Source organism: Tamandua tetradactyla, chromosome 3 (assembly GCF_023851605.1).
Source record: "Tamandua tetradactyla isolate mTamTet1 chromosome 3, mTamTet1.pri, whole genome shotgun sequence".
In the NCBI taxonomy this organism is placed as follows: domain Eukaryota; kingdom Metazoa; phylum Chordata; class Mammalia; order Pilosa; family Myrmecophagidae; genus Tamandua; species Tamandua tetradactyla.
This window is the reverse complement of record NC_135329.1, coordinates 214,909,464-215,194,486: the sequence shown is the minus strand read 5'-3', so window position 1 is coordinate 215,194,486 and position 285,023 is coordinate 214,909,464. Positions and strand designations below refer to the sequence as shown.

Sequence of the window (285,023 nt, the reverse complement as noted above, 5' to 3'; positions counted from 1 at the left end):
CTGTTCTGACATTGAAAGTTATTTTCACTGGGTTCAAAATTCTAGGTCGACAGTTGTTTTTTTTCAATACTTGTAACATGCTGCTCCACTATCTTGTCCCTTGCACTGTTTCTAATGGGAAATCCTTAATCTTGCCCTCTGTATTTGATTTTTTTTCCTGGCTACTGTGTGTGTTTATTAAGAACTCGTCACACACACACAGTCCATTCATGGTGTACAATCAGTGGCTCACAATATCAACACATAGTTGTGTACTCATCACCTATGATGATCATTTTTAGAGCACTTACATCGCTCCAGAAAAAGAAAAAACTCTCACATCCCATACCCCTTACCCTCCCTCTCACTGACCACTAGTCTCGGGTTACTTTTTTGTTTGAAGGGGGGTACATGTTCCAGAATGGAATGAGTCTCCTGCATGGAAAGCGAGCATTCTACCACTGAAACACCCACCCGTGTGTCCATCTCTGGTCACTTTTAATATTTTTTTCTTTATTGCTGGTTTGGGCTATTTTATTATGATGTTCCTTGGTATAGCTTTCTTCAGGCTTCTTGTACTTGGCATTTGAAGAGACTCACAGATCTGTGATTTATCATTTTCATCAATGTTGGAAACATGGCGGCCACCATCTCTTCAAGTGTTTTTTCTGTGCCTTAGCCTGGTCTCTCCTTCGACTCCAAGTAAAGGTATCCCAGGCTGCCTGAAGCTGTCCCACTCTCACTGATGCGCTGCTCTTTTGTTTTTTCCGTTTCTTTTTGGATGGTGTCTATGGCTATGGCCTTCACGTACTGACCTTTGTCCTGCAAGGTCCAATAGCCCCACCTGGTGCATTTTTCCTCACCTGGTGGCTGACATCTCAGACGTTCACTTCAGGCCACCTTAAATCCTCCTGGTCACCGCTTAACTTCTTCAACATATGGGGTCAGTTACCATCTGTCTGTGTCCAATCAGGATACAGAAATCAGGCGGAAAAATTGTAACATCTAAGAAAATCTATGCGATGCCATAGGCTAAAGGAGAAAAGCTCTGGAAAGAACAAACAAGGGAGCGGGTCCTTCGCCACGGGTGGGGCTCGGGCCTCGGTGGAGGAGGTGCAGGCACAGCCCACCCGAGAGCAGGGCCGGGCAGGCGGGCGCGGGGCAAGAGGCGGGCGCGGGGCTAGGGGCGACCCCCAGGGCGCAAGGGAGACGCGGGCGAGCAGAAGGGGCTGCGGGCGGCCGGCAGGAGGTCTGGGATGCGCGGTGGAAGGCCAGCACCGGGCCCGCCGAGGCTGCAGAGTGGCCGAGGGTCCACGGCGCGGACCCACCCGCTGCGCCCGCGCCCCTTCCTCCCGCGACGTGCCTCCAGCGCCCTCTACTGAGAAGGCTTGACATTGCGCCCGCCGGTCCTGAGAAACGCGTCAAGGCCCTTTCCCTGCCGCTGGGCGTGTGTCAGACGAATTTGGAGCCGAGAACCCAAACGTGGGTAGCTGGCCCACCATGTTTCCAACATTGATGAAAACTATAAGTCACAGATCTGTGAGTCTCTACAAATGCCAAGTACAAGACGCATGAAGAAAGCTATACCAAGGTACATGGTAATGATATAGCCCAAAGCCAGCAATAAAAAATATATATTGAAAGTAACCAGAGATGGATGCACGGGTGTTTCAGTGGTAGAATGCTCCAGAGGACCGGAGGGGAGAGAGCTGCCGAGAGAGGGAACTCGGGAGAGCTGCAGAGTATTCGGCAAAGTATTATTGGCCCAGGTAATAATACTCTCCTTCACTCTGCAGCTCTCTCCTCTCCAGTCTTCTGTCCTGCCAAGTCCAGCCACGTTTACCTCCCTGGTCAGTCTTTCAGCTCCACCTCCTCTACTCGAGCAGTCCGCCAGGCTTTGCCTCAGTTTCCCTCTCATTGCTGCAGTCTGGAAACTCTCTCAAGGCCATCAGCTTGGGCAGTTGTAGGGTTCGCCTCATGTTTCCCATCTCTCAGAGATCACTGCCCTTCATTGCTGGGTGGGCAGGGTCTAGAAAGCTATTGTTTCATTTATTTTGCATGGGTTTTTTTGGTGGTTTCAGGCAGCAGGGGTAAATCTGGTCCCTGCTGGTGCATTTTGACCAGAAGCAGAAATCCAACGAGATGCCTGGTAAGCCTCAGATGGAAATATTGAGAAGACAGTTTGATATTCAGAGTTCAAGGAAGAGATCCAGCTAGAAAAATAACTTAGAGAGTCTCCCACATATTGATGGGATTTAAAGCCACGAGAGTGGACGGGATGAGCCTGGAGTGAGGCTGGCTAGAGAAGGGTGAAAGATGGAGCCCTGGTCCTGTCACAGTTCAGAAGTTAGTGAGAAGAGGAGGGACCAGCCAAGGAAACCGAGCTGGAGCACCCAGTGAAAACAGAAGAAGCAAGAGAGTAACATACAATGGAGCTAAATGAGAAGAGGGTTTCCAGAAGGAGGTGTGAGAACTGCATGGAAATATCCGATTAGATGACAAGAGAATTGACACTGGCTTGTTAACAAGTCATCAGTATTCTTGAAGCCCTATTGCAATGGAGGCAAGAGAAAAGGCGAGGAAAAGAATCAGAGACCCCAAGGTTAGACCACCCTTTCCTTTTGCTTCCAAAGATAATAGAGAAATGGGGTATTTGGAGAGAACCCTGGCGGGGGAGGGTAAAGGAGGGTTTTCTGTAAGGGTAGGAGATTTGTAGGATATTTGCAGGCTATCAGAAATCATCCCACTGATGTCAAGGAGAGCTAGAAGATAACTACTTAAGGGATGTCCCCGAGGTGAGGTGTGGCTTTAGGTGGGGGCATGGACGGGTCATCTCTGCGCAGGAGGGAAGCAGAGCAGATGGCACAGGCAGGAAGGCCGGTGGCTGTGGTGGAAGCATGTGGACGTACCCTTGTATTAAAGAGCGGCATTGGAAGCAGAGGGAGAGGACCGGGAGGGGGAGCTGCTCATTTGAGCAGAGAGACTGAAGCATGAAATAATCTCCCAGGAGACCGGAAGGATGAATGGACCCAGGAACTGTGTAAGGTGCCGGGCAGGCAGCCGGTCGAGCAGTGAGGAACTTCAGGTGACATATGTCGGCACAGGTGTGCTCTCCCCGCCACGTGCAGGTGTCCAGGGCAGGCATGGAGCAGGGGCACTGAGCTAACGTTGAGGTTTGTAAAATGGGTGTGGAGAATGGAACCGGGGGCATGTGGCTGGGAGGGTGACAGTGGCAGACCTCCCCTCACCTCCCAAAAACGAACCAAGGCCCCAAGGCTGGGTGGCCCAGCAGCCCCCTTGCCCCTGACAAGTGCTGCAAAGCATGTCTTGTTCTTTGCAATTTTAGGTTTCTATAAGGTTTTCCCTTCTGAATGCAAAAATATTAGAAGAATCAAATGGGTGAAGGTCAAGGACATGGTCAACCTGTAAACAAAGGGAAAGCCCAGAGCCCAGAGCCGGAAGCGGGCTGAGGCTGGGGGCAGCTGTCTGCTGGCAGTGGCTCTGCCCTGGGGTCAAGGTGACCCCTGGCTGGGTTCGTGGCTCTGGCAGCCACAGAGGATGGTGGAAAATCTTTGTGAGGCTGGGACTCAATTTAAGGCAGGCTACAACTGAAATTTGTTTGGAAAATTGAGGGCCAAGTTTGGTTCGCTTTTTCACTGAACCCGTCTTCATTTGGCATTATATTTGTCAAAGAAAAGGTAAAAGGAGGGAGAATGTCATTGTACAGTCGAATGCAAATCAAGCATCATTTATCTATGTAAAGTAAACAAAGAAGAAAAACATTCCTCCACTGGTTTTCTCCTCCTTAATGATGGGCCCCTGTGGCTGAACCGTTCAACTGTCAGTGCACACACCACACAGCGTAGCAACAGTGGAGTGTGCAAAGAGCACAGGGTCCAGGAGGAATATTTGCTCACAACTCAAAGGTACTTACTGGTTCCTGACAGGTTTCTGTCCCAGCTCAGCCTTCCCTCAGCAAGGGTTGTAACTTCTCCCAGCCAGTTTTTCATCTGTAATTGGGGGATTATAGTAGAATATACCTAGAGAACTATTGAGAGAAGCAAACGAGGTGATGTGTGTAAAACATCATAAATGCTCAATAAACGGAAGGTATTGTCGTCACAAAGTAAAAGAACTGACAATGATGCAACCCGAATGACAGCCGTTCTGAAAGTCTGCACCTCCTATGCTGACTCCTAACAGGGCTGTGCCAAAGGTACCTGGGAATTAACAATTTGGGTGTGTATGTAACATGTAGTTGTGACACTGCAACGGAGACTGCCCCCACATGTATGACAAGATCAAGATTTTTATCTGCGATTCCAAATGACTCTGATGCTCTGTTTCTAGAGACGCTCTGTCATGGTTAGGTTCAAGTGTCAACTTGACCAGGTGATGGTGCCCAGTTGTTCTGTGGCTGTGGACTTAAATCATCAGCATGTGAAATTCATCTATGGCTGATTACATCTGCAGTCAGCTAAGGGGCATGCCTTCCGCCATGAGTGAGGATTAAAAGGAGAGGTCAGGAGAGAGAGGAAAAAGTCAGTACAGCCCCACACAACAGCTCAGGGCTCAGAGCTGACCCAGACCCAGACGCTTGGAGATGCAGAACGGAACCACCCCAGGGAAAGCCAATTGAACCCAGGAGTCAGGAGGGAAGGCCAGTAGACTTCACCGTGTGGCTTCCCATATGACAGAGAAAGCCAGTGGAAAGCTAGCTGTCTTTCCTCTGAGGAACTTTAAACTTGTAACTAAATAAATCCCCTTTATAAACCTGGCCCATCTCTGGGATATCACATCCCAGCAACCTTAGCAAACTAAAACACCCACCAAGCGGAGTGAGAAAACAAGTGAACTCTTGGAAACAGAGTAAAACAGAGTAAAAACAGGGTAAAAACAGAGTCAGAAATTCCAGAGAAAATATCACAAGCTTTAAGGTTTTATTTGAGGAATAGAAAAGTCCAGGACTAGATTGGCAGGAAGATGAAAGAAAGAGCATGCAGTGTAAAGTAAATCAGCTGCATGCCCCTGTGATGGGACTGAGACCAGATAACCCACGTGGGGCTAACCCGGAGGGAGCCGCCCACGCATGGACGTGGACTGGGGCTGCCGTGGACAGTTGTGCAGGCACTGCCCTACCCGGGGGCACTGTCAACATCGGACAGAGCTGTACGTGGCAAAAGCCATGGCTGGGGTGCAGCATTCTGGGTTTTCCATGTCAAATTCCTTTCATGGCCCAGGGCACCTGTGTGATCAGGGCGGCTGTGTGACCTGGGCACCTGCTAGGGCACAAGCCCAGCAAGGCTCATGGAGCCTGGAAACGAGGCACCCGCAACTGCTCCTCGGGGTCCGGCAGCAGCAACTCCCAACACTGCCTTGTGGGAGGGCATGCGGGGCAGGCCCCGTGGGCTGGACGGGCTCCCTGCTCATGGGACCTGCGGCCTGGTTCTCACCCACGGCTCCGTGATGAGACGCCACGCCTGTGACCCCGTTACGGTGCACACTAAGTGTGAGCCCCACTTGCCGGCACGCATGAGGAGGTCTACAGGCCGGCTTGAGGCTGGAATCATGGACAGACGCTGGGAGCTGAGGGTGGCCTCCAGCCAACTGCCCGAAACCGGAGCCCTTGGCTGAGAGGAGAGAGACTCTCTCCCAGCCTGGATGGGGCTGGAGGCAGAACTTTCCTCATCCGGCCTCCAAGTGAGGACAAGTCCAACCAGCGCCCAGATGCCGGCGTCTGAGGCCCTGCACCGAGTTCCCCGCTGGGCCACGCCTGGGCCCCCACCGGATTTCAAGCAGCTCACTTGTGCTAATTAAGGGATACCGAGGGTCTTAGCCACCAGTCTAACTGGGAGGGGAAAGAGGAGACTGTCTGCACTTTGTGTGTTCATTTGGGGTGCCTTGGGGGTGCTGATGGAAATTATGGCAGGTAAGTTCCATGCAGACCCCCGGAGACTCAGGATCTTGGAGGAGCCAGGTTGGAACCCGGGACACGTGAGAGGGCATTCGCCTGGAACATTCTAACACAGTAATCTGGTGTTAGTTTGCAGGCACAGGACCAGGGGTTGGGCCCGAACCTGTCTTTGTGGGGTCCACGATTCAGTCTGCCACACTGCCTTCAAGGGAGACCAAGAACTCTGCCAGCGAAAAGTCAGGGTTTTGTTATTGGGAAGGGGAGGAAGGGATTGTGTCGCGGGAGGGAACCGTCCTTGCCCTCACTCCTTCCTCTCCTCTGCCTCTCCCTGCAGGGTGATGCTCTCTTGGGGCAGGAATGGCGGGGCATGAGACTCCGGCCTGGGAGATTAAACTGGACTTCCAGCCCTCTCCCCATCCGGGCTCAGAGCTAGCCAGGCCACTGCTGCCCACAGCCCAGTAGCAATCACTCGTTACAGGGCCCCACCTAACTGGGAAGGGTCTGGGAAATGCGGAAGGCACCGAGAATGCTCTGCCAGGCTTTAAAAGGAGATGGCTCGGGTGCACAGGTGGCCAGAGGTAGAATGCTGGCCTCCCATGCAGGAGACCGGGTTTGATTCCCGGACCAAGCACACACCCCCGCCCCCCAAAACAGCAGAGAGATGGCTCAACGTGTGCTTGCAGAAAAAACCTACAAGACCAGTGGTTAGCTGCGAAAAAGCAAGCTGCAGGGCATGTGTCGGCTAGGATTCCACTTGTGTAAAACATGGTTCTACATGTAGCTTAAATGCACAGCCATAGAAACTTCTAGAGAGGTTGTTATGCAGCTGGGGGGCCCTGTTTAAGAAAGCATGCACTCACATATGAACACAAGACCCTGAAAATACTATAATAATATTTATAGGTAATGTTAAATGTACTATATTCTATTTTTCTGAGTTTTCTCATATTTTCAGTATTTGTGATTTATTTTCTCATTCTCAGCATTTGCTTTCATCTCTAGCTTTGTATGCATTATTGAGTCTACTCTTTTCTAAAGAGGGGCCTCCCGCTGTATAAAAAACCTCAGACCCCACAACCCTGGCTCTGGCCATGAGTAGAGCTTTCCTTCCAAAGACAAAGTAATTGTTTTCTTAATTTAGTCAAGAGCAGGGTATTGGAATGCAGTAAAAATACCCCCAAAGAACTAGAAAAACCATTCTAAAATTCATAAGAAAGGGAAAAGCTCTCAGCACAGCTAAGGCATTTCTGAGACAGGAGGCGGAGGTGGGGGGCTGTGTCCCCGAGGACAAGCTCGTCTATAAAACTCTAAGAATGACAGCGGCTCCGCCTGGCCAGCACCCCCCGCACCCCCCACCGCCCGCCCCGTGTCCCGAGAGAGGCAGGCCCTCGCTCCCCGCACCCCTTTGGGGAGGGTCCGCTCTCCCATACGTGGCCCCCCAGGGGTTCTCAGGGGTGGCACACTGAGCCTGGCATTCGACCATGCACCCACCTGAGTCAGCCTGAGGAGGCGTAGCCCGTGGAGGCAGCCGGTCCCGCAGGCTGGGGGCTGGCCTGGCCTGTCATCCATTTGGTGGCCAGAGGTCAGGGCCCTATGATGGCCAGATGCCAGCTGGCAGGAGGGGTGGGGGCACGGGCTGCCCTGGGGAGCTCAGGCACCCAACACCCAAGGCCATTCCAGAAGGTTGCTCTGAGGTGCCCATAAGGGATGTGGCACTGCAGGCAGCCAGCTCCCCACTTCCTGGGGGCCCAGGGTTCCCCCACTGTCTGTCCCTGGGTAGGTGGGGGGGCGAAGGGGAGCCTCCCATGAGGTCCTTCTGCTGGGGGCTGCTCCCACCCTGACAGCCCATGAACAGGGTCACACGTGCACACACACACACATGCACACACGTGCGCGCGTGCACACAGGTACAGCCCAGGGTTCAATGACGTGAAAAGACCCCTCCCCACCCCCCCTTCACATTGCCCAGAGCAAGCTGCCACCTGCTAGGCTACCGGACGCAGGCACCCCGTGTGCACACAGGCCACGACCAGGGACCCATCCCACCCTGGAGGGGCTGCAGAGGGGCCAGCCAGGGTGCCAAGAGCGTCTCCTGGTTTTCCCAGCTGTATTTTATTTATTCGGCCCTCGCCCATTTACATCAACCCTTGGACCACTTTCTGAAGTTCTGAGGAGGAAGGCTAGTGCTTCAGCGCTTCCGTGGGGACACGCCCCGGGGTGGGTGCCAGGCCATCCTGTTCTGCCTGCACGCGCTGTGTGGAGACAATCCATCCAGGGAAGGCAGTTTTAGTTTACTTCGCTGTGGAAGCTGATACCATGGCTTGGACTGTGGGACTGACTGGCTCACGAGCTTACCGTCTTGATGCCGTGAGAATGTCCCCATCGAGGTATCATCAGCACGAGGCTTTCTCCCCCAGAGACGGGCTGGCAGTGACCCCAGGCTCCCCTGCCACGTGGCAAGGCACAGGGGGGTGAGGCCACTGGCCTCCCCCTTCTCTTCTAGACTTTGTTGCTTCCAGCTTCTAGCTTCCCTGGCTCTCTTTGTCTGAATTACATTCTCTTCTAAAGGACTCCAGTGAGGGGATTAAGTCCCCTGGGCCCAGCCTTAACTGCAGCTGCCTCACTCAAGGCCCTTGCTGCAGGGTTGCACTCTCAGGAATGCATCAGCTTTAAGAACATGATTTTCTGGGGCGCCTACAGCTTCCAACCTCCACAAGGGCTGTGCGTCTGTATGCTGATTTCTATGGGGAGTGGCAGCTTTAAAAATCACTCCTTCCATGTTAGAACTGGGCTCCAAGCTGAGGAGCAGTCACGTTTTTAAAGACATTTGTGCTTTAGAGTGAAAATGAAATCAACAAAACAATTGAAAGCTTGGAAAACAGGAAGTCATTAGAAATCCCACCACTCTGACACAAAAATGGTATCATCTCTGCTCACTTACCTCTAGTCTCTGCCCATATCTATGCCTTTTCCAGATATGCAGTCATGAGTCAATACGTGCGAATGCTCCCAGGCTCTACGTAATCCGCATACTGATGGCGGCTCACCTTCCCATGGTACTATATTATTCCTGACACAATGGGTATTTCAGTGCCAGAGCTTTCCTGCTTTTGGATTACTTCCTCAGGGCAACGCTCAGAGTGGGCTACCTGGATCGGGGGATCGGAAGGCTTTGGGGTCTCCAGTCAGGCCAGCTGCTGCTGCCCCCAACACCGGCCCCCCTGCCCCGCTCTTCCCAAGAGCTGCCTTGGCCCTGAAGTGCCCCCAGGAGCAGCCCAGCTCTCGGGGGTGGGAGGGAGTGTGGGAGCTGCAGGCGGGAAGTTCTCCCAGCCCCCCACAGATGCTCAGAGCACCCAGGGATTGAGCCCAACGCGTTCCTGACCCCTTTCTTCATGTGTGTTTGCTTGAACCACAACAGAGACACATTTCCAGCTATTTTTAACAGGGGGTATGGTGTTTTATGGCATTTTGCCCCGAAAACCCATGGAAGAGAACATGTCAGATACTAGGGACAACAAAAACTATTAGGTACACTACAAAATAAACTACACGGGCTGCTGCCACCTCTGCCCTCTTACGGGGCCCTGGGATGAGGGTGGTGGCCTTGCCTCTCCGGGTCTCCCCCCATTCCAAGCCCAGCTGTCCAGGTGGCCAGCCACAAGGTTGTTGTGTGGGGGACATGCTGTTTTCATTTCCAATTGCTGTTGTAACAGACAATGGCTTAAAACAACACAGACTTATCCTCTGGTGGTCCTGGGTCAGAAATCTAAAGCTAAGGTGTCCCAGGGCTGCACTCCTTCTGGAGGGTTCAGGGCAGAATCCGTGAATCCTGCCTTTGTCAGTTTCTAGAGGCTGCCAGCATTCCTTGGCTTGTGGCCCCTTCCTCGAATCACTCCAGCCTCTTCTTCCCACTTCTCCTACTTACTGTCATCCTCCTGTAAAGACCCCTGTGATTACCTGGATAATCCAGAATAACCTCATTTTAAGACCCTTAATTAAAAAAAAATTAACAACAAACAAAACATTAAGATATCATTCCATTCTACATATACAATCAGTAATTCTTAATATCATCACATAGTTGCATATTCATCATTTCTTAGAACTTGTGCATCAATTTAGAAGAAGAAATAAAATGTCAACAGGAAAAGAAATAAAATGATAACAGAGAAAAAAAAGATTATACATACCATACCCCTTACCCCTCGCTTTCATTTACCACTAGCATTTCAAACTAAATTTATTTTAACATTTGTTCCCCTTATTATTTATTTTTATTCCATGTGTTCAACTCTTCAGTTGATATAGCAGATAAAAGGAGCATCAGACACAAGGTTTTCACATTCACAGAGTCTCATTGTGAAAGCTATATCATTCTTCAATCATCATCAAGAAACATGGCTATTCCCTCCAGCCTCTCCATTACATCTTGAACAACAAGGTGATATCTACTTAATGCATAAGAATAACCTCCAGGATAACCTCTTGACTCTGTTTGGAATCTCTCAGCCATTGACACTTAGTCTCATTTCACTCTTTCCCCATTGGTCAAGAAGGTTTTCTCAATCCCTTGATGCTGAGTCTCAGCTCACTCTAGGATCTCTGTCCCACGTTGCCAGGAAGGTCCACACCCCTGGGAGTCATGCCCCACACAGAGAGGGGGAGGGTGGTGAGACTGCTCATCATGTTGGCTGGAGAGAGATGCCACGTCTGAGCAACAAAAGAGGCTCTCTTGGGGGTGACTCTTAGGCCTAAATTTTAAGTAGACTTGACCTATCCTTTGTGGGGTTAAGTTTCATATGAACAACCCCCAAGACTAGGGGCTCAGCCTATAACTTTGGTTGTCCACACTGCTTGTGAGAATATCAAGAATTCAACTTGGGGAAGTTGAATTTCTCCCTGCTCTCACCATTCCCTGAAGGGGGCTTGCAAATACTTTTCCACTCACTGATCAAATCACTCTGGGATTCATCGGGGCATCACTATGGACAAACCAACAAAATCTCATGTCCTACCTGAGATTCCAAGTACTTAGGACTTTCAATCAAACTATCTACATGAGTTATATTAGGAAATGCTATAGTCAAAATATAAATTTTGTAACAAATAGACATTTTTTGCTTTAGTCTCACAAATAAGGTGACATTTTAAAATATTAATTACCATCTATTTTCAGCACCCTGCAATAATGACATTTCTTTGTTCTTCCTCATGCAAAAACATTTTTTAAATTTGTACATTGTACATTTCATTATTGTTATACACTCTAGGCATTCCTAGATTATACCATCTCGATCTTTAACATCTTTCTTTCTGATTTCATTTATGTCCCCAGCCCTCCTCCCTCTATCATTCTCACATGCAGCTTCATTCAGTGTTTTAACATAATTACATTACAGTTAGGTACTATTGTGCTGTCCATTTCTGAGTTTTTGTATCCAGTCCTGTTGCACAGTCTGTATCCCTTCAGCTCCAATTACCCAATATCTTACCCTATTTCTATCCCCTGATGGTCTCTGTTACCAACGACATATTCCAAGTTTATTCACTAACGTCAGTTCATATCAGTGACACCATACGGTATTTGTCCTTTAGTTTTTGGCTAGTCTCACTCAGCATAATGTTCTCTAGGTCCATCCATGTTGCTACATACTTCATAAGTTTATTCTGTCTTAAAGCTGCATAATATTCCATCGTATGTATATACCACAGTTTGTTTAGCCACTCATCTGTTGATGGACATTTTGGCTGTTTCCATCTCTTTGCAATTGTAAATAATGCTGCTATAAACATTGGTGTGCAAATGCCCGTTTGTGTCTTTGCCCTTAAGTCCTTTGAGTAGATACCTAGCAATGGTATTGCTGGGTCGTATGGCAATTCTATATTCAGCTTTTTGAGGAACCGCCAAACTGCCTTCCACAGTGGTTGCACCCTTTGACATTCCCACCAACAGTGGATAAGTGTGCCTCTTTCTCCGCATCCTCTCCAGCACTTGTCATTTTCTGTTTTGTTGATAATGGCCATTCTGGTGGGTGTGAGATGATATCTCATTGTGGTTTTGATTTGCATTTCTCTAATGGCCAGGGACATTGAGCATCTCTTCATGTGCCTCTTGGCCATCCGTATTTCCTCTTCTGAGAGGTGTCTGTTCAAGTCTTTTTCCCATTTTGTAATTGGGTTGGCTGTCTTTTTGTTGTTGAGATGAACAATCTCTTTATAAATTCTGGATACTAGACCTTTATCTGATATATCATTTCCAAATATTGTCTCCCATTGTGAAGGCTGTCTTTCTACTTTCTTGATGAAGTTCTTTGATGCACAAAAGTGTTTAATTTTGAGGAGTTCCCATTTATTTATTTCCTTCTTCAGTGCTCTTGCTTTAGGTTTAAGGTCCATAAAACCGCCTCCAGTTGAGGATGATATTAGATGTGGGTTTTTCATATATTCCCTCTATCATTTTAAGGAAGTTCCCTTGTATTCCTATCTTTTGAAGTGTTTTCAACAGGAAAGGATGTTGAATCTTGTCGAATGCCTTCTCTGCATCAATTGAGATGATCATGTGATTTTTCTGCTTTGATTTGTTGATATGGTGTATTACATTAATTGATTTTCTTATGTTGAACCATCCTTGCATACGTGGGATGAATCCTACTTGGTCATGATGTATAATTCTTTTAATGTGTTGTTGGATACGATTTGCTAGAATTTTATTGAGGATTTTTGCATCTGTATTCATTAGAGAGATTGGTCTGTAGTTTTCTTCTTTTGTAATATCTTTGCCTGGTTTTGGTATGAGGGTGATGTTGGCTTCATAGAATGAATTAGGTAGTTTTCCCTCCACTTCGATTTTTTTGAAGAGTTTGAAGAGAATTGGTACTAATTCTTTCTGGAACGTTTGGTAGAATTCACATGTGAAGCCATCTGGTCCTGGACTTTTCTTTTTAGGAAGCTTTTGAATGACTAATTCAATTTCTTTACTTGTGATTGGTTTGTTGAGGTCATCTATGTCTTCTTGAGTCAAAGTTGGTTGTTCATGTCTTTCCAGGAACCCGTCCATTTCCTCTAAATTGTTGTATTTATTAGCGTAAAGTTGTTCATAGTATCCTGTTATTACCTCCTTTATTTCTGTGAGGTCAGTAGTTATGTCTCCTCTTCCATTTCTGATCTTATTTATTTGCATCCTCTCTCTTCTTCTTTTTGTCAATCTTGATAGGGGCCCATCAATCTTATTGATTTTCTCATAGAACCAACTTCTGGTCTTATTGATTTTCTCTACTGTTTTCATATTTTCAATTTCATTTATTTCTGCTCTGATCTTTGTTATTTCTTTCCTTTTGCTTGCTTTGGGATTAGTTTGCTGTTCTTTCTCCAGTTCTTCCAATTGAACAGTTAATTCCTGCATTTTTGCCTTTTCTTCTTTTCTGATATAGGCATTTAGGGCAATAAATTTCCCTCTTAGCACTGCCTTTGCTGCATCCCATAAGTTTTGATATGTTGTGTTTTCATTTTCATTTGCCTCGAGGTATTTACTAATATCTCTTGCAATTTCTTCTTTGACCCACTCGTTGTTTAAGAGTGTGTTGTTGAGCCTCCAGGTATTTGTGAATTTTCTGGCATTCTGCCTATTATTGATTTCCAACTTCATTCCTTTATGATCCGAGAAAGTGTTGTGTATGATTTCAATCTTTTTAAATTTGTTAAGACTTGCTTTGTGACCCAGCATATGGTCTATCTTTGAGAATGATCCATGAGCACTTGAGAAAAAGGTGTATCCTGCTGTTATGGGATGTAATGTCCTATAAATGTCTGTTAAGTCTAGCTCATTTATGGTAATATTCAGATTCTCTATTTCTTTATTGATCCTCTGTCTAGATGTTCTGTCCATTGATGAGAGTGGGGAATTGAAGTCTCCAACTATTATGGTATTTGTGTCTATTTCCCTTTTCAGTGTTTGCAGTGTATTCCTCACGTATTTTGGGGCATTCTGGTTCGGTGCATAAATATTTATGATTGTTATGTCTTCTTGTTTAATTGTTCCTTTTATTAGTATATAGTGTCCTTCTTTGTCTCTTTTAACTGTTTTACATTTGAAGTCTAACTTGTTGGATATTAGTATAGCCACTCCTGCTATTTTCTGGTTGTTATTTGCATGAAATATCTTTTCCCAACCTTTCACTTTCAACCTATGTTTATCTTTGGGTCTAAGATGTGTTTCCTGTAGACAGCATATAGAAGGATCCTGTTTTTTAATCCATTCTGCCAATCTATGTCTTTTGATTGGGGAATTCAGTCCATTAACATTTAGTGTTATTACTGTTTGGATAATATTTTCCTCTGCCATTTTGCCTTTTGTATTATACATATATCATATCTGACTTTCCTTCTTTCTACACTCTTCTCCATACCTCTCTCTTCTGTCTTTTTGGTTCTGACTCTAGTGCTCCCTTTAGTATTTCTTGCAGAGCTGGTCTCTTGGTCACAAATTCTCTCAGTGACTTTTTGTCTGAGAATGTTTTAATTTCTCCCTCATTTTTGAAGGACAATTTTGCTGGATATAGGAGTCTTGGTTGGCAGTTTTTCTCTTTTAGTAATTTAAATATATCATCCCACTGTCTTCTAGCCTCCATGGTTTCTGCTGAGAAATCTACACATAGTCTTATTGGGTTTCCCTTGTATGTGATGGATTGTTTTTCTCTTGCTGCTTTCAAGATCCTCTCTTTCTCTTTGACCTCTGACATTCTAACTAGTAAGTGTCTTGGAGAACGCCTTTTTGGGTCTAATCTCTTTGGGGTGCGCTGCACTTCTTGGATCTGTAATTTTAGGTCTTTCATAAGAGTTGGGAAATTTTCAGTGAAAATTTCTTCCATTAGTTTTTCTCCTCCTTTTCCCTTCTCTTCTCCTTCTGGGACACCCACAACACGTATATTTGTGCGGTTCATATTGTCCTTGAGTTCCCTGATACCCTGTTCAAATTTTTCCATTCTTTTCCCGATAGTTTCTGTTTGTTTTTGGAATTCAGATGTTCCATCCTCCAAATCACTAATTCTATCTTCTGTCTCTTTGAATCTATCATTGTAGGTATCCATTGTTTTTTCTATCTTTTCTACTTTGTCCTTCACTTCCATAAGTTCTGTGATTTGCTTTTTCAGTTTTTCTATTTCTTCTTTATGTTCAGCCCATGTCTTCTTCATGTCCTCCCTCAATTTATCGATTTCGTTTTTGAAGAGGTTTTCCATTTCTGTTCGTATATTTAGCATTAGTTGTCTCAGCTCCTGTATCTCATTTGAACTATTGGTTTGTTCCTTTGACTGGACCATATTTTCAATTATTTGAGCGTGATCCGTTATCTTCTGTTGGCGTCTGCGCATTTAGACAGATTTCCCTGGGTATTGGATCCAAAAGTTTGGAAGATTTTTCTGTGAAATCTCTGGGTTCTGTTTTTCTTATCCTGCCCAGTAGGTGGCGCTCGTGGCACACGTTTGTCTGCGGGTCCCACCAGTAAAAGGTGCTGTGGGACCTTAAACTTTGGAAAACTCTCGCCGTCCTGGGGGTTCGCTAGCCGAAGGGGCTTGAGCCAGCCCGGGGTCCGAACGCAGGGAGGGTTGCTGGTCGCCGCAGCCAGGGAAAGAGCCCGTCCGAATTTCCTAGTCGGCCCTGGGCAACAAGCGTGGCGGGAGGGCGCCAGCGGCAGCGGCCCGCCCGAGAGAGTGCACGTTCCCTGGGAGTCACGGGTTTGGAAGGGGCCTCCCGCACCCGTCACCGTTCTCCGCGGCCTGGGGGTTTCCGATCCAATTCTCTCAGTTGGTCCGGGGGCTACGCGTGGTGTGGGCGCCAGCCGCCTTGGTTTCAGGGGACCACCTCTCCAATTCTCCCAGCCGGCCCGGAAAGGGGGAAGGGAGTAACTCCGGCCGCTTGCCACCCCGCCCGGTAAGGCCTGCGCGCCTCGGCGATCTCACCCGAGCTGCTTCTCTCAGCCAGCCAGCCGTTCCAGGATGGGGTACGCTGTCTTTTTTATCTCTGTTGTGGCTTTGGGCGCTTTCTGTATCGTTTCTACTCCCCTAGTAGGTGTCCTGGAGAAGACACTAAGATCCGCGCATCTTACTAAGCCGCCATCTTCCAGGAAGTCCCTCCCTCTTTCATTCTTTGGCATATGGATATCCAGTTCTCTAGGCACCATTTATTGAAGAGACTGTTCTGTCCCAAGTGAGTTGGCTTGACTGCCTTATCAAAGATCAAATGTCCATAGATGAGAGGGTCTATATCTGAGCACTCTATTCAATTCCATTGGTCAATATATCTATCTTTATGCCAGTACCATGCTGTTTTGACCACTGTGGCTTCATAATATGCCTTAAAGTCTGGCAGCGTGAGACCTCCAGCTTCGTTTTTTCTCCTCAAGATACTTTTAGCAATTCAGGGCACCCTGCCCTTCCAGATAAATTAGCTTATTGATTTTTCTATTCCTGAAAAGTAAGTTGTTGGGATTTTGATTGGTATTGCATTGAATCTGTAAATCAATTTAGGTAGAATTGACTTCTTAACTATATTTAGTCTTCCAATCCATGAACACGGTATGCCCTTCCATCTATTTAGGTCTTCTGTGATTTCTTTTAACAGTTTCTTGTGGTTTTCTTTGTATAGGTCTTTTGTCTCTTTAGTTAAAATTATTCCTAAGTATTTTATTCTTTCAGTTGCAATTGTAAATGGAATTCGTTTCTTGATTTCCCCCTCAGACTGTTCATTACTAGAGTATAGAAACACTACAGATTTTTGAATGTTGATCTTGTAACCTGCCATTTTGCTGTACTCGTTTATTAGCTCTAGTAGTTTTGCTGTGGATTTTTCAGGGTTTTCGAAATATAGTATCATATCATCTGCAAACAGTGAGAGTTTTACTTCTTTCTTTCCAATTTTGACGCCTTGTATTTCTTTTTCTTAATATTTGCTCTGGCTAGAACTTCCAACACAATGTTGAATAACAGTAGTGATAGTGGACATCCTTGTCTTGTTCCTGATCTTAGGGGGAAAGTCTTCCGTTTTTCCCCATTGAGGACGATATTAGCTATGAGTTTTTCATATATTCCCTTTATCATTTTAAGGAAGTTCCCTTGTATTCCTATCCTTTGAAGTGTTTAACAGGAAAGGATGTTGAATCTTGTCAAATGCCTTCTCTGCATCAATTGAGATGATCATGTGATTTTTCTGCTTTGATTTGTGATATGGTGTATTACATTAATTGATTTTCTTATGTTGAACCATCCTTGCATACCTGGGATGAATCCTACTTGGTCATGATGTATAATTCTTTAGATGTGTTGCTGGATTCGATTTGCTGGAATTTTGTTGAGGATTTTTGCATCTGTATTCATTAGAGAGTTTGGTCTGTAGTTTTCTTTTTTTGTAATATCTTTGCCTGGTTTTGGTATGAGGGTGATGTTGGCTTCATAGAATGAATTAGGTAGCTTTCCCTCCACTTCAATTTTTTTGAAGAGTTTGAGCAGGGTTGTTACTAATTATTTCTGGAATGTTTAGTAGAATTCACATGTGAAGCCATCTGGTCCTGGACTTTTCTTTTTGGGAAGCTTTTGAATGACTGATTCAATTTCTTTACTTGTGATTGGTTTGGTGAGGTCATCTATTTCTTCTTGAGTCAAAGTTGGTTGTTCATGCCTTTCTAGGAAGTTGTCCATTTCATCTACATTGTTGTATTTATTAGCATAAAGTTGTTCATAGTATCCTGTTATTACCTCCTTTATTTCTGTGAGGTCAGTGGTTATGTCTCCTCTTCCATTTCTGATCTTATTTATTTGCGTCCTCTCTCTTCTTTTTGTCAATCTTGCTAAGGGCCCATCAATCTTATTGATTTTCTCATAGAACCAACTTCTGGTTTTATTGATTTTCTCAATTGTTTTCATGTTCTCAATTTCATTTATTTCTGCTCTAATCTTTGTTATTTCTTTCCTTTTGCTTGCTTTGGGGTTAGTTTGCTGTTCTTTCTCCAGTTCTTCCAAGTGGGCAGTTAATTCCTGTATTTTTGCCCTTTCTTCTTTTTTGATGTAGGCATTGAGGGCAATAAATTTCCCTCTTAGCACTGCCTTTCCTGCATCCCATATGTTTTGATATGCTGTATTTTCATTTTCATTTGCCTCGAGATATTTACTGATTTCTGTTGTAATTTCTTCTTTGACCCACTGGTTGTTTAAGAGTGTGTTGTTGAGCCTCCACGTATTTGTGAATTTTCTGGCACTCTGCCTATTATTGATTTCCAACTTCATTCCTTTATGATCCGAGAAAGTGTTGTGTATGATTTCAATCTTTTTAAATTTGTTGAGACTTGCTTTGTGACCCAGCATATGGTCTCTCTTTGAGAATGATCCATGAGCACTTGAGAAAGAGGTGTATCCTGCTGTTGTGGGATGTAATGTCCTATAAATGTCTGTTAAGTCTAGCTCATTTATTGTAATATTCAAATTCTCTGTTTCTTTATTGATCCTCTGTCTAGATGTTCTGTCCATTGATGAGAGTGGGGAATTGAAGTCTCCAGCTATTATGGTAGATGTGTCTCTTTCCCTTTTCAGTGCTTGCAGTGTTTGCCTCATGTATTTTGGGGCATTCTGGTTCGGTGCATAAATATTTATGATTGTTATGTCTTCTTGTTGAATTGTTCCTTTTATTAGTACATAGTATCCTTCTTTGTCTCTTTTAACTGTTTTACATTTGAAGTCTAATTTGTTGGATATTAGTATAGCTACTCTTGCTCTTTTCTGGTTGTTATTTGCATGGAATATCTTTTCCCAACCTTTCACTTTCAACCTATGTTTATCTTTGGGTCTAAGATGTGTTTCCTGTAGACAGCTTATAGAAGGATCCTGTTTTTTAATCCATGCTGCCAGTCTATGTCTTTTGATTGGGGAGTTCAATCCATTAACATTTAGTGTTATTACTGTATGGGTAGTACTTTCTTCTACCATTTTGCCTTTTGTATTTTATATGTCATATCTAATTTTCCTTCTTTCTATACTCTTCTCCACACCTCTCTCTTCTGTCTTTTCGTATCTGTCTCTAGTGCTCCCTTTAGTATATCTTGCAGAGCTGGTCTCTTGGTCACAAATTCTCTCAGTGATTTTTTGTCTGAAAATGTTTTAATTTCTCCCTCATTTTTAAAGGACAATTTTGCTGGGTGTAGAATTCTTGGTTGGCAGTTTTTCTCTTTTAGTAATTTAAATATATCATCCCACTGTCTTCTCGCCTCCATGGTTTCTGCTGAGAAATGTACACATAGTTTTATTGGGTTTCCCTTGTATGTGATGGCTTGCTTTTCTCTTGCTGCTTTCAAGATCCTCTCTTTCTCTTTGACCTCTGACGTTCTGACTAGTAAGTTTCTTGGAGAACGTCTATTTGGATCTATTCTCTTTGGGGTGCACTGCACTGCTTGGATCTGTAATTTTAGGTCTTTCATAAGCATTGGGAAATTTTCAGTGATAATTTTTTCCATTAGTTTTTCTCCTCCTTTTCCCTTCTGGGACCCCCCCAACACATATATTTGTGTGCTTCATATTATCATTCAATTCCCTGAGTCCCTGCTCATAGTTTTCCATTTTTTCCCCTATAGTTTCTGTATCTTGTCGGATTTCAGATGTTCCATCCTCCAGTTCACTAATCTTAACCTCTGTCTCTTGAAATGTACCCTTATAGATTTCCATTGTTTTTTTCATCTATTCTACTCTACCTTTCATTCCCATAAATTCTGTGATTTGTTTTTTCAGACTTTCCATTTCTTCTTTTTGTTCATTCCTTGCCTTCTTCATATCTTCCCTCAATTCATTGATTTGGTTTTTGATGAGGTTTTCCATGTCTGTTCGTATATTCTGAATTAATTGTTTCAGCTCCTGTATCTCATTTGAACTATTGGTTTGTTCCTTTGACTGGGCCATATCTTCAATTTTCCTGGTGTGTTTTGTTATTTTTTTGCTGGCGTCTAGACATTTAATTACCTTAATTAGTTTATTCTGGAGATTGCTTTCACTTCTCTTACCTAGGTTTTCTTGCTAGATGAATTTGTTGTCTATCTGTTCTTTGACCTTCAGTTCAGCTTTTTCTGGGCCTCTAGCTTAGGTTTTGTTTAACAGAGGATAATTTTTCAGTTCTTGTTTTCTTGTTTCTTGCCCTGCTTGTAAGGTGCCTTTTCCCTCCCCATGCTAGGAGGGTCTGCATAGGTATTATCGACTCCAGCTGGGTTTTCCTGGACTAAACTGGCCTCCTATCAGGGGGAAGGAGTCACCTCCATCAGTTTTCCCTAAGGGTGAGCCCCAGCAGGTTAACAGACTTTCCTGTGAAGTCTCTGGGCTCTGATTTTCGTATCCTGCCCAGTATGTGGCACTTGTCTGCCTGCAGGTCCCACCAGCATAAGATGTTATGGCACCTTTAACTTTGGCAGACTCTCCTTGCTGGGGACATGGTGGAGACAGAGGAGAGGTTGTAGGCTGGTTTTAATGGCTTCAAATTGCCAAGCCCTGGGGTCTGAATTCCTTGAGAGAGGAATTCCACCTGAGTTGGGCTTCACCCCTCCCCTGGGGAAGGCACAGGCGGGAGACAGCTCTGAAAGCATTCCGTTTCTGCCTATGCCTGGGGCAGTTGCAGCCCGAGCAGTCCCACCGCTGAATCCAGAGGCAGCCAAGCCTCCATAGAAACAGCCACAAAAACCTCCATTTCGTCCCCTTTCCTCTTTTTCGGTTAGCCCAATAAGCGACCTCCACCTTGACCAGGTTCGCCTGAGCTGGGGGCCTATTTTTAGTAGTCAGAATTTGTTTATTAATGCCACAATTGGTGTTTGGTTGGACTCAGTCCCTGCTACTGTTTGAGCGTCTTTCCTTTCCCTCCGGGAAGCCACCTGTCGGGGAGGGGCACCAGGCGCCACAGCTTGGGGAACTCACGGTTCTGGGGAGACTCGCAGCCGGTCCAGCTGGTCCAGACTGGGGTACGCTGTGTGTCCGGTCACTACCGTGGCTCCGGGAGCTATTCTGTACTGTTTCTGGTTATTTAGTAGTTGTTCTGGAGGACGAACTAAAACACGCACATTGCTAAGCCGCCACCTTTAGATTGTTTAAGACCCTTAATTTAATCCCACCTGCCAAGTCCCTTTTACTGTAGACAGTGGCATATTTCCAGGTTCCAGGGGCTTGAATGTGGACATCTTTGCAGACCACTGTTCTCCATCCCACATCCCAATCCTCTACTGAAAGTAAATCATAAAGGAGGTGGCACAGAAACACCTTAAAACATGTCCATGGTTGGTGACTGATACAAAAGAATAAAGTTTACACCTCAATACAAAATGGGAGAGAAGGTGACAAAGGCAGATGATTGCAATATGTTTCCGCAACAGAGTAAAAGCAGACTGTCCGGTGCACATGTCCACCTGGGGCTCTGCGGCTCAGAGTCCACTTTGAAGGCTGTCCAGAGGGGAGACGCACACAGGTGCAGCCACTAGGAAGGCAGGCAGCGGCCGGTGCGGGGCCCAGCGTCCCCATCCCAGGTAGGGAGACCCTTGTTAAAGTGAACCTAGTGTGGCTTCTGGGGAAAATGATGAAAATCTTAGTCCCAGAATAAGATTTAAAAATACCACTCTGATTTAGTCTCCCTCCACAAGAGCCATGAAGGCCCTTTTATTTTCGAGTTTTAAAAGGAAACATGATGTTTTCCCTGGGGAGCCAGTTGCAGGAGCAGTCAAGAGCTAATTATGCCAGCTATATAAAGCCATAGTATTTAAGTATTACAAAGAATATTGATAACAATAATGATGATCTGAGTCCCTGTCGCGTCCAACTGCGGAAAGTCTGACCCCCTCCCGCATGCTTCAGAGGACTCCAGAACCACGTCACCAAGAACGCCTGGGTTTCCTGGTGTCACCTTTTGGTTTCTGTTCCTATGGCAGCATCCCCAGCATCCCACAGCCACTTCCAGCCACTCTTTGGCCTCACCCTCCACTCTCCAGATTGGCCCTGGCCACTGCCGCTCACCCTTAAAGTCCCCCAAAAGCTTTTCTCACCCAAAGCACCTCTACTTTGTCTTCGTTTCCTGGCTGCTACCACAAACCCCTCAACCTGGTTTTGGCTTAAACAACAGGAATTAGGTGCTTACAGTTTGGGAAGCTGGAAGGCGTCTTCCTTTGGGTTCCATGGCTTGCGCTGCACTTGGTGATGTCCTCTCTTTTCTCTTCCTGCATTTTCTGCTTTTAAAGGCCTTCAGGAATTCCAGATTAAGACCCACCCCCATTCAGTGAGGCCACCTCTAACCAAAACAACACCTCCAAGGGGTCTTATTTATAGTGGATTCACAACCCCAGGGGCAGGACTGTGGTCAGCATGCAGCGTTTCCCCCTCCTTCCCCTAATAGGCTCTAAGCTCTAGTGGGCCAGTGGAGGCTCTGCCCTCCCGCATTGGGGCAAACCTCTGGGAGCACAGCTGGCCCCCCTCCACTCTGTGACCGTTTACGAGGTGTTAGTTTCCCCCACGAGCCCAGGCTTTTGGAGGGCAGGGCCTGTGTCTCGTCTGTGCTGTCCCCTCAGGCGGGTTCTCATTAGGTAGGTCTTGACTTGGATTGAAATGGATTTTAGAAGGCCATGTGGGGTCCTGTGTGTCCAGGTGTGTCTAGGTTGAGGCCCCGTGTGTCCAGGTCTGCCCTGGAGTGCCTGGGCTTTACAACCAGGAGGGCTGACCCCTGGAATGACCTGCAATAACACATGATGGCCTGCCATGCTGGAGACCGGGGTTCTATTCCCGGTGCCTGCCCATGCAAAAAATAAAAAACACACAACGGATGGACTGCAGGTGGGAGCAGGTGCTGGTGGGGGCCGAGTTGGACCTCTTCCCCATATTTCTTTCTTGATCCACACGATGGGGGGGGGGGGGTTGCACCCTGGAAAGGCTTTGAGTCCCGGGACAGTGTGGGGCCGAAGAAGGGGTCCTAGCATTGGAGCCAGTCAGCCTGGCCCTGAGGCCACTCACCCAGGCTGCAAGGGCCGGGGCAGGAGATTTAGCCTCCAGTGAAATGTGGGACCACGAGCATGAACCTCAGCAAGTGCCACTGTTGGCAAGCAAGGACCTCTGCCTCCCCGTCCCCAGTGACTGTCAGAGGGAAGGGGGGTGGGGCAGCACCCACTGTCCCTCCAAACCTGTTGCCCTTTGGCTGCATGTACCGGGCTCCCAAGGCCCATGTGGCACCTGGAGGAACCCAGAGAGGCCCAGTGTCCCCTCTGCGAGGTGTCCATGGGGCTGTGGCCCTCAGCTGGATTCCAGAGCTCTGGAGTGGGGAGGTATCTCGGGAACGCTCTCTTTCTTTCCCACTGCCAGCTAAGGCCACATCTTAGTTCCCTGGGGTTATTAAAGCAAAGTACCGCCAAATGGGTGGCTTAAAACACCAGAAACTCATTGTCTCCTGTTTCTGAAGCCAGAAGCCAGAATCAAGGAGTCTCCGGGGCCGCGTCCTGCCCGAAGGCTGCAGACTCCTGGTGGTGGTCCCCAGTCCCTAGTGTTCTCTGGACTGTGCCTTAACATTTCCTCTCCCCATTAGGACACCAGTAGTACTGGGTTCAGGTCCACCCTCATCTTAAATAATGCCATCTTCAAAGATCTTGTTTCCAAACAGGTCCACCATCAGGCAGCTAGAGGTTAGGACTTGAATATGTCTTTTGGGGACACAGGCCAATCTGTAACAGGGCAGTTACAGTGTCCGGTCTCCAGGTGCTGGCTGGCTTGGGGTACTGCGACTCTTTCTAAGCACCGCCATGCCGTAGTAACCAGCTTCCTCGTGACTCTTCGCTCAGTCACTCACTCTGAGCGAGCCTCCTTGCTTCCCCTGGAGGGCCCTGACCCACGTAGAAGTTTTCTTAGGAGGGGTGGGCCTTGAGTTGGGGTGGAAGGACCAGCTAGGTTGGGGAGTGTAGGGATCAGGGAAGACATTCCAGGCAGGAAGGAGGATGTGGGCAGAGACACGTGTTCTCCCTGGGGTTTGAGCCAGTGAGACCAGGTGGGCAAAAGTGACAGTGGGAGGCTATGGACTGGCAAGGGAGGCGCTGTGGAACCCGGCGCAGTGGCAGATGTCACTTTTTCTGCCCAGGAGACCTTGCCCTAACCCAGGAGGTATCCAGACCATGGGTTACAGTTAATCAGCTAGCAGGTTGCCTGAGGCTGAAGACTGCCAGAGCCCAGGGGCAATGGCGCCGTGTCCCCCAGGCCAGCCAGCCCACAGCAGGCTGGGGCAGCCGCTGGAACAGTTCCTGCAATTGTGTCCAGGGGTAGGCCTGGGAAAGCAGATAGGGGACAGCTCCTCTTGCATGTCCTGCTGGAAGCTGGGGGATGAGCATCTGTGGCGGGGGCAAACAGCACCAGCTGGATTGCCCCTGACCACCCCGCCCCCACCCTTCCTCTGACACAAGCCCCCTGGAGGCTCCCCTAGGCATGCAAGAGATGGGACATGACTCAGATCCGGCCAGTCCCTCCCAGAGATTGTGAAACTGGGCCAGGCTCTCACCCCATGGAGGCATTGGGGAAGACAAGGCACCACACAGGGGCGGAGACTCAGACCCAACACTGGGGAGCCAGAAGCCTAAGGGAAGTATTCTGGCCCCGGGCTCCTAGGGCTGACCGCCCTGCTTTTGCGAGCACATCTGCCATCTTCTGGGTCCATCCCTTGTGTGCCTAGGCTGGTGCAGGTATGGTGAATGAAGCAGATCTGGTGACACTTCCTCAGCAAGCCCAAGGGCCAGCTTTGCCCCTTCCCACACTGCCAGATACCTCCCGGGCACAGTGTGCTGGTTCAGGGCAAATTCCAGGGTGAGATAGCTGGGTTCAAAGCCCAGTTCTGCCACGTCGGGTGAACTACTTAACAAGATGCCATGTTCATGGGGTGCTGTGGGGCTGAAATGGGCTAGTAACTTAGCAAGCCCTAAATAAGCCTTAGGTGAAGGTATGACAAACTTCACAAAATGGAGCTAGAGATGGCTTTAAGTTTTACCTATTGCCTTACTTCAAGCCCTTATCTTCTCTCACCAGGACCCACGCAACAAGCTCATGCAGTGTCCACCCAGCAGATGAGTTTTGCTCACCTGTTAGCGCCAGGCCCTGGGACTTGGGGCAGGGGGCTGCGAGGCAGACATGGCCCCAGGCCCAGAAGCCAGTGACACAAAGCGTGGAGCACAGGGCTCCAGCAAAGACACAGAGGGGCGCCTGCACCCCTGGCCCCCAGAGGCTTCGGGAGGCGGGGGCAGGGAAGGCCTCTCTGGGTAAGCGATGGCCCGCTTAGGCACGCTCAGGTGTCAGCGGGGGAAGAAGGGAAAACGTGTTCCCCGAGCAGAAAGAAGCAGCCAGGCTGCATCACGACTTGGTCCTGAGCGTCCCTCGGCCAGGCGGCCGCACCCCGAGCCGAGGCCTCTTTTAGGCAGAAAACCTGGTGCATCGCGCCACGTTCGGACCCTCCCAAGGCTCCTGGAAGGCGAGTCTGCTCCGCGCCTCCTCCCGGCCTCCTCCCTGGAGCCCGGCCTGACCGGCAGTGGCGGCGGGGGAAGAATCTGTACGCGACCAGCCAGAAATGGACCAATTTGAAACGGATTTTCACAGTACTTTAGAGACGTGTAAAGAGACAACAGAGGCATAAAAACCAGAGCAGGGAAGGACCCGGGCTGCCCGGGACGGCCGCGCCCTCCGCGCAGGGGCATCTTGGGGGGCACAGCGGGGCGCCCTTCAGACGGAGGCTGTCAGTTCCCGCCCGGCTGCGGCTCCAGGGCGGGCGGCGCGCGGCTCCTCTGAGCCCGCCGATCGCCGAAAAAAATGAATGGAGGGCAGGGCCGTGGCGCAGAGCCCCCGGTGCTCTCGCGCGCAGACTCCGAAACGACGCCCCACCCCCAGGGCTTCGGTCCCGCCTCCCGGCTTCTTCCCCCGCCACCACTCGCCAATCAGCGAGGGCCGAGAGACCTGCTCCCGCCCTCCGGCCGTGTTCTCTGCCAATCAGCGAGGTTCAGGCGGCAGGCCGGCGCACGCTGTTGTTCGCTTGTCAGGCTCCAAATAAAGTTCTTGCCAGACTTTGAATTTTTTTTTTAAAGCGCCCGCTGCCGTCGCTGCCGCCGTGGGCGAGAGCGGCGAGTCCCCGCCCCGCCACTTCCGGTCCCGCCGCCCCGGAGCCGGTGCGCCGTGAGGGGCCGCGTCTCGCCGCCGCGCCGCGGGCCGGGCGTGGTGTTGGGCGCCGGGCCCGCCTCGCCCGTGTCGGGGGGCCCAGGTGAGGACCGCCCGGGACGCCGGGCAGGGCGTGGGGGCTGCGCCGGGCAGCCGGGGGCGCGGGGCGGCGGGGCCAGGAGCGCTCCTCACCGCTGGGCGCCGGACGGACGGACACCGCGGGCGCGCCCTGGGCCGCCGACCCCCGACTCCCGATCCCGGCCCGCGGGGGGCGGAGGGGCGGCGCCGCTGGGCGCGGGCGCGGACGCGGCTAGGCCGGTCGGGACGCTGGCCTTGCGGGGCCGACGGGGAGCCGGCGGCGCCGAGGGCCGCTGCACCGAGCGCGGAGCCGGGGGCGACGCGTCCCCCACCGCCTGGACGTTCGGGTCACCCGGGAGCTGCTCGCTCCATTTCGCGGAAGGGAAGCGGGGTCGAGCGCCCTGCCCAAGGTCACCAGCCCCTCGCGGCCGCAGGACGCGGGCAGTCTGAGCCCCGAGGGCCTCGGCAGTCGGGCCAGGCCGCGCGGAGCCCCGCGCTGCGGAGGGAGCGCCCCGCGCCCTGTCACCTCACCCGCCGCGGGAAGGACGTGTCGCCCGCGTCGCCGCGGTTGCGGGCGGCCACGGTGGTGGGGAAATTCTCCCGGAGGAGGGAGGACATCTTGGAACGATTACTCCACCGGAGTCTCGGACTCAAGGTCCGGTGCTGCTGGCTGGTCGCCGTGGGTGTGGCCTTCCCCTTCTGGGGTCAGGTTCCCCCTCGGCCACGTGAGGGGCTGCGGCCCCTCTGCATCCCTCCGGCGCCGGAGCACGGTCTGGACGGCCTGGGCAGGCTAGAAAGCGGCCTTCTTGGTGGAGACGTGGGAATCTGGATGGGGCCCTAGGAACCGGGTAGGATTTGGCGGGGAAGGCAAAGATAGCCACTCCTAGGTATCGCGACTAGAAATGAGTAGAAGCTTCTAGAAGATACCAGAGTGTTCTTAGGAAACAGTGAGGAGGCCGGCTACCTTTGGTGTAGAGGAGTCTTGGTAGGACTAGGGGGTGGGGGTGGGGTAGAGGAAGGGCTGGGATCCCGCAGAGGATGGGGGATGGGACAGGTGGGGAGACTCACAGGTAGAAATCACCAGGCTTAGTTCAGGAGTGGGGAACGCTTTGGGCGTATTGCCGTTCAGGTGGTAGGCGCGGCCGGAGGGGGCAGGTTTATTCCTGAAAGTCAGGGTGGGTTGGCCAACCAGGAGGGCTATGGAAGGCAGGACTTTCCTGGGCACTGGCATTCTGACGGAGGAGGGGGAGGTGTGGGCTTTTGTGTGCTCTGCCTGTTCTAGAACCTTCAACTGGAGAATTCGGGTGCTTCCTGGTGACCCACAGTTCCATCTTAAATTATGCTTCACTTGCAATTGAAGTGAAGAGTTTACCACATCTTAAACTACAGAGGTGACATGGCCTGAGCTTGTCACTACGTTCAGGGATTAGCTGAGTAAATATCGCTTGATGATGAGACTAGTAAAACATCACACGAGAATTCTCTTCCAACATCGAAAGCAAATCCTACCCAGAGGAGAAACTTAATTGGGCAACTTGTAGAATTTAGAGATTGAGCATGCCATTTAAAATAGCTGAGCTGTTACCTAAAATGCTGCTTTAGTCAGAATGTAATTTGTGGTGAAGGGGAAGTTTCCTTTTAAACCAGGTCCCCAAGATGTGAAGCATATAGAAAAAGGAAAAGAGAATTCTGAAGCAACAGCAGGCATTCATTCACCTAACCTCTTAACAGTTTGAATAGTATTTTTGTTCAAATCCCCTTGTATAAATTCAGCTTAACAGTTATGGAAACATTCCTAAATTATGCCTTTGATTTATCCCTCAAGTGGAATGAATGATGCAGATGGTGGAGAAAGAGATGGTCATTATGTATTTACTTTCTTACAATTTTCAGAAAGTAAATTTTATATTGCCTTCTATGGATAAGAAAGTGCCAGTGTTATTTTCTTTTACACCTTAGTGCCCAGTGTGACTTAAGAACCATTGTTGAAGACAGCAAGCCACAGGTCTGTCTCAGTAGATTTGACTATTGCCTCCAGAGAATTGGTACTCAGCGGTGGGGGGATGTTTTCAAGCGATAAGAGTTAAGAGCATCCTCCATGGTGGTGTGAGGCCTTCTTGGCAGTACAGCTTTCTTTCTGTGAGTGGTTGTTTTCACCAGAACCCAGAGCTGGCACCTTTGGTTCCAGTTCTTGGATGTCTGCCTGGCTGGTCCAGGCACGTGCCTTGGCCCTTGCTTCTGCTTGGGGTTCCTTATTATGGCATTTCTCAGAAACTGCCTGCTGAAAGCTCCTTGCCACACAGCATGACTTTATTTTGTATTTTTTGCTATGTTTGCATTCTGAGGTCAGCCAGAGGATAAAAACCCAGTGGACTTTGTGTGGTGCATCTTGCTATTTCCAGTTGACTACCACGTGAGGGGTGCATATCGCAGCCCATCATCAAGTGACCGAGGATTGGGCAGGACACGTGTGCCTGTCTGGGCTCTTGGCCGTGGGGATTGGTCAGGCATGCAAACACTGGGTCTGTGCTCCATCGGCTTCTGGGATTCCTGGCAAGATCCCTCCAGGTGGGGATGGAGCAAGGGAGCTTGCTTCAGCTCTGGACAGTCCTGCTGTTCTCCAGCTGTTTTCCCCACCCTCCCGCCTTTAAGAAGTTACCATATTCACACAACAGCTCCCTTGCCTTGGACACATCTGTGAAGATGTGGTTTTGTTGGTTGTGACCCCGCCTCCTAGGAGTGGAGAAGCCCTGCACTGGGACTCTGGAAGGCAGTATTCTTATATTTTGGCTTTCAAGATCTTGAGCTCAAACTAAAAGTTCTGTGCTTTCGTTAAGTTTTTCCTCTGGAATTTTTAGATCATTTTCTGTTATAAAGAATCAGTGCCATTGAAAGGAAGTGATGGTAAAGCCACAAAGAAAATGTAAATGCGGACCAGTATTTGTCCTTAAAAGAAATTCAGAATTTCTTTATGGAGCCATGTCAGATAAATGGAGATTGATCTCAAAACAGAAGGCAGATTCCAGAGACTAATGACACCTGTTGAAATCCATGGTGTTTCTTTAGCCCCTTTCCCCCAGTCAATCCATGCACCACCTGTTTGATCTTGCTTGTCCTTCCTAGTGAGTGTTCAGGGGTGGAATCTGAAACACAGGTTGGAAGCAGCCGCTGGAGAAGGGAATCGAGTGTTTGGCAGAAATTATAACTTCGTGTTGATACTGATGTTGCCTAAAATGTAAATGAAGCATAAATAAGTGTGAAGATGCTTGTACATCTTTATTAAAGGAAGAAGCGAGGTAAATTGCCTTGTGGTGCCTCATCCTCAGCAGGCTGAGTGCTTTCAGGCTGTGATGGGCTCGACGCTGAGGCTGCACCCTAGTGGGAAAGGCAGACCTGCCTGGGTACAGTGGCACACTGGTTGGTAGGGCTGATGAGCTCTGTGGGCTTTGTCATAGTCACCTCCCAGGGCCTGGCACCTAGCTAGTACTCAGTGAGGATTTGTTAAATGGATGCCTCGCCTTAAAAAAAAATGAGGTCCAAGAAGGATGGCATAGAAATTACCCCGACTCATGATAAGATAATCCAGTTTTATTCATGTACTTCATATGTGTATTAAGGTTCTCTAGAGAAACAGAGTCAACAGGAAATATTCAAATATAAAATTTATAAAAGTATCTCATGTAACCGTGGGAATGTAGAGTCCAAAATCTGCAGGGCAGGCTGTGAAGCTGACGATTCCGATGGAGGGTCTGGATGAACTCCACAGGAGAGGGTCCCCGGCCAAAGCAGGAAGAGAGCCTGTCTCTTCTGAATCCTCCTTAAAAGGCTTCCAGTGATTAGATTAAGTATCACTCATTAAAGAAGACACGCCCCCAGCTGATTACAGATGGAATCAGCTGTGGATGCAGCTGATGGGATCATGATTTAATTCTATGAAATGTCCTCATCGCAACAGACAGGCCAGCATTTGCCCAACCAGACAAACAGGTACCCTACCTGGCCAAGCTGACGCATGAACCTGACCATGACAATATGTATAGAAAAAAATCAAAATTTAAAAACCTACTTCTTTATCTCAATGTTTAGTGTCTAGAGACGTGGTTCTTAACCTGTTTTTATTCCTGTATTTCAGGGTAAAAGCAGCAGTAATGCTAACTCTGGCAAGCAAATTGAAGCGGGATGATGGTCTTAAAGGCTCCCGAACGGCAGCCACTGCTTCAGACTCCACTCGGAGGGTGTCTGTGAGAGACAAGCTGTTGGTTAAAGGTGAGGGTTATACCTGTGAGCTGTCTGCATGTCCTGTAACAAAACCAAGGTTGTGTAGAGGCTCCTGTGGGATATAAAGCAGCCTGTTGCTAAATAGAAATACGTATTGGAAAACATTTCAAAATCTAATTGCCTTTAACTTATGGTGGAAGGACTCTGCCATGCTGACACTGAGAATGCTAGTGGGAGGGACATGGTCTTGGAAGTGATGGTATGTCTCACCCACTTTGAATGTGCTTCATGGGGCGTGCAGGACTGCGGTGGGAGGAGTAAGGTCGGGGAGTCAGCAGGCCCACACCTCGTCCTGGGCCACCATTATTGGGCTGGGGTGTGTATGTGGTTTCTTTCTTTTTTCCTGACTCCTCCCCACCAGAGTTTCCTGTCTGTAAAGAGAGAGATTGAATTGGGCAATCTCTTAGGATCCATACAGAACCCATTTTATGCAGGTCAGAACCTAAGGGAGAGCCTTGTGCAAAATTAGTCCTCTTCACAGAATAATGTGAATGGTGCCCTAGAGCCTGCAGTTACTTCTGCTGTCCATGTAGCATTTATATGTCCTCAGGTGAATCAGATGACAGGAGAACATGTGTGTATAAAACCAGTGTGGTCAGCCTTTGCAGAAATGAACCACTGCTAAGCTTGGGGAGGAACCCCAGGAAGGGGGTTGTTTGGCAGAGACTAAAATAATATCACTTCCTTGTTCTTCCCTCAGCCACTGGATCTTGATATAGCTCTAAGAAAGACCAGCATAATGGATAATTGGTTAAAGAAGGAGAAAGAAGCTTTTTTCCCACTGAGTCAGGGACAGTCCTGGATTATGTTGAGTCAGTGAGGGGCCCTGCAGGGTTTACCCTGGGTGGAGGCGGGGGTGGGTGGGCTGCAGGTCCTCCTTGAGCCTCTTTTGCCGGAGTTTGGCTTCAAGACTTCCGTCTACAGATGAAGATGAAGGCAGGGGCCAAGGAAGCCTGATGAGGGATTTGGGAAGTGGGTTGTCACACTCCTGAGTGGAGAATATTTTGAGGATCTGGGAAGTTGCAGTGAGGGAAACCCAGACTTTAGCTGAGGAAGAGTGGGTGGGAAGCTGTAAAGAGAGGGTCCTGTCTTTTGTCATGGCCTCCTTCGCTGTGTGTGTTGAGGTGATTAAGAGCAGCTGCTGCACATTGAGTATGTAGGGCTGGGCCAGGCCCTCTCTTGGGTACCTGGTGGGGTAAATTGTTGTTTGACCTTTACAAAACCTGGCCAGGGGGTGGTAGTGTCATCCCCATTATACAGATGAAGAACTCAGACTAGAAAGGTGAAGAAACTTGCCCATATATTGCAGTTCTGTGAGTATACCCACAAATTGGCATGGAACAGCTAAGGAGACCAGACCCAGCAAGCAGAAACTTGATGAGCAGAACAAGTGCAAGCCCAGAGAAAAGGGGATTTGGGAAGCTGGGTCTGAGGCTCCTCCATGCTTCCTGCCAGAGCTCGGGACTCACCTGGGAGGTCTCATGAGGGGTTGATAATGTTGAAGTTTCTGGGGCCAAGGTTCTTAGAGGTGATGGGTAGGTGGCTGCAGGCAATAGACTTCAGGGTAACACATCACTCACTAGGCCCCTGGCTCCCTCCATCTTCCTCACAGGCCCTGGCTGAGTGGGGGGCCATTGGGCCTGTGGTGAAGGATGGGTAAGGGCAAGGGTGGCCTGACCTAAGAGGCTGCAAACAGAAGGTGCTTTAGAAGATGCTTTGCTGAGTGAGTGGTCAATGCCTAGAGGGGCTCCTTTGTCCCACTTGCCGTTTGGGTCAATTATTGGTGACGTGCAGTCTGGCTCTGCTGTGCTTCGTTGTTCTGTGGCTTTACTGATGGGGAAGTGACACTGGGCAGCTACGGTGGAGCCCTTGGCTAGGACTATTAAGATTGAGGTGTGTGGATTCAGTTATTTGGAGTTGGAGGTAGAACGTGGGAGTGAAGGTATCTATGAGAACTGAGCAAATAACACCCTGGAGTCCAGAAGTCTATGGTCCTGTGGATGGGTGATGCCTGTTGTGAAGGGAATGCTGAAGATTAAACGGGCTTGGTCTGCTGGGAGCGTTGGAGAGCTTGTGAAGCTGAGGCAGATGCTTTGGCGACAGTGAGGCTGTGATGGCCTTAAGCATGCCATCTGCACTGGCTGATAAGAACATGGCCTGGACGCTTGCCCCAGGAGTTTGAGGATGTAGTTAAGGGACGGAGGTGCTGACTGCAGGGAAGGGAAGGGAAGGGGGGAGGCGGCCCTCTGCCCTTCCCCAGCTATGCACTTTCTGCCTGAGCACCTTTGGCCTGGCCTTGGGCCTGTAGTGACCTGTTTTTGTTATAACTTTTTTTTGTTGTATAGTATAACATATATACAAAGCAAAGAAATAAAAAAGCAATAGTTTTCAAAACACTCTTCAACAAGTGGTTACAGGATGGATCCCAAAGTTTGTCAGGGGCTTCCATACGATCCTCTCATATTTTTCCTTCTAGCTGCTCCAGAATATAGGATGCTAGAGGGCTTAAGTACTTTTTTATCATCACAATTGACTTTTTTTTCCTTTTTTTGTGAACAATAACATATATACAAAAAAGCTATAAATTTCAAAGCATAGCACCACATTTAATTGTAGAACATTTTCATATATCACATGGGTGATAATTTCAGGTTTTTACTTTACTTCTAGCTGCTCTAAAATATAGGAGACTAAGAGAGATAACAATTTCATGATTCAGCATTCATATTCGTTTGCTAAATCCTATCTTCTCTGTATAGCTCCACCATCACCTTTGATCTTTCCATCCCTCTCTTTAGGAATGTTTGGCCTATGGCAATTGTAAATTTCTCATATTGGAAGGGTCTGTCACTAATATGGGGTAGGGAGATGGAGCTATCTGATGTTCTAGAAAGGCTGGGCTAGGTTTTGGGATTTATCTGGACCAGGGGGCTCATCTGGAGGTTGTAGGTTTCTGGAAAGTTACTCTAGTGCCTGGACCTTTCTGGAATCTTATATATTGCCCTAGGTGTTCTTTAGGATTGACTGGAATGGTCCTGATTGGGGGTTGGCAGGTTATGATAGGTAGCAAGTTCTGCCTGAAGCTTGTGTAACCTCTCAGGTCTACTTGAACTCTTTCTGCCACTGATACTTTAATTACACTTCTTTCCCCCTTTTGGTCAGGATGGAATTGTTAATTTCATGGTGCCAGGTCTTGAATACATCCCTGGGAGTCATCTCCCACATCTCCAGGGAGACTTTCACCCCCGGATGTCATGTCCCATGTAGAGGGGACGGCAATGATTTCACTTGCAGAGTTGGGCTTAGAGAGACTGAGGCCACATCTGAGCAACAACAGAAGTCCTCCAGAAGTAACTCTTAGGCATGCCTATGGATAGTGTAAGCTTCTGTGCTACCTACATAAGCTTCACAAGAGTAAGCCTCCTGATCGAGGGTATGGCCTATTGATTTGGGGGTCTCTAAAGTTTGACACAGTATCAGGGGATTCCCTGATGGTAAAGTTTGTAGTTCCATAGTCTTTCTCCCCTCCCTCAAGGGACTTTGCCAATACTTTCTGATTGTCTGTTTAATGTACTCGAGGGTCTATCTGGGCATTACAATAATCTATACAAGATTAAAGGACCTCTTTCTTATTCTGTGCTCCCTGTATTTCAGTTGTTCAAATGAACTTTACAGATAGGTTGAATTAGATTGTGCACTACAGAAAATTTCAGTTCCGGACCAAATAAATCTTTCTTCCATTACTTGCAAAGAGTATGTGTGGTTCTAAAATATAGACACTGTCTTCCTTACCTCTATGTTCTGAATTACTTTAACCCCAACCTGGTCAGCTTCGTTCTTGTCTGTAAATATCAGGTTATATATGTAAAATAGCCTCTCAAAATCCTCTCAAAAAAGAAATAATAATCGCCACTCCAGACTTAATGTGTCTGCTCTAAAAGCTTACAATCTAGGCCCTCTTTTCTTATAAGCATTTTCTAAAGGTGACCATACCATTCTTGTTCTTTTGTTTCTGGCTTATTTTGTCTCACCAAATGTCCCACATGTTCATTCACATCATTTCATGCCTCACGACTTTGTTCCTTTTTGTAGCAGCACAACCTGCGTTCATAAGTATGCACCATCATTCGCCAATCTACTTCTCTGTCAGTGCCTCCTTTAGCCACCTGCATTCATCAGGCATCATGTTTAGGGCGAATGATGACGGACTTTGGTCCACAGTCTGTCAACATTCTCAATTTTAGATGATTTCATTGTTTCTAAGAGAAAGAAAACCAATAAACACTCCCTTGCCAAATAGAAAATTGAAACCTCTTCTTAATTCTTGTCCCTTCCCCCATTATTTACCTCTGCTGTTGCTGTGGTAGTGCTGATGGTTTCCTTTTGAACATAGCTCATAGCATGCAATAGCAGTTTTCCCCTGAACCCTGGACTTAAACACTCTTTATACAAGAATCATATCTTTGAAGTAATTCTTACGAGAACTCATTCATATTTCTAGTGTCAGTGGGACATGTAGATCTGTATTACCTCTTTCAATCTTGTTCATCTTCAGTATGGTAATATTACTTCTAGACCCACTAGAGAACTACCTTCGCTCCTGTCTATTCCCTTACATTGGAGTTCAACTCATTAGCTAATGGTTCACCCATCTCTAGCTTCTATGTATCTCTAAGTCCCCTATTTTCTGTATTATAAGCCTCTGATTATACCTTTATGTTGGTCATAAAAGTGGGCTCATACGGTATCTATCATTTTTTGTTTGGCTTATTTCACTCAGCATTATGTCCTCAAGGTTCATCCATCTTGTCATGTGCTTCAGGATATCATTTTGTCTTACTACTGCATAATATTCCATCCTATGTATATATGACATTTTGTTGATCCACTCATCTGTTGATGGGCATTTTTTTGTTTCTATCTTTTGGCGATTGTGAATAATGCAGCTATAAACATCAGTGTGCAAATGACTGTTTGTGTCATTGTTTTCAGTTCTTCTGGGTATATACTCAGTAGTGCTATTGCTGGGTCATTGGGCAACTTGATATTTAGTTTCCTAAGGAACCGCCAAAGTCTTCCATAGTGGCTGCACCATTGTACATTCCCACCAGCAGTGCATAGGTGTCCCAGTTTCTCCACATCCTCTCCAACGTTTATAGTTTCCTGTTTGTTTAATAGCAGCCATTCTTCTAGGTGTGAGGTGGTGGATGACCTGTTTTTAAATCGAAGCTAAGCACATGCTAATTGTGGGACCTCAGGAATGGTACTCCACCTCTGTGATCCAGTCTGAGTTGGTTCAAGACAGAAAGGTGAGCTGTGTGTGTGTGATGAGGAGAGGCCAACTCAGGGCCTGACAGGTGAGAAGCTTCTTAAATGCTGGCATTGCCAGCCCTGTGAGATGGGCTCGGGCTGCAGCAGGATCTATAGCAACTTGGGGAGCACCAGGTAAAAGTGGGGGTGTCACTGGGGAAAGGTCTGGTACCTCCAGGAGAGGGCTGCTGGCCCTTCCTGTGGGCTAGTCGTGAGGGAGGTTGGTCTGCCCATCCCCAGAGGGCCAGGTCCCAAGGGACTTCCAACAGGAAGGTTTTGGCTGTGTGCCTGGCCAGAGCAGTTTTCTTGCAGAGCAAGTGCAGGGAGGGCAGGTGGGATGGAATTCAGGCCCAGAATCCTGAAGACTTCCTAGAGGTGTCCTGGGGGTGTTGTGAGCCTCCCTCAGGTGGAGACAGGGACAGAGCCCTTGGAAGCAGGACTTTGTGCAGCCTGCAGTGGACGACATGATTATGGTGAGAGGTTCTCCTGGATGGAACATTCCAGAATGGACTGGGATGGGGAGTGCTGGCAGGAAGGCCAACACATCCTCCTGGTAGAGGGACACCCAGTGCTTCTGGGAGTGGAGTCCCTTCCTGGAGAAATTCCCCTTAGGGCAATTTGAGAAGAAGTAGGGCATTCGAGTTCAGCAAGACTGGTACCGTCAGAATTGTCATTGTGGGCTGTGACTCTGGCTTGCGTGAAGACATTATTCAGAGGATCAGTATGTTGCATGTTAATGTGCTTAGGGGACTTGATGCCCAAGGCTGGGTTCCAGGAAGCAGGGAGTTTGACATTCCTGTTGTTCAGGAATGTTCTTGGACCCTTGGAGGGGCACCTGGAAGGGAGGGAGAAGGAACAAGAGTGGCCAGGGGGAGAAATCAAGTGGTGACAAAGGCCCTGCCACAGGTCCTTCTGTGCTGTCCTGGATTGGTGAGTTATCAAACGGGGCTGTCCCAGGAGGGCTGTCCTTGGGTGAGGGGTCTGTGCAGCCTGGCAGTCCCCCGGAGGGCTTAGAGTTGAAAGCCCTTGCCTCCAGGCCCCCAGCCACAGTCATACAGCCCTTGGGCCATGTGTCACAGTGATCTGCAGCCATGGTGGCGGCCCCAGAGGGGAGAATGCAGAAGCCAACTGGCAAAAAGATAGACTGTAGTGGTCCATTGTCCTGCCTGACCTCAGTGGTCGGAGACCTGGCCTGGTGTGAATATCTGCAGGGCCAGTCCCTGGAGTAGGGAGGGCCTGTAGACTGCACAGCAGGAACATCCCCTCTTTTTTCCTAGAGCAGTGGGCCCAGTTCTTATGGGCGAGAGGAGGTAGGAGACAGCAGGCAGCTCCTCCAGACCTCAGCCCACAGACACTCCAATCTGCCTTAGGGTGATGGGGCGAGGCCTGCATGCCCACAGGGGCTCCACCGTGCACACCAGTGCCTTCAGCACTCCTGGCTGGAATTGCAGAGATGCTCGAGGCAGTTCCTCCAGGGTGTTGAACAGTCCAAATGTTTCTGGCCTGTGGCTGAGGAGTACTGTCTGCCCTGAATCCAGGGAGCTAGGGGACCCTGGGGGAAGAGAATGTCAGATGACCACATTTCCTGGCAGGCCATGACATGGGACTGGTCAGACCAGGGCTCTGTGAACCAGGTGTCACAGTGTTTTCAGCCACAGGGCAGATGGCGCTGTGTTCCCAGGGGACAAGAGCAGGCCCCTGCTTAGGCTCTTCAACCCCCCCCAACTCTCAAATAGCCCTCAGGACAGAATTCCTTGCCTGTCAGAAATTGGGCATTTCTCTTAGGATGGCTAGCTGAGCATTTCTGTTTCCCTCATGTATTTTCACTTGTTCACGCAACAAGCATTTTAGTGCCTGCTGTGTATCAGTCTAGTGTCTGACCCCGAAAGACCTCAGGGGGCTCCGGGCAGGCTGGCAGGAACTTGTTGCCTGTATTAGTCTACAGTGAATGTGCTGATTTGGAATTGGACTGTGTTCGGAGTTGAAATGACAGGAACTGGCGCGGGTGGATCTGTGGGTAGCCTTGGCCCTCACAGCCTCTGACCCCACTGTGCTTCCTTGTTCTCTCATTTCAGCTGGTGGGTTCTGGTTGAGGCTGTCTGGGTTCTGGGTCCACTTGGTAGAACCTGGAGGCCTGGCTGCTCATCCACATCCCAATGTCTCTTAAGGAAACATGGGGTACTGTAGGCTTGTGGGGTCCTGGATGTGGCCTGGCCTACAGGGTGCCCAGTGGCCTTGGCCATGTGTGTGGACGCTGGAATGGGCTGACTGAAGGGATTCTGTGCCTGTTTGTGTGGGAGTCCCTCACCTTCCTGTAATGGGTCCGCAGCTGCCTCCCTCCAGGGCAGTTCCTATAGAGTGGGCAGTTCCTATAATATGGAGAACCATTTGTTTTCCATAACAGTGTCTTTGTGCTAGTCCCATCCGGAACTTGGAGCAGACTTCAGGGTTTGGCTTGCTAAATCATCTGGACTTGCAGGGCAGTTGACAGGGAAGCCTGGCAGTACTCCCAGGTGTTCTGAGCATCTGCTGGGGCAGAACGGACTGGTGGAAGGTTTAGACGGGGTCAGGATGATGGTGTGTGCTCCCATGCAGAGGGACTGCTGTGAGGCCATGGGGTTCCGTTCTTGGCAGTGCCTGTCTCTGCTCCCAGGTGCTGTCTGCTTTCCAGGGGTTCATGCTTGTGCCTCTGAGTGTGAGCCCTGTGGGGCCAGGAAGCCCTTGGACCAAGCAGGAGGGCTGAGGTGGGGGTACAGGCTCCCCTGGTGCTCACAGGCCCCCAGCTGAGCTGAATCTTTGGTTTAGGTGTCTCCCAGACAAGGGCACCGTGAGTGGGTGCTCTCAGAGAGAGCAGTTCAGGCAGAAGGAGGTGGCTGCTGTCTCTGTGCTGGCTACGGGCTCAGCTTCTTGAAGGGCTTGGACCTGGCTCTCGGTGAACCCTTCTTCACCTCCGAGTGTCTTTGGGATGTCTGGGTCCTCGGCCGTGAGGAGGAAGGCTGTTCTCACATCCTTTCCACTGGAAGCCCTGCTCTTGCTTAGCAGCAGTGCCGGGGTACCCAGTGTGGACCCAGCCCAGGCAGAGCCCTACACCCGAGTGAGGACAGGGGTGGAGGGCAGGCCGTAGTAGCCACAGTCCTAGGCTGTGAGTGGCCACAACGGAAGGGTGAGGGCATCTGGGGTAGAGCCGGCCTTGCTGTAACCTGGTATTTCAAGTGGGCTCCATGGTTTGAGCACTAGTTAAAAGGGAAGAGCCCGGTTTCTCAGAAGGAAGTTGTGTGGCCACGAAATTGTGCAAGGAGCCAGGTGCTCACAGAAATGCTGGGTATGTGGGTGGCAGAGGTGTCAGCTTCTGGTGTGGGTGAGACTTTTCATTAGTTTAAAAATACCTCATTTCTTGTTACCTTAGAGGTGGGGCCCTGTTCTTGGGGGAGGGAAGATGACAGAGAGAAGAGCTTTGCTAAGTGTGTAAAGCACTTTGCTTATTCCTTTGGTCCTGGTCTTCTTGTCCCGAGTCCAATGTTGATAACTATTGATGTTCACGGTTACTGTTTGCCATCATTTGACATTTGAAAGAGGACTTATTAATCTAACTCCAGGAGGGGCGTTCTATGACTGTGCCTGCACTGTTTCACGTTTGTACTGGGCTGACCTAAAAGACCAAGCATCTTTGTTGACCTTGAGCCCCTGGATTGGATTCCTTGCCTGGGAAGTCTTGGGTCAAGGGTTGTTATACCTGCAGGGCTGAAGCAAAGGGCCCTCCCTGCCTCTGCTGCCCTTCCTGCTTCAGACGCACCAAACAGTGGAATGCAAGGGTAGAATTCCGGTTTAGACCTTAGGTTCTCCACTGCTTGTGAAGTTTGTGAGATCCCTTTATATGAAAAGCTGTTTATAAGAATTAGCGTAACGAAAGTACCTGGCATGGTAAGAGAATTCTAACCCTCACCTAGAATGTTGGATGTAGTTGGTCTGCGGTAGGGCCAGGGCATCAGGACTTTAAAAAACTCAGCAGAGACTGGACTGTGGTGGTGGGTACATGGGCTCTGAAATGTATAAAACCATTGAATTGGACCCTTAGGATGGGTCTGTTCCATGGTATGTAAATTGTACTTTAACAAGGCTATTAAAACAACAACTCAAACGCCCTGAGGTTTGGTGTCCAGCCAGCTAGAGAGCCTCTGCCCTGGGGTGGGTGTCCTCCAGGTCAGTGCTCAGCCAGCCCCTGCGCCTCCTTCCTCCCCACGCCCCAGGCCTGTGACTGAAAGGTCCACTCTGGTGCTTGTCCATCACGATTTGTCCTGCATCTCCTGCCTCCCACTTTGGGGTCCTCAGCGCTCGTCAGTGGCCCTGCTATCCTCCTGTCCATGGCCACTATGCGTCAATTGTGTTATCCCTCTTCACCTGCAGCCACTCAGCATGCCGTCCGGGCATGTGTGTGCTTTGTAAATGCTGACAATCTGAGTTAGACGTCGCATACAGAATTGTCCCACTGCTTAGGGTGGCGATTATCAGTCTCAGCCGAAGGGCCTCCAGGACGGTTCCTTTTAAATTGTTACCAACAAAAGCATAGGTAACAGTATAATATATAATAGTAAGTAGTGTTTGTTTGAAAAACATAGTTTACTTATGATACTATATATTAATAGAACAAGCATTTATTTAAGAAAAAAAAATGTTGTGAATGACTGATTTGAAGAAAGTTGTGATTTTCACACTCACCCAAATGCCCTGTGCGTTTGGAGCGGGGCAGGCCTTGGCCCTCATCACATGTGCTCCGGGCTCCGAGCTCGGCTGCATTCCTCGTGGCCCGCCTTTTCTGTGGAATATTCTGCTCTCAGGGGGGCCAGAGCGGGCCAGTCTCTGCAAGGGTCCCTCCTCCCCCAGGGGCCACACTCTGGAAGAAACTGAAGTTCAGCATGGTGCATGTGTGACTGTTGACAGGGTTGTGGTGGTTTTGTGACATGAGTATGTGTTAACTTGCCACAACCCAGGACCACTGACTCCCAGGCCTTCTCTGGTCATAGTAAGAGCATGAGGGCCTACCACTCCACCTGGAGGAATGTGTTCCTTTCTCTCCTCAATGAGGACACTCCTGCAGGCAGACTGGCTGGGAGACCCCGGAACCTGCACTGTTCTGGCATCTCCTTTCCTGAACTTCTCCTACCCCTGCCACCCCTTCTTGATGCCCATTCCTCATGCCTGGGCCCTGGAGCTAATGTATTTAATGGGCATGTTCTGCCTTGCCCATATTCTCAGTCACTTCGTATGAATAGTTGAGCATCAGAGACCTGTGCGTTTCTTAAACCCTGTTCTTGTTTGCTAGCTGCCGGAAGGCACTATACTAGAAACAGAATGGCTTTTAAACGGTAATTTAATAAGTTGCTAGTTTACAGTTCTAAGGCTGAGAAAATGTCCCAATTAGAACAAGTCAATAAAAATGTCCAATCAAAGGTATTCAGGGAAAGATACCTTGGTTCAAGAAGGCTGATGAAGTTCAGGATTTCTCTCTCAAGTGGAAGGGCACATGGCAAACACAGTCAGAGTTCCTCTCTCATCTGGAAAGACACATGGTGAACATGGTCAGGGTTCCTCTTTCATCTGGAAGGGCACATGCTGAACACAGCATCATCTACTAAACTTCTTCTGGCTTCCTGTTTCATGAAGCTCCCCAGGAGGCATTTTCCTTCATCTCTAAAGGTGGCTGGATGGTGGACTCTGCTTCGTGGTGCTGCAGAATTCTCTGCTCTCTGAATCTCCTCATTCTCCAAAATGTTTCCTCTTTTATAGGACTGAAGAAACTTATCAAGACCCACCCAAACGGGGGGAGACATGTCGTCACCTAATCCAGTTTAACAACCACTCTTGACTAAATCACATCATCCAAGGGAGATGATCTGATTACAGATTCAAACATACAGTATTGAATAGGGATTTTTCTGCCTTTATGAAATGGGGTTTAGATTAAAACATGGCTTTTCTAGCGGACATACATCCTTTCAAACCAGCACAAACCCTTAGCCTCCAAGTAGGGCCACCTGCCAGCTTGCCCTCAGCTGTAGCTTTGCAGACGTTCCGTTCTCCATCTCCCCTCTTCTTCCCTTCCTGACTTCTGGACACTGTCGTCTGTGCCTGCTGTGTCTGTATTCTGACCACTTCTTTGTTTCTGAATTTTTTTGTAATCTGGATTCCATTCTCTTCTCTGGCTTTCCTGCCACTTTGAATGCTCCCAGAGGGTCTGATGGGGGTCCAGCTGCCTCTTCTTGGAGCCCTCTTCTGTGCTCTGCCTGAATCGTTCTCTCTCTCCTTTCCCATCCTCTTCTCATCTGTTGCGTTCCCTTCTCCTTTCCCTCTTCTTTCTACCTAGGTTGCTTCTCCTCCCCATATCTCCCCTTGGCTTGTCTTAGCCAGTCTGATGATGTAGGTGACGTCACTCTTCAGAACACTTTGTCCTGGCCCCGATGGATGGCCTAGACCTCCAGGAGCTTGCCCACTGCTTGCCCAGCAGCTCCCCCAGCTCTGCTGCCATAGCCCAAGCCTAGCACGGTATCTCTCAGTGTCTGTCATCCTTTTCTCCCTGCCACCCCTCGAGTTCTTCCTGCTATCTCTCAGCAGCTTTTCTCCTCAGGGCTGCCACAATAGGTGTCTCACAGGACTGGCTCCCAACTTTGCCCCTTTCAGAGTTGGCCTCTTGGAGCAGATCTTGGAAACTTGTTGACAGATCTCTCATGGCTCCCTGTTGCCCACAGCATGAAGCTGAGACTTCTAAACCTGAGCTACCGAAGTAGCTCAATGCAGTTCAGGTCTGGCTCTGCTTGGTGTAGGCCAGACCCCACAGCATAAAGACAACCCTTCAGGCAAAGCAGCCGTCACCAGTTCAGGGGCTGTCCAGGGCCCTCAGTGCCTCTGCTTCCATAACAATTGAAACATTGCTTATTTACCTGCTTAAAATACCCTTTTTAAATGTTTTTTTTTTTAACCACCTCTTAGGACTAACTTCTACTTATTCTTTAAAGCCCAGTTTAGAAAACCCCTTCTTTGGTTCCCACAGCTGAGTTCCAGACGAACTGCCTGCTGGTCATTTCCACACACGGCCCTTCTCCCCACCAGCCGTGGCTTTGACTGCAGGATTGGAGCTCAGGGCTCTGTCCTGGCAGGGTGGCTCTCAGGAGCTGTGCTTTGCTGGGCCAGTGAGTGTTGTCCACTATCGCCTGCACAGTGATGGCCGCAGCAGGAGGTGGGGTCTTTGTTCTCCCTGGAAAAGTCTGAGCACAACCTGGGCACGTCATCCTGGGAAGGCAGGACGGGAAGAAGGCCTTGTCAAGGGGTCCTCCCTGTTGTTGAGAGCTGAAATTCACTGGCAGGTCTGGAACAACTTGGGAGGACACCAGGGATAAGATGAACAAGAGACTGAGCTACCTGAAACAGGATTTTTAAAAGCACTCTTGTTATTTATTTTTTTACGTGGGCAGATACTGGGAATTGAACCCAGGTCTCCAGCATGGCAGGCGAGAACTCTGCCACTGCACCACCATTGCCCACTTTTGTGGCTTTTTACCTGTAGGTAATTTCTGTGTCAGTTTGAAGTGATTTTCATTCATATTAAAGTGAATTTTAAGTACATTGACTGCACTTGTCAACTTCCCTTAAGTCAGTGTGTGTGTTTGGATGCAACGAAAAAGTTGTGAAGTCTAAACTTTAGGCCAGGTGTAGATTTCAGGTAGTCTAATTCATTTGTGTCCTCAGTGCTCTGGAGGAAATTGCTAATTTAGAACTGGTGTTTTTATGTGACATAATTGACCACTAACAATAATCTCTTTGTTTCTACAGAGGTTGCAGAACTTGAAGCCAATTTACCTTGTAAGTATAGCATCCCCAACCAGACATTAAGTACTGTAAAATAATTGCAGGTGAAAGCTTGTTTTATGTTTTTAATAACCTTTGCATAGCCTGCTTTTCATCTGTTTTGAATGAATTCTAATTTTGTGCAAAAGCGTAGCAGAATTTTTTAGAGGGTCTACTGAGAATGCGTTGTCATTACCTTTCTAAATGGAGAACATCATGCTTTACACCCCTGTGGGAGGCAGAAGTGCCCTCTGCTAGGGTTTGTACCTCTTCTGTGTTATATTCTGCCCCGTGTCCTCGTTGGAGTGGAAGACATTTAAATCAGTAACATGTAGTCCCATTCTCGTTAGTGCTGCCACCACCTTGTGGGACCAGGAAGTGCTTATTGAGTATTTATTTGTATTTGACATGGGAGAACTTAACTGCTTTTTTGTCGATGGGTTTCCTCATTTTGCTTGGTCTTTACTGCTCCAGACACAAAATCCAGCTGTATAGCCCTGGCAAGCTCAGAAAGCTTGCTCATTTCTCAAGCAATTAACTTGAATAATATAGGTGAAATTTTATTTTTCTCTATCATTAACCCTCCCCCCCCACCCTTTATGGTTCATAAGACCATCAGTCTAAAAGCTTTGACTATTTTAATATTTTTTTATTATAACTTTTTATCATCATTATTTTAAAAAAGTTCTGAGTCTGAGGATAACTGTTGGTATATGAAATATTCTATGAATAGGCCCCCTGGTTTGGGTGAATGCTACAGAGAACTTAGATTTTGATTTGGATGAATATTTCCATTCCAACCTCCATCTAAAGTTGGAAATACAGTTGCAGGTCACAACCCATAAGTGGTTATGAAGTCAGTTTTGTAAGTAGGACCTAGCAATTAAAAAAAATAAGTCATATAGAAAATATCAGAATGCATTTAGTATTATAAGGGAAAATACATACTGTTTCTTGAAAAGTTTTTTTTTTTAAATACAAAAAAAACACCAGAAAAGTTATTTTTAATGTATATTATTTATGTATGAGTATGGGTTGTGACACAAACTGTGTTTCTTCTAGTGGGTCTTAGTCAAAAATATCTTGCAAGTCTCCGGATTGCTGGACCTCAGAACTTTTCTACCCTCTTCCCTGTCCAGAGTGGGGGTAAAGTCTGAATCAGTTTTTACAAGCAAGCCATGCTTTCCAAAAGTGAGCAGTTCATTATTCTAAAGAAAATATGAATCTTGAGCAGCTCTGGACACTTCTGATGTCAGTGCAAGGGCTGAAGTAGCTCAGTGCAGTTCAGTGCTGACTCTGCTTGGCATAGGCCAGACCCCACGGCATAAAGACAGACCTTCAGGCAAGGTGGCCAGAGCCACCCTCACTTCTGACCAACTGGTTACAGATTTGGGAGTCCCCACTGAGGCAGGGTTAGAATTAGGGCAGTGGCCGGCAACTTTCAGAAATGGTCAGGCCACAAGGAAAAAGGTGTCTCTGAGAAGAACTGCAATAAAACAGCACCTGGGGCCAGCCAGCCCCACCTGAGTGATTCCTCTACAATCCAGCATCAGGGAAGGAGGAAAAAGGGGAGGGTAGTAAAATAGTTAATAACAATTACAAAAAGAACAAAAATCTATGAACGCAGATTGCCTCGCAGTGCCAGGCTCTCTCGCCCCTTCCCCTCCCTTCTTGCGAGAGTGTTTGTGTGCTCTTGTACTGCATGTGTACTGAATACATTTCCTACCTGCTTGCTCTATCTGTGTGCTGTGCCCTTGAATTCTTCACGCGGCATGGCCAAGAACCTAGGAACCTATATCCAACAACAACAACACCCCTTTGGGTTCAAAAATTCTAGAACTCACTGAACAGACTAAGAGCACTATGCTTGGGCTTATAGTTTTATTATAGAGACACATAGGCATAGGGTGAATCTGGGAGGCTCTCAAGCCCACGGTTCCCTGGCCTCTCTGCGTGGAGGCAGGATGTGTCACCACAATCATGGAAGTTCACTGAAGCTTCCAGAGTCAGAGTTTACATGGGGTTTCCTGATGCTGGTGTAACTGGTGGCATTCATGGCCACCTGGTTGAACTTAGTCTCCAACCCCTCCAGGGGTCAAGCTTGGTCCTCAGCTGTGGCCACCCCATTCCAAGACTACAGGTGAGGTTGCACCCCTCCCCGTCCCCCCAAATCTCACTAGCATAAGAACAACAGGTATAGTCCTGGACCAACCATGAATAACAAAAGATACTCCTATTACAGGAGTGTTGGGTACTTCAGATGCCAAGGATGAAGAGGTTTTCTTCCAGGGTCAAAGACCAGATCTCTTTTTGGAAGCCAATTTCCTTACTTCTCACTGTCTATTTAATAATCTTTCCAAAATATTTGCAAAGGCAAGCAAATAATTACGAAATAACTTGACATGTAGCTGTGCTGCTCTGTAAATATTCAGAACTTATTTGGAGCTCTGATGTACAACTAAAAAAATGTCTCAGATTGAAATATTTGTAGATTCTTAGATAACCCATATGTATAAAAAAGGCTTAATTTTGAAGTTTTAGTAAAGCCTCTTAATTGAGGTAAAACAAAAAATCTAGCTTTTAACCTTTCTTTTAGAACTTGGCCTTTTTTGAGCTTTACATTTTAATTCTTTTAATTAGTTTTATTGTTATATAATCCACCTTGGTAATTTCTTTATTCTTGAGCAGACCTTGACTGCTGTGTTCCAGGGGTTGGCTTCTACATCTGTACCTTTAATAAACAAACAAAAGACAATGTTATCCAGTAAAAACAAATGGATGTTGCCAACAGCAGTGAATCTTGAAACTTTCCCAAACTCTAGTCATCTGTTTTTGATATAGGCATCTCACTGGAAAGATGGCATTTATCTTTTCAAGTTAAGATTAGAAATATTGAAACCCATAAAGTGTGCCATACACAGTTCTAAATATGTGGCTTAGGGGACGGTCTTGAGCCTGTTGGCCCCTATTTCTTTCTTTTTAAAATAAGGAAGTTGTCATTGTAACCTCTAAGATCCTGTCCTGCTGTTCTAGACTGATCTTTCACTTCTCATGTTATTTTCTGAGTCATAAAAACAAAAGAAATACTGCCAACAGTTCTCCGCTACTTTGTGTAACATGTCTCAGTCTCCCAAAGCTAACGAGTTTAAGAAGTGTTGAAATGAAATGAGACATCATCATTTAGGAAAAAGAGGTGTGAACTAGTTACTAATTTGGGAACTAAACTACCTTCTGTTGGTCACCTGGGCAGTCTTGGGCTGGTCGTTGACCCTCTGGACCTGTGTATCATCTCTCAGTTGAGGGGGTAGACTAAAATGGACTCTAACGCCGTCCCCAGGTCTAAATTTGAATCACCCTATTTTTGATGAAAATTCCTATCATTGCAAAACAGCACATATTTTCAGTGGAACTGGTAAGAAAGTCTGTGGTGACCTAAGGAATTTAGCACAATATTTTCTGAGTTCATAGACAAATAAAGAAAATTCCTGCGTGTACTGTTTCCTTGGGTGTTACTCTATGGGCAGCTACAGTTTGGGGCCCATTTGTTTGAAGGAGGCAGATGTGGAGTTGGGCTAACTTCCCAGTGTCAGAGTGAATGTTTTTTTCATGTTTACCATTTTTACCCTGTGAGCTCATTTGCAACTATAACACTTCTTTTAATTCCATTTTACCAGGGTGGGTGTGAATGGTTATGTCAGGTGAACAGACTAGATGTTTTGCCTAAGTTCTTTCCCCTTTTTTTGCTGTATGTTTGTTTATCCTTGGTCTACATATAATAACTTTGCTGGGGTATATACAGTTTCTTCTTTTAAAGGTAAAGTAGCCTAACTCTTAAATTTAATGAAAGACCTCTTTAATGGCCACTTAAAGGTTGAAAAGAAAACATTTCAATTTAGAATTAACCAGTGGGCCATGGTGGCTCAGCAGGCAGGAATGCTTGCCTGCAATGCCAGAGGACCTGGGTTCTATTCCCGGTGCCTGCCCATGTAAAAAAAAAAAAAAAAAAAAAGAATTAACCAGTAAAAAGACGTAAAAACGGAAACTCATGGCATAAACCGCTGGTTACAGTTTCAGCATATTGGCACAATTATTGTCAAACAAATAGAGCGGGGTCTTCCTACTTAGTCAACAAACCACATCACCCTATCCACACCAGTAAGGTGTATGTGTGTTTCATAGTCTCAACATATGGACTGTTGTTAGTTATCAGACCTTCCTGACATGCTGTTTCTTTTGCAGGTACATGTAAAGTGCATTTTCCTGATCCAAACAAGCTACATTGCTTTCAGCTAACAGTAACCCCAGGTAATATTCTTTCATACTTAAGTGTTAACGTGATTTTAAAACAGCACATCTTAAAGGCTTCCCACATCTGTAATCTTTGGCTTGACTTGTCCAGTCTTAACTTTCTTAAAAGTAACGACGTTAATGACCATCCGTATGAGAAAATGCACAGCCATATAAAGTATGGCCGTGTTAACCTGGACCTCCATGCCCTGCAGTTACGGTCCACATTTTACAGAGTGAGTGGGTGTGTGGAGAGCCTGGGGCTCCAATCATTGCTGGGTTCAGACACAGTGTGACCCTGGGGGAATCACTCGCCCCTTTCAGGCTGCACAGCCCGCTCTGAGGGGGATCAGAGAGGACGTGTCTTGTAGGCGGGTTGTGAGGGCGAAACTGATGGCGTGTGTGAAGTACCAAAGCCCGGTGTCAGGCACAGAGCAGCAGGCGGCACGTTGCCAGCTCTTCTGGTGAGGGCTGATATGGGTTGGGGTTTCATGCAGGACCTCCCAGTTTGTTATAGACCAGCATTGTATATTAGATTTTAATTTTCAAGGGGCAGTTGAACAAATTTTTTATTCTAATCTACAAATTGGCTCAAGGCAAGACTTGTGTGCTTTTTTGTTATGTGCAGCTCGAGTTGAAGATTCCAGCGTTCTGTGCAGCCCCTCCCTCCATGTTTATGTTGGGGGTGGGTGGCAGCCCCTACCCCACAGAGCATGCCATTTGGTTCTGCAGTGGGATGGATTGGGAAAGGAGGGGAAGATGAATGGAATTAACAAGAGGGAGTTTTATGGAGGAAATTTAGGGTGTTATTTTAGTTTGGTAATAGAAAGGGAAGGAGAAAAACTGAGAATGAGTCACTAGCTAAATTAAAAATTGAAAGAGAATGCAGAATTTCAGTAGCTGATAAGCCTACCGATAGCTATGGCCTTCTCTCCCTCTAGATTGGTTGGGTTTTCTGTAGAAGGTTTTTTATTAAAGATAACAAGAGGAATCCTAATTTCAGAATGGGCAGTTTTATCTGTGTGATGGCTCTGCATGTGGCTCTGGGGCAATTGAGATGAGTTCAGAGTCTGGGACCCTTTCCTCTAAGATGGGGAGAGCACCAGGAGGTGCTTAGTACTGAGCTTTTGGGAGAGGTGGGCGTTCCACATGCCTGGCATTTGTAGATAACTGACAAGAAGGACCCAAGACTTGGAAATGATGAGAATTGTAACTGATCTGCCTTCCTAAAATACATTGCTTAAAGAAGGGAAACTGAACACCAGAGTGCTTCCTCAGAGTTTCCCGGTCAGCACTGTGAGTGTCATCTACTTGTGATGCGGGGTGTTTCCAGCAATTACTGTAGCCGTTAAGGTCGGGTCTCTGTTTATTAAGCAGTCAGACTGTGGTGCAGATATTTTTCCCTCTCAGCCTCTACTGGGCATTTTCAGTGTTAGGGGTTCTGTCGCCCTACCCTGCTTGCCAGGCACCAGTTTTGTCACTCAGAGGCCTTTGTAGGTTTTTCCAGGCTCATCACTATCTTGTATGATGGAGTTTGTGGCAAGTCTAATTTGGGGTTAAGTTGGGTTATTTTTTAACTGAATCACATGGACATTGTCATTATTACGATATGTATATGACAGCATCTTTGACATTTTAATTCTTGTTCTTGAGAAAGGAGCACAGTTATTTGTTCCATTGGATTAAAAGGTAACTTGTGTTTTGGTGCCTGTGAGAACCTAATAGCTTAGGATTTCTCTTTTGTAATAAATGCACATCAGGGACATTATCGTCACAGTTGAGCTTGGTGTGCCTGGTAGACCTGTACCCTACTTTGTTGAGGCAGTGACTCCAAAAGCTGCTGTTTCCTGCTCTTGGTTAATAAGGAAGGAATGGCAGAGCAGCCCATCCTAAAAACTTACTTCATTTCAGTGGTTCCTAAAGTTTTTCTGGAGGCATGCTACTTTTAGTATTGAAAAAAAAAAAAAAGTAAAGTTAGCAGTAGGTAGTAATGCTTTAACAATGTGTGAAGCACATGGTAAGGAAGCTGGCTCATTTTGTAACCAGTAATCCTGGGACAAGGTCTGAAAACTCGATTCAGATATTAGGATGGGGCACAGAGAGGCAGGTTGGGAAATTGCACCCGCAGTTAAATTTAAAGCTCTTCTTTACCTGGCTCCTGCTAAAGGCAATGGAGTTCTTGTGCACACTTGGTAACATTTTCCTGGTGGTGTTAGTTTTTGGAGTGGTCCCTTGTGCCCGAGAATAAATGTATTCTTCGATGGAAGATGGGAGGGTGCTCCATGAGAGTCTTCCTCTGCCAACAAATTTTGCTATATTAGCATTTCAGTTTTAATATAAAATTTTTAATTTAGATTAAAAAGTCTCTACATCAACTCAAAACAAGAAGGTGAAATGAAACCAAATAAAAACCTGAAGACTGATTGGAATAGCCTGGGGAGTTTTCTGTGAGATTAGTGAAACGGTTTGAAAAAGGAGCAGTTCAGTGTTTTGGCCCAAATTCTGGAAGTCCCCTCAGCCTGCCCTACTTTGGTTGTTAACATTTATAGTGTTCGTTTTTAGGCAGAAGGAAGCATGCACTTAAATGGCAACTATTTTTATTTCAACTTTTGCTTTCTAAATCAATTTTACGGAGGTATAAAATTACATACAAGTACTAACTTGAACTGTTCTAATTAAATTTGCACTATTCAAAGCCTGGTGAGTTTTGAAAGTTTATACACCTGTGTAACCACTACCCCAATAAAGAGATCTAACATTTCCCACATTCCCAAATTCTTCTGCCTCTCTGCAGTCATTCCTCCTCCACCCCTAACTGCAGCCACTCTCTGATTGCTGTTTCTATAGAAAAGTGTTGACAGTTCTTGAATTTCATATAAATGGGATATTATGTATTCTTTTGTCTCTGACTCCCTTAATTTTTTTTTAATTCATCCATGTGTATCCATTAGTTCTTTTTAATTTGTTGTATGAATAGGTCATGTGTTATTTATCTGGTCTCCTATTAGTGAACACTTGTTTCTGGTTTTTTGCTGTTAGGAGTAAGACTCCTGTGAGTTCTCATGTGTGCCTTTGTGCACGTGGATTTCTGAGTCACAGGAAAGGTCTGAATGTAAGTTTATTGCCTGATAAATGAGCTGTGAATATTTTCTCCCATTCCGTGACTTTTCTACTAACTTTTTAAAATGTTTTTGTTGAGGAGGAATTTTTAATTTTAATGATGCCCAGATTATTTTTTCTTTTTTTTCTTTTAGTGTGTTTTGTATCCTTTCTAGAAATCTTGGTTTAACTCTAGGGTTGAAAATATGTTTTTCTATATTTTTCTCTAGAAGTTTTATGATATTAGATTTTATGTTAAGGTCCATGATCCATCTTGAATTAACTTTTGCATGTAGTCTGAGACAGGTTTTGAGGTTTATTTTATCTGTATAGATATCCATTTGTTCCAATAACATCTTTTTTTAAAAATTTATTTGTTAATTAAAAAATTTAAAAACCAAATAAAACATCAACATATATAATCAGTAATTCACAATATCATCACTTAGTTGCATATTCATCATTTCTTAGAACATTTGCATTAATTCAGAAAAAGAAACAAAGAGACAATAGAAAAAGAAATAAAACAAAAACAGAAAAGAAAAAAAAAGATTATACCTACTATACCCCTTACCCCTTGCTTTCATTGATAACTAGCGTTTCAAACTAAATTTATTTTAGCATTTGTTCCCCTATTATTTATTTTTATTCCATATGTTCTACTCATTTGTTGACAAGGTAGATAAAAGGAGCATCAGACACAAGGTTTTCACAATCACACAGTCACATTGTGAAAGCTATATCATTATACAGTCATCATCAAGAAACATGGTTACTGGAACACAGCTCTACATTTTCAGGCAGTTCCCTCCAACCTCTCCATTACATCTTGAATAACAAGGTGATATCTATTTAATGTGTAAGAATAACCTCCAGGATAACGTCTCGACTCTGTTTGGAATCTCTCAGCCATTGACACTTTGTCTCATTTCACTCTTCCCCCTTTTGGTGGAGAAGGTTTTCTCAATGCCTTGATGCTAAGTCTCATCTCATTCTAGGGTTTTTCTCAATTCCTTGATGCTGAGTCTCAGCTCACTCTAGGGTCTCTGTCCCACGTTGCCAGGAAGGTCCACACCCCTGGGAGTCATGCCCCACGCAGAGAGGGGGAGGGTGGTGAGACTGCTCATCGTGTTGGCTGGAGAAAGAGGCCACATCTGAGCAACAGAAGAGGCTCTCTTGGGGGTGACTCTTAGGCTTAAATTTTAGGTAGACTTGACCTATCCTTTGTGGGGTTAAGTTTCATATGAACAAACCCCAAGACTGGGGGCTCAGCCTATAGCTTTGGTTGTCCACACTGCTTGTGAGAATATCAAGAATTCAACCTGGGGAAGTTTAATTTCTCCCTGTTCTCACCATTCCCTGAAGGGGGCTTTGCAAATACTTTTCCACTCACTGATCGGATCACTCTGAGATTCATCGGGGCATCACTCTGGACAAACCAACAAAATCTCATGTCCTACCTAAGATTCCAAGTGCTTATGGTGTTCAATCAAACTATCTACATAAGTTGTGTTAGGAAATGCACTAGTCAAAGTATAAATTTTGTAACAAATATTTTTTGCTTTAGTCTCACACATAAGGTGACATTTTAAAATATTAATTACCATCTATTTTCAGCACCCTGCAATAATGACATTCCTTTGTTCTTCCTCATGCACAAACATTTTTAAAATTTGTACATTTAGTCACTATTATTATACACTCTAGGCATTCTTAGATTACGCCATCTCAATCTTTAACGCATGTCTTTCTTTCTGATTTCATTCATGTCCCCAGCCCTCCTCCCTCTGTCATTCTCACATGCAGCTTCATTCAGTGTTTTAACATAATTGTGTTACAGTTAGGTAGTATTGTGCTGTCCATTTCTGAGCTTTTGTATTCAGTCCTGTTGCACAGTCTGTACCCTATTTCTATCTCCTGATGTTCTCCGTTACCAACGAAATATTTCAAGTTTATTCACTAATGTCAGTTCATATCAGTGAGACTATACAGTATTTGTCCTTTTGTTTTTGGCTAGCCAATAACATTTCTTAAGAAGACTTTCTTGTCCTTATAGAATTACCTAGATAGGGGATTAAAAACCAATTGACTCTGTATGTGTGGGTCTTTTTTAATATTCTGTACTGTTCCCTTGGTCTCTGTGTTTGCTTTTAGGCCTGTACCATACTGTTTTAATTGTTGTACCTTTATAGTAAGTTTTGAAAATGAATATGTTATTCATTTTTAGAAATTGTTTTGCTAGTGTAGGTTCTCTGAATTTCTATAGATGATTGGTATTACCCTGTGACTTTTTCTAAGAGGCTGCTGGAACTTTGGTTGAGACTGTGTTGATCTGGTGGGGAAATGACCTGTTCTAGCTTGCTAGCTGCCGGAATGCAATATACCAGAAATGGAATGGCTTTTAAAAAGGGGAATTTAATAACTTGCCAGTTTACAGTTCTAAGGCCAAGAAAATGTCCCAGTTACAACAAGTCTATAGAAATGTCCAATCAAAGGCACCCAGGGAAAGATACCTTGGTTCAAGAAGGCCAATGAAGTTCAGGGTTTCTCTCTCAAGTGCGAAGGCACATGGCGAACAGGATCACTGTTCCTCTCTCATCTGGAAGGGCATGTGGTGAACACGCATCATCTGCTAGCTTCTTCTCCTGGCTTCCTTTCTAGAAGCTCCGCGGGAGACATTTTCCTTCTTCATCTCCAGAGTGCTGACTGGTAGACTGCTTCTTGTGGTGATGTCATTCTCTGCTCTCTCAGAAATCTCTCATTCTTCAAAATGTTTCCTATTTTATAGGACTTCAGAAACTAATCAGGACCCACCCAAATGGGTGGAGACACGCCTCTACCTAATCCAGTTTAACAACCACTCTTGCTTAAATCACATCTCCAGGGATGTGATCTAATTACAGGTTCAAACATTACAGTATTGAATAGGGATTATTCTGCTTTTACAAAATGGAATTTAGATTAAAACATGGCTTTTCTAGGAGGTATACATCCTTTCAAACCAGCACATGACCTATCAAGTCTTTTGATCCGTGAACATATTGCTCCATTTATTTAGGCTTTCCTTAACTTCTCTGGGCAGTTTTATAGTTTTCAGTGTATATGTCTTGTAAATACTTTATTACATTTGAATATTTTATGTTTCTTGGTGTATTGAAATGGTACATTTTGAATTTCAATTTTCATTTGCCTTTTACTAGTATATAAAATTACAATTGATTTTTCAATGTGTTGATCATGTATTCTGTGACCTTGCTAAATTCATTTATTATTTCTAGTAGCTTTTTTGTAGATTCCTTAGGATTTCCTATGGTGTGATCATCTCATCTGTAAAGACATTTTTACTTCTTTCTCACAACAAGTATCTTGAAAGAAAAATTTAGCAAAGCTGATATAAACATAACAGATAGAGAGCCCCATATCTAAAGAAATTGAAATCATAACCAAATACTTTCCCAGAAAGAAAACCCCAGGTCCAGATTGCTTAACTAGTGAATTCTGTACATATTTTGTTTGTTTGTTTGCATGATAATTTCATAAACCAATTTAAAATTAAGGCAACAAGCAAAGAATCTAAAAATTTAGATAGAGTTTCTTGAATTCTAAATATTAAACACTAACTTAAATATCATTTGGTCAGCTGACAAAACTGTGAATATTCTCCAAATATCAAATAGAAAGTTATGACAAATATCAATGTTGCCATAGTAATCACCTTTGTTATTAAACATTTTCCTGATTTCAGGAAAATAATAAAGATAAAGATACAAATGTTTTTATAATTAGCATATAAAATCTTAACCACCTAAAGTGGATATCTTAGTTAGCTTATCCATAGGCATATTAAAATAAAACATCTAAATAACTTTTGTAAAGCCTGTTTGTACAATATGTTTTGTAAACTAATTTGATATTAAGGCAAAGAAGGAAAAAATGTACAGATACAGATAGATATCAGAGTTTCTTAAATTCTAAATCATAAACACCATTTGATTAACGATCAAAACTGTATGTTCTCAAAATATCAAGTAGAACATTATTACAAATATCAACTTTGCCATAGTAGTGAGCTATGTTACTAAACATTTTCAAATTTTTGATTTAGGAATTTCTTTTATCTAATATTACTATAGCTGCCTGTGCTGGTTGGAAATGATGTATGTACCCTAGAAAATCCATGTTTTAATCCTAATCCCATTTTGTGAAGGCAGCCGTTTCTTCTAATCCCTATTCAGTATTGTATCCTTGAAATTGTGATTAGATCATCTCCTTGGAGATGTGAATTAATCAAGAGTGGTTGTTAAGATGAATTACGTAGAGGCATGTCTCTACCCATTTGAGTGGGTCTTGATTACTTTCTGATGTCCTGTAAAAGAGAAAACATTTTGGAGAATGAGAGATTCAGAGAGCAGAGCAGAATGACATAGCCACGAGAAGCAGAGTCTACCAGCCAGTGACCTTTAGGAAATGAAGAAGGAAAATGTCTCCCAGGGAGCTCATTGAAACAGGAAACCAGGAGAAGAAGCTAGCAGATGATGCCATGTTTGCCATGTGCCCTTACAGATGAGAGAGGAACCCTGAGTATATTCTCCATGTGCCTTCTCACTTGAGAGAGAAACCCTGAACTTCATCAGCCTTCTTGAACCAAGGTATCTTTTCTTGGATGCCTTAGATTGGACATCTCTATAGACTTGTTTTAATTGGGACATTCTCTTGGCCTTAGAACTGTAAACTGGCAAGTTACTAAATTCCCCCTTTTAAAAGCCATTCCGTTTGTGGTATATTGCGTTCCAGCAGCTGGCAAACTAGAACACTGCCTATAGTTTTTGTTTGTTTGTTTGTTTACTGTTTTGTTTTTTGTTGTTGTTATTGTAAAGTAAGTATATACAAAGCAAAGAAAGAAAAAAACAATAATTTTCAAAGCACACTTTAACAAGCAGCTACATAACAGGTTCCCGAGTTTGTCATGGGCTACCATTCCCTCATCTCAGATTTTTCCTTCTTGCTGCTCCAAAGCACTAGAGCCCTTAGCAGAGTCATAATGATGAAATCATATGGAATCTGTCCTATCGTGTCGGAATTATTTCACTGAGCGTTATGTCCTCAAGGTTCATCCACATTGTCATTTGTTTTGGGACTTTATTTTGTCTAACTACTGCATAATATTCCATTGGGTATATATACCACATTTTGTTTATCCACTCCTGGGTTGATGGTCACCTGGATTGTTTCCATCTCTTAGCAATTGTGAATAGTGCCAGGCACCTATGAACATCAGTGTGCAAAGGTCTGTTCATGTCACTGCCCTCAGTTCTTCTGGGTATATACCAAGTATTGGTATTGCTGGGCCCACAGGGCAACTCAGTGTTTAATTTTCTGAGGAACTGACAAACTAAGTTCCACAGCAGCTGAACCATTATACATTCCCCCACCCGTGGTGAATAAGTGTTCCAATTCCTCCACATCCTCTTCTACATTTATAGTTTCCATTTGTTAAATAGCAGCCATTCTTATAGGTGGGAGGTGATTCATTGTCATCTTAATTTTGCGTTGCTCTTATAGCTAATGAGGGTGAGCAGCTCTTCTGTGCTTTCTAGCCATCTGTATTTGCTCTTCAGAAAAGTTCCTGTTCATTTCCTCTGCCCATTTTATAATTGTTTATTCTTTTATTGGTGAACTATATAATTTCATTATGTATGCTGAGTATCAAGCCGTTATTCAATGTCATTTCCATATATTTTCTCCCATTGATGTGGCTGCCTCTTTACCTTTTTTAACAAAGTCTTTTGAGGCACAGGAGCTCTTGATCTTAAGGAGTTCCCATTTGTCTATTTTCTCTTTCACTGCTTGTGCTTTAAGTATAAAGTTGAAGAAGCTATCTCCTATTACTAGGTCTTGAAGATGTTTCCCTACATTTTCGTCCTGAAGTTTTATGATACTGGTTCTTACATTTAGGTCTTTAATCCATTTTGAATTAACTTTTTTTAAAAAATTTTTCCTAGATGCCTACTACTCTCTTCATCAAGTTCTGCTATGAAAATTTTCTATTTACATCCATCAAGGTTTTGAATATGCATTCCAAACAAAATAGCAAAATTTTTTTACTTTATTTATTGTGTAGTATAACATATATACAAAGCAAAGAAATAAAACTGCAATAGTTTTCAAAGCACTCTTCAAAAAGTGGTTACAGGATAGATCCCAGAGTTTGTCACGGGCTGCCATATGATCCTCTCATATTTTTTCTTCTAGCTGCTCCAAAATATAGGAGGCTGGAGGGCGTAAATATTTTTTTATCAGTACAGTCGACTTTTTTTTTCCTTCTTTTTTTTGTGAACAATAACATATACACAAAAAAGCTATAAATTTCCAAGCACAGCACCACAATTAGTTGTAGAACATATTTCAGACTTTGACATGGGTTACAGTTTCACAATTTTAGGGTTTTACTTCTAGCTGCTCTAAAATACTGGAGATTAAAAGATATCAATTTAATGATTCAATATTCATATTCATTTGTTAAGTCCTGTCTTCTGTGTATAATTCCACCATCACCTTTGATCTTTCCATACCTCTCATTGGGGTTGTTTGGGCTATGGCATCAATGAACTTTTGTATAGGTTGTAAGGTAGGGTCCTCTTTCCTTTTTTTGGTTTTGAAATCTAGTTCTCCCATGCCTATTTATTGAAAAGATTATTCTGTTCCAGTTATGTGGATTTGGGGACCTTGTTGACTATCAAATGTCCATAAATTTGGTGGTCTATTTCTGCGTTCTCGATTCGATTTCATTGGTCACTCCTGTCTTTGTGCCAGTACCATGGTGTTTTGACTGCTGTGACTTTATAGTAAGCTGTAAAGTCTGGAAGTGATAACACTCCTACTTTGTTCTCCTATTTTAGGATATGTTTAGCTATTCGGGGTCTCTTTTCCTTCCATATAAATTTGATAACCAGCTTTTCCAGATCTTCAAAATAGGTTGTTGGGATTTTGATTGGTATTGCATTGAATCTGTAGATCAGTTTGGGTAGAATTGACATCTTGATGACACTCAACCTTCCTATCCATGAGCATGGAATATCTTTCCCTCTCTTTAAGTCATTTTTAATTTCATTTTACAATTTTTTTATAATTTTCTCTGTATAAGTCCTTGACATCCCTGGTTAGGCTTATTTCTAGATACCTGATTCTTGTGGTCACTATTCTGAATGGAATTTTTTCCTTAGTTGTCCCATTAGATAGATCATTACTTGTGTGGAGAAACATTACTGACTTTTGTACATTAATCTCGTATCCCAACACTTTGTTGAATTTGTTTATTAGCTCAAGTAGCTTTGCTGTAGATTTTTCAGGGTGTTCTAAGTATAGGATCATGTCGTCTGCAAATAATGAAAGTTTTACTTACTCCTTTCCTGTTTAGATGTCTTTTATTTCTTTCTCCTGTCTAAATACTCCAGCTAGGACTTCTCATACACTGTGGAGGAAGAGTGGTGACAGTGGACATCCCTGTCTTGTTCCTGATCTTAGGCGGAATGCTTTCAACTTCTCACCATTAAGTATGGTGTTGGTTATGGGTTTTTCATGTATGCCCTCTATGATATTTGGAAAGTTTCCTTTGATTCCTAACTTTTGAAATGTTTTTATCAGGAAAAAATGCTGGATTTTGTCAAATGCTTTTTCAGTGTCTATTGGAATGATCATGTGATTTGTTAATGTGCTGTATTGCATTGATCAAGTTCTTATGTTGAACCATCCTTGCATTCCTGGTGTGAATCCCAGTTGGCCATGGTGTATAATTCTTTTAACTGGGCATTGGATTCGATGTGCTAGTATTTTGCTAAGAATTTTTGCATTCCTTTCTTGTGTCATCTTCATCTGATTTTGGTATAATAGTGATGGTAGCCTCATAAAATGAGTTAGGTAGCGTTCCTTTTCTTCAGTTTGTGGAAAAGTTTGAGCAGGACTGGCGTTAGTTCTTTTTGGAATGTTTGATAAAATTCTCCAGTGAAACCATCTGGTCCTGGGCTTTTCTTTGTGGGAAGATTTTTAATGAGTGGTTGAATCTCTTTACTTGTAATTGGATTGTTGAGATCTTCTATTTCTTCTGAAGTCAGTATAGGTAATTCATGTGTTTCTAGAAATTTGTCCATTCATTTAAGTTGCCAGTTTATTGGCATGGAGTTATTCATAGTATTCTCTTATGATTTTAAAAATTTCTTCAGGATCTGTGGTAACAACCCCCCCACACACACACCCCATTTCTGATTTTGTTTATTTGTGTCCTCTCTGTTTTTCTTTAGGTAGAGGTCCATCAATTTTATTGATTTTCTCAAAGAACCAGCTTTTGGTTTTGTTGATTCTATTGTTTTATTGTTCTCCAATTTGTTTATTTCTGCCCTAATCTTTATTATTTCTCTTCTTTTATTTGCTTTGGGGTTAATTTGCTGTTTTTTCTCTGAATTCTCCAGGTGAGCAGTTAAATCCTCAAGTTTTACTTTTTTAATTTTTATTATAGGCATTCAGGGCAATAAATTTCCCTCTCAGCACTGCCTTTGCCACATCCCATAAATTCTGATATGTTGTATTCTCATTTTCATTTGTCTCCAGATATTTACTGATTTCTCTAGCAATTTCTTCCTTGAACTACAGATTATTTAAGAGTGTGTTTAATCTCCATGTATTTGTTAAAGCTTTGGTTCTGTGGTGCTGATTAATTTCCAGCTTTATTCCTTTGTGAGCAGAGAAAATGCTTTGGATAATTTCAGTCTTATTAAATTAATAAAGACTCACTTTGGTTCCCAGCATGTGATCTATCCTGGAGAATGTTCCATGTGTGCTAGAGAAGAATGTTTATCTTGGTGTTTTCAGGTATGCTGATCTGTATATGTCTGTTAGATCTAATTCATTTATCCTATTGCTTAGGGTCTCTATTTCCTTGCTGATCTCTGTGTGGTTATTCTGTCTCTGGCAGAGAGTGATGTATTGAAGTCTCCCACTATGTGTGCCTTGTGTACGTTGATTGGGAGCATACGCATTTATGGTTGTTATTTCTTCTCGGTGAAGTTTCCCCTTTACTAATATATAGCATCCTTCTTTGTCTCTTATGACTTCTTTATACTTAAGGTCGATTTTGTCTGATATTAGTATAGCTACTCCTGCTTTCTTTTGATTACAGCTTGCATAGAAGATCTTTTTCCATCCTTTCACTTTTGATCTATTTGTGTCCTTGAATCTAAGATGCATCACTTGTAAACAGTGTATAGATGGATTATTATATTTTTTAATCTGTTCTGCCAGTCTCTGTCTTTTAATTGGTGAGTTTAATCCATTAATGTTCAAAGTAATTACGGTAAAAGTGGTTCTTGACTCTACTATCTTTTTTTTTATTATTAAACATACCAACATGTAAACACAAACATTTTTACCATATGATTATTCCAGTCTACATATATAATCATAAACTCCCAATATCATCACATAGTTGTATATTCATTGTCATGATCATTACTTAGAACATTTGCATCAATTCAGAAAAAGAAATAAAAAGAAAACTGAAAAGAAATCATACATACCATACCCCTTACCCCTCCCTTTCATTGAGCACTAGCATTTCAATCTAAGTTTATTTTAACATTTGTTCCCCCTATTATTTATTTTTATTCCATATGTTTTACTCATCTGTTGATAAGGTAGATAAAAGGAGCATCAGACACAAGGTTTTCACAATCACACAGTCATACTGCAAAAGCTATATCATACAATCATCTGCAAGAAACATGGCTACTGGAAAACAGCTCTGCATTTTCAGGCTCTACCATCTTGTCCGTTAGTTTTAGTTGTCAGATCTGTACATTATTTTCTTTCTCTCTCTTTTTTTCCTTTAAATTACCATTACTCATATTCTTCAAGTCTGTGCCCTCCTCTGGACCTCCCTCTCCTGTCTTCTTTTTGTTTTGTTTTTTTTCAGCTGACAGAATTTCCTTTAGTATTTCCTGTAGGACTGGTTTCTTATTGACCAGTTCTCTCAATCTTTTTTGTCTTGGAAGATTTTAATCTCTCCCTCAGTTTTGAAGGAGAACTTGGCTGCATAAAGAATTCTTGGCTTAAAACCTTTCTCATTCAGCATCTTACATATATCGTACCATTGCTTTCTTGCTTCCATGGTGCCTGTTGAGTAGTCTGAAGTCAGTCTTATGTGTTTTCCTTTGTGTGTAGTGGGTTGCTTTTCTCATGCTACATTCAGACTTTCTGTTTCTCTTCAACACCTGACAGTTTGATTAGTATATGTCTTAGAGTAGGCCTGTTGGGATTTATTCTATTTGGAGTTTGCTGGTCTCCTTTGTTTTGCATTTTATGTCTTTTATAAGGGTTAGGAAGTTTTCCCTGATTATAACTTCAACTAACTCTCATAGCTCTTTATTCTTTTCTCCTTTTGAGACATCAGTGATTCTTCTATTTCTTCCCTCTCGTTGTCCATCATTTCCCTAAGATCCAGTTGCATTTTTTTCCATTTTTCTTGTGATTTGTTTTTTTTTGTGCATTCTAGTTCGGTTGTTCTGTCTTCTAGTTTACTTGTTCTTTCTTCTCCTTCGAAACTGCTATCGTATATCTCTAGTGTATTTCTCATTTGGTCTACTGTACCTTTCATTTCTGTGTGAGCTACCATTTTTCTATTTAACCTTCTGAATTATTGTTTATGCTCTTCTAGTGTCTTCATGATATCCTTTATTTCTTTAGAGATATCCTTGAATAGTTGTTCCATATTCTGCATCCCCTCTGAAATTTTGGTTTGGTTGTTTGGCTGGGCCATTTCTGCTCAAATCTTCATGTGATTTGTGATTTTCTGTTGTCTTTGGGGCATTTGGTTTTCCTGATATAGTTATTTTGGAAGTTGATTTTTTCTGAAGGTTTCCTTTTGCACTTGGTTTGTTGGTTATTCTCTGCCAAATCAAGGTCCGGATCTCATGTTACAATTCAACTTCAGGGCCTATTAGAAGCTAGACCCTTAATACCTGGATGTACGAATATTTCGGTGACAGAATGGCCACCTGCTACGTGGGAGACCCAGGCTCAACTTCCAGCCCATGCCACATCCCTTCCCCCCCCCCAAAAAAAAAATGGAAGAAAAAGAAAAAAAAAGATACTAAAATAAAAGAATATAATAAAAATATGAAAAAAACAACTAGAAGAAGAACAACAAAACAAACCTTAACAGTAGTAAGCCCAGAATCAAAAGGAGACACCCCATACTAGGAGTGAAGTCAAACTGATGGCCAGCAAAAGGGAGAGGGAATATAACAATAAGTATATATAATGAATGAAATGGAATAACAAAAATAATGTGTGAAATAAGAAATTGAAAACAATCTATAAAAATATAAAATATCTGAGGCAGGCCACGGTGGCTCAGCAGACAGAGTTCCCACCTGCCATGCCTGAGACCTGGGTCCAGTTCCTGGTGCCTGCCCATGCAAAGAAATAATAATAATAATGATAAATAAATAAAATACCTGTACAAATTTTAAAAATGAAAAAATAATTATGCCATTAAGAAAAAATGTATAGAACGGATATAATTTTAAAGGGGGAGAAAAGAAAAACAAATATTAAGAAAAAAATTAAAAATAAAAATGTAAGCAGATAGGGAGCTAGCCTGCCTGCACTTACTCTTTCTCGCCAGCAGGTGGCAACCCTGAGGCTCCTCCTCCCTCAGTCTCCTGGGGGTGCATGGAGGTGGGGAGGGGGGCGTGGCAGTGAAGGAGTGTTCCAGGTCAGCCCAGCTGGATGACCGGTCCTTGCTGGTGGGACTGGGGAACCACCCTTCAGTGCTGGTGGGTCTCCCAGACACCACACCTGCAGGGCTGGCTGTTCCCTCAGTGCTGGTGGTTGGGCCCTGAGGCCCCGGCCCCCTCAGTGGATGACTGGGTCCACCTCCAGGCTTCCATGGGCACTGTCCACTGCGACCCGCATGGGGAGGTCTCCCCAGCTGGCGCTTGGGCAGGCGGGAGCGGAGGACGATCAGCTCCCTGCGTCTGCACCTGCCTGAGCACCACGGCCCGCCCTGGTGGGGTCATGGGCACCCACCCCACCCCACTCTCCCTGTCCAGATCCCCGGCTGCTCCCCCAAAACTACCTAAAATCCCAGATTGTTACTCACCCCCTCGACCGCAGTCCTTGTCATTCTCTCCCCTACCCTACCTTGTTTCCTGGAGCAGGAGTGAACTCACTCCACCACACTCTGCCATCTTCCCGGAAGTCTCAGTTCTGTGCATATTTAAAGAAGAAATAACCAGTTCTACATAAATTGGTCTGAAAGGTTTTCATTTGAGGAATTTTCTACCTAAGTTGTAGAAGGTATGGATATAAAAATTGATCAGAATATTCTCTTTATTATTGCAGCCTTGTCTGTAGGCTCTGTAGTGACATCTATTTCTTTTCCTGATATTGATAGCCTGTGTCTTCTCTCTTTTTCCAGATCATGTTAGCTTTATGTCACAGTTTCAGACACATGTGCTTCATCCTCTCACCCCTGCTTCTTCCTGGCCTGATTTTAATTTTAATGTGGAGATGACCATTTGAGGGACAAAATTTGAAAAGGAACAGAATCTTGCTTAATATTCTGTTTTATTTCAAATAATCCTAATTTTTTCCTTATGTGTGGTAGAAATGTGATTTCAGCTCTTAAGAGAGCCAGTTCTCTTCATAGTAGCATCATCTAACTTGTTTTGTGAGGAATGTGATCACTACTGCTTCCTTCCTCTTCAGCTCCTTTACGTAACATCCTTCCTTGGTCAGTCACTCCTCCTGTCGTCTGATACGCAGTTCTTACACTGATTACTGCCCACCAGTGAAAATGCATGTGATGTGTATAAAATATCCAAAATTATATGGTGTTGAAAAGTTCATTTTTCTTTTGACATTTTAAGCAGTGGTCAGCCTGCTTTCAGTTTCGTGTCCTGTCTAATAGTGCCTTTTATGTGGTATAGGCTTTTCTTTTCTTTTTCCAACCTCAAGTTTAGTGATGCACAGTGTACAGGTAGTCAGTCCACCCCTCTGAGGTGTGTAGCTCTCTGTATGTTGACAAGCCTGTGCAGTTATGTGGCCCCTGCAGCGATCAAGATGTGGACTGTTTTCATCACCACGGAGAGCTCCCTCACACCCCTCCATAGTCCATCTCCTTTACTCATCCCTTGAACCTGTATTCTGATTTCTGAGTTTGAATTTGCGTATTCTGATTATTTCATGTCTGTGAGGTATAATGTTTGTACTTCTTGTTGCACGTGTCCCGAGATCATTCCTTTTTACATCTGAATGGTCTTCCATTATGTAAACAAACCACACTTGGTTTATCCTTCATCAGTGCATGGACACTTGGGTTGTTTCTGCCTTTTGTCCGTAATGCTGCTCTGAACATCAGTGCACAGATGTGTATCTGAGCCCCTGCTCTCAGTTCTTTGGGGCATATACCTAGTAGTGTAATGGCTGGGTCCCATGGTAATTCTATACTTAACTTTCTGAGGAAAGTTGATCAGTTTCAGCGATGGTAAAAACTGGTTTTGGTAGTGGCAGCACTGTTTTACATTCCCACTAAAGATATTCTAAGGTTCCTTTTTCTCCACATCCTGTCAACCCTTGTTATTTTCCTTTTTTTACATAATAGTCAGTCTAGTGAATGTGAGGTGCATTTCTCTAATGACCAGTGGTGTTCAGCATTGTTTCCTGTGCTACTAGCCATTTGTTTATCTTCTTTACTGAAATATCTGTTCAAATCCTTTGCTCATTTTTAAATTTCAGCTATTTTCTTTTTGTAGATGAGTGGTAGGATTTCTTTAGATAGAGGAATTTCTCTTCACTTTCTTAGTAAGATCTTAGCACAGAAGTTTTTAGTTTTGATGATGTTCCATTTTTCTGATTTTCTTTTGTTGCTTGTTCTTTTGGTGTAAGATCTAAGATTGTATTGCCTTAATGCACGGTTCTGAAGATGTTCCCCTGTGTTTTCTTCTAGGAGTTTTATAGGTTTAGGTCTTTCATCTATTTCAAGTTAGAACTTTTTTTCCCTTATTAGAGAAATTTAGGCATTCTTCACGTATTCTTAATGTAAGCATCATTCTCAGATTTTTGGTGGTTGGGTTGTAAATAATCTTCCCCCTCTATGATGTGTCTTTTCATTCTCTTAAGTGTCTTTCAAAGACCAGAAATTGTTGGTTAAATATAATGATCGCCGGTTTATGATTTTTTTCTTACAATAGTGTGTTAGGCAGAATAACAGTCCCCAGAGATGTCCATGTACTGAGCCCTGGAACTTGTGAATACATCACAAGCAGAGGGGAGTTAAGGTTGCTCATTGGTTGACCTCAAAATAGGATTTGCCTGGATTATTTAAGTGACCCCAGGGTAATCACAAGGGAAATGGAAGAGGCAGAGAAAGAGATACAATGACGGAAGCAGGACAGAGCAGTGCGCTGTGAGCACTTGACTGGCCGTTGCTACCTCTGAAGGTGGACAAAGGGGCCAGTGACCAAGGGATGCGAGCAACCTCTGGAAGCTGGGAAAGGTGACGCAATGGGTTCTCCCCTAGAACCAGCCAAGGGGTCTGTTGACACCTTGACCTTGGCCCCATGCAGCCCATTTTGGGCTTCTGACCTCCAGAAGGTCAGACATTTGTGTCACTTACCTAACTGTGTTTGTTACAACAGCAATAGAAAACTAATGTGAATAGATTTGTGCTTTTCATGTCCCGTCTAAGAAATCTTTGCTGAAGAAACAGAAATCCTTCTTCCTTAATTTTCAGTGATGGTGCTAGGTAAGGGTCTTTCTCTGTCTGTCTTTTGCATTTGGATGTCCAGTTGTTCCAACACCATGTATTGGAAAGACCATCTTTTCCCGTGGAGTTCCCTTGGCACCGTTGTTGGCGTCACTAGACCATGTGAGCAGGGGCTGCCTCTGAGCTCTGCTCCCTTCCGTTGGCGCGTGTGTCTGTCCTTGTGCAGATGCTACTTGATTACTGTGGCTTTATGGAACATTGAAACCCTGTCATGTGACTCCTTCAACTTTGCTCTTCTCTGTCAAAATCATTTTGCTGTTTTAGTTCCTTTGCTCTTCCACATGCATTTTAGAGAGCTTGTCAAGTTCTGTAACAAGCAGGGTTTTGATTGACACTGCATTGAATCTATTGTAAATCAATTTGGGGCCAGGAAAGGTGACATGGGAGGTTGAGGGTAAAAAGTGGCCTGATACTTCCACGTCAAGTGCGTTGTCACAGGCTGACTTTAGGATGGAGAACGTGTGGAGGTGGCCACCTCGGGTTGGGGTCTCTTAAAGCCATCTCTTTCCGGTTCCCCTTGGAAAGTCTTTACTCTCCCCCTGGCCTAAGGGCAGGAGGGTGTGGGCTGCAAAGCACAGGAGTCAGGAAGGGTGATTGCTCTCATTGGATTGGTGGGAGTGGTGGGATGAGAGCCAGTATCAGGAACGAATTTTAAAAGCTGCATGTTTTCAACTTCATGCTGACCTTTCCCGGGCTTGGATGTGGTGTCCTCTGCCGTGCAGTGTAGTGCAGTTATCCGTGCTCTAAGCAAACCTCTTTCCTGCTGGTCCAGAGAGGGGCAGACCCCTCTCCACTCTCACGCTGGGAAATGCAAACCCCAGAGACTGAATCAGAATTCTTCAGTGGGGATAGTCACGGAGAATACTGTCGTGAAGAAGAGATACTCTTGCTTTCATCTCAGTCCAGTCTATTCTTCAGCTCCTTTTTTAGTTGGATTATGAAATTTCTAGATAAATTCAATAATAAAAGGTAAAAAACTCAGCAGCTTAGAAGAGGGGGAAAGAGATATTGGCTCAGAAGAGATCATTTTCCTGAAAGAAGTTTATTCCATAAAGTAGAAGAAAAATTAGAACTTGCCTGCTATTTTCAATGAGTTATGAGAAGTCATAATTCTAATAATTAATTTATTATATATAATCTTACTGTGACAGAAAGAATATGATAAAGCCAAAGCCTAATTAGACCAAATGACATCTTTGAAACTAGTAGCCAGGAGTTGAAACTATATGATAAGTGAAAAGGAAAGCACACTGAAGAAAAACTATGGTCTGAATGGATAGATCACTCCTTGAGGTGAGAATGTGGCATCTAACTTGGGGATAATGGTCTTTCTTTAAGAAAAGGCAAAGCGCCTGCTGCAGTGTCACCCAAACGTGGTGGAAACCTCATAGACATGAGATCCTGGAGGTTGGAGCTAGAGTGTATGTGCTGTACAGTTTCCATAACCCTGGGTTTCTGAGCGCTGGGGGTCAGTGTGAGAGTGTGAGACCACAGTCTGCAGTCTCTGGAGAGCAAGGATGTTCTCGGCATACTTTATACTTAAGCTGCCACTTGCTTGAAAAGTTCTCATGTCTGGAATTTTAAAAATTTCCCAAACAAGTATCTCTTCCAAAGACTTTGTACTGACACTTACAAATCCAAGTGTATACATAAGAATTAGAAATACGCCTATCAAATCAGTGGGAAAGGATAAAATGCCAAATGTAGGGGGCATGGTTGTCAGTTAGGAAAGATGGACCCTCATTCTGTGTAATAAAATAATGGTGACTGAGTTGATTAAGTGTAATATATGAAACAGTAAAATTACTAGAATCCAATCTTGGTTGGAGAAAGAAAAGAAAAATCATGGTTTTCAGAAATAACAAAATCAAAAGTTAAACAGCAGACTAAGAAAAATTCCTTGCAACATATATATATATATATATATATATATATATATAGACAAACATTAATTTTCTTAAGAGCTTTAACAGCTAGATGAGAGACGTTGGTACGATCTTACAGCTCGTAAGGAAGAAATATACTTCCTGCAGTGGTGATTTGATTGAAGCTAACATCTCCCTATTAAATGCTCACTTCATATATAAAAGAAGGAAGCCAAAAAAAAAAAAGTAAAATTTTGGATGATGATGGATCTATTGGAGGGGACGCGAGCTTTTATTTGAAAGCTGGTGTTCCCGTGTGTGAACATTCAGGATAATTGCATTCATTCGAGGCTCCTCTGGGTCAGCAGCACAGTCAGGGCAGCCCGGACCTCGCTGTGGGGTCCCCAGGCCTCGGGGCGGCGCCGGCTGCGGCCAGACCCTGGACATCCTCCCTAGCGCCCTGCACCCTCGTTCCTGGGGGGCCTGCTCCCTCCTGAAGGCCGGGCCCAGCACTCCCTCCACCACCTTCCACGAGGGTTCACCGTGCACGCTTGCTGAGGCGGCAATTTTTGCCTGTTTGATTTGTGCCGTGTCCCCAGGGCCCAGGACAGTGACCGACAGAGCATGGACTCAGTAAAAGCGTGCCAGGCCCTGGGGTACAGCTGCCCCTCTAGTCGGGCTCCGTGGGGAACCGGGAGGTCAGCAATGGGCAGACAAGCTCAACCCTTCCACGAGGCGGTTGTACGTGGTGGGACGCTGGGGGCTGCCCTGTGGCCTGGCGGTGGGAGGGGGCTGCCTTAGGTCACGGGGCCAGGGGTCCGGTGGGAGCAGCTGCAGGGCGGGCAGGAGCCAGCCTTCCAGAAGGATGCCAGCCACGTCCCCAAGGGCACGCACAGCCCAGGGAGGGGCCACGCCTCCTTCGGTGGGTCACGCGTGGGACGCCTCTGGGTGTGTGTCCAGTGAAGGGACAGAGGAATGCTGAGTCCCATTTCTAAACTCCTTAAGTTTCTGTATTTGCTGTAGCCTAACACAGTCTTTGCTTTTTGCTTCCTTTTTTTTTTTTTAATTTAAAGGATATTTTTTTTTTTTTTTATGTTTTTTGATAGATGAGGGTTACTACCAGGGTGGAAAATTTCAGTTTGAAACTGAAGTTCCTGATGCATACAACATGGTGGTGAGTAGACGGCATCTGCCTCATCTTCCGTCTTGGGGTGGGCGACCCTGTGGCTGTGGGCCCTTGCTTTTGAGGAACCTGTGAACCATTTAGGGAGATGAGATATAAGTGCAGCAGGCAGCAGAGATACCGAGAAATAGTAGGGATTTAGAAAAGGAAAGGCGATGCTTTGGGGAAGTGGTTGGAACCAGTGCAGGTTGGAGGGAGAAACAGCGTTGGAGTTGTGTGGCCTTTGGTGCACACCCAGGAGGGTGTCCCCGTCTGAGCGAAGGTGCGAACAAGGTCCCACAGCAGGCGTCAGGGCCTCAGCCACACCGACCTGCATGGAGGGTTGGGGGTGGGGTGGGGGAACGGGAGAGCTCAGATGTGGGGGCTCTGTGGGGCATTTTCAATTTGTAGTGAGAGACCACTGAAGATTTTGAACACCTCCACACACACCTGAGCCAGGGAGGGAACATGGGGAGGGGGAGGACGGGTGGGGAGGTGGGAAGAGATAGAGCAATATATTTGCTTTGGTGCAAACTGCAGCATCTCTCTGTCTGGACTGTAGGGAGTTGGGATACGCCGAGTCCTTATACATTTTTCCCCTGATGCTTTCTAACCCTTCTAGGCCTATCAAATGGTAAAGAAAAGTCTGATGGTGTGAAACTATGCCTCTTGTTCACCTGAAGATGTGGGCGTTGGGAACACCAGGTGCCCCATTATTTTGCCCGAAGCAGTTCATATCCCCCACCCCCAGGCATGTGGGAATATATGCTCACAACGTATTTTTACTTGAGGTTGACCTTTTTCTCTAGAAATTGATCTTCACTGAGTTACTACATAAAAGTTCTTTTTGAAATATAATTGGTACGGTTGAGGAAAAGTTGGGAACTCAAGGGGGGACAAAAAGGGGTGTAATTTTAATCTTTTCTGAAATGCCTATTTCCCTACCTGTCCATCCAGCTAGCTATGAGACTGTCCTTATTTTTGAAATCATAAATTGAAAACCCTTCCTCGACAGAACACTCGGTGCTGTCAAGGTGAGAGGCAGCTTGAGTGATTTGATTTCAGTGCAGATATTTACACTTGGGGCTCTGTGAATGGTTTCTGGAAAAACAACCAGATGGACAATATTTTAAGTTTCAGATGAGTAATACTCTCATTACTTGTGCCATCTGTATGGGTTGCTCATCAGTCCATGGTGAGTTTATGACATCCTTTCAGAGAACTACTGAGTTGTTGGAAAGGAGGAAAGTTATTTAGGGAAAAGTTTCACATAAGCTGATAACACTTTTCATGCAAGCCTCAGAGAGTCAGAGAACAGTGCGTAGTTTTAGGGATGCCTTCTAGCATTGCTCAGTAGTAATTTCCAGTTCCCACTGTTTTCGCTAAATGAGAAAATACCCAGGAAGGAACAAATGTTCATGGAGTGCCTGTGTGCCCGGAGCTTCCTCTCGCCCTGCCTTGCTTCTCTCTCCCAGCCGCAGCCCAGGGCGGGGTGGGCCGGGGCCCTTCCATGAGCATGCTGCGGGCACCTCGGCAGTGAGGCTGGCAGTGGAGGCGTCAGTGCAAAGCGCAGCCCTGCGTGTGGTGTGAACGTGTGCTGGCGAGTCAGGGTCACGCCCGGCACCCAGGGCGGCATGCCAACAAGGCATGCCAACAAGCGTCAGCGTGGTGGCGCGGACACGGGGACACGCTGCCGTGGCTCTCATTCAGCCCTCTGTGCTCTCTGCCTCCATGTCTTGCAGCCTCCCAAAGTAAAATGCTTGACCAGAGTCTGGCACCCCAACATCACGGAGACAGGGGAGATATGTCTAAGGTAGGTTTCCTTTCCCTCCCTGTCTTGTGCATTCTGAGGCTTCTGGGGCTTTTTACAATGTCACCTCCCATGAGAGGAGGTTTGGGCAAAGACACCTCAGGCTTTGGGGAGGCGGTAGCTGAAGAAGCCTGTGTGCTGCTGCTTTTTTAATGTTTTTACTGAGAAATATCCACACACGTACACTCCAACCATAGTGTGCAATCACTGGCTTACACTATCATCACATGGCTGTGAATTCTTCATCATGATTGTTTTCAGAACATTTCCATCACTCAAAAATAAAAAGAAACAAAGAGAAAAAAATTCTTACATCCCATTCCCCTGACCCTTTGGTCTCACTGACCCATAGTGTTTCAGTCTACCCAGTTTTTACCCTTTATCTTCCTCTATTATTTGTTTATTTATTATCCTTATTTTAAAACTCATCCATCCATACCCTGGATAAAAGGAGCATCAGGCACAAGGTTTTCACAATCAGTCACATTGTAAAAAGTATTGTTATACAATTGTCTTCAAGCAAAGCTCCTGGAACACAGCTCCCTCCAGCCACTCCACTACCCCATAAGTTAAAAAGGAATATCTGTGTAATGTGTGAGAATAATCTCCAGGATAGCCTCTCGACCCTGAAATCTCTCAGCCACGGAAACTTTATTTTGTCTCATTTTTCTCTTCCCTTTCGGTCAAGAAGGCTTTCTCAGTCCCTTGGTGCTGAGTCCCATCACATTCTAGGATTTCTGTCCCACATTACCAGGAAGGTCCACACCCCTGAGAGTCATGGCCCATGGGGAGGGCAGTGAGTTTGCTGTCCTGTTGGCTGGAGAGAGAGGGGCCACACCTGAGCAACAAAAGAGGTTCTGTTGTGAGTGACTCTTAGGCCTAATTTTCAGCAGGCTTAGCCTATCCTTTGTAGGGTTAAGTTTCATATGAACAAACCCCAAGATTGGGAGCTCAGCTTCTTGCTTTGGTTGTTCCCACTGCTTGTGAGGATATCAAGAATTCTCCACTTGGGGAATTTGAATTTTCCCCCTTTCTCACCATTCCCCCAAGGGGACTTTTGGGCACTTGGATTTAAGATGTCCTTGGTCGACCAGACCAGCCCTGCTGCCCAGAGGAGTCACACCAGGGCAAGAACCAGGCACTACCCAGTTCAGAGGTTTCTGTTTTCTGAGGTAGAGGATGGAAAGTGTATGGATTTTTAAAAATTAATTTAGTATTTGAGGTTTGTTGTTCTCTGTCACTTTCTCCTGTGAGGCAGTGATATTAGTTGCCTGAATGGGCTCTGGCATCAGGTCCCCAGTCCCACCCCCCACCCCCCCAAGTTTGCATCAGAGCCTCAGCCCACAGGTCCTAGTGCCCAACCCCCAGCCTACAGGCCCAGCCCCAGGCCCCAGGCCACCACAGGCCTCAGTGCCCAGCCCCTACTCCACAGGCCCCAGTGTCCCGGCCCAGCCTCTAGCCCACAGTCTCCAGTGCTCAGCCCCCAGCCCACTGGAGACCACGAGCTCCAGCACCCAGTGACTGTGTGACTTGGGCAGGTTATTTAAACCACAGGGCCTCCACACAGCCATGGTGTGGAAAATAGGTATTAAAAGATCCTTCCCACTTGTAATGTAGGTCTGAGCAGTCCTCAGGTCAGCCTGTTCCCCTTTCCTCCACTCTCCTACTCCCTGTAGTCACAGGTCTCCTTTGAAAGGGGACCTGCCAGCCCTGCTCCTGATGCTGCATGTTCTAATGCCAGGAGCCCTTTTGCTTTTTAAAAGTGCAATTAATACCTACTTTTCCATTTTATTTTTCTATGTAATACTCCCTTTTCAAACCAGGCTCATTGTTTTAATAGTTAAAAAAACTACATTTTGTAAGAGTGTACCTTATTTTTTTAAAGTATCTGTCCTGTAAAGTATTGGAACTTTAAAAATCTGATGCCCTTAGTTGAATTTGTGGATGGGATCTGGCTCACCTTGTCCCTCTCGGGTTTCCCCGATGCTCTTGGGACAAGCGGCTCTCGGGTTCACCTCTGAATCCCTCCCAGTTCCTACCTCTTGGTCAGAATTAGTTCTGAAGTAGGAATTCCTTGGCATGTGTATTGTCTTCAAGAAACTCAGATTACTAACAAAGTATGATAGGAACATCAGATGGTGGTTCCATGCAAAAGCCAGAAACCTTAAAGGAAAATATTGACAAATTTGACCACATTAAAAATTAAAATAAATACAAATTGGGATAAGAAAAGATTGCCTGGGTTAGTATCCTTTGTATGGAAATCTTCCCGCGAATCAACATAAAAATTAGACACATTCTCAGGAAAAATGAGTATAGGCTACAGTAGGTAATTCGTAAAAGAAGGAATGTGTGTGGTTAGTACACGTAAGGGCACAGGTGCTCATCTCCTTAGCAGTCACAAAAGGCGAGCGGGGTGAGGCGCTGCTCACACCTTCCACGCTCATTTCCTCTGCAGGGAAGGTTGTCAGATAAGAGCAAGTAGGGCATGTAATACGAGTTTTCTTTTTTTCTTTTTTCTTTTTAAGCTTCAGAGTAAACTTGGTCAGTTTAATATATGTCATATTTATTTCAACTTAAGGTTACAGCTTTGATTCAAATTCTACATATTTTTATTTTTCTCTCGATCTAAATTAACTTGTATGAATTTGAACACACTCAGATTCTAAAATTTTTTTCACAGGTAGCAATTATGACCTATAAAGCCTGATTTTAAAATGTAAGCTTAGGAAATGTTATATACAAATCAAAACCAACAGCATGATAATTCAGTAGTGCAAAAAATAATTTCATCACAGAAGGAAGCCTTGCAAGCATTTCACAGTCCATGATCCTTGCATGTATGGAATTCCCACTTATAAAGAGCATGTGTGATACGTGTCTCTGTAGACCAGCATGCAGCAGGGTGAGACACAGACACCACCAAGTCCCTTCAGCTCGTGGCTTCTGGGCCTCCCCACCCCAGAGGTGGCTGCCACCCAGAGCCTTGTGTGAATCTGCTTTTATCCTTAAGTTTTCCCTTCTGAGTTTTTTAAAAACCAGCTGTGAAAATGCCATGTACCACGAGCTGTTGGCTGGGAGGACCTGCCCTTCCAGGTGCCTGACATCAGGCATCCCCTTCACTGTACCTCAGTTCCCTTGTCCCTGAAATGGCACAGATGGCAGCACCTTCTCATGGGCTCATGTGATACACGAGTAGGGAGCCTAGGTGCCAGTCGCTGCTCTTCTTTTTGTGGCCATCGTCATTTTCTATATATTAAATTGACAGATGGTGTTGTATGTTAAAAAGCTCTGTGCTTAAAACTTCTATGTCGGGCTGGGCCACGGTGGCTCAGCAGGCAAGAATGCTCACCTGCCATGCCAGAGGACCTGGGTTTGATTCCCGATGCCTGCCCATGTAAAAAAAAAACTTCTATGTCCTTGTGGGTTAAAGATCTGTGTACAGTAAATAGACAATGGACATATTAGTTGAATTTGTGTTTAGCTTAGAAAAGGCCTTCTTAAGCAAGGCAAGAATCCAAGAAGCCAAAAAAAGGAAGACCTGAGTTATGTGCAAAGTCAATCTGTGTGGCACAAATAAAGCCCAAAGATGAACTGGGAGAAAGAGTGCTCCATGCGTGTGGCTGCCGTCCACTCCACATCTAACTGCTGTGCCTCTCTGTGTCTGTCTAGTTTACTGCGAGAGCACTCAATTGATGGCACTGGCTGGGCACCCACGAGGACGCTAAAGGTAGGGTGAACTGCCTTTCCATCACACCTCTATTCCCAGCCTGCAGACCGGCCTCCTGGGAGATCACTGGCCTGCAGCTGACTGCCCTCCCCCCATCCCTGCACCCCAGGCAGCCAGGCTCACCTGCACTTCCCCCACCTACCTGGCACTGCTGACCCCCATGCCAGCAGCCAGGCCACCTGCTCCGCCTGTCCAGCACTGCTGACCGCCCTTCAACCTCAGTGCTACAGATAATTTGCAGTTTCTCTTCACTCTCCCCCAGTCTTCTATAGTTGTCTCATTTTTTAAGAAGAGGAAAGTTACCAGAAAGAGAAAGCGGTGGTGGTCCTCTCCAGGGCTGGTGACTGGAGAGCAGCAGAATGCCCTGAGGGGGTTCTCGGGGTCAGAGGAAGAACAGGGATTGTACCCTTGACCCGATTGCTTCCATAGCCTCGGCTTAAGCTGGCCTCGGTTGGAGCAGGGCCCTGGTCCTTCGCAGGGCTTTTCTGCAGGGACACCTGCAGTTTTTTTTATATGACCTGAACTGTTTATGAGGACGAGGCAGCATGTTTGGCTGCCTTCACTTGGTGGTCTGTAGCACTTGGTTTTTCACCCTCATCTTTAAAAATAGGTATATTTTTATTGATAGATCTTTGCAACATACATTCCAACCATATTATACAATCAGTGGCTCACAGTATCATAACATAGTTGTGCATTTAGCACCATGATCATTTTTAGAACATGTACATCACTGTAGAAAAGGAAAGAAAAAGAAAAAGGAAAAACTCATACATCCCATACCCCTTACCCTTCCCACTCTTTCATTAACCACTAATATTTCTATCTAACCGATTTTTTATCCTTTAACTCCATTATTTATCCTCATGTTTTTACTCATCTGTCCATACCCTGGATAAAAGGAACATCAGACACAAGGTTTTCACAATCATACAGTCATATTGAAAAAGCTGTGTAGTTATACAGTCATCTTCAAGAATCAAGGCTACTAGAACACAGCTCAACAGTTTCAGGTACTTCCTTCCAGCCACTTCAAAGTACTATAAACTAAAAAGAGATATCTACATAATGCATAAGAGCAACCTCCAGGATAACCTCTTGACTGTTTGAAATCTCTGTCACTGAGACTTTATTTCGTCTCATTCCTCTCTTCCCCCTTTTGGTCAAGAAGCCCTTCTCGGTCCCGTGATGCTCATCCTGGGAGTCCTGTGTCACATGGCGGGGGTTGGTGAGTTCACCTTCTAAGTTGGCTTAGATGCAGCATCTGAACAACAAGAGAGATTCTCTGGGAGTGAGTCTTAGGTCTAATTTTTTTTTCATGGGCAGGCACTGGAAATCGAACCCAGGTCTCAGGCTTTGCAGGCAAGAAGTCTGCCTGCTGAGCCACCGTGGCCCGCCTTCTTAGGCCTAATTTTAAGTAGACTTAGACTATTCTTTGCAGGAATAAGTTTCATTGGGGTGAACCACACGATCAAGGACTCAGCCTATTGATTTGGTTGTCCCCACTGCTTGTGAGGATATCAGGAATTCCCCAAATGGGGAAATTTTAAATTTCCTTCTTTCTCCCTGGCCCCCCAAGGGGACTTTGCAAATGTTTTTTTATTCTCTTCCCAAATTACTCTGGGATATATTGGAGCGTCACACTAACCTGCACAAACCAACAAGATCTCACACCCTATTCACGGTTCCATGTAATTATTCACGAGTAGGCCTCTGTGCAGTCTCCTCCCAGGTATCTCCTTCCTAAAGAGCATTTCCCCAACCCAATAGGGCAGCCCCATTAGCCCGTCTGCACCCTGGCAAAAGGAGTGGTCCCCAGACCCAGGCCCACCTGCCCCAGTGCCCCTGTCCTGTCTAGGGTTGGCATCCTCACCTCATCACACTTGATGCCTAAGCACATGTGCCCCCCACAGCAGCCAAGGCCCATCATTGAAGGAGCCATAACAGTGGGGACTGCTACTGGCTTGGGTGCAGGGGCGGTCATCTTGCCCTGCAGTATCTTAACCTCAGTCCCCTTGTTCAGCTTGGACACATGTTCTTGAAAAGTGGTTCATTGTGTCAGGAGGACTAGGAGGAGGTGTGTTATTTTTATTTTTTATTTTTTGGGTGCATTGTCCGGGAATCAAACCCAGGTCTCCCACATGAAAGGCGGGCGTTCTAACCACTAAACTACCCGTGCACCCCAGGTGTGTTATTTTTAAAAACCATTTTTATGAAATATACACACAAAGAAAAAGTACACTTCAACAAGTAGTTATAAATTTCAGAGTTTGTCATGAGTTACCATTCCACTGTTTCAGATTCTTCCTCAAGCTGCTCCAAAACACTGGAAGCAAAAAGAAACACCAACACAGTGTTTCAGCAGTCAAACTCGTTTGTTAAATCCTATTTCTCTATTACACCTTCTCCTCCTTTGATCCCTTTCCTAATCTATAGAAGTCTTAAGGCATTGCCCATTCTGACTTTTTCATGTTGAAAAGGGGTGGCAACACAAAAGGATAGGAGCATGTAATTTATTGGAGTGGCTGGTCCCTCTGGATTTCAGGATTTATCTGACCTAGGAACCATTTGGAAATTAAAGGTTCCAGGAAAGCAAACTTAGTGCATGAAACTTTTATAAAGTCTCAGTTTGAGTCTTAGGTGTTCCCAAGAGTCCACAGAAGTGATGTTGGTTGGGGTCTAGCAAATCATGGCAAATGAGCACTGTCTAACTGAAGTTTGCCTAAGAATAGCCCTCAGAATAGCCTCTTGACTAATTGATCTCTCTTAGCCACTAATGCCTTATTTTACTACACTTCTGTTCTGCCTTTTGGTCTGGAAGTCATTGTCCATCCCATGGTGCCAGGGCCGGACTCATCCCCAGGATTCACGCCCCACGCTGTCACGGAGACTTTTGCCCTTGAATGTCATGTCCCACATTGAAGGAAGGGTAATGATTTTCCTTGCAGAGTTGGGCTTAGAGAAGAGAGGCCACATCCGAGCAACAGGAGAGGTTTCCTGGAAACAACTCTTAGGCCTCTTTATAGGTAGTCTTTGCTTCTCCACTACAGAAATGTTTCATAAGGACAAACCTCAAAATCCAGGGCTTGGCCTATTTTCTTTGGGGTCCCCAATGGTGAGAGGATACCCAAGGTTTCCCACATAAGAAAGTTTAATAGTTCCATGTATTTTTTTTTCTCCTTTAGACCCTCAAGGGACTCTACCAGTACTTTTTAATTATCAGTCCACCGTAGTCTGAGATGTATCCAGGTATTACATTAAGCTATACAGAATTACAAAGCCTCATTTGCATTCTGGACTCCAGGAGTTTGGGTTGTTTAAATGAGCTATCCAGACAGGTTAATTTAGATTGTGTTTTACAGAAAGTTTAGGTTCTAGACACAATAAACCTCTGCCTTTGGTCCCATGCAGTGAGTGAAGGTGTAGAGTACGTGCACCATCCGCTTTCACCCTGTGTTCTGATTTACCTCACACCCAGCCAGATTGGCTTCGTTTTTATTTCCATTTGAGGCCTGATCTCTTTTTTAGTTACTCTATGTGTTTATTATATATAGCTGTTATTTTATGTAGCTGATATTGTCATATAGCTGCGCTAACTTTTAGGGCTGCTGCTTTCCATTTCTGGGTCTTAAATCTCAGAGTTACTCGAAGTTCCTGGGAAATACCAGCTATACACATATAGCTCAGTGTCTCAGAATCTAGAAATACACTTACAACTTCAGACAAAGTGTAGCTGCTAAAAGGGCTTACAGTCTAGGCTCCCATTTTCTTATAAGTATTTTCTGAAAGAGACCTTAGCACGTGTGTTCTTTTCTTTCTGGTTTATTCTCTTCAGTCTTGTGCAAGCTGGTAATGAGTGTGGATTCTAAATTTAAGTTGTTGATCGAAAAGACCCTCTACTGCCCAAAGGGAAATGGTGATTCTTCTGGGCGTAGGCAGTGTGGCTGCTGTGTAGAGCTGTGGTTGGAGACCAGTGTAAGCAGGGCAGGAACGGGCCCCTCGACAAAGCCCCGTGAGGACAGAGCCTTTGAAAGCCAAAGCCTAGTGTCTGAACCTCCCACAGCCAGTTCCAGAGGGGTCTCAGGCATGGACCGGAGGTCAGACCCATCAGCCATCTTAACTTGAGGGTTTTTGCATCACTGTGACAGCCTGACAAGATGGGGAATGGAGTCCTCAGGTTCACTTGCACTGCAGTGAACTTGTGACACGTGCTGGGAGGGAGGCTGCAGGCTCTAGAAATGGCAGAGTGTTGTGTTAAGGTCACGGACTCTGGGGCTCTGACGCTTGCAGTGTGGCATTGGACAAGTTACTTAGTCTCTCCTGCCACAGTTTTCTCATTATAAAAAGGCAGTGATGATGGTATCTTGGCATAAAGATGCATGCCCTCTCCCCCAGTCACTGTGGCCTCTGTTTCTGGGGTGGACAGTCTAGAACTTGCAGGTCAGCCTCAAAGGCCTGTCACTCTCAGATGAACTCGTGGGTGTGGAAGGCACACTGCACCTGTGCCTTTCCCTTCGTTTTTAGGAATCACGTTTGTCCACAGATGGGAAATTGGGCTTAGTTGTACATAGTTCATGAAAGTTGTCTTTATCAAACCACCTGTAAGTCTCTGCCTCTGTCAGATGCACAAAAGCTAATAGGGGCTAATGATGCAGATGCTGGCATGGATGCCGTCCCTCAGGGACCATTACCGTGCACCTCAGTGGAGCTGGACAGGCCTTAGGCTCTGCCCCATGTGCATGGACTAGGCTTCCTTTCCTATGAGCATGCTACAGTTACTCTAGCTCTGCCTTTTGAAATGACTTCTGCAGAAAAGTAGCCTTCCCAGCACATGCTGACTTGGTAGCTCATTTGAGAGCCACCGTTAATTCCTCCTTCCCAGCTCTTGACGGGAAGGAGGGCCCATCACAGCATCACTGCTTCTGGAGGAAACTGAAGCCCAGGGAGGTGGCACGGGATCCCACTGCAAGCCGGCAGGTGCTGGCACTGAGCCAGAGTCAGGTCTGCTGTCTTAACACCCCTGGCCAGCCACTGCCAATGAAGAGTGGGTTCACAGAATAGTCCATCCTTCTCCGTGGAGGCGGCCTTCTGGGTGAATGGCAGAGGATCTCTTTACTGGCCTGTTGACATTCATGTGACAAGGTACATCCGCTTGCCAGAGTTCCCAGGAAGGTCCCTCTGGGCCTTGTTGCCCTCATCAGCTTGACCCTCTCACCCACCATCAGTTTTCTCTTTGGAAGAGGTGGCTTCCATAACCCCACTCACAGGTAGCACTCAGGAGCAAAGAAGCTGACCCATCACGTGCAGGGCGAGTGTTTCTAGCTCGGTGCACCTGTGTGCTTTCGAGCTTTTGTCCCTCCTGCAAGGTTGAGGCGCAGTGTCCTCGATTTTACTTCTAGAACTGCAGCATCTTCTCATTTAGCTTCTCTCCTTTCCTGTGTCCCCAGCCAGTCTGGTTCTCTTGTTGTTGCAGTCAAGCAGCCTGTAGATCAGATTGCTTATGAATATTTCCACCATAGCTACCTTGGGATGATTCCGGGGCCTCTGTAGCAGCACTTAGGTAAATGGGAACCAGGGTGTGTCATTTAGATGTTCAAATCCTGGTCAATGGTTATTTAAAAATTGAGTTACCTTGATGTTTCTCAGGGTTTCCACCCAGTTAATTGTGATGCTCTGCCTGAAAGGCTGCAGGAGCCAAACGCAGGGCGGCCCGTGAGTCTGTGCAAGGAGGGTCTGGGTCATTGCTGAGGTGTAGCATCGGGAGGGCACTAGGCTGGGTGGGTAGAGCAAGGCAGGGGGTAGGTGTGGTTCCCTCCTGGCCAGCAAGAGGCACCCTTTAGAGCCAAGTTTCACAACCAAAGCTACAGAGGATCACTCACTCACTTTTCATTCAGCAGGGGCTTTTGAGCCCTTCTGGCTGCTCGATGCTGGGGAGATGACCACAGACTGGTGTGGAGACCTCTCCCTTAGGCCAGACAGGACTGTTAGGTGCTGGGTGGCACCAAGTAGGCACTGGGGGCCAGCACAGTAAAGGGATTTTTGACACAGTTGCACATACTGAGTGGACACTTTAGACTAGTGTGCAGTTGTGTCTGCAGTTCCAAGTGTGGCCTGGCCCGTGCTTCTTCATGGAGCCCCTCACTGTCCCCTACTGTGGACCCCCTTCAGGACTCAGCTCTGTGCAGGGGATTCCCTCTGCCTGGCAGGCTCCCAGTTACCCTCCACTCCCCTGCTCACACGGCTGCCACTTCTCTGGGGCTGTGGTCCTCTTTGGTACTTCAGTGGTGCCCCTTCACCTGCTGACACCCACCTGTCTATCTCCCTCAACCAGAGAGCCCATCTCTGCCCTCAGCACCAGCCCTGGACTCTGCTTACAGCAAGAGGGCAGGGGGGCATGAATGGGTGGGTGGATGAATGGATGCATGGATGGATGAATACGTGGGTGATGGGAGGTGGGTAAATGTGGGGAAGAGCACATGACGAATATGAGAACAGGTCTAAAGGAGACAAGACTCTTTAACTGATTAAGAGACCAAGAAAGAATTTGTGTTTATGTCACAAGTCATAAGTTAGTTCAGATTTTTGAAAAATGGTATTTAATCTTATTTTAATGAAAGTCTCTGGTCCTTGAAAATATTTGCCTCCCTTGATTCTTGAAGTACCTTTAAAGCAAAATTATTAAGAAGGCTCTGGGTTGGCGAGTAGAGTAAGCAGCTTAATCTGTTATCCCCAAGAGACAATAGATGCTGAAAAGAAGAGATTTTTTGTTTTCTACTCTTTTTTTTTATATTGTTATTGACACATCTTCACACATAAACATTCCATACATGGTGTACAATCAGTAGCTCACAATATCACACAAACAGATTTTTTTTTTGCCCGGGCAGGCATCAGGAATCGAACCCGGGTCTCCAGCATGGCAGGGAAGAAGAACTCTGCCACTGAGCCACTGTTGCCCATCCTAGAACAGATTTTATTTTAAAGGTGACTTCTCAGAAGTCTGGACCATATCAGGTGAAGACGGGTAATGGCTGGTTTAAGGAGAAGCTGCCCCGTGCCAGCAGTGCCTGTGGGTCCTCAGGACACGGAGAGGGGCCTGTGGGTCCTGTTCTCATCAGAAGGAGGCGGGATGCTTGTGTTTTCTTTAATTGTATAGTCATCACTACTTGACATTGGTTGTCTTTTTGAACTTTCCAGAGTTTGCTGTTATATTTGAAGTAGGTTGTTCTAATTTTCCATCTTGAGAAAAACAAAGCATACTAAAGATAAGTTTTCACGCATAGTACATATTTCTTGGTCATGCATTTAAAGTGCTTTAAGTGCACAGGAGCCTGAAACTTACTTTTTATTTTCTTTCTCATTCCAGGATGTGGTTTGGGGATTAAACTCTTTATTTACTGTAAGTATTTTGATCAGAATTCCAAGGTTTTTCAATTCCCAATTGGTTTTAACATCACATTAAGGATAACACAAGGAAGTTAAATGGAAACAACTCCTGCAAATATTTTTCTCTCTTTCTGTTGCTCATTTATGAATGAGAAGTGGAGTACTCAGATGAGAGCTGAGGAGGGTAGATGGAGGACGGGGTCGTGGGGCAGGAGCAGAGCAGCCTTGGTGTGAGAATCTAGAATGTCTCACTTGTGCCTGCTGCTGTGGCTCCCTCTGCCTTCTGGGGGCACGAGGCCCCGCTGTCTGTTTTCACCTCTGTGGCGTGGGGTGGCCCGGCCTGGCCCCGTCTGTGCCTGGAGTTTCACTGTCCGCGCTATCAGCAGCCTCTTTGCTTTCAGGTGTCTGGGTTTGGATGAATCATTACTTGGTCTCCCAACCTTTAAAGCTTTTACTGCACCAGAGCCTTAGAGTTATTGCCTTATTTTCAGTGATGAGCTGCTAAAGTTTGCTGTTCTCAGAACCAAAGCAGATCTCAGTGGCCTAAAAGAACAGCCAGGTGCTGTCACTTGTACCTTTACATAGTACTGTTTATTCCTTTGAGTTTTTACTTTTTATTTGATAAAACTTTAAACTTCAGGCGTCTCGCTGTCTTTGAATAAAAAGAAAACATAGTTTTGATACTTGTGGAAAGATCTAAGGTTCCCCTATGAAAATTAGCCCACCTTGGATGCCTGGCTATCTCAGGAGCAGCTTCCTGGCATCCAGCTTCCGAATGCACTTGGGGCAGTATTCACGTGGAGCACCACTCGATGCAGGGATAGCAGGTGTGCCTGCCCCAGATGTGCAGCACGGCTACTGTGAGGTGGTCTCCCTGTGCTTCCCCACCCTGCCATTTTAGGGCACTGCACATGGAGGGCAAGCAGAGCCTCCCAGCTAGGCTGCATACCCTGCCTTCCTTTTTCCAGTTAGGGGCTTGTCACATGACCCTCCCTGCAGAGCCCCTGTGGCATGCAAATGCCCCGGACTCTTCCCAGTGTCATCCGGATCTTCTTAGTCCTCTTGGGAGCCAGTAAGCAAGGAGGCCTGGGCTCAGGCCATCCAGACAGTTGTCTGCTATGTGGGGTGTTTTGTTGCGAGTCTGCCTTTGGCCGTTTCCGTGAAAGTGAGCGTCAAAGGCTGAGCACAAATTTGTAACGGCCCCATGGCTGCATGTCCTGATACTGATAACACTGAGCTTCTCCGTGCTCAGCTTTGGGTGAGGGGGTTGAAAGCAGCAAGGTCTAACTCAGGCCACCCAGAGGCCACACCTGCTATTGTCATCAGCAACCAAACAGTTCCTTTCCGGAACCACCAGTCCTTCCAGGTTCTATAACCCATGAAACGGTTTCCACTGACCACCTACTCTACGGCTAATTTGGGGGCAACCAGAGCTGGAAATCTCCCCTTCCTACCCTCACCAAACCTCCTCAGTTCTAGAGTGGATCTAAATTGTGAATTCAGTCTGTCAAGATTCCTGCAACCAGTGTATCTATCACAGGTCAAATATGTGGTAAAGAAGTTCAGGGATTTTGCATGTCTGACATAGTCTGTATGGCTCATTGGGTATCTGGGATAATATGTACTTGACATTTTTGCCAGTCTGAGTCCAACTTTTTATTATAAGTAAACACTCATGGAGATTTATAATAGTCTTTGCTGTATTTCCAAGCACCCTAGGGCCCAGACTCCACAGTACGAAGGGGATGCTGTGGGCAACTTGAAAGATATGGGGGAAATCTAGTTGCAGTCAGAATAGAAACCATGCACTTACAAAGGCGTAGCTGTTGATCACAAAATGCACTGGAATTAGGAAAATGAATTTTTTGTGATGAAAGAATGTTTTATTTAGAAATGCTAATGGTGAGTATGGTTTTCATTCTCCAGTGATCAGAAATAGCTTGAGAAATTGCAATTGCAGTTCCCTCAGTTTTCACCAAACCTTTAACAATTACATGTGAACATGTGAATGTAGCCCTGACTTCATTCAGTCATTGAGTCACCATTTAAAAAAAAAAAAGTAGTACTCTTGTGTTCAAAGTGGGATTTCCCAGTTCTTCAGGTTGTTGTACCATTTGCTAATTAGATTTTGGTTTTGTGTCTCATAAAATGAAGATGTGTAAATGCAGAAGTAGCCTTCTTTCCAGTGTTTATTTTTAATTTCTCTCTTTTTAAGGACCTTTTGAATTTTGATGATCCACTGAATATTGAAGCTGCAGAACATCATTTGCGGGACAAGGTGAGCTAGTAGCAGACTCATTCTAGGCAGATATATTTGGTAAAAAAAATCATTGCTCTCTTAGGATTAAATATACAGGACTGTATTTAAAGCAATTTATATAAGTTTATGAATTATGTGTAGTAAATCTGAGCAGTCACAGGGTGGAATGATTTACCCGAGTTTTATAAAATGTGGTTTTCTAGTTGTATTCAGGATTAGTAAGGCAACTATTACTATTGCTTTATAACAAAACAGAAACGTATAAAGAAAGATGAGTAGTGGCTGTAAAGGTTGCAAAAACTTTTGCATCTTTGAACACCAATTGTGAGTACTACAGCAATTCAGTTCTGACTGTAACCTCCTGGGGTCCCCTATAAAACCACCCTACAGACACCTGTTATAAGGTGAGGGGTCAGTCCACCTGCCCTTCTGACCAGCTGGCTGCAAATTCACTGGTTCCTGCCACCATGTTGGGTTCAATAATTCACTACATCAACTCACAGAACACACTGAAAGCCCCACACCTGCTATTATAGATTTATTATACTAAAAGGATACAAATAAGGAGAAGCCAAAAGAAGGGTCTCCCATACAGGCTTCCATGGCTTCCCTGTGGAGGCAAAGCTCATCAGTGGGCCTTATCAATCATGGAAACTCCCCAGATTCTGTTGTGTAGGCCTGATTGGGGACATCAGTGTCCACATGGTTAAACGCCATCTGCAGCCCTCCCCCCACGACCCCAGAGGTTGGGAAGCCGGGCAGATCTGGTATCAGCTGAACCCACCTTGGCTAACCAAAGACACCCCTACTAAGGGCAGTTCCAGAGGCATGGAGGCTCCCTCCCCAGGGACAGAGACCAGCCAAGCAAGTTTTTCATCTCCTTCCAGAGCCACAGCCCCTGTGCCAGCCATGCCCCCCCCGCCCCGCCCATGCATTTCTCCTTCCCCACCCTCCGCAGACTCTGGACATGCCCAAATGTCTGGTTGGGGCTTCTCCTTAGCCCAAAAGGATGGGCTCATTCTTACTCAATTACTGTTTTGTTGTTTTTTCAGCTTTTTCTGCTCCAGGTCCAGGCATGAGCTATAACTCTTGGTAGGAGCCGCACAGTGATTAAGATGTGGCTGTACCAGGCTTTTTTTTTTCACTTTTTTCTTATTGGTGGACATTAGGGTTTTTTCCATGGGAGCTTTTCTTTTAATTATGAAAAATAACTGTACAAAAAAGCAATAACTTTCAAAGCACATGGCAACAATTAGTTGAACAGATTTCAGAGTTTGGTATGGGTTACAGTCTCACAATTTTAAGTTTTTCCTTCTGGTTGCTCCAGGACACTGCAAACTAAAAGAAATATCAATATAATGATTCAGCAGGCATATTCATTTGTTAAATCCTATTTTCTGTTACAACTCTACCTTCTCCTTTGATGTTTCTCCCAGTCTTTAGGGGTATTTGGCTGTACCCATTCTAGCTTTTTCGTGTTGGAAAGAGCTGTCAGGAATATGGAAGAGGGGGCTAGAACTAGTTGATGTTCTGGAGAAGTTGGCCTCTCTGAGTTTCTGTCACTTGTCAGTGACAGGGCCAGGCAGCCTCTGTTAGAATAACTAGTGTGCCCATTAGTGTGCGTTTCTACTTTGCCGTGTTTCCAGTAAGACAGCTGATTAAGGAGGTTATTCACCTGGTAATAAAATATCAGAACCCATTGGAAAGGAAAAAGTAAGTTCAAGAATTCCAAAGTTGATGTAAGTATGGTTATCAAATGTCCCCGTACTTGAATAGCCAGGGAGCTGTGGCATCTGCAGTGCTAACTGATAAAAAGAAGTGTGAAAAGCCTCCAGGGAGGGGAGCGTGGCTCAGGTAAAGAGGTCTGGAATGGACTCACCACACAGGCTCCTCATGCCCAGTGCAATGAGCAGTGTCCTGGCATCCTGAGTCTGGGGGACAGGAACTGAGCTGGTCTGAAAGCACCAGCCTAAGTGTAAAGCACAGTGTAGTGGAGGAGCCCAGGGTTTCCTTTTCTGAAACATTCCCCAGAACCTCACTGTGGATTGGCTTATACAGGCTTTGAACCTGGAAGGCTCTCAGAGCCATCCATTTGGTTCTAAATGTCCTGATGTCGAGGAATTGCTTCTGTTTATTTAAGAAGTGCTGTCTGCTGGATCCCATGTGGGTTTTACATGGGCCACATCTGACCTCCACACCCTCCAAGAACTGCAAGCACGGAAGCCTGGGGGCTTGGGAATCTCCACCAGGAGGGATTCTCAAGGGAGGACCACATCGTCGGGGACTTCTGCCGTCCTTGGCGGGGGGGGGGCTCTGCAGCTCCCATTCAAGCAGGACTCACCCTGATGGGGCCGTAGAGAGTAGGCACCTCGAACCAGGTCCAGGAAAGCGATCTGGGAGGGAGTTATACAAGTGAGGGTCTTTGCAGAGCAGCAGCATGGCTCGGACACACTGGCAGGGCAGAGTCCTGGCCTGATTGATGATGTGACTTTGATCCCACTTGTCTGGGCCCCAGTTTGCCCCTAGAAGACAAGGGAGGCGGTGAGGTGCTCTTGTAGCCCTTCCCCACGACGGGGTCACACACAGCAGGCCCTGGGGTGGGATGGGGAGGGGTGGGTGGAGCGCAGACCCTGTGGACCCTCTCGTTAGCCCTTTGCTTTGGTGGGTCTGGGCTGGTCATGAAGTGTCCATCCCTCTCACTGATCTGCTCTTCCCATTCTCTCCCTGGTTCCCTGGTAATCCACAGGAGGACTTCAGAAATAAAGTCGAAGACTACATTAAACGTTATGCCAGATGATACAAGGAGAAGACCTCAGGGCCACGGACTGCGTGCTCTAGATGCATCTCTAACTTAGAACTCAAGGTTAACCCACCTCCCCTGACCCCGAGCCCCTCTCAGTTTCCCTGGAGTGGACTAGTTCATGGCCACATTGCCCGGACGAAGAAATGCCTCTACTGCCTGTGCTCGGGGAGTTCAACTTCAATATGGCCAGATAGTGTGTTTTGAGTTCTAGAGAGTTGTCTGCTTATTTTGATATGTTTACTTTTTCAAAACTGTACTGTATAGGCTATTGATGACATTCTTGAAGTTTTAGTGAACTCAGAATTGAGGCTAGAGCTTGCTTGCTCTTTTCCCTAACAAGTGAGTTTCCCACACAGGTGATGCTAATGATGTATGTGTTCAGTGTAACCACAGACTGGCAATAAGAAATTCACTGCAAATGCGGATTGGATGCAAATTCTCTTAGCTTCTTCCAGAAATGTTGGCCCTACCTAGATGTCCTGAAGCTTGCCAGAATGCTTAGAATCATTTACTGTATATCTCTCACTGAAATGCATATTTTATTTAATGTAAGTATATTTTGGAACAGACTTGTAATTTGTACAATTTAATGCTTTAATTATTTTTTTCTATTCTCAGTTTGTATTTTCATTGTATAGAGCAGACAGAAAGCTGTTGGGTCAAGCAACTATTGAAAAGAAATACAAAGAAAATATGAAAGACAATTATTCATTCTGTCCAAATATAACAAGACTCTAGCTTCTAAAAATCAGAGCTCTTACTCTTAGGTCCAGATGTGGCAAGAATTTTGGGGCCCTTTGAAGCTAGATCTGAATGATAAAAATCTGGGAGCCCTTATGTGCTGCCTGGAGGAAGCCAGCTGGCATCCCAGGCCAGTGGGGAGCATGGCGTCCTGTCGAGGGGATTGTAAACCAGTAGGCAGTGCCTGTGGAGCTGCTTATCAAAGAGCCAGGCCCTCGTTGCCTCGCTGTCCTGGGGGACGCAAGAGGGACCCTGGGAACCCGTCCTCACAGTGTCTGGTGCCATCTGAAGCTGAACCTGTGGCCTTCTCTGTGCTGTGGTTCTGGCACTGTCGTGGGGGTGGGCCTCGTAGGCCTGGAGGCCCAGACGCGGCAGCGGGACAGAGCCATACCTGGTCAGGCTAGCGTACCTCAGGGTCAGAACACTGCAGAGAGGTGAGTGGACTTACTCCTGTGTGTAGACATTTGAACCAGTGAAATCAAATGCAAAATAAATGTTTGTATGGTTTCATTTGCTGCCTGTCTAACCCTCTGGTTTATTGATAGTCTCCTCAGATGTCTGGGCTCTCCCTGTCTGTCACTGTTGGTTAGCTGGATGTTCGCTGGTTCACATAAGCTCTGAGGATGAAGTCAGTCTGTTGTGGAGGTTCAGCAGGTAGGGACCGAAGGCCGAGCTTCCCATCTGTGCCCAAGGGACCTGAGGATGTCCCAGCTGGTGGGCCATGCCTGAGCGTACACAGAGCAGGAAGGGCCAGGCCTGTCGCGGCACCTGAACCTCCCAGGGCCTGGGTGAGGCACTTCCAGTTGACAGTCTCCCCAGGATCAGGGGATTTACCCAGTGAGCAGGGGCCTTCCTTCTGCTCAGGCAGGTGCCCCTCCTCAGTCCTGCCTCTCTGGCCCAGGTGGCTCAGGGCTGGGAGTCTCCAACTGCCGCTAAGTCCATACTAAAGTTAGGTCCCAGCCCTGTAGCCACCCATGGTGTGGGTGGAGACTGGAAGGTTTTCTCCTGAGAGCCCCTCTGGAGGGGCCCCACCGCCATCTGCAGTTAAAGGGTCACCCTCGCTCGGGCCACTGGAAGCCCGTGTGCCCTCCAGGTCAGTCCAAAACGGATGATGTCAGTAGTGCTTCCTTACCTAAGCATGTTTGCACAATAGAATAGTTCTTTGATGTTCAGGTATTAAGTATTTCCTCAGAAAATGCCGTTTTCAGATAACCCACCTTCCTTCAGAGCCCCCCAGATCCCATTACAAGGGGTGGCACTGTTACGGTGTTGGTACTGGCCAGTGGGACTTGGACCCTGACACCAAGCCTTTTGGCCTCTTTATCTGCATTTCACAGGTGCTCAGCCTTCTCCCCACTCTTGGGCCATACTGGCCTTTCTGGCCCCCCATCCACTGGTCCCCTACTGCCCAGTCACCGTTTTATGACTCCCAATATACTGGGGTGGGAGTCCCAAACTTGGCTCACCAGGCCAGCCCTGGAGACTGAGGAGGGCCAGGCAGTCCCTCTGAGCGGTGAAGCCTTTGTGCAGCTGTGGTGGCCTTGACGTTCCCACCCTTTGCTCCTAAGTTCCTTCCTGGTTCTGGGCTGGGCTTGGATGGCCCCCTAACTACTCGGGTCCTTACAGTTTCACATGTGAGCTGCATGGTTTCCAAGCACACTTTGAAGGAAGTCATTCCAGGATAGGACTCTCAGAAGGAAAAGGGTCATATCTCCTCTCCTACCTTCCCTTAAACGTCCCTCCAGCAAGTACCATCCCTTTGATACCAGTGAAAAGCTGTGGGTTTTATGATGCACTCAGATGACCAATTCCTGAGACAGGGGCTTCAGAGAGAGTTTATTGCTAAGTGTAAAGTAGATCCGGGGATCTGTTGGCCTAGAAGTCTGTCTCTCCAAGCTCCAGTGACTCTGAGGGATTTATAGTACCAACAGATCGGTAGGTTTAGGACAATGAGCACAGTGGCTCAAGATGATGCGGTTAGTGGTGATCTGATAATTGAGCCAGCACACACTGGTTACCTAGTCACAGAGCACAGGTAAGGGATGGCAGTCTTCATGTGATGGTGGCATGACTTTTAGTGTTATAATGAGGTCTAGGGAGATCACTTACGGGGAGTTTACTACTGTGTAAGTGAGGTGGGCCCGTGATGGTCAAATCCAGCTCTGTCCAGCAGGATGGCTTTGGACTTGGGCTGGGTCAGTTCTGGGTTGACCTGAGGCCTTTCATTAATGAGTATCAGGGGCTGTCTTTAGTGATCATAAAGGCTCTAAAATTAAAAACAGGATAAGGGGGTTCAAGTGAGTTCAGTCACAGGATTTTACAGTCCCAAAAGAAAGGCCAGATAGTTACATAGTCATTATCAGAGATCAAAGCAGTTGGATTAAAGTTCAGTAATTTCAGGTATTTCCCTCTGGGTATTCTAATATACCAGAAAGTAAAAAGAAATGTCTACAAAATGATCCCATAATCATAATCTCTTGTTAGACACTAACTTCTCAATTGCCCCGTTGCTGAGCTCCTCCCAAGGAGCGTCATCACTGTGGGGCCGGCCACTCCCCCCCTGCTGGGCTCCTCTCCCCCTTTCTTGCCCCTTATCCTGGTTTCTGACCAGCTGCATGGAGCAGGACCCCAGCGAGCAGCGGCTTGTACAGTTAACTGTCCCACGCTCCCATGCTTTCTTGCCCTCAGTCTCAAGTCCCATAGAGGGCTGCTTATGGGATTCCACTAGCTCTATAAATTAGGCCGGGTTATGGAACAACCAGGGGAGAAGTCATCGCAGTGTAAAGTGGACCTAAAATCTTTGTAGAGAGCTGATTCAGACTATATCCTGTAATGACAGCTATTTTTCCTATAAGGAACAAAGCCCCATCATGGAGTGTAGTCCTTAGAAAGAGCACATGCTTTGGTAGTTTCAGTAGCTCAGGGTGCCCATGCATGTTTTCCTTGGCCCATGGTGACTTGTCCACCTGATGCCCACAGGCCTGTCTAGAAAGATCTCATTGGGTAAAGGACACAGTGGCGGACCAGCCCAGGAGCCCTCCTCCTGACAGGCCTGCCATGAGTCCTTGTGGCAGCAGAAACACTAAAGAGCCCTTCTGCTGGGCTCTGGGGCTTTAAAACCTCCTGGACAGCGGACTCCCAGGCAGTGGTGACCACCACGAGCTTGTTCAGTAGACAAGAATTCTTCAGCGGAGTAGTTTAAAACTCGTCGGTTGTTTTGTCCCAGTTTCTTCCCCTTTAAAACTCATAGCACTAATTGTGCTTTCTGATCGAACTTGCCTAAGTAGAACCTCCTAGCTTCCTAAGAGGTTTTAAAAATAAATCACAAATTCGTCACCATCAGATTGATTTTTTTGCTGATATCAAATTCACTGGATGTTTTCCTGTAAAAATTCTAACAAAAAGATGTAAACCACTAGTTCCAGCTCTTTCCCTGTTTATTTGTCGATTCCAGGATTGCTTCTGTCTTCATCCACTTAGAAATGTCTACTCATGAAAGTAAATTCAGGTTCGGTATAAGTTCGTTTTTTTTCATGAAGTAAAATGTTTCGGGCGGGCCACAGTGGCTCAACAGGCAGAGTTCTCACCTGCCATGCCAGAGACCTGGGTTCAATTCCCGGCACCTGCCCGTTCCAAAAAACAAAAAAACAAACAAACAGAATGTTTCTAAGAAAATTCTAGTGTGTAGTCTTCGTAAAATAATGTTTTTGTTGTTTTTGCCAGAGGTACTGAAAAACTAGAAAACTTGTAACCCCTTTTTCCTCCCCCTGGCAAACAAATCCCCGGCTTAGAACAGCTTAGCAGGATTGCTGCAGAAGACCCCACACCACCGCCCAGGCCACCACTCTTGCCCTGGTTTCTACAGATTTCCAGAATTGCTTTACTGAAAGAGCAGTGGCTCAGAGTGATAGGAGTGTCTGGGGACCTTGCACTTTTAAAAATGTCTAATTATGCGTTCACCTTGAGCTGTGTAAAGAATTGAAATCTCCTTCAAAAAAACTGAGCTTAAGACCCAATCGTTTTCATTGTCAAATTCACTGAACCCGAGTTCCTCCAGTAAATTCATTGAGGCCAGCTGGAAAAAGACAATGTGCCGCAGGAGTTGCTCGTGCTAGAGGAGCGGTCTGCAAAGGGACCCCACACACGGATCAGGGTCAAGACTGAGGGAGTGTCTGCAGGTGTCTTGTGGGCTCTCAGCCTTGGGTTCAGTTGAGCGAGAAGAGTTTCTTTCCCTCGGGACACCTGGCAGGCCTCCCATGCTTACTGTGGTTCCCTGCCTTGGATTTTATGACCTCAGTGTCAGATCATACTGACCTTCCAGCACCGCTTCTCTCCCATGTAGGGCACCTTGCTCTGGTCGGAAGACTTGTCTCTAGCCACTTACTGGTCCCACCTGTGTGGCCCTGGATGCCGTGGCTGGAGGCAGCAAAGGCACGGCTGAAGAACCTGATGTCCCAGCCTTTGAGCCTTCAGTCTCAAGTTAGTCTGAAAAGATAAACCGTCTCCTGGGGCACACTGTGGTCCACTCTTCTAGGTGGGGCAGGCGATGCGAGGAACAGGACTTTCACTGGTATTGCAGTATGCCTTCCCCAAGTGGCCATAGGGGCATGGGACAAAGCACACAAGGTGTGATGCTCTCACAGCCTCCTGCCCCCAGGAGGACAAACTCCCTTTGGGTTTAATTTTTCCAGATAAGACCAGAAACCTTTGTCCTAAAGGGAAACCCAGATGCAAAGTATGTGCTTGAGAGTATGAGTGAGTGTGTCAAAGTGGATGTGAGTGGATGTGCGAGAGTGCCATCTACACTCCTGCACACACCCCTATCCTGCACACATCCATCTTCACGTATACCTGCATACACATCCCTCTGCCACACACACATATACCTTTAGTACCCACACATTCATACATCCTACCCCACGTGCACAGGTATACACCCCTCACCTACACACACACAGGCACACATCCTTCTACATAGACCTCCCTTTCCTATACACAGACACGTTAACTCACACATGTGCACCTATGTGTTAACTCATACAAACACATCCACACACAAACAAGCACAGACATTGCACACTCACTCATACTATCAAGCACACATTTTGCATTTGAGTGTCCCTTTAGGACAAAGGTTTCTGGTCTTGTCTGGAAAAATTAAACCCAAAGGGAGTTTGTCCTCCTGGTTGGGGAAGGCTACGAGTACTTCAGGCCTGGGACCGCTGCAGGTCCTCCCACCACCAGCCTCGTATGGGGAGGGGAAGGAGGGGGAAGCCACAGCACCCCCCACCCCACCCCCACGCTGCTTTCCTCTGTGTTCAATAAGTCATTGAGGAAGGGCCAAGAGAATTAGCCCAAGTTATCTTGCTGGGAGCTGAGCAGGGGGTGGAAAATCCAAAGCATTGTGGTTCTTCTGTAAAATGACCATGGCAGAGTCAGTGCTGCAGGAATGCACATGCAAAGTGTGCGGGGCCCCAGAGAGGGAACGGGGGACTCAGCATGTGTGTGCCCATGTAGTAGAGGCATGTGTGTGTCTTTGTGTGTCCATGTCGTTTGTGTGTGTAAGAGGAATGTGTGCATGTGTTTAGGAGGTGTGTGTACAGGAGGTATGTGTGTAGGTGTATGTCTACAGGAGGTATGTGTATACAGGCAGGGTATGTGTATGCGCTTAACAGGTGTGTGGGTTGTAAGTGTGTCTATAGGAGGGGTGTGTGTGCATGTGCAGGTGTGTGTGTGTGTGGTGTATCCACAGGAGGTGTGTCAAAGACAGACGGGCTGGGAAGGGCTCAGAACTTGCAAGGAGAGGAGGAAGCCCTGCTGGGTGCAGACGTAGCAATGTCAGTGTGGGGCTCCAGGGCTTGGAGACTTAATGCTGGAGGCAGCAGTGAGTCCCAGAGGGCTTTGGGAAGCACTTGTCAGCACCAGTTGGGCAGTGGTGGAAAGGCACTCAGAGGCGGGAAGGGCGAGCTGTAGATGTGGGACAGAGTCTGGGGGGCCCTCCACCGCAGCCCTGGTGGAGGTGATGTGCCTCCTGCTTCTGCCCTCCCAGCCCTGATGGAGGTGTGTGCCTCCTGCCTCTCCTTTCCCAGCAGCCCTGGTGAAGGTGATGGGCCTCCTGCCTCTGCTCTCCCAGCAGCCCCGGTGGAGGTGATGGGCCTCCTGCCTCTGATCTCCCAGCAGCCCTGGTGGAGGTGATGGACCTCCTGCCTCTGATCTCCCAGCAGCACTGGTGATTTACTGACTGCAAGAACAAAGCTCAACACTCTTCAGAGGGAAAGAATCCAGAGTCTCTGCAATGCATTGTTCATGATATCCAACACACAGCAGAACTTCCTAGACTCGTGAGAAATAGGAAACATGATCTGTGTTTTAGTTTCCCGGCTGCTAAACAAATATCACACAAGGGGTTGATTAAACAGTAGGACTTTATTGGCTCACAGTTTCGAGGCTAGAAGTCTTGCTTCCTCTCAGGGTCATTATCTTCTGGCTGGACAGCAACCTTTTGGGGGTTCCTTGGCAAAAGTCCCTTGGCAGTGCACATGGCAGCCTCTTCTCCTTTCTCCTCTGGGTTCCTTTGACTTCTGGCTCCTGGCTGCTCCCCACAGCTTCTCTCCATCTGATTTTCACTCTGCCTATGAGGGACTCCAGTTGTGTGGTTTAGAACCCAGCCTGGTTCAGTGGGCTGCCCCTTACCTGAAGGAGCATCTGGAACAGGTCTAATTTCCAATGGATCCTCTCCCTCCAGATCGCACACCAAGACCAAGACCACGTCCAAACTGGGGTGCAGGATTTAATCCGTGCAGGTCACAGAACAAAACAAGGAACAGTCAACAGAAACAGACCCACAGACTAACCAAGTGTGGTCATTAGTGATAAGGAACCTAAAATATCTGTGATAAATATGCTATGTTAAAGAATATGGGGGAGGGAAGTGACTTGAATCGCCTCACAGAGTGAACACCATGCACCTGGGCTGAACCATCACAGTCCTCTGCATTCTCCTAAGAGCTACAGAAATGAAAAATCTCAGGCCTCAGTGTCATTCAAGGACGTGGCTGTGGAGTTCACCCAGGAGGAATGACAGCACCTGGGCCCTGCCCAGAGGACTCTGTACAGAGATGGGATGCTGGAGAACTACAGCCACCTCATCTCAGTGGGGTTCTGTTTTACAAAACCAGAACTGATCTTTGCGTTAGGACAGGAAGACCAGTGGTTATCAGAGAAAATTTTTCTAACCAGGAACTACCCAGAAGACGGCCAACAGGATGAACTGTTAGGGAAGATCTCAGAACACCAAGGCGAACAGTTGTGGAAAGTTTTATCCTCCAACAAAATATTGACTGCAGAGCAAGAGAACATCTCAGGAACACCATATTATATGGGCAGAAACATTTTTCCTTCAAGCATAATGCCCAGTGCATGTGACACTGCAGGACCTACTCAGTCTGGTCTAACCTCATTGAACTTATATGATCAGTATTCAGGAGGAAAGGCTGATGAGTTTAATGTATGTGAGAAATGGCACCTCCCTATTAAAGATGGCAGAATTAATGGATATAAAGGTTTTCAGTATAGTAAAAATATGAAAGCTCTCAGTGAAAAGGAGAAAGTTATACAGCATCAAACAATTCATACTTTGTGGCAAGATTCTGATGATAAAGAATGTGGAAAATCTTTCCTTGAGAAGGATGCCCTCATTTTAACTAAGTGTACCAATGCAAAAAACAAATCTATAAACTATGAATATGAGAACTCCTATAAATACAATGCAAAAGAGAAATTGTGAAGAAAAAAAAAGAATACGGGGGAAAGATGCTTATAATGGGCAAGGGAATGGGGAATTTCTGGAGAGTTTTAGGAACTAATAAAAAGCAAATGGAAATTGTTTGGTGTCCTGCTCTCGATTAGAATGTCCCTGCTGCCTCTCCATTGACATTAAATGTTGGTATGATTTAAAAAATGTCGTCCTGATTCCAGAACTTCTTTCTTCTCATCCAGGAATTCTCTATGTGCTTACATCCAAAAATATATTTAACAGACATTTATACAGTGCCTAGGTGGTGCTGGGTTTTGATCTAGGCATTATGGTAACAACAGTGAACAAAATGGCTAAAGGTGCTTGCCTCTAGGAATTTATATTCAGGGGAGTGGCAACAAACTAATAATAATTACAGAGAAAAAAAGTATGTCAGGTAGGTTGGTCAGAGGGTTCACTGAGCAAAAACCTGCAGGGCCCAGAATGAATCAGGTGTGCATCTGGGGAAAGAACTTTCCAGGTTGAAGGAACAGAGGCCCTGAGGTCCCAAGTCAGGCTTTGTGAATAAGCTGCTCATGGCCAGTGACAACAGAGTGGAGTGAGTGGAAGCAGAGATGCAGCATGAGGTCAGAGGTCATGGGCACAGGGAGGGGCTGATGACAGGCGCCTTCTAGTCTGTAATAGGGACTGGAACAGTTGGCTTGTAGGGCTTTAACCAGAGGAGTGACATCATCCAACTTTGGTTATAAAAGCGTCACTGCAGCTGCTGTGTTGAGGCATGCAGGGTAAGAGCTGAGAGGCCAAGCACCCTGCTTCATCCAGGCAAGGATGAAGGTGGTGACCACGCTGGTAGCACTGGAGAAGAGGCTGGATTCTGGATATGTGTTCTAGTTGGCTAGCTGCCAGAATGCAATATACCAGAAATAGAATGGCTTTTAAACAGGGGAATTTAATAAGTTGCTATTTTATAGTTCTAAACCTGAGAAAATGTCCCAATTAAAACAAGTCTATAAATATGTCCAATCTCAGGCATCCAGGGAAAGATACCTCGGTTCAAGAAGGCCAGTGACATTCTGGGTTTCTCTCAGTTGGAAGGGCACATGGTGAAGTCTGGTGTCTTTCTCTTCCAGTTTCTTGGTTCATGAAGCTCCCTGGGAGATGTTTTCCTTCTTCATCTCCAAAAGTCTCTGGCTGGTAGACTCTAAAGGATTCCAGTAAAACCCATCAAGACCAACCTGGAATGGGTGAAGACACATCTCCACCTAATCAAGTTTAATACCCACACTTGACTGAATCCTTTCTCCATGGAGATAATCTAATTAAAGTTTCCAACCTATAGTGCTGAATAGGGATTGGAAGAAACCGTTGTTCCCACAAGATTTATTAGGATTAAAACATGGCTTTTCTAGGGTGCATAAATCCTTTCACACCAGTACCATATGTTTTGAATGCAGACTTAACAGCATCTACCGATGGGTTAGATGTGGGGTATGAGAGGAGTGGGGTGTGAAGGACTCCAGTATTTTGGCTGAGTGACTGGAAGGATAGAGTTGTCAACAGAGACAGGGAGGGCTGCAGGTGGAGCAGGCTTTGGGGTTAGAGCATCAGTTCTGGTTTGGGCGTGTTGAACTGACATGCCCTTTGGACACCCAGTGCAGATGGGCAGACCATCAGGTGCAGGATTCTGTGGTGGTGAGAGGTGGGCAGTTCCGAATATACATCTGGAAACCATCAGTATGTAGATTATATTTTTTACATTCACCAAGGGGGTGAAAGTAGATAGAGAAGAGGTGCAGGGCCTAAGACCTGTGGCCTTCCTGGGTTTAGAGGTTCTGGAGAACAGCAGGAACCAGTGAAGGAGATGGAGAAGAAGCGACCAGTGAGAAAACAGCAGGTCTCCTAGAGGCCAGGTGAGGTGGTGCTTCAGGAATGGGTGACCAACTGGACTAAATGGTCAATGGGAATTCTGAAGGTCATAAGTCAGTGTAAGATGAGGAACTGGGTGGGCAGCTTGGAGGTCTTGGTGACTAGTCAGGAGTCTTTACAGTGAGGTATGGGTGGTTGTGCTCATTTGAAATTGTCATGCACCCCAGAAAAGCCATGCTCTTTTCCCTAATCCAATCTTGTGGGGGCAGACCCACAATTTAGGGTGGAAACATTGATTAGATTATTTCCATGGAGATGTAGCGCACCCATTTATGACCTTTTGCTTAGATGGATGTGCAACCCCATCCATTCAAGGAGGGTCTTGATTGGTTTACTGGCATCCTTCAAAAGAGGAAACGTTTTGGAGAAAGCTTAGACGTAGACATTTTGGAGATGGTTGGAGTGCCCACACAGATGTTTGGAAATGCAGAAGCCCCAGGAGATCCAGGAGTTGAGAGAGCTGAAAGAAGCTAGTTAGGAACCAAAGCCCAGCAGACATCACCACTGCCTTCCCATGAAGTGCTGAGCAAGCCAGAACCCAGAGTTGTGTCTCAGAGGAGCTAAGTGCAGGCCCACAGATACTTAGAGAAAACTACTGGCATCAGAAGGTGGAAGCAATGGAACTGGAAACAAGGACCAGCAGACACCAGCCTTGTGCCTTCCCAGTTGTTCCAGGCACCAGCTGTCTTGATTGAAGGTAACCTCTTGTTGGTGCCTTAATTTGGACATTTTCTCAGCACTAGAACTGTAAACTTGTAACTCATTAAATCTCCTTTTTTAAAGCCATTTCATTTCTGGTATATTGGAATATATATATATATTCCAGCAGCTTAATACAGAGGTTGAGGGTGGACCCATGGGAAGGCTTGTGCAGGCCCCGGAAGTGGGAGTTCTGTGGTCTCGGGGATGGGAGTGGGGCATGTGGTGAGTGTAAATAGCGATATGGAGGAGGGTAGCATGGAAGGCGATGGAGGGGGCCCTCTGGGGTGTAGCTCCCACAGTAGGGCTCTGTTGGCAGGAAGAAGGCTTGTTATGAGGCTAAAATCATATCATTGAAGTTGAGGTCTTAGTATAACTGAGAAGTTAAGAATTTACAAATGATTATTACAAAATCATTATATCAGTGTTTTTTTTTTCTTTCTATATTGCAGAATATGCAGAAGTTAATACCTGAAATTATTGAAACTCAGCTAGTCTCACTCTTGTTTATACACACTATTGTAATGGTTGTTGTGGCCTAGTCTTGGCCCTCTTCATACTTATTATTTTCACGGTAATATCTCCATCCCCTCCTTGTTTGAATCCATAAAAATTCTGAACTCAGACTTAGTGTTCTAGTTTGGTAGCTACCAGAATGCAATATAGCAGAAATGGAATGGCTTTTAAAAAGGGAAATTAATAGGTTGTTAGTTTACTGTTCTAAGGCTGAGAAAATGTCCCAGTTAAAGCAAGTCTAAAGAAATATCCAATCTAAGGCATCCACGAAAAGATACCTTGATTCAAGAAGGCTGATGAAGTTCAGGGTTTCTCTCTCAAGTGGAAGGGCACATGGTGAATGCAGTCTGAGTTTGTCTCTCATCTGGAAAGGCACATGGTGAACACAGTCAGGGTTCCTCTCTCATCTGAAAGGGCACAGGGCAAACACAGCATCATCTGCTAGCTTCTTCTCCTGACTTCCTGTTTCATGAAGCTTCCCGGGAGGCATTTTCCTTCTTCATCTCCAAGGTCACTGGCTGGTAGACTCTGCTTATCATAGCTATTTCATTCTGCTTTGCTCTCCCTGAATCTCCTTCATTGTTTCCTCTTTTTTAGGACTCCAGAAACTAATCAAGACCCACCCGAATGGGTGGAGACATGTCGTCGCCTAATCCAGTTTAACAACCACTCTTGATGAAATCACACCTCCAGAGAGATGATCTAATTACAGCCTCAACCATACAGCATTGAACAGGGATTAGAAGAAATGGCTGCCTATACAAAATGGGATTAGGATTAAAACATGGCTTTTCTAGGGTAAATACATCATTTCAAACCAGCACACTTGGACAGACAGATTTTGGGCCAACTGCCCTCCTGTTTCATGTGGATTATTAAAATTCTCTTTTTGAAACCCTGGTGTCATGGATTGGCTGTTATATGCATCAGGCAGAGAACTGACTACTTTTGTGTCGTATCATTTTGGCGACCCAAGAAGTCCAACTACCCGAAGTTCTGGGGCCCTAGCAGGATAGGTAAATGCAGTAATCTTGTGGCCACTTGACTCAGTCTAGAAGTTTGGTGACCAGGTTTTTCTCTGTTCTGCTGGTACTCCAGACCCTTGCACCTTAAAAAGCTTAAGAGAGAGAAAGTTTCCAGCTCCATGTTTGGACATCTGACTGGGTGAGAGAGTCCTCAAGGTAAGAGTGGATCAGGAAGGTCATCCAGAGGTGAAGCCCCCTGGACCTGAGCTTGGAGTCCTGAGACTTACTTCCAGAATGACTGCCCTTGCTCTGACCTCTACACCTGTCTGCTTTCTGGGTGCCATGCTGTATGGGATTTAAGGCCCTGCCCTGGGTGTGTCTGTTGAGTATATGACAGGAAAACAAGTCATCCACCAATTAATTATTACTCACGATTGGGTGAGTAGGGCATCAAGGTAAAAGTGGATTGATATTTAATGAAACTAAGTACTTAATGAAACAATTGATATTTAAAGTAATTAAGTGTTTGATGCCTGTTTAACTGTTAATTGGTGTGGTGGTTTAGTCATTAACTGGCATCTCTCTAAGCCTTACTTAAATATATGAGTATGTGTATGTTTGAATTGTTAGTTGGTTTGTTGCATTGTTCAGATGTTTCTGGCTGGTTACTGATTACTGAAATTCTTTAGAGTGGGAAATTCTAATTCTGGTAGCATTACTAAATGTTCTATTTCTAAATGGGCTTTATTTTGAAGAGTTGGAAAGATTTTAGTTATGAGCCTATGACAAAAAAAAAAAAGGTTTAATTCTGTAACGTCATCTGGCCTCAGTATAATTTAGAATCAGGAGAGAAATGGCCTGAGAGTGGCTGTAGAGAAAAGAACACTGTATTAAAGTTAGTCTGCAAGAGAAGGCAGAAATCTGATGAAATGATATATGTTCAATCCTTTATTTGTCTCTCCCAGCAATCAATGTCGACAAGAGAATGTAAAATTTTACCTGCAAAGAGTAGCAGAGGAAAGAAAAATGTCCTCCCTGATTCAAATTCAGAGGACCCAATTGAACCTTTATTCCCGCCATCTGCTCCAGCTATGCCCTGTATCCAAGGTGCCCCTAGATCAGGAAAGGAGGAATCTCCCCTACTACCTCCTCCTTGTCCCTCTTTACAGAGTGAAAGACACTGAGATATAAATGGTCTCCCCCTTCCATACCGTCCAGAATACTCAGTCTGAACAGGCTGCTCTCAAAAACCAGCAGCAGTGCCACGAGCAAACCTTTACCTCTCTTGCAAGTGCCTGTAGGAGTCAACAAACAGGGAGGCCCGAAAGGCTTATAGGACTTACATTCAAGCATCCCAGAAAGGATGAAAACACGGGTTCAACTTTGTGAGCTTTCTATTTTCATGTTTCTGGCATTTTGTATGTCTAGCTTTCTATCCTGTCTGTTTCTGCAATATATTTTTCCTTTTGGTGGATGGCAATATCAAATTGGCAAACAAAGCTTCTTAAAAGAGCTTTATTTGAACTGCTTAAACATAAATAAGTGCCAGGGTTCAAAGCCTTACTCTTTCTAAATACTGTCAGCAGACCTGGACAATGGAAAGAAACCACCCCCTGTAATTTCCCAAAGGCAATAGAGGGTTGCCTCTGGGAAAGGCAAAGACTTTTACCAATTGTCTGGGTCACAGCTCTAGGTGAAATAGATCCATAATTGGAAACAGTTAAACGCGAGTCACCTTTGGGGTCTTAAATCCAACCACCCTCATTTAAGAATTTTAAAACCAGGCCTCATTCTTTCTGTCTCCCCTGTTCCTGTTCCCGGGGCCCAGTCAGCTAAGGCATCTAAAGGGGAGGATGAGCTTGGATTGGAATGCTTTCTATTGGGGAGCAGAAGGGGGAGACGGTTCCATGATGGTGGCATGGTGAGGTGTGGAATTTGGTTCCTCCTCCAGAGCAGCTAGTGAATAGCAGGAACAGGACAGAACAACTGCTGGACCATGTCAGTGACCAGACACACAGGGTACAGCAATCCGGACAAGCTGGATGAGCTGCCATCCGACCCAGAACCGTGAGTCCCCCAAGCCTTGGAGGCCAGCTCCCCTCCCCCACAGGCTCGTTCCTGGAGTGGAAAGGAAGGAGACTACTAGCAGCAGGGGATGAGCTCAACATGCTCCAATTGTGGAATTAACAAGTTCTGTTTACTGAAAATAGGGCCCCAGCTCAGAGAAACCTCAAATGAGAGGTACAAGTACTAGGAATTTCTGCCCAAGCACTGAGGGTGCAGGGCTGACAGAAAAAAAAAACAAAAACAAAACCAGAGGTTTTTTTGGATTGGTCAGCACAAAATACTTGAGACAGGCTGGGTCTTATAAAAAAAGGGGGGGGGGAGGGCACATAGAACCTGTAGACACATGGAGCAATGTACCAATTTAACGTGTGGATTAACAAACCCGAGGAATGGAGGTCCTGCTCTGAAAAGGTTTTTTTTTTGCTTTGTTTCTAGTGCTTAACAGCTCATTAGATAGAACTGCAAAGCTTCTCAGATTCCCTCTGCCCCAGGCAAGGGCTGAATTAAGCTTGCTGAGAGAGAAAGGCTAGTCAGGTAAAGGAGTTAATTCTCTCAAGGCTGTGCCTTCCCCAGGAGACGAGTGCAACAGGACTGATTGTAAAAATTCAGAAATGGATAGCACAGTACATGATTGTGGCACAATAATGTAAGTACACTGAATGAAGCTGAATGTGAGAACGATAGAGGCTGGGGGCACATATGAAACCAGAAGGAAAGATAGATGATAAACACTGAGACGGTATAATGTAGGAATGCCCAGAGTGGACAATGATAGTGACTAAAGGTACAAATTAAAAAATGTTTTTGCATGAGGGGAAAAAAAAAAGAATTTTTCAACTGGGCCTGGTGATTAGAAATGGTAGGCATGGAGGAAATGCTGTGGAGTACCCATGTTTGTTCTGAGAGAATTCCCCAATTGCAATATTTTTTTTCCAGTAATGCTTTTACAATGGTAACCACAGTAAACAAAAATCATTGTTAAAATACAAATGAGATTGGGGGAATTAAATACGATCTAGTTGTCAAATTTCAGTTAGGTAAGAAAAAAGTTGTCCTTGGGGCCTATTGAAAAGTTTTCCTGGATTTATGCTTGGGACAAATAAAACAACTGTATATTTTCCAGAGTTTGATGCTTCTGAAGTTGTTCAAAATTTTAAGATATTATGGAAAAAAGAGAGGTTGTTTTTTAACTTCCAATAGAAAAAGGAGCATTATATCTATAAGATGTTGAAGATGGTAAAAAAATGTAATTTTCCATATAATGAAATTATTATTTTGATAAACTATTTTTTAAAAATAATTACATTTTGTAGGATGTCTAAAGACAGTATTGAAGATCTTTTTGGTAACTTAAAAGTATGTGGGTATGTAAAGTATTCAGGATGTGCTTTCTTAAAGAAAGGGGTTTAGCTTTGACTTGAGAATGTGGAGGGCAATCCCTGGGTGAACGTGGAAAGTTGTGGAAGTTTGTTGAAGTGAATTTTGTTTGTGGTGGTCAGTGCTGACGAGGAGTTGATAAGCCTGTCTAAGGGAGTGTGGTTTCGTAAATGCCCGGTTTCAATGTGTTAGACAAGGGTTGAATCGATATGGAAAGTTGTAGAAGGTTGTGAAAGGGAATTCTGTTTGTTGAGGTCTATGCTAACCAACAAACTGATAGGCTTGTTTACAATATTTTGTAAGAGTTTTTTTCGTCAAACTGCATATTCATAAAAAGCTGGGGTTTAGTTTTCCCTGTTAAAATAATACAGATTATTTGTCTGATCTTAATGAAAAATTATAAAAAGCTTTTCTTCACCATCTGAGTACTCTGACTAGAAGACAGGATCTATGCCATATCAGAATAAAATTCCTTGTTGAGGTTTATGTTGACCTTTCCATCCATTAATTTAGAAGATATTTTGTTGTCACTTTGGTTAAATAAGGAACCAACTATTGTTTCAAAATAACCCATTTTCCTATTTAACATACATAGTGTTCAAGCCTGACATCTTTTGACATTTTTTGTCCTCTCCAAATCAAACCCTAAAGACTGTCTTTTGTATAAAACTGTTGCAAAGGATTTGTTCCTTTAATTATTTTTTTTAACTTGAACATCAGTGTTTATGGCAGCATTATTCACAATAGCCAAAAGATAGAGCACAAATGTCCATCAACAAGTGAATGGATAAAAAAATGAGTACATGCACACAACAGAATGCTGTTAGCCATGAAAAATAGGAAGCAATGAGACGTGCTGCAACATGGAAGAACCTTGAAATATCATGTTCAGTTTGACAAGGAAGACACACACAGGCAAAAATGTTATGATACTTATCAGCATTTACTAAAAATGGTAAATTCACAGAGATAGTAGATTACAGATTACTCAGGGAGGGCATGATGGAGGGATGGGGAAGGGAGCATATTGGCAAAAAAAATTTTAATTAAATTAATAAATCCACTATATGTTCACTTAACACATCTTTGATGACTAGATCCATTTATTCAGAATTAAAAGTAAAGTAAATTAACTGTTGTTATCACTAGGGTACAATACCCCACCCCCCTCCTTACTCTGGGCTATACCATGTATCAGTAGAGTTGTGGTATCACTAGGGTGCAGACCCTATTCCCACTTCCCTCCTCTCTGCTTTCCTATCCATCAATAAGTAAGTTTCCCCATTCCCCTAATACGGAGCCCCACACTCCATTAGCTGGCCCCAGGCTCCGCTATCATACACGGGGCAGTCCTGCCTCCAGGTTATACAAAATGTCACACCGTTACAGTATGTACACTCTGAGGGGACACCGGTCTCACCACCAGCCCATGCCCTTGCCTGAATCAATGTGTGAACAGTGCCCAATAGGGAAGCTGAAGAAAGTGGCACCAGTGTCCCCACCAGTGCCTCTAAGAGGGGACATATGAGCCCCTGAGGATAAAGACTGGATCTGCCCCTCTAAACGGGATGGGTGAGTCCCAATGAATAGGGGACTGCTTGGTAGAGGGTTTGAAGGCCACCCGTGAGCCTTGGCTCCTTTCAAGAGGCAGTTCTTCAAGAGAAGCTACATTAGCTTTCACAATGTGACTGTGTAATTGTGAAAACCTTGTGTCCGATGCTCCTTTTGTCTACCTTATCAACAGACAAGTAAAATATATGGGATAAAGATGAATAATAGGGGGAACAAATGTTAAAATAAATTTAGATCGAAATGCTGGTGATCGGTGAGGGGAAGGGGTGGGGAGTATGGTATGTATGAATCTTTTTCTGTTTTCTTTTTATTTCTTTTTATGAATAGATGCAAATGTTCCAAGAAATGATCATGATGATGAATATGCAACTATGTGATAATATTGTGAATTACTGATTATATATGTAGAATGGAATGATCAAAAGTTACAAATCTTTGCGTTGGTTTGGTTTTTTTGGTATTTAAAAAAAATTTAAAAATTAATAAAAAATAAACAACTTCATTAATAAAAAATCTATATTTATTGAGCCGTTTTTCCCTTTTTTAATTTTAATTTTATTTTTTGCATTTTTTTGTATTTGTTTTTTTATTTATTTTTATTTTTGATTTTTTGTCATTTTAATTTTTTTATCTGTATTGAAAATGTTTTATTCTACTTTATAACAGTATTTTGGGCTTCTCAAAAGACATAGTATTCTTATTTAAAGAATTAAAAATATATAATAATATTCTGTATTTTTCTGTTTGATATTCCTTAAAAGTTACACATGAGCCTCTGGATAGCTGCATTTCTGCGTTTTGTTCCAAGGTCACAGACTTGTAGTTCTGGACATGAGAGGTAATGAGCTCAAGTCTTCCTATTTATTCTAGAAAGACAAAATTATTGTGCTCATTCTACTGTGGAAGGAAGAGTACAGCTCATCCCCATTAATGCTTGAATTGCACCTCAATAATATTTCTACTTGGAAATTGAAAAGCCTCACTTCACCAAGCAGTTTTCTATAGAAAAATGTCCAGCCTTTTTTATATATACATTTTTTTTTAGTTTTCTTTTTCTTTTTAATTTTTAAAACTATCTAATTTTAATTATTATTATTATTTTAGTATTTCTTTGATTGTTTTTGTTTTGTTTTGTGGTTTTAATTTTATTGGAACTAAATACTCATAGCCCAGAAATTAAAACATGGTCTATCCTGGCCAAGATAGCAAGGGGTCTATGAGGCACAACAGAGCTCTTCAGGGGCCCCAACTTTACTCTAAGGATAAAGGGTGGTAGGAAAGGGGAGCAGGGAAGGGGGTGGGGAAGGAGTGGTAGAGAAAAAGTGGGGGCCTAGCCCCCAGCCCCAGTTCCCCAGGTTTAGCCAGCCAGAGACAGGCTTAGATGACCAGCACCTTCACTTCTTCATTCTTATCAGGCCGGTAGAAGAAGGGGATGCAGGGATTACTGCCCAGGCCATGGTGATCCTGGGGGTATTGAGTCTCATGTAGCAGTTGCATTTTCTGCTGGGCAGTGGGAGTCTCTGGAACAGTTTGGCTTTACAGGTCCCCCATCATTTGCCAGTTTCACCGCGTGAGGGTCCTGGCCGTTGTCAGCGCCAAGCTCCTGGGTGCCTGGGAGCGCTGTTGTGGCCTGACCAGCAGGGCTCTGGGCAGCTGCCAGAAACGTGCCATGCTGTCCTTTGTGCTCACCAACAAATATTTTGTTGAGCTCCTGCATCTCGAGTGATTTCACTTTCATATCTCCCTCATCATTTGCTAAGCGGGTAATGTTCTCCTCTTTTGCACGGTGATGCTCATTCATTGCTGTCTTCTGATTTTGGTAGAGGGCCATGCACTCATCAATTGTATTCATCTCTCTGGATAGGTGGATATAGCGATCCTCCAGGTCTTCCATCCAATGCTTCAAATGTAGTTTCTCTTCCATAATTTCTGCAAAGCAGTGCTGCAGCTTCTTCACAGCCCCTTGCAGAGCCTGATTAATGTCCCCTGATACACGTTCCCCACCAGTTCCGGTGGGAGGGGCCGCCTCTGGCTCACGCTGAGATGAGGTCACCTGGCGTGCCAGGTGCTGGCAGCGTAGCTTTTGCTCCTTCAGCTGCCTTGGCAGACATGCCCACTCTTCTTCAGAACTAGCTGTGGCTGATTTCAAAAATGTCTCCATGGCCTCTCAACTGTCTAGGTCTTCAGGGATGCTCAGCTCTGGATGCTGATCCTCTTCGTCTGCTTGCTCGCTCTCTGCAGCATTTCCTTCCCCAGGCAGGGTCAGGAGGCCCAGCTGGGCCTGCAATTGTTGGTTCTGTTGGTGGGCAGCTTCCAGGCGCTCCTGTGTCCCCCACAATTCCTGGCACATCCTTTCAGCCATCGCCTTGCTCTGAACAGCCTCGTGCTGCAGCTTTTGCACTAACTGGGTCTGCAGCACTAACTGCTTTTGCAGCATCTCCTTCTCGGTGGCTAGCTGCTGGTAGGCAGCCAGGAGCTGCTGCCAGGCAACTATATACTGCTGCAGGTGGCTCAGGTACTGGTCACGCTGCTCTTGCAAACCCTGAGCCTCTGCTCTTGAGCTCCACCGTCTCTCTGAGCTCTGCCAGGTGTTCCTGCAGCTCTCCCAGCCTCTTGACCAGCTCTTTCTTCACATGCTGTTCTGAATGCAGGGCACTGGTGACCTCCACGTTTTCATTGCTCAGCCTGATAAAGCCATTCTGTAGTTCTTCCAGCTGCTCCTTGAGCTCACGGTTTTGGGACAGAGCGCGGCTGATGGTGACGCGGTCGCTCTCCGTGGTCTCCAGAATGTGTTTGCGATCTGCCGCCTGCTCTTCCCAGAGCTCAGCTTCCCGCTGCAGCTGCAGCAGCCTCACCTCCTGCTCCTGGTTCAGATGACTTAGGCCCTCATTGTCCTTCATCTGGGCCTGCAGCTGCCCAGCTAGGTGCTCTAGGTTCTTGTGCAGCTTGCTGATTTCTGCTTGCAGCCACCGTTCCATCTCAGAGGGTTCAGCTGCGGGCTTCTGGGGTGGGGGTGCAGCTATCTCGGTCGTCATCAAATTGTTCTCCAGGTTCTGCAGTTTTCCTTTCTCAGTGTTCTCATCTCGTCTGAAAACTCCTGCACCTGCTCTTGCCAAAAGGCAGGCTCTTCACTCAGGGCCTCGGCAATCGTGTCTGTGTCTTGTTGCGTATTTTTCAGAGTTCCTGTCAGCTGCCCCACATGCAGCTGCAGCTGTGCCCGCTCCTCCAGAGCCTGCTCTAAGTGCTGGTTGCCCTTAAGATCTCCAGGCTGCGGCGGTGATGGTTCTGCAAGTTCTCTCATCTGCAGCTTCCCATGCAGCTCTTCCATCACTCGTTGCATGGCTGACTTCTCCATGAGCAAAGCCCGAAGTTTCTCTTCTAGTTCTGAATTACGTTGTTTCAGGGCCTCATTGCTTCTGCTTTGTGTATTGAACTCTCCTTTGAGGTTATCATGTTCTTCGTTTACGTCTTGGTTGGTCTTGTCCACCTGCTCCTGCTGAGCGGAGACAGCTTCTGCCGTCGGGTTTCTTCCAACATCTCGGGAAGGGGAATTGCGCAAAACTTCTTCCCGAGGGCAGCCAATTTCTGCCATCAGGCTTCTTCTGACGTCTTGGACAGGGGAAAGGGTCGGGGGAGCGACATCATGGAATCCAGCAACCACTGCGGACTTGCATCCACTAGCTACCCCCACGATGTGGGACTGAGCCAGGGAAGGGAGGGACCAGGGAGTTGCTAGGCAGCATGGAATGTGGGCGTGGCCTCAGCCTCCCAGCCTATTGGGCAATGAGAAGATGGAAAGGGAAAGGGGCGGGGCCAGACCACTGTGGGCGGGGCCTGGAAGGTGACCTGACAATGAAGGCTGCCTGTGGAGTTGTCTCCACCCACTCAAGGGGGAGGGGCAGCCATTGTCTCTGCCCACCTCTGAGGGGTGGGGCCATGCTGTCTCATCCCACCATGGGGGCGGGGCACCGCTGCTCCCTCCTCTACTCCTACTACCTGACATTGCTATCACTCACCTAGCCTCACCCTTGTTTGTCCTCACGGCTGTGATGGTTGTTGAGGCCTGGTCTCAGCCCCCGGGAGAGCTATGGGGTGAGGCTCAGCCTGTTTATATTTACTGTTGCAGTGGAAACAACCTCATCCCCACTTGTCTGAATCCATAAAGGCCCTGAACTCCTTAGACTTAGGGTGACAGATTTGGGGGCCAATGGGCCACCTCCTCGCCTGCTCTACAAGCAGCAATAACCACTTTCTCTTCAAAGCCCTGGTGTCACGGTTGGCTGCTATGTGCACTGGGCAGGGAACCACCGCTTTAGTGTCCACAGCACAGAGCCTGGCGCCTTGGAGGTGCATGGAAAAAGGCAGCTACTTTCATCAGTAAGTTTCTAGTCTACATCCTTACCGAATTGGGCAAAGCCTCCCACGCCCTGGGCCCTGCCCGCCTCTCCCCTGCCGCCCTCCTGGCATCCGCCTCAGACCCTGAGTTTGATGACCATGCCCCCTGCCCCCATCCTACTGTGCCGGACTCTCACAACGTCCTCCTGCTGCTTCTCAGGCTCAGAAACCCCTTTCTCTTCTTGGTCAGCCAGCAACCCCTCCTCCCTGTCTCAGCGTTTCCTCCTTGGAGACTTGTCTCTGAATTACAACAAATGTATGAATTTAATGCAAAGTGTTAATAATAGGGTGATATATGGGGGAAATATGCCTACTGTAAACTATGGACTCTATTTAATAGTTCTATTTTAATATTCTTTCATCAACTGTAACAAAGGTACCACATTAGTGCAAAGTGTCAATAACGGGATATATGGGAAAGTTGATTTTTTTACATGTCTTTTCCAGAAACCTACAATTCCTCTAATTAAAAAAATAATAATTTAAAAGAAGTCAGAAAAATATATATATAATAATTGAAGAGAAGCTGAACAATCAAGTCTCAGTTTCCTTGACTGATAAGGGGGGCAGGGAATGCCACATGACATGGAGGCCCCATTAACAGAAGAAGAGGGAATGGTGCTGGGCAGGTGTCCACTAAAGCACTGCTTCTCAACTTATTTTATGTCATGTCACACATGGTAAATGTTGAGATTGGGGTCATCCATGAGAGAAAACTGATGTAGATTTGGTGGTGTGCTGGTTTGAACCTAATGTATACCCCAGAAAAGCCATGTTCTTCAATTCTGATTCAATATTGTTGGGTGGGGTCTTTTTTGTTAAGTTGTTTCCATGGAGATGTGACCCACTCAAGTGTGAGTGGGATCTTTTGATTGGGTGGTTCCCATGGAGATGCATCTCCATGATTCAAGGTGGGTCTTAATCCCCTTACTGGAGTCGGGAACCATGGGAAGGAACCATTTCGGAAAAAGCTTCAGAGCTGAAGGACAGAGACCTTTGGAGAGGCAGAAAGAAAATGCCCCCAGGGAAGCTGTTTAAAAGAGAATCTGGGAGAGAAAGCTAGGAGACATCACCATGTGCCTTCCCACTTGACAGAAAATAAACTAACGTTATTGGCTTATTCTTGAGTCAAGGTATCTTTCTCTGGATGCCTTAGGTTGGCCTTAGAATTGTAAAGATGTAACTTAAATTCCATTTATAAAAGTCAATCCATTTCTGGCATATTGCATTTCTAGTAGCATTAACAAACAAACTAAAAAATAAAAAAGCTGGTTTGGTGAAAAATCATTACATTTTCTCTATTTCTTTTACTTGTAGGAAAATTGCAAACTTTTAGGGAAGATTTCAAATATTAAATTTCTACAAATTTCTCAATAAATTGAATTAAATATTTGATGAGAAAGTGGAAAACAAAAGCATAAGCAAGCAAGCAGATCTGCACCTCCATGTGCACTGTAACTTCATTCACACTAGCCATGAACTGCAATCAGCCCAGCTGTCCTTGAACTTGGGCGTGGTAGAGAGCCTGGGGGGCGTGTACCCTGTGGAAGACCACTCTGCAGTGAACAGGAAGGAGCTGCTGATGGTCACAACTTGGATGAATTTCTGGGAATCATGTTCCCAAAAGTAATACATTTTTTCATTTATAGAAGATCTTTGAGCAACACAGTTCTAAACAGGGATAGGAGATTGCTAGTTGCCAGGTCTTAGAGATGAAACGCTCAGAAGAGGGGGCTGGGTTTGCTTATGAAAAGGCCACAGAAGGGTCCTTGTGGTGAGGGAACCGGGTATCAGTGGATGCATGGGCTACAGGTGATACAAACACAGACACACGCACAAATGACAAGTGAAACCTGGGAAATCTCAATAGCATTGACGGCTTAAAGCAATGTCAATATCCTGACTGTGCTATTGAACTATAGTTTTGCAAAACATTACCACTGTGGAAAATCAGGTAAAGGATCTGTTCATATTATTAAAACTGCATGTGAATCTACAATTTTCTCAAAATGCAAACAAAAATAAATTAATACAAAAATTAATCAAATTAGCTTAGCATTTAAAATAATTTTTTCCTTAAAGTTTTAATTTAATTAAAAGTAATACAGCTATCAATGCAAAATAGATCAAAGACCTAAATATATGAATCAAAACTATAAAGCTCTTAGAAATTGACATAGGAAAGCATCTTCAGGACCTTGTGTTAGCAATGGTTTCTTAGATTTTATACCAAAAGCACTAACAAAAAAATAAAAATAGGTAAAAGAGACTTCAAAAAAATTAAAAACTTCTGTCTGTCAAAAGATTTCATCATGAGGGCAGGCCACGGTGGCTCAGCAGGCAGGAATCCTTGCCTGTAATACCAGAGGACCCGGGTTCGACTCCTGGTGCCTGCCCATGTAAAAAAAAAAAAAAGATTTCATCATGAAAGTAAAATGATAATCTACACAATGGAGAAAATATTTGGAAATTACATAGCCAATACCATTTTTTTAAAACTTTAATTTGCATTTATTTTATGATGAATTTATTCCTGAGCCATAAGTTTTTGTTTCTTCAGTTTCTTTGGGAATATCTTTTTCTTCTGTGCAGTCTTCTCTTCTGGTTCAGGAATAATTTGTTCTTTTTCAGTGAGGATCATCTCAGTGTGGCCAGGGGCGCTCATGGATGGGTTAGTCTGACGCTGAGGGCTCTACATCCTGCGGTGCATCTTAGGGGCTCTGCCTACCTGGATGTGCTCAGTGACCAGAGAATCTACATCTAAACCCTTGAGTTCATCACTGCTCTCTGCATTTTTAAGCATGTGCAACAAAACTTCAACACTCTTTCCAGGCCACAGGCCCTGTGTCCAGCCACAGTGTTTGGCCTGGGCCCGCCTGCCAGCACCACCATCTAATGACGGGACGGCACACGCTGCTGCTGCACAGGGACATCTTTCAGGTACTCGGTGGCTTTTTGAACATGCGTACCCTTGACGGCTGAGCAGTTTCTCGGGTATTCTTAAAGTGAACATGAAGATTTGAACCTCTTGATTTCCCTAATTTTGTAGGGTTTTCTGAGTCAAGTGAATAGCGAACCATTTTCAGAGATCACCTCGGGCCCCTTATGCTAGAGGCTCCAACATAGATTTTGTTTGTTTGTTTGTTTGTTTTGTACGCTGTATGGCGGGACCCCTTTCATTATTGTTCCATGTGAGCATCCCATTACTGCAGCACCATTTGTTGAATTTTTGTTTGTTTTTATTTGTTTGTTTTGCTTGTTGGCTTGTTTTTTGGGAAGTGCATGGACTGGGAATCAAACTCGGGTCACCCACATGGCAGGTGAGAATTCTAGAACTGAACTACTCTTGCACCCCCCTCCAATATAGTTTTATTATTATTAATTTTTTAATTTTTTAAACATATCTACATACAAACACAAATATTCTTACCACATGATCATTCCATTCTTGTTATAAAATCAGTAACTCACAATATCATCACATAGTTGTATATGCATCACCATGATCACTTCTTAGAACATTTGCATCAATTCAGAAAAAGATATAAAAAGAAAACGGAAAAAAATTCATATATACCATAACCCTTACCCCAACCTCTCATTGATCACTAGCATTTCCATCTACTAAATTTATTTTAGCATTTGTTCCCCCTATTATTTAATTTTTAATCCATATGTTTTACTCATTTGTCCATAAGATAGATAAAAGGAGCATCTGACACAAGGATTTCACAGTCACACAGTCACATTGCAAAAGCTTTATCATTATACAATCATCTTCAAGAAACACGGCTTTATGTTTTTGACACTTTATTTTGTCTCATTTCTCTCTTGCCCCTTTTGATCAAGAAGGTTTTCTCAATCCCTTGATGCTAAGTTCCAGCTCATTCTAGGATTTCTGTCCCATGTTGCCAGGAAGGTCCACACCCCTGGGAGTCATTTACCAAGTAGAGAGGGGGAGGGCAGTGAGTTTACTTGTGTTGGCTGAGAGAGAGAGAGAGAGAGGCCACATCTGAGCAACAAAAGAGGTTCTCTGGGGGTGACTCTTAGGCCTAATTTTAAGTATGCTTAGCCTATTCTTTGCAGGGTTAAGCTTCATATGAACAACCCCCAAGATTGGGGGCTCAGCCTATCCAATATAGTTTTAATAGCCAGAATATATAAATAAATCCTACAGCTTAACAAAAAGACAACCCAATAAAAAAGAATGGTAAAATGATCAGAACACACATTTTTCCAAAAAGATGAGCAAATTGACAGTAAGCACATGAAAAGATGTTAATATCATTAGCCATTAGGGAAAGGCAAGTCAAAATCACATTGAGATACCATTTCACATTTGCTAAAGTGGCTACTAGTAAAAAGACAGAAAGTTGTAAGTGTTGGCAAGAACGTGGGAGAATAGGAATGCCAGTTCAGTGCTGGTGGGAATGTAAACTGGTGCAGCCACTGTGGAAAACAGTGTGTCAATTCCTCAGAAAGTTAATAGAATTATCATATGGCCAGCAATCCCACCTCTAGGTGTATCACCCAATCGAAAAGTTTGGGTAGTGGAAGATGGTGATGACAATACAACATTGTGAATGTGACACCACTGAAGTGTGTATTTGAATGTGGTTAAAAAAGGAAATTTGGGGTGGTATATGTTACTAGAATAAAAATTTTTTAAAGGTTCTAAAATGTAATAGGGTAGAAACAATGATAAGGAAACAAGAATTACGGTAAAATATTCCTGAAGTGCTCACAGAAATAGCTGGAACCCCTTGAATCTCTGCCTTCTGTTTATTCCTGTGAGCAAGGCTCGCTTCCCGTCCTCCTTCCACCATCTTGCTGAATCAGACAAATTCAGGACATTCATATGGTGGAATTCTTAGGATCATTAAAGAGGATGCTCTGGAACCCATTTAGCAGTATCAAGTGTTCAAACGATAATAAAAAGCATGTGTAAAGCGTGAAAAAAAAACAACTCTGCATATGAATTTATAATTTCCTCAATAAAAATTTCAAATAGAAATATATATCCATCAATCAAGAAGGTTAAATTCACAATTTGGCACTCAATAAAAAATTATAAGCTTGGCACTCAATAAAAAATTACAAGGTGTGATGCAAGGAAGCAGTAAAATAAGAACCATGATGTATTTGGGGGGGGGGGGGATCTCGCAATTGATTACTGTGGCCATTACTATCTTGCTTTCATAACAGATTATTTGTTGCCTTTACTATCTCACTTTCATGGAGCTAAAATTCCTCAAATATTTGATGAGTCTTTGGGGCACTCACCTTTATTTTTTGGCTACTTCCCTGTTATTCAGTTCATGTTAGCTACTAGGAGTGTGATGGAAGAGAGTCGGTTTCTAAGGTAACCAAAGACTGTGAGGTACCAGCAAACTTGGGAGGCTGAATGCACACTGGAGGGTGACTTGCGGACAATGCAGACCTCCCCTCTCCAGGAAAATGCCTGAGAGCCTCAAAAGGGATGCGAGGACACGTTTCTCCACACACATCTCGGGGGGAGAGAACTCAAGGGACACTGAGAAGGGAGACACAGAAGTAGGGGGAAATGTGGACACTGCGCAGGGCAGGGGGTGGGAAGAACTTTCTTGGAAGGCTGAGAACTCTTCCTCCCCAGCTCTACCCTTCCCACTTTATCCTCAGTAGTCTGGCCCAAAGACTACCTTCTCTTTCTGTCAAAACACACCGTTCTTTGGTTTTATCTTTTTATCCCCAGAGCCTGGCAGAATACCTGTGCTGTAGAGGCAGTACCGCTAGTTCTGGGAGCCGAGAACCTGGGTCCTAGCTGTGGGGGCACTTCCCTTTATTACCTGGATAGACTGTTAGATTGTCTATTGCTCACCTGCATCTTGCACCACCCAGGGCATCCAGGGAGAGTGGAGGAGAGGCGAGAAGTGTAGCCAGCCGGGCTACTTCAGTGCTGCTATTGTGCATGTAGGTACTGTCTGTTCCTTGTGGGCACCACCAGCCACGTGGGCACTACCTTGTCTCTGAGATTCTGCCTCAACACTGCTTTCTCCAACTGGTGACAGAAACCCTCTATTTGCCATCTAACTGGTTCAAAGGGCAGTCGAAGGCGATCACTGTGTCCCTGTGCCTGAGCCCCCTCCACTTTCAATGCAGATTTAGAGCTTGAAACCCTTTTCCCACCTTCGCGCCTCACCTCATCCACTCTCATCTCCTCTGGAACTTCTGCTGTCCATGGTTCTTCCCTCCTCTAGCTTCACTTTCCCTCTTCCCGTTAGCTACCCTCAGCCCATAAACATGTTCAGTCTCTCTTTTCCTATTTCCCTTTGGTCTTCTACCCTATTTTAGTTTGTAAGCTGCCAGAAGGCAATATGCCAGAAGCAGAACAGCTTTTAAAAAGGGAATTTATTATAGATATCACCTTTATAGTTGAGGCACAACAGAGAGGCTGGAGGGAACTGCCTGAAAATGTGGAGCTGTGTTCCAGTAGCCAGGTTTCTTGAAGACGGTTGTGTAGTGGTGTAGCTTTTGCAATGTAACTGTGTGATTGCGGAAGCCCTGTGTCTGATGCTTCTTTTATCTACCTTATGGATAGACGAGCAAAACATATGGATTGGAGGTGGATAAATACTAGGGGGAACAAATATTGAAATGGATTTAGTAGATTGAAATGCTGGTGGTTGGGGGGGGTAGGGGTAGGGGGTATGGCATGTATGTATGAATTTTTTTCTGTTTTCTTTTTCTGAATTGATGCAAATGTTCTAAGAAATGATCATGGTGATGAATATACAACTATGTGATTTAAAAAAGAATGTTCATATTGTATGTTGATTGGTTTTATTAATAAAAATTAAGAAAAAAAAGGAATTTGTTAAGTTGCAGGTTTACAGTTCTAAGGCCGCGAAAATATCCAAATTTAGGCATCCAGAGAAAGATACCTTAACTCCAAAGAAAAGGCCAATGAAGTTCAGGGTTTCTCTCTCAGCTGAGAGGGATGCAGTGATTCTGTCCTCATTTCATAAGGCTTCCCTGGAGGGGTTTTCCTGCAGCATCCCCAAAGTTCTCTGACTGCCTGGGTTCTAAAGCTTCTTCCAAAATAGTTCCCTCTTAAAGGGCTGCAGTAAGCAACCCCACCTTCAAAGGGTAGAGACACATCTTCATGGAAACCAACTACTCAAAAGTTACCACCCACAATTGGGTGGGTCACATCTCCATGGAAACAATAAAAAAGATCTCATCGAGCAATACTAAATTAGAGTTATAGAGCATTGCTTTTCTGCAGTGCACAACAGTTTCAAACTGGCACATAACCCTTTGTAGCTCTTTTCATTCTCAGTCAAGTTTTCCAAAAGACTTGACACAATCTCTTTCAGGTTCTATTCATCACTCAATTCTTTGCACCCTAACTTCCAACCTATCTCCTTTCCACTACTCCATGGAAATTTCTCTTGCCAAGTTCACCAGTGCCTCCTCACTGTGATATACAGTAGATCCTTTTCAGATCTCCTCTGCTGCACCTGACATGATTTTTGTGCTCATGCAGCTTTGACATCTTCCCCAGCTCCCTTCTCTCTTCCTGACTATTCTTGGGCTCCTGCACTATCTACTCCTTAAAGGTCAGTGTGCCTTTGCTATTGGTTGCACTGGGCAAGAAATGAGCTCGGCAAATAGTCAGTTTACAAGCAGGAATGAAAGGAAAGAATCCAGGAACGGGGAGACTTACAGTAGGAACGCTAACAGTATGAGTTAAAACTGAGAAATAGATGAAAGCCAATTAAAATTTAACCCATTAACCTAAATACATGGAGCTTAGAAAAGGGAATGAGATCTGGTGATTCTGTACAGCTTAATGTAATACCATGACACATTCCAGAGTATTTTGGGCAGATAATAAAAAAGTATTTGCAAAGTCCCTTGAGGAACTTGAGAAAATATATGCAACTATTAAACTTCCCTACCTGTGAAATTGTTGATACTCTCTCAAGCACTGGCGACTTGCAATTTAATAAGGCAAGCCCTGATTCTTAAGGCCTCTAAGGAACTTATTTCTTTAATGGTGAAGCTAAGCCTTTATAAACACACCTAAGAGTTAGTTCAGAGACCCTCTTTTGTTGCTCAAATATGGCCACTCTAAGCCCAACTCTGCAAATAAACTCATTGCCCCCTTGCCTGTGCAGGATGATATTCAGGGGTTGTGAGTCTCCCTGGCAACACAGGACATGACTCCCAGGGATGAGCCCAGCCCTGGGGTTGTGGGATTGGGATGCCTTCTTGGCCAAAATGGGGAAAAGAAATGTAACAAATAAGGTTTAATGGAGAAGATTTTCAAATAGAGTCCAGAGATCATCCTGCAGGTTACTCTTATGCAAGCTTCAGCCAGATATGACAAAGCGCCACAGTATGCAGATCCCCAATGAACAGCCTTCTTGAAAACACTAAAAGAACAAAAAGCAATAGAACAGGGCTCAAAGACTCTCTAAAAGCTTTACTTATGAAGTTTATTTTTCAGAAACTTAAAACCTCCAGATGGTTCCTATACCAGATAAGCCCTGAAACTCAGAGGTAGGGGGCCCTCATAGAGCATCCACCCGCTGAGTCCCCTACCCCACATGTCAACAGGAAGGAGTTAGGACAGTCACTGCCCAAATTTCCCTGAAGCCTGGGGGGATGATCAAACGAGGAAGGAGCTGCAGAAGAGAAGTTAGAATTTAACAAATGGTTGTGACGACTGAACCCACGTGGGCTTTCCTCTCCGGTCTCCGGTGCACTGGAGCAGCCAGAAGGAAGCACCCGCGCTGTGGACTGCGCTTTCCCTTTCCGGCTCGGCGGGCGCCGGGAATCGCGCCGGGTCTCCGCACAGCAGGCGCCTGCCGGACTTTTCCGTTTGCTTTGTAACTAATTGCTAACTGTGGTTTGTAATTTATCACTTTTCTATGTGCATGTTATCATTTAAGAGTAAAAAATGTCAAAACTACATTTTTTTTTTTTTTACCCTCTTGACCCGCATTCCTGAAGCGAAAATCCGGCTGCACCAGCTCCCGTGTGAACTTGGGCGAAAAGCCCCACTGTCCCGGCCCTGGGGCTCCCGAGTGTCCGCGCGATGGGCAGCTCTCAGGGTCGCCCCGGGCGTGCCAAGGGCCCACGCGGGGAGGGCAGGGGCGCGGCCGTGATGAAAAGTTACTGAGCCGAAAAGGCAGGGGCGCGACCGCCTGGAGCTGGACCCCGCGGCCCCGCCGGCCCCGGCGCTCAGACCTGGGCAGGGGCGGCACCGGAGGGTGGGCGGCCTCCGCCCGCCCCGCCCGAGTCCTCGGTGCCCCTCGCGCCGGTTTAGCCTGGACGCGGCCGCCTCCCTCCGGCCTCTGCTCCGGCCTACGCCGCCCCCACGGCGCTCAGACCCCTCCTCACGGAACGGCTCCCAGCACCACACGGGGAGGCGCGCGGCCGTGGAGGCCAGCACCATCCGCCATGCGGCGACCAAGCCACGAGGCCAACGCCCTCGGACCACAGCCTGCCCACGCTTCCCGCACCCCTAGACCCACGCGCCAGGCGCGCCCCGGCCCCGCCCTCCAGCCGCGTCACCTGACCCCTAGCAGCCAATCGGCTGTCCCCAGGGTCGGCGGCCGTCCGTCGGTGGAGGATTGGCTGAGGATTGGCCGGAATGCGCGGCTCAGCCAATCCGACAGCGCCCCGGACCCCGCGGCCCGCCCCGCCCCGCGCCGCGCCGGCTGTAGGAGACGCTCGGCGGGCTCGGGGCGTTCTGGCAGGGCTGGCAGCATGGACGCGCCGGTGGCGGTGAAGGGGCCCACGCAGGCCCGCCCGGAGAGCCCGCCCCGCAGAGACAGGAGCCCGCCACAGAGGTGCGCCCGTGTGGGGAGCGCGGTGGCTGGACGGGGGGCCTGGGGCGCCCCGGGCGGCGGGGACCAGCGATGTCGACGGTAAACGGACGCGGACCGCGGCGTCCAGACGACGCGCGCGTGCTCGGGCGCTTTACCTGCTCGCATGGTCGGGCGGCCAGCGTGGCAGCGGGGTCAGCGCCCGGCACGTGTGGGGGGCGGCTCCCCTAAACCCAGGCAGGCGGGCGGCGGCCTCCCCTCAGCGCCCCCCTCAGCAGGCCCCTAGGAGCGGGCGCGCGGCGGTCACCCCTGAACCCTAAGGGGAGGTTACGGCGGTCACCCCCCATCCCTAAGAAGAGGGCGCGCAATGGTCACTCCTGATTTTCAAGGAGCGAGTGCGCAGTGGACACCCCTAACCCCTAAGGAGCAGGTGCACAGTGGTCACACCGACTCTTTAGGGACCTGGTGCACATGGTCACACTGAACCCCTAAGCAGCTGGTGCGCGGTGGTCACCCCGAGTCCCTAGCGAAAGGGTGGCATAGACAGATCTGGGCTCTGCAGGGGAACTCTGCCCAGAGCTGGGCTTTTATAAGAGGTGCCCCTCTGGCTAACATCATTCCATCCTTGTCACTTCTTTGCCACATGTCTTGTTGTCATTTATTGTGAAGACATGTTTTTCTCAATTTGTCTACATTCTACTTGTAGCGAGCATGTTTACGGTGTTCTTTGGAATTTGAGGTCATCGGTATCATTTCAACACACTACTGGTAGCCAGTGGTGGCCACTGTGGAGGGGTCCCACCTGAGAAGGGGTGGCTGGTGGGGTCCCTCAGGGATGCCCTGTGTGGAGATGGAACACTGGACACCTGACAGGTCAGCCTCCATCAGAGACGGGAGTGTGAGTCGTGGCCTGGGAAAGCCCCCCAGGAAGGGGACGTTTAGGCCGAAGTCCAGGTATCAGCAAGGAATCAGTCACAGCAGCTCGGGGAAGAGCATGCCTGGAAGTGGAACAGCCACTGCAAGGTCCAGAGTGCAGAGAGGAGCCCCAGGAGTCCTGCTGGCCCAGGGGGAGGTGGTTATTAGCTCTGCCCTCTTTGGGGTGGCAGGGCAGAGCACATGGCACCACTGGAGAGACTTCCAGGTTTGTGCTACAGGTTGTGTGGCTATGGGAGATTGGAGCAATGGGGAATGTCACTTGGTTTTAAGACTCTTTCTGACTGTTCTGTGAAGAGCAGGGGTGGGGATGGCACCTGCTGGGGAGATTTTGTAATAGGAGGAAGGGAGTGGCTTGAGCTGGTGTCATGGTGATGGAGGTGGGTGTGCTGGTTTGAATCTGTGGTGGACCCCAGAAAAGCCATGACCTTTAATCCTCATTCAGTACTGCTGGGTGGGACCATATTGATTGTTCCCATGGAGATGTGACCCACCCAATTGTGAATGTAACTTTTGATTAGATGATTTCCATGGAGGTGTGTCTCCACCCGTTGACGGTAGTGTTGCTTGCTGGAATCCTTTAAAAGAGGAAACATTTTGGAGAGAGTCCCTCTTGTAGAGCCATGAGAAAGCCAGCAGATGCTGCCATGTTCAGTGTGTGCCCTTCCAGCTGAGAGAGAAATGTTGGATGTCATCGGCCTTCTTGACCCAAGGTACCTTTCCCTGGATACCTTTGATTGGGCATTTCTATTGGCTTGTTCTAATTGGGACATTTTCTCGGCCTTAGGACTGTGAACTGGCAATTTACTAAATTCCCTTTTTTAAATGCTATTCCATTTCTGGTGTATTGCCTTGCGGCAGCTAGCAAACTACAACAGTGGGGAGGTAGATATACAAGAGCTGGAACCACAGGATTTGCTGCTGCGTTGGGTCTAGGGACAAAGGAGGATTCTTGGGGGATGCCTCCCAGGCCACTGGCCTGAGCAGCTGGGACACTGGGGAGGACCTCTCCTGAGCCTGGGGCACCACTTTCCCTTTGGGGCTGGGGCCAGGATGTCCATTTTTGGGTGTATTTTCTCTCATGTTCAGATATGGGTTCAATCATATTTTTTTATTCTTTCTATCTAGGCTTAGAATATGACAGATGTGATTGTGTGACTTTAAAAGTTCGGTTCAGGCCTAAATCTGTTTCATTCAATGTTCTACTTTGTTGGTATGGAAAGAAGGGAGCTGGGAAAAATGTCCCCTAGGGCAGCTGAGAGGAGTTTTTGACTATAAGACAGAGTTTAGCTTTCCTGTCTATGATTGATATCACTTAAGAAAGTAGCAAACAAGAGAGCAAAATATGATAGATTAAAAATTGATCTGAAATTTAAGCCGTAAATTAGCTCAGCAAAGCAGCAGATTGAAAAACTGCAGTTCCCTGCAAAGACTGGCAACATGAGGTAGTGGGTGGTAGCTAGTTATAAGAAATGAGAGATTTAAATGTGCAAGTTGCAGGGGACTTGGAGACTCGTGGGGTTATCACCACTAACCCCAGATTTCTGAAGGTTGTAGGCCCTCCAGAGTTCCCACACCCTACACCTGCTGATTATGAACAGCTTATAAAAAAGATGCTGCATTAAAATCAACATATATTCCCTCTATGCTGCATGGCTTAACAGACAGAAAACAACCAAGCCTTAATAGCCATAGCTAGTAATTGCATTTGAATTATGGAATGGACGAGCCGTTGCTCTCAGGTCAGGGATGGAGCAGTGGACAAGACAGAGCTGCGTGCGCTGGTGGGGCTATTGACAGTGTGTTCTGTGGAGCTGATGAGAAGCAGGGCTGGGTCTCGTGGGAAGCCAGGCACAGGCCATTTCACATAGAGCCGCAGGAAGGGAAGACGGTCAAGGGCAGAACCCCGTCGGAGGTGGGGTCATTTCAGGTGAAGGGAAAGGCCCTGGCCACACCTGAGGAGGAAACCTGCCTGCCGCTGCCAGGAGGAAAGAGGGTTGAGAGGAGGGGGCGCCCCGATGGCCCAGAGCCTCGCAGGTAGTCAGAAACAGGGGCAGGGAAATAAAGTTACATAAAAAACAGAGGAAAAGAGAGCCCCCACCCCCACCTGGGAATAGAAGGCTCCAGGCATGAGCTTCCCCTCCAGCCCTCGGGAGGACAGGGCAGCAAGGTCAGATAGGTGACCTGGGGCCTACACCCATTACCCTGTCCAAGCCCTGGAAGGAATCTCAGAAAATCTCAGAGTCCAGCCTCCTTTCAGTTATTGAAAAACACTGGCAAATACTAGATTATTGGAATCTGCACAGGTGCTTCCCATAGTCATGAAGGTTTGGTGCACCCCATGCTTGTGGGAGCTGGTGCCCGCCCTTGGCAGCACTGGGCCCTGTGACAGGGAACAGATACCTGTTCCTTGTGCTCCTCCTTTCCCGGAATACTCACCTCTGTTTTCGCCCCTGCAGGCATGTCTATATGGACTATAATGCAACCACCCCCCTGGAGCCTGAGGTTATGCAGGCGGTGGAGGAGGCCATGCGGGATGCCTGGGGGAATCCCAGCAGTCCCTACCCAGCAGGTAATTCTAGAAGGTGCCCCAGGCACATATTTGGAGGTAATTGGAAGCCGAGCCTCAGGAGAGAAATTGTATACCACAGGTGACCATTTTGTTTTGAATAAGTTTTCTGTTACCTTCAGATCTTTCACTATAAATTTTCAGTTTTTTTTTTTTCTGAGAAGTCCAGATTTGTAAATTGAGCCTTTTTGATACCATAATCTTGAACCTTTATAATCATAGCCACTCTTGCCTCACTTTCCCAGATGAAAGAAATGTCTTATTGAGAGCTACTCTGTAAAAACAAAACCTATTAAAACCTTTTCATGTGTCAGTTGATCCGTATAAAATTTGCGAAATATATCTTTTAAATCATCAGGATCGTATATAATCCTGGATTTTTTTTTTTTAATAAAAGTTACTTTTAAATTCCTTGAAGTCTTTATTTTAGTTACAATTCTAAATATCCTTATTTGTGTCTGGTTTATTCTTACTACAATAATTGGAAGTTTGGGAAAGTATTTTCCTTCAGTGCAGTTCAGTGGTTGAGTTAGATTTGTTTCTCAGAAGGTCATTCTTCTTAGATGTTTATTGGGGATGATTAAGGGAAACTTTCCTACCTGTGGCTCATGATGACCTAAAATACCGTTTCCAACAGTTTATTGCCAAGCCCTAGTGTTCAGTAATGGCTGTGGAGGGCTTTACAGTTTCACAGTGTTTTCACATCAGTTTGCTCATGACAGTCTTGTAACTGAGAACTCAGGATGGAAGGGATGGTTAGGATTACTCAGTCATGCTTCAAAAAATAGATGCTCCTTTTTGCTTTCTGGTATGTTAGAGTAAACAGGGAAATACCTGACATCTCTGAACTATAATCCAGATGCCTTGATCTCTGATAATGATTCTCTATATCTTGTGCTCTTGTGATGGAGAAAACTTTGCGACTAATCTTCACTTGTACCCATTTTATCAACTTTAGAATTTTATGATCACTAAGGACAACCTCTAATGTTTATTAATGAAGGGTCTTGGGTCAGCCCAGATCTAACCCATCCCAAGTCCAAAGTCCTCCTGATAACTTAAACTGAGTCTAACCAAAATGGGCCCACGTGACGTGCAGTAGCTTAGACTTTAACCTACAAGTCAACTGTTCCTCATTATAACACTAAAAAAACACAGCCGTCATCCTATTAAGCCTGCTGTTTTCTTACATACATCCTGTGACTAAGCATGTACTCAATCTGTGCATGCTCAATAATTAATCACATCTAATTACATCATCTGGAGCCATTGTGCTTATCCTAAAACCTGACCATCTTTTTTTTTTCAATGTACTTAATAAACATTTTATTAAAAGAATAAAGGGGAATAAACTGCATCATCTTAACACATAGAGTCACCACATGAGACAACAATTCTACTCCTAGGTATATAGCCAAGAGAACTGAAAACATGGCCATTCAAAAACTTACACATAAATGTTCAAAGCAACTTTATTCATAATAGCCCAAAATAGGAACCAGCTCAAATGTCCATTAACTAATGAATGGATAAACAAAATGCATTATCGGGCGGGCCGCGGTGGCTCAGCGGGCAAGAGTGCTTGCCTGCCGTGCCGGAGGACCCCGGTTCGATTCCCGGTCCCAGCCCATGTAAAAAACAAACAAACAAACAAAATATAATAAAACAAGAAAATGTTTAAAAATGTTTCCCTTTCTTCCTCCCTTCCTTCCTTCTATCCTTCCTTCCTTCTCTGTCTTTCCTTCCCTTCCTCCCTCTCTCTTTAAAAAAAAAAAAATTAAAATAAAAAATGCATTATCAATACAATGGAATATTTTTCAGACACAAAAAGAACAAAGTACAGATACACATTATACCATGAAATGAACCTTGCAAATATGCTAACGCATATTATAACCAAAACGCAAATTAAACGCAAAAGGCCATATACTGTATGATTTCACTGATGAAATTTCCAGAACAGGTAAGTCGATAGATCCGGAAAGTAAGTTAGTGACTGCTTAGAGGATTGGAGGATGGAGAAATGGGGAGTGACTGCTAATGGGTATGGAGTTTCTTTCTGGGGTTTTGAAAAGATGGAATTAGATACTGGTAATGACTATACAACTTTGTAAATATACTAAAAAGCACTGAGTTTTACACTTTATAGAATACTTTTTTTTTTTAACCATTAGTAATTATGGTTAAATAATTTGAATTTTTATTTCTAACTCATTAATTTAGACAAATGACCATAGTTCTTTATAACTAAAAAAAGCCTTTGAAAAAGACATACTTTTAACTTTTGTTTTTAAGGAGTTCGTTTCTGAATTAACTCCACCAAGGTGGATGTTTATGAAGATTCACTTGAGACAATCAGTTCATGTGGGTTGTTTATACAGGCACTGGAAATGATGTTTGTTCTAGTTTGCTAGCTGCTGGAATGCAATATACCAGAAACAGAATGGATTTGAAAAAGGGGAATTTAATAAACTGCTAATTTACAGTTCTTTGGCTGAGAAAATGTCCCAATTAAAACGAGTTTATAGAAATGTCCAATCTAACATCTAGGGAAAGATACCTTGTTTCAAGAAACCCAGTGAAGTTCAGGGTTTCTCTCTCATCTGGAAAGGCACATGGCAGACATGGTGTCATCTACTAGCTTTCTCTCCTGGCTTCCTGTTTCATGAAGCTCCCCGGGAGGTGTTTTCCTCCTTCATCTCCAGAGGTCACTGGGCTGGTGGACTCTCTGTTCTTGTCACTATGTCGTTCTTCTCTGCTTTCTGGATCCTTTCTCATTCTCCAAAATGTTTCCTCTTTTATAGGATTCCAGTAAACTAATCAAGACCTACCTATTCACTTTAACAACCGCTCTTGACTGAGTCACATTTCCAAGGAGATGATCTAATTACAGTTTCAAACATACAGTACTGAACAGAGATTAGAAGAAAGAGCTGCCTTTACAAAATAGGATTAGGATTAACACATGGCTTTTCTAGGGTACATACATCCTTTCACATGAGCACAATGTTCTACTGTCACTACTTTCTAAATAGGTTGCAAAGATTTTCAATCAAATTTTTAAAACCTCACAGTATATCCAAACTTCATTTAAGTGCAATTAAAATTTTCCTATATAAGCTCTTAAAATATAATATTAATAGCTAACATTATGTACTAGACATTATTCTAAGAGTGTGAGTTTTGTTAGGTTGAACATCCGCCATTCATAAGATTAAAGTCTTCAGAATTACAGAATTGGCAATTTTACACAGTTGAATCTAAGACTGTTCTCCCAACAAATCCACTATGCATGTGTGTGTATTAACTAAAGCAGAAAAGACTGAGTGATACACATACAGTTAGTATACAGACAAATCAGAATTTGTAGTCAGACAGTGACTTCAGACCCTTCACTTTTAACCACAAGGACATTAATACCAATACTGAATTTAAATCATGCAAGAGAATAGTCAGATGTGATTTCCATGAAGTCAATATCTATCTTGTCTACTATTTTCCAAGCACCTAGTAGAGGAGCTTGCACAGTACAGATACTAAATATATATTTGTTGAATAAAAGCAAAAATGATTAAATGAGCAAATAAAAATGGAGATCTTTTTTCTACTTTCAATGGGTTACCATCTTATAAGATAAATAAGATGTGTACAAAAATAACTGTAAGAGGGTGGTGCGATGATGGCTCAGTGGCAGAATTCTCGCCTGCCATGCCGGAGACCCAGGTTTAATTCCTGGTGCTTTATGTCTTTGATGGTTTCCTGTTTTGGGGGGTCAGCCTGCAACATATGCATCAGAAGAGTAGCAATAGAATGATTTAGATATTCTGGTATATGAAAAGCACCCCCTCGGATCTTCTTAATGTGAGTACATACTCATCATCAAATGGAAGAGTGCCACAAAGAGGAACATGTAAAATAACACCACAACTCCAGATGTCGGTTTCAGGACCTGAGTACAATCTGCCAGAGATGACTTTAGCTGCTGCATAATTTGGGGACCCACAACTAGTACGGAAAATTCACCACCTGACATCATATTAGATAACCCAGAATCAGCTTTCTTGGCATTCGTGTGTGCATCCAGTAGTATTTGCAAATATTCCAATATTTGGAATCCAATAGTATATCCAATATTCTCTGGTTTCAGGTCTCAGTGAGCAGCCATATGCCTATGACAGTAATCCACAGCAGAAAATTTGCTGAAACAGTCGCCTGGCTTCCATCTCTTAAACCCATCCATGTTTGCAGTTGTAGTCGAATAATTCACCACCAGATACATATTCCATTACCATAAAAAAATCCGTTGGATGCTGGTCATTTGATATAGTTTGATAACATGAGGATGATGAAGGAGTTTTAGATTTTGAATTTCTCACTTTATTTTTCTAACAACATCTAAGCTAAGAATCTTCTGTCTATTTAAGATTTTAACTTTAGCATTTAACATTTAACATCCTGTCAGTTGATGTTCTCCCGTCTTGCCTTTGCTGATGGTGCTGAAGCCCAGAGTGTCCCGTAACACAGAGTGACCGGTTTCCACCCCCCGCTGTGCCTCTGCTTCCCAGCCGTCTTCGGTGTGTGCAGCATCGCTCTGCAGGCCCCTGCCCATCTTTTGATACTGTAAAACTATTAGAATTACTGCAGTTCTGTAAGACGATTTTTTTGACAGATAAGCTGTCCAATCAGCTTCACACCCAGCAATAAATTCTTTCTTTCTTTGAAACCCTGGGGTCTCTGGAATTGGTCATTTGCGTGCATCAGGCAAAGAACCTACTGCCTTTCACCTGTAGCAGTCTCACAGCAACTTGGTAACTAAAAGCTTTTCCAACATCAGCTCCTAGTAACGTGTTAACATATTTGTTGGTGTATTTTGGCGTATCCTCTGGGTGTTGCCTAGGATCTAATTTGTCCTCCAGTAAAGGTGATCTTCCTGAGAACGAGGAGCACACTGAATGCTGATGAAAAGGGCGTTTTCTTCACTAAGTAGTTTGGGAATATCTCCCAAGGGGGAAGAATGTCCCTATCTGTGATTTGGTGTGGGTAACATCCACAGCCTTCGTTTCCAAAAACAGACACCATAACTAACAAATGCTTTACAAGTCATTCTCTGTTCATCCTCAGGCAGAAATGTAAAAAACAAAGAAAACCACCTGTGAAGGTTTCACGCTGCATGTACCCCAGAAAAGTATGTTCTTACAGTTAATCCTTGAAGGTGTGGCCCGGGTCATCCAGGATGGGCCTTGGTCACTGTGCAGGAGTGCTTCAGAAGAGAATAAATTCAGACTTGAGGAGAGAACGCCAGGGAAGCAAGAAGCTGAAATCAAAGAAACCCAGAAGAGAAGGAGGAGACCAGCAGATGCAGTCATTTTGTCTTGCCATGTGACAGAGGAGCCGAGGATTACTGGCAACTGAACTTTGGAAATAAAACATTGCCATGGTGATCCCTTGATTTAGAGCAAATAAATTTGCATTGTTTAAGCTGAAGCATTTCATGGTATTTGCTTAAGCAGCCCAGGAAACTAAAACACCTCCTTTATGATAGAATCATTGAACTACTTCAAAATATCATGATTTAAAGTCTTTGGGGGAAATTTAAATGTTAAGAATGTATAAGAAGATTTTGGATACCCAGGGTTTTTATCAGTGTCTTCCTTATAGTAGCAAAAACTGTTAATAGCCTCAGTATTTATCATAGAGGGCTGTTTTGATGAAGTATGGTGGTGCCCTTTTCGTGGAGTCTGGGCCCCCGGAAGCACTGGTGTGAGCTATGTTGGTGAATGAAAAGATAGTATCAGCATCTAGTTCAAGTAGAAAAAGCAGGTTATAGAAAAGAATGTACAGTATGGTTTGATTTTTCTCCCTCCTCACCTCCCAGAGCAAAAATTGCACCTGGGCAAGTATGAGAAATGTGAGAGTTTTACTGTGATAGCCAAAAAATCCAAAACAATAGTGGTTTAAACAGCTTGAAGCTGATCTCTCATGCACAGTCCAGGGCCCATGTGGTGGCTTATCATGCTCAGGGACCCTGGCACCTTCTATCCCGTTGCTCTTCCTCAACATACAGCTTCCTCCTGTGGTCAGGGTGGCTGCCCCAGCTCAGACGATGGTATCAGCATTCCAGTCTGTGGAAAGAGAAAAAGAGGCAGATGGTATGCCCAGGTCTTTGAAGGTCACCCTTGGAAGTTGCACACACCACTCTGGCTTCCAGCCCATTGCCTGGAGGTTGGTCCCACAGCCTCACATAATTGCGGTGAGCACTGAGGCGAGCACCTGGGGTAAGCCATGTGGAGACCCTGGAGGAGGAGATTTGGGGGCCAGTGGCCTGATTTTAGTGGTCCAAAGAGAACAGAAGGAGAGAGTGGAAACAGCAAATGAAAGACAAGTGCTGATGGCGAGAGGAAGATGGAGCTGGGCAGAGGATCAGGGGTCTCAGGTGTGAAGGACAGCCTAGTGAAGAGCACTTGCTTTTGTATGCGCATACACTCATACTCATTCCGTTCCATGCTTTGCTTTTACTGTTAGGAATTCAGAGCTGAACGTAAGGCTCAGCTTTACACGTGCCAGGTTCTCTGTGTGGTTTCAGAACTCTATTCCTTACATTTAATCACACTAATGGTGATGCATTCATTTTTCTAACTTTGTATTGTGAATTTAGGAAAATTTCAAACATACAGAAAAGTTTAAAGATTAATAGAATGGAGTCCTGAAAGTCTTCTACTTGACTCCAAACTTCTGCCGTATTTATTTGCTCTCTTTCTTTCTCAATTTGCATTTTTTTCCTGAGCCCTTTGAGAATGAGTTAAGTCGGTGAGGTACTTCACCATCCAACTGAAGTGCATGCAGCCCTAAGAGAAGGACTTTCTCCCTAATCACAGGGTCGTTTTCCCGCCTGAGAACAGCGATGGTGTCATCCTGGCCTGAGGTTCAGGCCACGTGGGTTTCATGGTTCTTTTCTAAACTCCTCCTATCAAAGTTTTATTCTGAAAAAGGTACCACCTGCAGAAAAGTTGAAAGAATAGTGTAATGAACACCTACCTACCCTTGACTGGGTTCACCAATTGTTAATTTTTTGCCCTATTCTTTCCAAGTCACTTGAAAGTCAGCAGTAAATGCCATGCTACTTCACCCTGAGACATTAAATCATGTAGCTCCCAAGTTCTCCTTTTTAATCAGAGCGTTGTTTTCCCTCCCAACAATTTAATATTAATCCAGTAACGTTATGTAATTTACAGTCCATATTCAAATTTCCTTGATTACACATTTCTATTCAAGTGGTATTAGATCCTTTTTGAAAATATAAATTCTGAGTAAATGAAAAGGATACCCAGATGCTTGTTTCTGCCAGTTGTCCTACTTTCCCAAAGACGACTTGGTTCTCAGTGCTCAACGCACTCGGTGTTCGTTCCTGAGGAGTCTCTGGTCTTGTGTGTCTGTGTGTGGAAAATGAGCATTGCAGCAAAGAGAGGAATTTAGTCATGTTTGCCCTGATAGCTTGATTGGGGTATAATTAACATATAACAAACTACATAAGTATACAATTTGATAACTTTTAGCATATCTGTATATTTCTGAAGCTGCCATCCCAATCAAGATACTAAACATTTTCATCTCCCCAAAATTTCCTGGTGCCCTTCTGTAATCCCTGCCCCCACCCCCACCCCCAGCAACTACTTTTTTTTTTTTAATTTTCCCCCTTTCTCACCATTTATAGAACATTACACCCTACAACAGCAGTGGTCAGTCTTTTCATTTGAGCCATTCTAATAGGTGGTGAGGCAGCTCCTTGAGTCCTCACTTAAAAAGATCTCCAGGACTTGATAAGTGGAGAAAATGAAGTTTTTGCCAAGCAATCTGTAAATTTTAAGGAGAAAACCTCATGAAAAACTTGCCTGAAGGTACCTGTCTATAAATGCATTGTTAAGAGGGTAAGAAGGTCACGTGCCAGACTGGCAGAGGCAGCCCCGTGGGGAGGAGAGTGGGAAGGTGAAGCAGGGGAGGGGCTGCTGCTCTGCAGTGAACCCACCGGGCTCGGGGTGGGGGCTTTTCAACGCAACCGTGTGCCTGGCTGTTCTTATAAATAGGTATTGATTGGATTGGGTGTAATGGATTAAGTCATTAATGAATTTTCTTTTTGGTCCCTCAAGGTAGAAAGGCCAAGGATATTATAAATGTAGCTCGAGAGAACCTGGCGAAGATGATCGGTGGAAAACCTCAAGACATAATCTTCACGTCCGGAGGCACTGAGGTAAAGTTTCTCAGTAAAGTTGTAAGTTACAATAAAAGATAGAATGCGGTTCCTTTTTATTGTCTTTTTTTTTTTTAAAACAGTAGTGCTTGGCCTTGCTGTTTTGCAAATTAGCTTGATGTAATTAGCCAGCATATTTCCTAGTAAATCCTGGGTGGCTGATAGAATATTTATAATACAATGTGTGGATTAACTTGCTTTGCATCATTATTTGACACTTTTTTTGATGGAATCTCACAAATGGATTTGTATGGAGATATAAAAGACCCAAGAATAGTCAGAACTGGTGAAGATTAAGAACCAGGGAGAAAAAGCTTTTGTCACTCAGGCAGAGTGGTTTTAGTGTGAGAGTAAAAGCTGGGCCAGCAGTGGGATGGCAAGAGGGGCATCAGCCATGGGTCTGGAGTGGCCCTGGAACCTGGTTAGTTCTGGACAGTCCTGGGAGAAGCCTGTGTAATTATGAGAGTACCTGCTTTTTCTCTCAGCTGTATCTGGTTTAGGCAGTAGATTATAGAATCACCTTATATGGTTAAGGTAGTGCAAAGGAGTGGGGAGAAAGATTGGTCTTTTCAATAAAGCGTCCTGGGGCAAACACATAAAGAAAAAAGAAAATTGGACTTCTCCTTCACAGCATACAAAGTGTCCGGGTAGAATAAAGACCTAAGTGTGAAAGCTGGAATTCATAAAGCCTTTAGGAAATCAGTTAATATCTTCCTGACACCTGAGAGTAATGGATTTCTTAAATACAGAAAACATGAACCCTAAAGGAAAACATTAATTAATTCTATTGCCACCTCAATGACAACAAACTTCAGATCATCAAAGGATAAAAATAAAAAGACAAGCTAGAACATGGGAGAAGATACTTGCTACTTATAACTGACAGAAGATTAGCGTCCAGAATATAAAGGGACTCCTAGAAATCATGAAAAGGCAGATAGAAAAATTGGCAAGAAACTCAAATAGGCATTCAGTAGAGAAGCCTGATTCAAAAGAACAGACATTCACAAAAGAGAAGCCCAAATGGTCTCAACAGAAGAAAAGATATTTATTTGGACTTATGTGTGACCAGAGTAAACTGCAATGAGACACCTCAAAATGGTAAAAATGAAGAAGTCTGATGATGCGAGGTGTTAACAAGGATATAGAACGTAAAGTGGAAAACCGTTTTGGAAAATAGATATTATCTGATGAAGTTAAAGACCTGTTTACCTTATAAACCAGCAATTCTGTTTATAGGTATATATTCTAGGAAAATGATACCCGTGTATCAGGGCTTATTAGTGATATTTGGTGTTACTCCCAATGGCCAAAACTGGGGACAAACCACACGTGCTCACAGTTGAGTGAGTAAGTCTCAGTGCATGGTGGTGTGGTCAGTAAAATGGAACACAGCCAGCTGCCTGGGACACGTTCTGCCGGGCCGGGCGCACTGAGGCTTGTGATCCTGGTCCCGAACCACTGGGCTCACAAGGAAGAGCCTCTGCAGCTGTCCTGGGAGGCTTGTGGTCTCGGCTGAAACGGAGGGCCAAGGTGCTTTGTGGGCTGGGAGGCTGTGGGTGAGTTTTGAATGTGAGCTGCTGTGTTCCTGAGTGTCAAAACTAGCACCCTTAGGTGGTGAGAGTAATAGTAACATTGCGCTTGTGAAGTCTGAGCAATAGCAGGGTTCTGCTGCCAGTGGGGAAACCAGTGCCTCTGCCCCATGCTCCCTGTGGATTGACGGGGAAGCACACGGCAGCAGCTGGAACAGGCCCGGACATGGCCGCCTCATTCACATTCAGCTGCATCATCTTTTATGCCATCCATGCTGAAATGATTCATGGCCCTCCGGTTCTCTTAAATGGGGTGCAGGGGCCACTCCAGGCTCATGGAGCCTGCAGACCCTTCTTTCTTGGACTCAAAATCAGTGGGATGGGGGCGGGCACGGGCATCAGGATATTTTTCAAGACTGTAACCTAAAACTTGTAAAAAAACCATCCATCTTTTGGAGAAGCTCATCTGAATTGTCCATCCATGACCATTTCTTCACCTTTAATTAATTTGATGCTTCTTAGATCAGATGAAATGTTACCTCTTCTTCCTCAGACAGTGGTTAAACTGTCAGTGGCATTTCAAGCCTTCTGAGTATAGTATAGCAATATGTTAGGAGCTCATTATGAGTTACAAATGTGTTACCCAGTATCAGCAACATCTGGTAAATGTTTCCATTGCACAAGGGCTTCACAACTTGAATCTTTATTAGGAAAAAACCACCATCAGTTTGATTCCATTTATATAAGGGTCAAAAATAAGCAAAATAAGCAATGTTGTTTGGGGTTGCCTACCTGGGAGGTAAAAGTACACAGAAAAGCAAAGTGTCCTGTGAGGGGAGTGGGAGGGGCCATGATTAGGAGGGCCCACAGGGGCTTCTTGCAGCCTTTTCCTTGGCCAGATAACAGCTACTCAGGTATTTTGACTTTTTCATTAAATGGTACATTTCTGGACAAACCTACAAAATCTCATGCCCTACTCAAGAGTAATGCCCTAATAAATGCCAGAGTGATTTGAACAGTGAATAAAAAAGTATTTGCAAAGTCCCCCTAGGGGAATGGTGAGAAGGGGAAAATTCACCTTCCCCAAGTGAAGAATTCCTGATATTCTCACAAGCAGTGAGGACAACCAAAGTAATAGGCCAAGACTTCAGTCTTGAGGTTTGTTCATGTGAACCTTATCCCCACAAAGGATAGGTCAAGCCTACCTAAAATTAGGCCTAAGAGTCACCCCCAGAGAACCTCTTTTGTTGCTCAGATGTGGCCTCTCTCTCTCAGCCAACACAAGCAAACTCACTACCCTCCCCCTCTCTACATGGGACATGACTCCCAGAGGTGTGGACCTTCCTGGCAATGTGGGACAGAAATCGTAAAATGAGCTGGGACTCAGCTTCAAGGGATTGGAAAAACCTCGACCAAAAGGGGGAGGAGAGAAATGAGACAAAATAAAGTGTCAATGGCCGAGAGATTTCAAACAGAGTCGAGAGGTTAGCCTGGAGGTTATTCTTATGCGTTATATAGATATCCCCTTTTTATGTAAGGTATATTGAAGAGGCTGGAGGAAAGTGCCTGAAAATGTAGAGCTGTGCTCCAGTAGCCATGTTTCTTGAAGATGATTGTATAATGATATAGTTTTTGCAATGTGACTGTGTGATTGTGAAAACCTTGTGTCAGATGCTCCTTTTATCTACAGTATGGACAGATGAGTAAAACATGGATTAAAAATAAGTAATGATGAATATGCAACCAAGTGATGATATTGTGAATTACTGATTATATATGTTAATGTTTTATTTTGTTTGTTAAATTTTTATATTAATAAATAAATTTTTAAAAAACAAGAAATATATTAAATAATAAAAAAACAAAAAAATAAGTAAATATATATTGGGTAGATGGAAATACCAGCAGTCAATGAGAGGGAGGGGTAGCGGGTATGGTATGTATAAGTTTTTTCTTTTTATTTCTTTTTCTGAATTATGCAAATGTTCTAAGAAATGATCATGGTGATGAATAAACATCTATGTGATGTTATGAGTCATTGATTATATACCAAGAATGGAATGATCATATGGTAAGAATGTTCATGTTTGTATGTTGTTATGTTTTTAAAAACTTTAAAAAAGAAAGATAGAAAGCACTCACTCCCCCCCCCAAAAAGGTACATTTCTATTTTGTACACTTCTGTATTTATGTTACCTTTAACTATAAGCAAAAAAGTTTTAAAAGCAAGTATCTCATCTTTTCCAGTTGTCCACTTTCCCTCCCTTTAGAAGACCCAGTATTTTTAGTTTCTTGTCCAGAAGATAATCTATACATTAAAATTAGGTATGTAGATTTATATTTTTCTTCTTCCATTTTTTCCTTTTCAAAGATTTTTTTGGAATATATAAGCAAATGTGTGTAATTTGCCCACAAATTATAACACACTGTATATAATGTTTGCTACCTTTTTTATTTAACAAGTATATCAGCACAATGAAGTTTCCTCAGTATTTTTTACATCTGCTTAGTGTTCCATTGAATTGGATGGTAACTTATTTAATAAATCCCATATTGATAGATATTTAAGGGTCTTTCCTGTGTCTTTCTATTGCAAACAGTGCCTCAGTTAATAAGTAAGTTTTATAGGTAACTGTATGAGAAAGTACTAGGAATAGAATTGTTGGGTCCAAGGTCATCCACATTTGTAATTTGATAGATCTGCCAAATGGCTTGCACTAGAATTTGTACCAATTTATTCTGCCACCAGCAATGGGTTCCTGGGGGAAATTTTTTTTTTTTGAAAAATTTATAAAATTAAAAAATTCATAATGTTACTTAACAAAACAGGCATGACTGATTGGAAATAAATTCAGAAGTTTTAAAAGTTTGTAAACCCCAAATCTTTGTACTTCAGCCTTTCACACAGCTCAGAGAGCTGAATTTGTTCGAGGCTATTTTCTTTCTTAATGTTACCTGCAAAGAATACAAGTGAGAGGTATTTAGGACAATTTCTATAAATGCTTTTTCTGCTGTTTCTGCAGTCAAATAATTTAGTAATCCATTCTGTGGTGAAATACTTCCACGAAAACCAAACTTCAAAAGAGAACAAGGGTGAACATCACAAGCCCCATTTTATCACTTCCGCCGTGGAACACGATTCTATCCGGCTGCCTCTGGAGCACCTAGCAAGGGAGGAAATGGCCGGTGAGTGAGTGGCAGCCAGGGGCAGCCTGGAACAGCCTGCGCTGAGCTCCAGTGGGGCAGGGGCGGGGTGGCCTGCATGCAGGGCCTGGAACTGACCCTGGAGACCCAGCTTCCATCTCTACACTTACCCCCGACTTGCTGGACCCGAGGGGACAGATCCAGGCCCCGTGGACAGGGTGAATAACTTGCCTTTCCTGCCCTCAGGTCCTGGCCTGTTCTCAGCTGCAAAGACTGTCTGTTTATGGGCTGGTCCCTCAGGGAAGCTGCCCAGTGCCCCTAATAGTCCTTCAGGAAGAAGTGGGTAATCACTGACCGATATTTCAAACTCCAATATTCAATAATTATCACATTTCAGTGGCATGTGTCTGCTAAGTGATTAACAGTGCTCTTCATTATTTGATTTTAATGGTCAAGCCTTGGCACTTGCTTCTCAGGAAGGAAAGGATCAGATAGACATAGATTTGGGGCAGTGAAAACAAGAATCAATGACTCCTGCTACGTAACTAGCTTAACAAAGCAGGAGACGAGGACCTCCAGATTGGGTGGGGGGGTGAGCTTTCCAGGTGGGTTGTGGGCAGCTGGTGGGGGACACCGGAAGGAGTAATGGGCCAAGAGCCAAGATTAATGTTCTTCTTTAAATAAGAAATCCTTTTTCTTCACAACAGTAACCATCTTATCTAATCCACCCTGAAACATGCTGGTGAATAAGGGGAAAATATTTTTATTTTAAAGATAGAGGGACTAGCAGAACTGCATGGCTTGACTATAAAACCTTGTTGATTTTCCCATTTGACTCTTGAAAAACTTTTTCTTTTTGTGATCTTACCTGGATGACTTATTGTAAGTGAAGGTATTCAGACAAAGGGTTTAGGTTCTGAGATTAAATTTTTCACCACTTAAAAAAAAAAAGCCAGGTCCAATTTTCTTATTTATATTGAAGTTCCTTTTAATCCCTGGCACCTTTTTTTTTTTCTGTGTTTTCCTAATGCAGGGAAGGGCAACTTGGTATACATCATTATGAGTTACTGTTGCATTTACCCTATTTTTATTTAATTAAACAAATGTTATTTAAGTGCAAGCCCCCATGTGATGAAAATAAAACATAATGGAGAGGTAGAAAGTAAAAAGTAATGGTGTTCCTCTCCTGCTGCTGGGTCCTGCTCCTGATTCTCAGAGGCAAACCATTGGTAAATTTTGTTTTTAGTTCTTGTATGTTATCAATACAAGCACATACTTCTAATCTAATTTTGAATAACTTAGAACCATGTTCTCCATTTCTCATTTATCAAGTGTCTGTTGACCCCCCCTTTATAAAAATGAGAATTATGATACTCTTAAGATTATCTCCTTTTAAAAATGACAGTTCTGACCCTCTTGAAACAACCTCCCAGTTCTGTCCATCACATGCACCTCCTTTTTTTTAAATTTTTATTTTTGGCATGGCAGGCACCAGGAATCAAACCTGGGTCTCCTGCATGGCAGGCAAGAACTCTGCCTACTGAGCCTCTGTGGCCCTCCCTCCGTTTTTTTTTTAATAGCTTTATTAAGATTATTTTATTATAATTCATAAGCCAATAAATTCCATTAATAGTGTACAATTCCGTGGTTTTCAGTATATTTACAGGGTTCTGCAACCATTACCATAGTCCATTTTAAGATTTTTTCACGTTCCAGAAAGAATTCTCATGCTCATTAGCAGTGACCCTTCTTCTCCCCAACTCTTCACCCCGCAGCCCTCGGCAGTCATTAACTCATTTCTGTCTCTATATTTTCCTGTTCTGGACATTTCATACAAATGAAATCTTACTGTGCGTAGTCTTCTGGGACTGGTTTTCTCACAGCATTACGTTTCCAGGTTCATCCATGCTGTAGCATGGGCCAGAACTTCATTCCTTCTTGGGGCCGAATAATATTTCATTGTATGGATAGACCACATTTGGCTTATTCATTCGTCACTTGATACACATTCAGACTGTTTCCACTTTGGGGCTATTATGAATAATTCCAATATGAACATATGTGTACAAGTTTTTGCATGGACATATGCTTTCCTTTCTCTTGGTATGTAGTTAGGAGTTGAATTGCTACGTCATGTGGTAATTATGCTTAACCTTTTGAGGTTTAACTTAAACCTTTATCTTCCAAAGAGGCTGCACCATTTTATATTCCCACTAGCAGTGTACGACGGTTCCAATTTCTCTTTATGCTCACTCACACTTATTATCTGTCCTTTTTTTATTATGGCCATCCAGTGAGTGTGAAGTGGCATCGCATTATGATTTTTATTTGTATTTCCCTGATGGCTGATGATATTGCACATCTTTTTGGGTGCTTATTGGCCATTTGATATCTTCTTTAGGAAAATGTCTATTCAATCCTTTGCTCATTTTAAAATTGGGCTATTCATCTTTTTGTTGAGTTTGAAGAGTTCTTTATTTATTCTAAATGCAAGTCTCTTATCAGGTATATGATTTGTAAATGTTTTCCCCATTCTGTAAATTTCTACTTTTTTTCATAATAGCCTTTGAATCACAAGTTTTAAATTTTGATAAAGTCCAATTTATCTGTTTTTTCTTTTATTGTATCTAAAAAGGTTTTTCCCAGCCCAAGGTCATGAATATTTACTTCTGTTTCTTTTCTAAGGCTTCTAAAATTTTAGCTCTAATGTTTAGGACTGTGATCCATTTTGAGTTAATTTTGTATATGATATGAGGTAAGGGTTCAAATTCAGCCTTTTGCCTATGCATATTCAGTTGACCCAGTACCATTTACTGAAAAACCTATTCTTTCTCTGTTGAATTTCTTGGCATCTCCATTGAAATCACTGACCGTAAGTATGAAGGTTTACTTCTGGATTCTGTTCCTTTGATCTCTATGTCATGTGTGTTTGTGTTAATACGACACTATCTGGATTACTCTAGCTTTGAAATGAGTTGGGAAGTGTTCTAGTTTGCTAGGTGCTGGAATGCAATATGCCAGACATGGAATGGCTTTTAAAAAGGGGAATTTAATAAGTTGCTAGTTTACAGTTCTAAGGCTGAGAATATGTCCCAATTAAAAAGTCTATAGAAATGTCTAATCTAAGGCATCCAAGAAAAGATACCTTCGTTCAAGAAGGTATCTTGATGAAATCCAGGGTTTTTCTCTCAAGTGACAAGGCATATGACAAACACAGTCAGGGTTTTTCTCTCAAGTGGAAAGGCACGTGGTGAACATGGCATCATCTACTAGCTTTCCCTCCTGGCTTCCTGTTTTGTGAAACTCCCTGAGAGGCATTTTCCTTCTTCATCTCCAAAGGTTGCTGGCTGGTGGACTCTCTGCTTCTCGTGGCTATGTCGGTCTGCTCTGCTCCCTCAGAATCTCCCACATTCTCCAAAATGTTTCTTCTTTTATAGGATTCCAGTAAACTAATCAAGACCCACCCAAATGGGTGGAGACATGTCTCCACCTAATCCAGTTTAACAACCACTCTTGACTGAGTCACATCTCCAGGGAGATGATCTAATTACAGTTTCAAACATACAGTACTGAATAGGGATTAGAAGAAACGGCTGCCTTTACAAAATGGATTTAGGATTAAAACATGGTTTTTCTAGGGTACATACATCCTTTCAAATTGGCAGAGGAAGTGTGAGTCCTCCAAATTTGTTGTTTTTTAAGATTATTCTGGCCGTTCTGTCTCTTCCAATCCCATATGAATATTAGAATCAGCTTGTCACTTTCTTCAGCAAAAAGGCCAGCTGTGAGTTTTATAGGATAATGTTGATCAATTTGGGGAATATTGTTATCTTAATAGTATTATATCTTCCAGTCCATTAGCATGGACTGTCTTTCCGTTTATTTGGGTTTTCTTTATTTCTTCCAACAATTGTGTAGTTTTCAGAGTAAGTTTTGAACTTTTTTTCCTAAGTATTTTATTCGTTTGATGTTATTGTAAATGGAATAGTTTTCTTAATTTCATTGTTAGTATATACAGTTAGAGTTGTTTTTTTATGGTAATCTTGTACCCTGCACATTGCCAAACTCATTTATTGCTTCTAAAAGGTTTTTAGAGGATTCCTTCTAAACACAAGATAATATATCACCTGCACATAGAGATACTTTTACTCCTTCCTTTCCAATCTGGATGCCATTTATTTCCTTTTCTTGACTAATTGTGCTGGCTAGAACCTCTAGGACGATGTTGAATAGAAATGACAAGAATGGGTATCCTTGTTTTGTTCATAATCTTACAGGGAAAGCACTCAGTCTTTCACCATTAAATATGATGTTAGTGGTGGGTTTTTCATGAGTGCTTTTTAGCAGGCCGAGGAAGTTCCCTTCTATTCCTAGTTTGTTGATGATTTTTATCTTAAGGGGTTTTGTCAAATACTTTTTCTTCATCTATTGAGGTGATCATGTGGTTTTGTCCTTTTCTACTGATAAAGACAAAATTATATTAATTGATTTTCAGATATCAAATCAGTCTTCCATTACTGGCACAAATCCCACTTGGTCACGGTGTATAATCCCTTGGCTTTGTTTCTAGAGTTTTTGTTAGAATTTTGTTGAAGATTATTGTTTTTATATACATAAGGGATATTGATCTGTAGTTTTCTTTTCTTGTGATATCTTTGTCTAGTTTTGGTAACAGGGTGTTTTAGTATGTAAAAGCTACCAGAGTATAATATACCAGAAATGGAATGGCTTTCAAAAATGGAATTTATTAAGTTGCATGTTTATATTTCTAAGGGGATAAAAATGTCCAAACTAAGACATCCAGGAAAAGGTACCTTGGTTCGAGAAGGCTAGTAAAGTTCAGGGTTTCTCTCTCAGCTGGAAAGGCACAGGGTGATGTCTGCTAGCTTTTTCTCCTCATTTCATAAGGCTTCCCCAGCGGTATTTTCCTTCTGCAACTCTGAAGATCTCTGGCTGTGTGGGCTCTGTTGGCTCTAAGGCTTTTTCCAAAATGGTTCCTTCTTAAAGGACTCCAGCAAGCAACCCCACCTTGAATGGGTGGAGACCCATCTCCATAGAAACTGTCTAATCAAAAGTTACCACCCACAATTGGGTGGGTCATATCTCCATGGAAACACGCAGAAAGAGTCCATGCAGCAGTATTGAATGAGGATTAAAGAGCATGGCTTTTCTGGGGTACATAATAGCTTCAGAACAGCACACAGGATAATACTGGCTCATAGGATGAGTCAGGAAATGGTCCCTCCTCTTACAGTTTTTGGAAGAGTTTGCAAAGAACTGATATTAGTTTTTCTTTTTATACTGGTAGAATTCATTGAAGCCGTCTGGACCTGGGCGTTTCTTTGTGGGAACCTTTTAAATGACTAATGCATTCTCTTTACTTGTTACTGGTCTATTCACATTTCCTATTTCTCTTTGAGTTGGTTTCAGTAATTTATGTCTTTCTAGGAGGAATTTGCCGGCATACAGTTGTTCACAGTATTTGCTTATAATCCTTTTTATTTCTGTAAGGTTTGTAGTAATGTACCCTCTTTCAATCTTTTTTGTTTTAATATTTTTATTGACAAATCTTCACAAACATACATTCCACACATGGTGTATAATTAGTGGCTCAGAATATCATCACATAGTTGTGTATTCATCACCATGATCATTTTTTTAGAACATTTACGTCACTCCAGAAAAAGAATGGAAAGAAAAAAAAAATTCATGCATACCATACCCCTTGTCCCTCCTTCTCATTGCCCACTAATATTTCCATCTACCCAATTTATTTTACCCCTTATCCCCTGTATTTATTTGTTTATTATGTATATTTTTTACTCATTTGTCCATACCCTGGATTAAAGAAGCATCAGACACAAGGTTTTCACAATCATACGGTAACATCACACAGTCATGTTGTAAAAGTTATATCTTTATACAATTATCTTCAAGAATCAAGGCTACTGGAACACAACTCAACAGTTTCAGGTACTTCCCTCTAGCCACTCCACTACACCATAAACTAAAAAGGGATATCAATATAATACATAAGAATACTTCCAGGATAACCTTTCGGCTCTGAAATCTCTCAGCCACTGAAACTTTATTTTGTCTCACTCTCTCTTCCCCTTTTTGGTCAAGAAGTCTTTCTCAATTCCTTAATGCCAGGTCTTGGTTCATCCCGGGAGTTCTGTCCCATGTTGTCAGGGAGATTTATGCCCCTGGAGTCATTTTCCACATGGGAGGGGGGGCATTGAGTTCACCTGCCAAGCTGGCTTAGAGAGAGAGGCCACATCTGAAACACAAAAGAGGTTCTCTGGGGGTGACTGTAGGGCCTAATTTTAAGTAAGTTTAGCCTATCCTCTGCAGGAATAAGTTTCATAGGGATGAACCCCAAGAATGAGGGCTTGGCCTATTGATATTTGCTTATAGAGAATACCAAAACTTCTTCAAATGGATAAGTTGAATATTTCCTCCTTTCTTCCCAGCCCCCCAAGGGGAATTTGTAAATACTTTTTTATTCACTGCCCACATTACTCTGGGTTATATTGGGGCATCATACTAACCTGGACAAACCAACAAAATTTCACACCCTCCTCAAGATTCCATGTACTTACGGTCTTCAACTAAACTGACCATACAATTTAAATTACATACTGCACTACACAAAATATAAATTTTGCACCAAACGAACATCTTGTCCTTTGGTATCACGCAGAAGTTGAAGTTTAAAGTATGGATGATATCATCCTTTATCTTATGTTCTACTCTACCTCAGTCCTATCCAGATCACCTTCCTTCATATCTCTACTTGAAGTCTGATCCCTTTTTCAGCTTTTTGAGCAGTTCCTGTATGGGGCACTGCTGACTTTCATAGCTTCAGAGCTCTAATTTTGAGTCTTAGGTGTCACATAAATCCCCAAAGTTTCTGCAAATGATCAGGTTATACCAACAGTTCAGTATCTCAGAATTTAGAAATGACAGTTACAACTTCTGAATATATGTGACTGCTATAAGAACCTGCAATCTAGGACCATTAACAATAGGCCCCAGCCGGGTAACCCATGCTTCTCTTTCATTCTTGATTTTAGGATTCAAGTCTTCTCCCTTTTCTGGGTAGCCTAGATTTGTCCATTTGTTGTTGCTGTCAAAGAGCCACCTTTTTTTGTTTGTTTGTTTTTCTCTTTGTTTCTGTGGTAGTTAGATTCAGTTGTTGACTTGGCCAGGTGAAGGTGCCTAGTTCTGTTGCTGTGGACATGAGCCAATGGTACGTGAACCTCATCTGTTGCTGATTACATCTGCAGTCAGCTAGGAGGTGTGCCTGCTGCAGTGAATGACGTTTGACTTAACAGCCTGGTGCTTAAATGAGAGAGCACAATGTAGCACAGCCCAAGCAGCTCAGCACACCTCATCTCAGCACTCACAGCTCAATCCAGACCCTTGGAGATGAAGAAAGGAATCACCCTGGGGAAAGTTGTTGGAACCCAGAGGCCTGGAGAGAAGGCCAGCAGAGATCATCCTGTGCCTTCCCATGTAAGAAAGAACCTCAGTTGTAAGTTAGCTCCTTTCCTCTGAAGAACTAACGAAATAAACCCCCTTTTATTAAAAGCCAATCTGTCTCTGGTGTGTTGCATTCCAGCAGCTAGCAAACTAGAAGTTTCCTGTTTTCTGTTTCATAAATTTTCACTCCAATTTTTATTATTTGCTTCCTTCTGTCTGTTTTAGGTCTGGTTTTCTCATTTTCTAGTATCTTAACATGGGTAGAGAGTTTATTGATCTGAGATGTTTCTTCCTGTTAGTATAGGTATTTATATATACAGATTTCCCTATGAGCACTTGTTTCGTGTATCCTGTGAGTTTTAGCATGTTCATAAGTGAAGTCATAATTTCACTTATCTCAAATTATTTTTCAGTTTCCTCTTTTTCTTCTATGCTATATGGCAGGGGTCATATTTCATTCTTTTTCCATGTGAGCATCCCATTATTGCAGCACCATTTGTTGAATTTTTGTTTGTTTGTTTTGCTTGTTTATTTTTGCGGAAGTACATGGGCTGGGAATCGAACCCAGGTCTCCGGCATGGCAGGTGAGAATTCTACCACTGAACTAGCAATGCACCCCCCCCCCCCAGTTTCCTTTTTTATTTCTTTTCTGACTCATTAGTTATCATTGGAATGCATTGTTTAATTTCTACGTATTTGTGAATTTCCCAAATTTCTTTCTGTTATTCACTCCTAATTTCATTCCATTGTGATCAGAAAGCATACTTTATATGACTTGAATCCTTTTAAATTTCTTAAAGCTTGTTTTATGGCCTAGTGTCTGGTCTGCAATTAAAATGTTCCATGTGTACTTGAGAAGAATGCTGTTGGGTAGAGTTTTTCATAGACATCTAATAATAAATCTAGTTGGTTTAATAGTGTGTTAAATTCTTCTATTTCCTTATGATCTTCTGTGTAGATCATTATTGAAAATGGTGTGTTGAAGTCTCCAACTATTATTAATGACTTGTGTATCTCTCTTTTCTTTTTTTCTCCCATGCTTCTCTTCAAGTTTGTTTATTTGTCTGTTTTGGTCCTTTGTCCCGATGTGCAGCGTGGCCTTGGTCTTCAGGCATGTTTGTTTTCTCATTCACCAGTTGATGAACGCTCTCATTCTAGAAATCATATTTTAAATTTCTAAATCATTTTAAATTTCCAATTGTTCTTTCTTCTTTAGTGGCTCCTTTTTTCTCTTTTTTAATGCAATTTTATTGAGATATAGTCACATACCATGCAATCCATACACAGCATACAATCACTGTGTCATCACATGGTTGTGCTTCATTACCATGATCACGTTTTGAACACTTTCATTACCCCAGAAACGAAAAAGAGATAATAAAATATTCTGTACCCCATATACTCCACCCATCATCACCCTCTAGCATTGGTGTAGTGCGTCTGTTCCTGTTGATGGAGGCATAGGAAGGTATTACTGTTAACTGCCATCCATGGTTTACAATAGGTACTTTTTTTTCAAGTCAAAATACCTGACTGTGATAGTGTGTGGCTTATCTTTCCTTCTTTATAGTTTTTTGAGTTTTTAAAACAAATTACTTTTTAAATTATGGAAAATTGGCTTTTAAAGCTTTATCTAAGTGAACTTTCAGGAGAGACCACTTTGTATAATTAATCCGGGCCTGGTGTCTTTTCTTCAGCTGTCACCTTTGTCTCGGTGTCTAAGGTGAGCGGGCAGGTAGAAGCAGACGACATCCTGGCGGCAGTCCGCCCCACCACGTGCCTTGTGACCGTCATGCTGGCCAACAACGAGACGGGCGTGATCATGGTGAGCTGGCTCCTCAGCTGCCCTAAGGAAACCCTGCAGGGGGAAAGGGGGCTTAGACTCGTCAGAATCTCATGTTTCTCAGCTTGGGCCTCCTCTTCCTCTGTTCTTCAGTTTTGTAATGTTTTCTGCCTGTCCTCATTAGCTACTCCTTATTTCCGTCATTCAGTCATCAAACCATCAAACCTAGGCCCCATAATCACAAGTTTGCTTTTCCCTGCTGCAGCCAGTCCCTGCAATCAGCCAGCGAGTCAAGGCTTTGAACCAGAGGCGGGCTTCATCGGGGCTGCCTCCCGTCCTTGTGCACACAGATGCTGCGCAGGTCTTGGGGAAGCGACGTGTGGATGTGGGGGACCTGGGCGTGGACTTCCTTACCATTGTGGGGCACAAGGTACTGCCAAGGAGCCTCCCTGTTGGGAAGACTCCGCATTTACCTAAAGGCTCACTTTAGAGTGGCACCTGCGCCACCATTTGTTATGCGCTTGTCCACCCCCTAAGTCTCGAGTGCCTCCTGGGAGTGAGGCCCTGGGGACACTATGACAAGACATTCATGGTCCCAGCAGGTAGGGGACTCGAGATAGTGCTTTTTCTACCTCAATTTACAGTGTGACTCCTGAGTGTAAAGGTTTGGTTTTAGAGATTTGTATCTTCAAGGTGGATTAGGGAAGCACCTATGAAACTTTTGCTCATTTTTCTGGCACCTGGCTAAAGAACCTGAATTATTTTTAGTGCTCATTTTGACGCTAGCTTCCAGAGGAGCGTATCTGCTAGCTTGATATTTTTGTATAATATCAATTTGAAGACATGGGGTTATATGCAGACAAGCCTGTGGCAATCTCTAGATCCAGCCCCTCTCCCTTTACAGATTATGCCATGTGGTGCGTAGAGGACTTCAGCTTGCCACAGAGCTGGGGATGAGAGTCAGCACCTGCCTTCCCTCTTAGGCTGGGGCTCTGCCCTCTACCCTGAAGGCTTTTGTGACCCCAGCATGCCCAAAGGGTTATGGTAGCACAGCTCAGGGGCTCCAGGTCACATGGGGAGTGTCTCAAAATTCTTTCTACTCCTAGGCCTCCAAGCACTTGCTACGTGTCAGGGTAGGTCCCGGAAGGCTCTTGTTGGGTAAATGTCTCACTTTTTGTTTCAGTTCTACGGTCCCAGGATTGGAGCACTTTACGTGCGGGGGCTGGGTGAACTCACCCCTCTGCGCCCTATGCTGTTCGGAGGTGGGCAAGAACGGAACTTCAGGCCAGGGTAAGGTAGAAAGCCAATGAAATTCTCACCATGCGGTTTGTCTGTAAAGCTGAATTTCTTCTTTTTTTTTTTAAACATTTTTTATTGTGATATGCACAAAAAAATGTAAAAAAAAATTTTATGTGATATGCACATAATCCGAAAAGTGATAAATTTCAAAGTACAGTTTAACAAGTAATTATAGAGCAAATTTCAAAGTATGGCATGGGTTATAAGTTCCATAGTTTCAAGTATTTCCTTCCAGCTGTTCTAATACACTAGACTAACAAGAAATATCAATATGGTGATTCAGTAGTCATGACCATTTGTTAAATCCTATCTTCTCTGGTACAACTCCTCCCTCTCAATTAATCCTTCTCCTAGTCTTCAGGGATATTTGGGCAATGACCATTGTAATTTCATGTTGAAAAGGGGTGTTGACCCTTTGGGGTAGGGGGATAAACTAGTTGATGTTCTTGGAGAGACTGGTAACTCTGGGTTTCAGGGCTTATCTGGCAGTTTTAAGTTTCTGAAAAATGAACAATGAGTGCAACCTATATAGCCTCAGATACAGCCATAGCTACTCTCTAGGGTTTCCAGGAATACTGTTGGTTGGGCCTTGGCGTTCCGTGGCAATTAGCAGTATCTAGCTGAAGCTTGCTTAAGAGTAACCTCCATTTCAGCCTCCTGACTCTATTTGAAATCTCTTAGCCACTGATTATTTTGATACATTTATTTCCCGCCTTTTGGTCAGGTAGGTACTGTTGATCCCATGATGCCAGGGCCAGGCTCATCCCTGGGAGTCATGTCCCATGTACTGGGGAGGATTATGATTTTACTTGCAGAGTTAGGCTTAGAGAGAAAGAAAGGACACATCTGAAGCTGTGATTTATTAAAACAACATTTTGGCATATCTTCTATTTCTTGAAAGCACTGTAATAGGACAGGTCAATGACTCCTGAGTCAGAATTGGATTGTCAGATTGATTTCTACACTTAGGATGATTCAAAACAGATGAAGGAAATCTCTTTTCATTGCTTCAAAGCAGCTAGTACCCTTGGCAGCAGGTATGGTGCAAACATGATTTGCCTGGGGTCAAAAACTGGCGCTGCCCTGGATAGGCTGCCCTAGCTGGGTGCATCATCTACCTCCTTGGTGTCATCACTAAAGAGGGGGCTGATGGTAGCAGCTACCTTATCCGGTTGTTATGAGGAACCCCAGAGTTGTCTGTAAGTAACTTCTCTTGTAGGGTGGCGCACCTGAGGCCATAAACTAAGGCTGAGTTTCCTTGTTACTCTCGTTTTTGGTGTGGCCTACCAAGAGATTCTCTGGGGCCTTTGTCATTGAGATGCACTGCAGGGCCAGGTAGAAGCACCAGGTTTCCCTTTGACTCCTGTGTCCCCACTACATGCAGAAATATTTTAACTGCAGGACCAGATGCTGCCAGTGCCACAATTTTTGTAAGAAACTTTCTAAGAAGAGGGAGAAATAGTAATGACACAGTGGCAAATTCTCTGGGTTTTCTTTTTGCCACATGTATTCCAGGCTTTGAGCCAAAGAAACCAGAAACCCAGAAACACCGATAGGCACAGACAGGAAAAGCCCAGCCCTAACCTGCTCTCTCTAGCCAAAGGACCAGGAAAGAGTCAGCCTAGCAAGACAAATATTTTAGACATAACTGCACTAATCTAGCAAAACAGTGTAGAAAAACTGCTACCTCCACCCTGTCAGCAAAAGCCTAGAGAGGAGCTTACACTTTCACCCTCACAAGGCTTTCTATATCAAATCTGGAAAGCAGCCAGAGAAAAGTGACACCATATCTATAGGGGGGAAACAGTTTGAATGACAGTAGATCATTCATCAGAAATGTGGAGGCCACAGGGAAGTGGCACAGTATTTTTCAAGTACTGAAAAGAAAAGAACTGTCAATTCAGAATTCTATACTTGAGGAAAGGATCCTTCAGGAATGAAGGAGAAATCAAGACATTCTCAGATAAAGGAACACTAAGAGAATTTGTCACCAGCAGACTTACCCTAGAAGAATGACAAAAGGGAGTTTCTGAACAGAAAGGAAATAATAAAAGAGAGAACTTTGCACCATGAGGAAGAGAGAACAGAGGAGCAAAAATATGGATAATATACTAGGTTTCCTTTTCTTGAGTTTTCTAAATTATGTTTGATGGTATAAATAAAAATTATAACACTGTCTAATGTGGGTCTAAGTGTATGTGGAGAAAGTATTTGAAGATAATATTATAAAAGGGAAAAGGTAAAGAGTCATTAAATGGGGTAAGGTTTCTGTATATGACAAAAAACATCACCACCAGTAGATTACAAAGTTATGTATATATAATGTAATATACTAGAACAACCACTAAAAAATGTAAAAAGAGATACACTCAAAAACTATTCATGTCAAAATTGAGCTCTAAAAATTATTCAAGTAACCCATAGGGATGCAGGAAAATGAAAACAGAAAAAAAAAATGAAATGAACAAACAGAAAACAAAAAGTAAAATGATGGACTCAAGCCCTAACATATCAATAATGACATTAGATGTAAATGGCTTAAATATACCAGTTAAAAGACAAAGATTCACCTTGTATTTTTGTAAAGTAAGTTCCCAGAAATATCTATCTTCATTTTGGAAATTGTGGAACTTGTTCGCTAATTCAGGAATTGACAAACAAAACCAAAGTAGCTACCAGATGCACTCTCTCAAGCACTTTGTTTGCCTAACAGTTACTAGTAAAAACCAGGATCTGGGCCTTCAAATATGAGAAAGTTTTCAAATACGTCAGATTCTAATGAAGTTTTAAAATCCAGTGAGGAACACCATTGCTTTCAAGCCATTAAGAAAAGAAAGAAAAAGACATTTACAGAGTAAATTTAAAAACATTACCCAGCTATATGCTGTCTTTAAGAACTCGCTTCAAATATAGCAAGATAGGCAGGTTGAAACAAAAAAGATGGGAAAAAAATGTATCATACAAACATTAATCAAAGGAAAGCAGGAGTGGTTATGTTAATATCAGATAAAGTAAACTTCAGCAAAGAAAATTATTGGAGACAGTGAAGGATATTATGTAATGATAAAAGGATCAGTCAGCCAAGAAGTCATAGTAGTCCTAAATGTGTATGCACCAGACAACAGAACTGCAGAACATGTATAACAAAAACTGATAGAACTGAAAGGAGAAACAGACAAATCCACAGTTATAGTTGGAGGCTTCAGCACCCTTCCCTCAAGTGGATAGAACAGTGACACAGAAAATCAGCAAGGATATAGAACAAATCAACACCATAACCAACAGGAGTTAATCATGAATAGAGCACTCCACCCAACAGCAAAATACACATTCTACTACCCATGGAGCACATACCAAGATAGATATTTCCTACTTCATCAAATAAGCCTTAATGACTCTACAGGAATTAAACGCATACAGAGTATGTCCTTTAGTTACAATCGGTTCAAACTAAAAACAATAACAAGATAAGAAAATCTCCAAAAAGTTGGAAACTAACCAACAAACGTCTAAATAATCCATGGGTCAGAGAAGAAGTCTTGTGGGAATAAAAGAAAAAAAAGAGTACATTGAACTGAATAAAGATAAAATGAAAATACGTCATATCAAAATTTGTGGGACACAGCTAAAGCAGTATTGAAAGAAAGATTTGTTGCACTAAGTGCATACATTAAAAAGAGAAAAAGTCTTAAATCAAGAATCTAAGCTCCCACCTTAAGGATGTAGGAAAAGTGGGGTACATGGGTAGTTTGGTGGTAGAATTTTTGCCTGCCATGCAGGAGGGCTGAGTTTGAATCCCAGCCCATACACTCCAAAACAAAACAAAAGCACACATTCAAAAAATGATGCTGCGATAATGGGATAGTCACATGGAAAAAGAACGAAATGTGATCCCCACTGCATGGCATACAAAAAAAAAAAAGAATATAGGAAAAGAGCAAAATAAACCCAAAGCAAGTAGAAGGAAGGAAATAATACAGATAAGAGTACAAATCAATGAAATTGAAAACAGAGAAGCAATGAGTGATTAGTGGCTGGGAGGAGTTAGGGCATGTGGGGGTGGGGAAATGGGTGTGGTTGTAAACAAATAGTGGGAGGGACCCTCATGGAGATGGAATGTCCTGTATCTTAACTGTCTCCCAATGTCCATTTCAAGGTTGTGCTAGTTTTCCAAGGTGTTACCATTGGGGAAAACTGCAAAAAAGGGACACAAGATTTTTGCCTGTTACTTCATACAGTGGCATGTGAATCTACAATTATTTTTTAAAATTACATGGTCCACAGCCAATTCCCAGATTTGCTGACCCATTTCTTTAGATACTGCTTGATTTAAAAACTTTATAGGCAGGCCACGGTGGCTCAGTGGCAGTGTTCTCGTCTGTCATGCTGGAGACCCAGGTTCAATTCCCAGTGACTGCCCATGTGAAAAAAAACAATTTCACAGTGTTATTTTACTGAATGTTCGGAATATGTTAAGTAATGCTTTCACAAAATAGGATTTTAAACCAGAATGTGTTGAAGATTTGAAAGTAGAGCATTTTTGCTTTTAAAAACAGCAACAATTTTTGACATTTTAAGTCAACGATGCTATCTGTTTGTAAAATCACTTTTTGTAAAGGTTATGTATAACATAACCTTAAATCTTAAGTGAAACTTAAGATTTTGATAGTAAACTTCATGTGTTTTACATTTGAAGTTTAACTGCACTGAGCTATAAAAAATAAAATAATAGCCATCCTACGGGTATGAATTGGCATATGAAGGTTTACAGAAAAAAGCCAATGAGCGTCTTGCCTGCCACGAGGGCTTTGATTCCTGACCTGTGCACCCCAAAAAGTAAGCCAGTGAGCAGTACACAAAGGTTATAGATTTTCAAACAACTAGTAGAATTGGGCTTTGTAGTGGGGTCTGGAATTAAAGCACTTGGTATCCACTGCCTTTAACGTGTCCTACAGTTTTTAACTTTAAGCATAAAAAATAGCATTTTATCTTAAACTAATAAAAGTTATATTTCCCATTTGTCCATGGACTATCTGTTTCATGAAAATGTTTAACTTTTACCCTCCAAATCAGTCCTAAGCATAACCATTCAACAAATACTGTAGCTGCTGTAGTTTCTTAAAGGAAACATTCTGTGCTGTGCTGTGCTATGATGCATTGTCATTTTGCTGTTTGACTTTATAAGAAGTTAGACTTGTGTGTGTTAGTGGTATCTTTGTGTAATGAGATGTAAAATCAGAGATGAGAAATGTGTGTAAAATGTGTGTAAAGTCATTTACCTCTCCCCTGCTTTTGTTTTAAAACTGGTCAGTACTATATTAAAACTTCTGTGGTTTGTCTGTGTGATGTTTTAGCTTTCACTTTAAACTGCACAGCATAAATAAAAATGAAAAAAAAGAAGAAGAAGAGAGCTCCGGAAGCCATCCTAGGCAGCATGTTGGAGAGGATGCGGGAAGGTTTCACTCACTCTAAGTGGAGGGAGAGCCAGGCTGGTGGGGCAGGCCTGATGGAGGACTAGGTCAGTGTAGGGTGGCCTTCAGGCCCTGCGAGGAGATCCCAGGCCACTGCTCCCTGGCAGCCCTTCCAGACCAGCACAGGCCATTGGCCTTTGAGATGCTCCTCAGCATATGGTTTGACTGTTATCCTACAGTGGAGGGAGCTGCAGTCCGAAAGGGAATAAGATTCCCCCACCCCTACCCCAGCACCTCCTTCCTTCCCAACTTTGCCCCCTGCATCTGGGCATCATCCCCAACCCCTCTCTGGGAGCAGACCTGAGCAATAAAATGCATTGCCAGAGTTTTGGTCGGGCTTCCTGTTAACCCCACATGTGGCCTGTTGTTTATCAGGCTTTCTCCGGGTCAGCAAGCACTAGCAGACTCCAAAGGATTAAGAAAACTTTTAGCCAAAACTTATAGTTAAGAAAACTCTGATGATTAAGTTAACGTTTTTTTCCCCCCTGAAAATGAAGAGTTTTACTTTTCAGTTTGTTGGATCAGAGTGAAAGCCTCAGGGTTGCAGGAGTTCTCACATCCCTCTCCTGCCAACCACATGTACCCCATGGGCTGACACCTGAAATCTCTGGTAGCAGAGGGCTCATTCCATTGACAGTTGAGGGGCTTGAGAACAAGTGTTGGCTGCAGGCAGTGTGCTGTGGAAGAGCCCCTCAGACCTCCTTGCTTTGGCAGAGGGCCCCCAGAGAAAAGGGTCCAGAGGGAATTGTCACCCATTTTGTCCGCAGTGGGCCCTTCTGCCTGCCCCAGGCCAGGACCAGTGAGGGCTTCGCGTGGAGCGTTTCTGGGCCCTGCTGACATCTTGGTGATGACCAGGATGGTAACCACATGGCTATGTTGGAAGATGCTGGTGTGACTTTCTTATTACTGTTTTCACACTGTAACTTTCATGTAAGCAGGATTCCTTCCTAGGACATTTGCCAGTTGCAATAGCGTTATTCTATTTTCTTTTTGTGCATGGAAATAGGATTGAATCCCTTGTCTCTTGCAGGACAGAGAACACCCCGATGATTGCTGGTCTTGGGAAGGTAAGCCAAAAGCTCTTCCAAGTTGATCAATGCTCATCAGCTGCCAACCTGCTCTTCCTATTGGGGGGTAGATGGGCTGGTTGCAGCTGAGGTGCTGTGCTGACAGCATTGTTCCTAAAAGGCCAAGAGACCTTTGGGGAAGGTCAGAGTTCAGGTTCACTCCTTTGTTGCTCTTGGTAACCTTGAACAGACTGATGACTTGTTTTGTCTGTCAGTTCCCCCAACAGCTTTTGTAGTCTCTAAGGTTTTAGGGAGATCATATTTCATGACCCCCAAAAATTGACTGATAGAATAAATAGACTAGAATTTTCTTAACCTGGACAATTGAATGCTTTGAGATCTCTAGGGTTACACATGCTTAACCTTTAAAAAGAGAAACTCTTTTTTTCAAGTCTCTTTTAATATAAGAAATACAGGGATGTTGTGCAGAGGTGAGGAGCTGGGCCATGGGCCTCTCAGCCCCTTTGATCTTGGTGGCCCCCAACTGCAGGCCTCTGGCACTGAACTCTGGGGTGGTCTTTGGGGCTGAAGGCCCTTTGCCCAGGCTGGCACCTGCTGCCACTCCACTGGGACCTGCTGTCTGCTTGTTTGCCTGTAGTCCTCTCCAGTGAAGAACATGCTGCAAAGGAGGTTTTGTGATGACCGAGGCAGGGATGCCTGTTATGCTTTGGCAGCCTCAGGGCTGGTTCCCTCACTGCCCTCGGGCCTCTGCTCAAAGGCACTTCCTCTGAGCGGCCCTCCCTTCCCCATGCCCTGATTTATCTTTTCCTCATGGCTTTTATCTTTCCTCTTGTCTCTAATAGATACTGTTTTCTGCCTCCCTCTCTTCAAAGGGGAATGTCAGCTCCAGAAGAGCAGGGGCTTGGCCTTGTTCACTGGATAACCCCAGTGGCCTCTTCCTAGGAAGAGTATGAATGAATTCGCTGATAGAATATTCAAAATTATATTCATAATTATACTCAAAATTATATTCATAGCAGATGACAGTCAAATCTGAACATTTTTATGTAATGAAGACTATATTCACTAGAAGTATGAGTATATTTTAAGTAGGAGTCCTGCAGTGGCTCATAATCGATCCAGTATTTAGGATCCAGTATTTAGGAAAACCCAGCTCTGAGGCTTTGTCACTGTGGGTCCCCGGCCAAGGGACTGGACCTCCCTTATCTGCCCCATCTCTTACATGGGAATTACAGGAGCAGCTGTCTTTGCCCAGAATGTGCTTTCTGGCTGTGTGTGCAGCTTCCCTTCAGACCTCCTGTGGCCGCATCAACCCCGCATCTCCACCATGGGCCTACATGCCCCGTTCCGTTTCCTTCTTCCCCTGCTCTTATTTCCTGTGGTATCTCTAGTGCCAGCAGACACCTGGAATTTCCTATGGAACTGTAATAAATGTATCCCACTAATGCAAGGTGTTAATAATAGGGTGGCGTATGGTGGCAAAATATACCTAATGTGAACTATGGACTATATAAAAAGCATTAGAAAATGTTTAAACCCATTTAATAAATTACTGTTTCCACTGTTAAAAAAAAAAGTCAATTCCTGTTGAATGAACGAATGAAGCTGACACTTCAAGGACCCAGCATGGCTCCTGGCACATCAGCTCTTACTAACTTGTCTATTTAGGGTGTTGGAGAAAAGGAGCAGCTTGAGGCAGTGTCACCACTCTGTCATCTGCAAACCACATTTTTGTTCGTTCCCCTTAGTTTTGCAGTAAGTGAAGGCACTTTCACTCGCTGTCAAGGCTGAGCAGTGTTCGGCTTTTGTCCGTCTGTCCCTAGGCCGCTGAGCTGGTGAGCGAGAATTGCGAAGCTTACGAGGCCCACATGAGGGCGGTGAGGGACTACCTGGAGGAGAGGCTGGTGGTGAGCTGGGCAGGCCTGGGCAGAGAGGGAGGGATGAGCCGTGCCTGCGAGGGGCTCCAGACCAAGTGGCCTGCAGGGTGTCCTGTTTATTCAGAATGTTTATTCATTACCCTCATTAACTGTACTTTCCACAGTCAGTCCTGTAACTATTAGTAAATGCTCATGTCAAGAGCAACATTTATATGCTGAGGTTAAGGTTTGGGTTCCCAGAGAAGTCTCAGTTCTAACAGTGGGGAGGGGGCATTTTTTTTGAAGCTGTCATTTATTTTTTCAGGCTGAATTTGGTAAGAAGAGAATCCACTTGAACAGCCAGTTTCCAGGAACTGAGCGACTTCCCAACACCTGTAACTTTTCCATCCGGGGACCCCAGCTTCAAGGTGACCCCAGCTGCTCCCTCCTCACTCTCCATTGCTCAGTTTGGGTTGCTCCTGTCTTTCGTGGCTTTGGGTTTGGGGCCCTCGCCTCCTAACTCTGCGCTGCTGTGGAAAAGGGCAGCTAAGGGCCTCTGCTGAGATGGCAGATGGGCCCAGCAGAAGCCTAGAAGTTTCCGTCAGGCAGCTTGTTGTCAGCATCTGGTTTCTCTCCTGGCTTGCTCATTTCACTAGCACTTTGGATGTGAACTGTGCACACATCAGTCTTTGGCACCTACTTGAAAAGCGGTTAGGTAGGTTTGTAAGGTAATAAAATTAAGTTTTAGACTGGTTTGTCTATTTTGATGGCAATTTTTATGATCTATTTTATGAGGGTAAGAGAATGTGGAGGCAATCGGGGTTTTTTTTAATGGCCAAAAGGATTAGATGCAAACTGTGGATTTTGTTTATTCCTGCAATCTCTGCCTCCCTATGCTAGAAGCGAGGATTGATATCCTAAATACATGTCAGCTTTGGGTTGCCCTGACTCCTGCGAGTTCAGGTTCAGAATGTGGACCCAGCTGTGTTTCATTTGGGAGGAGAGTACAGTGGTCCTGAGTCCATGAAGGAGCTGTGTCTGCAGACAGTTCTGTGGTTTCTCAGAAGATGTGGTGACTGCTTCCTTCATCATCTTGGGTTACACGAGAGAGGGAGCATTGTGTTTGGGCCATGAAGAAAACCTTGGAGACCTTCATTGCAGCTTTATTAAGGAGAACCAGGGATGAAATGCTTTTGGGGATGGGCGTGGTTTTCAGATTTTTATTGGGGCCACAGGGGACAGAGCTGCCTCCCTGTCAACAGAAGAGATCACACGTTCTCCAAGTGTGGGCTCAGGGGTGACTGGGCACAGCAGGCACTTTCAATCAACTCAGTGGGCACTGGATAATTGGAGGGTGTGGCTTCTTGACCATGCTGGCATATGTAGGGGCTGAGTGTGGGCAGAGCTGTAAGCCAAGCCCGCAGTGGCAAAGTATGCAACCAGCACCAGCTCCTTGGTCCTCGAATCGTTGCTGCTGTTGTTTGTAATCGACAAATCTTCACACACAAACTGTCTGTACATGGTATACAATCAGTGGCTCACAGTATTTACACATAGTTGTGTAATTATCACCATTACCATTTTTAGAACATTTGTATCACTCTAGAAAAAGAAAAAACTCATATATATACGATACCCCCTTGCCCCTCTCGTTGACCACTAATATTTCCATCTACCCAATTTATTTTACCCCTTATCCCCCTATTATTTTTTTATCCATATATTTTTACTCATTTGTCCATACCCTGGATGAAAGGAGCATCAGACACAAGGTTTTCACAATTACACAGTCACATTGTAAAAACTATATTGTTATAAAATCATCTTTGAGAATCAAGGCTGCTTTAACACAGCTCAGCAGTTTCAGGTACTTCCCTCCAGCCTCTCCAATACAACATAAACTAAAAAGGTATATATATATATATTATATATAGTAAATATATATATATATATATATAATGCATAAGAACAACCTCCAAGATAACCTCTCAACTCTGTTTGAAATCTCTCAGCCCCTGGTGTTGTTTCTCAGGGTTTCCCATATACCCCCACTATTAACAAAACTTTTTGCATTAGTTGGAACCTTTGTTACAATTGATAAAGTAACATTATTATAATTATACTGTTAACATACATAGTTCACTGTGTTGTACAGTCCTTTTTTCAAAAAAAAATTTGTCTAGTAACATTAAAACAGCCTAAAATTTCCCCTTTTAACCAGCTTCATATATGCAATTGAATAGTATCAGTCACATTTACAATATTGTGCTATCGTAACCAGCATCTACCACCAGAATCTTTCCATCATCCCAAACGGAAACTGTACCAGTGAAGCTTTAACTCCCATTCCCTACCCCCACCCCAGCCCTGGTAACCTGAGTTTGTTTATTTTAACTATTTTGTATGATTAGTTTATAAACTAATTTGACTATGAATTTATTATAATTATTTCATGTCAATGAGATTATATGTTCTAGTTTGCTAGCTGCCTGAATGCAGTATACCAGAAACAGAATAGCTTTTCAAAGAGGAATTTAGTAAGTTGCTAGTTTACAGTACTAAGGCCAAGAAAATGTCCCAGTTAAACAAGTCTATAGAAATGTCCAATCTAAGGCGTCCAGGAAAAGATACCTTGGTTCAAGAAGGCCGATGAAGTTCAGGGTTTCTCTCTCAAGTGGAAAGGCACACAGTGAACACAGTCAGAGTTTTTCTCTCATCTGGAAGGGCACATGGCAAACACGGTGTCATCTGCTAGCTTCTCCTCGCTTCCGGTTTCATGAAGCTCCCCGGGAGGCATTTTCCTTCTTCATCTCCAAAGCGCTGGCTGATGCTGCTTCATGGTGCTGCAGAATTCTCTGCTCTCTCTGAATCTCTTTTATTCTCCAAAATATTTCCTCTTTTATAGGACTACAGAAACTTATCAAGACCCGCCCAAATGAGTGGAGACATATCGTCACCTAATCTAGCTTAAACCACTCTTGATTAAATCACATCTCCAGGGAGATGATCTGGTTACAGTTTCAACATACAGTATTGAATAGGGATTATTCTGCATTTACGAAATGGGATTTAGATTAAAACATGGCTTTTCTAGGGGACATACATCTTTTCAAACCAGCACATTATATAATATTTGTCCTTTGGTGTCTGGCTTATTTAACTCAATATGATGTCACCAAGGTACATCATGTTACCTGCATCAGGACTTTATTCCTTTTTTAGAACTGAATAATATTCTGTTGTATATATATCGTGGATTGTTTATCTATTCATCTTTGTCTTTAAAAAATATTTTTTACTGTTAAATATAACATTTATGCAAAGAAAATAAGCCATGATTTTCAAAGTACATTTCAACAAGTAGATACAGAACAGATTTCAGAGTTTGTTACAGGCTGCCATTCCACTATTTCAGATTTTTCCTTCTAGCTGCTCCAAAACACTGGAGGCTAGAAGAAAAATTTTTTCTTTTTTGTGAAAAATAACATATATACAAAAAAGCAATAAATTTCAAAGCACATCACAAGAATTAATTGTAGAACAGATTTCAGAGTTATAGGTTACAATTCTACAATTTTATGCTTTTACTTCTAGTTGCTTTAAGATACTGGACTAAAAGAAATAACAGTATAATAATTCAGCTGTCATACTCGTTTGTTAAACCCTACTCCTCTGTGTAAATCCACCATCACCTTTGATCTTTCTCCCACTCTTTAGGAGTATTTGGGCTATGATCATTCTAACTTTTTCATGTTGGAAGGAGCTGCCAATAATATGGGAATGGGGTGGTAGTGAAACAAATTGATGTTCTGGAGAGGCTGGCTCCTTTATCTGGTCTGATAAGTTCTGGAGGTTTTAGGTTTCTGGAAATTTACCCTAGTGCATGGAACCTTTGTAGACTCTTATATATTCTTTAGGTATTCTTTAGGATTGACTGGAATGGTTTTGATTGGGGTTTGGCAAGTTATGATAGGTAACAGTGTCAAACTGAAGCTTGTGTAAGAGTAACCTCCAGAGTAGCCTCTAAACTCTATTTGAAATCTCTCAGCCACTGATACCTTATTTGTTTCACTTCTTTTCCCTCTTTTGGTTAGGATGACATTGTTGATTCTATGGTGCTAGGGAAAGACTCATCCCTGGGAGTCAACTCCCACGCCACCAATATCTGTTTGAGTTCCTGCTATCAGTTCTTTTGGGTATATACTTAGAAGTGGGATTGCTGGGTTATATCGTAATTCTATTCTTAACCTTCTGAGGAACCACCAAACTCTTTTCCACGGCAGCTGCACCATTTTACCTTCCCACCAACAATGAAAAAGTGTTCCTATTTTTCCACGTCCTCCCCAGGACTTGTTATTTTATGGTTTTTGTTTTGTTTTGTAACAATAGCCATTCTAGTGGGTATGAAATGGTATTTCATTGTGGTTTTTATTTGTATTTCCTTAATGGCTAATGTTATTGAGCATTTTCTCATTTGCTCTTTAGTCATCTGTATATCTTCTGTTCCTGTCTTTTGCTCATTTTTAATGGGGTTGTTTGTCTTTTTGTTGTTGAGTTGTAGGGTTTCTTTATATATTCTGGGTATCAATCCATTATCAGATGTGTGGTTTCCAAGTATTTCTCCAGCTCTGTAGGTTATCTTTTTAATTTCAAAATGTACTCCTTTGATGCACAAAAATTTTTAATTTTGATGAAGTCTCATTGATCTTTTTGTTGTTGCTACTCATGATTTTTGCTTTAAAGTTTAAGAAACCTTTGTCTAATACAAGGTCCTGAATATGCTTCCCTATGCTTTCTCCTAGGGGTTTTATAGTTTTATTGCTATATTTAGGTCTTCCATCCATTTGCAGTTAATATTTGTATATGGTGTGAGGTAGGGGTTGATGTTCATTCTCTCAGTATGGATATCCAATTTTCCCAGCACCATATGTTGAAAAGACTGTTCTTTCCCAGTTGAGTAGATGGCAGCCTTGGCAAAAATCACTTGGCCATAGACATGAAAGTTTATTTCTGTACTCAATTCAATTACGTTTTAGTTTCCTAGGCTGCTCCAAGCAAATACCATGAAATAGGTTGGCTTAAACAATGGGAATTTATCAGCTTATTGTTTTCAGGCTGCAAAAATGTCCAAATCCAGTCATCATCAAGGGATTCTTTCTTCCCAAAAACTGGCTGCCAGTAATCCTTGGCTCCTCTGTCACATGGCAAGATACCAAGGCAGCATCTGTCTTTCCCTTGTCTTCCAGGTTCTGTTGGTTTCAGGTTCTGGCTTCCCTGATTTTCTCTCTCTTTTTCTCTCTATTCATTTCCTCTATAAATAAACTCTAGTAACATGATTAAGAACTATCCTGAATGAGGTGTGTTCCACCTTAACTGAAGTAACTTGTCAAAAGTTCCTCCTAACAATAGAGTCACACCCTCAGCAATAGGTTAAGTTTAAGAACATGTTTTTTGGGGGTATACATATAGTTCGAAACCACTACAGATTCCTTTGGTCTGTATGTCTGTCCTTGTATCAGTATCATACTGTTTTGATTACTGTGGCCTTGCAATAAATTTTAAAATTAAAAGTGTGAGTCCCCTAACTTCATTCTTCTTTCTCAAGACGGTTTAGACTATTCAGGGCCTCTTACCCTTCCATGTAAATGTGGTGATTGCAAAGAAGGCTGTTGGCATTTTGATTGGAATTATGATGAATCTGTAAATCATTTTGGACAGAATTGAAATCTTAATATATATTGTTCCATCCATGAGCATGGAATGTCTTTCCCTTTAATTAGGTCTTTCATTTCTTTTAACAATATTTTGTAGTTTTCTGTGTACGAATCCTTTACATTCTCAGTTAAATGTATTCCTTGGAATTTGGTTCTTTTGGTCATATATTGTAAATGGATTTTTTTTCCTTGATTTCCTTTTTACATTGTTCATTACTAGTGTGTAGAGACACTACTGTTTTTTGTATGTTGATCTTATACCTGCCACTTTACTGAATCTATTTAGTAGCTCTAGTTGCTTTGCTGTGGATTTTTCTTTATATAAGGTCATGTCATCTGTAAATAGGGAAAGTTTTACATCTTCTTTTTGCATTTGGATGGCATTTATTTCATTTTCTTGCCGAATTGTTCTAGCTAGAACTTTCTGTACAATGTTGACAACAGTGGTGACAGTGGGCATCTTTGTCTTCTCCCTGATCTTAGGGGGAAAGTTTTCAGTCTTGCACCATTGAAGATAATGTTAGCTGTGGGTTTTTCATATATGCCCTAATGTTGAAGAAATTTCCTTCTATTCCTAGTGCTCTAAAAGTTTTTATCAAAGAGAAATGCTGTATTTTGTCAGATGCCTTTTATGCATCAATAGAGATAATTATTATGAGTTTTTCCCCTTTGTTCTCTTAATTTGGTGTATTACAGTAATTGATTTTCTTATTTTGAATCACCATTTTGCATACTTGGAATAAATATCACTTGATCATGGTGTATAATTCTTTTTTTCTTTATTAATTAAAAAAATTAACTAACACAACATTTAGAAATCATTCCATTCTACATATGCAATCAGTAATTCTTAATATCATCACATAGATGTATGATCATCATTTCTTAGTACATTTGCATCGATTTAGAAAAAAATAGCAAGACAACAGAAAAAGAAATAAAATGATAATATAGAGAAAAAATAAAAATAAAAAATACAAAAAATATATTTAAAAAAACTATAGCTCAGATGCAGCTTCTTTCAGTATTTTGACATAATTACATTACAATTAGGTAGTATTGTGCTGTCCATTTTTGAGTTTTTGTATCCAGTCCTGTTGTACAGTCTGTATCCCTTCAGCTCCAATTACCCATTATTTTACCCTATTTCTAACTCCTGATGCAATCCTGATGGTCTCTGTTACCAATGACATATTCCAAGTTTATTCTCTTATGTCGGTTCACATCAGTGGGACCATACAGTATTTGTCCTTTGGTTTTTGGCTAGTCTCACTCAGCATAATGTTCTCTAAGTCCATCCATGTTATTTCATGCTTCATAAGTTTATCCTGTCTTAAAACTGCATAATATTCCATCGTATGTATATACCGCAGTTTGTTTAGCCGTTCGTCTGTTGATGGACATTTGGGCTGTTTCCATCTCTTTGCAATTGTAAATAATGCTGCTATAAACATTGGTGTGCAAATGTCCGTTTCTGTCTTTGCCCTTAAGTCCTTTGAGTAGATACCTAGCAATGGTATTGCTGGGTCGTATGGCAATTCTATATTCAGCTTTTTGAGGAACTGCCAAACTGCCTTCAACAGTGGTTGCACCATTTGACATTCCCACCAACAGTGGATAAGTGTGCCTCTTTCTCCACATCCTCTCCAGCACTTGTCATTTTTTGTTTTGTTGATAATGGCCTTTCTGGTGGGTGTGAGATGGTATCTCATTGTGGTTTTGATTTGCATTTCTCTAATGGCTAGGAACATTGAGCATCTCTTCATGTACCTTTTGGCCATTTGTATTTCCTCTTCTGAGAGGTGTCTGTTCAAGTCTTTTTCCCATTTTGTAATTGGGTTGGCTGTCTTTTTGTTGTTGAGTTAAACAATCTGTTAATAAATTCTGGATACTAGACCTTTATCTGATATGTCATTTCCAAATATTGTCTCCCATTGTGTAGGCTGTCTTTCTACTTTCATGATGAAGTTCTTTGATGCACAAAAGTGTTTAATTTTGAGGAGCTCCCATTTATTTATTTATTTCTTCAGTGCTCTTGCTTTAGGTTTAAGGTCCATAAAACCACCTCCAATTGTAAGATTCATAAAATATCTCCCTACATTTTCCTCTAACTGTTTTATGGTCTTAGACCTAATGTTTAGATCTTTGATCCATTTTGAGTTAACTTTTGTATAGGGTGTGAGATACGGGTCCTCTTTCATTCTTTTGCATATGGATATCCAGTTCTCTAGGCACCATTTATTGAAGAGACTGTTCTGTCCCAAATGAGTTGGCTTGACTGCCTTATCAAAGATCAAATGTCCATAGATGAGAGGGTCTATATCTGAGCACTCTATTCGATTCCATTGGTTGATATATCTATCTTTATGCCAATACCATGCTGTTTTGACCACTGTGGCTTCATAATATGCCTTAAAGTCCGGCAGCGTAAGACCTCCAGCTTCATTTTTTTTCCTCAAGATACTTTTAGGAGTTCGGGGCACCCTGCCCTTCCAGATAAATTTGCTTATTGGTTTTTCTATTTCCAAAAAATAAGTTGTTGGGATTTTGATTGGTATTACATTGAATCTGTAAATCAATTTAGGTAGAATTGACATCTTAACTATATTTAGTCTTCCAGTCTATGAACACGGTATGCCCTTCCATCTATTTAGGTCTTCTGTGATTTCTTTTAACAGTTTCTTGTAGTTTTCTTTGTATAGGTCTTTTGTCTCTTTAGTTAAATTTATTCCTAAGTATTTTATTCTTTTAGTTGCAATTGTAAATGGAATTCGTTTCTTGATATCCCCCTCAGCTTGTTCATTGCTAGTGTATAGAAACACTACAGATTTTTGAATGTTGATCTTGTAACCTGCTACTTTGCTGTACTCGTTTATTAGCTCTAGTAGTTTTGCTGTGGATTTTTCAGGGTTTTCGACATAGAGTATCATATCATCTGCAAACAGTGATAGTTTTACTTCTTCCTTTCCAATTTTGATGCCTTGTACTTCTTTTTCTTGTCTAATTGCTGTGGCTAGAACCTCCAACACGATGTTGAATAATAGTGGTGATAATGGACATCCTTGTCTTGTTCCTCATCTTAGGGGGAAAGTTTTCAATTTTTCCCCATTGAGGATGATATTAGCTGTGGGTTTTTCATATATTCCCTCTATTATTTTAAGGAAGTTCCCTTGCATTCCTATCCTTTGAAGTGTTTTCAACAGGAAAGGATGTTGAATCTTATCAAATGCTTTCTCTGCATCAATTGAGATGATCATGTGATTTTTCTGCTTTGATTTGTTGATATGGTGTATTACATTAATTGATTTTCTTATGTTGAACCATCCTTGCATACCTGGAATGAATCCTACTTGGTCATGATGTATAATTCTTTTAATGTGTTGCTGGATTCGATTTGTGAGAATTTTGTTGAGGATTTTTGCATCTATATTCATTAGAAAGTTTGGTCTCTGGTTTTCTTTTTTTGTAATATCTTTGCCTGGTTTTGGTATGAAGGTGATGTTGGCTTCATAGAATGAATTAGGTAGCTTTCCCTCCACTTCAATTTTTTTGAAGAGTTTGAGCAGTGTTGGTACTAATTCTTTCTGGAATGTTTGGTAGAATTCACATGTGAAGCCGTCTGGTCCTGGACTTTTCTTTTTGGCAAGCTTTTGAATGACTGATTCAGTTTCTTTACTTGTGATTGGTTTGTTGAGGTCATCTATTTCTTCTTGAGTCAAAGTTGGTTGTTCATGCCTTTCTAGGAACTTGTCCATTTCATCTACATTGTTGTATTTATTAGCGTAATGTTGTTCATAGTATCCTGTTATTACCTCCTTTATTTCTGTGAGGTCAGTGATTATGTCTCCTCTTCCATTTCTGATCTTATTTATTTGCATCATCTCTCTTCTTCTTTTTGTCAGTCTTGCTAAGGGCCCATCAATCTTGTTGATTTTCTCATAGAACCAACTTCTGGATTTATTGATTTTCTCTATTGTTTTCATGTTCTCAATTTTATTTATTTATGGTCTAATCTTTGTTATTTCTTTCCTTTTGCTTGCTTTGGGGTTAGTTTGCTGTTCTTTCTCCAGTTCTTCCAAGTGGACAGTTAATTCCCGAATTTTTGCCCTTTCTTCTTTTCTGATATAGGCATTTAGGGCAATAAATTTCCCTCTTAGCACTGCCTTTGCTGCGTCCCATAAGTTTTGATATGTTGTGTTTTCATTTTCATTCGCCTCGAGATATTTACTAATTTCTCTTGTAATTTCTTCCTTGACCCACTCGTCGTTTAAGAGTGTGTTGTTGAGGCTCCACGTATTTGTGAATTTTCTGGCACTCTGCCTATTAATGATTTCCAACTTCATTCCTTTATGATCCAAGAAAGTGTTGTGTATGATTTCAATCTTTTTAAATTTGTTGAGACTTGCTTTGTGACCCAGCATATGGTCTGTCTTTGAGAATGATCCATGAGCACTTGAGAAAAAGGTGTATCCTGCTGTTGTGGGGTGTAATGTCCTATAAATGTCTGTTAAGTCTAGCTCATTTACTGTAATAGTCAAATTCTCTGTTTCTTTATTGATCCTCTGTCTAGATGTTCTGTCCATTGATGAGAGTGGCGAATTGAAGTCTCCAACTATTATGGTAGATGTGTCTATTTCCCTTTTCAGTGATTGCAGTGTATTCCTCATGTATTTTGGGGCATTCTGATTTGGTGCATAAATATTTATGATTGTTATGTCTTCTTGTTTAATTGTTCCTTTTATTAGTAGATATTATCCTTCTTTGTCTCTTTTAACTGTTTTACATTTGAAGTCTAATTTGTTGGATATTAGTATAGCTACTCCTGCTCTTTTCTGGTTGTTATTTGCATGAAATATCTTTTCCCAAGCTTTCACTTTCAACCTATGTTTATCTTTGGGTCTAAGATGTGTTTCCTGTAGACAGCATATAGAAGGATCCTGTTTTTTAATCCATTCTGCCAGTCTATGTCTTTTGATTGGGGATTCAGTCCATTAACATTTAGTGTTATTACTGTTTGGGTAATACTTTCCTCTACCATTTTGCCTTTTGTATTATATATATCATATCTGATTTTCCTTCTTTCTACACTCTTCTCCATACCTCTGTCTTCTGTCTTTTCGTATCTGACTCTAGTGCTCCCTTTATTATTTCTTTCAGAGCTGGTCTCTTGGTCACAAATTCTCTGAGTGACTTTTTGTCTGAAAATGCTTTAATTTCTCCCTCATTTTTGAAGGACAATTTTGCTGGATATAGAAGTCTTGGTTGGCAGTTTTTCTCTTTTAGTAACTTAAATATATCATCCCACTGTCTTCTAGCTTCCATGGTTTCTGCTGAGAAATCTACACATAGTCTTATTGGGTTTCCCTTGTATGTGATGGATTGCTTCTCTCTCGCTGCTTTCAAGATCCTCTCTTTCTCTTTGACCTCTGACATTCTAACTAGTAAGTGTCTTGGGGAACGCCTATTTGGGTCTAATCTCTTTGGGGTGCGCTGCACTTCTTGGATCTGTAATTTTAGGTCTTTCATAAGAGTTGGGAAATTTTCAGTGATAATTTCTTCCATTAGTTTTTCTCCTCCTTTTCCCTTCTCTTCTCCCTCTGGGACACCCACAACACGTATATTTGTGCGGTTCACATTGTCCTTGAGTTCCCTGATACCCTGTTCAAATTTTTCCATTCTTTTCCCGACAATTTCTGTTTCTTTTTGGAATTCAGATGTTCCATCCTCCAAATCACTAATTCTATCTTCTGTCTCTTTAAATCTGTCATTGTAGGTATCCATTGTTTTTTCCATCTTTTCTACTTTATCCTTCACTTCCATAAGCTCTGTGATTTGTTTTTTCAGTTTTTCTATTTCTTCTTTTTGATCAGCCCATGTCTTCTTCATGTCCTCCCTCAATTTATCGATTTCATTTTTGAAGAGTTTTTACATTTCTGTTCGTATATTCAGCATTAGTTGTTTCAGCTCCTGTATCTCATTTGAACTGTTGGTTTGTTCCTTTGACTGGGCCATATTTTCAATTTTCTGAGCGTGATCCGTTATCTTCTGGCGTCTGGGCATTTAGTCAGATTTCCCTGGGTGTTGGACCCCACAGCTTGAAAGATTTTTCTATGAAATCTCTGGGTTCTGTTTTTCTTATCCTGCCCAGTAGGTGGCGCTCATGGCACACGTTTGGCTACGGGTTCCACTGTGAAAGTTGCTGTGGGTCCTTTAACTCTGGAAAACTCTCGCTGTAGGGGAGGTTCGGCAGCCGAAGCGTCTTGGAAGAGTGCCAGCCGGCCCGTGGGTCCGAACGCGGGGAGGGTCGCCGGCCGCCGCAGCATGGGAGAGCGCCCGACCGAATTTCCTAGTCAGTCCGGGCCACCAAGCGTGGCAGGAGGGCGCCAGCTGTCGCAGCCCGGGAGAGTGCACTGCTCCCAGCCGGACCAGGGAGTCACATGTTTGGAAGGAACCCCCCGGTCACCGTTCTCTGCAGTCTGGGGATTTCCGACCCAACTCTCTCAGTTGGTCTGGGGGGCCTCGCGTGGTGGGGGCGCCAGCCGCCGCGGCCCAAGGGGACCGCCTGCCCAATTCTGCCATCTGGCCTGGGAAGGAGGAAGGGAGGGACTCCGGCCGCTTGCCGTCCCGCCCGGGAAAGCCTGCAACCCTCGGTGATCTCACCAGAGCTGGTTCTCCCAGACAGTCAGCCGTTCCAGGATGGGGTACGCCGTCCCTTTGATCTCGGTTGTGGCTCCGGGAGCTGCTCTGTATTGTCTCCACTCCCCCAGTAGCTGTTCTGGAGGAGGAAAGGTGAGGGTGGCAAGGCTGTTGAGGCCGGTGGCGGAGGAGCCGGTGAAGGCACAAGAGGGCACGGTGGTGGTTGGAGAGCGGCCGGAGCAGGAGGGGGAAGAGGGGAGAGGAGGGCGGGCGGGCCGGCTGCTGCGGGGCATGGGCGCCGCGCCGCCGGGCCAGCGGACAAAGAGGGGAGAGGAGGGCGGTCCTGTAGGTTGGTTTTAATGGCTTCAAACTGTGAAGTCCTGGGGTCTGAACTCCCCGAGAGAGGGATTCCACCTGAGTTGCACTTCACCCCTCCCGCAGGGAAGGTTCAGGTGGTAGAGAGCCCTGAAAGCAGCCTGTTTCTGCGTTCGGGGCAGTTGCAACGTGAAAGCAGCCTGTTTCTGCGTTCGGGGCAGTTGCAACCTGTGTAATCCCAGCACTGAGCCCAGAGGCAACGAAGCCTCCGTAGAAACAGCCGCAGAAGGCTCTGTTTCACCCCATTTCCTCTTTTTCAGTTAGCCCAATAGGCGACTTCCGCCTTGATAGGTTTCACCTGAGCTGAGGGCCTATTTTTAGTAGTCAGAAGTTGTTCATTAATGCCACTATTGGTGTTAGGTTGGGCTCAGTCTCTACTACTGTTGGAGACTCTTTCCTTTCCCTCCGGGAAGTCGCCTGTGGGGGAGGGGCGCCGGCCGCCGCGTCTTGGGCAACTGCTGATCCGAGGCTCCCAGCCGGCCCGGGAAGCCACGTGTGTGGGAGGGGTGCCGGTCGCCGGCTGCCGCGGCTTGGGGTACCGCCGATCCGAGGCTCCCAGCTGGCCCGGGAAGCCGCGCGTCGGGGAGGGGCGCCGGCCGCCACGGCTTGGGGAACCGCTGATCCGAAGCTCCCAGCCGGCCCGGGAAGGAGAGAGGGAGGGGCTCCAGCCGCCAGCCGCCGCGGTCCAGGGAAGCGTGCGCTGCTCGGGGACCTCACCGCAGCGGAGTCTCTTAGCCGGTCCAACTGTTCCAAACTGGGGTACTCTGTGTGTCTGGTTTCTGTCGTGGCTCCGGGAGCTGTTCTGTACTGTTTCTAGTTATTTAGTAGTTGTTCTCTATAATTCTTTTTATGTACTGTTGCATTTGGTTTGCTAGTATTTTGTTGAGAATTTTTACATCTGTATTCAGAAAAGATATGGTTTGTAATTTTCTTTTCTTCTGCTGTCTTTATTTGGCTTTGGTATTAGGGTCATGCTGACCTTGTGGAATGAGTTAGAAAGTGTTCCTTCAAGTTTTGGAAGAGTTTGAACACAATTGGTATTGTCTTCTTTGGTAAAATTCACCAGTGAAGCCACCTGATCCTGGGCTTTTCTTTGTTAGGAGGTTTCTGGTGATTGGTTTAATCTCTTTACATGTAATTGATCTGTTGAGATCTTCTGTTTCTTCAGTGTGTTTCTAGAAATTTTTCTGTTTCCTTTAGGTTATCTAATTTATTGGTGTACAGTAAGTTGTTCATAGTATCTTCTTATGATCCTTTTTATTTCTGTAGGGTCAGTTTTAATGTTCCCCCTTTTATTTTTGATTTTAGTTATTTGTACCCTCTCTCTTTTCTCTTGTTAGTCATGCTAAATTTATTCAAGCTAAATGCCAATTTTATTGACCTTTTCAAAGAACCAACTTCTGGTTTTGTTTGATTCTCTCTATTGTTTTATCATTTGCTTCCACATTAAACTTTGTTATTTTCTTTCTTTGCTTGTTTGGCATCAGGTCACTCTTTTTTTCCCTGGATCCTCCAGTTGTAAGATTAGGTCTCTGATTTGGATTTTTGTTTTGGGGGTGGGGGAAGGTGGTCACGGACAGGCTCTGGGAATCAGACCCAGGTCTCCAGCATAGCTGGCAAGAATTCTATCAGTGAGCCACCATTGCACCACCCTTATCTGAGATCTTTTTTAATGTAAACATTTAGAAATATAAATTTTCCTCTCAGCACTGCCTTCACTGCATCCCATAGTTTAGGTATGTTGTGTTTTTCTTTTCATTTGCCTCAAGGTATTTCCTAATTTCTCTTCTGATTTTTTCTTTGACCCATTGGTTATTTGATTGCTTTAATTTCCACATATTTGTGGATTTCTTAACTTCTATCTTCATTCTGTGGTGTCCCACAGATCTCTTAAGCACTGTTCACTTTTTAAAAATTCATTTATCTTTCTGCTTTGCAGCTTGAATCATTTCAGTTGCCTTGTCTTCAAGTTCACTGATTCCTTTTTCTTTGAGCTTCAATCTACTATTGAAACCATCTAGGAAACTTTTCATTTCAGTTATTATGGACTTCAACTCTGGTATTTCTATTTCCTTTTAAAATTTTTATCTCTCTAATAAGATTCTTGTGTTATTTATTCACTGTTTTACTGATATCCTTTCATTCTTTCTCCATGCTTTCCTTTTTCTCCTTGAGCATATTGAGGTTCATTTTTTAAGACTTTGTCTGGTATGTCCAAAGTCTGGTCTTCTTTGTCGATGGTGTCTGAATTTTTATTTTTATTCCTTTGGTTAGGTCATCATTTCCTATTTCTTTGTCTTGCTATCTTTTGTTATACACTATATATTTTAGTGTTAAAGTGTTATCTCTGGGGTTTAGACTCTGAGCTGTTTGCACCTTTCATTTGTATCCAAGTAGTGATACGACAGATTTCCTTGAGTACCAGAAACAAAAACAACCCAATGAAAAAAAAACCTTTCACAGTCTTTGCCAATTGGCTGTGCGTTGGCTGGTGCTCTCATTTACATTTTAGACCTCGGCCTTCTATCAGAACCAGCCCAGGTGAACACGAAATCCGGCTTTTCTCCCTCTTTTCTGAGCCTCTTTGCTGTCCTATGATTGTGCTTGCTTGTGGCCTTAGGACTTCTGTTTACAGGACTTCGAGTGCCCCCTCTGCTCCCTGTGAAATCGACTGTCTCCCCACTCTCCAGTTCTGTTTTATCTCAACGCAGATAACCCTTTGCCTCAGACAGCTTTTATTCATCCACAAGCTGTTTCTGCCTACAGGGCAAATACTGGTAGGGCTAGCCAGAATTTCCTGGTTCCATTTTCTTCAGGCTGCCACCCAGTACATTGGCAGGGACATGCAGTCACCCCGTTCGTGTATGTGGGTTACCCTCCTCCCTCTGGGACTGGGGACCACAATCCCCAGGGGACCACAATTAGAGCATAGGCTGCCTCTATACAGTATGGGGGAGGGGCTGGGAGGAGATCTTTAGCGCGCCAGGAGCCTCCCCTACCATTTTTATAGCTGTGTTCTCTTAATTTAGCACTTGACCAGTTAATGTAACCATTCAGCTATTTTCTGGACTTTTTGGATGACGGTCTGCCAGTTTTTGTTAGTTATTCAAAGACTCTATGGGGGAACAGCACCCGAGAGCTGCCATCTTGGTCCACCTTGGCCCAGGCACTCTGGACGAGGTCGCAGCTCTTGTGACCGTCGCAACCTCCAAGGAAATGCAATTTTGTTTGAAAGGAAGTGTAATGCGTGTTTGCCTTCAGATATCCTTGCTGTGAAAAGGAAAGTTCTCTAGCATCTTTCCCCCTTCTTCTGGGGCTAGCCTTTGTATTTAAGGGTTCTCTCTGGTAATTTAAATGAGGCAGAAATTCTCAACGCCTCTATTAAAGTCATCTTTTTAAAACCTCTGTGTTTATGAAAGAGAGAAATGCCTTCTAGCTTAATAAAAGTAACTGACACATATCTATATGTTTAAGAAAATACAAGCATAAACTTAAATATTACTAGGAGCAAATTATGAAACAAAGCGGCCAAAAAGCATTTCAGGTGGAAGGGCAGCAGATTCAAGGCTGCGCTGAGAAAAGGAAGTCCACCTAGGAAGCCCCAGCCTTGCAGACTGAAAAGGGAGCAGGCCAGTGGGGCGTCCGTCTTTGGGCGTGGCGTACAGAGCTCCCGCCTCAGGGCACGTGTGCTCTTTCTTTGCAGGCCGCCTGGTACTCGCGCAGTGCCAGACGCTGGTGGCCAGCGTGGGGTCCGCCTGCCACTCAGACCGTGAGGACCGGTAAGTGCTCTGCATGTGCCCAGCACAGGCATCCAGGGACTCTGCCCGGGCAGGCGCCTCCACAAGCAGTCCGGCAGGGATGCAGGGGAGTGAGTGAGCAGGCGTCGCTAGGTGCCCAGCTCTTTGGGCTTCCAGCGGCCCTCTGGGTGTGGTGTGAGCGTGGAGAGCCAGCGTGGGGAGGGTCTCGAGGTGCAGCCGCTGGTCACCGGTCAGCAGTGCAAGGTGGAGAGGGCAGAGGCAGCTGGACAGAGAGAAGACAGTGTCAGTCTGGACGGCCAGGAAGGGACAGTGGGGCCAGCCCCCAGTGAGGACTTGTGTGGTGCCGTCACTCGTCAGCCACCCACCCCAGCCCTGGGAGGGAGCACCTGTTAGGAGAGGCAGAGACTACTGAGGTGCAGAGCTGTGATCTTCATAGCTCAGAGATGAGGAGGAGGAGACGGCGAGGGAGGCCGTGGGGGGCCTGAGGACTTCCCAGAACTGAGAAAGGAGTTACCAGAGTGCCGGAGGGGTGCTGAGTGGGGCAGGGCAAGGGGTAGGTGCCACGGAAAATCCCAAGCACACCCGGGTGTGCCGTGGGTCCTCCAGGAGGGTTCCCGGGGCTATCTGTCTGAGCATGCATCTCCCTGCAAAGACTGCTTAACTTCCTCAAGGACACAGGAATCCCAGCATCCCCAGGGCTCAGCACCCAGCACCCAGCTGGCTGAACTGGACCGTGTCCTTTCCACAGGTAGAAAGGTTTTAGTACTGGGGTGAGGAAAGGCCAAAGCCAGCTATTCCCAGCCACACGAGCGCCTCAGGCAGGGAGCTGGCCTTGAGATTTGGGCTGGGGATCTGGTGAGAGGGGGGTGGGGAAGTGGCAAGGACTGGGCGCGGCCGGAGGGAGCCCTGTGCCCACACGTCAGGAATGGGCAGGGCCAGGATGCTAGAAGGCAGGGAGGGGAAGACCTTCTCCTCGCAAGAGCAGCGCAGAAGTGGTTCTCTCTGTGCCGGCCTTCACGCCCGCTCTGCTCTGCCCCCAGGCCGTCCCCCGTGCTGTTGAGCTGCGGCATCCCGCTCGACGTGGCCAGGAATGCCCTCCGGCTCAGCCTGGGGCGCAGCACCAGCAAGGCCGAGGTGGACCGCGTCGTGGAGGACCTGAAGCAGGCCGTGGCCTGGCTGGAGGCTGGACCCGGCACCAAGGGCCCCCTACCCGTGGACGCCCCCTGCCAGGAGGCCTGAGCCTGGGCCCATGGGTACTCCCCATGGACGTCCCTTCCCAGAGCCGTGTAGGGTGACTGCGTTCATCTGCCTGGGTCTTGGTTTCGCCCTGGGGAGACGAGGCGGGGGTCTGTCTCCATGGGTCTGTCCAGAGTCCCAGAGGCCAGTCTGCCTGCCCACGAATCCCACACAGCCCTTCCAGGCCCTGGACACAGATATCCACCCAGATGACCCCTCATCCCTGCCCCCAGTGGTGCAGACTGAAGTGGAAACATTTGGGCTGTGCCCACTGCTCCCTTCTGGGACATGGGTGAGCCTGGTCTGAGTACGCCCTTCTGGGAGGAGTTTTTATCCAGAAGCTAAAACTCAGGTATTTATAATCTGTTGTCAGTTACTGGCTGTCATGAAATAGGAAACTTGATTTGGGGCCTTGCCTGCTCATGCTCATGAGCGGCCCCCACGCCCGTGTGCAGAGCGGCTTCCCTCCCACCGGCCCTTCTCATGGCCCCGACGATGCTGCAGCGCTGCCCACCTCCCACGCAGAGCCACAGGCCCCTGACCCCTGTTCCCTGAGTGCAGTCATGGCTCGGATGGCCACTCCCTCCCCCAGACACCCCTGCCCCGAACCCCACCCATCCAGGGCCATCAGGTCTCCCACCAGCTCCTCCCCCCAACCCCAGGGTCACCAAGACCCCAACCCCTTCCTGATTTGCTCACTCAGGGCTCCAGCCCAGATGCCCGTCAAAGGCAGAGGTTTGTGTGATTCTGGCCCATTCCAGAGGTAGGAAATCAGTTCACCTGCAGCTCGGCTTCCATCTTAATCGAATTCGCAGAAGGAATCTTTTTTTCCCCATAAGATTTTGGGGCATTTTGATACACATCAAATCATCTGTGCTGAAGAGCTATTTGCATAGGATTGATTTTTTATTAATTTAAAAAAATAACAAGAAAAACACATTCTGAATATATGCTCATTCTGTTCTACATATATCATCAGTAATTCACAATATTATCACATTGTTGCATATTCATTATCATGATCATTTGCACAAATTCAGAAAAAGAAATAAAAAGACAACAGAAAAATAAAACGAAAACAGAAAAAAATTTTTTACATACTATAGCCCTTACCCCTCCCTTTCATTGATCACTAGCATTTCAAACTAAATTTATTTTAACATTTGTTCCCCCTATTACTTATTTTTATTCCATATGTTTTACTGGTCTGTTGACAAGGTAGATAAAAGGAGCATCAGACACAAGGTTTTCACATTCACAGAGTCTCATTGTGAAAGCTGTATCGTTATACAATCATCATCAAGAAACATGGCTACTGGAACACAGCTCTACATTTTCAGGCAGTTCCCTACAGCCTCTCCATTACATCTTGAACAACAAGGTGATATCTACTTAATGCGTAAGAATAACCTCCAGGATAACCTCTCGACTCTGTTTGGAATCTCTCAGCCATTGACACTTTGTCTCATTTCACTCTTCCCCCTTTTGGTGGAGAAGGTTCTCTCAGTCCCTTGATGCTGAGTCTCAGCTCATTCTAGAGTTTTTCTCAATTTTGGATTGATTTTTAATGAACATTTTTAATGTGTGGTTTGAAACTTCAAGAAACTACATAGTATTTTAAAGGAATCAATTGCCAGAAAATAATAAACTATTTCCACACTGGTATTTAATGTTTTGTAGTTTTTTCGCATGGATGCTAGTTGTCCTTTTCCTGAAGCTTGTCTTGGGGCTTGTTCCAGTTTGCTGGCTGCCGGGATGCAACATACCAGAAATGCAATGGCTTTTTACAAGGGGAATTTAATGAGTTGCTAGTTTACAGTTCTAAGGCTGAGAAAATGTCCCAATGAAAACAAGTCTATAGAAATGTCCAATTTAAGGCATCTGGGGAAAGATACCTTTGTTCAAGAAGGCCAACGACATTCAATGTTTCTCACTCAGCTGGAAGGGCACATGGCGAACATGGCGTCTGCTGGCTTTCACGTGGCTCTACCAAAAAGGGGACTCTCTCCAAAATGTTTCCTCTTTTAAAGGATTCCAGTAAGCAACTCCACCTTCAGTGGGTGGAGACACACCTCCATGGAAATCATCTAATCAAAAGTTACATCCACAATTGGGTGGGTCACATCTTCACAGAAACAATCAAAATGCTCCCACCCAGCAATACTGAATGAGGATCAAAGGGCATGGCTTTTCTGGGGCTCACCGCAGATTCAGACGGGCACAGGGCTCAAGCATGTTTGTGCCAAATAAGGGGACAGCTGTGGCTCTGAGCGCAGAGAGAGTAGGATCAGAGGGCTGGTTGTGATTCCCATCTAATGTGCTTTAGATTAAGACAAGCAGCCTGGGATTCTCTCTGGGAGCCCCTGGAGCTAGGTCTCTGACCTGCAACATCCTGCCGCCTGCTGCCAGGAAGAAGCTGCTAGGATCCTGCTTTCCCTGGCAGTCACGGAGTGCCCAGCACCACCGAAGAATGGTCCAGAAAGCTTGGGTGCTGTGGTTGTAGGCTGGGCTGGGGCCCACACACCTGCTGTAAGCTCAGGTATGAGCTGGACGCACACATTGCGGCCAGGAGTGGGTGGGGAACAGTCACAGATCTGTGTGCTTTTCCCACAGACCAGTTCCTGGGGATAGGAGATGGGCCTCGGTTCTCTAGGAGGTCCTAGAGAAAGCATCAGGGCCAAGCAGGGGCACTCAGTATTCCAAAGCACCTAGCCATGAGTCCCCGAGGGGCGCGTCGCTGTGGTGGGGCTGCCTCCTGGGAGGGTTGGAGGAGCGATCTCCCACGTGGCCCTGGCACCCGCCAGCTGCCACCCAGTTGTGGACAGTGGATGTGTGGGCACCTCCTGCCAAGTCGGGAAGACTTGGGTGCCCGGTAAACATGTTGAAAACGCACCGCAGGCTGAGAGACTCTGGGGCTACCCACTCCCCTCCTTTACAGATGAGGAGGGGGTGGGGAGGACGAGGCGGCTTCCAGCCCCTACCAGGCCGTGGCCGGCCCCCGCCCTGCAGCCCAATCGGGCAGGATGCTGGGCCCCCGCCCCCTCCCCTCAACAGCTGCCCCCTCCCCCAGTGGCCGCTTCCCATCTGTCCTCCGAGCCGACGCCCGGTAACCAGATCTGGGGACTCAAGTCCGCACCTGAAACAGGAAGCCCGAGCGGGAGCCGCCGCCGGGCCAGTCGGGCTTGGGCTAAGGATGGAGGAGCAGCGGGCGCTGGCGGCCGCCAAGGACGGGGACCTGGCCGCCTTGGAGGGAATGCTGGAGGGTGGCGGCCTGGGCCCGGGCGTCGCGGACGCGCTGGGGGCCGGCCTGGTGCACCACGCCGCGCGCGCCGGCCGCCTGGACTGCCTCAAGTTCCTGGTGCAGCGCGCTCGGCTGCCCGGCGGCCAGCGGGCCCACAACGGGGCCACCCCAGCCCACGACGCCGCCGCCACAGGCCACCTGGCCGAGTTGTGCTGGCTCATCCGCGACGGGGGCTGCGGGCTGCAGGTGAGCAGGGGCGGAGGGGACCCAGCAGACTCCACGGCAGGTGGCCGCACTGCCTGTGCCCGCCTCCCACCCCCCAAAAGCCCGTGTCAGTTCCCGGAGCCCCGGCCCCTCCCGACGGCCCTCTTCTCCCCGGAGGAGCCTCCTAATACGCCGTCCCCCCCATCTCCCCACAGCCCCTCACCGGACATGGGACGGGGGTGGGGGGTCACTCCAGGGTTCAGGAGCCCGTCCTTGGTCAGGCCTGGCCGATGAAGCCTGTTTACTGAAGGATCTAGAAAGAGGCGCTTGGAGAAGCGCCCTGGGATTCTGGTTCTCTTGCAGCCAGAGGCTGGGGTCAGGACTGGGGCTGGACCTGTGGGGTCTGGAGAGCGGGCTCAGGAGCTGTGGGTAGGACTGGGCTCCGGCGTGGATCATGGCACAGGCCACCGGGGCACTGCCGAGACGTGTGACTCAGAGCCAGCACCTCCACCTGGGGCCCCACCTCTCCTTTCCTGCCTGGCTAGGCCCCTGATGTGGGCAAAGGACCCTCCCTCCTTAGGAGGCTGGGAGCCCCCTCTGATAGGCAGGAGGTAGGTGGGGTCAGGCAGGAAGGGAAGACCAGGGAGACGAAGCCCACCCCCGCCAGTGCCACTGGGGGCCTCAGCGTCCATCCCAGAAAGGCCGAGAGGCTGCAGGGCAGAACCACATGTGCTTCCGATCGTGGGGCCCTGGGGGAGGCCAGGCACCTGCATGGGGTTGGCATCTGCCCTGTGGCAGGATGGGCAGTGCTAGGCAGATGGCTGCATCCCTGCGGGAGGGCAGGTAGGTGGAGGCAGCACCTGGGGCCATCCCGGTGGCCAGAGCCCCTCTGGCGGGCAGTGGAGGAAGAGGGTGGAAGGGAAGGGAAGAGCAGCCCTGGTGGCCGGCCCGGCCTGCCCAGCGTCCCCTCCCACCTTGGCAGGACCAGGATGCCTCGGGCGTCTCTCCCCTGCACCTGGCCGCCCGCTTCGGCCACCCTGCAGTGGTGGAGTGGCTGCTCCGTGAGGGCCATGCGGCTGCACTGCAGACTCTGGAGGGAGCCTGGCCCCTGCACCATGCAGCCGTCAGTGGGGACCTGACCTGCCTGAAGCTCCTGGTGGCCGCCCATGGCAGGTGAGGCCCCAGCAGGGCCCAGAGGGGGTGTGCAGGGGAGGGAGGCCAAGGGCAGAAGGGAGCACTCGGCCCAGAAGCTGGGGCCAAGGAGGGGACAGAGAAGAATGCGCTGGGGGCATCCAAGGGGACCCCGTGGGGCAGGGACCATGTCAGCAAAGAGTAAGGACAGAGCCAGCGAGTACGTAGGGGCGGAGCAGGGTGAGCTTTGGAGTGGGGGGCCAGGAAGGACTCTTGAGGCCCACCTGGGTTGCTTGTCCCTTGTCCCACAGCCACAGGGCAGCCATGGGTGCCGTGGGTCTCACCTGTGCAGGCAGGCACTCGTAGGGCAGGGGGCACATGGGGTGACGCATCCATCATGGCAGCCGTGACATCCAGTAAGAAAGGCGGGTGCAGGGACAGGTCCTCAGGAGCGGGGGCCAGCTCTGTCGTTACGGACAGCTTAGAATTCGGGGTCAAGCCCAGGGTGGTGACCTCGGGGTGCGAACAGGATGAGTTTATGACCTGGACCCAGAAGCCAGAAGGAAGGCACCGAGGGGCCAGGCAAGCATGGCCGCCAGCTGGGGGTGGCGGGGACCCGGGACCCCAGGCAGCAGCAGTCAGGTTCCCTACAGGAGTCGGGACCAGCTGGAGTCTGTGTCCACAAGGGCAGGTCACTGGGGCCGAGGCCTCACCCGTGCCCTCCAGCCACCTGACCGCAGAGTGGGCTGCGGGGAATCCAAGGCCCTGCTCTGAGCAGCCACCGTGGGCCTGGAATGTGGGTGCCAGGCCTGGGCCCCACAGCCCCGCGGTCTGCTCACCCTGCCCTTTGCAGGAAAGTGGGGGGGGCACTGGGCTCGGGAGGCTGCCTGCCCTGCCGGCCTGCTGGCCCCCCGGGGCTCTCCAGCCCTACATGCCGACTAGAGAGAGCCGCCCTGCGGCCATCCGCCCCGCAGGTTCCCATCAAGCTGCGGTTTGATGGGAACCGGCAGAGTTGGCCTCCACCGGCCAGGGGTCCCGGACTGGGCAGTGCACAACCTGCGCGTCTCTGCAGGGGCCTGGCCACACCGGGGCAGTGCCTCCCCCTCCCTCGCTCCCTGGGGGCCCAGCCCCCTGCCCCGCCCCGCCGGCACTCTCTGAGCCCAGCCCTCCCCGCCAGCGGCGTGAACAGCCGGACGCGCAGCGGCGCCTCCCCGCTCTACCTGGCCTGCCAGGAGGGCCACCTGCACCTGGCCCAGTTCCTGGTGAAGGACTGCGGCGCCGACGTGCACCTGCGCGCCCTGGACGGCATGAGCGCGCTGCACGCTGCCGCCGCCCGCGGCCACTACTCGCTCGTCGTCTGGCTGGTAAGGGGGTGCGCGCTCGGGGGGCGGGCCGAGAAGGGGAGGCAGGCGGAGGCAAAGGCAGGGCGGGCGGAGGCCGAACCTGGGTCCCTTCCTGAGGGCACTGGGGAGCCACGAAGGGCCCCGAGCCGGGAGTAGCAGATCCGGTCGGCCTTCCGGAAGGCTGCGGGGCGCCGCGTGGGCCGGGGCAGCCGATCCGCCCACCGCTTCCCACAGGGGCCCAGGACCCTGGGACCCCCCCCACCCGCCACCTCCAGCCTTTGCACGTACCCCCCGGCTTCAGCCTGGGGTCCACCCCCCACCCCACCCCCGCACCCTGCTCTGCCCTCTGCTCTGCCCTCCAGGTCACGTTCACGGACATCGGCCTCACCGCGATGGACAACGAGGGGGCCACCGCCCTCCACTTCGCAGCCCGAGGCGGACACACGCCCATCCTAGACCGGCTCCTGCTGATGGGGGCCCCCGTCATGAGAGACTCCTGGGGGGGCACGCCTCTCCACGACGCCGCCGAGAACGGGCAGACCGAGGTAAGGCCAGTGGGGGGGTGGGGGGCTGCAGAGCAGGCCGGAGACCCGGAGGTGAGCCGTGGGCCCCGGCACTATGCGAGGACGTTCCGCCGCCTCAGGAGCCCCGCAGGTCAGGGCTCATCGGGCCCATTTTTCTCTTCCGTTTGCTTGTTTGGGAAGTGCCTGGGCCGGGGACGGAACCCGGGTCTCCGGCAGGAGAGGATTCTACAGCGGAACTACCCTTGCACCCCAACATCATCCATCCCCTTTTACAGATGGGTAAACTGAGGCTCGGCAGGGGGCCCGTGGCGGCCCATCCCCAGGGGCCCGCAGCTCCGCACGCCCTGCCTGGTGCTGGACGGCAGGGACCCATCCGCGCCGCTGGGGGGTCGCGTCCTTAGCCGCCCGGGGGCGGGGCCCTGCCGCGGGGCGCACCGGGCTGTGGGACCCTCTTCCGGGTGTAAGCTTAGGTGGGGCCTTTCCCCAGGCGGGACAGCTGTCCCAGGGCGGGGAGGAAACTGGGCGAAGCAGCGCCGAGCAGTGCACGTCCCCCCAACCCCCACCCCCTGGCCCACCGGGACTCCGGCCGAGTCCAGGTGAGGCCACCCCGGCTCTGCCCTCTCACCTGTCCCACCCGGTCGGGCCCCGGGTTCCCCGGAGGGCCGGACCTGCTGCTCGGACACCCGGCGCCGGGCCCAGGCTGCACGAGGCTGCTGGAGGGACGGCTCAACCCGAGGCTGTTCGCAGTGTTCGGGCCCCGGGGACCCGCCTGGGCCGCCCCCCGAGGCCGCCGCCCTGCGCAGGGAGCCCGGGGCGGGCCTGGCCTTGACCTGCATTTTCTGAGAGTGGTCCGGGAGGCCCAGCCCGCGCGCTCGCGCGCTCCTGGAACTGCCCGCCCCTCCGCAGCGCCCCCCAGCCGCCCGCCCCGTCGAGGGCCGGAGTCGTGGCGGCCCCACACTGGGCCACGCTAAAAGGGGAGTCTGCGGAGGAGGCGATGGGTGGGGGGCCAGGGGGCGGGTGCCGGCCGTGGGCCTCTGGGGGCCGCAGTTCTGGGGGGAGGGGGGAGGCCGGACAGACATCTGGGGGTGGGGGGGCAGCTCAGGGAGCCGAGCCCATGCAGCCCCTCCCGAGACCCGGCGCCTCGCGCATAAGCAAGAGGGGTGGCCGCCGTCTGTGGGCATCACCCTTTTTCTCTTTTTTATTTTTTTGTTATTATTTTTTTGCCATGCTCTTTTTTTTATTGTCAAATATAACATAAACACAAAAAAAGCAATGAATTTCAAAGCACACCACAACAATTAGTTATACAACAGATTTCAGAGTTTGGTACAGATTACAGTAGTTCCGCAATTGCAGGTTTTTCCTTCTAGCTGCTCCAAGATGCTGAAGACTAAAAGAAAATTTAATATGGTGATTCAGCAGTTAAACTCATTTGTTAAATCCTTTTTTCTCTGTTATAATTCCTCCTTCTCCTTTGATCTTTCTCCCAATCTTTAGGGGTATTTGGAGTCTGCCCAATCTAAATTTTTCATGTTGGAGAGGGCTATTGATAATATGGGAAAGAGGGATGGAAATAGCTGATGTTCCGGAGAGGCAGGGCCCTTTGTGTTTCAAGACTCATCTGGCCTAGGAGCCCACTTGGAGATTGTAGGTCTTTGGAAAGTAAACATAGTGCATGGAACTTCTGTAGACTCTCGGATAGGGCCCAAGGTATTTTTTAGGGTTGGCAGCAATGGTTTTGATTGGGATTTGGCAAACTATGGTGAATAGCAATATCTAACTGAAGTTTGCATAAGAGTAGCTGCCAGAAGCCATGCTCTTTAATCCAATCTTGTGGGTACAGAGTTACTGTGGGTGAATCTTTTGATTACGTTGCTTCTCGTTCAGTAGTAGAATGCTTGCCTGCTGTGCAGGAGACCAGGATTCAATTCCTGGTCCATGAACCCAAAAAAGAAAAAAAATTAAATGCTGATTAGATTGTTTTCCTGGAGCTGTGACCCACACTGAACCTTTTGATCAGATTATTTCCATGGAGATTACACTCCACCCTGCAAAGTGGGTCTTTTTTTTTTTTAATGAAACATATCCACATGCAAACACAAACATTCTTACCATATGATCATTCCATTCTTGTTATAAAATCAGTAACTCACAATATTATCACATAGTTGTATATTCATCATCATGATCATTTGCATCAATTCAGAAAAAGACATAAAAAGAAAATGGCAAAAAATTCACACATACCATACCCCTTCCCCTCCTTTCATTGATCACCAGCATTTCAATCTACTAAATTTATTTTAACATTTGTTCCCTCCCCCTACTATTTATTTATTTTTAATCCATATGTTTTACTCATCTGTCCATACCAGCATCAGGCAAAAGGTTTTCACAGTCACACAGTCACATTGTGAAAGCTATATCATTATACAATCATCTTCAAGAAACATGGCTACTGGAACCCAGCTCTACATTTGCAGGCACTTCCCTCCAACCTCTCTGTTACACCTTAACTAAAAAGGTGATATCTATTTCATGTGTAAGAATAACCTCCAGGGTAACCTCTCGACTCTGTTTGGAATCTCTCAGCCACTGATACTTTAGTTTTCTCATTTCTCTCTTCGTCCTTTCTGTCAAGGTTTTCTCAATCCCTTGAGGCTGAGTCCCAGCTCATTCTAGGATTTCTGTCCCAAGTTACCAGGAAGGTCCCCACCCCTGGGAGTCATGTCCCACGTAGGGAGGGGGAGGGTGATGAGTTTGCTTGTCGTGTTGGCAAAATCTTTTTCTAAAATGAAATATTCTATGGGAGTCCATCACATCTGATGAGCCAGGAGCCCCCCAGCTCCTTGCCCTCCCCTAGGCGGAAAATGAGCTCACTCACGCCTCCAAGCGGAGAAACTTACCTTTGAAATCTTTATTGTGTGTATTTTGGACCCGACCCCAGCCATGGGCAGGCTGCTCCCAAATTCACCGGCCGCTGTCCACCCACCATGGTGTCTAAGAACACATAGAGACTCTGCGCCATGCACAGATGCCTTAGCAGATGCCCCCAGAGTCACCTGAACAAGGCCACATATTGTTGATTTGTCTGCTAAGCTCTTTTACTCTAACAGTTCTGGAAGTATACTGCATCCAGGAAATGTGGGCATAACATTTGACTCTTCCCTCCTTTTAAAAATAAACTTTTGTTTTAGAATAGTATTAGATTTACAGAGAAATTGGTATGTGAGTACAGAGAATTTCATACACCCCACGACCATTTCCCCCTAATATTTAAAAAAATATTTTTATTGATAAAACTTAACAAATACACAGATATTTTTTTTTGCCACTTTAATGGCCATTTTTATTAATACGAGAACTGTAAGTATAACTGTTAGTATAAAAGAGTTCTTTCCATGGAAGATTCTGAGCTTATCAAAAAAAAACTTGTCATTTGTAATATATAAAAAAGTATACAATCTTAATAGTGATTAAATGCAAAAAAGAAAGGGAAGGGGGGAAAAAGCAAAAAAAAAAAAGTGAGAAAGAAGAGAGAGAATTGGGGTAAGAGGCATTAAGGAAATGCAAAAAGAAGGGAGTGCAAATTCACCCTGACTGGGCCTGTGGTTTAAAGTTGCTAGAGCAGCTGGCTTTAAGCAGTCCCTCTGCCCCACCCATTTCTCCTGTTTGTTTCTTGATGATTGGGGAAGATTTTGTCTAAATAAGAAAAGGGGTTGGGTTGAGCATATCAAAGGGAAAAAAAGCAACATCTAGAGAAATCCTCAGAATCTACAAGGGCTGATCTAAAGGTTGAACCTCCAAAGACACAAGAGGTAGCCGTGGAGTGCTTACCTAGCTGCATGCTGGCCTCTCACCCACCTGGACCCCTACCCTAAACCAAGCACGGGGTTTCCTGTTTAAGCTCCTCTACTGTTCTTTTTGTTAACTTTTCCTGGGTAATGTATTCATCCTTTCTTCATCTAATCAAAGGCTGTTTCTCCTTAAAAAACCACTCCCTTAAGACTCCCAGTCTTATCTGCTTTCAGCTATCCCTCTTTCTCACAGTATTCATTACAAGAACGATCAGCAGTTTTAAGGTGTGAAAGAAACTGGGAGAATAGCCTATATCTGAATTTGTAGGTTACGTGTTTGTGTTCTTCCATGTTCAATATGTCTTCTTTCAGGCATTCAATGTTTATTTTGCCTGTCTTCAAGTCGGTTTTCTGATGTTTTAACCTAGACCTTCAAGTTATTTCTATTCTGGTTCCATCCCTATCCTCAAGTGAACTATTTTTTTATTAGCTCTTTGGGTCATTGTGGAGAAGCAGGTCTTTTTCAGGGTCCTTTTGTTACGTTTAAGCCTCTTTATTAAAATTGTGTTCCTGAAGCCATCTGAATTCAAGTCTGCCTCATCCTGGGAATTGTATCAGTGGTTCTCAACTCCAGCAGCCTATTAGGATCACCTGGGGAGCTTTTACGATGTACCAATGTCTGGACTCCATCCCAGGCCAATTAAGTCAGGATCTCTGGGAGTGGAACAGGTATTTCAAAGCTCCCTAGGGAAAAGTTGAGAAAGACTGGACTTCAAAAACAAAATCCCACTAAATAGCACCTCCTTTATTCTAAGCACAAAATCAGGACCACACTTATTCCATACTTCTTGTATATTCTCCAAATTCTTCTTTTTCGCCCCTTTGCAAATCACTTCCACCTATGGGAAAAACATGTTGTATTCAGTCTGGGTAGATGATTCTGTACACACAGATATTTTTGACATAAAAACATTACATACATGGGATACAATCAATGGCTCATCATATCATCACAGAGTTGTGTATTTATCACCATGATCATTTTTTTGAACATTTGCATCACTCCAGCAAAAGAAATAAAAAGAAAAAAAAGCCCTCATACATCCCATATCCCTTACCCCTCCCTCTCATTGACCACTAGTATTCCAATCTATTCAATTTATTTTAACCTTTGCTCCTCTTATATATATATATATATATGTATTATCCATATTTTTTACTCATCTGTCCATACCCTAGATAAGAGGAGCATCAGGCCCAAGGTTTTCACAATCACACAGTCACATTGTGAAATCATTATACAATGATTATACGATATCCTTGTATATACATTGAACATTATTATACAACCATCTTCAAGAAACATGGCTATTGGGACACAGCTCTACAGTTTCAGTTACTTCCCTCCAGCCTCTCCAGTCCTACGTGCACAGACATGCCGTCACCACCGTACTCTATCTGTAGACGTTTCCCTCCCTTTTCTTCCACAAAGAATCTATACCCCTTTCCCAATCACCCCGCCAGTTGGCATTTAGTTCTGGCATAATGTGTTGACTATAGACCCTAGCTTACATTGATTGTACTTTTTCCCATATAGCATCTATTTTCAACACCCTGCAATACTGACATTCCTTTGTTCTTCCTCCTGCAAAAACATGTTTTAATTTGTACATTTACTCATCATCATTGTATACTCTAGGCATTCCTAAATGATACCGTCTCAGTCTTTATCCTTTATCTCTCTTTCTGGTGTCATACATACCCCCAGCCCTTCTCCCTCTGTCATATTCACATTCAGCTTTAATCGGTATACTTGTATTATTGTGCTATAATCAGTATCGTGCTATCCATATCTGAATTTTTTCACTCAGTCCTGTTGCACAATGTGTCTTCCTTCAGCACCAATTGCCCAATCTTTACCTTATTTCTTTCCTGATAACCCGCATTCTTAACTGAAATTCTCCGAGTCCACTCATTAATGCCCACATCAGTGAGACCACACAGTATCTGTCCTTCTGTTCCTGGCCCATCTCACTCAGCGCAACGTCCTCAAGGTCCATCCACGCTGCTCCATGCTTCATGACTTCATTCTGTCTTACCGCGGCGTCTAATTCCGTCCTATGGGTACACCACAGCTTGTTTCACCACTCAGCCGTTGATGGACGTTTGGGCTGTTTCCATCTCTTGGCAGTTGTAAATAATGCTGCTATAAACATTGGTGTGCACATGTCCGTTTGTGTCTTTGCCCTCATGTCTTCTGAATAGATACCTAGCAACGGGACTGCTGGATTATATGGCAATTCTATACTTAGCTACCTGAGGAACTGCCAAACTGCCTTCCAGAGTGGTTGTAACATTTTACATTCCACCAACAGTGGATAAGTGTGCCTCTTTCTCCATATCCTCTCCAGCACTTGTTGTTTTCTGTTTTATTGATAATGGCCATCTGGTGGGTGTGAAATGATATCTCATTGTGGTTTGATTTGCATTTCCTTAATAGCCGGAGAAATTGAGAACCTTTTCATGTGCCTTTTAGCCATTTGCATTTCCTCTTCTGAGAAGTGTCTCTTCATGTCTTTTGACTATTTTTTAATTAGGTTGTTTGTCTTTTTTGTTCTTGAATTGAAGAGTCTCTTTATATCTGGATACTAAATTCTTATCTGATATGTGGTTTCCAAATATTGTCTCCCATTGTGTAGGCTACTTTTTTACTTTCTTGACAAAATTCTTTGATACACAAAAGTGTTTGGTTTGAGGAGTTTCCCATTTATCTGTTTCTTTGTTTGGTGCTCATGCTTTGGGTGTAAGATCTAGGAAATTGTCTCCTATTACAAGATTTATATTTCCTTATGTTTTCTTCTAAAAATTCTATAGTCTTAGCACTAATCTTTAGGGCTTTGACTCATTTTGAGTTCATTTTTGTATAGGGTGTGAGATATGGATCCTCTTTCATTGTTTTGGGTGTGGATATCCAGTTCTCCAAGCACCATCATTGAAGAGGCTGCTCTGTCCCAGGTGAGTTGGATTGACTGCCTTATCAAAGATGAATTGGCCACAGATGAGAGGGTCTATATCTGAATACCCTATACTATTCCATTGGTCAGTATATCTATCTTTATGCCAGCATCATACTGTTTTAACCACTGTAGCTTCATAACATGCTTTAAAGTCAGGTAGTTTGAGACCTCCCAATTCATTTTTCTTTCTCAAGATATTTTTAGCTATTCAGGGCATGCTGCCCTTCCAAATAAATTTGGTTATTGGTTTTTCTATTTTTGCAAAGTAAGTTTTTGGAATTTTAATTGATATTGCATTGAATCTATAAATCAATTTGGGTAGAATTATCATCTTAAGTATATTTAGTCTTCCAATCCATGAACATGGTATGTGCTTCCATTTATTTAGTCTTCCATGATTTCTTGTAGCAACTTCTTGTAGTTTTCGGTGTATAGGCCTTTTGTATCCTTAAATTTATACCTAATTATTTTATCCTTTTGGGTGCAATTATAAATGGAATTTTTTTCTTGATTTCCTCCTCAGATTGCTCATTACTAGTGGATAGAAACATGACTGATTTTGGTGTGCTGATCTTGTAAGCTGCCACTTCGCTGTACTCATTTATTAGCTGTGGTAGCTTTGCTGTGGCTTTTTTTTTTTTTCGCCATATAGTATCATATCGTCTGCAAACAATGGGAGTTTTACATCCTCCTTCCAATGTAGATGCCTCTTATTATTTTTTTTCTTGTCTAATTGCTCTGACTAGAACTTCCAGCACAGTGTTGAATAACAATAGTGACAATGGGCATCCTTGTCTTGTTCCTGATCTTGGGGAGAGAGCTTTCAGTCTTTCCCCATTGAGGGTGATGTTAGCTGTGGGTTTTTCATATATTCCCTTTATCATGTTGAGGAAGTTCCCTTCTATTCCTATCCTTTGAAGTGTCTTCATTAAGAAAGGATGTTGAATTTTGTCGAATGCCTTTTCTGCATCAATCAAGATGATCATGTGTTTTTTTTCTGCTTTGATTTGTTGATATAATCTATTACATTAATTAATTTTCTTGTGTTGAACCACACTTGCATACCTGGAATAAATCCCACTTCAGTATGGTGTATAATTCTTTTAATGTGCTGCTGGATTTTATTTGCAAGAATTTTGTTGAGGATTTTTACATCTATATTCATTAGAGAGATTGGTCTGTAATTTTGTTTTCTAATATCTTTGTCTGGCTTTGGTATGAGGGTGATGTTGGCTTCACAGAATGAGTTGGGTAACCTTCCCTCCTCTTCAATTTTTTTGAAGCGTTTGATCAGGGTTGGCACTAATTCTTTCTTGAATGCTTGGTAGAATTCAGATGTGAAGCCGTCTGGTCCTGGACTTTTATTTTTGGGGAGCTTCTTGATGACTGAGTTAATCTCTTTACTTGTGATTGGTTTCTTGAGGTCGTCTATTTCTTCTTGAGTAAATGTTGGTTGTTCATGCTTTTCTAGGAAGTTGTCCATTTCATCTATATGGTCTAGTTTATTAGCATGCAGTCGCTCATAGTATCCTCTCATTACCTTCTTTATCTTGTAGGGTCAGTGGTTATGCCTCCTCTTCTATTTTTTATTTTATTTATTTGCATCTTCTCTCTTTTTCTTTTTGTCAACCTAGCTAAGGGTCCATCAATTTTATAGATTTTCTCCAAGAATCACCTTCTGGTTTTGTCGATTTTCTCGATTTTTTTCATGTTCTCAATTACACTGATTTCTGCTCTAATCTTTGTTATTTCCTTCCTTTTGTTTGCTTCGGGGTTAGTTTGCTGTTCTTTCTCTTGTTCTTCCAAGTGAACAGTTAATTCCTCGATTTTTTTCTTTCTTCTTTTTTTATATAGGCATTTAAGGCAATAAGTTTCCCTCTTAGCACCGCTTTTATTGCATCCCATAAATTTTGATGTGTTGTGTTTTCAATTTCATTTGCCTCTAGATATTTACTGATTTCTCTTGTAATTTCTTCCTTAATGCACTGGTTGTTTAAGTGTATGTTGTTTAGCCTCCATATGTTTGTGGATTTTCTGGCCTTCTGCCTATTATTGATTTCCAACTTCATTCCTTTATGATCTGAGAAAATGTTTTGTATGATTTCAATCTTTTAAAATTTATTGAGACTTGTTTTTTGACCCAGGATATGGTCTATCCTTGTGCATGATCCATGAGCACTTGAAAAAAAGCTGTATCTTGCTGTTGTAGAGTGTAATGTTCTGTAAATATCTGTTAAGTCTAGTTCATTTATGTGGTATTCAAATTCTCTGTTTTTTTTTTAATTGATCCTCTGTCTAGATGTTCTATTCATTGATGAGAGTGGAGAATTGAAGTCTCCAATTATTATGGTAGAGTTGTCTATTTCTCCCTTCAGTGTTTTCAATATTTGCCTTATGTATTTTGGAGCACTCTGGCTTGGTGCATAAATATTTATGATTATTATGTCTTCTTATTGAATAATTCCTTTTATTAATATGTAGTGTCCTTCTTTGTCTCTTTTGTTTTACATTCGATGTCTAATCTGTTGGATATTAGTACTGCTACTCCTGCTGTTTTCTAATTGTTGTCTGCATGAAATATCTTTTTCCAACCTTTCACTTTCAGCCTATTGAAACCACTTTCAACTTTGGGTCTGAAAGGAGTCTCCTGTAGACAGTATATTGCTGGCTCCTGTTTTCTAATCCATTTCTGCCAGTCTGTGTCTTTTGATGGGGGAGTTTAATCCATTAGCATTTAATGCTATTACTGTAAAGACAATACTTTCATCTACCATTTTGCTTTTTGGATTTTATATGTCATATCTAATTTTTCCCCTCTTTTTACCTTTACTGATAGCCTTCATTTCTACACTCTTCTCTATACCTCTCTCTCCTGCCTTTTCCTGTCTGCCTGTATTGCTTCCCTTAGTATTTCTTGCAGAGCCAGTCTCTTGGTCATGAATTCTCTTAGTGATTGTTTGTCTGAAAATGTTTTAATTGCCCTTTCATTTTTGAAGGTCAATTTTGCTGGATATAGAATTCTTGGTTGGCAGTTCTTCTCTTTTAGAATCTTAAACATATATCATACCACTGCCTTCTCACCTCCATGGTTTCTACTGGGAAACATAGTCTTATTGGGCTTCCATTGTATGTGATGAATTGCTTTCCTCTTGCTGCTTTCAAAATTATTTCTTTCTGTTTGACATCTGACAATCTGATTAGTAAGTATCTTGGAGTATGTCTATTTGGATCTATCCTGTTTGGTGTATCCTGCACTTCTTGGATCTATAATTTTATGTCTTTCATAAGAGATGGGAGATTTTTCAGTGTGGCATATTTCTCAGGGACTGGAGCCTAGCCATACTTAAAATTTTTTAATCCTTCTCTCCCTCTCTACATCCACTCTCTGCCCTCCGTACCTGTAACCCCCCTCTCTGTTCCCCCCTTCCCCCTCTTGTTGTAGACCGCCCATTTCCGTAGCTCACCACTAAACCGCAAGCCTTCCTGTTATTCTCTTCACTCCTCTATACCTAACCTAAGCCCTCAGCCTAGCAACTGCCTCCTGCCTTGTGTGATTGGCTGTCCCTTCCTGACGTGTGCACCCAAGACTCCACCCCTCCCCGAGAGTACTTAAGCCCCACGCTTACCCCGCTCTGGGTCGTCCGAGCCCCGGGGTCTTCGGACCCCAGACGTCTCACTCCTCGGGTTCCCGGGTGGCCCATCCCGGAGTGTAACAATAAAGCTTAAAACCCGCATCTGGCCTGAGTGATGACTTCTCGCGACCGCCGGCTGGGGAAAGCGCCGGCTCCAGCTTACCCAGGTTAATTCCCTGCGAGCTCGCCCCAAACCCACCCAGTGTACCGGTCGCGCGGCCCGGCTGAAGCTATCAGCGGCATTTCAGTGATTATTTCCTCCATTAGTCTTTCTCCTCCTTTTCCCTCCTCCTCTCCTTCTGGGATATCCACTACATGTATATTTGTGTGCTTCATGTTGTCATTCAATTCCCTGAGACTCTGCTCATATTTTTCCATTATTTTCCCTATATTTTCTTTTGTGTGTTGGATTTCAGATGTCCAGTCCTCTAGTTCACTAACCTTTTCTTCTGCCTCTTCAAATATCTCATTGCAGGTTTTCATTGTTTTTTTTTTCAGCTCTTCTATTGTGCCTTTCATTCTCATAAGTTCTGTGATTGTGACTTCTTTTTTCAAACTTTCTATTTCTTCTTTTTGTTCACCTTTTGCCTTCTTTATATCCTCCCTCAACTCACTGATTTAATTTTTGATGAGATTTCCCATGTCTGTTTGAACATCCTGAATTAATTGCTTTAACTCCCATTTCTTATTTGAGTTTTTGGTTTATTCCTTTGTCTGGGCCATAGCTTCGATTTTCCTAGTATAAAGTATGTTTCTTAATTTCCAAACATGAACTTTTTCCATGGTCTATTGATTTCTGATAATATAATCTCTGACTGTACTCTGATTTCAATCCTTTGCTGTTTGCTGTCACCTAGTATATTGTCAACTTTTATAAATGTTCAGTCTATTCTTAAAAAAATGTATAGCTTGTGGGCTGTTCTAAAATTGCTTAAGAGATGGCATGTTAAAAACCTCTTGCTATGGTTTTGTCTCCATTTCCCTGTAATCCAGTCACTTTTTGTTTTGTTCCTAGTATGACTCGTTATATTTTGCTGGCATCTAGGCATTTTTGTTTTATGTATTTTAAAGCCATATCATTGGCCTGTTTTAGCTAATATTACTATGGATACACTAGCTTTCTTTCTCTTAATTATTTGCCTGGCATATCTTTTTCCATACTTTTGCTTTTAACCTTCTGACTGCTTCTTAATTACCTGTAGTGTAGCTGACTAGACACCAGATAGGACCTTTTTTTTTTTATTTTTTGTCAGACTGCATCTGGTCCATTTATAATTAGTGTAATTACTAATATTTTGGGGGTTATTTTTGCCCTCATAGTTTATGATCTTTATTAGTCTTTCCTGATCCATATTTCTTTCCTGTCTTATCTTATGTGTTAGCTCAGGTCTCTGAGAAGCTGAGGAAAAGATTAGACATGTGAGGGATTTATTGAAGTAAAACCTGCATAGGAGATGGTGTGTGTGTGAGAGAGGCAGGGGGCTGGCAAAGCAGCCCTAAACAGGGGTGGGGGCAGAACGCAGCCTTGGGGGACATTCGTCAGTCACACTCCCCACAGGCGGAGAACTGAAAGGCATATTTCCTACATCTGCTTTGGGATTTTCTTTTTAAATCATCCTACTGTTTTCCCTCTCCTAGATTAGAATGTAGGCACTGTATTTCTGTGCTTTTAGCACTTACCCTAAAAGTGCAACTCAAATTCCTAACTTTTATTCAGGTCTATGAATCTATTCTTTCACTATTCCCACAAGTTTCATACAACAGCCTAAGTATGGCTTACCTTCCTCCTGAGTGATATACCAATTTCATATTTGATTGCTACAGTTTTAAAATCCCATATTATTTTTTAGCAGGCCAGTGGTCATTCATCCACAAATCTACCACTTTCTTTCCTCTTCATTGCTTCTTGCATCTCAGGCCTTGTGTGTGGAATCACTTTCCTTTCGCCTGAAATAAGTGCATTAGACCTTCCCTTTGTGCATGTTTGCTGCCAGCACGTTCCTTGTTTGCTTTGCTTGTTCACCTGGAAACATTTCTACTTCATCTTCAATATTGGAGAAGTGTTTGGCTGGGTATAGGATTATAGCTTGACAGTTCCCAATTATTTTCTTTCGGTGCTTTGAAAACAGCATTCATTGCCTTCTGGTATCTACAGTTGCTGAAGATGTCATCTTTTGAAGATCATCTCTTTTCTTGTTGCTTTTAAGACTTGCATTTTCTCTTTGGTTTTCTGCAGTTTTGCTCTGATTTGACCCGGATTAGATTGCCTTCTATTTTTCCTACTTGGGATTTGTTGGGCTTTTTGAATTTGTGCTTTGGTGATATTCATCTCTTTTGTAATATTCTTGGCCATTGTCTCTTCAAATGTTACCTCTCCTCCTTCTGTCCTCCTCTCTTTCTGTGATTAATAATATTACATGTCTGTTAGAACTTAGTGTACCCACTGTTTTTTTTTTTCCTTCTCTTTTCATCTTGTTTTCTCTTTGTGCTGGGTTCTGGATTGCTTCTTCTGACTAATTTTCTATTCATGAATTCTTCAGCTTCAGTTTTTAATTTTGTTATTATTTATCTTGCCTAGACCTTCTATTTAGTCCTTTTTCAAATCTGCTCTGTCACTTTTTATAGTGTCTATTTCCATGCCTAAATTTTCAAACTTGTTTTTTATTTTTTTGAAAGTAGTAAGCATAGTTGATTTTGTAGTCTGTGAATTCTCATGCCTGTGTGGATCTCTTTCTTTGCTGGGTTGGCTGGTTCTCATTTATGGTGCTTTACTTCCCTGTGCTCCTGGTTTTGCGTGGCTGCAGGCTGTACATTATATCTGAAAAATGAACGTGGACATCACGTGCAGCCTCAGACACTAGCTTATATGCTTCTGCCAGGCACAAGTGGGAATTCCAAGTCCACAATCAACTTTGTCCACAACCCAGGCTGGATGTCTCCTGGCCACTCGGATGGTTCGTCTCCAAGAGGGCTGGCTTACTTCTCGCTCGCCCTTTCCCCAAGGGTGGAGACCTCCCTCCAGTCCTAAGGGGCTGCTGGCGGAACAGCTTGTTTATAATGTGTCTCCTGCACAGAGTGTCCCTAAGACCAAGGCAGCTCTGCATGCTGGGCTGACCCGTCTGGGTTCTCCTTGTCTTCAGGTTTGCCTGGTAGTGCCTCCCTCCCTTCCTATCTCCTTGATGCTTTACGAAGGTGAGTTCTGCATTTGGCCCATTGTCCTGGGGAAGCAGGAGAACCAGCAGGGTGGGCTGTGTCGGTGCCAGAAGAGGGGGCTGGGGCTGAGGCTGGGGGCTGCTGGGTGGGGCTCCAGGCCCCTGAAAGGAGGTGGGGCCTTGGGCAAGTCCTTCACCGTGAGGTGGGGGTGGGGCGGCCCAGCCTTGGGGGCCAGGGCGGGTCACAGAGCACCTTCCTCCTGCAGTGCTGCCAGACCCTGGTGTCCCACCACGTGGACCCCGCCCTGAGGGACGAGGACGGCTACACCGCGGCTGACCTCGCCGAGTACCACGGACACCCCACCTGCGCCCAGTACCTGCGGGCCATGGCCCGGCAGGTAAGGCCTTCGGGAGCCCCCGTCTTGGGGTGGGGGGGCCACCGCTGATTCTGCCAGCCCAGGCGACTTGGAAGCTTGTCTCTACCCCGACTGGTTTGCCAGGAGAAAGGTGAATTGCCGGGTGAGTGGGGGCGGGGGCCAGGGCTGGGCTGAGACGGGTGTGCACAGGGGCTGCTGCCTGGGGCGCCCCTTGGGGGTCTGGGGTCACCAGGGGAGGCAGCCACCCCCCGCCCCCACGGGCCTGCCTCCTGCTGGCCCCGACACAAGCGCACCTCCAGGCACACTTGCTGTGTGGGCCCAGCCCGGGGACGCAAGGTCACATCGTGTCTTAGAAGCCTGAATTTCAGCCCCTGCTAGAAGTGATTTATTTATTTGGCTTTTACCCTCGGGCGGCTGTGGCTCGGGCAAAGCGCTCTTCCGGTCATGGGCTCGGGGCGCCGGGGGCTCGCTGGCTCTCGGTGCGGTGGGCGGAGCTTGTGCTCTACAGGCTCGGGGAGCCCTGGCCGCCTCCCCCATCTCGGCTGCCGTGCTGTCACGTGGCTCTGCCTCAGACCCTCTGGACCCTGCCCTGTCCACCTGCTCTGGACAGCGGCCGAGATGAGGGGCTGGAGGGCGGCCGTCAGCGGGTGCTCCCACTGCCTCCTGGCCTCCTTCCCAGGCCCGGCTCCTCCCTGGGTGGCGACTGGAGCCCCCTCCCCCGGGAGCCCCACACCCTCCTGGACAGGCTGGGTGTCTCCCCTCTCCACCCGGGCCCCGTCCCGGGGGACTCCTGCCAAGCGCTTGCCAGTCCCAGCCCCGGGCTCCTGTGGCTAAAGGCCGAGCCGTCAGGGGCCGCCGGGGAGCGGGCGTGGGGCGGGGGTCTTGCCTTCCTGCCTCCTCCCCACAGCGCTGCACCGAGGCCACAGGCGCCTGGGGTGGGAAGGGGCCGGGCAGGTGCCCCTTGCTGACCCCACTGTCCACTGCCGGGGCCTGGGAATCGGTGTCACTGGAGGGGGAGGTGCCATTACACATCCAGCCCAGCTGCTGACAGACCTGCTCAGGGGTGCAGGGATGCTGAGGACCCCTACATGGGGAGGACATGAAGGGAAGGCTGCGTCCACCCACTGCAGTTGGCCCCGGAGGCCAGACACTGGGCTGTGCTGCCTGTAGGCCGGGGCGGCAACACAGGGGGGGCAGCCCCCCCACCCCTGTACCCAGTGTTCCCCAGCTGAGCTGCACAGCTGCCAGGGAGGGGCTGCGCCTGATGCAATATTGATGGAAACGCAGTACCCCGAGGCCCTGCTCTGGCCTAGAGGGGTGTCGTGTCCTCATGAGAGGGCAGCCCGTGTCCGTCCCCGTGGACACCAAGCCCCTAGAGGGGCGGCCAGAGTGAGGCCGGGCAGCACGTCCCTCCCTCTGCATCGCTTGACCGGCTGTGTCTCTGGCCAAGAGCGGGGAGCAGAGCCCCTGCACCCCACGGGTGGGCACCTGGCCTGCAGCGTGGGTGTCCAGGCCTGACCCGCTCCCTCACCCTCGTCCCCCTCCCTGCCCTGCTCCTGCCTCCTGGAGCCCCAGGCTACAGGTGGGGGCCCGAGGGGAAGAGGGGCCGCGGCAGGCAGCACCTGGGCTTTGGGGGTGGGGGGAGGCCAGTGACCTCTCCCCGGGCCCCGGCTCCGGGGACTTCCATGTTCTCATCTGCAGAGGGACAGACAGCCTTGTCGTGGGGCGGGCAGAGCCACGTCCAGCCCCTGCAGGGTTAGGCACAGGGCCACTTTACAGCTGGGGAAACCGAGGCCCAGGGGCACAGGACCTCGCTGGGCTGTGTCCTGCTTCTGGCCGGTCACTGAGTCTCAGTTGCTGCGACCGGTGTGGCGTCCATCTGTGGGCCGGGATTTCCCCCACGGGTGGGGGCGCCGTGCAGGCCTCAAACCGGCTGGCCGTGCCCCCGATGCGGGGCAGACGCTCTGATCGCTCGGGGGACAGAGGAGGGAATGCCGGGCCTGGGGGCAGCCAGTGTGGGGGCTCGGAAGCCTGGGGTCCAGGCAACATGGGAGACCTGACACTGGGCCCTCCCCTGGCCAGCCCGGCCCCAGGGACCCCTGCCACCACCTCCTCTGCTGGCACCACTGCTGATGCCCTTTGTCCTGGCAGCAGGAGGGAATGGGCTCTCATGCAAGGGGAGCTGGAGAGAGCCTGCTGCCCTCCCCGAGCCTCAGTTTCCCTTCTGAGCCCTGGAAGCTGTACTAGGCTGGAAGGACACCTCTGGATGGTCTCTCTTCCAGAAAGAGGTTGGCTACGACCCAGGATTCAGGGCTTCTCCCCCCGCGCCCCACCCTACCTGCAAAGGGTCAGCTGCTCTCTGGTCCCCATGGGAAGGGATCCCCAGCCCCAGCCCTCTGGCCACCCAAGACCTTGGCCTTCAAATATCAATGGGCTGGGACACCCCCACCCCTTGCCTCCACTCCCAGCGGCCCCGTCCCCACTGCCCGGGATGGGGGCAGCTCCCGTGGTTGGGCCCCTGCAGTGCCCTGGGCTGGGCTGGCCACTGTCCCTTCCTCTGCACCGGGACCCCCGGCTCGACCCCCGGAAGGAGCGAGGTGCGTGGGGAGGCGGGGGCAGCCCTAACCCCGCAGCTTGGTAGACTGATGATCCTGGATGAGAGGGTGGCCAAGGGCCAAGGGCACAGACTTGGGGTCCTCAGCTCTGCCCCTTGACACTAGCCCTGACCCCAGGCAACACATCCTGAAATGGGGAGCTCTGGGTTTGAACCCAGGTCCTCAGTCCTGCTCAGAGCTCCAGCCTGTACCACCCCAGGCCCCCAAGGGCAGTTTGGGAACCCCAGCCCCTGGATGGAAGGGGTGAGGAGCTCCGGCCTCACTGCTGGGTGGGAGCCCCCAGGGAAGTTTCCGGGCACTCTGAGCTGGAGCAGCCACTGGAGAACTGGGGTGGCGCCTGCTCTGAGTGTCCAGCCTTTAGCCTCGCAAGGGCTGGCGGGGCCCACAGGTCGGGGTAGGGGACGGCTGGTGTTCTCCTGGGGACTGACTGCCTCTGCCAGCCTGCGGAGGGACGTGGGGGAGGGGTGGTGCTCGGTGTGGTGGCAAGCGCCCCCCCGGGTCCTCACCCTCAGGCTGCACGTCCCCAGTGACACCCTGGGGGTGGCGGGCTGGGTGTCTTGGCCCCCTTTGCTCATCTGGGGAAGCCATGGCCCCGTGGGCTGAGCTGGGGCTGCACCTCTACTTCCAGGGGTTTTCTGGGCTGCCCAGTGGTCAGTGCTGAGGGTGGGAGGCAGCCAAGCCCAGGCCCGAGCGGGGTGGTGGCCCTGTGCCCTGGACTGTCGGCACCCCCAGCCCACCACCTCCCACAGCGCCTTACCAGGTCCCTCGCTGAGCTGTCCAGCCCAGAGGCCTTGTGCCCACATCAGGGAGGGGCTTGCAGCGGGGTCATCTCGGCGTGCCCGTCGGGACAGGCACGGAGGCTGTGCACATGTCTGTGTGTGCCAGGCCTTGGCCCGGTGTCCCCTCCGGCTAGAGATGGGACTGTGTCCGCTGGTGGAGGTGGCCTGGGGTCCTCAAGGGGGAGGGCTCAGCGGGCATTCAGACAAGAGTGCCGGGGCACTGGGGCGCCCCTGGGCGTCAGCGTGGATGGCTGGACCCAAGGGGCCTGGCTCCTGCACCCCTCCCTGAGCCGCATGCTCCCTGGACGAGCTGGGCACCGCCGAAGTCAAGGCTCTGCTGACCCAGCCTGCCCCCGCAGGTGCCGCTGCTGCCGCCGCCCCCGCCGCCGCCCCTCCCCCTGCCCGCACTGTCGGCCGCCAGGCAGGCCCTGGAGGACGGCAGGACGGGGGCTGCGGGTCCCGGGAGCCCTTCCCGTGAGTACCCGACCCGGGTCGTGAGGGTCCTAGGGCAGGGGGAGGTGAGGCCTGGGAGGCTGGGACCCGGGGGCCACTCTGGGGTCTCCGCTGTTCTCTGTGACGTCAGAGGGTCCGGCTGTGGGGGACTGGAAGGGCCTTCAAACCACGGGACCCCCTGTGAGAGGACACGACCTGCCCTTACCAATATGGGACCTGCTGGACAGGGATCCCCGAGGCCCGCCCAGCCAGGCGTGCAATGGCGTGGGAGTCTGTATGTCTGTCTGGAATGGGTGCCGGGTGTGAGTCTCCCCTCGGCCGGCCAGATGCTGCAAGGCCCCTGGGTTCCCATGGTGGAGAGGCGTTCGGGGGTCCCGTGCGGCTGTCCTGGACCCCCAGACCCCCAGACCCCCTAGAAGCGGGCTGGCCTGGCTCCTTCCCGGCTGCAGGAAGGCCGGGGTAGGGGGTGGGACGCAGCCTGTGGGACTGGCCAGGCCTGGGGAGGCCCCAGCCACACCCCAGAAAAGACCCAGTGGCCAGTGAATTTATGGCGTCAGCACCAGGTCGTGGCAGCTGTCCCCAGGCTCAGGGTCCCAGATGCCAGGGGTCGCACTCCCCAGCACCCCGTCTCTGGTCACCCCAACCCCAGCTTTCCCCTTCCTCTCGGCAGCAGCATCTCCCTGCCTGACCTGGCCCCACCAGCCAGACCAGCCTCTCCCCAGGGAGCAGCCGGACTGCACCGCCTCCCCCGGGACCCCCACCACTGCCGAGGCTGTCCCTACGGTGCGTCCCCCCTCCCCAGGTCACCCCAAAGCCCAGCGGCTCTGTCCACGTCCTCGGAGCTGGGCCAGAAGGGTGCGAGGCCTCCCCATTTCTGCTCGAGGGCAAGGCTCACCCCTTCCCATGCCACCCCACCCCATCCCTATGCCCCCCAGCTCCCCCAAACCCACCTCACCCCACCCCTAACCTCTTCAAACCCCACCTCACTCCTCCGCTCTCTCCCCTCCCCGCCCCGCCCCACCCCAGCCCCACCGCCCAAAGCAGCCACCCCTCCACTTTGGGCTCCCTCTGGGTCTGCACAGGGGGCCCAGTCGGCGGCCGGGGGGGACACTCCAGATGGGCTGGCCACCCCGCAGCTGGATGGGCTGCCCTCAGGTGGCCTTGAGGGGCTGGTGCCCACGTGGGACGAGTGCGGTCGGCTCCTCCCCGAGTGGAAGCGGCAGGTGATGGCGTGGAGGCTGCAGGTGTGCCTGGGCTCTGAGGGGCACCCGAGAACAGGATGGGGCCTGGTGGGGGTGGGGGGCGGAGGTGGGGGCCGCTGAGCCCCGCACTCTGGACGGGGGCCAGGGCACACCCTGTCACCCGCGCAGTCCCAGCAGGGGTGAGTGGGGTTTCCATAGGCTGGGCCGGGTCCTTGGGGGAGGGCCGGGTCCCTGCGGGGAGGGCCGGGTCCCTGGGGGGAGGGCCGGGTCCCTGGGGGGTGGGCTGGGTCCCTGGGGGAGAGCCGGGTCCCTGGGGCTGGGCCGGGTCCCTGGGGGGAGGGCCGGGTCCCTGGGGGAGGGCCGGGTCCCTGGGGGGTGCGCCATACCCCAGCCACGGCCGAGCTGTGGCCTGGGCCCTGCCGACCCGCCTCTGTGCCCCAGGACGGCGGAGGGGGCCCGGGGTCCGCGGGGCAGGCGGCCTGGCTGTACTCGCGGGCGCACCGGGCCGTGCTGGGGCCCTTCGGGGAGCTGCTGACGGAGGACGACCTGGCGGCCCTGGACAGGCAGATCGCCGACCTGCAGCTGCGGCGCTGCTGCCGGGACTGCCGGAGCGAGCTGGGCCGGCTGGCAGCCGAACTGCAGGCCCTGCTGCCCGCGCCACTGGCTGGTGCCACCGTCCGCAGCCACTTCCCGCCCCGGGCGCCCGGGCCGGGGACCAAGGAGGGCGAGGAGGCCGCGGTGGCCGGCGTGCAGGCCCTGCCCGTCTCGTGCGGCCACGTGGTGCGCCTGGCCCTGCTGCTGCGGGGTGCGGACGGGCTGGCACGGGACGAGGACACAACGCCCCTGCGGGCCGCCCCCCGCAAACCCCCCTCCGGTCCCCCGCCCGAGGTCCAGGAGTGCGGGGTGTCCGTGCGGACACTCTGCAGCAACTTCGAGCGGGCCGTACCCCCCTGTCTGCCCCGCGCCTCGAGCCCGGGACCCGGGCGGCAGCCAGGAGACTGCAGGGCGGCCCCTCTGCGAGGTGGTGGTGGCCGGGGGCCCGGGCCGGTTGACACCGGGGGCAGCAGTGCTTTGGACCTCAGCCGGATGGACGCCCTGCCGGAGGCCGGCCTGGACGTGACCAACCTGCGCAAGGAGCGCGTCCTCACGCTCTTCCTCGGCCACTGGAAGGCGTCGGCCTCCGGGCCGGCCCCCGGGGCCACGACCAACAGGAGCCTGGAGGCACCCCGGGCCCCGCAGCCCCCGTCCCCGCCGCCCCGCGGGGACCCGCGGCTCGGCCGCCTGTGGCAGCAGCGCAGCACCGTGGCCCAACTGCTGGGCAGCTGGAAGTCCGTCCTGGCGCGCGTGCCGGCCCGGCAGCTGCGGCGGCTCCGCCGGCAACCCCACGGCCTGCTGTCCCCCGAGCAGTTCCTGCCGCACGTGGACGGGGCACCGGTGCCCTACGGCCGCCTCTCCCTGGACCTCTTCCTGCTGGGCTACTTCCGGCTCCTGGAGTGCGACCTGCCCCCCGAGGAGCGTGCTGCACGCCACCGGCTGTGCTTTGAGGTCTTCGAGCAGCTGGACGTCCACGGCTGGGAGGCCGTGCGCGCCTTCCACAAGGCCGTGACCGACGAGGTGGCCGCTGGCCGCCGCGCCTGGACCGACGGCTTCGGCGACATCAGGGCCCGCTTCTTCGGCGCCCCCCAGGCCTGGGACTCAGAGCCTGGCCGCCGGGGGGACCTGGGGCCCCTCGAGCCGCCGCCGCCCGGGCCCAGCCCCCGGTGGGGCGGCCTTAGCAGCGAGGACGTCTGCGGGGTCATCCACCGCAGCTTCGCCTTCTGGAAGGAGAAGGAGGCCGAGATGTTCGACCTCGGGGAGTGAGGCTGCGCCCGGGGGGGCTTGGGGTGTTTGGGTTTCTCTTCCCGTCTCCCTTCTTGCGCCCCTGCGGGCAGGCGGCTGGGGCACAGCTGACAGGTGCTCCGCGGACCTGCTGCCCGCTCCGGTCCCGTGCCCATGGCAGCTGCAACATGCCAGCTGTGGCCTGCTCGCCTCCCGACAGGGGACCGTGGTGTGTGTCTTTCTCACCTTCGAGTCCCAGGAAGCCCCCATCACCCAGAGCTGGCCCTGATGGGGGACAGCTCGGCCTGGCCCTCCGGTCCCTCTGACAGTCGCCTCAGGACTTTGGCTTTGGCTCCTGGCCGGCGGCATTTCCCACTGAGAGGCCTCCCAGTGCTCTGGGCTGTCCGAGCGTCCTGTCCCCCGCGCTCCTGGGCGCCCTGGCCCTGTCCACTCCCTCGGTGGGCCTCCACCAGGGCCTCGGGGCAGTGACTGGCCCCGACCTCCCTCTGCTCTGTCTGGTGACTTTGGCCAAGTCCCTTCGCCTCCCCAGGCCCCTCTGAAGTGGGGAGCAGCTGGGACTGGAGGGAAGGACACTCACCGGGCCAGCAGCCTTCCTTTCAGACCCACCCGCCCTCCAGCACTCTCCGGACACACTCGCCAGCTCCACGCGGTTACCGCTGACGGGCACGTGCTGTGCCGCCCGCCGCCAGCCCGGAGGGAGACGCCCCGCGTGGCTCCCGTCTCCCCGCTGGCCCCACCTGCAGGCCCACGAGAGCAGAATGACCACAGGAAGGGGGGCAGGAATGGGGCTCCAAGCCGACTGGAGCTGCACCTGTAGCCCTAGAGCTCCTGGCCTGGCCCGTGGGGACGTCCCGTGGGCCGAGGTCTCGGGGAAGGCGATGGGGCCAGCCGCAGGCCCCTTGGCTGCTGGGCAGCCCCCGAGGCAGCCGGGAGGACGGGCCACTGACCCTCCCCGCCAGGGGCTGAGCGGCATGGGAACCTGGGAACAGGGGCTTCCGTGGCTGTGAGAGGGGCCCCGAAGGCCGGATGTGGTGAGGAGCTTTCGGGAACCTTCCACCAGGCCCGCGTGGGGCAGGGACCAGCACGATCGGGGCAAAGAAGCCCTGTCCAGGCCAGGCAGGTTCCCGCTGCCACGGGGGAGACACTCGGGGACGTCGAAGGGTGGGGGTAGGTGCCAGGCCAGGGAAGGTGGCAGTGGTCCAGCCACTGGGGGCTCCTGCACGCGACGGGCCCTCGGGTGGAGCTGAGACTGGATGTGAGTTGTTAGGTAACGTCCTTGCTGCAAGCTGAGCTCCCCCCGCAACCTGTATCCCTGACCCTGGGAGAGGTCCCGTGCCCTGAGGGTCCCGACCGTGGGGTGGGCAGGGACGCCGGCCGCCAGGGGCGTGCACTGGAACATGGCCAGGGCGGGCAGGGCCTCTGTGGGGATCTGCAGGGGGAGGCATCGTGGCCTCAGACCCTCGGACCCTCGGACCCTCGGACCCTCACCACCTGCGGGCTGGGGGTTGAGGACAAGTTCTGATGTGAGGCGCACAGGCTCCCTGCAGCCCTGAGACCCCAGACCCGGCTCAGCCCAAAACGCAGCCTCAGGCCATGGGCCACGGCTGGGCCAGGGGCGCTGTCACAGCGGAGGCTGGCGGGGGCCCAGCACCAAGCGTGGGGTCGGGGCAGCCCTGGGGTGGTGGAGTCCGAAGGTGTTGGGCGCTCTGTCTCCTCCTGAGCCTCCCGGGGCAGGTGGGGGTGGCCATGGGAAGTCAGCCCATCCAGCTCGGGAGAACGGCCTGCTCACTGTGGCCTCAGGCCTGGCTATCTCCGCCCCCAGGCTCGGGTGTGCCGAGGTGGGCGGGGGGACCTCACCAGCGCTGGTGGGGGGGGCTCGTTATTCCAGAGCACCTGGGGTCGGGGTGGGCCGCCGGGAGGGGTCAGGTGGCTCAGACTTGGAGCCTGGACGGAGAGCAGAGACCCCTCCTAAATGCCCTTCTGCAGCACCCTACTCCCCGGGAGACATGAAAACACGGCTTTGGGGAGCCTCCCCAGGGCATGTGCCCCCCTTCACCTGGGGCAGGTGGGAAGGTTGATGCCGGCGGCTCATCTGGGGGGAGACGGTCACCCTGGGCAGGCAGGGGACACACTCCCAGGGAAAGGCCTGATCGTGCCGCAGGTCTGGCCTCCTGCAGACGGTCACCGAGGACCGGACACCTCCCCGAGGCCGCAACGACTTCAGTAACGTGGTCAGACACAAAGCAAAGGTGCAAAGGTCAGCCTTCCGGATGGGTTAGAAAAACGCTGGAGACAGGGGAGCCCTTCTCCCAACCCTCGTAAGGAACTGCCCTGACCGTCTTAACACGTAGGCCCAGGATGAATAAGAGGGCACCAGAACAGCCAAGGGCAGGGAGAGGGCACTGCGCTGCTCAGTGCCTAGAATGACTGTGGTCAAGTGTAACTCCTCCCCCTCACGGATGCTTTACTATAGCGCACAGCACCCCCCACCTCCCTTTTCAATGACTCTACAGCTCCTTTGAAAGAAAGGAGCAAAGCTGGCAGCCATGGCCGGCCCCCGAGGGGACCCAGCAGCCCCTCCTGGTGGAGCTGAGTGGGCAGGATGGGCGTCCCTCTGCCGAGGTTACAAAGACGATGCTGCGCCCACCTTCCCTGCTCCCGGGACACGCCTGTGTGTGGTGAGCTGCTGACGAAGCAGCCTCTGGGGAAGAGCTCCCACCCAGCCCGGCCCCCCGTGGCGCAGCCCACAGAGATCCTGAGGCAGAAGCCTCTGGCGAAAGACCCCCAGATCCACGAGCCACAGAAGCCATGTGAGATAATAAAGGTTTCCTAAGACACTAAATTTGGGGGTAATTTGTTACGCAGCACCAGATAACTAATACACCAGACGAGGCGAAGTTCAGTATTGTGATAAAGACGGACTTAGGTTTTCCGTATGGAATATAATTAGAGAGCAATTGTCAGTCTAAACCAGGTGGTCGTGACCTGAGAAGACGGTCACTCAGCAACAGACCAGAATAGAGAACTTGAAACCTGCCTCACACGGAGAATGTTGGCCCGAGAGAAAGGTGCTGCCACAAATCCACGGGGGGGCAGGGAAGGAACTGATGATAATAGTGCTGAGGACACTGGTAAGCTATTTTGGAAAAAAAAAGTATGACCTTAGGTGCCCAGTGTCCAAAATAAACGCCAGCTTACAAGATGCTAGGAACAAAGAAAGCCAGAAAATGCTAGAAGGCGAGCGGGCGTGGAGGTGGGGGCGGCCTCGCAGCACGAGGGCGGGCAGCTTTCCCTCCTGCTGGGCCACCCTGCCGCCCACACGTCCGCATCGGAGGCATTTGCAGGTCCACCCTCAGAATCTATCCTGGGGACAAAATCAGAGGCGTGGCGATGCCTTATTACTCACTCTAGTATAAAATGGAGACCACCCTGAGTGCCGTTAACAGATGCCTCGGATGTGAGACATCCCCATATGACGAAGCTTGTTTTCAACGACACTCTTGGAACGACGTCTACAGCATCAAGTGACCAAACAGGACTCAAAGCCATGTGGAACGCATCCTTCTAATTTTGAGGACAACAAAAGACTGGAAGGGAGAAAACCAGAGTGTCCACGGCAGCTTATCTATGACTGGGGAATGTCCTGCTTTCCATTTCTGTGCGTTTTCAAACCTTCTATAATGAACATGTATGATTTCTGTGATCATAACCAGAAATATACCGTGTATTTTTAAAAACTGCACCACTGTGGAAGAGCCCCTGGTACAGAGTGTCCCAAACTGGCCTGTCATTTGAGGTGCCTGGTCTCCGATTCCCACGTCTCCCGCAGGGCCTCCACCCTGGGAGCAAAGCCCTGCACCCCTGCCCCCTCTGTGGTCAGCTCCCCCGACAGCAGCCTGTCACCAGAATCCCCTGTCCTGGGTTCCTTTAGCCTGAGCTGGGAGTGTGTTAACTCTTCATGTTCTGCCTGTATTGGGGATGGTGACACCTCTGACCTCCCTGCAGCACCCCAGCCCCATGATGGAGGGGGGCACGCTGAGGGTGTGGGGCCATCTGTGTCAGCCCCCACCTCTCGTGAAGCTGATCCCTGCAAGTACCTGGGGCAGGGGCAGAGCTGGGCTGGGGAGCAGGACTCGGGACCCCTGAGAGTGAGCCGGGTGTGGACGTTCCTTGCAGACTTGTCATTAGCCAGTGAGTGTAAGAGTTTGCTGAATAGCAAGTCCTTGACTAGAGTGCCGAGGTCATGAGGGCAGGAGGGCAGCTCCCTTGCTCACACCCATTTCCCCAGCGCGGCACAGGCCCAGCAGCTATGCTGACAGTGGTGTGGGGTCTGTCCTCGGGCCCGTGAGAAATGACCCCAGCCCACCAGGGAGCGAGGCCGTCACGCTGGGACTGCCCGGTGTCCGCCGTGTAAGCGCATCCCATTGGACCCTAGCGGGCGGCAGCAGCCACCATGACTATCCCACGTCCTCTGCCTGGGACATGGCCCCCAGGTTAGGTCCTGGCAGGAGCAGGAAAGAGGGGAGCACGGCCCGGCCACCCCGAGCTGAGGGCTTCCCTCCCGTGCAGCTGGAGCCCCTCAGCTAGCGAGCTTTACCGTGGCCGTGAGCACAGGCCGGGTGACTGGAGACCCCGCCCGGCCCCCAGCACAGCCTCCCAGGCCAGATGCAGGGGTCAGGAGGCGCCGCAGTGGCCGCCGTCGTCCTTTGAGACCGTCCCATCTCCGAGCTGACTTTTGCATTCACTACTCAGAAAGGCACTGGGCAGTCCCTGGACGCAGCGACCCTGCCACCAGCCTGTGGGCACTTGGGGATGGCTCCTCACCTCGTGGGGCATCCATTTTACCACCAAAGACCCTCCCACCGCACGGGCCCGGCCATGTCAGCTTGTCAATCAACTTGCATTTGCTCCTAATTACTTTTCCCACTTAAGAGAGCCACAGGCCACAGGGGAACCTGTAAGAACAAGGAAGTGTGTGCTTCCTGGGTGGTCTCCCACTGCCCCCATTTCACAGAGCGGGAAACTGAGGCACATAGGGATGCGCTGAGTGGGGAAGGCGCATTCCAGCTGCTCGAGTCGGCCCAGCGGCCACCGGGAGGGGTTGAAGTGGAGACCTGGGTGTGGCCGCTCCGTCCTGGCCCGGGGGTCATGCAAAGGCCTTGGACCCCCTGATGTGACGTGGCCAGGATGAACTTCCAGAGCGGGCACTGGGAATGTGTCATCACGTCACTCCTCCCCCACCCCATCCTCACGGCCCTTCCTCCCCAGCAGGCCGAGGCTAAAAATACCCTGCCCTCCCCACGTGGGCAGGGGCCCAGCCCTCCCACGCAGCCCGTCTGCAGCCTCCTCGCCGGCCGGGCAGTCCTGTTCCCGGGCCTGGGTCCCGGTGCCACGGGTAGGTCGGGGCTCTGGAATGGGGCAGGGGCGCGGTAAGGACACGGGGCAGGGAGCAGGGGAGGGGGTGGGGGCACAGGGCCTTGGTGGGCAGCCCAGGGGCTCTGGGGAAGGCAGCACTGGTGCTTCTGGAAATACACCGCCAGCCCACCCCACAGGCCAGGCCGGGACCTCGGCTGGGGCGGGGGCCCAGCGGGCTGCTTCCCCCCCACAGGTAAGGGGGCCAGGGCCGCCCGGGCGGGCAGGTGGGGGCCGGGCCAAACCCCTGACTGCTGCCAGGCCGCACCAACCAGACTCCGACCCGAGCTGGGGCTGCGGCCCTTGGCTGTCCTGCTGCTCAGCTCTCTGAGCTCCGTGTCTGCACAGGCCTGGCTCCCTGCGCCAAGACCCCCCGGAGCCCCCACACCCCACTGTGTACCAGGGACACCCCCTTTACTCCTGGCCTGGGCGGGACCCCCAAAGTCCCCAGCATGGGGTGGCTGCCACAGCTGGCCACAGGGATCCCAGCAATGGCCGGAATGCGAGGCCAGGGATGTCCCCCTTTCCTGCCCGCCCGCCCCGCCCAATCTCTTGGCCTCCCCTGGGCGCTGGGTGGGACCAGAACTCCTGGTGGGGTGGAAAGTGGCAGGATGGACACTCAGCTGGGGGTCTGGGGAGTGTTGGGGCCCTGCCGGCGCCCCGGCCTGTCCAGTGTGGGCAGGAGCCCCTGCCCCCACCGCCCTGGCACAGCTCTGCTTCCGGAAGGCCTGCTGTGCCCTGCCCAGTGCCCGTGGCTGACCGGCTGCCCCTGCCCTGTGCCCTGGGCCTGTCCCCTCACCCACAGGCTGGCATGGCGCCCTCACCCACGGTCTCCTCGGCAACCCCCCACAGATGGGCCGCGCCTGTTACAGACGTTTCCTTTCTTGGGGTAAAATCCCAGAAGTACATAAATAAGTAAATAAACGCATAGAAGAATCAGCCCGAAGTAGATGCTGGGAACGCGCTATGTGGTGTGTAATGAGCCCTGGGAAGTTTCCTTTGCTGTGTTTGTTTTCAGCCCTCTGACGTCACTCAGCAATGCGCTAGTCAGGGTCCAGGCCAAGGGCCCCAGCCCCACCACTGCCTAGCCTCATGCGGCTTCAGCTTTTCACTTCGGTTTCCCCACCTGTAACAGGGACAGGCCCGGCAGCCTCTGTTGGGATTGTCGCAAGGACTGAGTTGACACACAAGGGTGCCTGAGCGTGGCCAGGACGCGGGGAGCACGTGTCCGAGTGTCCCCCTTCTGCAGACCAGAAGACCGAGGACCAGAGAGGGCCGTGGCCTACCCAAGGTCACCCAGCAGGTTCGGGCAGGCCGAGGTGCCACGTAACCACGGACGGTGAGGATCCACGGGGTGGGGGGCGTCTTGGGTGACCCCAGCCCCACCCCAGCCCCCCAGCATGCCTGTTCTGGGAGCAGAGGGGCTGCCTGGGATTGGCGCCACAGGGATCCCCAGCTCTGGGAGGCTTGTCTGCGTCACTCAGAACTGTTGGGGAGGCCAAGGCTTGGGCCCTGGGCTGGCCCCGCCCTGCCCTCACTGGCCAGCTACAGTGAGCCCTGCCCTCTCTGAACCTCTGTTTCCTCCTGTCAAATGGGAATAACCCAGGTACAATGTAGAATCCCTGGGGGCTGCCACAGGAGGCCTGGCAACCTGGGTGGCTTAAAGCAAAGGGAGTGGGCTCCCTCGCTGTCCCGGGGCCGGGGCTGGATCCCACGCGCTGGCGGGGTGTCTCCTCCCGGGGCTCTGGGGGCACCTCTCAGCTTCTGGCGGTGGCCGGCAATCCTGGGGACTACTTTGGCTGCGTCGCCCTAGCCTCTGCCCCCTTCAAGATGGCCTCGCACCTGTGTATCTTCAAGCCTCACCTGGCTTCTTTTAAGGACTCCAGCCACTGGATGCAGGGTCCCCCCATTCCAGTTTGGCTTTGTCTTAGCTTGGTCACATCAGCGATGACCCTGTCTCCAAATCAAGTCACAAGCCCAGGCTTTGGGGGCACATGCCTTCTGGGGGGATGCTCCAACCCGCAGCAGTCCACCTCCCGGGGAGCTGATGAGGCCAGGTCAAGCAAGCTGGTCAAGTGTTTGGCACACTGTGGATACTCAGATGATGCTCGTTCGGGGACGGAAAGGACAGATGGACAATGGGATGGACGGGGGGCTCAGGCAGGGAGGCTGACGCTCCCTCCTCTCCCTAGGAGCTTGGGCAGTGCCCAGCTGTCCTCCTCGTGAGTGGACAGGCCCCAGGGCAGCCATGGTGCACAACGTGGACGACCTGGATTTCCACCTCCCCTCACACGCGCAGGACATGCTGGCCGGCCTGCAGCGCCTGCGCTCCCAGCCCAAGCTGTCCGATGTCACACTGCTGGTGGGCGGCCAGGAGCTGCCCTGCCACCGTGGCCTGCTGGCGCTCAGCAGCCCCTACTTCCACGCCATGTTCGCGGGCGACTTTGCCGAGAGCTTCTCGGCGCGCGTGGAGCTGCGAGACGTGGACCCGGCCATGGTGGCGCAGCTGCTGGACTTCGTGTACACGGGCCGGCTGACCATCACCCGGGACACTGTGGAGGGGCTGACGCGCACCGCCGCGCGCCTCCACTTCCCCGCCGTGCAGAAGGTCTGCGGCCGCTACCTGCAGCAGCAGCTGGATGCCACCAACTGCCTGGGCATCTGCGAGTTCGGGGAGCAGCAGGGGCTGCCGGGCGTGGCGGCCAAGGCCTGGGCCTTCCTGCGGGAGAACTTCGAGGCGGTGGCCCACGAGGACGAGTTCCTGCAGCTGTCCCGGGAGCGGCTGGCTGCCTGCCTGGCCGGCGACCTGCTGCAGGTGCGGCCGGAGCAGAGCCGGCTCGAGGCGCTGCTGCGCTGGACGCACCACGACCCCCAGGCCCGCACCGCCTACCTGCCCGAGCTGCTCGGCCTGGTGTGCCTGGAGGCCCTGCCCGGGCCCTGCCTGCAGCAGCTGCTGGCCACCGAGCCGCTGATCCGGGACTCAGAGGCGTGCCGTGCGGCGCTGGCCCAGGGCCCTGGCCAGGTAAGGGAGGGCCGGAGCGGCAGGGCAAAGGGGCTGCACCTGGGAAGCAGCAAGGGTGCCCCGAGGCCCACCCGCAGCAGGAGGGAGCGTGTCGGTGCCCCGGCTCCCAGCAGGAGTTCCACAGCTCACGGTTTCGGAGCGGGGAGGGCGCTGGCGGCAGGTCATCTTTGGGTTCCTTGGCTTTCTTGGCACAGGGCTGTGCCCCCCCCCTTTCTCTTCCGTGTCCCACTGACTTCCAGCTCCTTCCATGGAGCCTATGGCTCTCTCCCTACAAGGCCTCCAGTAAAGGTCTAAGCCTCACCCTGGTTCACGCAGCTGCCCGTCAACTAAAAACAGTTCAAAAGGGCCTGTTGACAGTGGGGTCACACCCACATGTTTTTTCTCCTGGGGTAATCATCCAACCTGACACAGAGAAGAAGGAAGGGGCGTCTCCGACATGCCCCCAACCTTGTACCTGTACCTTGGGCCAGTTGGCTGGGGATGAGCCCCCGTTTCTCACAAGCCCAGACTGCCCCGTGTGTGCCCCTGGGCGTGAGGGGAGGGGGACCCGGGAGTGACAGGGCCCAGACCCGTTCCGAAGGAGGCTCAGCCGGGACGAGGCTGGAACAGACCTGCATGCGGAGGAAGGTGGCGGCTGCGGCTCACTGCAGGCCGGAGGGCACGGTCAGGCAGGCTCTCCAAGGAGGCAGCGTTGGGGCTGAGCCGCCAGGGGCTCGGGAGGGGAGAAGGAAGGAAATCAACCCAGAAAGATGTCATGGCTTGTGCCAGGGCAAGGAGGCTTGGGAAAGGAGGGCAGCCTGTCCCCCCTGCCCCGGAGGAAGCTGTTCACACGTTTATGGGGTGCAGTTTCCTGCTGGCAGTGGGCCTGGAAGGGGGGCAGGTCCTGATGAAGTGACGGGCCAGGGCATGGCTGAGACCAGGCAGATGGGCCCCAGGGCCTCCTGTGGGCGACTCCTGTGGAGCCGTCAGCGTGACGGTGGGGGCACAGGGGGCTGGGAGCACTGGGCAGTGCTAGGTACCCTCCAGTGTGGGACCTTCCAGCACTCACGGCCCAGGGGGGCAGCCCGCTCAGCTCTGGAGGAGGTGGGGGTGGTTGGGATGGTGGGTGGGGCTGGTTCCAAAGAAGGACCCTCCATGGTCAGTGCTGTCTGCTTTGAAGGGACCCATGGGGCCACTGCCCCCACTTCTCCATGCGGATTTCTAGCATTTGCTACCATCACCAGACCCACTGCACACATGGCACACGCACACAAACACACGCATCACACACCTGTAACCATGCAGGCACACGTGCACATGCTCACACACATACACACAGGAGTACAGGGATGTGCGCACACGTGTGTGCACAAACACACACCTGCACACCTGCCCCCCCACGGAGGCCCGCCCACCCCACACGTGTGTGTGTGAGATGGAGATGCCCTCCCGGGCCACAGCTGTCCCCACCCAAACGGTCAGACGGCCACCTGCCCAGTCCTGGCCCTCAGGCCCTGCCATCCCCTGGTGCCCCGGCCGGGGCCATCGCACTGTCCCTGTGACCCTGCCCTCTCGGCCGCCAGGCGCTGCTGAGCCTTCCGCGGAGGCTGGAGGAGGTGCTGGTGGTGGTGGGCGGGTGGGCGCTGGAGGAGGGCGAGGAGGGCGGCCAGGAGCCCGCGTCCGGGAACTTCGCCTTCTACAGCAGCAAGGCCGGTGAGTAGCCCTCGCCCCTCGGCCCCAGAGGCCACAGGCGGGGGCGGCCAGGGGCTGCGGAGGAGCCGCAGGAGTCTCGGTGGGTGGGGAGGGGCTGGGCAGTGGGGGTATGGGTGACTGGTTGGACGGTTACCCTCCTCCCCACAGCCAGAGCCCCTACCTTGGGTCTTTCTAGGCCCCGAGTGTCCAAACAGCTGCCCAGACTGTGCCACGTGAGGGGTGGGCGGCCAGGCCAGCGTCCCACTCTCGGTGTCCCCTGCCCTGTGTGGACTAAAGGGGTGCAGGCCTCCTGGGAGCGGCTGAGGGGCTAGTCTGGGCTTAGCCCCCCACTGGGGGTCTGAACCTGGCCCTCGGTTTCCTCCCGGTGAAATGAGCTCCTGGGCCCTCCCGGGGCTGGAGCAAGCGGCCGAGGCAAGCTCCCGGCAGACACGGCCACGGGGCCGCCCAGGGGTGGGAAGGAGGGAGTGGGGGCTCGGGAGGGGCTGGGCTGTCCTGGCAGGTCACCAGCCCCCACCCCCTGGCATCAGTGGCTGGCAGCCTGGAGGAAACCCGAGGCTGCTGTCCCAGGCCGGGGCTGACGAGCGGGGACTCGGGGCTGACGTCAGGCGATGAGCCTGCTGGCTCAGCCCCGGAGCAGCTGTCGCCCGGACCCGGCAGGGAGGGTGCGGGGGCCGAGGATGGTGGCTGCAGGAGATCCCCGCCCGGAGATGACATGGGTGTGAGTCAGGGACACATGCACCCTGCCCGAGCCACGGTGCTGGTGTCTGCCAGCGAGGCCCGGAATTCGGCCTGTCCCAAAAATCACTGTAAACTGTAATCCACCGAGCCTGGGCACCCAGCATGAATGAGTGAATGAAGGAATGAGGGAACGAATGATGGTTGTGTTGCAACCACCCCCAGATCCGGCCACTTAACCCTGCACCCCAGGCCAGGCCTGGAGCCGGGGCTGACCGGTCCGTTTGGGGCCAGCAGGGTGAAGGTCAGGGGCGGGCTGTGGCCTGGGCCCCGAGCTGGGCCCCTGCAGCGAAACCCTGCATGTGGCCTTGTGTCCTGCCGGGGCTTCTTTTTTCTGACTACGCATGGGCGCGCTCTGCGGGTTCCTGTTCCGTGTCCCTCCAGCAAGGGGACGTCGCTGCACCTCCTGGAAGGACAATGAGGGGCTCAGAGGCCCGAGGGGTGCAGGTGGGACCAGGGCAGGGCTGCGGCCCGCTCAGCTGGGCCTCATCCCCTCCCCTCTCCCCTCCGCAGAGAGGTGGATGGCGCTCCCTGACTTCCCCGACTACCACAAGTGGGGCTTCTCCCTGGCAGCACTCAACAATGACCTCTACGTCACAGGTGGGCAGCGCGGGGGTGCGGGGGGTCTCGGGGAGCTGGCGGGAAGGTGCACCCCACTCTTAGCAAATCTCCAACCTGTCAGAGGACTTAACTCGAGGGGCTCCCCAGCAGTTCACCGACTCGCTTCTGGATCTTTCCATGCGTGTGAAACATGGGCATTTAAAATCCCAGTCCACACGTGGGCACGTGCGCCAGCCCAGGCACAGATGGCGCCTGCGACCAGGGCTTCCTGGAGGGAGCGCTGACGTGGGGGTCCGCTCTGCAAGTTGAGCTCTCAGAGGCTGGGGTTCCTTGTGAGGCCTGGTTGGGGGAAAGCCTCCCCCAATGAGTGTTGAAACCACTCCCACTGGTTCTTGGGGGCTGGGGAACCTGTCCAGCCAGGCCAGCCTGCTTAAGAGAAGAGTCCATTCTGGACATGTCCATGCCACCCTGCTGCACCCCTGTCCCAGGCCTGCCATAATCAGGGCCTGGCATGGGTGTGGGATGGGACCCTGGCTCCCCAGCCCCACTGGTCTGGAGACGGTAGCCCGCTGGGGGCCCATGTGGACAGAACCTCCCCGCAGGCGGCTCCCGGGGCTCCAAGACGGACACCTGGTCGACCACCCAGGCCTGGTGCTTCCCACTGAAGGAGGCAGCCTGGCGGCCTGTGGCACCCATGTGCAGAGCCCGCACCAACCATGCCAGCGTGGCCCTCAACGGAGAGATCTACGCCATTGGAGGTGAGGCCCCCAGCCCTGCCTCTCCCCGGCCTGGCCCCCACCCGCTGCCCTGGGAGCCCTGGTCCGGTTCGGCAAACGGAGCCCATGCGGGGCTCCCAGCCATGACTTGGCTGCCCTTCCTGCACCTGGACTTCCCGGGGCCCCGGAGTCTGCTCAGGTGGTCCTGCTGTGCGCAAGGCAGAGAAGACACGATGGGAGACCCCAAAAGGTGGGGCTGAGCACAGGTTTGGCCCCGTCTCCCAGGAGGAGCTGACCGCCGAGCCGGGCCTCCTGAGTCTGTGAGGGGCTGGGTGGGGTGGGGTGGGCAGGGCTGCAGGAGGGACAGGCCAGAGGCCACGGTGACCCGGCCTGGGTGGGGGCTGCTGCCTCACGCGTGGACCTGTCTGATCTCAGAGGCTCCCCTGCAGGCTCCTTGGGGCCCAGTGCAACAGGCAGTGGCCCCTCCTTAAAAACTGCTGTTACTGCACAGCAGAAAAGCCACGCTGCTGAAGGAAAAAACAGGTGAGCCAAAACATGGTCAATTATTCAGACCCACTAAGTTACAGGCCCCCGTTGCAGCTTGGCCTGCGTCTCTGGGGGCTTTTGCTGGGACGTAGGGACCCAGCCTGGGCCATCTCCAGTCTGCCAAGAGCAGGACCTTCGTGTCAGGCTGAGGTCTGAGGACAATCCACAGGGGGCCTCGGGGCTCACAGGACCCCTGAGGGGTGAAGAGCTGTCACTGGAGGGTTCCAACAGGAAACAGCTGTGCACTCCGTTAGGGTCATTCAGGGGCTGATCTGCAGCGCTGGGGATGTGGGGGCTGTGCGGGGCTCTGTAGCCACCAGCCCCAGTGGCAGAGGCGCTGTGACCATCCTAGCAGTGTGGTGACCAGAGCTGGGAGGAGAGGTGCTTGGGGCAGGCTTCCTGAGGTTAGGGGGTACAGTGCAGTGACCCCCATGGAGAAAAGCCAGCAGCCCGAGGCACCCCTGCACTGATGGGGGGGAGGGCATTAATCCTCCACCCTGGAGCGTCCTGGGGCCGAGAGCAGGGAGGGGGGTCCTGGAGGGACAAAGGGAGGGGTCAGCTGCCTCAGCACCCTAGGGGGCCAGGGACAGCAGGGGCCGGGACCCGGACGGTGGCCAACGAGCTTCCTCCAGGAGCAGGCCCGGGGCTGCCAGGGGTCCCCAAGCCTGATGCCTCAGCTCCATGCCAGACAGCCGGACAGGGATGCCACAGGGGTCTGGGGCAGCAGCCACCCGGGGCTCGCCCTGCCCGTGGGGTGGGCATTCCTGGGCTCAGCCCCCTCTCCCCCTGACCCCGGAGGTGATACCACCCTTCACCTGCCCCCACCCAGCCGAGTGCTGCCCCCCCCCCAGGCACCACTCTGGACGTGGTGGAGGTGGAGAGCTATGACCCCTACACGGACAGCTGGACCCCTGTCCGCCCGGCCCTCAAGTACGTCAGCAACTTCTCGGCGGCGGGCTGCGGGGGCAGGCTCTACCTGGTGGGCTCCAGTGCCTGCAAGTACAATGCGCTGGCCCTGCAGTGCTACAGCCCTGTCCCAGGTGGGTCCCAGGTGGGCCCCAGGTGGGGGGCACCTGGGTGGGGGGGAGCCACGGGAGGGCCAGGGGCCCTGGCTCCAGTCCCAGGTTGGCTGAGGACGAGGGGGAGCCCAGGGCCCAGGGGGCCAGGGCGGGAGGAGCGGGGGCTCAGCCCGTCCCTGCAGGGAGTGGGGTGCAGCTCAGGCCGGGTGGGGTCGGGTGGGGAGCAGGGAGCTCGTGGTCAGGAGCAGAGACCCCGAGTCAACGGGGCTGAGCGGCAGGGACCACGAGCAGACCCTTCCCAGCAGCCCCTCCCCAGGACAGCCCCCTGCGTGTCCCCGCAGACTCCTGGAGTGTCATCGCCTCGCCGTTTCTCCCCAAGTACTTGTCCTCGCCGCGCTGTGCCGCGCTGCATGGCGCCCTCTACCTCGTGGGGGACAACACCAAAAAGGTCCATGTGTATGACCCCGAGGCCAACCTGTGGCGGAAGGTGGGCCCCCCTCTGCCCAGCACCCTCCCTGAGGGTGAGACCCCCCAGGGGGCCAGGCTGCAGGACCTGGGCGTCTGCCTAGGAGACCGATGAGGCACAGGGCTCGACCCCCGGGAGATGACCCTGTGCGTCCCTACAGGGCCCCAGCTCATGGGGGAGGGTTGGGGGGGCAGTGGGCCCAAGCCAGGCCGTGAGCAGGGACTGGCCGGGGACGGAGGGCGCCCCGTACCGAGAGGTGGCCAAGCAGGGGCAGGCCCCTGCACTGGGGCAGGGGGAGCGGCCGCCTCTTGTCCGCCTGGCCAGCACTAACCCTGCTGCCCCCTCCTCTGGCACTTTCAGGCTGGGGTGGGCATCTCGGAGCACAGCCTGGGACAGACCACCCGGACCACTTACTAATCTGTCCCTGGAGGCCTGAGGAGGTGGCCTCCTGTGGGCAGCAAGGTGGCCAGTGACAGCAGGCCCTCTGCAGCACGCCACCCGTGGCTGTCCTGTGGTGTCAGCACTTAGCTGACCGGGCCGGTCACTGTGGGGACGTAGGTGCAGGGCCAGCCGGCCAGGCTGGGCTGATGCTTTCCCCCAGGGTCCTCAGCCGGCCCACGGGTGGGCATCTGCTGCCCCCACGCTCTGGTCTGGGCAAGGTCACGGTGCAGCCAGGCCTCTCCCCAGGACAGTGAGGGGGGCAGGGCCTCCTGCCAGGTACAGGTCGGGAAGGAGGGGGTGGAGAGGGGGTGGTTGGCAGGGCAGCGGGGAGCCGGGGTTAGGGGTGCAATGGGGGAGCACCAGTAGCAGGGGGCTGGGGTCAGGGCGGTGGGGTCACACGGGGAGCCGGGGAGTTGGCAGGGCGGTGGGGGTGCGGTGGGAGCCGGGGGCTTGGTGGGGCGATGGGGTTGCAAGGGGAGGGGTGGTGGGTGCAGCCGCCGGGAGCCGGGGCTAGAGCCCGGGCGGTGGGGGAGCCGGGAGCTGGAGTGGGTTGGGCCGGTGGGGGAGCACGGGCAGTGGGTGCCCCACGCTCCCGCCAACGCCGCCCGCCCGCGCAGGTGCAGCCCCTGCACAGCCTGCACGAGAACGGCGCGCTGGTGGCTCTGGGTGCCGCACTGTACGCAACAGGCGGCCGCTGGCAGGGCCTGGACGGCGACTACAGCGTGGAGATGGAGGCCTATGACCGCGCCCGCGACCTGTGGACGCGCCGCGGCGCCCTGCCCCGCCTCTGGCTCTACCACGGCGCCTCGGCCGTCTTCCTGGACGTCTCCAAGTGGACCCAGCCCTTCGGCCCTGCCCAGGAGCCCTGACCCGGAAGTGGGGGTGGTGGGGAAGGGGCTTCGGGGGGCCCCGGAGCTGCCCGCCCCACACCCCAAGGAGGGCCACCCGAGCCCCAGCCCTGTGGGACAGCCTCGCGGCGCCGCTGGTTTGTGCCCCGGAACCCCCGTGCACCCCCAGGCAGGCGCAGGGCCCCAAAGGCCAGAGGACACAGCCGGGCCCTGGAGGCACCTTCTGGGACCTGGACAGACCTGCATCTGTCCTGCGCCACGGGGGAGGGTCTGCAGGGAATTCTGGGGGGCTCTGGAGCAGCGGGTGGCTGGCTCCCGGGTGGCCCCCGAGAAAGCGTGGAGTCTGACGGGCTCCTGCCCCCTCACGCCGTGGCACCTGGTAAATCAGGGCAGCTCCGGAGCTCCCCATCTCTGGCTGGGGCCTCCCGGCTCCTTGCACTCACCAGGATCCAGGCGGCATCTGCATCCAGGAAGACCACAGATCCTCCTGGCTCACTGGCTACTGCAGTGGGGCCTCCTCGACTCAGGGCTCAGGCATCCTGGTCCCCAGCCTGGCTTGACCACCAAGGCCTTGGGGGGCTCCCACCCTCCCCCACCACGGAGCTGCCATTGGCACCCAGAGCAGGTGTGCACAAAGCAGTCTGACCGCTCACCTGCGTTTCTCCCAAAAGGCCCAGATGGACCAGGGGCCTCCTGAGTGCTTGCCCCTCGAGGACCGAGAAAAGCTTTGTTGACTGGTATGTTGTGTGAAACGAGCAGCAGGGGTTCTGGGATCCTTGGACCTTTTTCTGTATAGAAACCTTCTCAAATGTTTTCTAAGCAATTATTGGAGATGAAGATAAAGTGCTTTTAAAAAATGGCTTAAATGCCAAAGGAAACTTTTTTCATCACAGCTGGGTGGTGGAAAGTATGGCGCCATAGAGAGAGGCCCGCTTTCTGCTCCCACACTCCCTCATGGGACTGGGGTCAAACTGGGGGGCCTGGGGAGCCCATCCACTGCAGGACCCTCAACCTTTGGGCCTGTTCCTCAGAGTTCCACAGCCAGTAGGATTTATATATGGAGCAAAAGATTTTATATATGTGTGTGCATATATACAGTACATTCATGTTAAGGGATCGGCTCATGTGGTTGGGGCAGTTGTCAGGTCTGAAACCTGTAGGGCAGAGTGGTTGCAGTCTCGAGGCAGAATTCCTTCTTCCCCGGGAAACCTGTGCTTTTGCTCTTCAGGCCTCCAGGTGATGGGATGTGCCCCCCACCCCCCATTATTGAGGGAAATCTCCTCTTCTTACAGACAACTGATGACAGGTGTCAGCCACACCAAAGGCCCCTGCAGCCACATCTAGAGTAGTGTCTGCTTAAGTAACTGGGTGCTGTAGCTAGCCAAGTGGACCTGTACGGCGAGCAGCCTAGGGCCCCCATTCCCACCCTGTCTGACCAGCAGAGCCGCCCCTGCTCAGGGGGCCCGGGCCAAGCCAGATGTACAGCATCCAGGAAGAAACAGCACTCCAATTAGGTAATTGAGGAGAGTTAAATGGGGGCCATTTCTGAGCTGTGGGCAGGTTTAGGCAACCAAACAAAGGCCGGAGAGCTTCCCCAGGGCCACAGCAGAGGGAGCTGCCACCACCTCTCCAGGGGAAAGGTCGGAGTGGGTACAGACCCGGGAAGGCCTAGTGCAGAGGCTGCCAAGTAGCTGAGGTCTGTGCTAAAGTGCATGCAGCCACTGCCAAAGCACCTGGCAGGAGGGAAGTAGTGGTACAGACACCCCAACCTCACACTCTTTCCTGCCCCCCAGTTCCACATTGCTGCCTCCCACTGGCCAAAGCCAGCCAGAAACCAGGGAAAGGGAGGCCACTGACACTGTCCACTGTGGTCAGCTTCCTGGAGCAGAGAGCTGGGCAGGGGGCATCAGGATGGGCAAGCAGAGGATGTCCAGCACACTAATCAAATTCCCAAGAGATGCTCGTGTAAAGCACCCACTGATGTACTAATTCATAGAAGGGCTGTCCATGGGGCTACCTTAGCCAGCCCCTTCCATTATCAAAGTCTCCAGGAAAACCAGGATTCCGTAGAAGGTTTGAGGTGAGTGTGGGCTTCTAGAAAAGGGAAAGAATAACGGTGACAGGTATAAAAGCCCACCAAACCGGCATCCACAGAGGGAGAAACCCACCTCCCCAGTTCCAGTGTGCCCGGGTCTGCCGAGTGTGTGTACATGGTGTTGCCCACGGGTGATGCTGGACAAACCGAGCCCCCCGGCAGAGGCCAGCCTCAGGGACCACACGGGCCCTCAGCAGCCAGGTCCAGCCTGGCCAATGCAGCCTCAGCTCCCTCTGGCGCTCAGGCTGGGTTTTCCAACATCTCTCAGACAAGACTCTTTTCTTATTAAGCATCTTCCCTGCCCTGGGCAGGGACAGATTGCTGGAGTCTGGCCGTGGGCACCCCATGCAGCCTGCTGGTAATGAAATTGAATGGTCAAATGACAGTGAACGTCAGGCCAACCAGCGGGTTGGTCGACCAGGTGGTTCAGTTGAAAGTATGCGTGTTGCCCTGGAACTCAGTGGTGACACAGGAGAGGGGTGGGCCTAGCAGTGTCCTGGGTACGGAAGCCTGTGCCTCCGGTACCCAGGACACTGCCCATTCTGCCTTCAACCCACCCAGTACCCAGCACAATGCCCATCACTCCGCTGAACCCTAAAGCATGGCGCTATGGCTGCGCGGGCTTGTTCTCCCGGGTTCCCAGGTACATGGGGTGGGGGCAGCCACACACGAAGCTGATTGAATAAAGACGTGGACTGCGATATGGACAGTGACAGTGACCCTCACAGGAGGTTACCTTCCGGTGGGGGGAGGAGCACCTCCAGGATCCCACTGACTTCCTCAAACCCAACAGCTGCCCCAGGGTTTTCAGGGGCTAGAGCTGGGGTTATTTTGATCACAACGACATTGAAGAACGTGAGATTCTACCCAAAATGCAGACAGAACCCCCAGTGCACACCCTCTCATGTTAAAATAAGAGGAGACCTAGAGACTGGTTTTTAAATCAACCTACCAGACATGGAGACGATTAGCATTAACAACCCAAGAGACCCTCTGGGTACAAGTGGGGAAGAATTCTTCCCCAGGCAGCTCATTCCTGGAGCGGCTGTGTCTGGGACGCAGCAGGATTTTAATGCATTCATCGAGTGGATCTGTGGGTCCCCCAGAACTACTGACCTCAGGTGGCAGTGGCTGCACCTGGACTGGTTGCATTTGGTGACTCCATGACTTCGGCCCAATCCCAAGAACTGAGCCTCAGTTTCCCCATCTGTACAGTGGACAGAATCCCATAATGTGAGGATTAGATGATGTCATGTGCTCGGGAAGTCCGGGTAAATGGCACAGGCGCCTGCCCGTGCATCAGAGGCCACCCACAAGCTGACTTCAGGCTGCCGCTGTTTTCAGGGTCAAAGGGAGCTTTTATTCCCATGACTTCATCAGCAAAGGTCCTTCCCGTGGAGGAGAAGAGGGGGGAACAGCTTGACTACATCAGGTGGCTGGAAGCGGGTGCCGAAGCAGTGACACGAGGGCCCGAGACTGAGGATCAGGTTTCAGCCAGGCGTGGAGGCGTGGGGGGGGGGGGGGTGCGCCTCGGGCTCTGCCTGGGTCCCTGAACCATGGTCACTCGTTCGGGACTTCCACCCTGAGGTTCCCTGATGCACCCCCCAGTGCCGGCCTGCTTCTGAAACCATGGGGTGTCCCTGCCGGGCTGAAGGGGGGCCCGGTTCCACTGGAACCCTGTTTCTGGGAGACCCTTGACTAGTGCGATCCTTTGCTCAACTCAGCCGTCCTCTGGGCAGAAGGCTTTGCTGAAATGTGGCCTCAGAAATGCACAGGGAGGACCCACCCGAAGGCAGGGAGGCGTCCTCCTCAGCCTCAGGCCCCTCCGGCTGCTGGCCTGCTCCAGGCCATGCCGTCACCGTGGACAGTGTTCCAGGAGCTGCGGCAGGACCAGAACCGATTAGATTTGGGCCCTTTGACATCACTTGGCCCGGTCACTGTTTGGGAGAATAACTGCTTCCACACGACCCTGGCCTTCCCACCCTCACTTCCTGCAGGCTCGGCCCCCACCGCGGGGTGGGAATGATGCCACACGCACCGCTTGAGAACTGCATTCCCCAAATTGCCCCCTCAACTCCTCCACCCCATTTGCCAAAGGGGACAGAGCCTGAGCGTCCGCTGGCCTCACTCCAGCCCACCTCACTGGGCTCACCAATGGGGTCTGGGAGGGGCTGGGAGCAGGTCAGCCCATAGGCCCCTGTGGACAGAATCCAAGCTAGCGACCCAGAGACAGGACCCCATGCCTCCTGGCCTCCACGGCGGCAGCGTGTCCCTTTCCCTGGCCTTGGGGCGCCCACTCACTCCTCACTCTGGGCAGGTGCCCGCAGAGCCAGGCAGGGGCTCATGGCTAGCAACTGTGCCTGCACCCGCTTTGCCTCCTCCGGGTAGTCAAGCAGGGACCAGGGGGTGCTGAGCAGGCCACTGCCAGTGTCTCCAGGGCTCAGTGCCCTGCCCCTGCCCCCGTCCCTGGCCTCTGTCTTCAGGTGAATCCGTAGGCACCACCAGGAGGGCAGTACCGACGGCTGAGGTTAGGGGAGCCTCCCGCAGAGGGAGCCTGGAAGGCATGAGGTCTCACTCACGGCCCCTCCCAGCTGCCCCTGGGAGCTGCACCCATCCTCAGGCCCTAAACCCCTGGGCCTTCACCCCAGCTCATGGGTGGGGAAATCAAGATCTGGAAAATCTTCCTTTAAACCTGGGCCCCAAAGCTAAGCCCTGTCCCCCTAACCACATCTGGCTGCCCCAGGAGACCCTGGACAGGTGTCCCGGACTTCCAGAGTGGCCGGCCACCCCCACCTTCCCAGGCGCCTACACAGCCCCTGTGAGAAAGCTTCACCCCAACCCTCGCCAGTGATCCCGGCTGGGGACACGAGTGTCCTTGCTGGGGGCAAAGCTGCTGAATGCCTGCTTCGTATTTTGTCGAGGATAGGTTGTGTGAATCAGCGTTTCTCAAACGTGTTCTTGTGGACCTGCAATTCCTATAGGAATTAACTTTTTTTTGTTTTTCATTTTATTGGTAATTCAAAACAGAAAAAAAAATCTTTTAGCAAACTCTAAAGACCAACCTCTCTTGTGCACACCTAATCTACCTCTATGGCGTAACCTATGGGTCTCCGGAGCTCTGGGGAATTTTCAGGTGGGCAGGATGTTTTATCCTTACTTGCCTCTCCTCCAAACCCCCACCTGTATCCCATTCCCCAGGGAAGACAGATCCGCAGGGGACAGCTGACATGCAGCATCACAGCTCTTCCCAAAGGATGAAGTATTGCCTGCTCTCCCCCCATCAGCCAGGGCGGGACCAGCTGCGGGGACAAGCCCGAGGGGCCTGGACCCTGTGGCTGGTGTGGGAAGCCCCCCCCTCGGCACTGTCTGTCTGGCTGGCACTTTTCAGTCCCTGTGGCCCCAGTCGGTAAAACAAGGTGGGGGGGGGGGGAGACAGCAGCTGGGGGCCCACTGCCCTGAACCACTGTTCTTAGAAGGTGTGACACGCCTTAGCAGTGGAGAAACAGGCAAGCTGCCCTTTCCGGGTTGAACTGTTCTTTCCCAGAACTTACTGCATACCCACCAGCTGTGCACCTCCGGGCCTGGGCACGAGGGCCAGCACCCACACTCCAGGGCGCCCGCCCCCCCCACCCCCCGCAGAGGGCTCCGGGGAACCCAGCAGACAACCCAGCAGGGCACTGACCCCGGGAGCCTGGGCAGCCTGGGTTCTGGGAGAGTCGGCCCCCTGCCCTGGCCTCGATGGACCTCGATCAGCGTGGGGTGACTGCAGGGGTTACAGGTGGGGGGTTGGGGGGGGCGCAGCTCTCCTCGCGCGCCTGGAGGAGGCGCCGGGAAGGGACCCCGCCTAGGAAAGGGGCTCTAAGGACCGGTCTCTCCGCTCCGACGCTGGCGGCCTCGCCGGCGGGGAACACGAAACTGAACCTCGAGGGGCGCGGCAAGGAGATCGGGAGGGGGCGCGCAGGTCCCGGCAGAGCGAAGGGAGGCACCAGGGTCAGGCGCCGCGGGCGCCCTGGCTGTCCACGGAGAAAAAGGGGCTCCACAGGGCGGGGCCTGGGGGGCGCAGCCGGGAGAAGACGGTCGCCCCGACTCTCCACGGAGAAAAGGAGCCCGTGGGCTGCGGGGGCGCAGAAGGCGGCACTCGAGCTCTCCAGGGGGCAGCAGCGCTCACCGCGGCCCGGGCGGCGGGAGTTGGAGGGGAGACGCGCGCGGCAGGGACGGGGCCCCCGCTCGGGCCGCCGCAAGCCGGTGCCCCCCCTGCCCCCCCCGCCCCCGGTGCAGCGCGCGCCCAGGCCGGGAGGGGGCGCGGGGGATGGCGCGCGGCCCGGGGCGAGGCGGGGGCTCCCAGCGCGTTATAGGCGCGGGGCAGGCGGGCGGGAGCCGGGAAGGTGGACGGCGGGCGCCCCGCCGAGAGGACGCCGCCCGCATGGCCCCGGGCCGCCGCGCCGGAGCCCGCCTGCTGCTCGCCTGCGCCGGCCTGCTGGCCGCCGCGGCCCTTGGCCCCCCGCACCCCGGCGCGCCCGCCGGGAGCCGCGCCCAGGAGGAGCCGCCGCCCGGGAACGAGCTGCCCGCGGGCGCCGGGCAGAGCCTCGCTGGGCCTCCCCCCCGCCCGCCGGTAAGACCCCGAGCGGACGGGCGGACGGACGGACAGACGCCCAGACGCGCGGCCCGCCCGCCTGGCGCCCCCCTCCCGCCCCGCCCGGGCCCCCCCCCCCCCCGGGCCTCAGCGTCCCCGCCCGGAGCCCGGGGCTCCCGACACCCGAGTCCGCCCAGGTGGGGAGCGCGGCTCGGCGGCAGGACGTCGGCTGAGCCGCAGCCACCGTGGCCAAAGGGGGCTGGAAACGCCCGGCCTGTGGGGCCCAGGACCCGGCCCGCGTAGACGCCGCGCTCGGCACCGCGGGTCGCTGGAAAGGGCGGCCTTGACCTTCGGGGGTAGCTGGCATTGGAAAAACTTCCACTAGGCGAGTGCACACCCCTCTCACTTGCCTCACTGGGGACAGATGGAAGTGTCACTACCCAGGCTGATGAATTGGAAAGGGAATGTTTGTGAAAGTGGCAGCTAATGACTATTTTCCAGTCTCCTTCCCTCTTCAATCTATTTGGTGTCCCCCACCCCACACAAAGGGTCTCTCTGGGCAGGTGGGGCTTAGGCGGTGGGTGAGGGGTGCAGTCCTGGAGCAGGGGTGTGCTTTAGTTCTGCTCTGCTCCCTCTTTTCCAGGGTCTCTGAGCCCGGAATGCTGAGCAGAGGGTGGAGCAAGGAAGGGGTGATGGAGAGACCCCAGGGAGGGCTGAGGACTCAGTGGCACTTCAGGGGAGCCCCCCAGCATGGTGGCCTTTGGTCAGTGAGATGAGGAGGCTGGCCAGGGCAAGACCGTCTGGGTGTCATTTATTCCAAAGATCCGTCCAGGGGCAGTGCCAGGGCCACACTGTCCCTCGTGCTCCAGCCACCTCTGCACTGGGGGCATGATACGCAGAACCAAAAGTGGCCAAGGGGGCGTCCTCTGAGGAAGGGAGGAGATGGCAGCCAGCCCTGCAGCCCACCCCCCAGCCGCTTCCCCCCACCAGCAGTGGCCACCCCGCCCAGGTCTGAGACCAGGGCACAGCCACCAGGCAGCAGACACCACCAGAGAGGGGCTCAGGGGGCTTCAAGTCAGAGGGGTGGCCTTGGATCCTCTTGTTTTTGGAACCAAGAAGGCATGAGGAGCTTGTGGCATCCCTGGGCCCCAGCATGGGATGGAGCCACCTCCTGGGTTCTGCCTGAATCCGCCCCCAGAACTAAACTGGGGTTCGAGTCCACCCCACAGGCTGTTGGTCTGGCTGGAGGGCAAGCCCGCATGCCTGCTGGACCTTTTCCCTGCATTTCTGTCCCGGAGGCCCCCAGCAGGGCAGTGCCTCTCAGAGCCCATGGCCCCTGGGCAGCTCGGCCTGGTGCAGCCCCACCCCCGGGCAGGGGTCCAGGGCACTCCCAGGCCTTCCTCCCATCCGCCGCCTGGAAGGGTACAGCCCCAGGTCTCCCAGCGCTGAAGCCGCCACTCCGTCCCCACAGCACAGTGACCTGGGCACCAGCCAGCAAAGCCACGGCTCCCCAGGCTCTGTGTAGAAGGGGGTCTCCCGTGGACTCACGCCTGGGGGAGTCCCGGGAGCACCCCGCCAGCTCCACACCGCCTCCCTCCACCTGGCTCCCGGGCCCTCTTCACCCCCCATGGGCAGCGCAGGGTCAGGCTTTCCCAGGGCCCGTGCTCCGTGTGCAGGAAGAGCAGGGATGGCGTGGGGGAGGCGGTGCTGCCTTCAAGCAGTCCACGCCACGCACAGCCATGTGGGCCTTGCTTGTCGGGCTCAAGCGAGCAAATGCCAGACTCACTCAGAGTCCCTCGTGCAGGGCTGGAGTCCCACTCAGAGTCCCCTGGCCTGGAGTCAGAGTCCCACTCCATGCCAGGTGGGTGCACCAACCTGGGGGTTGGCTGTGTTCCAGGAGCCTGTCACCGAGCGCGCACACGGCATCGACCCCAGGGACGCCTGGGTGCATTTCATCAGGCAGAGCGACCAGGGTGTCAACAGGGTCAGCGGCAAGAAAAGGGGTAGAAGCAAGGCCAAGAGGCTGAAGGTGAGCGTAAGCCCACCTGTGTGTGTGCCAGGCACGCGTGTGTGTGCGAGCCTGTGTGAGGCAGTGGAGGCATCTGCTGGCCTTTGTGCACCCCCAGCCCAGCACCATCGTGCCAGCCCCCAACCCTGTTTCAAACAAGCAAAGACCCTAACACCTTGGCTGGTGACAGAGGGCATGGAAAGTCCCAGGGGACCCCCAAATTTGGGCCTGGTTCCGGCCCTCTACCCCACACCCTGGGTCTGGGCTGTGCTGTCCCTTCTGGGGGCCTGGCCTTCTCTGTCTACCCAAGGCAGGGGGCTGGCTGCCTTGACCCCCTCCTGCCCCTGGCTGAGGTGGGGGCTCCTCAGGGCTGCCTTACTCCTAGTTTGGGTCCCCATCTGGCTGAGGGTGAGCTCCTTGAGGGGGGTGGCAAGGGAGACCAGAGACCCCGAAAGTGTCCTGGGTGTTGCCCACTTCCTCCTCACCTTCCCTCCGGAGTCCAGCCCCAGCGGCGAGCCACAGCCTCTGCCCAGTGTCTCCCCGGGCCCCGACCCGCCGGCCCTAGGCCTCCAACGCCCCCCCAGGCCCTCTCCCTCATGGGGAGAGCTCCTCCAGGGCTCCGTGCATCCCAGGTTCCTCCACACCCTCACTGCCCGGTTCCCTTTCAGCTTGGCCTGCCGGGTCCCCCTGGACCTCCTGGGCCCCAGGGTCCTCCAGGCCCTCACCTCCCTCCTGAGACCCTGCTGAAGGAGTTCCAGCTGCTGCTGAGAGGTAGGGCCCCCACCCCCACCCCGCAGTGGGGCATGGACCTCAGTCCCTGGGCCCAAGTGGGGTCCCTGGCCTGGCCTGGCTGGTGTCCTCCATGGGGCAGCGGGTGGTGGTGTGGTCACAGAAGGCCTGGCCACGCGAGGCCCACACGTGCTCAGGGACCAGCAGCCGCGTGCCCCACCTGGAAGCCAAGCCTGGACTGGTCCCCGCAGCGGGGGAGGGGGCCGGGCCCACCTGCTCCCCACGGTGGCACACAGAGGCATCCTGGGCCCCATTTTCCCGAGACCAGGGAGGTACGGAATCGCCGCAGGTCTCCCAAGTAGAGACCCCAACTTCTTCCCCCTCACCTCCACGCTTGCCCCTTCCCAGAAGGCTGATTGCGGCCACTGGCCATGGAGCCCCAGGGGAGGACAGTCTGGGGCAGCACAGGGCCGAGCCCACCCCCAGGACAAGGCACAAGCTGCCACGAGACCACCGTCCCACCCCGCCATTTCGGGGGCCCCCTAAGTAAGGCATGGCAGACAGACGCAGGGACAACCGAGGGTAGAAAACGGCGTTTGTGAGCCGAGTCCCTGCTGGACCTTGTGGTGGGCCCGGGGCAGGGCCGGACGGCACCTCCTCCTCGGTGCCCCTGATGGTCTGTGTTAGCAGCACAAACGGAGACCCTTATCCCCTGCCATTCCATCCTGCAGTCATTCATATCCACGGGCCTCGGCCACCCAGGCGCCCCACATTATTCTACTAGAGCCGCAATGATGATTTATTTTCACCCAGTTTCCTTCCAAAAAGGGCTGGGCTGGCTTTTATGCAGAGATAAAAGGGAAACAGAGAAAACATCGGCATGAAGGGGGGCAGTGGGGCAGGACAGAAGTGGGCTGGAGGTCAGGAGCACCAGGAACTGGGAGTGGGTCTGCCCGGAGCTTCCTGGTGGCCAAAGCATGAAGAGAAAGGTCAGGTTTCTCCAGGCCCTGGGTGGGGTGAGGCGGCGGGGGAGGGATGTCTCCCGTGGCTCGTGGGGCGCAGGCGCCCAGCTGGCTCCAGTACCGTGCGTGTCCGGTAACCACGGGAGGAGTGAGGGGTTCCCTCACTCTCGGGGGGCCCGGGGTGGGGGGCGTGGCCATCGCTCCCTCTGTGCCAGGCGCAGTGCGACAGCGCGAGCGCGGGGAGCCCGAGGCCTGCGCGCGCGGCCCGGAGGACGGGGGGCAGGACGAGGAGGAGGAGGAAGAGGACGCGCTGGGCCCGCCGACGCCCCGCGTCCAGGCCGCCTTCCACTGCCGCCTGCGCCGGGACGTGGCGCTGGAGCGGCGCGCGCTGCGGGAGCTCGACGCTTACTACCTGGTGAGTGCGCGCGCGCTGCCGGCCGGGTGGGGGGGCTCGGGGACCCCCGCGGCGACTACCATCCCCTGTGCCCGCAGCCCGACGCCGAGGGCGCCTTCCGCCGCGGCCCGGGCCTGAACCTGACCAGCGGCCAGTACACGGCGCCGCTCGCCGGCTTCTACTCCTTGGCCGCCACGCTGCACGTGGGTGAGGCCCGGCGCCAGGGCAGGCGGGGCGGGCGGGGACGGGCGGGGCGCCCCCTCATGACCACGCCCCTCCGCAGAGCTCGGGGAGTCGTCCAGGCGGGGGCCGCCGCGCCCCCGGGACCGCCTGCGCCTGCTCATCTGCATCCAATCGCAGTGCCAGCGCCACGCGTGAGTGGAGCCGGCGGGGCGTCCCGGTGTCTCTCCATTGCCCTCCTCCGAGCCCGGATCCCCCACCCAGCGGCCTTTTCCACCTCGCCACCTGGGGTCCCTAGGGAAAGGGCTCCGCCGGTTTCCCCAAGCCCGTCCTCACCCGCGCTGCCTACCCGGGCCCTCACATCCGCCCCCATTGCTCCAGCCCCTCGGCCCCGGGGCGTGGGTGACCCCAACTCCCCCTTCCTTCAGTTCCCTTGGGAACAGCCAGGGGCTGTTCCAAACGTGAGCGGGTGCCATTGCGTCTTGGAATCCCCAGACTGGCCGCCCTCCCCCGCTCGCCTCCTGCCCTCCAGCCACTCAAGAGTCTTTCTACGCAGCCTCCAGGGCCCCGTGTCCCCTCCTTAGAGGACTTTGCTGACCTCTCTGAGGCCCCAATCCTGCATTTGGTGGCGGCCTTCTCACCCCACCGACATGTGGGCGCCCCGCGCCCCCACCAGAGCCCAGGCCCGTGGCAGGTACCCCGCAAGGGCGGGGGAGGGGACGAACGGACGGATGCCGCCCGCAACTTCTCGGTCTAGCTTGCAAAGCGCTCGCCACGTGGGCCTAAGCCCGCGTCCCGGCGCCACGCGCCATCGCGCCCCGCGCCCCCACGCCGGCGGCCAGGCAGCGGCACGTCCCCGCCCGCAGCGCACCTGCGGCCCGGCTGGCACTGCCTCAGCCTTTGCGACCCACCGCCACGGGAGGCGCCCGGCCTGAACCAAGGGTTCCCACAGCACTTTTTTGGGGTTGCCGGGAGCACGCTGGGGATGAGGTAGCTGGGGGTCTCTGTGGGGCGCAGGCCGCTGCCCTCATCTCAGTGTCCTGCCCGCCCACCATGACCCAGATTTGGTGAGGACCTTGCCCCAGCCAGAGGAGGCGTCCCAGTCGGGGCGCCTCCTTCCCCGCTGACAGCAGTCTGTGTCGGCCACAGCTCTTTGGAGGCTGTCATGAGCCTGGAGAGCAGCAGTGACCTCGCCACCATCTCAGTGAATGGCATTCTGTACCTGCAGGTGCGCGGGGCAGGGTGCGGCTCGGCCACAGGGTGACCGGCTGTGGAGGGGGGACTGGGGGGACTCACTGGCCTCCAGCGCAGGCCTGGCCGTGGGGAGATGCCCAAGGGTGCAGCTGCCAGGGCAGAGCCAGGGCCCACGTCCCTGTCTCCAGGGCCCCTGCCCACGATGCCCGTCTCCCCAGCAGCCATTCTGCTCCTCAGTCCCCAATTGTCAGACCTCCCAGTGCCTCTTCTCAGTGTCACACTGAGGCCCGCTGCACACAGCCACAAGTGGCTTTCTGGAACAATCCGTGGGAGGGAGGGGTGAAGGTCAGCTGTGGTCCCCAGCCGCCATCGACTGCAGCTGGTGGAGCACAGTGCCGATGCAGGAGGCAGGGTGCAGTTATTTCTCTTTCTGGCACCATGGGGATTTGGGCAGGTGGTAGAGAAATTGATGGATATGGGGGATTTACTAGAAAAGGAAAAATTAAAGTGCAGCTATGTGAAATAGCAGCTCACACCAGAGTAGCACCAAGTTAGGCTGTTCTCAGACTTTTACATAAGCCACCCAGTTTAATTGTCACAGCGCTGGGAGGTGCACACTTTTATTCTCCCTTATTTTACAAGTAAGGCACAGAAAGGGGGTGAGATCTGCCCGGGTGGGTCAGGCTTGGCCCCAGGCTGTCCACCGGCTGCCGGAAGGCGCTTAGGGGTCTGGGGGCAGCACAGCCCACGGAGCTCAGGCCCCCAGGATCTTGCTAAGCTGCACGCGGCAGGCACTGCTGGTGCACGGACACCCTGAGCAGTGACACCCCCCTCCCCCACCCCACAGCCTTGTGGGGTCCGGGCCCCTGTCCCCTGTGGGGCCAAGGGGGCGGGAGGAGGTGGGTCTGGGCCCCGACAGCCCCCTGAGCCACGCCCGGCCCCTTCCCCACAGCTGGGGCAGTACACCTCCGTCTTCCTGGACAACGCCAGCGGCTCCGGCCTCACCGTGCGCGGTGGCTCCCACTTCAGCGCTGTCCTCCTGGGCGTGTGAGTGGCTGCCGTGGACCTTCCTCTGCTGGTCGGCTGGACAGGGGCCCAGAGCCCTCCAGGCGGCAGTCCCCTCCCGTGCTGGCCATACTGGCCTGAGGAGGGCCCATGTGATCACTGCTGGCCGGGCAGGGAGTGATCTCGGGACACCATCTCCTTCAAAAGGGAACACAGTCTGGGGCCGAGACTGCATGTTTTCCTGTCGGGTACAGTGCCCGGGCACTTGCTTCCTCCCAGCCTCTCTCCCTGGGCCTGCCCTGGGCCTCATGGGCAGCCTGCTCAGGGCTTGGGGCTGCCGATGGGGAGTGAGCTGTACTTGATGCTCAGAGGGGAGTTGAGGCTGTTCCCACCCTGCTCCCAGATGTCTCCAACTGAGGACCATGGTCTTTCATGGTCCCTCCCCCAACTGCCTGCCACTTGCCCGCAGCCTTCAGGGCACGGCCCCGGGAACTGGAGGGACGCTGGGAGAGACTATGCATGGATAGTGAGAGTGGCTCTGGCTTCCAGAAGCATTCTTACTGTCACCAAGATCCTCTGCAGATGATGCTTTCAGACAGGAGCAGCACCTCCTCGTCTTGCTCTGCAAAGCCTTGCAAGGACCAGGTCAGCCTAGCCTGTCCGCCCTGGAGCTGACTCACTGCCAGGCCCCCACCCAGAAGGTGACAGGTCAGGGTACCTTTGCACAGACGTGGCTCCCGCTGCCCTGCACGGCCCAGCTGGGTTGGGACAGCTCTGGGCTTCTCCTCAGGTCCTCTTCCCACGTGCGTGAGAATGTGGCCGAGGCTTGGGCTGTGGGGCAGGAAGACAGGGCTGAGACCTTGGGAAGGCTGAGACAAGGCGCACTTGTGCTCTTACAGCAGTGCTGACACATCAAGGGAGGGGCCCCCAAGGAGATCTTGGGGTATCAGCCTCCCACTTTTATCTAAGGTACAGAACTATCCCTGAAGGAGGGTGCCAGGGCCCTGGCCAAGGGCAGTGGCACTTTCCGTGAAGCCCACCCCTTCTTCCCTCACTTGCACACCTGGCTACAAGACCCGAGAGGGCTCCTAGGGGCAAGCTGGCCTGGCAAGGGGGCCTTCAGGCCTGGGAGATGGCAGCACCTTTACCTTCCAGCTGGCCACAAGGTGACCAGGGATGGTAGCCCGGCTTGGCTGAGCCCTCGGAGCCGTACTGCAGAACCAAACTTCTCCCTCCAAGCCAGGGGCCCCTCGGCCCTAGCACCGTGCTCGTGGGCAGGCCCGCCCGCTTCTGGGTAGGACGGGTACCCACCCTACCAGGAAGGGCCTGGCAGACCGAGGCCTGGCCTCCCTCGGCTGTGATAAGGGCCGCGTGACCACACCCTCTGCTGGATTTCATTCTATCTGGGGGGCAGATATTCTAGGAGTTATCTTTTTCCCTTAAAAAAAAGCCATGTCTGTATTTCACTCAATATAAAAGTGTATGTCATACAGCAGTTCACTGAAATATTTATTGTATAATATTGTTAGATGGAAAATATATAACTGACTTTATGGGGTGATTCGAGTACTTAAGAGCTGTTACGGGATTGCACAAAGTTAGGAAGATACAGGGCAGAACTTAAAATATAGAATCTTTATGAATTAGGAAAAAATTCTAAGGTGGCAAATTAAAATACTAGTTGTCCCTCCTCTTTTTGAGCCCGAAGGAAGTGAGAGAACTGATGGCACCAAGTTCACTTGGGACCACTAAGAGCTGTGGGCTCCAGGAGGAGGGGTGGCCTTCCCTCTGCAGAAGGCAGCACCGAGCCTCTCCTGGCTCCCGGGCAGGGCATGTTGTAATTCAGGAAGTGTGGGCTGCCAGGGTGCAACCCACCCTGGCTTGCTGGAGGGAGAGATTTACTAAATAAATGGCTGCATTTTCTGACTCGGGGGTTCTTTTCTTCAGTGACACCAAACAGGTACATGGGTCCTCGAGGCACAGCTGACCCGGCTCCTAGCACTGTGGGCCGGGCAGCACCAGCACCTCCTCCTTCCGTTTTGATTTATGGCCTCCACACAACAGACCCAGGAATAATCCAACCGCACCCCTCCGAGGTCCTGGTAGCCTGGACATCCAGTTCCATGTCCACTCTCACCTGGCACCCAGAAAGCCAGGGGCAAGTGCTGGGGGGCAGGGGCTGTGAGCATTAGAAAAGAGCTTCTTAAAAGGCAAACTTTTAAAATCACACAGAATCCTGAAGCAATACTTACACAAAAAGATCTAAGAGCTGCTTTACTAAAACATAATTATGGTAATAATGACCTGTTTATATATAACAAATATCCTGAAAGTATTTTCAAGTTTGTTCGGACTAGACTGGCCATGCATCTGTCGCTGTCAAGTCTTTCCTGTAAGCCCCCCATGTGTGTCTACTATAGACATCAACCTCAGCCCAGCTCAGAGCCATGTCCCCAAAGCAGGCACTGGAGTGCCGAGCAGCTCGGGGACTGCTCAGGCCGGAAAGGTGCCCACTTCACACCCGGACCCAGAGTGCAGAGCCCTACACCCCAACCGCCCCTGTGGCCTCAGAAGCAGGCCTGACCCAGATGGTTTCTGGAGGGCCTGGGGTGGAGAGGACACACCACACAGGAACCCAGGTCCCACCACGAATTCTGGATGAGCTGGGGCTTGCAATACATAACCTTTTGTGTCTTTTTCTTCTCTTAAAGAGAACAGAAGTCAGAGAAGCCCACAAGCATCCATAACCCCTACCTGCCTCCTCATGTGTAAAATGGGGCAACCGGAACCCCATGGGTGGGGCAGCCCAGGCCCATCAGCCAAGCTCAAGTGCCCAGAGTAGGATTTTTCTTTGTTGAGGAAAAACCCAAAACATTGCAAAGCAAACACAATTAACGTCTCATGAGTCAAAAGCTGCTCAAAATATAAAAAGAGAACTCACAAGACTAAGAAAAAAAAAACAACAAAACCTTTATTTACAACCGTGGGAGCCCCAGAGAAGTACACAGAACGCCTAACATGCGTGTAACGAGGGCCCCAGTGGACCTGTGCCCTCGGTGCCACGCTGGCCTCAGCGTCCTATCCGCACCAGCATCACCGTGACGTTGTCTGCCGAGCCCCGCTGCACCGCCTTGCTGGCCAGCCTGTTGCAGGCGGCTTCGTAGCGGGCATCGATGGCGGGCTTCCCTTCCCGGGTCTGGATCTTCTCGTCCTACCGGGAAAGGGGCATCACTGAGCAGGGTGAGCCTGGCCACCTGGCCAGGGCACCACTGCCAAGAATGAGAGAAGCACAACCTTGGCCAGGGAGGGCAGGACCAACAGTGACTGCACGCCCACTGGGCAGAGCTCACATGGGAACAAGTGTACCTGGCTTCCCCACAGACCAGGTGACAGGTTGGGAGAGGGGACAGGACAGGACAGGGGCACAGGACTTCTGCTTTCTAGACGCTACAGTGCAGACAGAGCAACGGGCACTTGCGTGGAAGGCTGCTCACCTCAAGGCAAGACAAGATGAAGTTCACGGCTTCTTCTGGGGTGAAGACCTTGAAGAGGCCATCACAGGCCAGCAAAATGAACCTACAGCACAGGGAGGAAGTAGAAGTGGGTTCTAGCAGCAAGCTGCAAAATAAAACAGCCCTGGCAAGGGGTAAGGTGAGTATATGTCCAGCTACTCAAAGGCTAGATTTTTATAAAACCAACTTAACTTCTGAGAGACAAAAGTGAAAATGATTTAAAAATACTCATAGTTGGGATGTATTATACATTGCAACTGGGGGGCTGCCCTTCTCTTCACCAACAAATTTAATTCTGATTAACTCCAAGCTCAGGTGCTGTTCTTTCTTCAACAAACTCAAGGAAAATCACCAAATAAAGTAATCTGGTGTCGCAGCAAATGTACACTGAGTTGACATCACCACGTGCATGGAGACACTTCCAAAAGCCATCAAGATGGGGAGGTAACAGGCCTGGTCTAGTCTGGGGCAGAACGAGGCATCTTTAGGAAGCCAGAGGAGGGGCTGGTGGGAAGCACGTCCTGAGATCCGGAGGTCAGCAAGGACAAGTTCACTGGAGCATGGAGACTGCGGAGAGGGGCTGAGAAGGGGCAGAGGCCAAAGCCAGGTATGCACCTATCCTCCCCGGACTGGGGGCCAGCAACCAGCCCGGGCTTGGGGAGGATGACACCCTGGCTGCAGCGGCCAGCAGAACCTTCTCACCTCCCCTATCGACTCGGTCCTGCGACTCCTGTACTCCTGAGCGTTTCCTTATTCTCCGTTCTGCCACTGCCTCAGTTCCGGCTCCCATCGAGCCAGGGCTACTGCCTCAGCTCCTGATGAGCCTCCCTGCCCTTCATGGCCTGGCCGTCAACAGTTCCTTGTTGAGGGCTTCCCTATAGGATGTGGTGCCCCACAGGGCCTGGCACAAGGGCCTAGGACAGGACTGCGCCACCCCACGCCTGGGAAAGGCTTGGTAAAAAAAACAGGAAGTCAGGAAATCAAGCTAGCTAGCGTGTGTGCACACGCCAGGGTTTTACCTGTCGTTGGGGGTCAGTTGGCAGCGTCTGATATCTGGCACGGAAGTGACCCCACAGCGCTTGTACTGCCCGTCCCCAATGGAGCGCGACACCTCAAGCACGCCCAAGACTCTCCCGTCCCTAAAATGAGGAGGACACGCTCAGGCTCCGGCTCAGAGGAACAGATGCACTGCACTTAGAGTCTGAAGTAGAGCATGGGACAGATGTGGGAGCTGCAGCCTTACGACGCAGCGTCCTGGACCAGCACCGACACCCTCTGGCCTGCAGGAGCATACAGAGCTGCCTGACTCTTAAGTGTCCAAGGCTCTTGACAACGCTCTGCCCTGGGGCCCGGGCCCAGCTGCACAGACATGGGGACGGTGGCCCCGAGGCTGCCAAGCACTGATGTGACACCCTAGTCCTGAGGCCCACACCCCAAAAATCTTGGCTGGACGGATGGGTCGGGCGCCTGGCGTGGGTAAGTGATTCAAGCATGTAGTTGGGTTCCAGAACAGCCTAGAGGGATGTTTGCATTTCCATCAAACCACCATGGGAGAGAGCCTGAAAGCGACGCTCCCTACAGTCCAAGGTGCATTTTTTTGACATCAGGTATGGGTGTGCTGTAACTGAACTACAACCAGCAGTATGCTACACAGCCTCGTACCTTTACACACTCCACTTCTGGACGAGGGGCTGGGGGAGCTGGGAAAGGACTATAAATGGGAGGGCATTGCCAAGGGAAACCCACCTGACTAGATTCCCCCAAGGCACTTGTGCTCCAGGCTCCACCGTGTCCTAAGACCCTCACCTGTAAACCCAGGGACGGCCATGCACTCTCCCCAGGGCCAAGGTAAGCGTCCTGGGGCAGAGGTCTTGCACCACTGAAGGTTTCCATGTCAGAGAACTGGAAGTGGTGTTGATGCTGTGCAGATGAGGCCTGGGCAGCAAACCCCTCTGTCTTGGAGGCGAAGTTCAACACACCCCTGGCCCTTTATCTCATCCCACGGAAACTGCTGGCTCAGTGGCTCGTGGGTCAATTACCCACACAAAGTCTTAAGTTTTTTTCCCCCAAAGACTTCTGCTGACATCTGTAGAGCCAAGGAAGCTTCCGGGATAAAGTTCTTTAAAACAAACAAGCAAGAGAAACCACAAAGTCCACCAAACTAACCTTGAAGACTGATACTGTAAACTGTGGGGGGGGGGGGTGTCTTTTAATAGCGGTGGGCTTTGGTATGGCCAAACTCAGCACAGAAAGCTCAGAGCAATTCCTAAGCCTGATGAAGAAGAACATGACCCACTGAGCCTGCCAGCTTTCGTTCGTGTTTCCTGGGCCACACCCCCCATGCAGAGTTGAAATCTCATATTCACCTTCCAGCTAACACGGTGAAGGGAGAAAGCACAGAGACGGGATTACTGACCCAGGAAAAGCCACTTCCATTTCAGGACCAGTTCACCCTGCCCACACCCAGTGCACTGACCTACCTGGGGCTGTGCATATGCGGATGCCTCAGCTCACAGAGCAAAGTCCCTGTCCAACTCTGAGCACCACATGAGCAAGTCCGCACCGCCTTGGCTCGGTGACGCTCCAGGGACAGCTCAGAGGAACCCCTACCAGCTAGTCTTGTCAGGATCAGCCACAGCAGACACGCAGGCTTTGTATTTCCCGGCCTGCTTTAGTCCTTTCTGAGAGCGACATTTCTAGCACATACCATGTACATGTCCAATTTCTTAGGACTTCTGCACTACTCTGGACAGAAGAGAAGGTTGTGTGTCTATAGCATCTTCTCCCCCAACAAACTGCTGAAAACTCACTCTCCTCCCCTCCCCTCATTCTTCCCCCAGGAGGGCACAGCTCTGAGTCTCGACCCCCAGCCAGTCTGGTGGCCCCTCAGGACCCGGCCTGGCTTGTGCAGGTGACTGAGATACACCCGAAGGCCCCAGGAGTCGGCAGGGCGGAGCCCCACTGGCCCCATCCAGAATAATGGGAAAAGCAAAGAGCCCCCGACTCCACGGCTGCAGTGAGCAGATGAACACATAACCCCGCAGCTCCACGCTGGCTCCCAAGGCAGGCAGGGAGGGGAAGAAACAGCAGTGAAAGAAAAACCCTAACTGCCACAATCCTGGGTGACTATGTTACTTTGCCAACTGACAATTAAAGAAAAGAAACAAACATTTAGTCTGACTGTTTTTAGAAGCAACCACAGTGCATCCCCTATTGATGAGAGGAAGCCTTCCTCCACTGAATGCCTGTTATTAAAGGTGGACCCAGAGTTAGAAAATCATCTTTTGCCAACACTAAAGAAAAAAAAAAAAAGGCTCGTGCAAGAATCCTTAAGGAATTCTGAAGCCATCAGGTGCAGGGCTGCTGGGAAACAGCACATTCACACGGTGTCAGAGTCTATCTCCCCACCGACTGCTTTTGCTGTGCAGGGAGCTGGGTGTCACCACGGCACTCAGCAGCACCAACGATCTGTGCATGCGGGTGAGGGACAATCAAGCGTGTGGCATTCCCTACAAAATACTTCTGCTAAGCACGGTTAATCTGAATTTAAAGAAGCCTTTAGCCCTCACTTCACTTTTCACTCACGTGAAAGAAAAACAACTTAAATGACCCCCAGGAAAGCAGGCAAACTGGGAAGATAGGTAATCCTCCTCAACAGCTGGCCAGGTCTATGAGACAAGTCAAAGTGGATGGAGAAAGGAGACCATTCTAGAGTAAAAGATGTAGACTCACATGTCAAGTGGGAATGTGTCCTGGATCCTGGCTTAAGATAAAAACACTCTGTGGACAACTGGGAAAACATGAACATGGACAGGATATCAGACAGACTAATATAATCTAACGAAGTATTTTCTTCTTAGGTGTGAGAAGGGTACCTGGTTATGCTGAGTAGGTCCCCAGGAGATGTGCCCATGAGCATGTAGGGGTAAAACGTCAGGATGTCTGTGGCTGACTTTCCAACAGTTCAGCCTGACAAACACAGACACATCACACAAAGCAAACCTGTTCCCTGCTGAACACAGGTGACAGATACTGAAATGTCTGCTTTACTATGTAAAAGCCTTTTCTGTAAGTTGGAGAATCTTAACAGAAGCGGGGGGAAAAGAAAACAGGGGGGATGAGCCCAGGCCCCCACCAGGAGGTCTGGACCACAGCCCAGATCTGCCAGCAGTACCTGAAACCACTTGCAGCCCCTCACCCAGCCCATACTGCCAAGGGAGACCTTAAGGCATCGGAGCACTGCTGTCTGCTAGGTGGGAGCCAGGAAGCAAGGAGAACTGCACACAGCCGACCTAACCTCCAACCATAAGACTCAACGTCAAAACCCTTCAAGGAGTTCAGGGAAAGTGGAATTCAACATTCTAAGGCAGCAGAGCTCAGGATGGCCTCCTCAGGCACCGACTGCAGGGCAGAGGATGGCCGGCTGGAGAGCAAGGCCCAAAACAGCAGGCCTGGAACCTGAGACCAAGCGTTATACAGATAGCTGTGCCTGGGCCCAAATCACCCCTCACCCTCGGAGGCGTTTCTGAACAAACTCCTAGCCCACCCAAACTGGAACTACTCTCCAGAGACCTGACTGCACCACTGGCTAGAATCAGTCTGCAACAGTAACGAGGACTTCTCCAAATCAAAGACGTGCTAACATTCTAAAGGACAAATAAATTCTGCCTTACATCAACATCTAGTGTCTCCAACAAAATAAAATTTTCATCATAAACTATAAAATGAACCAGAAAATGTCTGGACAGGAGATGATGCAACCCCCCAACAGGGATTCTCCTAAGGCCTAGAAAGACTCAAGGGCTCCTTTAGCACTTTCAAGAGAAAGGGCCAATGATAAGCCCGAGCAGGCATATGGTCTTCAGAGATTAGAGAAGGGAAGCGGAAGTGCTGGAGACAGAGCCAATGAAGACGTGGCCTCTGTGTCAAGCAGCTGTTTCCCAGAAAATGCAGAGGCAGTACACATGACAAACATTTGCCCACTTAACCACCTTAGATTTTCTCTGGAGAAGTCTCCTAAATCTATAGTTGTGATAAATGATACTTTTTATGGAAGTCCCAAGACACAGAAGACAGGCTTTGTGAACCTGAATTCGAGAGATTTTGTCCTTTATCAACTTCAGGGTGTTATGTGTATGTACACACTTTTTGCCCCCCTCTTGGACACGTACTATCCTACAACACTCATCCACACACTTCACCAGTTTCAGACCTCAGACAGAAGAGTCTTGTGGCATGCTAAGTTCTACTTCTCAGAGGTCTCCACGGTGCCATAGAAGCTTTTACCACGAACAGCCCTCCTTCCCTGGAGCTTCTGCTGGTCCCCAGGCTCATCCCTCTTGGTTACCTGACATTTCCTCCAGCCTTCTGTATCCTCATTCGCTCTTCATACTGGGTTGGATTATGCTCTTTGCTGAGGCTTAAGGCTGCATGTTTTTGACTCTCCTCATTGTAACGACACAGGATTGCCTGGGGAGACGGAGATTGTGACAGTCTTATAAAATTCAGTGAGTACAGCACCTAAAGTTACCAGCTGAAGAGAAAGGTTAACATTGGAGTTTCAGATTCGGCCTCCTGTTGACCAACTCCTAGCAAATAAAAACAAGTTCAGAGGGCCAAGCATCAAAGAAGTATCAAATCACAAAGCTGTGTCGTGGAAACATCAGTCTGGGAGAGAAGCCCTGGGATTTGTGCTCAACTCTTGGTGCAAATTTTGCTGGATGACCTTGGCCAGTCGCTCACCCTCTCTAGGCCATGGACTCTCATTTGTGAAATGAAAGGGAGGCACTAAATGAATACTGAAGCCCTTCCTGGCACTGCTATTCCATGAGTCTACAAGAGGCAAAGACGAGGGTGAGCAGAGGAAGGCTTGCATGCGTTCCCACCAGCTCCATGAGGGACATGTGCCTTGTCTCCTTCACAGAGGAGGGCCATGAGGCCAGAGAAGTGATGTGCCTGAAGTCATACAGCAGGAACAGGATGCAAATGTGAATCGGACTCCAAAGTCATTTTAATTTTGTTTTTGCTAATTTTATCATGCTGTATTTTTTCACTGTGGTAATATAAATGACATAAAATTTGCCATTTTAACCATTTTGAAGTGTATAATTCAGTGGCATAATTATAGTCACAAAGTTGTGCTACCATCACCACTATCCATTACCAAAACTTTTTGATCACCTTAAAATACAAACCCTGCCCTTTAATCAATAATCCATTTCCCTCCCCCCGGTAACCTCTAACCTACTTTGTTTCTAAGAACTTATTTATTCTAGATATTTTATGTAAGTGGAAACATACAGTATGTGTCCCTGGCTTTTTTTTTCACTCAGAATAATGTTTTCAAGGCTCGTCCTTGAAACATGTTGCCGCATGTCTCAGAATCTCATTGCTTTTTATGGCCAAATGGAATTCCATTGTATGTATATTTCACATTTTATTTATCCCTTCAACTGTCAATGGGCACTCAGGCTGTTTCCACCATTTTGCTGCTACGAACAAGTCCGTGTTTTCAGTCCTTTGTGTCTATTCCTTGGAGTGGATTGCCACAAGGCATGGTACTGCTGTGTTTAACTTTCCAAGGAACCACCAAACTGTTATCCACAGCAGCTGCATGCGTTACACTCTCACCAGCAACGCACCAGGGTTCCAATTTCTCTAAATCCTCCCAACCTGTGTTTCCTGTTTTTTCAGGAATAGCCATCACAGTGGGTGTGAAATGACATCTCGTGGTTTTGATTTGCATTTCCCTGATGGCTACTGATGTTGGGATTTTTTCTTGTGTTTACTGGCCCTTTCTTTTCTTGTGTTTACTTGTGTATACCATCTCTAGAGAAAGGTCTATTCAAGTCCCTGCTCATCTCCTAACTGGGTTATCTATCTTTTTGTTGCTCAGACTCATGCTATTTTGAAATCATTAGAAATAATAATCTACTTGAGGAGCAGCAGAAATTAAAGCCCACTCGGGCGGGGGCTGACACCCACTGTGCTCATGGCTGTGCCCCCAGGGCTTGGCATTCATTTTCTTGAATACATGAATAAATCATCCCCAAAACAGCAGAGACTGGGGACAGCTATCTCCAGGTCTGAAGATGCTATTCACTGAGGAAGGAGCAACTTTGTTACTGTGACTGCGGAAGAGGCAGGAGGTACTGGCTTTGATGGTGGTGCTGGTTGTGTGGCCCCTCCAGGGGAGGAGGGACTGAAGCCACTATTCTGAAGCTGAATCAATTCCCTACAACAGTGACTGGGCTCACAGGCTGTCCCTGGTGGGAAATGACACCATGGATTTTCCTCTTGGGCGATGGGGACTGAATTCAATGAGTAAATGACTAGCTACCTACTACTTTTCTAGCAACGGCTTCTGGGTTATTCAAAATCAGAATGATTATGAGAGGAGACAGTTAATACTTCCTATTCTTTACTGTTCGAGGTCAGAAAAGCGAAGTTAAAGAGTATCTAAGCTACTTGCAAACCGATTAAATCCTGACCCACGGCACCAACGAGATGGAGCACACACTGAGGGAGGACGAAGATCTTGGGAAAATAGCAAAAGAGGTCTGTCACCGGATATGTTCTCAGAGAACAACCTACCTCAAATTTAGCAGCTCTTCCCCTAGAGGGAGGCCCCGAAATTAAACTATAGCAGAACAAACTGCAACAACCCCACAAGAACAGAGACTTTCACCCAACCATCACCATCTTAACCATCTTCAGCCAGCCCCAGCTACGCTGTCCCCATAACACCTGCTCCGCTCTGAGTGGGGTCCCCGAGCCACGCACCCGACTATCCCCGAGGTTGGCAATGTAAAGAACGTTGTCTACAGCCAGGACACAGGTGGCAGTGGACCCATCTTTCCAGGCAGGCTTCCTGGGGAGAAACATATCAGAAATGCGTCAGCACCAGCAAGCCAGCACTTTGAGACCATCTCCCCGAATCAAAAGGAAAATGTCTTATACACTAAAATGAGCTTTTCCCTTACGACTTCCTTTTCTTTGGATTCACATTTAGCTCACGATTGTGAGTGCTTACTCAAGGACAGGCATTTTTAGGACAGTGAGCATTTTAGTATTAAATCACGTCAGAAGACCCAACACCCATCAGAAGAATATACACCCCGACTCGTACTACTTCATCTAGTTGTACTCACTGGCTTGAAGCTTGTTTAAGGAACTCTTCATCAGTATGCTTAAAAGTATCCAAAAGGCATCTCTTCACGGTTTTCTCTACACTGATTCCATCTCCTGTTTTGTAAGGACCGGAAGGAAACAAGCTCTCAGGGAGGGAAGATCAGCATCCTCCCACTGCCACTTTATTTCGCAGTATTATTTGCCCATCAATTGATTTCTTTTTTTAATTCTTTTTTTTTTTGTATGTGGTATGGCAGGATCACATTACTTTTCCATGTGAGTATCCTGTTATTACAGCACCATTTGTTGAATTTTTGTTTGCTTGTTTTGGGGAAGTGCCTGGATCAGGAATTGAACCTGGGTCTCCCACGTGGCAGGTGAGACTTCTACCACTGAACTACTCTTGTATGCCCTGCCCACCCCCAACAATTGATTTCTAAGATGACTAAAAACAATCTACATTTCCTGACCTGTAAGACAATGCCATTTGTGTTTGGTCTTACTAGTTTCTTTTTTTTTTCACATGGGCAGGCACCGGGAATCGAATCCAGGTCTCCAACATGGCAGGTGAGGACTCTGCCTGCTGAGCCACCGTGGCCCACCCAGTCTTACTAGTTCCTCAAGAGTGAAGGTAAGATACTCACTTGTATTCAAAGACAATTTAGTAAGGGGCCAATCACTCAGGGATGTGAGAAGGACCAGACTGCCACTGTAAGGCAGTCACAGCTGGGAGTCTCCAAGTCCACGGATGTCTGCCACATTCTTTTAAGAATTACTCATGACTCTCTGTTACAGCCAGAGTGATGTGTCTTATTGATGCATAATAATCACCCAAAAGCAAAAACCAGAATGACTACTAATAGATTTGGTTCTAATCTCACCTTTAGGAAATTTCCTGATTAAGTTCTGATGCAAATTCTGTGCGGCAAATTTTGAGGCTCGGATCCCTCCATGTCCATCGAAAACAGCAAAATAGGAAACCCGAGTACTGAAGAATGAATAGAGAGTCGATGAAATTCTCACAGCAAAGACTACAACTCCCATTAGCGTGTCTAAATCTCATCTCAAACACTGAGAATAAGACAGTATAAGAAAACCAATCATGTTGTCATGAATGGAAAAAAAAAGATGTAACATTAACTAAGATAAATATTTAAGTAATTTTCACAGCATTTAAAAATTCACTGTCAAAAACCTACATTTGTTTTAAAAAATCAAGACAATCTGTTAACTCTGACTTTTCACTGAAGATAAAGAAACTGAAATTCAGAACTTTTCTATTTAAATCAAATTTAATTTTAAACATTAATCTATAGATTAACAGTTACTGATCCAAGATAGTCAAAACTCTATAAGAGCAGGGGAGAAGTTCCAGAATTTTCACTCAAACTTTGACTGATAGCTCATTTTTAAAGCCTATCTTATCAGTCTTATTCCTATCCTCCTTTTAAGTTTTGCCATGAAATTCCTATATATGAAACAAATGACATTAAATAATAAACTGTTTCAAGAACAAAAGAACAAAAACAGCTATGAGAAATGACGTTCATTCAAAGTGTCCTTTCATCCATCAGTCCAAACTGCCCCTTTTCAAACTTTTTTGGAAATCTTCTTCAATTTAGAACATTATGAGTGATGAGGAAATCAATCTCTTCTAGTTTATAATTTAGAACTTTTATTTTATCGTCTGGGGTTTGCCAGGTATGGTATAGTGTTGCCAGCTTCCCAATTAACTCTATCCCCAAAGGATCTGCCTGCCTGAAGTTAAGTAGTTATCAAACCAAATGTGACCATTATCTATTTAGGATGTTACATTTTAACCCCATGATAACCACAAGGAAAACAGATGAAAAATATATTCAGGTAGAAATGAGAAGGCACTCTAAAGGTACAACACAAAAAAGCAAATTAATATAAAAGTAGGCTTTCATGGAAGTGAGAAACAAAAAAATCGTGCAAGACAAATGCTAAACAGCAAAATGACAGAAGAAAATCCTGTATTATCAGTAGTAACTTAAATGTAAATGAATAAACTCTCTAGTCAAAAGGCAGAATCCATAAAACATGACCCAAATAAAGGCTGTCTGACTGTCTACAAGAGACTCATCTTAAAGACACAAGTAGGTTGAGGGTGAAAGGATGGGAAAAATACACAATGCAAGCAGTAACCAAAAGAAAACTGGGGTGGTTCTACTAATATTAGATAAAATAGTAGACTTTAAGTCAAAAGCAGTTACAAAGGGTAAAGAGGTCATTATATACTGATATAATGGACAATTCAACAGGAAGATGTAACAATTATAAATATGTATATGTATGTACCTAACAGGAGAGTCCCAAAATATATGAAGCAAATACTGGCGGAGCTGAAGGGAGAAACTGATGGTTCTACACTAATAGCAGGAGACTTGAACACCCCACTCTCCATAATGGATAGAACATCTAGTCCAAAGATCAATAAAGAACTACAAGACTTGAATGATATACTAAACAAACTAGACCTAACAGATGTATATAGAACACTTCACCCAACAGAAACAGAAAACATGTTCTTTTCGAGTGCACATGGATCATTCTCCAGGATATGTTGGGTCTCAAGAGTCCCTATAAATTAAAAAATACCGAAATCAACCACAATGAGATATCATCTCACACCCACCAGAATGGCCATTATCAACAAAACAGAAAATGACAAGTGCTGGAGAGGATGCGGAGAAAGAGGCACACTTATCCACTGTTGGTGAGAATGTCAAATGGTGCAACCACTGTGGAAGGCAGTGTGGCGGTTCCTCAAAAAGCTGAATATAGAATTGCCATACGACCCAGCAATACCATTGCTAGGTATCTACTCAAAGGACTTAAGGGCAAAGACACAAACGGACATTTGCACACCAATGTTTATAGCAGCGTTATTTACAATTGCAAAGAGATGGAAACAGCCAAAATGTCCATCAACAGACGAGTGGCTAAACAAACTGTGGTATATACATACGATGGAATATTATGCAGCTTTAAGACAAGATAAACTTATGAAGCATGTAATAACATGGATGGACCTAGAGAACATTATGCTGAGTGAGTCTAGCCAAAAACTAAAGGACAAATACTGCATGGTCCCACTGATATGAACCGACATTCGAGAATAAGCTTGGAATATGTCATTGGTAACAGAGACCAGCAGGAGTTAGAAACAGGGTAAGATAATGGGTAATTGGAGCTGAAGGGATACAGACTATGCAACAGGACTAGATACAAAAGCTCAAAAATGGACAGCACAATAATACCTAATTGTAAAGTAATCATGTTAAAACACTGAATGAAGCTGCATCTGAGCTATAGGTTTTTTTGTTTGTTTGTCTGTTTGTGTCTTTTTTTTTTTTTTACTATTATTATTTTTTTCTCTATATTAACATTCTATATCTTTTTCTGTTGTTTTGCTAGTTCTTTTCCTGAATCGATGCAAATGTACTGGGAAATGATGATCATGCATCTATGTGATGATGTTAAGAATTACTGATTGCATATGTAGAATGGAATGATTTCTAAATGTTGTGTTAATTTCTTTTTTTTTCTTTAATTAATAAAAAAAATATATAGGACTATACAATACAAACAAGAACTCCTAATGTCAACTCTGGACTATAGTTAATTAGTGTAATTATAATAATAATCTTTCATCAATTGAAACAAATGTACCACAGTAATGCAACCACTCCCCTGTGTATGGGAATTTTGGTTGTTTTCAATATTTTGCAATTACAAAAATTGCTGCAGTGAATAATCTTGAGCATATGGGTTTGCGTGTCTGTGTGTGTATATGTGTGTTGTTGAAGGTTTGTCTTCAATTGCTGGGTCATAGTTTTGTCAGGTATTGTCAAATTTCCCTCCAGAAGGACTGTATCAGTTTGCGTTCCTATTGTCAATGTATGAAAGTGCCTATTTTCCCAGAGCCTCACCAACAGAATGTATTGTCATCCTTTTAAATTTTGCCAATCAAGTATGTGTGAGTTTGAATATTTTTATATCTTTTTTTGTGAATTGTCTGTTCATGTATTGTTTTTCCATTTTTCTGTGGGGTTTTGATCCTTTTGTCCCTCAAATAAAAATTAATTGTGGTAACATAAAAAAAAAAAAAAAAAAACAAAACCTGAAATCATAGCATATATATTCTCCAACCACAACTGTGCAAAGCTAGAAATCAATAACAGGGAGAAATGGAAGATTTCCTTATATAATATGGAAATTAAAGGTTAAAGAAGAAATCAGAAGTGAAATAAAGAAATATCTTGAGGCGAATGAAAATGAAAATACACCATGCCAAAACTTATGGGATGCAGTGAAGGCAGTGCTCAGAGGGGAATTCAGAGTTCTAATTGCTTATATTAAAAAAGAAGAAAGACTTCCAATCAGAGACCTAACATCAAAACTGGAAGAACTAGGAAAAGAAGAGTAAGCTAAACTCAAAATAAGCAGAAGGAAGGAAATAAAGATTATAGCAAAGATAAATGAAACAGAAAACTACAAAAATAGGATCAACAAAACCAAAACCTGGCTCTTTGAAAAGATCAATATAATTTAGTTAGATTGACAGAAAAAAAAAGAGAAAGGATACAAATAATGAAAACAAAAAGGAGGACATTACTACTGACCCGACTGAAATTAAAAAGAACTATAAAAGGATACTATAAACTGTACACCAATAAATTAGTTAACTTAGATGAAATGGACGAATTCTTTGAAATACACAAACTACCTACACTGACACAAGAAGAAATCGAAATCTCAGCAAACCAATTACTACTAAAGAGACTGAATCAGTAATCAAAAACCTCCCAACAAAGAAAGCTCCAGACCAGATGGCTTCACAGGGGAATTCTACAAAACATTCTAAGACTTAACTCCAATTCTGCTCACACTCTCCCAAAAAAAACTGAAGAAGAGAGATCACTCCCTAACTCATTCTATGAGGCCAACATCACCCTCATACCAAGGCCGGATAAAGATACCACAAGAAAAGAAAACTACAGCCAATATCTCTTATGAATATAGACGTAAAAATCCTCATCGAATTGCTAGCAAACCAAATACAAGAGCATATTAAAATAATTATACACACACGAGCAAATGGATTTATCCCTGGTATGCAAGGTTGGTTCAACATAAGAAAATCAATTAATGGAATACACCATATTAACAGAACAAAGGAAAAACATAATCAATTCAACTGATGCAGAAAAGGCATCTAACAAAATGCAGCACCCTCTCTTGATAACACTTAGAACATTAAGAATGGAAGGAACTTTCCTCAGCATGACAAACGGCATATATAAAAAGCCCACAGCTAACATCATACTCAATGGTGAAAGGCTGGAAGCTTTCCCTCTGAGATTAGGGACAAGACAAGATGCCCACTGTCACCACTGTTATTCAACATTATAATCTGAAGTTCTTGCCATAATAATTAGGCAAGAAAAAGAAATAAAAGGAATCCAAACTGGAAAGGAAAAAGTAAAACTTCCTGATTTGCAGATGACATGATTCTATTTACAAAAAGTCCTGAAAAATCCGTAACAAAGCTCCTAGAGCAAATAAATGAATTCAGAAAAGTGGCAGGGTACAAGATCCACACCCAAAAATCCAGTAGTGTTTCTATACATAAACAATGGACAATCAGAAAAAGAAATCAAGAAAAAACTCCATTCACAACAGCAACTAAAAGAATCAAATATCTAGGAATAAACCCAACCAAGGATATAAAAGACTAGTACACAGGAAATTACAAAACATTACTTGCTAGAAGAATTTAAAGATCTAAATACATGGAAGGATATTCGGTGTGCATGGATTGTAAGACCAAATTTCACTAAGATGTGAATACTACCAAAAGCAATTTAGATTCAATGCAATCTCAATCAAAATTCCAACAACTTTCTTTGAAGAAATGGAAAAACCAATCATGAAATTTACATGGAAGCATAAGAGGCCAAAAACAGCTAAAGCCATCTTGAAAAAGAAAAATGGATTGGGATGATTCACACTTACTAATCTTAAAAATTACAAAGCCACAGTAATCCAAATAGCATGGTACTGGCAGCAGACAGACATATATATAGGCTGATGCAGGAGAACTGAGATCTCAGCAATCAACCCTCACATTTATGGCCAGATGATTTTTGACAAGAAGGTAAAGACTACTCACTTGGGAAAGAACAGCCTCTTCAACAAATGGTACTGGGAAAACTGGATCCCCATTTGCAAAAAAATAAAAGGAAGACTCCCAGGTCACATCATATACAAAAATCAACTAAAAATGGATCAAAGGCCTTAATATAACAGCTAAAACTATCAAACTCCTAGAAGAAAATGTAGGGAAGTATATTCAGGACCCTGTGTTCGGCAATGATTTCTAAGATTTTACACCCCAAGCACAGGCAACAAAAGAAAAAATATATATAAATGGGAACTCATCAAAATGAAAAACTTTTGCACCTCAAAGGACTTGATATCATGAAAGAAAAATGACAGTCTACACAATCAGAGAAAATATTTTGAAACCACATATCTGACAAGAGATTCACATCAAGAAAACATAAAAAAATCCTTTTGGTGAGAATGGGGAGAAATTCAACTCCCCCAAGTTGAATTCTTGATATTCTCTCACAAGCAGTGTGGACAACCAAAGCTATAGGCTGAGCCCCGTCTTGGGGTTTGTTCATATGAAACTTAACCCCAAAAAGGATAGGTCAAGTCTACTTAAAATTTAGGCCTAAGAGTCACCCCCAAGAGAGCCTCTTTTGTTGCTCAGATGTGGCCCCTCTCTCCAGCCAACACAACGAGCAGTCTCACCACCCTACCCCTCTACGTGGGACATGACTCCCAGGGGTCATGTGGACCTTCCTGGCAATGTGGGACAGAGATCTTGGAATGAGCGGACACTCGGCATCAAGGGATTGAGAAAAACCCTAGAATGAGCTGAGACTTAGCATCAAGGGATTGAGAAAACCTTCTCGACCAAAAGGGGGAAGAGGGGAATGAGACAAAGTGTCAATGGCTGAGAGATTCCAAAGAGTGGAGAGGTTATCCTGGAGGTTATTCTTATGCATCAAGTAGATATCATCTTGTTATTCAAGATGTAATGGAGAGGCTGGAGGGAACTGTCTGAAAATGTAAAGCTGTGTTCCAGTAGTAGCCATGTTTCTTGAGGATGCCTGAATAATGATACAGCTGTCACAATGTGACTGTGTGATTGTGAAAACCTTTTCTCTGATGCTCCTTTTATCTACCTGGTCAACAAAGGAGTAGATCATACGGAATAAAAAAAAATAATAGGGAGAACAAATGCTAAAATAAATTTAGTTTGAAATGCTAGTGATCAATGAAAGCGAGGGGTAAGGGGTATAGTAGGTATACTTTTTTTTTTCTTTCCTGTGTTCGTTTTATTCCTTTTTCTACTGTCTTTTTATTTCTCTTTCTGAATTTATGCAAATGTTCTAAGAAATGATGAATATGCAACTAAGTGATGATATTGTGAATTACTGATTATGTATGTTGCTTTATTTTATTTTTTAATTAATAAATTAAAAAAAAAAAAAAGAAATCCTTCAACTTAAGAAAAAGACAAAACAATCCAACTTTTTTGTTTTCATGAGCAGGCTCTGGGAATTGAACCCAGGACAATCCAGTTTTAAAATGGGCAAAAGGCATCTCCCCAAAGATACACAAATGGCCAGAAAACACATAAAAAGGTACTCAACATCACTGACCATCAGGGAAATGCAAATGAAACACCATTTTACACCCATCAGAATGGTTGCTATTAAAAAAAACAAAACAGAAAATAACAAGTGTTGGAGAGGATGCAGAGAAATAGGAACACTCATTCATTGCTGGTAGCAGTGGAAAATGGTGCACCTGTGTGGAAAACAGTTTGGCAGTTCCTCAGAAAACTAAGTAGAGACTACCGGATGACTTGGCAATCCCACTACTAGATATATACCCACAAGAATTGAAAGCAGGGGCTCGAACAGTTATCTTAACACCAGTGTTCATAGCAGCATTATTCACAATTGCCAGAAGTTGGAAGCACCCAAGAGACCATCAACAAATGAATGGATAAACAAAATGCAGTATATACACATGATGGACTATTATTCATCTATAAAGAGCTATGAGGATGGTGCAACTGTGGTGTGGTGGCAGAATTCTCGCCTGCCGTGTCAGAGACCCGGGTTTGATTCCCGGAACCTGCCCAAGCCAAAAAAAAAGCAATGAAGTCCTGATACACTCACTAACATGGGTAAACCTCGATGATATCAAGTTGAGTGAAATAAGCCAGACACAAAAGGACAAATATTGTATGAGCTCATTGATTTGAAACAATTAGAATAAGCAAATTCAGAGTCAGAATCTAGAATATAGGTTACCAGGGAATAGGGTAGGATATGGATGGAAAGTTAAGGTTTAAAATGTATAGGGTTCCTGTTTGTAATGCTGGAAATGCTTTGGTAAAGGATGATGGTGATGGTAGCATAATCTTGTGAATGCAATTAACAACACTAAAGTACTTATTTGAATGTAATTACTATATAGGGTAACAATAAAAATTAAAAAAACAAAACAAAACAAAAACAGATCTACACTACACAACCCTGAACCCTAGGTTAAACAAGAGACTCTACCTACTAGTACAACTGTTAAAATGCTATCATCAATTCTAACAATGTCCCACACCTTTGCAAGGTGCTGGTGGGGGTGGTACGTGGGAATCCTGTATTTTATGCATGCTTGTTCTGTAAGCCCAATCTTATCCTCTAGTTAAAAAAACCAGTTTGAGGAACACCTGGTCTTGGTTAAGTGGGGGCAGTGCCATGGCAGTGTGTGTGTCCACAAGGCCCCTGCATGACCAGCTGCTCTGAAGGGGCCATCGCCCCTTCTGGCTTGCCTCATCTTCACGATTAGGCCTCATCTACCAGACAAATTCCACGAGCACCACCAGCTCCAGCACTCTATGTTAATGACCAACTGGGGACCACTTAGATCCCACTTCTGGTTGCTTTTTCTCCGTTCCTAAAAGTTTATGCAGTAGGCTTCACTGTAGTTTGCATAGTTGCAGGGAATTCTTCACTGTCTTTCTTTCCCTTTATGCCACTTCGGCTCTTCTGCCTTCTCTCTGGGCTCTGAGTATCTGTACTAGCGCTCCCTTTTCACCCTTCACTGTCTTCCCTGGTAGTTTCCAGCTCTTCTAGGCTATGCTTCCACTTGAGAATCACTTCCCATTTGGCAGGGTTTCTCAGTTTCAGCACTAATGGCATTGGGGCTGGGAAATTCCTTGTCGTGGGGGCTGACCTGGGCATTTTAAGATGTTTGGCAGATTCCTGGCCTCTACCTACCAGATGCCAGGAGCAAACCCCCACCCCTGTTGTGACAACCAAAAATGTCCCAGGCATCGCCAAATATCCTCTGGGGGGCAGGGGAGCATATTAAGTTCCCCCCTAGCTGAGAACCCCTTATGTAAAACCAAGCAACTCAAGTGACAAATCAATCAAATAAATACAAACTGGACAAGGTCTGAATCTCCAGTCAGCAAAGAGGAGCACTTCGTGAGACAGGCTGGGGTGCGGCCACTCACATGAGGGACGACGGGGGCCTGCACTCCTCGGTGATGTCGTTCAGGATGACGTGGGCATCCTGCATCTCCTCCCGCTCCCCTTTCCGCTCAGCCACGTAGCCTTTCAGACCGAAGATCACAGAGGAGGCTGAGGAAGAGAACAAAAAGCCAATACAAAACTGTGCCCTTTCCCTGGAAGCCCTAGTCCCAGAGCAAACAAGAGGGAACTACGGCTGTTTGACTGAGCAACGGTCTAATAGTGCAAAAAATAGGCAAGAGCCCCAGAAGTCAGTAGTTGATCCCTAATGCCTTGTCAGACACACTGAAAATATGTATTTTCCATGCTTAAAGCAGGTGAAGAATGTGAATGAATAAGATTAGTTGCTTTCACTTTAACAAAGGAAAAGGGTAACAGAGTCCACTGTGGGTGCAGAAATCCGGTTTATTTAACTCTGGGGCTAGCTGAAGCTCATTTCTGATGCCAAGAGCCAGGTAAATAATAAAACCAATACTTGTGGAAGAGCTGTCCTGCTGGTTAGCAGAACGCTAGTTTCTAATGGCAGCACAAGCCCAGTGGAAGACACTTCATAGAGCAGAGTGAGAGGCGGCCTTGTGTGCAGATCTCACACGCATCCTACCACTTTTTTCTCTGAGGTTATTCCTAGCAAAGGACAAAGTAGTTTCATTTACTGAACGAAAATCCACAAGCAGTTCTCTTTAGTCAGCACTTTCAATTCTCTTTTCTACCAACTCTGACAAGTTACAGAACTACAAATTTCATCTGATTTTAGAAGCTGCTAACTCACAGAATTCAAAGTGTTAACAGAAATGAGTGAAGGCAGGAGTCAGAGAGAAACAGTGTGATCAATAAACCATCTGATCACTGCAGATGCTACATAAAAGCTACATGCTACATAAAAACTACAGAGTACTTTTACTCTGGAGGAAAAAATATTGGTTTTCCGCCTGACAAAGAGAAGGTCAGAGATGCACATAGAAAATGAAATGGGAAAGAACGTAGAGGTAAACTTGGAAATTTGTTCACAGAAAATGTACCCTAACCCCTTTCTTATATATAGACATAAAAAGGAAGTAATCTAACTAGAAAGATGAACTTGTTTTTGCTCTGGGTTGTTTAAAATATGAAGTCTAATACATTTGTTTTCAAACTGTCTGAAAACCTTTACAAACTTTCTTTTCCACAAGCTCTTCACTGCCATTCTTCTCTTCTTCGGAGGTTTTTCTCTTTGCTCCTTTCCCTTCATTCTTTACCATCTGGGGTTCTGGAGTAGCAAGAGAACCTGAAAATAAATAAAGTAAAAGCCAGACAGAAACATAGCTGTAGACAGAAAAGGCCAGCAGACCAGGCTCCATCCCAGCCCTCTGAAACAGAATACCATTTTAAGCAGGATCGGCGAACAAGGCAGGCACTGTGACAGGCTCTGCCCTGCCCTTGAAGGGGAGGGCGGTGCTCAAAACTGCACGTGGGGGGCACCAAACACAAGTTCCCAAGTCAGGCTGACCAGGAAGTAACTTGAGAGAGGTTGCTAAGTGGAAAATTATACATACTTATTCTGGGGCTTTAACAAACACAAGATGTTTTAAGCTCACAGGCCCTTAGTAATAAATAGGGAGGTTTTAAAAAAATCTGCAAACAAATTGAAGGGTCCTAGACAAATGAAAAAGTCACAACTGACAAAAAAGGCTTAAATTGAGTTATAGGCTTTAAGAACTGTTTAAATCCGGAAAGGAAAAAGACGGTGGCTGAACCTGTTCCACTTGCTGAGTGCAGTTTGTACTCAAAGCCAGAGCTACCGGCACCAGTGGTGAATAAGAGGTATAGGTATGGCTTTGGAAAGAAATAAGTCGAGGTGTAAACCCCAGTTCTGCCCTTCAGAAGAGGTGTGACCTTATGGAAGTTACCTAACCTTCCTGCTTCAGCCTCTTCATCAGTAACTGATAGTTAGGTTCAGGTGTCAACTTGACCAGGTGATGGTGCCCAGTTGTTCTGTGGCTGCGGACTTAAATCATCAGCATGTGAAATTCATCTATGGCTGATTCTATCTGCAGTCAGCTAAGGGGCATGCCTTCCGCCATGAGTGAGGATTAAAAGGAGAGGTCAGAAGAGAGAGGAAGAACTCAGTACAGCCCCGCACAACAGCTCAGGGCTCAGAACTGGCTCAGACCCAGATGTCTGAAGATGCAGAACGGAAAGCCCTTTGAACCCTGAACCGGAGGGAAGCCCAGCAGATGTTGCTATGTGCCTTCCCGTGTGACAGAGGAACTCAGATGAAAGCTAGCTGCCTTTCCTCTGAAGAACAGTAAATCCGTAACTAGACAAATCCCCTTTATAAAAGCCAGTCCATTTCCAGAGTATTGCATTCCGGCAGCCTTAGCAAACTAAAACAGTAACATTGACAATACTGTCCATCTCAGGGGGTAGTCTGAAAACAGAAAAGGACAAGGTATGTAAAGCAGTTGCGACACTGTCTGTTACATGAAAGTGTCCAATAAACGGCATTAAGTGACTGTCTACATTTAGGTATGAAAGCATGATCATTTCTTTAACTTATTCTTTGCCAGGCATTTCTGAGTGTGAGGAAAAAGAAGTATAAGAAAATATCCCCAGCTTCAAGAAGACTAAATTACTTACAAAAGGACAGATTTCTGCAAGAGTATAATATACACATCCCATTCCACACAACATAAAAAATTAACTGAGAAAAGTTTCATGGATGTTTCCAATAGAATCTCTCCCAATGGTCTCTCTCTATGCTCTGGTTTTTCCAATGTATATGTAAAAGTATCTTCCTTTCCTTTATATTAAAAAACATTGAAAAATTTCCAGTTTTCCTATTGGCTTCTAATTTAATCATGCTGTAGTCAAGGAATGTAGTCTGTATCATAAAACTGGTTCTTTGTTGGGACTTACATGGGTCTAATACATGATCAATTTTTGTAAATGATTCTTACATGCTTGAGAAGAATGCATCTTCTCAAGAAATCAAAAATACTGTAAGTAAAATTATATATAGCTCCTCCCCTCCAAAAATCAAGCTTGTTAATAATAGTGGCAATAACATCTTCCAAATCACAGCTAAATTCACTGTTTTTGCCCTACTGTTAACTAAGTGATAGCTATGATGGATCTTCCTTGCTCCTTTTAAATCTGTAAAGAACAGAGAAGATAGGATTTAACAAATGAGTATCACTGCTGAATTAGTATATTAATATTTCTTTTAGTCTCCAGTGTCTTGGAGCAGCTAGAAGTTTCTTCTTGAAATTGTGGAACTGCAACCAAACTCTGAAATCTGTTGTTCTATAACCACTTGTTACAATGTACTTTGAAATTTATTACTTTTTTGATATGTATTTCACAATAAAAATGTTAAAAGGAAAAAGAAATCTGTAAAGAGCCTTGTTTGGCCTCATTAACTTTCATTATAACTAAGAGTTCTATCTTTATTGGGAAGGTTTCAGGCTAAACTGCAATTATAAGAACATTATAATTTTTGGGTATGGGCCCACAGCCCTAAAATAAAATATAAGAATTCTTATGCAAGGTGACTGCAATACCAAAAAAAAAAAAGAAAAAGAAAAGAAACTATAATACCTTTTCTAAAACACAGGAACTATGCTAATTAAACCTGCCCTTTCCAGATCAGTCCTGATGATTATGGTAATGATTCAGAAACACACAAACAAAAATGTACTTGAAAAGTATCAAGTTTTTATCTGGCAACATAAGGCTCTATAATAAGAAGATAACTGCATATGAAACAGGCTGACCCCCAACTTGCCCCCGGGGGAATTTCAAGTTAAGAGGAAGTTCTCAGCAGGTGGAATGATAGAGCTGTCATCATAAAACACAGTGGAATCTGCTGTATTCTTCCATTCTACTTTACATTCTACTTCACTGGGACATAAAAAAGTAAAATACAACATTTACAGGAGTCAGTAAAACCAATATTAATAGACTTGGCAAAAAATGAAACCAAGTCAATATCTGAATCTTGAGAATATTTAAGGATGAACTGGAAAACATTCACTACGGTCTTGAATTTCAAGGAAATCTTACACATGGTCTGTACCAGGACCACAAATCAGTGCCATTCAGACTTCACTTACTTAAGATTTAAATTATCTTTAATATAAATAGCACAGAAGACCTATTTTTCTGTGTGGGTTCAGGGATACTAAACATTTGTTAACTGCATTTCATATTTTCAGAACACTCTCTGATACACTTTGGTCTGTCAGGAATACGGCAAGGAGAACCAGCATAACACTCTTGAAATTAAAAAAAAAAATTAATGAACATTTGATGTAAATTACTGAACTCTTAATTCCTAAAGTCAGCTCCAACGTGTTGAATCCCCAGAAATGAAAGATAATCACCAAAAAATGGTGTGGTAGCATCTCTATTATGTATGCACCTGATGGGCCCTATTTAATTTTACTAAACCTTTTGTTGTACCATAATTTAAGGCCATCCTAAATCCTCCTGAAACCCGTAAGAGTAAAATACTATGTATTTTTTTATCAACACCTTGGATTCCATATTTTTCTACCACTCACCTGAGTCACCACTGCCGGCAGGTGGGAGATCATCAAAAAGCAAAGGTCCCCCTGACCCTGAAACACAGCAGAATACCGAGTGAGCGGCAACGATGGCACAAGGCGTAAGCTTCAGAATCCATCCCACCAGGACACCTATGCAAGGTCATTGAAATAAACTCAAGACTTTGTTGTCAATCCAGTGGCAACTCATGCTGTAGTAAATACCTTGAACCTACTTTATTGTAATGTCCTATCATTTCAAAAGAAACAGAAATCTGCCTTAAAAAGTTCAATTTTATCTCAGCTAACAAAGTAAATGCTCAAATGAACCAGAGAAAACTGCTCAGCATTTTATGCAGTACTTCTCAGGGCTAGCAACTAGCAGATTTTCTGCCTTACCTGATGCCATGGATTCAAAACTTAAGACAGTCCAACACCTAAAACATCTGTGTGTTGAAAATGGAGGAAAGGGAGAAAGATTGAGACAACTACAATCCCGGGATGAGCAGAGACGTTGACACACACCTGGGAGAGCCTGAAGACTGTACCTGAGTCAGCACTGCTGGCCGGGGGGAGGCCGTCAAAGAGCAGGGGTCCTTTCTGCGCTTCGTTCCCTGAAACACGGAAAACCTGTTTAGGTTGTGTGTGGTCCCAGCTTAGGGTGGACTTCCAGAGGGGAATCTTGTGTTCTGCCAGACTTTGAAGTACGTTTGCTAGTAATTTCAAATTTTCTCCTCACTGTTGAATAAAATTCTGTTTTAAAAAATATTGTCCTTGACAGCTTGGGTCGGTTCTCCTTCCCACAGGAGGTATATGCTCTCTAAGCCGCTGTGAACAATGAATCAGCAAACACTAAAGCACTGCTCCCAGGGCAGGTGGGGGGCTAGGTGCCCACGGACTTCTGGTCACAATATTTTCATCAACCAATCAATACTAACCCTGGCTAATTGTGTTTTTACTTAAAGACACACAACAATATATGCTGTTGACTCATTAGCAGTGAACTCACAGCTAACAGCACCATGACTCATGCTTAGATGAAGCTGACTCTGCAGGCACAGCTCCGCCTTCCTGCCCTCAGCACATCAGCACCACACTTGGGAGCTGCTTTCAACAACAAAATCACCAACAAAAAGTATGAAAATGTGAAGATTGTGGCACTAAATGTACCATGATCAACAGAAGTAACATATTACAACTGAGAATGCAGAAGCAGTGTCAGAATCAGCTCTCTTCTATGTAGACAAATATCAAAAAGACATTTGTCACAAATGCCACTTTTCTCACAGCTTAAAGGCTTTGAAAAACCAACTGTTTTTCATTAAAAAATATTATTTACATTAACACGTAAAATAAATACCTCCTCCCCCACCCCCCGCCCCGTGAAAAGGACCCTCGTTCGCAGCATGAGTGCTGAAACGTGAGGCAGAGTACCACCCGGTTTCAGCTCCATGGGGAACTTGCCATCTGTGAACTTAAATCTTTCAGTGCCCTGTACATGTCCCCAGACAACTGGGAAAGCACCATGACTCCTGATTTTTGGGTTACAAATAAATTTTAGCAAGTAGGCGAGTTTGCAAATACGGAATCTGCAAATAATGAGAATCGGCTATATTTAATGTGAACATTTGTTTCCAACAGTTATAGACAACATAAAAGAATGAATGTTGTCCCAACAGGCATTTGAAGGGCCATCGGGTAATGTGAGGCTAATAAATATTTTTCTTGGTAATTTTATCACTGAATACATCAAACATTTTGAAATCTCTCTTTAAAAGATAATCTAGGGAAGAAAAAAATTGATTCTTGAGAAAGAAAACAATTTTGGACGTCAAGATATACACTCAGTGATGGGGGGACGAGGAAGGGGTTTTGCTAGCTTCGAAGGTCTATTTCAATAACAGCTTGAATGAACCAGCAGCCACAGTCTCAAACAAGCAGAGGTGATGACAGCCTTGAGGGAAGAAAGTGCCTTAACTTGGTACTACTAACACCAGCACAGTGCCCAATTCAGTAAGTCTCTCTCCAGAGAATGAGAAAGTTCAGATACTCCAAGACAGCCCGAGGAAAAAGCCAAGGAAATCTTTTATATAAAAATCTGAAGATTTACACTCCAAAAACATCTATATTAATTTAACAACCACTCCTCTTTACTTATTTTTTTATTGATCTATATTACAAATTCACATACCACATAATCACCCAAAGTGTACAATCAATGGTTCACAACATCATCATAAACCTGTGCATTTATCATCATAATTGACTTCTTTGTGAAAAATAACATATATACAAAAAAATAACATATATACAAAAAATATGTACAAAAACGAATAATTTCCAAAGCAATTAGTTAGTTGTAGAACAGATTTCAAAGTTTAACGACTCTTTATTCCCTAGCTTTATCCCAAAATTCTATCTAAACTATTAAATATATGGAAATGAACTGGCACAAAGGAATTTGGGAGAAAAGGGGCTGAAGTTGCAAGTACGTGGATTCATCCCATAAGGTTTTAAAGCACTGACTCAACACACAGGCTCTGTTTCACCCATTGTTCCTCAAAGTTCAAGTAAGGAAATACACTCACTTAAAAACCAACCAGAAAAAAACTAACGAATTAAATCAACAACAAGAAAAACAATCCAATTCAGAGGACTGGGGTAAGGAGGCAGCATAAGTCCTTCCACAATTCAAATAGTCAGAACTACCGAAACCAACTATCCTGCAGCCCTGGAGTCTAGGGCTAATGCAGGCTCACGGATACTGTGCACCACAAAAGGAAGGAAGAAGCCGGTAAACTGCAGGGAGAAGCTGGTAAACTGTAGTAAATACTGAGGAATTTCATCCTCCCGCTCTGTGACAGGCAGCAATGGGGACTGCAGCCTGGGCTCCTGATGCAGCCTGCTGTGGCCAGGGTGAGCTATAAGGGCTGAGGGCTCCAAAATCTGGGGGATGGACGGGGAGTGGGATGAGGGGGTTTCTGACCATTCACCACCTATGGCCAGCTACTTCAGACGGCCAGGGGGACAGATTCTGTGACAGAACATGCTCCAACAGGGAAAAGCAGCAGAGAAGTCTTAAAGAGCAAGTGCCTACTCCCATCACCCCTTTCTCTTTCCTTTCCCCGTCTGGGAGGAAAAATAATTTGGAACAGCAAATTGAAGGCACCAGCTCTCAGAAACAATAAACAGAGCAATCCCAGAGGAATGGGAGAATGACATTTCCAGAGTTATAACAACGTAAATCTGAAAATGTCTGGTTCTCAGCAAAAAGTTACAAACATACAAAGAGGAAAGTATGGTCCATTCCCTGGAAAAAAGATTTTGCTGGAAACCATCCCTGAGGAAGCTCATACACTGAACTACTACTAGTCAAAGACATATCCACTGCCTTAAACATTTTCAATGAGCTAAAGGACTCCATATACAAACAACTGAAGGAAACTAGGAAAACACTGTCTGAATAAAATGTAGAGATATAAACTAATAAAAGGAACCAAGCAAACTCTGGAGCTGCAAAATACAGTAACTGAGATGAAAAAGTCATCTGATGGATTAAACAGCAGATTTAAACAGGGAGAGGAAAGGATTGGCAAACTTGAAGACAAGACCATTGAAATTATTCAATGAAGAGAAACAAGAAAAAAATAATGAACAAATGTGAACAGAGCTGAAGGACCTGTGGGACACATGGAGCATGCCAACACACACATCACTGGAGTGCCAGAAGGCCAAGACAGAGAGAGGAAGAAAAAGAATTTGAAGAAATAATGGCCAAAACTTCCCAAATCTGATGGAAGATATGAATATACATCTCCAGGAAGACCAATGAACTCCTAACAGGATAGACTCTAAGAGATCTACTCTGCAACACATTATAAAGAAATTGTCAAAATCAAAAAATAAAGAGACTTGAAATTAGCAAGAGAGAGCAATTTGTCACATACAAGGGATTCCCGACAAGAGCAGATTTCTCATCAGAAACCATGAGGGCCAGAAGACAGTGGGATGGCATATTTAAAGTCCTTAAAGAAAAAAACCTACCAGCTAAGAGTTCTACATCTGGCAAAACTACCTTTCAAAAACAAAGGGAAAAATAAAAAAATAATAAATAAATAAAAAAACATAAATTAAAAAAAAACAAACAAAGGGAGAATTAAGACATTTGAAGATACACAAAAAATGAAAGAAACCATTAACAAAAGACCTGCCCTATACAAATATAAAAGCCGATCTCCAAGTTAATATGGAATTGGGAAGGGCCTAGAATAGCCAAAACCATCATGAAAAAGAACAAAGTTGGAGAACTCACACTTACAATTCTACAGAACTTAAAACCATATGGTACTGGCATAAGGATAAACATACACACCACTGGAACAGAGTTCACAATCCAGAGATAAATTCATGCATCTAAAGCCAGTTGTTTTTCAACAAGGATGCCAAGTCCATTCAATGGGGAAAGAACAGTCTCAGTTGTCCCAGTACAACTGGAAATCCAGAGGCAAAAGAGTGACTGTGGACCCCATCTCTCATCATATACAAAAATTAACTCAAAATGAATCAATGACCTAAATATAAGAGTTAATACTATAAAACTCTTACAAGAATACATTGGGAAACACCTTCAAGACCTTGTAGTAGGCAATAGATTTTTAGATTTTTACATAAAGAACTGAAAAAAATAGATAAAATAGACTTCATTAACATTAAAAAGTTTGTGCAAAAACTTTATCGACAAAGTGAAAAGACAACCTAAAGAATGGGAGAAAAGATCTGGAAACTATGTATCTAATAAGGGTGTAGTATTCAGAATAAACAATAAAGACAAACAACCCAATTAAAAAATGGGTCTAGGCTATGAATAGACATTTCCCCAAAGAAAATATTCAAATGGCCAATATTATGTGCTGGTTTGGAAGGATGTATGTCCCTGAGAAAAGCCATGTTTTAATCAAAATTTCATAAAGGTAGAATAATCCCTATTCAATACTGTATGTTTGAAACTGTAATCAGATCATTTCCCTCGATGATGTGATTTAGTCAAGAGTGGTTGTTAAACTGGATTAGGTGATGACATGTCTCCACCCATTTCGGTGGGTCTTGATAAGTTTCTTGAGTCCTATAAAAGAGGAAACATTTTGGAGAACAAAGGAGATTCAGAGAGAGCAGAGAAGAACGACATAGCCACAAGAAGTAGAGAGCCCACAAGCCAGTGACCTTTGGAGATGGAGGAAAACGCCTCCCAGGTTGCTTCATGAAACAGGAAGCCAGGAGAGAAAGCTAGCAGATGATGCCGTGTTCACCATGTGCCCTTCCAGCTGAGAGAAAAGCCCTGACTGTGTTCACCATGTGCCTTCTCACTACAGCGAAAAACCCTGAACTTCACTGGCCTTCTTGAACCAAGGTATCTTTTCCAGGATGGATACCTTTGATTGGACATTTCTATTGACTTGTTCTAATTGGGACATTTTCTCGGCCTTAGAACTGTAAACTAGCAACTTATTAAATTCCCCTTTTTAAAAGCCATTCCGTTTCTGGCATATTGCATTCCAGCAGCTAGCAAACTAGAACAGTATATGAAAAGATGCTCAACACCATTAGTCATTAAAGAAATGCAAATTAAATTTACGAGACACCACTTCCCACTCACTAGGATGGCTAGTTTTTGTTATTTTAAAAACTGAAAATAACAAGTGTTCATGAGGATGTGGGGAAATACATTGTTGAGTAAAATGGTGCAGCTACTGTGGAAAATAGTTTGCGAATTCTGCAGAAAGTTATACACAGAATTACCACACGACCCGGCAATTCCACTCCTAGGTACATACCCCAAATTGAAAGCAGCAACTCAAACAGATACTTGTACACCAAACTCATCACACATTTTTCACAACAGCCAAATGTGGAAGAACCTTAGTGTCCATCAGGAGATGAATGGGTAAAAAAAATGTGGCCCAGCCATACAATGGAATGTTACTCAGCAGTTAAAAGAAGTGAAGTGCTGGTATAACATAAAGGAACCTTGAAGACATCATACTGAATTATGTAAGAGTGAAAACATTTTTTTTTATAACAGTAAATTTCATCTAGGATTTTTTTCAGTTCCCTACACTCTGAAGCTAAGCTCACTGGAAGTCACACATTATGCTGAGAAAAATACTCAAGTTGATCATATTCAAAGTTAGCCAGCGGTTGCAAGGTACAACAAAGCCACAAAAGATGTTAGAATCATACTCTACATGACACAATATATTCCAGATAACGTGGTTCACTTTACTCACCAGGGCACGCTACAGGCCAGCACACCTGCATCTACTTCACTCTTTCCAGGAGCTGCCTACGATTCTCTATTAAGCATCTAAACTCATTTGTTCAATTCCCTTCCTGATGGGCATTCAGGCATTATTCTGCATGACAAAAAAATGCCATAATAAACATTCTTAGACATGTATCCTTTCTTACTCTGCTAGATTGCTGGTCAAAGGGTATGTGTAGGTTAAATGTGACAGATGCCAAAACTAATACCCAAATAAATTGTAGTAATTTCCTCTAGCATTTTTTATGGAACTATCCATTTCTTTACACCCTCACCAACAAGTAACATTATCAATATTTACTAATCTGATGGGTAGAGGAAAATGGTGTCACATGGATTTGTTGGTCCCTTCCTCAGTGACTAGGGAAGCTAAGCCTTTGACAAATCATTTGCATTCCACTGTTAGATGCATCTTTTTGACTATTTTTCTAATGGCCTCTCTTTTTCTTATGAATCTGTACAAGCCTTTTGCTTATAAGGAATATTAACCTTAGTCGTGTGCATTGCATGTGTTTTCTGTCTTTGGCCTTTGTAGTATCTTTTGTACTGCAAAATTTTTTAAGTTTTACGTATTCAAATCCATTTTAATTTTTTATGACACCCGAGTTTTTTTCTTGCTTAATCCTGACATTTTTCAATTCATATAAGTTTTCTTCTAATATCTAAACCTTTATTTTGTATTTAGATATCCAATTTTTTTATATCCAATTATTTTTAAAGAAATACTTTTGTGGTGTCTGGGACAAGTTAATATTTATTTAGACTTTGACAGCTGATGATCAGCTTTAAAGTGTACTGCTGCAGCAACCAAACAGGTCATAGAACCACCATCTAAAACTGAAGCTGAGTTACTATTGAAGCAACTTTAAACACTTTTCATTTGTTTGGATTGATAAATATAAGCTATCAATCTTAAAAACAGTAGGTCAGCATTTTGTATGGGTATGATAACAGAAAAGTTCCACTTCTGTCTGATAGGAATAAATATACTTCCTCTACCATTTACAAATGGGCCAAAGATTCGAATAGACATTTCTCCAAAGAAAATATTCAAATGGCCAATAAATACATATTCAACACCATTAGCCGTTAAAGAAATGAAAAATAAAACTACAATGAGCTGACTCTCTACACCCACTAGGATGGCTTTTATTTAAAAAAACTGAAAATAAGTGGTGGGAAGAATATGGAGTGATAGGAACCTCATGCATTGGTGAGTAAAATGGTGCAGCCACTGTGGAAACAGTTTGGCAGTTCCTCAGAGTTATACATAGAATTACCATGTGACCAGACAGCTCCACACCTACGTATACACCCAAAGAAATTGAGCGTAGGAACTCAAACAGATACTTGTACACCAAAGCTCATCATACATTTTTCACAATAGCCAATGGTGGAAGCAACCCTAGTGTCCATCAACAGATGAACGGGTAAATAAAATGTGGCACAGCCATACGATGGCATGTTATTTAGCCGTAAAAAGAAGTGCCACCACATGTCGTAACACAGATGAAGCTTGAAGACATGGTGAGTGAAATAAGCTAAACACAAAAGGACAAATATAGTATAATTTCTTTCATATGGCATACTTAGAATAAGCATTCATCTAGATAGAAAGCGTAAGAGTAGTTATCAGGAGTATGAGGGACTGGGGTATGGGGAGTTGTGGCTAAATCAGTATGAGTTTTGATTTGGGATGATGAACAAAGTCTGAAAATAGATAGTGGGGAGTGTTACACAGTACTTCCAATGTACTTAATGTCAAAGAATCATCCACTTAAAATGATTAAAATGATTTTTGTTAGGCATATTTTACTACAATTAAAAATAAATAAATTGTTGAAAAATATAATAGGAACAGAGTTCCCATTTGAAATAAGAGAAATGTTTTGGTAATGGATGGTGATGATGGTAGCACATTATGAATGTAATTTTGTTAAAAGGGGAAATGTCAGTTTGCATGTATGGTAACAGAATTAAAAAAAAAAAAAAATCCAAGGGACTGTAATACACAGTGAATCCTGCGTTAAACCATGGACTATACAGTTAACAGTCAATTATAAAAGTGTGCTTTCATCAACTGTAACAAAGGTTCCACACCATTGCAAGGTGTTAATAATAGGTGGCACACGGGAATCCCGAGTTTTATGCATGATTATTCTGTAAACCCCCAACTTCTCTAATACAAGGGGGAAAAAAAGGAATGGAGATAAGAATGATAGGTTAACAGATATATTTCTAAGTCTAAATTCTGACCCAGACTTATTCATGTAGAAATGCTACTCCATTACCAGAGTAAAAAGAAGACTGCATACACAAAGCCAGGGGTTTTACCCACAGCTAGCCCAGTGGCTATCTAGCAAAAGAATGTTCGAGTGGCGCTCACAGTCTCAAGGACCGGCTACTTAGCTGCACGCACCCCACCAGAATGGGAGGTGCGGAGAAGTAAAAGGTAAACTTCAAACGGCCTGACAAAGACTGCCGACCCAGGAGGAAAGTCAGAATCCAGGCCCTGAGGAGAGCAGAGCAGGCCCTTCCTCAGACCCAGTCCCACTTCTCCTCCCCACTGCTGTGCAGGCACACTGGAGAACCTGGGGTTCCCTCTGAGCACCCTGCTCCCCTCTGCCATCAACCTCTAAGGATAAAGGTCTACCCAACTATAGAGGCCTCTGTCCACATTTTCCCACTGTGGGCAACAAGCATCACCCCTGAAGGTGCTCTGGTTTTCCTGCTGTCATTAACTTGTGCCTCCTTTAATTATAATCACTTGCAACCAGAATTAAGCTCCTCGACAGCTAGACTGGATCGCACACACCTTTGTACTCCCCACAGCAGCGGTGCCTCCAGAGCCCTGCTGGACCATCCACTGACAATCCTGGGGACTTGCAGCTCACTAGTCAGGGCCTCCCCCGCGGGGTTCTCATTTAGTGGGTCTGAGGTAGGCCTGGAAATATGAATTTCTTTTATGGTTTCCAGGTTTTCTGACAGCAATTAGGTTTGGAAGTAAAGGCTTCTACAGCACCTGGCTGAATGTCCTGCATAAGACACGTGAACACGTTCTGCCCAACTAAACCTGGGGCGACCGCAATCCACAGGAAGGTCAGCGTTAACAAGGCAAGTGTGCAGAGCTGACTGACACGGCCAGCCAAGGCACAGCCTCCGGAACTCGAGGTGGTCCGGGCCGGGCGGGGGGCGGCCCAAGGCTCCAGCTTTCAACTTCAGGAGAGACGGTACCTGCTGTGATCCAGATAAGAACAAAAACAACCAGGACTCGTAAAGATCACAGGGTCAGAGCGAATCCTTTCTCCCGGGCTTCAGAGACGAAAGGATCAAGCTGATGATGCATTCTACCCCAGTTTATAAAAAAGACAACAGCAAAACCCAGGGGCCCACGACGTGTGCCAGGCCCGGAACACCGTTCAGGGACGAGAGCTGGCTGGTCTGCGGCGGGAGAGCGGCAGCAGGCGGTGGAGTCCCGGCCCCCGGCGGGCTGGGGACGCAGCGGAGGCGCGCGACTGCGCTCGGGGGTCGTGAGGAGGCCGGCCCGCGTCACCGGGCCCCGCGGCTGCCCGCCCGCCCGCCACGCCGCCGCCGCGAGGCTGTCACTCCCGCCACACGGGTCCGCACGCCGCACAAAGGCGCGCGGCCGCCCCGCCCCGCCCGGACCCGGACCCCCCCGCCGCCCGCCCGCCCGGCCCGAGGAAGGCCCTTTTCTCCCTGCGCAGCGAAAATGGCGGAAAGGCGTCCTCGAAGCTCCGCCGGCGCGGGCGGGCGGGCCCGGGGGCGCGGCGGGCCGGCGCGAGGCTCGGGCGGGCCGGGGGCAGGCGCGTACCCGCCCTCTGGGGCCTCCCCGGGCCCGCGCCCTCGGGACGCCGTGGGCCTGCAGGCCGCCGCCGGCCCGCGCCCCCCTCCTGCCCTCCCGCGGGCCTCGCTTACCAGCAGCCGATCGCGGCGAGCGCTCGGGCTCCGGCAGGTCCCCGAACAGGTCCATGGCCGAGGCAGGGGCGCTGGCGGCGGCAGGGGGGCAGCCCGCGGGCGGCGGCCGGGCTCCCACACCCCGACGGTGGCGGTGGCGGTGGCGGTGGCGGCGGCGGCGGCGGCGACGCGGAGCCGTCAATCACCCGAAGGGCGGGCCCCGAGCGCGACCAATCGGCGCGCAGCACGGCCCGGCCGCCCCAGAGGCCTGCGCGCCACGGGCCCAGCGATCCGCACCCGGGCGCTCAGTCGGGGCGGGGCCACAACGAGGGGCGGGGCGTTCTGGTGCGCAAGCGCGCGGGCCTCTGCCGTGCCCAAACCCGAGGCTGACACCTGTGTTGGCGGAACCCAGGGCTCCTCGGCCTCGTGTTCCTGCCGAGGCGAAGCGACGTCTCCTCCCGCTTTCCTTTGGCTGGGGCGTCCGATTTGCGTCAGAGTCAGGAATGCTCGTCCAGAGTGTGTCTGACCTCAAGGGCTACTGTAGTGACCGGCGTCGATGGCTGGCCCGTTTTAAAGATCGGGAAACAGGCTTGGATAGAGGGGCCTTTGCGTTGGGACGGGAACCCCGTAAGATGCCGCAGAAGAGGAGGCATCCCACGACCTGTCTGCCCGTCCAGGCAGGCCGGGGGCTTTCGGTTGTGGTTCCCTCCACAAAACCGACAAAGAGAAGAGCAGCCATGGAATGGGAGCTGGCCTGGCCGCATGAGCCATGCTGCAAGCTGGCTTGGCGTAGAGTGACTTCCCCAATCCTGGCTAGTAAGAGTGACTGCTGCTGCTTTACCAACGGCAAGTTTAACCTCGGTCTAGTCTTCCTGTGTTTTAAGTTTCCAAGCTGTTAAAACAAATACCATATAATGGGTCTGCTTAACAACCTAATTTATTGGCTCATGGTTTCAGAGGCTTGCTTTCTTCGCGGGTGGGTGACTTCTGGCTGGCTGGCTGGTAATCTTTGAGGTGCCTTGGCTTTTCTGTCCCACAACAATGCACATGGCCGTTGTTTTCTTTCTCCTCCCAGTTCCTTTGCCTTCCAGCTTCTGGCTGCTACATGGCTTTTCTCTCCCTTTGACTTTCAGTCTGCCTAGATAGGACTCGAACAACCCGGATTAAAGCCCAATCTGATTCGGTTGGGCCGCACCGTAACTGAAGTGACATTTGAAGAGATCTCATCTGCAATAGGCCCACACCTACCAGCATGTGGAGCATAACTAAGAACGTGGCTACACTGAATGTACAACTCAACCGCCAACATCCTGCCTTCTCACATAAAATTTATTCAGATTAATAATCATAGAGTCATCTCTTCCTTTCATGATGCAATCCAGAACAAAGACCTGCTTCCTTAAATCTTCCCCTAAATCACCTAACACAAACCCAACCCAAATCTAAGTCTTTTCTAAACCCCCCTTACTGAAGTTTCCCATGGTGCGCATTCTCCCTTCTGGCAATGAGTAATAAACTCAACTTGTTCAGCTACAGATATGTTACTGGCACTGACACTGCCCAGCCAGTGGCCTCTCATCTACTTGACTGCTCACTGGCCGCTCCTGGAAACTTTCACAGGTCTCTCTCTCTCTACTGCAGCAGATAAACTGCTTCCTTCTTTACAACAGAGACAAGGAATGCACCTGATGGCCCAGGGCATTACTGGCTGCCTATGTGGCAGAGCATATTTTTCAAAGTTTGCTGCAACAATATATCCCATCCTACATGCTCCTCTACAATGCGTCTTTGCCACTCCTCCCTCCTATTGATTCTGGATGGGCTGTGGCTGCTCAGAGAATAGGAGCATTCCAGGAAATCACATTATATGATTTCCAAGACCTGTCATTAAAGGCTAGCAGCTTTGCCTGGTTCTCTGGAGATGCTTGCTCTGAGGTAAGTCAGTCAAATAAGTCCAGCTACCCTGGGATCGCCATGCTAGAGAGGTCATATGCAGACACTCTTTCCAACAGCACCAGCTGAGCTTCCAGCCAACAGCCAGCGTCACCAGCCATATAGGGGAGTCATCTTGGGCTTCCACCCAGCAGAGTCCTCAGATGGCCATATCCCAGCCAGTATCGTACTGCAACCCCCCCGAGAGAGCCCAGCAGCCGAGTCTGTCACGAACTCCTCACCCACAAAATTTCAAGCAAAAAAAAAAAAAAATGTATTTAAGCCAATACGTTTTGGGGTAATTTGTGACATAAGAATTATAGAAAAATTTGGTACTCAGAGTGGGGTGTCAAAACATCAAAACACCAAAATACACTGTATTTCCTATAGGACTGGGTATCAGGAAAAGTTTGGGGGGATCTTGAGAAAAATGTTGGTGGATGCCTGAGGGTCTTGGGGCTTGTACTGATTTGGAACTGTTATGTACCCCAAAAAGCCATGTTCTTTTAATCTACCCTTGTGGGTAGAGACCTATTGTGAGTTTGACCTTTGATTAGGTTGTTTCCATGGAGATGGAACACACTCAATTCAAGTTGGTTCTTAATCCTTTTTACTGGAGTCCTTTATGAGGACAAAAGAGAGAGCAAGCTTAGAAGGAAATGCCCCAGAGATGCTAAGTGTGGACCCATAGACACTCAGAGACAAAGCCACTGGACATGTGCCTTCCCATGGGACAGAGGAACCCCGGATACCTGCAACCTTACCTCAGACAAGGTATCATCCTCTTGGTGCCTTAATTTGGACATTTTCATGGCCTTAGAATTGTAAAAAAACAGTCCTTTTCTGGTATATTGCATTCTGGAAGCTTTAGCAAACTGAAACAGGAGCTATTGATGATGGCTTAAAAGAAAGTAAGAAACATGATATTAGAAAATGGAGAAAGGAGATACTTGTTTTGTAGTGCTGGGAAGTTTAGGAAAACAATTTGCCTATAGTAATGTGGGAAATAGAAAATCTACCCATTAAACTGTGAATCTGGCTGAAGAGATTCCCAGGAGAAATGCTGAAAGTAACAATTGCAACTGCATGAGAGCTCAGGCAAGAACTGCCCAATGAAGCCCTTCTGGATTTTTCTGACCCACAAAATCATGAGCAAAATTAAGTGGGTGTTTAAACTGCTAGGTTGTGGAGTACTTGTCAGCAACAGTAATAATCAGCCATCTTTAACATGGGCTTGTTTTGTGCTCTGTGACAGAGGTCTGAAAGATGAGTATGATGAATATTTATTCTGTTTGTCCGTCGCAACAGAAATAGGAATTTCATAGCAACTCTGGTTTAGGTCAGTTTGAGAACATGGTAGAAAAGGCCTCTCACAGTGTGTAAAATTGATTGCTATGTTACCTTTATCGTGAAACATGTCTTTGAGAAAGGGGCTCAGAAATAAATGCTTGTTATGGGCTAGGTGCCCGGTTAGGTGCTTTGCATCTGGTAATTTGATTTCACCTGTTGTGTTAGTTAGATTCAGTTGTCAGCTTGGCCAAGTGAGCATACCTAGTCTTGTTGCTGCAGACATAAGCCAATGGTACGTGAACCTCATCTGTTGCTAATTACATCTGCAGTTGGCTAGGAGGTGTGTCTGCTGCAATGAGTGACATTTGACTTAATTGGCTGGTGCTTAAATGAGAGAACCCAATGTAGCACAGCGAAGCAGCTCGGCATTCCTCATCTCAGCACTTGCAGTTCAGCCCAGGCCTTTGGAGCTGCAGAAAGAAGTCACCCCGGGGAAAGTTGTTGGAACCCAGGGGCCTGGAGTGAAGAGCAGCAGAGACCATTCTGTGCCTTCCATGTAAGAAAGAACCTCAGTGGAAAGTTAGCTGCCTTTCGTCTGAAGAACCAACAAAATAAATCCCCTTTTATTAAAAGCCAATCCGTCTCTGGTGTGTTGCACACCGGCAGCTAGCAAACTAGAACACCTCTCAACAACCTTGTGAGTAGAGTAGTCATATTGCCATCTGATAGGTCCCCAGAGGGTCCTCATTGACTCCACAGATGAGCAACGATTAGCAAATGCATGTGCTACTAAATCTAATAAACAAAGTAGTGAGGTACAAATCAAAATGCAAAAATCAGCAATGTTTCTACACACTAGTCATGTTCAATATGAAGAGGAAATCAAGAAAAAATCCATTTACAATAGCAACTAAAAGAATCAAATATCTATGAATACATTTAACCAAGGATGTAAAGGACCTATATATGGAAAACTACAAAGCTTTGCTAAGGAGAAATCAAAGATGATCTAAAAGAATATTCAATATTTATAGATTAGAAGACTAATTATAGATTAGAAGACTAAATATTCTTAAGATGTCAGTTCTATCCAAAATGATGTAAAGATTCAATGCAATCCCAATCAAAATTCCAAAGGCCATTTGGCAAAAATGGAAAGGCAAATTATTAAATTTATTTGGAACAGAAAGCCAAAAACATCTTGAAAAAGACTGACATTGGAGGACTCACACTTCCTGACTTTAAACCTTATTACAACAGTACGGTTGTCGAAACAGCATGGCACCGTGATGGCAGAGTTATACAGAGAAGGCAGGGTTTAACAAATGAGTATGAGTGCTGAATCATTATACTGATATTTCTTTTAGTTTCCAGTATCTTAGAGCAGTTAGAAGTAAACTCAAAATTGCAGAATTGTAACCCATACCAAGCTCTGAAATCTGTTCTATAAGTAATTGTGCTGTGCTTTGAAATTTATTGCTTTTTTGTATATATGTTATTTTTCACAAAAAAGAAAAAGTCAATTGTGATGACTTTAAAAAATATATTTATTCCTTCTACCCTCCAATGTTCTGGAGCAGCTAGAAGGAAAAATCTGAGACGATGGTATGGTAGCCCACGACAAACTTTGAGATCTGTCCTGTAACTACTTGTTGAAGAGTGCTTTGAAAACTATTGCTTTTTTCTTTCTTTGCTTTGTATATATGTTACATTATACAATAAAGTAAACACAACAATAACAAAAAAAAAACAGCATGGTACTGGCACAATGATAGATATATAGACCAATGTAATTGAAGTTCAGAAATAGACCTTGCATCTATGTCCAATTAATTTTGGTTACCAAGTCCACTCAGTTGGGAAAGAGTAGTCTCTTCAACAAAAAATGCTCACAGAATTGCATATCAGTATGCAAAAGAATGAAGTAGAAACCCTTTCTCAAACCCTATACAAAATTTAACTAGAAATATAAGAACCAAGACTATAAAACTCCCAGAAGAAAACGTATGGAAGCATCATCAGACTCATTTTAGGCAATAGTTTCTTAGACTTTATATTCAAAGGACAAGCAACAAAAGACGAAACAGATAAATAGGACCTCATCAAAATTAAAAACTTTTGTATCTCAAAGGACTTTTTCATAGAGGTGAAAAGACATTTTCAATGAGATAAAATATTTGAAAATCACCTATAAATATTTGAAAACCACCTATTCAATAAGGCTTTAATATCCAGAATATATAAAGAAATCCTGTATGGTATGTATAATCTTTGTTTTTCTCTATTATCGTTTTATTTCTTCTTCTGTTGTCTTTAATTTCTTTTTCTGAATTGATGCAAATGTTCTAAGAAATGATGAATATGCAACTATGTGATGATATTGAGAATTACTGATTATATATGTAGAACGGGGCAAAAAAAAAAAAGAAATCCTACAACACAACAGCAAAAAGATAAACAACCCAATTTAAGAATGAGAAAAAGACTTTAACAGACATTTCTCCAACAAAGATATATAAATAGCTAAAAAGCAAGTTTAAAAGCTTGCTATTAGGGAAATGCAAATGAAAAGCACAATGAGAAACCATTTCACACCCACTACGATGGCTACTGTTAATAAAACAGAAAATTACAAGTGTTGTAGAGGATATGCAGAAATCAGAGCACTCATTTGCTGCTAGTAATGTAAAATGGGTCAGCCACTGTGGAAACCAGTTGGGTGGTTCTTCAGAAAACGAAGTATAGAACTACCATAAGACCCAGCAATCCCTCAACCAGGTATGTACACAAAAGAATTGACAGCAGGGACTCGACCAGATATTTGCACACTGATGTTCACAGCAGAATTATTCACAATTACCAGAGGATCAGAGCAACCCTAGTGACCAGTACCCAATGAATGGATAAACAAAATGGGGTATGTATATATATATATATATATATCCAATGAATGGATAAACAAAATGGGGTATGTATATATATATATATATATATATATATATATATAGAAAATTATTCAACCTTAAAAAGGAATGACGTTCTAGTTCATGAGACAACATGGGTGATGGCTGAAGACATCATATTGATTGAAACAAGCCAGACAGAAAAGTACAAATATTGTATGATCTCACAGATATGAAAAAAATCAGAATAAGCAAACTCGTTGAGTTAGTATCTAGGTTACCAGGGTATGCTGGTTTGAAACTGCAATGTACTCCAGAAAAGCCATGTTTTTAAATCTAATCTTGGGGGAAGGGGACAGACCTATTGTTAGTTGGGACCTTTTGATTAGATCTTTTCCATGTAGATGTGACCCTACCCATTCAAGGTGAGTCTTAATTAGCTTACTGGAGTCTTTTCCATGTAGATGTGACCCCACATATTCAAGGCAGATCTTAATTAGCTTGCTGAAGTCATTTCCACATATTCAAGGTCAGTCATAACTAGTTTACTGGAGTCCTTTAAAAGGAGAACATTTTGGAGAAAACTAGACACAGACATTTGGAGAGACAGAAGCTCAGACAGGAGGCCACTGGAACCAGGAGCTAAAAGGGATGGAACCCAGGAGCAAAGGGCCAGCAGACATCATCACATGCCTTCCCACGTAACAGAGAAAGCTGGACATAATTAGCCCTTCTCGAGTAAAGATATCCTCTTGTTGATGCCTTAATTGGACATTTTCATGGTCTAAGAATTGTAACTTATAATTAATAAATTCCCTTTATAAAAGGCAATCCAACCATGTACTTCCCAAACAAACAAACAAAGAAACCAAAAAAAACAAACAAAAACTCAACAGATGGTGCTGCAATAACGGGATACTTACATGGAAAAAGAATGAAATGTGACCCCACTATACAGCATACAAAAAAAAAAAAAAAGGTAATCCAGCTAATCCTGGCCAAAAGGGGGAAAAGAAATGTAAGAAATAAGGTACCAGTGGCTGAGAGAGTTCAAATAGAGTTGAGAAGCTACTCTGGAGGTCACTCTTACACAAACTTCAGTTAGACATTGCTACATATCAGAACTTGCCAAACCCCAACCAAAACCAGTCCAGCCTATCTTAAAGAACATCTGGGACAATATAAGATTGTACAAAGTTTCCATGCACTAGGATAACTTTCCAAACACCTATAACCTCCAGATGGGTCCCTGGACCAGAAAAATCCTGACACCTAGAGGGCCCAGCCTCTCCAAAACATCAGATGGTTCCATTCACCTATCCCATATTAGCGACAGCCCCATCCAACATGAAAAAGTTGGAATGTCCATAGCCTAAATGCCCCTAAAGAGTGGATAGAAAGTTCAAAGGTGATGGTGGAGTTACACAGAGAAGGTAGGGTTTAACAAATGAGTATGACTGCTGAATCATTATATTGATATTTCTTTTAGTTTCTAGTATCTTAGAGCAGATAGCAGTAAAACCTAAAATTGTGGAACTGTAACCCATACCAAACTCTGAAATCTGTTCTATAACTAAATGTTGCACTGTGTTTTGAAGTTTATTGCTTTTTTCTTTATATGTTACTTTTCACAAAAAAGAAAAAAAAGCTGATTGTGATTGTATTAGTTAGGGTTCTCTAGAGAAACAGAATCAATAGGGAACACTGGCAAATATAAAATTTATAAAAGTATCTCACGTGATGGCAGGAACGCAGAGTCCACAATCCGCAGGACAGGTTGTGAAGCTGATGATTCCGATGGAGGATCTGGATGAACTCCACAGGAGAGGCTCACCAGCCGAAGCAGGAATAGAGCCTGTCTCTTCTGAATCCTCCTTAAAAGGCTTCCCGTGATTAGATTAAGCATCACTCATTGCAGAAGACACCCCCCTTTGGCTGATTACAAATGGAATCAGCTGTGGATGTAGCTGACATGATCATGATCTAATTCTATGAAATGTCATCATTGAAAAAAACAGGCCAGCACTTGCCCAACCAGACAAACAGGTACCACCACTTGGCCAAGTTGACACATTTACCTGGCCATGACAGCCCACCCCTTGTCAACTTGGCAGCTATATATACCACTTTAAACCATACCCAATTTCCAAATAAAAAACAATAAAACACACATTTTTTTCTTTTACCTAACAATGCTCAACTGTCCTGCATATTACTGGAAACACATTAAATCTCCAGAATAGGGCACAAATCCTTGGGCAACATTCATTCTCAAACTTGATATCTTACAACTTAAATAGTATAACATGAAGAAAACAGCATTACAGTTCTCATTTCTATAACTGGTCATGTGGTCAAAGTTCATATTTATCACTACCTTCTTCCATTACCCATTCCATGTTCCCTTTACCCTCAGCAAGCACTTCAGCTGGCCATGGTTATTTGCCTGGTGGGGTGACCCAAACCTTCGTTCCTGAAGTTTCAGAGCCATTGGTAGTCCTGCCTGGATTGGGTTGTTGCAGTTTTGCATTGATTTTAATCACAGGGGATGGTAGTACTAAAAAACACCCTAGGGGATCTCCTATATTCCAAGAAAACTCTTCTTTACCACCATTGTGTAGTTGCAGCCCTACTTCCCCCGATAGTCAGGGTCAATCACCCCAGACAATAATGTAATCCCCTTCTTGGCTTGTCGATCCAGTGGCATAGGTAGCCCAAAGTGGCCAGGTGGCAGTCTTAACTTCCAGTTCAGTGGAATCGTTGTTTCTCCTGGAGGAAGCACTCCCCATTTTGGAACTAAAACCTGTAGACCAGCAGAGCTCAGGGTCACAGGGACAGGAAGCAAAAATTTTCCTAGTGGATCACTAGGGGTAATAGTGAGTGGTACCACTCCCATTTCCACCCCTTGGTTCCTGGACCCATGGACCCTGGCTATGAGAGAAATAGCACCATATAGCAGATGCTGATTCAGAGCATACACAGCTTCCTGGAGAACATTACCCCAGCCTTTCAAGGTATTACCACCTAGTTGGCACTGTAATTGAGTTTCAAAAGGCCATTCCACCGTTCTATCAATCCAGCTGCTTCTGGATGATGGGGAACATGGTAAGACCAGAGAATTCCATGAGCATGTGCCCATTCCCACATTTCATTTGATGTGAAGTGTGTTCCTTGATCAGAAGAAATGCTATGTGGAATACCATGACAACGGATAAGGCATTCTGTAAGCCCATGGAAGGTAGTTTTGGCAGAAGCATTGTGTGCAGGGTAAGCAAACCCATATCCAGAGTATGTGTCAATTCCAGTTAGAACAAATCGCTGCCCCTTCCATGAAGGGAGTGGCCCAATGTAATCAATCTGCCACCATGTAGCCGGCTGGTCACCTCGGGGAATGGTGCCATATTGAGGGCTGAGAGTGGGTCTCTGCTGCTGGCAGATTGGGCACTCAGCAGTGGCTGTAGCCAAGTCAGCTTTGGTGAGTGGAAGTCCATATTGCTGAGCCCATGCATAACCTCCATCCCTACCACCATGACCACCTTGTACATGAGCCCATTGGGCAATGACAGGATGTATTAGTTAGGGTTCTCTAGAGAAACAGAATCAACAGGGAACACTTGTAAATATAAAATTTATGAAAGTGTCTCACGTGACCGTAGGAATGCAGAGTCCAAAATCCACAGGGCAGGCTGCGAAGCCAATGACTCCAATGGATGGCCTGGATGAACTCCACAGGAGAGGCTCGCCAGCCAAAGCAGGAATGCAACCTGTCTCCTCTGAGTCCTCCTTAAAAGGCTTCCCATGATTGTATTTAGCATCACTAATTGCAGAAGACACTCCCCTTTGGCTGATTGCAAATGGAATCAGCTGTGGATGTAGCTAACGTGATCATGACCTAATCCTATGAAATGTCCTCATTGCAACAAACAGGCCAACGCTTGCCCAATCAGATGAACAGGTACCACAACTTGGCCAAGTTGACACCTGTCCCTAACCATGACACAGGAGTTGCTGGGGAAAGAGGCTGACTGCTATCCACAGAACAGGTCATTTGATCTACTTGATTATTAAAACCTTCCTCTGCTGAAGTCACCCTCTGGTGTGCATTCACATGGGACACAAATATCTTCATGTTTTTTAGCCCACTAAGAAAGGTCTATCCAAATACTTCTTCCCCAGACCTCTTGGTCACCAATTTTCCAATTATGGTCTTTCCAAGTCTCTGACCATTCAGCTAAACCATTGGTAACAGCCCATGAGTTAGTACACAAATGCACCTCTGGCCAGTTTTCCTTCCAAGAAAAATGAACAACCAGGTGCACTGCTCGAAGTTCTGCCCACTGGGAGGATTTCCCCTCATCACTGTCCTTCAAGGACACCCCAGAAAGGGGGTTGTAGTGCTGCAGCTGTCCATTTTCCAGTGGTACCTGCATATTGTGCTGAACCATCTGTAAACCAGGCCTGAGTTTTCTCTTCCTCAGTCAATTCACTGTAAGGAACTCCCCAAGAGCTGGGAAACACACTTTTCTCAGCTCTGGTCTGGGAAAGAGAAGGTAATGTGGCAGGAGTGGAGACCATGGGCATTTGGGCCACTTCTTCATGTAACTTACTTGTGACTTCAGGACCTGATCTGGCCCTATCTCATATATACCATTTCCATTTTACAATAGAGTGCTGCTGTGCACGCCCAACTTTATGGCTTGGTGGGTCAGACAACACCCAGCTCATGATAGGCAACTCAGGTCTTATGGTAACTTTGTGGCCCATGGTTAAGCATTCAGTCTCTACTAAGGCCCAGTAGCAGGCCAAAAGCTGTTTCTCAAAAGGAGAGTGGTTATCTGCAGCAGATGATAAGGCTTTGCTCCAAAATCCTAAGGGTCTGCATTGTGATTCTCCTATAGGGGCCTGCCAAAGGCTCCAGAGAGCATCTCTATTTGCCACTGACACTTCCAGCACCATTGGATCTGCTGGATCATATGGCCCAAGTGGCAGAGCAGCTTGTACAGCAGCCTGGACCTGTCGCAGAGCCTCCTCTTGTTCAGGTCCCCACTCAAAATTAGCAGCTTTTCTGGTCACTCAATAAATGGGCTGGAGTAGCACACCCAAATGAGGAATATGTTTTTGCCAAAATCCAAAAAGCCCAACTAGGCATTGTGCCTCTTTTTTGGTCATAGGAGGGGCCAGATGCAGGAACTTATCCTTCACCTTAGAAGGGATATCTTGACATGCCCCACACCACTGGACACCTAGAAATTTCACTGAGGTGGAAGGCCCCTGTATTTTTGTTGGATTTATCTCCCATCACCTGACGTGCAAATGCCTTACCAGTAAGTGTAGAATAGTTGCTACTTCTTGCTCACTAGGTCCAATCAACATGATATCATCAATATAATGGACTAGTGTGATGTCTTGTGGGAGGGAGAAACGATCACGATCCCTGGGTGCCGGATGTAATTTCGGCCCCGTTCCTCTAGCTCTCTGCCTAGCAACATATTCAAGCTATTCCATTGGACCTTTCTGCTCTCAGCTCACCCAATCCCTCGCTGCCACCCCTTAGCCTCCTCACCAATCACGCAGCGCGCCTCCCCTGGCCCCCCCCATTTCCGCCTCACCACTATATAAAGCTCTGTACTTCCGCTAATAAACGTTCTGGTGCGCACACCTTGCCAGCTCCTCCAGTTCCCGCGAGTCGTTCTTCGTCTCACGCGCCCTCCAGACCTTCGAGCCCCCGGGACCGGTCGGCTACCGAGTTCCCCTGTCTCGCTGTGAGGAAGACCCCAGGCGGGAGCTAGGGAAAGCTCCTGCAATTGGCGCCCAAACAGGGACCAGCACTGCTCGTCTCCTCGTCGGCCCCGTTTGCTGTCGCTCGACAGGTAAGGGTCCCCGTCCCTAACGGCAAGGGACCCCGTATAAACCACCCCCCCGGTCTCTTACCTACGCTTGTCGCTGTTCGTTCCTGCCTTCAAGGCTCGCGGCCCCTGTCCCGCTGCGCCCCGTGGGGGGCCTTGTCTGCGCGGCGCCCCCATGGCGCGGAGGACTTTCCCGTCGGCTCCGGTTCGGATGCTGGGTCCTTGTTCAGGCGGCTGGACGGTGCGCTAGAGCTCGGCCCCCCTAGGCTGGGCAGTGTCGAGGCCAATCGGGATGGCGCGCTTCCGCCTTCTTGTTCGGACGAGGGGGCGGGCGAGCTTCCTCTTTCTCCTCCGGAGGAGGGCGGGGGGTGCCTCTGCCCCTCCCTCCCGCCATCTAGCCCGCCACTTCCTCCTTCTTCAAGGGAAAAAACAGGAAGTGTCCTTCCCCCGCCCTCACTGGGGAAAGCCCCCGGCCGCCATTTTGTGCCCCTGCCCCGCCCTGTCCGCCATCTTATGATCCCACTGCCCCGCCCTGTCTGCCATCTTGTGATGGCACCACGCCCATTAACCCAGCCCCTTGGCCGGCAGCAATCTCGGCCCACCCCTGGCACCCACCCCCGGCAATTCTGCCTGCAATATGAGCCCCGGGCCCCTCTCTCACACTAACCCCTTCGTGCACGCGCTGCCTCCTCTCCAGCAGCCAGTTTCGTGTTTCCCCATGGGTGTCCGGCCCGCTCCTCAGCGCCCTCTCCCCTGGTGCCCCTTCAATGCCGACGGGGTTGGGCGCCTTCGCGGGGCGGTTGAGGAGGATGGCCTTGGTAGCCCTTGCACCGCCCGTCTCGTTGGGGAACTGTCCGGGCAGCTGTGCACTCCCTTTGACTGGATCTCTCTGGCGGGAGCTATCCTCACCCCCGGTCGGTGTGTTGACTGGCCGGCTCATTTCCATGCAGAGGTGGAAAACGGGTTATCGCTGACCATGCCTCCGGCATTGACCTCCCGGCTGAGGCCTTCACCGGGACACGCCCCTTCACCCTTCCTGCGCACTACGTGCGAGCCCCACCGGGCTTCTGGCTTCAGCTGAGGGAAGTAGCTCTACGAGTCTTCTGTACATGCTCAGCCGCTAAACCGGAAAGATTCACCAAACTCACTCAAGGCCGAGACGAGGATTTCGCCTCCTTTGTCTCGCGGGTCACCGACACCTGCGAGCGCAAGGTTGCCGGCGAACAAGCTCAGCTGGCACTTGCCAAGGAGCTTATTTTCGAAGGAGCAAACCCCGCTTGTAAACAAGCGCTCATTCCGGTAAAGGAAAAGGGGTTACATGACTGGGTTCTAGCTTGCACGAATGTGGACTTCCAAACCTCCTCCCTGGCCCAGGCCATCGCCACGGCCATGTCCCTCACCTCGGGCTGTTTTAAATGCGGCCAAACCGGCCATTTTGCAAAGGAGTGTCCAACAGTGGACCCCCACTTAAATAGACCCCAGCGCAAGCCTCCCGCACCTTGCCCACGCTGTAACAAGGGCTACCACTGGGCCCGAGACTGCCGCTATGCTAACAGAGCACAGCCTTTAAACTTGAAGGGGGGCATGTCTCAGCCCCGCCCCCAAGAGACACAGACCCGGGCCAAGACTGGCCCCAAGCCATAATGTGGTCAATCCCTATAACCCCCAGCAAGCCTACCCGCGAAATTAAAATAAACAATCGCTGGTACACAGGCACCGTTGATTCTGGGGCAGAAATCTCATGTCTGCCTACCTGTTTTATAGCCCAATGGAAAATTGAGGAGGGACCCTCCATCATCGGAGCCACGGGCTCCGCTCCCTCCCTGCGCGCCGCCTCTCCCATCAAATGGGAAGATAATGAAGGTCACTCTGGTACCTTCCGGCCGCTCTTTCTAAATACCATTGACCAAATCTTGTGGGGGCAAGACATCCTAGCAGCTTCAGGGGCATATATTGCCACGCAGCCCCCTCAAGAATGCTTCCTAACCACCATCGGCCAAGCCCTCTGGGGATGAGCCATTCCCACAGACGCGGGGGCCAGCATTACCACACAGTCCCCCCAAAAATTTGCGCCACTGCTCGCATAACACCTCCAGCACCCACTCCTCTTCAATGGGACACAGAGGAGCCTATTTGGGTGGAGCAGTGGCCTTTACCTTCCCATAAATTGGAAATACTCAAAACCCTCGTCCTAGAGCAACTGGAAGCGGGTCATATCGAACCTTCCACCAGCCCCTACAATTCGCCTGTTTTTGTTATTCACAAAAAGGCCGCAAACAAATTCAGACTCCTTCATGACCTTAGGGAAATTAGCAAGCACATATTGCCCATGGGCTCTCCGCAGCCCGGGCTTCCACACCCCGTGGCTATCCCCTCACATCTACATGTAGCCACCATAGACATCACAGACTGTTTCTTTTCCATCCCACTGCATGAAAATGACCGACCAAGGTTTGCCTTTACAGTCCCTGTCCCCAACCACGCGGGGGCAGCCAAGCGCTATCAGTGGAAGGTGCTTCCCCAAGGCATGCGCAATAGCCCTGCTATTTGCCAAACTTATGTTGACACGGCCATAGCTCCCTTGCGTGACATGGCCTACTTTATCCATTATATGGATGACATTCTTATAGCATCAGAAGAACCCGCACAACTTGCTCAGGTACTAGACATGTTAAAGTCCAACCTCGCGGCCATAGGCCTAAAAGTGCAACCAGACAAGGTCCAATTAAACCCGCCATTCTCTTTTTTGGGGTTTACAATTAATCACTACATAACCCTAACAGCTCCAAAATTAGTTATCCCAGAGCGAGTTTCTCTTACAGAACTCCAACAACTTTGTGGGCAAATTAATTGGATTCGCTCAGCCCTACTGATTACCACTGCTGAGCTACAGCCTTTATTCAACTTATTGCAGGCCAAAGGGCAACTCCCGAACATACTCACGCGTTCCATTCGACTTGACTCTTCGCCAAGGAATTCTCTTTATGGGAATTCCCTGGGACTTAAAGACGGACAATGGCCCTGCCTACCGCGGTGCCTCCTTCTCAGCCTTCCTGCGCCTCTATAACATCACCCACCACTTTGGAATCCCTTATAACCCACAGGGACAGGCTATGGTAGAATCTTTAAATCACAGGCTAAAAATCCAAATTGAAAGGGAAAGGGATAATCTCCCCCAAGCCTCACCAGGCGATCTGATCACAGCTGCCCTAATACACCTCAACTTACTCACATTTGATAAAGAAGGACTATCTCCCCTGCATAAACATTGGGGGCCTTTGTACAGGCCTTCCCTGGTCCCTTCAGTTCACTGGCGTGACCCAGCCACCAATACGTGGCAAGGGCCCACCCCTCTCCTTGCCCAGGGGCGCGGTTTTGCTTGTGTCTTTCCAGAGAATGGACCACAGCCAATCTGGATCCCCGGAAAGAACATCCGTCCGGCCACGGCGACCGAGCAGACGCCACCGATGCAGAATGCGAGCCCTGAAGAAGAAGTTGGAAAAAATGCACCTTGAACAGCCCTCAGAAAAGAAAAATTCACAACCGTCACTGCCGTCATCGACCACCAGACGCCTGCGCCGTCGGGCAAGGTGCCTGGTTTGGCAAATGACGCAAGCAGTCCTTGAAGAAGACGACCCGGAAAATAGCCCTCGAGCTCAAAAAAGGCAACTCCTCCGCCTATATGACGGAGCTCGAGAGCGTTGCGCCCCGTCTGATATGGATCCCCCTGAATGCCTCCACCTGGGTAGCCCCGCAACTCCCCTATCCTTTCAGAACCGAAGAGCTGTCCTCATTCTTCCGCCGCAAGTGAGACTTCGGAATTTCTGCTGCGATCGCTGCCGCTGTCGTCGCATCTCTAGCCACCACTACTACAGCTGCTGTCACCGTCTCCCGAACCTCCACCACCGCGGAAGTCATCAACAACCTCACTCGTACCGCTGCCGGTGCACTCAGCAATCAAGAAGACCTAAACCTTCTAATGCACCACTCCATCTTCAATCTACAGCAGCAGATGGACCTAATTGCCCAGGACATCGAAGCCCTCTACGACATAGCTTTTTCCACGTGTGATGGACGGTATCCCTTTTCCAGCCTCTGTGTTACCCCTGTCCTCGTTAATCACTCCCAACCCCGCCTCACTTTGCGTGACTGGATCTTTACGGCTTATAATGAATCTTTCTGGAATCATACCCACCAACTCCAAGCTCACATACTTGCTCTAGAAAAAACAATTATCCCTAAAGTCTCTGCCTCCATTCTCTCTGACCTAACGAAAAAATTCTCTTCTTTCTTCAAACCCTCTAACCTCATCTTCTATGGAATCCTATTACTTGCCCTAATTGTCGTTCTTATTATGTTCAAATGCATATATAGACAACTCTCCCACCATAGACAACAAACTAAACTTCTTGCTCTAGCAGCTCTCGAACTTCAAAACCCCTTCGCGGGCGCAGGCCATCGCCAGCAGGCACAGGTATGGTTAGCGAGTGTTGCCCACCCTAAGGACTGATCACCCTTTGGGAGTGTGGCTCATGCACATGCTGGCTCATCCGCATGAGCCCCACGGGCGCCCGCGGGCCACCTGCACCTGCGGCCAGCCTCGCCCCTCCCCCTTTTCGTTTTTACTCTCTCTTCCTCTCCTATTAAACAAAAGGGAAGAATTGCCGGATGTAATTTCGGCCCCGTTCCTCTAGCTCTCTGCCTAGCAACATATTCAAGCTATTCCATTGGACCTTTCTGCTCTCAGCTCACCCAATCCCTCGCTGCCACCCCTTAGCCTCCTCACCAATCACGCAGTGCGCCTCCCCTGGCCCCCCCTATTTCTGCCTCGCCACTATATAAAGCTCTGTACTTCCGCTAATAAACGTTCTGGTGCGCACGCCTTGCCAGCTCCTCCAGTTCCCGCGAGTCGTTCTTCGTCTCGCGCGCCCTCCAGACCTTCGAGCCCCCAGGACCGGTCGGCTACCGAGTTCCCCCGTCTCGCTGCGAGGAAGACCCCAGGCGGGAGCTAGGGAAAGCTTCTGCACCTGGGGACAAGATTATGACATAGGGCTGGAGAGTTGATATACCCCTGAGGTAGGACTGTGAAAGTATGCTGCTGACCTTGCCAGCTGAAAGCAAACTATTTCTGGTGGTCCTTACTAATAGCTATTGAGAAAAAAGCATTTGCCAGATCAATAGCTGCATACCAGGTACCAGGGGATGTATTGATTTGCTCAAGCAATGATATCACATCTGGAACAGCAGCTGCAATTGGAGTTACCACCTGGTTGAGTTTATGATAATCCACTGTCATCCTCCAAGACCCATCTGTTTTCTGCACAGGCCAAATAGGAGAGTTGAATGGGGATGTGGTGGGAATCACTACCCCTGCGTCCTTCAAGTCCTTAAGAGTGGCAGTAATCTCTGCAATCCCTCCAGGAATCCAGTATTGCTTCTGACTTACAATTTTGCTCAGTAAGGGCAGTTCTAGTGGCTTCCACTTGGCCTTTCCCACCGTAACAGCCCTCACTGCACAAGTTAGAGAGCCAATGTGGGGATTCTGCCAGTTGCTCAGTATTTCTGTTCCAATTATGCATTCTGGAACTGGGGAAATAACTACAAAATGGGTCCAGGGGCCCACTGGGTCAAGTGAACAGAAGTCTAACCTGAAGATGGACCTGTGAGATGGACCTGAGCTAAAACTCCATTGATCACCTGGCGACCATATGTCCCCACTCTGACTGGTGGACCAGAGTGATGTTTTGGGTCCCCTGGAATTAATGTCACTTCTGAACCAGTGTCTAATAATCCCCAAAATATCTGATCATTTCCTTTTCCCCAATGCACAGTTACCCTGGTAAAAAGCCATCGGTCTCCTTGGGGAAGGCTTGAAGGAAGATTAACTGTATAAATTTGTGGCAGTGTAACAGGGTTTTCTCCCAAAGGGACCTGGCCTCCCCTTCATTCAAGGGGCTCTGGGTCTGTAAACTGTCTTAAGTCTGGAAATTGATTAAGAGACCGTGACTCTGTGTTTTTGTAATTCAGGTTAGACTTCTGTTCACTTGACCTAGAACTCTTGTTTATACAGCTCAAACAAGAATTTAGTAGACTGCCCTCTATTGTATTTCTAGGTACCCCATGACTTACTAGCCAATTGCACAAATCTCTGCGAGTCATATAATTCTGACACCTGCTTTGAGTTTGCTGTCTATTATAATAGCCACATCTACCCCATCTTTGGCGATGAAGTGTTGCCACCTGGCTTCTGCCAAATCGGGATATCATCATCCCCATTGTGTTTAAGGATTCCGGTTCAGTGACAGCAGTTCCCACAGTAATAGCTGACCTATAGAGAAGTGCAACTACAGAGCTCTTCAGGGATGATGGTGCTAGTCTCATAAATGTATCTCTCACTGTTCTGGTAAACGGTGCGTCCTCTGGACATTCCTGGGGTGTAAGAGCAGGCTTTGCATGATAGATCCACTCTAACATTCCAATCTCTCTAAGCCTCTGGATCCCCTCATCTACATTATACCAGGGCAGTTCTGGCATTTCAACTTCAGGTAATGTTGGCCACCTTTTGATCCATGTTTGAACCAACCATCCAAACAAACTGTTAATACGTTTTCTAACCACTGGAGCTATAACATTGAATGCAGAATCTCTGCTTAGTGGGCCCACATCAATAAATTCAGCCTGATCCAGCCTTATATTCCTTCCACCATTATCCCACACCCTTAAAATCCAATGCCACACATTTTCCCCTGATTTCTGTCTATATAAACTGGAAAACTCACACAGTTCTTTTGGAGTATAATGTACCTCCTCATATGTGATACTTTATACCTCACCTTTAGGTGCCTATTGGGACTTTAGTCTAGTTATAGTTCTGGAAGAAATGAGGGGTGGGGGTGGGTCATGAAAACAAGCCATTTGCTTCAGGGCCTTCATTTGCAGTTTCATGTGGTGAAAGAGAATTAATCACTCCAGGGCTAATCCCTTCAGGAGGAGGTTGGGTGGCCAACTCCTCAAGGAAGGGTGGAGGTGGGATGGCTAAGTTCTCAGGGCAGACTATTACAGGGTTATCTAGAGAAGACTCAGCATGACCTAGGGTTTCAGCCTCACCCCAGACATCATTATCAATCCATATGTCACCATCCCATTTTTCAGGGTCCCACTCTTTTCCAGTCAATGCCCTCACTTTAATGGCAGACACCATTCAACACTGAGATTTCAGTTTATGTTGTAAAGTTGCTACTCTAGCAATAAGATTCTGAGTCTGATTTTCCTTCAGGATACTCATAGAAATGTCTACATCTGTCAGACGGTGCTTAAGCTTCTCGTTTGAAGCCTTAAACCCATCCCTTTCACTCCTTAATGTAGCCAGTGTATCTAACAACAACCAGTCAACACGTCTATACCTCTTATTTCCACAAAACTCTGTAAAGGTATCAAAAACATTATCCCCCAGGGCCTGGCTTTGTACAAGCGAAGCATTAGGAGAAGTGAATATGATATTTTGACTATCTCTTTTGCGAACTCACTCCATGGATTGGGAGTGTCATTCTGATTATGGGAATCAGAGTCCTTAGTGCCTTTGAGTCCAGTCAGAGTAGAAAACGATTCATAAAAACCCATTTTTAAGATTCTGTTTCTTAAGAACCACTCCTGGTACCAAGATGTATTAGTTAGGGTTCTCTAGAGAAACAGAATCAATAGGGAACACTGGCAAATATAAAATTTATAAAAGTGCCTCATGTGACTGTGGAAATGCAGAGTCCAAAATCCACAAGGCAGGTTGTGAAGCTGATGATTCCGATGGGGGTCTGGACAAACGCCACAGGAGAGGCTCCCCGGCCAAAGCAGGAAGAGAGCCTGTCTCTTCTGAATCCTCCTTAAAAGGCTTCCCATGATTAGATTAAGCATCATTCATTGCAGAAGACACTCCCCTTTGGCTGATTACAAATGGAATCAGCTGTGGATGCAGCTGACATGATTATGATCTAATTCTATGAAATGTCCTCATTGCAACAGACAGGCCAGCACTTGCCCAACCAGACAAATAGGTACCACAACTTGGCCAAGTTGACACATGAACCTGACCATAACAGCGATGACAGAAAACTATTTAATGCTTCTAACCTCCAATGCTCTGGAGCAGCTAGAAGAAAAAATCTGAGGTAATGGTATAGTAGCCCATGATAAACTCTGGGATTTGTCTTATAACTACTTGTTCAAGAGTGCTCTATTGCTTTTTTCTTTCTTTGCTTTGTGTATATGTTATATTATACAATTTTAAAAAGTAAAAAAAGGGTTGGCCACAGTGGCTTAGCAGGCAGAGTTCTTGCTTGCCATTCCAGAGACCAGGGTTCATTTCCTGGTGCCTGCCCATGCAAAAAAAAAGGCAAACCAGCTAAAAGAACTGGAAAATGATCTAAAAAGATGGAAAGACATTCTATGCTCATTTCTATCCAAACTGATCTACCAATTAATGCAATACCAGTCAAAATCCCAACAACCTGCTTTGAAGACTTGGAAAAGCTGATTATCAAAGTTATTTGGAAGGAAAAGAGCCCAGAATAGCTAAAGATATCCTAAAAAAAAAAAAAAAAAAAAAAAAGAAGCGCAAAATGGGAGAACTATCACTTCCTGACTTTAAAGCTTACTATAAAGCCAAGTGGTCAAAACAGTATGGTACTGGCACAAAGACAGAAATATTGACCAATGGAATTGAATCAAGAGTGCAGAGATAAATGACTAAATCTATGGACACTGATCTTCAATAAGGCCCCTAAATCCACTGAATTGGAGGGAACTGCCTGAAAATGTAGAGCTGTGTTCCAGTAGCCATGTTTCTTGAACATGATTGTATAATGATATAGCTTTCACAATGTGACAGTGTGATTGTGAAAACCTTGTGTCTGATGCTCCTTTTATCTACCTTGTAAACAGAAGAGTAGAACATATGGAATAAAAATAAATAATAGGGGGAACAAATGTTAAAATAAATTTAGTTTGAAATGCTAGTGATAATGAAAGGGAGGGGTAAGGGGTATGATATGTATAATTTTTTTTCTGTTTTCATTTTATTTCTTTGTCTGAATAGATGCAAATGTTCCAAGAAATGATCATGATGATGAATATGCAACTATGTGATGATATTGTGAATTAAGGATTATATATGTAGAATGGAATGATCAAAATAGAAATGTTTGCATTTATTTGGTGTTTTTTGGTGTTTAAAAAAATAAAATTCTTTTCAATAAATGGGCATGGGAGAACTGGATGTCATAGCCAAAAGGATGAAAGATGACCCGTACCTTGCACACTATACAAAAATTAATTCAAAATGGATTAAAAACCTAAATGCAAGAGCCAGTACCATAAAACTTCTAAAAGAAAATGCAGGGAAACATCTTCAAGATCTAGTAATAGGAGGTA

At 47.4% G+C, this 285,023-nt stretch overlaps 6 protein-coding genes and 2 pseudogenes across 11 annotated transcripts; 5 read left to right on the top strand and 3 right to left on the bottom strand.

The window, feature by feature from the left end:
- Window positions 1–26,108: 26,108 nt before the first annotated feature.
- On the top strand, window positions 26,109–88,040 carry UBE2F (ubiquitin conjugating enzyme E2 F (putative)). Of its 2 annotated transcripts, none has more exons than XM_077155559.1 (10): window positions 26,109–26,164; window positions 30,272–30,405; window positions 43,552–43,581; window positions 47,806–47,871; window positions 68,745–68,812; window positions 70,543–70,613; window positions 74,283–74,340; window positions 81,707–81,739; window positions 83,942–84,004; window positions 86,733–88,040. In XM_077155559.1, the coding sequence occupies exons 2-10, from the start codon at window positions 30,288–30,290 to the stop codon at window positions 86,781–86,783; spliced, it is 558 nt and encodes a 185-aa protein (XP_077011674.1). In that variant the 5' UTR covers window positions 26,109–26,164; window positions 30,272–30,287; the 3' UTR covers window positions 86,784–88,040. The 2 variants fall into 2 exon arrangements, with proteins under 2 accessions (XP_077011674.1, XP_077011675.1); XM_077155560.1 differs by lacking the exon at window positions 26,109–26,164 and adding an exon at window positions 26,817–26,987.
- A 17,507-nt stretch (window positions 88,041–105,547) lies between these two features.
- Window positions 105,548–108,100, bottom strand: LOC143676660 (golgin subfamily A member 2 pseudogene; annotated as a pseudogene).
- A 10,401-nt stretch (window positions 108,101–118,501) lies between these two features.
- SCLY (selenocysteine lyase) lies at window positions 118,502–173,347 on the top strand. Of its 4 annotated transcripts, none has more exons than XM_077155557.1 (13): window positions 118,531–118,642; window positions 120,073–120,264; window positions 122,011–122,123; window positions 130,269–130,365; window positions 134,921–135,083; window positions 144,224–144,351; window positions 144,575–144,739; window positions 145,493–145,599; window positions 152,110–152,146; window positions 153,931–154,014; window positions 154,289–154,391; window positions 170,392–170,467; window positions 171,487–173,347. In XM_077155557.1, exons 4-13 carry the CDS (start codon window positions 130,315–130,317, stop codon window positions 171,683–171,685), a joined length of 1,113 nt encoding a protein of 370 aa, XP_077011672.1. In that variant the 5' UTR covers window positions 118,531–118,642; window positions 120,073–120,264; window positions 122,011–122,123; window positions 130,269–130,314; the 3' UTR covers window positions 171,686–173,347. The 4 variants fall into 4 exon arrangements, with proteins under 4 accessions (XP_077011670.1, XP_077011672.1, XP_077011671.1 ...); XM_077155556.1 differs by having other exon boundaries at window positions 130,265–130,365; XM_077155555.1 differs by lacking the exon at window positions 120,073–120,264 and having other exon boundaries at window positions 118,502–118,642; window positions 130,265–130,365.
- LOC143676879 (5'-AMP-activated protein kinase catalytic subunit alpha-2 pseudogene) lies at window positions 125,936–126,707 on the bottom strand (annotated as a pseudogene).
- A 1,528-nt stretch (window positions 173,348–174,875) lies between the features above and the next one.
- On the top strand, window positions 174,876–199,009 carry ESPNL (espin like). Its single transcript, XM_077152082.1, has 9 exons — window positions 174,876–175,169; window positions 176,110–176,300; window positions 177,436–177,622; window positions 177,964–178,146; window positions 191,990–192,121; window positions 195,854–195,968; window positions 196,597–196,730; window positions 197,030–197,222; window positions 197,586–199,009. The coding sequence occupies exons 1-9, from the start codon at window positions 174,876–174,878 to the stop codon at window positions 199,007–199,009; spliced, it is 2,853 nt and encodes a 950-aa protein (XP_077008197.1).
- Window positions 199,010–204,303: 5,294 nt separating this feature from the next.
- KLHL30 (kelch like family member 30) lies at window positions 204,304–215,305 on the top strand. Its single transcript, XM_077152081.1, has 9 exons — window positions 204,304–204,383; window positions 205,536–205,739; window positions 206,593–207,422; window positions 208,985–209,114; window positions 210,363–210,449; window positions 211,013–211,168; window positions 212,524–212,712; window positions 213,033–213,178; window positions 214,216–215,305. Exons 3-9 carry the CDS (start codon window positions 206,649–206,651, stop codon window positions 214,465–214,467), a joined length of 1,734 nt encoding a protein of 577 aa, XP_077008196.1. The 5' UTR covers window positions 204,304–204,383; window positions 205,536–205,739; window positions 206,593–206,648; the 3' UTR covers window positions 214,468–215,305.
- A 5,659-nt stretch (window positions 215,306–220,964) lies between these two features.
- ERFE (erythroferrone) lies at window positions 220,965–229,512 on the top strand. The gene is made up of 8 exons (XM_077155554.1): window positions 220,965–221,153; window positions 223,012–223,143; window positions 223,791–223,893; window positions 225,029–225,228; window positions 225,306–225,414; window positions 225,491–225,581; window positions 226,537–226,615; window positions 227,534–229,512. Exons 1-8 carry the CDS (start codon window positions 220,965–220,967, stop codon window positions 227,630–227,632), a joined length of 1,002 nt encoding a protein of 333 aa, XP_077011669.1. The 3' UTR covers window positions 227,633–229,512.
- Window positions 229,513–230,532: 1,020 nt separating this feature from the next.
- Window positions 230,533–263,790, bottom strand: ILKAP (ILK associated serine/threonine phosphatase). 2 transcript variants are annotated; one of them, XM_077155552.1, is made up of 12 exons: window positions 263,651–263,790; window positions 253,944–254,009; window positions 253,414–253,470; window positions 250,017–250,136; window positions 248,857–248,983; window positions 240,110–240,216; window positions 239,249–239,342; window positions 238,881–238,968; window positions 236,446–236,567; window positions 232,118–232,237; window positions 231,081–231,162; window positions 230,533–230,797 (listed from the first exon to the last, which is right to left on the bottom strand). In XM_077155552.1, exons 1-12 carry the CDS (start codon window positions 263,703–263,705, stop codon window positions 230,657–230,659), a joined length of 1,179 nt encoding a protein of 392 aa, XP_077011667.1. In that variant the 5' UTR covers window positions 263,706–263,790; the 3' UTR covers window positions 230,533–230,656. The 2 variants fall into 2 exon arrangements, with proteins under 2 accessions (XP_077011667.1, XP_077011668.1); XM_077155553.1 differs by lacking the exon at window positions 263,651–263,790 and having other exon boundaries at window positions 253,921–254,741.
- Between the last annotated feature and the right edge of the window lie 21,233 nt (window positions 263,791–285,023).

What these genes read in the sequence shown, in the direction of transcription:
- KLHL30 (XM_077152081.1), top strand. Translation starts at nt 206,649, where the DNA reads ATGGTGCACAACGTGGACGACCTGGATTTCCACCTCCCCTCACACGCG. An exon ending in AGAGATCTACGCCATTGGAG is followed by an intron (nt 211,169 to 212,523) that starts GTGAGGCCCCCA and finishes CCCCCCCCCCAG; the next exon opens with GCACCACTCTGGACGTGGTG. An exon ending in GTGCTACAGCCCTGTCCCAG is followed by an intron (nt 212,713 to 213,032) that starts GTGGGTCCCAGG and finishes GTGTCCCCGCAG; the next exon opens with ACTCCTGGAGTGTCATCGCC.
- SCLY (XM_077155555.1), top strand. Translation starts at nt 118,560, where the DNA reads ATGGACGCGCCGGTGGCGGTGAAGGGGCCCACGCAGGCCCGCCCGGAG. An exon ending in CAGCAGTCCCTACCCAGCAG is followed by an intron (nt 122,124 to 130,264) that starts GTAATTCTAGAA and finishes TGGTCCCTCAAG; the next exon opens with GTAGAAAGGCCAAGGATATT. An exon ending in CCGGGGACCCCAGCTTCAAG is followed by an intron (nt 154,392 to 170,391) that starts GTGACCCCAGCT and finishes CTTTCTTTGCAG; the next exon opens with GCCGCCTGGTACTCGCGCAG.
- ESPNL (XM_077152082.1), top strand. Translation starts at nt 174,876, where the DNA reads ATGGAGGAGCAGCGGGCGCTGGCGGCCGCCAAGGACGGGGACCTGGCC. An exon ending in ACGGGGGCTGCGGGCTGCAG is followed by an intron (nt 175,170 to 176,109) that starts GTGAGCAGGGGC and finishes CCACCTTGGCAG; the next exon opens with GACCAGGATGCCTCGGGCGT. An exon ending in GGGTCCCGGGAGCCCTTCCC is followed by an intron (nt 195,969 to 196,596) that starts GTGAGTACCCGA and finishes CCCCAACCCCAG; the next exon opens with CTTTCCCCTTCCTCTCGGCA.
- ILKAP (XM_077155552.1), bottom strand. Translation starts at nt 263,705, where the DNA reads ATGGACCTGTTCGGGGACCTGCCGGAGCCCGAGCGCTCGCCGCGATCG. An exon ending in AGGCCCCCGTCGTCCCTCAT is followed by an intron (nt 240,217 to 248,856) that starts GTGAGTGGCCGC and finishes TTCATTCTTCAG; the next exon opens with TACTCGGGTTTCCTATTTTG. An exon ending in CCAACCTCGGGGATAGTCGG is followed by an intron (nt 236,568 to 238,880) that starts GTGCGTGGCTCG and finishes CCGTCTCCCCAG; the next exon opens with GCAATCCTGTGTCGTTACAA.
- ERFE (XM_077155554.1), top strand. Translation starts at nt 220,965, where the DNA reads ATGGCCCCGGGCCGCCGCGCCGGAGCCCGCCTGCTGCTCGCCTGCGCC. An exon ending in AGCTCGACGCTTACTACCTG is followed by an intron (nt 225,229 to 225,305) that starts GTGAGTGCGCGC and finishes CTGTGCCCGCAG; the next exon opens with CCCGACGCCGAGGGCGCCTT. An exon ending in ATGGCATTCTGTACCTGCAG is followed by an intron (nt 226,616 to 227,533) that starts GTGCGCGGGGCA and finishes CCTTCCCCACAG; the next exon opens with CTGGGGCAGTACACCTCCGT.
- UBE2F (XM_077155559.1), top strand. Translation starts at nt 30,288, where the DNA reads ATGCTAACTCTGGCAAGCAAATTGAAGCGGGATGATGGTCTTAAAGGC. An exon ending in TCAGCTAACAGTAACCCCAG is followed by an intron (nt 47,872 to 68,744) that starts GTAATATTCTTT and finishes GTTTTTTGATAG; the next exon opens with ATGAGGGTTACTACCAGGGT. An exon ending in GATTAAACTCTTTATTTACT is followed by an intron (nt 81,740 to 83,941) that starts GTAAGTATTTTG and finishes TCTCTTTTTAAG; the next exon opens with GACCTTTTGAATTTTGATGA.